The 232,961-nt window shown below is 41.4% G+C and overlaps 2 protein-coding genes and 1 pseudogene across 4 annotated transcripts; 2 read left to right on the top strand and 1 right to left on the bottom strand.

Annotated features, from left to right (window-relative positions):
• Positions 1–90,853: 90,853 nt before the first annotated feature.
• Positions 90,854–188,810, top strand: LOC149456272 (ligand of Numb protein X 2-like). 3 transcript variants are annotated; one of them, XM_089685198.1, is made up of 10 exons: positions 90,854–91,052; positions 146,109–146,550; positions 161,531–161,733; positions 161,834–162,030; positions 169,261–169,635; positions 172,276–172,452; positions 174,191–174,365; positions 179,409–179,634; positions 184,819–184,977; positions 186,902–188,810. In XM_089685198.1, exons 2-10 carry the CDS (start codon positions 146,162–146,164, stop codon positions 187,035–187,037), a joined length of 2,037 nt encoding a protein of 678 aa, XP_089541324.1. In that variant the 5' UTR covers positions 90,854–91,052; positions 146,109–146,161; the 3' UTR covers positions 187,038–188,810. The 3 variants fall into 3 exon arrangements, with proteins under 3 accessions (XP_089541324.1, XP_089541323.1, XP_089541322.1); XM_089685197.1 differs by lacking the exon at positions 90,854–91,052 and adding an exon at positions 115,500–115,681; XM_089685196.1 differs by lacking the exon at positions 90,854–91,052 and adding an exon at positions 145,282–145,588.
• LOC149456273 (lamina-associated polypeptide 2-like) lies at positions 128,743–130,047 on the top strand (annotated as a pseudogene).
• Positions 188,811–190,439: 1,629 nt separating the features above from the next.
• LOC149456271 (uncharacterized) lies at positions 190,440–231,575 on the bottom strand. Its single transcript, XM_089685172.1, has 15 exons — positions 231,464–231,575; positions 219,354–219,396; positions 218,828–218,900; positions 215,035–215,126; positions 210,729–210,781; positions 204,153–204,263; positions 202,559–202,692; positions 201,041–201,165; positions 200,423–200,528; positions 200,127–200,304; positions 199,069–199,126; positions 198,930–198,985; positions 195,444–195,609; positions 193,485–193,655; positions 190,440–191,886 (listed from the first exon to the last, which is right to left on the bottom strand). The coding sequence occupies exons 1-15, from the start codon at positions 231,573–231,575 to the stop codon at positions 191,757–191,759; spliced, it is 1,608 nt and encodes a 535-aa protein (XP_089541298.1). The 3' UTR covers positions 190,440–191,756.
• Positions 231,576–232,961: the final 1,386 nt, after the last annotated feature.

The following is a 232,961-nucleotide window of genomic DNA, read 5'->3' as shown; positions in this document are numbered from 1 at the left end:
TGCGATGACATCACTCTCTGCATTCAGAGCATTTTCAGTGTACATGTGCAGTGACGTCATTGGCTACAGCCAATGGGAATATCTCCTAAGTGGTGCACGTGTAGGAGATATTCATGTTACCTACAGGTAAGCCTTTCTGGGCCATGTCTCTCAGTTGCATGCCCAGTTTGTAGCATAATTCCTTCTTGCACTATCTTCTTTGTATTGCACCTCTTCTCTTTTTTAGTTTTTCTGTCCTCTTTTCTCAATTTCCCTTCATACATGAGGCCTCATATATGTCATCGGAGACAATAATATATGTCTATCTGCAGTTTGAATGATGATGCCTCATATAAACGATTGGTCTTCTCGCATATGTGCCTTCCTTCTTATTATACATACAATATGTTGGTCCTGCTGTAGGATATGTTGTCCTTGTTATGTAACTGCAATTTTAACCTTAAAAGGGAAGTGCGGCCAAACTTTTTTTGCCCATACTTCTTTTCTGGGTCACAGAAGTGCACTTATTTCTGATTTCCCGTGACCTTGATTCAGTCGACAGCAGGCTAAAATCCACTGTCAGCTGATGTCACAGAGCTGGTCCAGGCTCTGTAGGGATCCCAACATCACCCCGCGATGCCTGATTGGCAGCTGGCTCAGCCTCTCAGCATACCACTGGGAGCCTAAGCCAGCCTTTCCCACTCCCTCCACAGCGTAACATGCCAGTGAGAACTGGAGGAGCACCGCTCCCTGCTCAGTGAAGACCAAGAATTGTGATCAGTGGTCAAGTGATCATTCTTCTCAGTCTTAGAGCCACCAAGGGACAGCTGCAACGGACTGATGCTGCAGCCACATAAGTGAATATGTACAATATGTTTGTTTTTTAATATCCCACACTTCTCCTTTAAAGTAGAATTCCAGGCAAACCCTAACTAGCACAGTTTTAAGAGTAGTTAGATTTTGGCTGGAATTCTACTTTAAGAACGCATCTGGATACCATACCTTGCCCCATGTACTACACTGTATCTTTCTTTTCCAGCTTGCTTTAATAAAAGTATTTAAAGCTTGGAAAGAAAGTTGCAAAAGTGATACAAAAGCTGAACATTTTCCATTGACAAGCATATAGATATGTGTATTCCTATCTTACAAATCTCTGCGTACTATGCATTCGATTATAAAAAGTCACCACCAACACTTTTCTTGTCCACATCAACCGAAACTTAATTGTTTCCTTTTGGTCTGATCTTTGTTTGCAACTGTAGTGATGGGTGGATGTACACGCACATCCCATACTATTATGTTCCTCTACAATAGTCACTCTATTGCTGTAGTACTTTTATTGGGGAACAAATGCTGTGACATTAATCATTGACATAGGGCTGTACAGATGAAAAGTAGAGACATTCAGCAATGTTTAGAACAAAAGTGTGCTCTGACAGAATGAAAAAAGACACCTGTGTATGGAGAACCTGCACGCCAGGTATGCTTTTAGTGTACACAACTGGGTGTGCTTTCACTCTCTAGACACGCATCTCAGCTATTCATTCCTCAGAAATCTAAGTAATTTGATCTTGTATTGGCAATCTCAGCATCTGAAATCATAAATATGTGAGTGGTGTTTTGAAAACCGAAAGACACTGACTTAACTGTAATTTTAATGTTAAAGTGGAACTCCAGGTAAACTGTTAAACACACAGTTTAAATACATGTACAACTATGAACAGAATATGTAGTCATGGACTTTGTGTGGACATATAGAAGAGAAACTGAGTACTGTAAAAACAAATTTATTATGTACCATTACAAATCTATTACACAACTTATAAAATTTCTCTCCACATAGGGGTTAACAACATGCAAAAATACTGATTACAGTTCCCATGTGGACTCAACAGGTTTCGAGAATCCTTCTTCAGGAGAACATGAGACAGAAACAGTACACTGGAACTCACTAATCTTTAATAGAGTAAAATCAGCCAGTAGAGTAGACTGGAATATATAGCATATGCATGTTGCCCATAGAGGTGCAAATAAGAAAGCCGAGGTGAAGCCACTACCTCTCAGGTGGGAAATTCAGGTTAATTCAGTAAACAGCCAATGGCCTTGTACACATAATCTTAAAATAGAGTGTAAGTAGGTCACCATAAAGATAGCATGGTAGTCAAAGTAGTCAAGGCAAATATATTCCAAAAAGAGGGCTCTTGATACCTTAGAAACAAACTGGATACAGGCTGGATTGATGTGAACTGAGTTTGTTTCTAAGATACTTATCAAGAGCCCCCTCTTTTTTATTATTATTATTATTATTATTATTATTATTATTAATAATAAACAGTATTTATAAAGCACCAATAGTTCGCTCAGCGCTGTACATTACAATGGGGGACAGAACAATAACAATACAATACAATGCAAAACATGAGGGGATTGAGGGAATATATGGAATATATGTTCCTTGACTACTTTGACTACCATGCTGTCTTTATGGTGATTAACTTACATTGGACCTAGCAAAATTTCTGTGCACAAGAAACAAGGCCGAAACACTTTATTGGATGCCTGTGATGTTCAGGCCCTCAGACAGCACTGCATTAACTAGTTGCCGACCGCAGATACCCGAATGACGGCTTCACTGCGGCCGGCCAGTTCTGGGTGGACATCATATGACGTCCCCCCAGAACGCGCTCTCCTGCGCGCCCCAGGGGGCGCACACCCGGCGATCTCCGTGATCGCTGTGTCCTACGGACACAGCTGATCACGAGATGTGGTAAAAGGCCAATCATACCGGCCTTTTACCAGGTGATCAGCGGTGTCCAATGACACGCTGATCACAGGGAAATGCAAGTGCCAGTTCTCGGCTGCACTTTCCTCACGCTGTCAGATCGTGAGGAAAGTACTGCCGAGAACCGGCAGTTGTCAGAGCGAGGATCGGCATCGATCATCAGGGCACTGATGATCAGTGCCCTGATGATCGGTGCCCAGCAGTGCCACCCACAAGTTCTGCCCACCTGTGCCCAGCAGTGCGCCCACTAGCTCCGCCCACCTGTGCCCAGCAGTGCATCCACCTGTGCCCAGCAGTGCACCCACCTGTGCCACTCTGCAGTGTCACACACCTGTGCCCAGAAGTGCCACCTACCTGTGCCCAGCAGTGCCACCCACCTGTGCCCACCCACCTGTGCCCACCAGTGCCACCCACCTGTGCCCACCCACCAGTGCTGCCCACCAGTGCCACCCACCAGTGCAGCCCAGCAGTGCTGCCAGTCAGTGCCACCAGTCAGTGCCCAGCGGTTGTGCCAGTCAGTGCCGCCAGTCAGTGCCCAGCAGTGATTCCAGTCAGTGCCATCTATCAGTACCCATCATCAGTGTCACCTATCAGTGCCGCCTATCAGTGCTGCATATTAGTGCCGCCTATCCGTGACACCTCATTAGTGCTGCCTATCAGTGCCGCCTATCCGTGCCACCTCATTAGTACTGCCTATCAGTGCCCTTTAGTGCTGCCTATCAGTGCCCATCAGTGCCGCCTATCAGTGCCCATCAGTGCTGCCTCATCAACGCACATCAGTGAAGGAGAAAAATTACCTGTTTGAAAAATTTTATAATAGAAACAAAGAAACTTTTTTTTTTTTTTTTTAAATTTTTTAATTTATAGCGCAAAAAGTAAAGCGCCCAGTGGCAATTAAATACCACCAAAAGAAAGCTCTATTTGTGAGAAAAAAATGATCAAAATTTCATATGGGTACAATGTTGCATGACCGCGCAATTGTCAATCAAAGTGCGGCAGCGCTGAAAGCTGAAAATTGGCCTGGCAAGGAAGGGGGTATAAGTGCCTGGTAGGCAAGTGGTTAATAACAGGCATGATTCTGTGATGGACATCACTGCATGCGTTTAGGAATACTTCCAAAATTCACTGTCTATGAACACAGTTTGCCATGCCATCCCAAAATGCAAGGTAAAGCTCTGTCATGCAAAGAAACCATATCTGAACATGATCCAGAAACACCTCCATCTTCTCTTCAAAGCTAATTTAAAATGGTCTGTTGCAAAGTGAAATACTGTTCTTTAGTCAAACAAATCGAAATTTTACATTCTTTTTGGCAACCTTGGGTGCCACATCTTCTGGACTAAAGAGGTTAGGGACCTTACAGCTTGCTATCAGCACTCAGTTCAAAAGTCTGAATCACTGATAGCATGGGGGTGCATTAGTGTGTATGAAATGGGCAGCTTGCACATCTGGGAAAGCACTATCAAGTCTGAAAGATATATTAAGGTTTTAGAGCAGCATATGCTCCCATTCAGACAATGGGGTTGATTTATTAAAACTGGAGAGTGCAAAATATGGTGCAGCTCTACATAGCAACCAAACAGCTTCCAGTTTTTTTTGTCAATGGTTAATTGAACAAGTTAGAAGCTAATTGGCTACCATGCACAGCTACACCAGATTTTGCACTCTCTGCTTCTAGTAAATCAACCCCAAAGTATTTTTCAGGGAAGATCTTGTATATTTCAGCAGGACACTGCTAAACTGCATACTGCATCTATGACAACAGCATGGCTTCATTGTTGAAGAGTCTGGGTGCTTAACTGGCCTGCCTGCAGTCCAGGACTGTTGAGCAGTTAGAATCCTATATTGGACAAAAATGGGGCCACATTACTCTCCCAAAACTCCAGCAACTGGTCTCTTCCGTTTTCACACATATACAAAGTGTTGTTAAAAGAAGAGGGGATGCTACACCATGGTAAACATGGGCCTGCACTAACGTTTTTGAGATGTGTTGCCATCATTTTCAAAATTACCTTATTTTTTTCCTAAAATTGTACATTTTCTCAGCTTAAACATTTCTATTGTGCATGAAATATGGGTTTGTGAGATTTGCAAATCATTTAAATCTGTTTTTATGTAGATTTTACACAGTGTCCCAACTCTTTTGGAATTGGGGTTTTATTATTTTTTTTTATTATTATTAACAATAGGATATGATGCCCTTCTATAGTCTTGTACTATGTTGGCACTACTCTTGATATGTATATATGGGGTTGTATAATGCCCCGCACATTATACAGATTTGAGCATCCTGAAATATATACTTTCAGCACAGTGTACAAAGTGAAGCAGTCCAAAATATGTGCTTTGCAGCACAGTGTGCAGAATTTGGCAATTAGGAATATATAATGCACAGCCCAGTGTATACAGTTGGGCAGTCAGAACACCACATCTAAAATACTACTATATTATGGGCAATGGCAACATTCATCCTGTGGACCTTCTTTACTACAGTCAAAAGTTACATTTACCAACAAAATAAATGTAAACAGAAATGTTACATTCTTAACATATTAGTTATTCAAATTACCCCCCCCCCTTTGTCCCCAATTCAGTGGGGATCAACTTTCTGTAACCCAGTACCTAAAAAAAAAAAAAAATATTGCACCACTGTAAGGAATCTAAGAAGCCAGGGATGATCAAAGTGGACCTTTTCCTGAAAGCAAAAGTTGCCTTGTTTTCTGCCACCCATCCATCTAAAATTGACACATCCTAGGAGGCCCTAGGAGTTTCCCTGGGCCCCTCAATCTCACACATTGAGGGATCTGGCTGTGAGTCATCAGTAAGTCACAGCCAGCTTCCAAATCCTAAATAACGGAATCAGATATCTGCAACCCTGAGAAAAAAACAGCTGCAGGGAAGACAGAGCTGGACTTTCTGGGATGGTAAGTATCTGTTTCTTAAAGGTCAGCAGCTACAGTATCAAAGCAGCTAAATTTTAATTTTCATACACCCAGGTGATATTCCTCCCTAAGGTATATTTTCTACTATATGTTTATGTGTCCCCACTGACACAGCACACCACAGATAAAATACTTTTTTTAGTAAAATAAATATTTTATACATTTTTTCTCAGGAGAACGCCTCATGGCTGACTTCAAAGATTTCTGAAGAATATCAGAGTAAAACTGGCCAAAGATGGATGGAATTTCAAATGAAAAGGAAATGTCTTAGGAAAATTGTACAAAAATTCTAAGAACGTTTGAATGTTGTTCAAAAGATTTAGTTTGCTTTTAACATTTGATTTTGGAAAGAATGGATTTTCTGAATGAAAACAACATACACTGTTAGAAATTTGTTCATTATAGAAAACATTTCCAGCCTGCTCCTTTGAATTTTCTCGTCACTGCGCTCAAAAACAAACATTGATTTGACCCACTAATGATTAGAAAAATGAACATATCTTCTTAGAACCTTCTTTTCCTAAGAATTTTTTATTAGAAATTCTACACATCTATGGCCAGCTTAAGTTTGTGCTAAAGACAGGCTGAGTCTCCTCTTATTAACATACAGGAAGCCCAACTTCTAAACCTTTAACCCTTTGTTAGGACAGTGTTCAAATCTAGCTTACAACTAATAATGAAGATTTGCATGCACAGTACAGAGTTAATTATGGCAAACACAGATGCCCAGCCCCCTCATAAACAAAGAGAACTTGTAGGATTTTGTAGTGTTGGGATTCTATAACAGAACACCTTAAGTTCAGCTTTAAAAAAAAAAACTAATAACTGCACGTTTTTGCAGCAGCCTGCAGAGCATTGCACCAGCAATCAATGGATCATGGGGGCTGTCTGTACCTCTATAGGGCTTTCAGTTACAAAGGTGGAGGAAGAGTGAAAGGACTACAAGGGTGCTCAAAAAAGGAATAGGTCCTCCATTTGAAGGGGTAAAAGCTTTCTAGACACTGTTTGTCCTCCTCAGAGATTGTAATCTAATAACATTGTTAAAGTGTTTTGTAAAATTAGAAAGCACTTGGAACCCATAAAGCTCTGCCATGATGGTGGGGAAGGAAAAAAAGGGAGGTAATTACAAAAAAGAGAGCATTGTCAAGTTTGAGGGAAGCAGTAATGCCAGCAATATCAGGATTGAGACAAATTTTGTAATACAAAAATCTAAACCTTCACTTTGATTCTGACCAGCGAATTGCTGTATAAAGCAGAAATCCAAGACAAGCATGTTCTTCACCAGACCTAAGTATCTGAAGATTTTATCACTAAAGATTCTATCTATCTATTGAAAGCCCTCCCATCATCAACTGATAGGATCAGGATGGAATCTTCTCTGTCCTCATCCTATATATCAGGAAGATAGCTCTTTGAGAGTTATAACGCCACCCAAACATGGTTTCAAACTATCGGCTAAGATTTCAACTAGAACCTCAATGTTGCTGTTTAGTAGTCAGATGGGGCAAACATTTTGACAATGGAACAGGTTCATACCTTCCTTTGGCAGCACTGTCATATGGGCTATCTAAGCAGCTTTTGGAAAATTCCCCCTAATGTCAGGAAATTGAAATATGTGGACATATATTGAAGAAGTAGGTCTGAGTATTTCAGGTAGTACACTCTTGGCAACCATTAGGCCTAGTCAACATTCTTTTAAGTGTTGCTAAAATTTCAGCAGGGGTGGTTTTCTGGTCTAGTGTTTCAGAGTCTAGATTAGGATCATTAATTTATTTCAGGTAATGCTGGTTTTTCCTACACCTAGTAGCTTTATGATCTCCTGACTCTCCTGCCTGGAGGCTGTACATAGCCGTATAATAGTCTTTCAATAGTATGGCTATCTACGAAGGCTTAAAAAATCTCTGTCTTGTTTGGGATTCAAGTTACTGAACTTATAGACACGTAAATTGCTTCCTAGGAGCCCTTGTTAACATAATTCCTAAAATCTGAATGTGCATTTGATTTGAGAGTCAATCATAACTTTATTATACATAAAGCTTTCCCTGGGAGATAAAGTCCTCCGTCATATAATTAAAGTGTGCCTCCCATACATCAGACAACCCTGCCTAGGCATTCTCTGCTAAGTAATGCTAAAGTAAGGAACCAATTGACTCTGCCTCTGTCAAATCATTCAAAAGGGTCATTCAGGTGCTAGGTCTAGCGTACCCGCAAGGCAAAAAAAAGTCTGTTCGTATACCATTATTCTAGCATAAATAGGTCAAGTCTGGAATAAGAATGGTTTACTGCTGAGAACTAAGTATAATTTTGTTCTGTAGAGTTTTTCTCACTGAGAGTACACCCAGGGAGGATTCTGTAAGGACTTTTGAAAATGTTTAATGTGGCACCAGGCATTACATATACAGAGGGGGTATCAAGCTTTGGAATTGGACTGATGTCAAAATCCCCCCACCCCCACAGGGAGTAGGCCAGAGGTAAATTCTACTAGCTTTAGAAGGATCAACAAACAAACTCTTCTGGATATTTGGAACATAAATTGAGACTAATGTTACGTGTTAGCCATACAAAGGACCTTTCCTTCCAGGATCCAAGAAATAGGCAGAGGGTATTAAAAGGGCATTGTTACTGAATAGCTACCACCAACATCTAGCTTTCTTGGCAGAGGATATAATCAAAAACAATTTATCAAATATATATGTAGCCCTACACCCTTAGTCACTGAGTCACTGAGTTTTGGGTCCCCCTAAAGTTCTGCACAGCCAGGCAACACACATTTTCTTCCACACATTGCATTCAGAGTCAGTAAACAGTCCTTGAACTTGGTTTTGTGATTTTATTGGGGGCTGATAACTTGGATAGGGTTGAGGGGTGTATGGGATACCCAAGGGAACTGCAAACTTGAGGACGAATTCCTTAGCAACTATATACAGATAGTGACAAAATAGTCTCTCCTCTGAGAGCATTCCAGCTCTCTCATGTAGACCCCAGATGAGTCCTCCTCTTCACCCAGCTGTGCTAAGGGTATTCCCTGGGCAAGGGGACCCAGAAACTGCCAATTTAGCACAGCAGGCCTGGATGAGAAGCTAGTTGGGTTTTCCACCTGACTGCCCTCTCCCCTTATCTGGTCCAGGGGTTGTAGGATTACTGACTCTGTCTCTCCTGCGAGCTTGGTGGGTTGATGGCTGGCTTCTTTCCTGCTCCACAGGCTGTCCTCTCTCTGTGGATGATAAGACAGAGAGATCCTCCTTTCAGCTCCTGCCTGTAAGTAGGCCCCTCTCCTGGGCCCCTTGCAGGCTCAACACTCCTGCCTTCACTCCATCTTTCGCCCAACACACTACTCCCTGCTGATCTGTTATCTCATACTCAAGGCCCACCCTGACCTCATGCCAAGCCTTCTGCTTGGGGATTGGTCAGAGTCCCTTGAGAATGCAGATCAGCTCCTCTTCACCCCCACCCACTGCCCTCCAGAAACTTCTCAAGCTTCCAGAGCAGGGGGATATGTTAGGCAACTGTTCTGCAGAGCCCTCAGCCCTGACTGACTCATCCCAGGCTGCTACTCAGCCTCTGCATAAAAACTAACTAGCTCCCCTAGCTAAACTTGAGGGGCACTACATATAAGTGGGTAGTATAGTGTTGAAAGTATGGGTAAAATGTGTATCCAGGATAAATGGATCATAACAATGGATGACAATAATGATGATATTGATATAATGATGATGATATGATAATTAGAGACAATTATATGATGGTGATGGTGATGATGATGATATCATGATGATATTTTGTTTTATGATGCTACAATGATTATGATGGTGGTGATGATGATAATATGGTGATGATAGTGATGATATTTCAGTGTACTTGTATGCGCATTTGGACTTTAAAAATCACAGGAGTAAAATGGGCCATGTGTAAGCGATGCCCAATGTTTTTGATGTGTATGCTGCTCTGGTAATGACATGGTGGCACAACAAATGTTTCCATGGTTTCTCCTCAACTGCCCATTTAAAAAATTTTTTTATGGAGGGTCATATTTGTGGTGTTTTACACCGCTGCAGCAATGCCAGGGTGCCATAGCTAATGTTTTGATGCAGGCTAAAACATGCTCTTTGTCTCCCATTTTTCAGCCTATTTCTGAAAATCCAGAATATTTGTGGCTATTGTCCTTCGGAAATAGTATAGTCTGAAAGTATTTATTACAGAAGATCTGCCTGGTCTCTCACCAATAAGCTGTGGGTTGGTAAAAGGGCTTACATACTGTCAGTCAGGAAAATCTTTCACTGACTTGTTTTTTGTTAAATGCACTCTAATATTGGTGTTTTAATTTCAAGCTTTTTTTGCAATACTGTCTTTGCAATATGTTCAATTTTCCTCAACTTTCCTCACTTTATGTTCTTTACCCCTGTTTAAGGAAAAATCTGCTTAACGTAAGCGCTTTATCGAGCCTTCCAAGAAGCCTATTAAAAATATGTTCATACAGTGAGTACCAATTTACTTCAATTTGAATAATACAAATTTACTTTCCTTTTATGGACACTCAAAAGTTACATGATTAAAGTGTTATCTTACTTCTATCAAAACCAAAAAATTAAAAATTGTAATTTGTTTTTGGATTACTTCAAACATAAATGTGGATGTGGTTTGGCCAATGTGGTCTACAAGAAACTGTAGAAATACTACATATGTGTGGAACATTACTTTGATTGTATTATATTTCTAATATGAGAAATATGAATTATACCTTTTTTTGGAACATCACAAGATAAATGTGGATGTGGTTCAGCCAATGATGTCTAAAATATTACGTATGCTGTGGGCAGCATATGGCTTCTATTATAATTTTCCAAATTAATAAAAATTTAGTTGATTTTGTTTCTCCAAAGCTAAAATGGGATGTGGTTTTGACAATAAGGCCCCAATATCTGTGCAGTGTACACAATATTCCCTCCTTTTTATAGTGTGCAAAATACTATTTGTTGTATATATACTTGGCCTGAACAGCTGCGTGTTTTGTGCCACGTGCTACAAAAGTACAAATATTGTCTTTGCAATGTGTACTATATTTCTTCCTTTTTAGATGTAGATTTGTAGAATGAAAAGCTGAATATTGTGTTTCTCTCTCAAAATACATCCTATTCCAACTGATTAATTGATGATTGTACAATATTTCTGCCTTGTGTCTCTGACATAATCCAATGCAATTTTTATTTCTAGATAAAATGTGCTTAGTTTCTTATTTGATAGTGTGGCCTGCTAAAAAAGCGTATATGTGTATCTGTGTAATATTTCTGCTTTACTTCTCACACATAATACAATATCATTTTTTAATTTTAGATAAAAAAATCCCCGTCTCTCCTTTTCCAATGTGGCCTAGTAAAAAGACTTATATGTTGAGCAGCATGTCACTTTTAACCTCCCTAGCAGTATTCCAAAGTGTAGCTCGGGGTAACGTTTCAGTACCACAAGCGGTAAACCCGAGCTACACTCGAGCTTACCATGCGGCGCTGCTTCGTGATCCCTCGATCACTTACCTTGTCCTGCACTCCCGCGATATCCCTCCTGCAGTGTCCCCGGCAATGTAATCCGGCGGATGCCGGCATCTGTCATCTGGGTTCCGTCCCCTGCGAGCATCGGGACGTACGGGGGACGGAACGGCGGGAAATTTGAAAATGACAAAAAGTGACATTCACTAAAAACACTAAAATCGTACAGTAAAACATTACTGTACCAAACCATTTCACATACATTTTGTCCCTAGTGCTTTGTCCTGTGCCCTGCCTGCATTTTTACTGTTCTTTCTGCCTGGAAACTGAGAAACGTCCATGGCGTCCAAAAAGCGTCCCTTTAGGTCAAAAGTGGTTTTAGACCAGCTAGAGGACAGCGATAGTAAATTAGAACTACTTGCAGAATTGAGTGATAATGATTCGTGGAGGAATTCCTCATCAGACACTGAAAACGGTTTTGCGACTTTGCTCAGTGATGTGCGAACTTGGCGCTATATTTCAAATTTCAGTGTTTTTGGTTTTATTATATTATTGAATTAAATTTATTATTATTATATTATTATTTTTTATGATTATTTATTAAATTATAATTTATGATTTCGTGTTTCACGTTTTATCCTACCCGGGATGTTTACTCTACTCTTGTTCGGACAGATTTCAGTGATTTATTCCTAAAAATTACAGGCCTACAATAAAAAAATACATATTTCCATGCAAAAAAATGTACCGCTTTGAGCACAGAAATATAATCAGACCGCTAGGGAGGTTAATGTGGCCTACAAAAATAGGCTTACATGAAATGCAACATGCCTGGGCAGAACCCAGCTCACCATATCCTTTGTTTGACAATCCCTTATCTATTAGCGTTAAAAATAGATTGGATTGATTTTCATAATTCCCCTCTTATTGGCTTCAATAGAATTTGCGCTAAAGTTTGTAATCTGCACATTTCTCAGCGAGGAACAGAATACAGACGCAAATCGAATCCAATCTATCCAATTGCCCATAACTAGTAGTGGCTCCATCATATATAAGGCAATTGTTTTTTTAGGAGATGTAATACTGCCTAGAAACTATGGTAAAAATAAAATCTTATAAATGTTTGACATGGAGATATCTGACATGTACAGGTTTCCATGAATTTATCCTATAGAGATTAAGTTCATCTGGAGACCTGGATCAGAGTCAGCTATGAGCTAACAATCAGAACTTTCATGATAAACTGAGCAGTTATATACAGCATCCTAGACAGTTCTAGATGGTGATACAGATGTGAGCGCACAGGATGTTCTGATAAAGTAACATTGCTTCCCAGGACAGTTCAGAAAGATATGTGCAGGAATAAAATTTACAGATACGAAGACAAAAGTATTGTAGTAGGGAAAATGTCTAGAGCACAGCTTCACCTAAATCAGAAAAGCTGTATTTTTTAATAGAAATTCAATTTATGCACTAGCCATATGTGCTCCTGATTTTCAAAATGCCTTCAAAATCCCCCAAATCAGACAGCAGTGACAAGAATCATCTAAAAGATATTGCAGGGCTTTCTGTGCTCCAACAACATACCGACAATATGGGAGCGGGATGGACCTATTTATTTTATATGCTCATTGAATAATACTGACATATCCGTCAAGTCTTTCATGGAAAGCTACAGTTTTTGTGAGCATATATTTAATTTATTATCATAAGGTTTACCTTCAAGTAACTTTTCATGTAACCTTCACATTTGTATGTGCTTGTTTTTATAAATTAGTCACTACAGGGAGATCTGTACCGTACTTCAATGATTCCTTGTCAAGTACAGCTGTCAGTATTAAAATGGTGCTCAAATGGCCCCTCAACTACAATGTAGGCATCTAACAGTGCCCACACATACCTTTGAGATGTCTTCTTGAACACACTAGCAGGGCCAGGTTGTTCTAATATGCAAATTATGAGACTGCCTAACTGTGGTAAGAGCTGATCATTTCCGTTGACTTTCTTTTTGATCCATCACTGCAGAAGGTGCTGTAGACCTGCTCCCCATACTTCTAGGAAATTTCAAAATGAGCATATTAAAAGGTATGAGGCTCCTGAGGAACTTCAGAACACAATTAAACAGTTTTGCATGCATCATTGGTTGCCTGAATTTTATTTTTGAGGCTAATATAGTATTAATTTTGTGTTGAAAGGTGAAGTTTAGAACAGATGGCTGACATACTGAAAAAATGGTTGTGATGACCTGTATGGTATACTGTATAACTATCTTTAGGTTTATTTCTTATAATTAGCTATTGAATTGCTTTGAGATGGTGAATGGAGAGCTAGGGAGGCCTGTAACCACCTCACAAACCTGGCTTTATCCAAAGTAGACAATATATGTTTTGTATTATCACAGCACTATATTAATTGAGAAGAATGAAAAAAAAAAACATTCCTTATACTTATAAATACTTATCACAGACCAATAAAATCCTTTGTAAATGCACCAGTTCTACTGAAAGCAAGTTGAAGGTATAAAACCAGTCAGCATGATATTTTGATATGATTCTATAAAAGAAAACTCACGTGAGTGCATGATATGAACAGTTTTCTGCATGATCTGCATTCCTATACAGATCAGAATCCTTGAAACATACCATTGTAACTTGTGTAGTCAGCAGAAAACCATGTAATCAACTCAAAGGACACCACAAATAACTAAAAACTAACTCATTTCTACATGGCTAAAAATAAAAAACTAAATTATGTATGAGAAGAATTATGTGTGGTGTTTTTATTTTGTTTATTGAAAAGAAAAAACAAAAGAAAAATAATATAGTGTGTCTTACTTTTCAATGTTGCCATGCAGATCTTTATTTTCTTGTGGCTACATTCACACCCAAGCATCACGTTTTCAAGCATTTTGGAGCATTTTTGGAGCAGAAGTGCACCTTTCTGCATTATTCAACTAGGAGTTTTTTATGTGGCCAATGGAAAGCTGAAAAAGGGGTGAGAGCTTCTCTTTGAGCTGAAAACACGTGACACAACACTTGAAAAAACTCTCATGTCGCACTTTACATTGAAGTCTATGGGGACAAAAACGCTCGATTGTGCCTGAAAAGTAGTTCATGTACGGTACTTTTTTGAGCGACAGGTGTTTTTCTACATGCGACGCTCAGATGTGAACAAGGGCTATTGAAAACAATAGGTTTTTGCTTGTTGAGTGTTTTTGAGCTTTGAGCTACAAGCAATCAATCTGGATCAATGCTGCACCCCCCTAGGTGAATATATATATATATATATATATATATATATAAAATTTATTTTTATTTTTTTTTAAGAATCCCATACTTTTCTTTTAGGGCCAGTTCACACTACATGCATTTCAGTTGCTTTTTTCTGCATCCAAAACACACAGAAAGTAGGTTATATGGTTGTCAATGTCATAGTTCACATCAGTGCTTGCAGTTCCAGTGCATTCCAGTTGCAGAAAAAAAAATAGAACATGTTGCATTTTTCCTGCACAGAAATGTACTGGAACACAGTAAAACGCATAAAATATGCACAGGAACACACTGTAGCGCACCAAAACACACCAAAAATGCACTGGTATGCACATGTCCCTATTCAAATTGAAGAAAAAGAGCAGGGAAAAAACGCACTGGAACATATCAAAGACGCATAAAAAATGCACCTGAATGTGCCAAAAACGCATCAAATATGTGCATGCAAAAATGCTTCTGGAACTCATCTGGACTGCATTTCTATAGTGTGAACTGGCCCTTAGGGCTAGTTTACACTAGCTGCAGTTCAGTGCACTTTTTTTCTGCATCAAAAATGCATGCACATCGTTTTCCATGTATTCCAATGGCCCTAGTTCACACTAGTGCAGTCAGTTCCAGTCAGTTCCCTGTGCAGAAACAAAAAGTAGAATCTGTTGCATTTTTTCTGCACAGAACTGTACTGGTACATAGTGTGAACTGTAAGCAAAAACATATCCAGAATGCATGAGTGCATTTTTGTAGTGTGAACTGGCCCTTAGGGCTAGTTCACACTAGATGCAGCCCAGTGCATTTTTTTTTCTTTATCACAAATGCATGCACAGTGTTTTCCATGTATTCCAATGACCCAGGTTCACACTAATATAGTCAGTTCCAGTCAGTTTCCGGTGCAGAAAAAAAAAGTAAAACATGCTGCATTTTTTCTGCACAGAACCATATTGGAACATAGCAAACTGCATCAAAACTGCACTGGAACTGTGTGTGGTGTGAACTGTAAGCAAAAACAAACCTGGAATGCATCCAGAGTGCATTTTTGTAGTGTGAACTGGCCCTTAAAGTGGATCTGAATGCACTGAAAAAAACCTATGAGCAGGCTGGCTATGTATTGCAGAAAAGATATGCAATGCAAACCACTCTTCTCATGAACGTCACTTGATTTTTCCTTCACACGTGTAGAACAACTCATGGGGCTCCTGGACAATAGGGGATCATGGGGCCCCTGTGTCCTCACCCACACTCAAACCACTCCCAAAAAAGCCTATGAAAGGTACCAGGGGCATCTCATGGGGCCCTCTACTGACCCCGGGCCCTTGAGCAGTGCCCAAGTGTCTGAATGGTCAGTCCACCCCTGTTCGGAACCACACTTCTCGTGAATGTCACTCGATGTTTCCTTCACAAGTCTAGAACAACTCATGGGGCCCCCAGACAATAGGGGATCACGGGGCCCCTGTGTCCTCACCCACACTCAAACCACTCACAAAAAAGCCTATGAAAGGTACCAGGGGCATCTTATGGGGCCCTCTACTGACCCCGGGCCATCGGGCAGTGCCCGAGTGTCTGAATGGTCAGTCCGCCCCTGGCAATGTCTCTTCTACAGTAAAACAAATCTACCAGTCTTCTGTAACATGTAAACTGAGCTGCACATGCATGTGCAGGAGTTACATCATCCCGCGCTGGCCAAAGATGCCTGAAGACCAACAATTGGAATAAGCCAGGGAGAAGATGCTGGCACCAGTGAGGGACCACTCATGGACACTGGACTGTTACAGAGGAGGTAAGTATAGTGACTTTAGAAGATATATAAAAGTAGTCATCTTCAACTGTTATATTTGTGAGCGTCAGGGAGATAGCGAGATGGTATTTCCAAATCCAGAATCTTTAAGCCTTAGGTTACTGCCACAATATGTAGTACATCAAGCCCATCCTCTGAAACATGGTGGTGATGCCTCTAGTGAAAATTTGAATATTCTGATTGGGACTATATACAACCTCATCATGAAGTTATAGATATATATGTGTGTATATAGTGTTTTTATCTTCTTTATTTCTTTCTATGTATTACATATATAATGTATGTCTCATCGCTATTATTTCATTTAGCATGTAATCTCTTAAAGAGATATTAAATATTAAAAAAAAAGATGACAGATTTTCATCCCATCACAGTATATTCCAAATGACTCACTTTAGGCATGTGGACCTCTTCCACTAAAAGATCTCTGTGACACACTTATTTAAGAACTCCTGGATCCCAACTATGTTCACTATTATGAGACGTGATTCGTGTTTATGTATCAACGACCTCCTAATAACGTACATACAGTCCTCAGATGATCACACTTGCCCTCCAGAGGATTTACCTCCCTTCCTGACCAGGCCATTGTTTGCGTTATGGCGCTGTGTTACTTTAACTGACAATTACGCGGTCATGCAACGCTGCACCCGAATGAAGTTTATGTCTTTTTTTCCCCATGAATAGAGCTTTCTTTTGGCGGTATTTGATCGCCTGTGCATTTTTATTTTTTGAGCTACAAAAAAGGCCGACAATTTTGAGAGAAAAACAATATTTTTGACTTTTACTATTAAAAAAGTCCAGTAAAAAATTTAAAAAATCAAATTTCATCATACATTTAGGCCAAACTGTATTCTACTACATGTCTTTGCTAAAAAAAAAATCCCAATATGTGTAAAGTAATTGGTTTATGTGAAACTTAAGCGTTTACAAATGGCGGTATCTACATCCTGGGATTTTTGTTTTTTTTCATTTATACTAGTAATGGTGGCAATCAGCAACTTATAGCGGGACTACGGCAGACATTGTGACACTGGGGGGAACTGACTTGGTGTCATTGACACTGTACTAATGTCACTGGGCAGGAAGGGGTTAACATGTGGGGCAATCAAAGGGTTAACTGTGAGCTGTGTGTGTTTTACTGTGTGCAGTGTGTGTGTGTGTGTGTGTGCTTCACTGTAAGCACATTGCTATGCATGGCTCTGCTATACAACGCCATGCAAAGCAGTGTGCAGGAGCTGACAGGGGAGAGAACTGTATTGTTTACATACAGTTCTCTCCCTCCGTCGGTAATGCTCCTCGATCACCGGGTGCCTGGCGAGTAATTGACAGCCGAGGCTGCGAATAACAGCGTGGGTAGGGCACGTGCCCCCTACCCGGAAATGCAATATCATGTGTATATATATGTGTGATTTGTGCACCCGTGCTGCCCTGTAGCTATATTTCTGCTATAGGGCTAAAAGGAAGCGGTTATTATTTTGTTTATAATGTCTTATGTTTTGATCGAAGGATGTTGTTCCTTTTTCCTTTTCTTGGGCACATTATGGAGACAATACCTGGGACTGCAGTGTTGTAGTTCCTCTCTGTGTTCTTTTCTTGTGTATGTACTCTTCTATTTGAAAACTAAATAAAACTTGATTCTTAAAAAAAAGTGCTGACAGGCAGTATTTTATGACAGAAGAGACCCTGATGGTATCTTCTGCCATAAATTCTTCCTCCTGCCTGTCAGTGGTAATCTACACTGAGCCATGCACACACAGCTCAGAGTACATTATGGCACCTGCTCAGTGCCATGGCAAGTGATGTCATCGCAACCTGGCCATTCAAGCGTTTGAATGGAGCAAGCAAGGAAGGAAGACTGGGTGAAGATGGAAGTGCTGGAGCACTGACAGCGCAGTGTTAGAGGTCTCCCTTTGACAAGTAAGTCCGTCTTAATGTACTACCATGCGGTCCATACTAGCACATTATGGCATAAAGCTGCAGGGGCCCAGATACAAAATGTTTTCAACCAGTTTACTACAGCCTTAACATCATTCTGTATTTAATATCGGATTCATTATTTTAAGTGCTATTACCACTCTTTGAGAAAACCATCCCCAAAATGTTTCTTCCCCACTATATTTTTTTATGGTCAGGTTCTAATTATATTGTTTCTTCTTTGATTTGTGTATTTGTTACAAAGTATCCATTCACAATTTGTGTATTTTGAAACTTAGACTTTGGTCTCCCTCTAGTGGTTGCCTGGGGCATTTACTATGTGCATCATGAATAAACACTCTTTTTACTACTCTACACAACTTGTAGATCCAGCTTGTTCCACTCCTTTTGTCACCTTTCCTGCAGAGGCATAACTAGAAGTTTCATGGCCCCAGTGCAAGAATCCATGAAGGGCCCATCTGACCCTTTCCACTGGTCTCAGGGCCTTTTACTCCCATCCCAGGGCTCTTTATTATGGTCCAACAGGACCCTTTCACGTGTTTTGCAACTGGCTTCCTTTCTGCCATCTTCACCCCCCCCCATGGTATCAGAATGCCAGGGCCCAGTCACAAGTGAAACCTTTGCAACCCTGGTAGTTCAGACGCTGGTGTCAGTTGTGCCCAGGGGCAACAGGACCTGGACCGGAGGGGCAACAGAGGCAACATATAGAGGAACCAATCCCCTCCACTTTCTTCCTGCAGCTGCTGAATGCCTGTGGGAGAGAGAGGAGGAAAAGCAGGCTTTCAGTGGCTGTAGGTGGAAAATGGAGGGCATTGGTTCCCTCCGATCCTCGCAAACCCTGTAGCTAAACCCCTGTCCCCAGTCTCACTCTAGCATGAAAAAAAGGAGAAACTACTTTTACAGCACTACTGTGTGTTTTCTTCTGCCATTTGCCTTATTTAATAACCAGAAGCATGCCTTGAACGTAGCATTGTTATGTATGGGTATCAAATAAATTATCAGGCGAACAGGGATGACCAGCTCGATATTTACTGAATGAACGCAGGGTGAATTGGCATTACAAATAGAATGACAAAGAGGTATGGAATAGTGTTGAACAAAAACAGTAATAATAGTGATAGTTTCCACACTTGACCACTAGGTGGCAGCACATCACAGAGCAACAGAATATTTTATTTATTTATTTCAGGTACTAATATAGTGCTGTCAATTTATGAAGCGCTTTACATATATATTGTACATTCACATCAGTCCCTAACCCTCAAGGAGTGTACAATTTAAGGTCCCTAACTTACAATCATGCATACACATACTAGGGCCAATTTAGACAGGAGCCAATTCACCTACCAGCATGTCTTTGGAGTGTCGGAGGAAACCGGAGTACCTGGAGGAAACCCACGCAGGCACAGGGAGAACATGCAAATTGCAGACAAGTGGTGCCGGGGTTGGGATTCGAACCAACAACCCTAGTACTGCCAGGTAGAAGTGCTAACCATTTGGTCACTGTGCTGCCCATACTCCACTGTGCTGCCCATACAGAATATCAGAAAAATTCAAATACAAAACATACTGTGTAGCACAGATTAAAACAAACACAAATACATGCATTTCCTTGGAAATGGGGTTCTAACACCTCTTTCACTTGGAGACAGTCTGTAGCTTTTAGCTCAGGTAGTTGGCCACAGGAATCCCCAGGCAGGCTCCACAAAGGTAAGGCTGGAGGAATCTTTTATCTTGAGGTTTAGGTGGCTGAAGGTGATGCCTCCCCACTGGAAAGGTTGTATGCCAGAGCCAGTAGGCACAGTTTCCACTATGACTGGGGCTTACAAGGAAGCTACAGGCTCTTGCACTCGCCAGTGGACTGCACACCAGATATAGTGTTGGAAGGTTCTGTGTTTGGTAACATCAGGCATGGTCCTCCTGAACACTGGAGACTGGACATGTCCAGGGGTCTTTGGGATTGAGGGAGTACAAGAGATTGTGGGAAAAGAAATTAAAAGTGCCTGCATGGATGGCTGAAAAAGGAGGGTAAAAAGGGACAAAGTGTCACCCCGCTTTCTGTCCTTGGCAAGTTGGTAGACCATACATGGTTATCTTTTGCAAAGTGTTTAGGTGGCTTTCCAAAATTAGACCACTGGGAGAGGTGGAACGAATGGGTCTCAGATCTGTCTAAGGGGTCATGAAGTGACACTTTCTCATCTTCAGTTTTGTCAGTAGATGGTAGAAAGCTCCACATAACTGTTAGAAAGCTCCACAAAGGGTACAAGGATTTGAGCTAGCTGACCACAGGGCTAAGTCATGTCAACAGGGTAGGTTCTCCTGATGGTCTCCTGAGATACTTCTGAAAGAGTATAGGGTAGTCAACATTGGACCTGTGATGGTCGAGACACCTGTGGTTCATGAACTTGAACAGGTTATCTAAAACATCTTTCATCAGCCTCTCCATAATTTTTGATGGACTTGAGAAGCCACAGGTGGAGGCATCTTGGCTTGTCCCAAGTACCCTCTTCCCAGATGTCAGTTCGGTACTCTTGGAATTAGCTAATGTAAGATGATTTCTGGGGCTTCTTCTCATGGTGTCCATAACTTGCCTATGGTCTCTAGACCATAGGTCAAAGCCTGACAACCTCGGCTTATTTTGTTCCACCCATACCCAATCTACAACAAATGGTTTAACTGCCGACAGGTACCATTTCCACTACAGAATCCAGGACATTAGAGTGTGCTCCAGTTCTTTAGTAGGGACAGTATACCAAAAGTCAATGAGTCCCTGAGAGAATGACCAAACATGACCTGATATGGTTGGAGATCTGTTGCTGAATGCACTCTGTAGTTGTTTTCCAAACCACTTCAGCAAAGCAGAGGGTTCATTACTTCTGTTTCTCGCTGGATAGACTTTTCTTCTGGATGCCTACAGAGTGACACCACTCCTGAAATACCTCGCAAAGCAGGGTTCCTGATCCAAATAAAAAACAAACATGAGAAAGTCCACACTTTTCACAGTTAAACTTTTAATATTCAAAGTATAAGAATCAACAATGGTTGCACTCACTTATTTCATAGACTACAAGCGCCTTAAATGCAGCTTCATCTTGTGGGAATTGAAGAACTGCTCACATTGTGGCCAGTGATGTCCGATAGTTACTTAGCATGAAGATTGAATCTCTCACTGCAGGCTGACAGGCTGAAGGAAGGCAAACAATTCAGCATCACACTGGACTTCATGTCAGAGTCTGCTGTTACTCCTGTCCACACTTGGTCTGTTTCTGCTGACCACTTAGTAAAATTCACTTTTTTTTTGCCATGTTTCTGCTGCCATGGAATTTCCAGAGTTCTATGTGGCCCATTTTAGGGCCAATGAGGACGGGGATGCCTTGCAGTCCATGGCACAATCCAACGTACATAGGGAACGTGAGTTCTTGACTAGGAAGTCTCATGACCTCTGTCCCATATTGGACCCAGACAACATCCCCTTCTGCCAGATGTCTGCCAAGCTTACATCAGAGTCCTCCAGCATGAAGCATGTAGCAGTTGCATAATTTCCTTAGGTGGACCCAAGTGAGTAGGATGCTTTTTCAACAACTCAAGCCTCAGTTCCTGAATGATTAGGGTTGCCATCTCATCTCTTAAAAACCAAACACATATTAATTACATAGGTTCTGTGGCTATTAAGGGAGTAATTCAATTCACTTAGTACTCTATCTGCATTTAATTAACCTCAGAACCTGTGTAATTAATATGTGTTTTGTTTTAAAGGGATGAAGTGGCAGCCCTATGAATGATATTCAAGCCTAATATAATCTGCACCTGTCCTCTTGCGGGTGCAAAAGTGACCACCATATCCTTCGTGCTAAGATCCTGTTTCCATAGTTCTACTTTCATCTAGATAACCACGGCTGTTTCTATGGGGAGTTCATTGATGGCTGTTGGTGAGAGCCTTGGGGTATCTAGGCTCATTTTTTAAAGAGGGGTATATCCCGGGAACAGGGGTTCCTCTAGAGCAGAGGCTTGTGAAGCAGTATCAAAAGGCACTCAGTCTCCTGACCATCAAAGTACACACACAACAGGACAATCTTCTAGTGGCAGGGCATTCTGGTTTAACGACTTCCCCTAAATTCAGTTAGGACTGTCCCTTGCCTGCTTTAATGGTGTCTACAATCAGCAATGGGGTTCTCTAGCTGTCAGTGGTGCTCATTTTCACCCCTAGAGAGGTTATAAACAGTCCAATAATTGGACTATGAATCAAAAGCATTGCTTGTTATAATCAGGCCATCTGTAGACACCCGAAGTGTGCTAAGGGTTATCTGTTTTCATTACTTCTCCTTTATGTATGCTACATGTTTCATACACTAGAGGGCGCTCTAACATTATCAATCAAACAGGTGAATGCCATTCCTTTTTAAAGTATTATTTTACTTTATTTTGTTGTATGAAGATTTCCACTATTTTATTATGCAGGAAAAAAACACAAAATAATGGAAAGGGAGTAAACAAATCACAAAAATCACAAGGATATTATCTATTCAAATAAATGGATCAGAATAAAAATATAATATGAATATATAAATATAAAATATACTGTAAATACTGCTGACTTTATTTTGAGGGTTCATCATTGGGGTTTTTGTTTTCAACCATCCTTTACTGCATGGTGAAACTTTGAACAAGTATGTGCATATTAGGTGTCCCAACACATCACTGGCTGTATACTTATTCCAGGTCAGTGACTCACTAAGAAGTGCAGCAAGGAAGCCGAAAGATTCCTCCATTCACACAATGTGGACGGATGAATTCCCCTTGCCAGACGATTGCATTCTGACAGCTGCATGTGCCGACTATCAGAATATTTGAACATTTGATCTAGCCTGTCTGATCTGGGGGTGCAGTGAAAAAAAGTCAGGGGGCATAATGTCAGTAGTGTGACAGGGATGCATGGAACCAGTAACCAGTATTCCCTGTTCACTTGGCACACCTTTGTACCACAGAATCATAACCTGTAAGTAACTTCTTACAGGTAGTGCAGAGGTGGTGCAGGAGTGAACTAGGAATGCTGTCATTAGTTTAGGGTGATTAAACAGAACCTGTGCCCCCTTATATCAGGTGTCCCTAACAGAGTCCCTTCCTATAACAGGAGTTCTTCTCTGAGTTCTTCCTTACATCAAAGTTCCTATAACAGTCCTTCCTTACATCAGGTGTCCTCACCAGAGTGACCCTTACATCAACTGTCCCCATCAGAGTCCCCCTTTACATCAACTGTCCCCATCAGAGTCACCCTTACATCAACTGTCCCCATCAGAGCACCCCCTTACATCAACTGTCCCCATCAGAGTGTCCCCTTACATCAATTGCCCCCCTCAGAGTGTCCCCTTACATCAACTTTCCCAATCAGAGTACCCCCTTACATCAACTGTCCCCATCAGAATGTCCCCTTACATCAACTGTCCCCATCAGAGTGCCTCCTTACATCAACTGTCCCCATCAGAGTGCCTCTTTACATCAACTGTCCTCATCAGAGTGTCCCCTTTCATCAGCTGTCCCCATCAGGTCTCATAGATTTGTGAATTCATTCTCAGAGGTCTGGGGGTGCACAACTAAAATCTGGGGGGCATAGCCCACCCCAGCACCCCCCCAGATCCAGGCCTGAACAGCACCTGCATCTGATTGGATACAGACACTGTTAGGTTGACAATTTTTGGCCCAGCTCCTGTGACAAAAGTTGGCTGAAATTATGACAGTCTATGGCAAGCTTTAGAGCTTGATCTTCTGAATATCAGTAATTGCAGCTTCCACATTTCTTTCCTGACACACACTGAATACGTGAATAAAGCAATAATTAAACTGTGAATAAACAGGCCTTTAACTACAACTTTTAATTGTGAACTGATATAAAAAATACATACTTGAAAGTTTAAAGCTGACCATATGCTGATCGAATTTTGGATTATTAATGATAAATCAGATGAAATTTGCGTGGTGGGTGGCCCTGTTTGCACCCTCCAAATGAAAAATCAAAGGATCCAGGTGGAGAAGGATCCAGGTGGAGAATTGTCGAGTCAGTTGCAGCTGCTATTTGAGTATTTTGATAACTGCCAAGGTTGGCTGTCAGAATACCATAGCCGCAGCAGAATATTCAACCATTCTTGTTGTATGGCATTAATAGTGTTAATGATCAGCCTAACCGTTTTGATATTGTTTGTTTAATAGGACCTAAAAGCCTATAAAGCCTGTAATATCCATGTTTAAGACCTATATTCAGATAACCTGGCAGTATATAAGTAATAGACCAGTTTTTGCAACTCTATTACACTATGTACCTCTTTGTAAAAGCTGGTGTACACACCTTGGAGTAGGTTGACAATTCACAAGTACCATTTGAAATGCGTATATTTACCACCTGTACTGCCTAATTGTGTATAAACATTTTACAGACAATACTGTGCCTTAAACACATGTACCATACCCAGGGGCGGACTGACAACTCATGGGGCCCCCGGGCAATAGGGGATCATGGGGCCCCTGTGTCCTTGCCCAAACTCAAAAAAGCCTGTGAAAAAGGTACAAGGGGCATCTCATGGGGCCCCTTACTGACCCCGGGCCCTTGGGCAGTGCCCGAGTTTCCAAATGGTCAGTCTGCCCCTGGCCATACCATAATGTGAATGACAATATAGACTGTGTTTCTAGGCACTATGGTGGACACAGCTTGAGTCCAATTGCACCAGCAATGGTTGACCTTTTTTTCAGTCCAGTTTTAGTGTGTGTGTCAATTTCTATCTTGTTATATGTATATTATTATTGTTATGGGGAATTGTGATGTGTTATAATGTACTGAATGTAGTCTTTGTGGTATATTTCTTTAAGTCTATGCAGTACGTTTTTGAACAGCACAGTTGCACTTTTTGACTTTAGAGCCAGTTTACATTGCTGTGTTTACAAAAATTGTGTTTTTATGCGTTTATACGTGTTAGTGAGTGTTTTAGCAAGTTATTTTATTATGTTCTAATTGGTGCTTTTGCCGGTCATACTTTAGATTTTTGTGTGAACATTCACAGAAAAATAATTCATTAGAGCATTCTTTCTTGCCATCATTGAGACAAATAATTTATTTTGAAAGCCCTTAAAATTTAGTCCAGATCTGCCATTTGAAAGGAATTCTACATGTAGTAAAGAGGTTTCATTATAACATGTAAATTTTCCACGAAAAACACATTCACAGTTAGAATTTGTTTTCATTCAATTAAAATTCCCATGATGCTCCTTCAAATTTTCGTGTCACTATGAATAAAAACAAATGTCAATATGACCTCACAAACCATCAGCAAAATGGAACAAACATTTAAAAAAATCAGTTTTGCACAAAATTCTGCTGGAGTATGGCCAGTTTACAGCAAAACGTTTTACAGTTGGATAGAGTGGTGAGAGAATAGCCCCCTGCCAAGTCTTTGTTGCTGTTTTACTGTTTAATTATCCTGATTACCAATTTTTATCAGGAATGAAAGTGAGGGTTAATCCAACATTTTGAATTGCTACCAGAACAGAAATTAAGAGGAAATTTAAAAAATGGCAACATTTTAAACCCTTCCCTGCTCTATACAAATTAAAAAAAAGAATGTTGACTTATATATACTCTACCAATAAGAAGATGGGGTCAAAATGCAATTTCCACCATTCCGTCACAATGCATAATAACACACACTAATGGAATCACCATGTCGGGGATCGCCGCGCCGCTGGGCTCGGCGCAGGCGCAGTGCGCCGCCCTGTGCAGGAACGCGGGCGCCGGGACCTGGCCGACCCCGGCAACCAAGTTCGCGCATGCGCAGTAGAGATCGCGGGCGCGCACCTGGCACCAATGACAGCGCAGGGCGGGATATTTAAACGGCCCTGAGCTGTCATTCAGTGCCTTCTGGTCTCCTTGTATCCTGTGAACCTGTGAACCTGTTGTAGTAAGTTATTGACCCGGATTGTGCCCTGACCTTGCTGTTTTCTCCTGTTCTTGACCCTTGCTTGCCTGACCTCTCTCCTGAATGCCCCCTATTGGATCTGACCTGCTGTTGCTGACCTGGTGTGTGACCCAACTATTCTTTGCCCGCTGCTCTGTACCGCACCGTCCCCATAGTTACCGACCCGGCTTGTATGACCTTGCACTTGCTCAGCCATCCATCCATCCATTCATCCATCCCTCTCAACGGGGTCTCCAGACCTCCTCATACCTGGCTCTCTCCCGTGGGAGCCCCTGGCGAATACCCCTACCACTGACGGGTGTCCTCAGTAGTCACGACCTGGTCCCAGGGTACTCCAAGTCCATCCCCACCATCAGGGGCTCTGGTGAACAAGTACTCTGGGGCTTAGACTCCGTACACTGGGAACGGCTGATCAGTGGAGTGCTAGTGGTACCGCCGGGCGGTCCCTTACGGTACCAGAAGGCCATGACTGAGCCTAGAGGAGGGCCCTCCCCGCTAGAGGAAATTTGCAGGCACCTAGCTAATTTGACGCAGGCCGTAACGGCCCTGCAGGACAGATGTATGCAGCTGGAAAATCGCTTCCAGACTTGCTCTATCTCTGACCCGGCTCCACAGGCCCCGGTTTCTGCACCCCCGGCCCTGGTAGCTCAGGAGCCAGTCTCAGGGGCTTCTGCCCCGCTCCCTATGGCGGAACCCCGAGTACCCTTACTGGAGCGCTTTCACGGGGACCGCACACGCTTCCGGTCATTCCGTGATTCCTGTCTCTTGTTCTTTGAGCTACAACCCCGTACCTTTCTGACTGAAAATGTGAAAGTAGGATTCATCATTTCACTATTGCAGGGTGAACCCCAGGATTGGGCCCACCGGTTAAGGGGAAACAATGATCCTCATCTGGGATCAGTCAATAGTTTCTTTGAAGCGATGGCCATCTTATATGATGACCCACAGCGGGCAGCCTCTGCCGAAGCGACCTTGTATGCGCTCCGACAGGGTCGGCGGGCGGCAGAGGAATACGCCTCTGATTTCAGGCGGTGGATGGGGGACACACGCTGGAATGAGTTTGCTCTGCTGCACCAGTTCCGTATGGGGCTCTCCGATCCCTTGAAAGATGAGCTAGCCCGGGTAGAAGTTCCCGAGTCTCTAGAAGACCTTATTGCGCTGACAATTAAAATTGACCGAAGACTGCGGGAACGCAGGCTCGAGAGGTCCGGCCAGGGTCACGGAAATGCCTGGGGTCCATTCCTAGGCCCCAGCCAATCAACCCGACAAAGCATCCAGAATCCACCACCAGGAGATGTTCCAGAACCTATGCAGCTAGGCCTGGCGCGGCCTAAATTACCACCGGAGGAACGCCAGCGCAGACGAGCCCAGAACCTCTGCCTCTACTGTGGTGAAGCTGGTCATATGGTGCGATCCTGCCCACAGAAAATGAGTAAGTGCACCCGCTCTTCTTCGTTATCTATTAGCAATACCTGTCCTTTGCAATACTTAGCAGTGCCCCTCTCCTTTCAGCTTCCAGAAAGGACCGTGGAGGTGACAGCCATAGTTGATTCGGGGGCTTGCAGCTGTTTCCTGGATTTAGATTTTGCTCACCAGCAGGGCATTCCCCTCCAACACAGACAGAAGGGCTTCAACATCTTTTTGGCCGATGGTTCCCAGATAAAATCGGGGGTAGTTAATCAGGAGACTCCCCCCATTGCCACTACCATTGCCAACCAACACCAGGAATTCCTCCGCCTGGATGCTATTGCGTCACCTCTTTTCCCAGTCATTCTGGGGCTCCCATGGCTATGGGCCCACAACCCCCAGATTGACTGGGAAACCGGGTCAATCTCGTTCCCGTCCCCATACTGTCGGGAACATTGTCGCACTTCGGGCCCTGCAGGGCCCCAAGTTATCCTATGCTCTAAAGGAGACTCTGATTTGAGACAGGTTATTCCCGCAGCCTATCATGGGTTCCTGGATGTATTCAGTAAGCGGGGAGCCGATACTCTGCCCCCCCCACCGCCCGTATGACTGTCCAATCGACCTATTACCAGGCTCTGAGATTCCTTTTGGGCGAATTTTTCCCCTATCTGAGCTTGAATTGGGGGCCCTAAAGGAATATATTGAGGACAGCCTCCAGAAGGGATTCATCCGCCCCTCCACTTCTCCAGCAGGAGCGGGAATCTTCTTCGTGGAGAAAAAAGACAAAACCCTGAGACCTTGTATCGATTATCGGGAGCTGAACAGGGTCACGATCAAAAATCGTTACCCGTTGCCATTGGTACCAGAACTATTTCAGAGCCTAAAGGCTGCGGTCATATTCACAAAACTTGATTTAAGGGGAGACTATAACCTGGTACGCATAAGGGAGGGGGACGAGTGGAAAACGGCTTTCCGTACCCGGTTTGGCCACTTTGAATACCTGGTCATGCCATTTGGGCTGTGCAATGCACCAGCCACCTTCCAACATTTCGTGAACGACATCTTCAGGGATTTTTTGGATGTCTTCGTTATCGTTTACTTGGATGACATACTAATTTTTTCACCCTCCCTGGAGGATCATAGGATGCATGTGGCAAAGGTATTGGGGCGGTTGCGGCAGCATGGGTTATATGCCAAGGCGGAGAAATTTTGCTTCGAGCAATCTAGCATCACGTTTCTAGGCCTGATTATCTCCACTTCGGGGGTCGCGATGGACCCCCAGAAGGTCTCTGCAATTTTAGATTGGCCTGAACCCACGGACAAAAAAGGCGTCCAACGGTTTATAGGGTTCGCAAACTTTTATCGGAAGTTCATCAAGAACTTCTCGGGTCTGGTCTCCCCCATTACTCAACTAACCAAACTTGGAACCCGGTTCAAATGGACACCAGAGGCTCAAGAAGCCTTCGAAGCCCTGAAAAAGCTTTTTACCTCGGCACCCATTCTGGGTCATCCGGACGCGGCCCTACCCTACATCTTGGAGGTAGATGCATCGGAGAATGCGGTAGGGTCCATCCTGTCTCAGCGGAAAGGCACCAAAGAATTACTCCATCCCGTAGCTTTCTTCTCGAGGAAACTCACCTCAGCGGAGAAAAATTACGATATCGGTGATCGAGAACTGTTGGCTATCAAAGCCGCATTAGAGGAATGGAGGTACCTGCTGGAAGGTGCCTCACACCCCATATTGATTTTCACAGACCACAAGAATCTAGAGTATCTGAGGACTGCCAAGCGTCTACGCCCACGGCAGGCGAGATGGGCCTTGTTCTTTTCCAGGTTTAATTTTCATATTACCTACAGGCCCGGATCTAAGAATACGAAGCCCGGCGCGCTATCCCGTATGTATGAGGACTCCGAAGAAGAACTGGTACCCGACACTATCCTGTCTTCAGGGAATTTCTTGGCGCTCCAGACGGACCTTCGCTCCAAGCTAATAGAAGCATCTACGGCTACATCAACCCCAGTCGGGATATCCCTCCAGAACAAGGGGGGACTCCTGTGGAAGGAAGATTCAATCGTAGTACCTGAGGAGGTCCAAACCCTGGTTTTAGGGCATTGCCACGATCACCCGCTGGCTGGACACTTTGGCCCAGTCAAAACTCTGGAGCTTCTCCGACGCTCTTTTTGGTGGCCAAACATGGCTAGGGATTGCAAGCGCTACGTGAGATCCTGTACCATCTGCCAGAAGAGCAAACCATCGAGGAGCAAAGCCTGGGGGCTGTTGCGACCTTTGCCGATTCCCGAACGGCCTTGGCAGAGGATCGCGATGGACTTCATAGTCGAGCTCCCACCGTCGCAAGATCACACAGCCATTCTTGTGGTCATTGATCGCCTATCCAAAATGGCTCACTTCGTGCCACTAAGGAAGACTCCGTCAGCAGCCGAGATGGCGCGAATATTTATCCGGGAAATCGTTACACTTCATGGAGTGCCTGAGGACATTGTCTCTGATCGAGGGGGTCCAATTTACATCTAAATTTTGGAGGGGTCTGTGCAAGGCCCTGAACATCAACTTGTCTCTCTCCTCTGCGTTCCACCCTCAGACCAATGGTCAGACTGAGAGGACGAACCAGACCCTGGAGCAATACTTGCGTTGCTACACGTCTTTCCTGCAGGATGATTGGTTGTCACCCTTACCCCTGGCGGAGTTCGCTTATAACAACGCAAGCCATTCTGCAACGGGGCAGTCCCCGTTCTTTTCTAATTATGGGTTTCACCCTGTCTTTCTCCCTGATTTGGTCTCTGAATGCCCAGTTCTGGCGACGCAGGATGCATTAACCTTCTTCTCCGCCAATAACAAAATACTCCAGGAAGCCATCGCTCGGGCCAAGGGGACAATAAGAAAGCATTTAACAATAAACGAAGAGGAGATTTGGCGTTGCGGCCTGGGCAGAAGGTGTGGTTGGCCACAACCAATTTAAAGATGCTCTGTCCCTCGAAAAAATTGGGACCTAAATTTGTGGGGCCTTTTCGGGTAAAGCGGATGGTCAACGAAGTAGCATATGAGCTTATCCTTCCTAACACGTTCACAATTCACCCAGTTTTCCACGTATCCTTGCTGAAACCAGTGATCCCAGATGCCTTCCCAGAACGAGAATCCAGACCCCCGGAAGCCATAACTGTCGAAGGACAAGAGGAATTTGAGGTGGAAACGATCCTTAAGTGCCAAAGAAGGGGGGGCCAGACCCAATTCCTAATCAAGTGGAAGGGCTATGGTCCAGAGGACAATTCCTGGGAACCAACTCGTAATGTCCACGCACCTAGACTAGTCCGGGAGTTTCTTCGCGATCACCCGTGGTGGAGAGATTGGGTGGGCATCCGGAGGTTGCCCGTAGGGGGGGGGGCAATGTCGGGGATCGCCGCGCCGCTGGGCTCGGCGCAGGCGCAGTGCGCCGCCCTGTGCAGGAACACGGGCGCTGGGACCTGGCCGACCCCGGCAACCAAGTTCGCACATGCGCAGTAGAGATCGCGGGCGCGCGCCTGGCACAATGACAGCGCAGGGCGGGATATTTAAACGGCCCTGAGCTGTCATTCAGTGCCTTCTGGTCTCCTTGTATCCTGTGAACCTGTGAACCTGTTGTAGTAAGTTATTGACCCGGATTGTGCCCTGACCTTGCTGTTTTCTCCTGTTCTTGACCCTTGCTTGCCTGACCTCTCTCCTGAATCTGACCTATTGGATCTGACCTGCTGTTGCTGACCTGGCGTGTGACCCGACTATTCTTTGCCCGCTGCTCTGTACCGCACCGTCCCCATAGTTACCGACCCGGCTTGTATGACCTTGCACTTGCTCAGCCATCCATCCATCCATCCATCCCTCTCAACGGGGTCTCCAGACCTCCTCATACCTGGCTCTCTCCCGTGGGAGCCCCTGGCGAATACCCCTACCACTGACGGGTGTCTTCAGTAGTCACGACCTGGTCCCAGGGTACTCCAAGTCCATCCCCACCATCAGGGGCTCTGGTGAACAAGTACTCTGGGGCTTAGACTCCGTACGCTGGGAATGGCCGATCAGTGGAGTGCTAGGGGTACCGCCGGGCGGTCCCTTACACACCATATATTACCATGCTTTACCTTTCATTCCTATAGGCCCCCTTAACTGGCGTTACGATGTAAAAATAGTAGAGTATTTGTGTTCATTGTGATGCAATGCAGTGTTCCAAAAAAGCCCACACATACATCAGTGTCCCCAAATTTATGTCTGGTAAAAACAAATATTGTAATTCACTCTTTATACTTTTCACATTGATGTGAAGGGTCCTTATAATAGAGGTGCCAGTATCATTATTGCTGCTTGACGTATAGAATAACATTTTTGTAGACCACTACTTTTTTAGATAATTTTAAAGTACAACATAAGCATACTATTTTTGATTTGTCCTCCATGGATAAATACCTTTAATTGCACATAAGTGTAAAGCTATAGTTTGTACCCTCCCCCCCTTTCAGTCTGTGGCCCTTGCAAACAGTAGCTTCTCTAAACAGTAGGACTTGTTATGCACACTACAGAGGCAGAACTGCTGTGAAGAGGAAGGTAGGGTTGTAGGCACAGCAGGAGAAGGAGGAATTCCCACTGAGTGGACACAGGTATAGAACAAACGGAGGCAACAGGAAGTCACAGACAGAGCCCTGCTGTCACCAGTGACCCTGCCACTAGAAACTGCAGCACTGATCCACCATTATCAAAAGGGTGACACCATTGTTATTGCTAAATTTTCCTAAACATTGGATTCCTTCTTGGTAGTTTAACAAAAATAAAAACAGCTTGTATACTTTATATCTGGTAATTGAACTCCGTAATGATGTACACAGACAGACAAGTAACTGCAAGTGTATCTAAAGTCAAAACGTTTTTAGTTTTTCGATAGAGGAAGGGTCAGAACCTTTGTCTGCTTTTTATTGCTGTCTGTATGCCCACGGGGGAAAAGTAACCTCTCTGTCGTCACTGGAACAGATGTGTTGGAAAAATCCAAAATATACATTTTTCACTAGAACAGGATCAATAAAATTTCAGTTGGGGAAAGGGGGAGATCATAGTTGAGATGGTTCCATTGACAACTATCTAAACTCGCCATATAGTGATAGATTTCACAAAGTATAAATGGAGGACTCTCCTGCTGCTGTTATTGCATTTTGACAGCATGTCCAGAACAAAGTGGATGCAGCCCCTGTTATCGACAATTTTCCACCTGGCTCATTGATTTTTCAATTAAACAATGTTGGGCGGGAAGTGGCAAAAAAGGCCACCCACAAAGCAAATTTTCTATGAAATGTGCACAGCGTATGGCTAGTTTAAGTGAGGTCTCTCTTACTTTGCAGACATTTCCAAAGACTTGCTGGTAGGTTAATTGGTTCCCATTTAAATTGGCCCTAGTATGTGTATGTATGAATGTGAGTTAGGGACCTTAGATTGTACACTCTTTGAGGGTTAGGGACCAATGTGAATGTACAATATATATATACATATACACAGTGGGGCAAAAAAGTATTTAGTCAGCCACCAATTGTGCAAGTTCTCCCACTTAAAATGATGAGAGAGGCCTGTAATTGGCATCATAGGTAGACCTCAACTATGAGAGACAAAATTAGAAAAAATATCCAGACAATCACATTGACTGATTTGGAAAGAATTTATTTGCAAATTATGGTGGAAAATAAGTATTTGGTCACCTACAAACAAGCAAGATTTCTGGCTCTCACAGACCTGTACCTTCTTCTTTAAGAGGCTCCTCTGTCCTGCACTCATTACCTGTATCAATGGCACCTGTTTGAACTTGTTATCAGTATAAAAGACACCTGTCCACAACCTCAAACAGTGACACTCCAAACTCCACTATAGTGAAGACCAAAGAGCTGTCGAAGGACACCGGAAACAAAATTGCAGACCTGCACCAGGCTGGGAAGACTGAATCTGCAATAGGCAAGCAGCTTGGTGTGAACAAATCAACTGGGAGCAATAATTAGAAAATGGAAGACATACAAGACCACTGATAATCTCCCTCGATCTGGGGCTCCACGCAAGATCTCACCCCGTGGGGTCAAAATGATCACAAGAACGGTGAGCAAAAATCCCAGGACCACACGGGGGGACCTAGTGAATGACCTGCAGAGAGCTGGGACCAACGTAACAAAAGCTACTATCAGTAACACACTACACCGCCAGGGACTCAGATCCTGCAGTGCCAGACGTGTCCCCCTGCTTAAGCCAGTACATGTCCAGGCCCATCTGAAGTTTGCTAGAGAGCATTTGGATGATCCAGAAGAGGATTGGGAGAATGTCATATGGTCAGATGAAACCAAAATAGAACTGTTTGGTAGAAACACAACTCGTTGTGTTTGGAGGAGAGAGAATGCTGAGTTGCATCCAAAGAACACCATACCTACTGTGAAGCATGGGGGTGGCAACATCATTCTTTGGGGCTGTTTCTCCACAAAGGGACCAGGACGACTGATCCATGTACAGGACAGAATGAATGGGGCCATGTATCGTGAGATTTTGAGTGCAAACCTCCTTCCATCAGCAAGGGCATTGAAGATGAAACGTGGCTGGGTCTTCCAACATGACAATGATCCCAAACATACCGCCCGGGCAATGAAGGAGTGGCCTCGTAAGAAGCATTTCAAGGTCCTGGAGTGGCCTAGCCAGTCTCCAGATCTCAACCCCATAGAAAACCTTTGGAGGGAGTTGAAAGTCCGTGTTGCCCAGCGACAGCCCCAAAACATCACTGCTCTAGAGGAGATCTGCATGGAGGAATGGGCCAACATACCAGCAACAGTGTGTGCCAACCTTGTGAAGACTTACAGGAAACGTTTGACCTCTGTCATTGCCAACAAAGGATATATAACAAAGTATTGTGATGAACTTTTGATATTGACCAAATACTTTTTTTCCACTGTAATTTGCAAATAAATTCTTTCCAAATCAGCCAATGTGATTGTCTGGATTTTTTTTCTCATTTTGTCTCTCATAGTTGAGGTCTACCTATGGTACCAATTACAGGCCTCTCTCATCTTTTTAAGTGGGAGAACTTGCACAATTGGTGGCTGACTAAATACTTTTTTGCCCCACTGTACATATATGTATATATATGTATATATATATATATATATATATATATGTAAAGCACTGTGTGAATTGATGGCGCTATATAAGTACCTGTAATAAATAATATATAAATAAATAAATACATTTTCTCATGTCTTTGATACAGGAGGTGAAGAAAAATCTCCTCAATGAAACCAAGTTAGAGCTTCTGTCAAGGTTGTCCATGCACCTTTTGGGACTCTATATTCTCACTTCCAGTCAACAAGTGTTAGAATGAGCAGGTAGTGTTGGGGTGTCAAGAACAGGGTGGTAGGGAAAATTTGGGAGATATGCCCATTTAGCCAAAAGAGAATATGTGAGGTCAGGTACAGATGTTGGATGAAAGACCTAGCTTTGCAGTCAGCATTCAAATTCATCCCAAAGGTATTCAGTAGGGTTGAGGTCAGTTCTCTGTTTAGGCCAATCAAGTTCCTCCACATCAAGCTCAGCAAACCATGTCGCTATGGATTTGGCTGTGTATACAGCGAAACAGTCCTGCTGGAGCAGAAAAGGGCCTTCTACAAACTGTTAATGGAGGTGCACAATTCTTTGAGTCTTTGTATGCTGCAGCATTACATGTACAGTTTACTGGACACTCAATAATTTGGAGGGGGTTTCCACGTACCAGTACTTGGCCATTAAGTGTAGATATTATATTTTTCTTATACTGTCTGTCATATGCGATGCTACATCTTAGTATTTTTTGAACATTATACTAAATGCTTTCCCTCAAGCATGCACAGTTAATGTGGAGCAGGCAAATCCAGCAAGCTGGAAAATGTCATAAGCACTAACAAGCACTTCTGTTTTTGAACTGACATTCACACTCATTTAGCAGTAAATTATACACTGAGTGTAGTCATTGATAGACTCAAAAATCACATTTAGTGTAATTATTATTGTTCTTAGATTGTAAGCTCCCAGGATCAGGCCCTCCAAACCCTCTTGTATTGAACTGTATTGTTGCTGTATTCCCTTTATATTGTAAAGCGCTGAGCAAACTGTTGGCGCTATATAAATCCTGTATAATAATAATAAAGTGCAGCATGTTAATAATTATTTTTGCTGGGGGCAGGAGTGGCGTCCTTTTAATTATTTGACCACTAGATACTATGCATGCTGTGCCATTGTAATAAATGTCATATGTATAGTTTTTGTTATGTTTTCCAAAGTTAAAACTTTACTCCTGCCAAAATGTAGTGGGTTGAGCTAGCCATACACAGATCAGATTAAGGATGATTCCTGTTGAATTTGACAAAAATTCAACCCATGATCAGCCCTGTTGGAAACACCTGGCTTGCGAAACAACTGCTAACCAAGGTGGAAAGTTATGGGCTAAAACGTTCCTGCATTCTATTGGGACATGCAGCTATCTGAATGCAATAGCTGGCAGTGCAGATTCCTCCATCCATGCTATTTGCCAGTGCTTTCAATCCTCCATCAGGTTGGTATTGTTGTATATGTCCCTTTCAGGGAGATCTCCCCTTACTTCCTGTTCCAGCAACAGGAGGTCTGAGGAAGAAGAAGTGATGGTAAATTTCCCCAAGGGGGACAGAGAAGGGAAAAATGTTTTTCACAGTGTGGAAATGTTAGGATTTAATTGCTTTGTGTGACTTTCTGTCCTGGTAGCACCTGTTACTTTCATTTTATTGAACACAAAAGTGAGGGGAAATCTTTCTAGAGGAGTCACAAGCAGCAATGACAAATGTTCTAGCCAATCCCCAATGCATTCAAATAAAAAAAGAATGGTTTTGGCTGAAAATCGTCTCTAAAGCTATTTTATTATGTTCCACCATACCTTTTCGACAATTTAGTTCCAAATCAGTCATCATGCAGTTGGGTGATTTTAACCAACCTACAGTATGTTGCTTCCTGTCTGTGTGGTGACTCCATAGATAAGGAATTATTGACACCTCTAAAACTTGACTGTCTCCTTTAGGCCACCCCCCATGTGTTTATAACAAGGTGATGCCTCACTAGATACTGCATCAAACAAGGAATCACAACAGCAGGACGCTGCAAGCAGGATCAAAACCCAGACCCCACACATCTGAATATAGAGCACTGGTGAAAAGAGAAAGTCACACTACACTTAACCAAAAGCCACCATCTGCTTTTATCATAATTATATTGTAGAAGTTAGAAAAATCGGAATCTTTCCTAGTAAGAATTCATAAACTACTTCTAAATCAATATTGTAAAATAAAAATAGCTTAAATGAATCTGTCGTTTTTTTTTTTTTAAGGTATTTTCATTTAGACATATGAATGTAACCTGTTAACTGTAAATGTTCTGGGAAGTTCCTCTTTTCTGTCCACCCCTCCACCACCACCACATTTAGCACAATAAACCTTTTTGGGGGTGAGCAGGTGCCTAGTGTTGATGGGTAACGGCTACCACAAGTTCAGCCCCCCCTCTTTGCCCACAGCCTTCTGGGACAAGTCCAGGGTCCCAGAAGGTTGCAGGAACATTTACATAGCACAACGCAGCTCATGCATGCATAGCAGGATGCCAGCTGTGAAGCTGCAAGGCGTCACAGCCAGCTTTCCACAGTTAACATGCCGGTGCCATGGACCCAAAGAACCAAGAGCGCTGGATCTCGGGAAAGGTAAGTGTCCTTTTATTAAGAGTCAGGAGCTACAGTATTTGTGACTGCTGACTTTTATTTTTTTCTTTCTAGGGTGAAGATCCTCTTTAGAGGCATACAGCAGTAGTGAAGCAGTTAATGACATAAACATACACAACAGTATGTATATTACTCATTTAGTAAAGTTACTGTAGCTGGGACACAAACAGTAACAGAGGCCTTGGATAGCAGTGTATCTGGCTATTTTGTATATTCCGTAAGATGTAGATTGTGCACAAGCTCCTCTTAACAGCTGTATTTCATTAATGTACTTATTACTCATCCATGTAGATATATTGCATTACAAAATAAAATCCCCTTGGGTGCAACAATCCAAAATTAGTCTCTTTTTTAGTTAAACTGCTATTGTTGACAAAAGGGATTCAAATGTCCCACAGCTAGCCATAAATATTGCCTGAGCCTGCAGTGAAAGGGTTAATGCTTTGATCTCCTGAGTGACATACTGTGTGACATATGGGCCTCAGTCTGAATTCCTGCCATACATTTCCTAGTTGCAGTGACCTGGGGCAGATTTGAAAACAAGGGGCAATAAATCCCCTCCCCCACCACCACCACCACATTACTGGGATATACAGTTAATGACAGAGCGTACAGATGGGATGGGAACAGAATGGAGACAAACAATGGTGGACAGGATACAGCCAAGGCCATAAGAATGTCACATTGTTTCCTCACTGTGACAGATATAACCAATTATAACACTGTGTCTCTAGAGCCAAGCCAGTTCTACAACAGATACAGTCTACTGAAGTGCTTTGAAGGACAAATGGCCTTCTGTCAATACATACATTTATAAAGTCTTTATGCAATCATGATGATCTTACAAGTCAGTTTTTGCAAATATTGTAACCAATAATGTAGGTTAACCTTATATTACATTGCCCATGTTACAATGAAGCAAGGAATTAATTGTGTATGAAGCACCACCACTCATAAGAGATTAACACCAAGAACTGTATTCTTGATCAAAAGAGCTAAAAAAATGTTGGATAATGAGTTAGATAATCTTCAAGTGCCTTAAAGGATCAATCCACCTAAAACTGATATTTAAGTTGCTGGGTAGTCAAACCATCTGACTATCTGATGTGTCCATTATAAAGGGGCAATCACTTTCCCATGTGACTCATCTCATCAGACTCCACCTATGACTGAAATATCAATGGACTCAAAGGTCTACTCAATATAGACAGACAAATTCCACCGCTGATACAAAAAATGGAATAACCTATATATAATAATTATTGACTGAAATTGGGCACTACATTTTCCTTTTTCCTTTCACCCATAAGTCAAATCAGAAAGAACCTGAGCCATGCCTAGGCCTTTAAATCCTAAAAAAAAAACCTTCTTTCTTCTTTGATCACATACTGTGTGATGGCTCTTGGGTAGTGCTTTCCATTTGCAGGCTAATGAACACACTATACACAAAGAGGACCAGACTGCGAGAACCGTTGTATAGAAAAATGCTAGAGTTGAGTTTAATAACTGCCCTCTAATTGTTCTCTGCAAGCCTATGTAATAAAGAGTTTTTTTGTCTTAATTTCTTATTTATTAAGTGCAGTAACCAGTAGCAGGAGAATTAATTCTGATTGGCTGCCATGGGCTACTGTAAGAATTAGCAATTAAAGAAGAACAAAAGGCAATTTTTTTTCATTTTGGATAAAGTAAAGGAAGGTGATAACACCATCAATGTACCAGTGGGGAGATTTTCCTTCGCTTCTTGTCCCTTAGGCATAATAGGAAGTCTAAAGAAATCTCCCCAAAGTGAGGGAATTTCTGGCTGTCTCCAGAACTAGTATCTCCATTGTAAAATTTCTCCTCTATTAATGTTCTGAAGACAATCAATAATTTTGTATTTTCTTTCATGTTCACTCTTGGTGATAACAGTAAACAAAGCAAAATAGATAGACTGAATCTCCCTAACGGGACACAAACAGCAGTAAAAACCTGTCAGGTGTTCTGTTCCCTCTCCACTTTATCCAAAAAAAGAGGTTTCACCTTTAGTTATGCTTTAAGAGTAGGGTCTCTACTAAATAGGTTGATTGCCTTCATCACCTATAAACATACTATTCTTCTGTGTATGCATGTGGTTGGGGATTGGGTGATTTAGATATGTTTGTGCATGAAGAGCTTTATTGTGCAAAAGAAAACACTACCATTGTGCTAAAAATATTTTTTTTTTTTACGGCAACATCTATCAGTGAACACAAAGGGGTTACTTTACTAAACGAGTAGGGAATGATCACTTAGCCTAGTAAACTGCGTCCACTGAACACCAGTTGTGTTCAGGGGGATATAAAAAATGGGTTTTGCTTATCTGAGATTGGCTTCACATTGTTCATTAAAGGATAAGTTCACCCTTGGGAATATGTTACATGTTTCACCCGTTTTTAGGGGAATATGTAACATAGCCGCAGCCACTGCCCAGAACTTCCCCTCCCCCCCACATCTGACAGAGAGTCTTCTCCCCGTACTATCTGTCAAATTTGAAAACAACGCTCTGCCCAAACAGCCGCATCATTCATTCACGGACTTCCATGAATGAATGAACCGCATGTCCCGATAGCCTTATCGGCTGTGGGCTTGTAGTTTTCAATGAACTACCCCATGCTATGGAGCGCCGTGGTAGTTCATTGAAGCTTCCTGTCAGAATATCTGCTCGCTCGTACATCCCGTACAACAAGCAGATATTCTGACAGGTCTGCAGGAGACCTGCATGGCATCAGCGATCTACTGATCGTGGGTGCAATGCTTTCCAGGCTCCTGTAGACAAAAATAATAAATGCACATTTTTTTACCTGCCAAAAAATGTGCATTTATTATTTTTACCTAAAAAGTGAACTTATCCTTTAAGCTATGTAAAAATTCTCTATTATTTCAGTAAATGAACCCCAATGATAGGAAACAAAGTCAGTCAGTTCTATGGTGAAAAAATTAGGATACCGTATATTTCTAATTATAGGACCCATCAGAGATGGAAATCAAATGAATCAATGTACTTCAAACATGAATAGATACTGTAGACCATGTTCACTTTGATGTAGTGCTTGGAAATGCAAGGCAATTACTTCACCAAGCACTTTGACACTTTCAGACATTTGATTTGATACAATCCGCCTGGTTCAAGGATTTTCAAACAATAGGCAGGCAAGAGGAAACCTTATTGAGCACAACGCTTCAATATCTCTGTACATAGGGCCCAATATCCTCTGAAAAGGTTTTGGCCGTAGGAACCAATTCTATCAGTTACAGAGTACAAGTAAGAAAATTGAAAAGTCAATAGACAAATTTGTGATTTTTAGAGCCTCTGGGCTTTAAAATCAAAGGACTATTGAAATACACAAATAAGGCATTCTTTATAAATATTAAATTAGTATTCTTGTTAAATTAATGTACGTTCTGGTGCTGTACTGCAATGCACCTCTTCCGCAGAATGGTTTTCCTTGAAATGATATTTAAATGTTGGGAGCTATGGGATTGCCATGTGGTAAAGCAAGTCTAAAGTATGGAGAAAAATCCTGCAGCTTTGTGTTGATGTCTGTTCAATGTCTGGGAGGGAAAGGACCCAGTAATGTTCCCAACTCTCAATTGTTATTCACATCAGAGTGCATTGAAATTGGGGGAGTGGTTCCTCCTCTTTTATTGTGAAGCAGAGTTGCCCTGTTTCCTCTCTTGGGTCGCCACAAGGTCATGACTGATGTAGAAAGGTTATGACAGTCACAAGGAGGACCACTACAGCCGCTTTAATTAGCCACCCCAGGATCGGCTACATGGCAGACTCCCATAATACCAAAGACCTAGCAGGGGGCCAGTGTAAGCATCCATTTCAAGCTTGTCTTTGATGAACCTATAAACCATGTTGTTTCTCTATGACCTTGAAAATTTACTTTTTCATTCACAGTGATCACCTATATGTTTCTGGGTACTGGCACAAGAGCATAAATTACATATAGTGTTCTGTTATGGATTATTATACATTTTATAATACAAAAACACTGTGACACCCGTGAGTGACTAACTTAAATAGACCATTAAAAATGATCACTTCCTTTTTCTAGCAACTGTTACCTGAGTATATAATGGGATAAGACTGACAACTGGAGAGTGCAAAAATCAGGTGCAGTTGTGCATGGCAGCCAATCAGCTTCTAACTTCAGCTTGATCAGTTAAGCTTTCACGAAACAAACTGGAAGCTGATTGCTTTCTATGCAGAGCTGCACCAGATTTTGCACTATCCAGTTTTTAGTAAATCAACCTCATTTTCTAATGATAGTTATTCATCAGGCTGTAAGATATCTTATGATAGGAATTGATTTTCAAAACTTCCATGGATGATATTTACTCTGTGCATATAGGATACAGGTAAATTAATTCAATTAAAAAATAGTAGAATTTCCTTGGCTTTGAAAAACATATTTTAACCAGGACAATTATATGATTAATATGATTAAATGATGACAATATTATTACTATTATTATTATTATTATTATTAACAATAATAATAATAATAATATTGTAGCTTATTGTACAGTCTTAGCTCATACATACAATAATGTAAGATGACATGTACTGAAAACAATAATATCTTAGTTCATCATCATTAGTCTTCTGCTTCTTTAAGTGAAGAACTGTATAATTCAATATACTGTATTATGCAGATCTACAGGAAGATAGGAACTACTATTGTACTGTAGTTACATTGGCCTCAAGAATGCCTAAGTCACTTTTCTGTCTCAAGAATGCCTAAGTCACTTTTCTGTCTCTATAAAGCTAGCCATACACATTTAGATTTCCCTTGTTCAGCATCTGGGCAGAATGAGAAAAATGTAACAGATTCCTTCATGCATGATAAACAGCATACAAGAAGGAATTGCCCCTGCCAACTATGGCATTCAGACAGCCTGAGGGACCCACAACAGCTGAATACCCAAACAGTGACTACATCTGATTTAATGCACTCGCTGTTCAGCCAACAATCTACCACCTAGCTCCTTTGACAAAAATCAGTTGAAAAGCTGAGTTTTGTCAAGTTGAAAGAAAGGTGCTGATTGCTACCCCCCCCCCCCCCCCCCACACACACACACACACACACAGCTTGTATTTGGAAGATTTAGCAGAAATCAGCCAAAGTTTGAGCTGTATATGGCCAGCTTAACCTGATAAAGCAGGTGGTCTTCAAATTTTTCAAACAAAGGGCCGGTTTGCTGTTCAGTCTATAGAGGGGCCAGATTGTGGCCAGTGGGGGTAGAAAATGTACTGGGTCCAGCATCAATGAGAATTAACATTGCCTCATTGTAGGGTTGGTGGTTAGTTACATAGAACCTGTGCTCAGTAGGAGGAGGAATAGTGCCCCATCATTGGTATCAGTGTAAGGATTATTTCCCCCATCATTGATATTAGTGGGAGGAATAGTACCCCATCATTACTGTCAGTGCCACTGTCAGTGTCATAGAGAGGAATACTGTCCCAAGGGCCAAATAAAGGCTAGCAAAAGGCTAGCAAAGGGCCTCGGGCTGCAGTTTGGAGACCACTGTGATAGATAATGCATGTTATACCTGTAAATGACAGGGTTTCAAGATCAGCACAGGCTACATCATCCCCAGGGCCAGGACAAGGGGTGGGTGGGAGAGGTAGTTTCCTGGGCTCAGTGGTAACACGTGAGGTGGGGAGGGCATCACATGGGGAGTTCCTACCTACAAGCTGACAGGAGTAGTGATTGGCAGTCCTCGAAATTAGAGTATTTGAGATAGGAGGGGGGATGAGAAGATTTGTGCCAGGTGGAGAGTTTGGGGGGATATGTGCAAGAAGGGGGGATTGAGGGGGAGATGATTTGTACTGGGAAGAGACATTTTGGGGGCAGCAGTGGCGTAAGATTTTTTTTTAAGAGGCAACATTTGGGGATAGAGAGTATTTGTGTTGGGAGGTGATTTTGGGGTAATATGCTAGGAGGGGTGATTTGGAAGGGAGAGATGATTTATGCTCAGAGGGGAAATATGAAGAGTAGAGGATTTGTACTAGGAGGGGGTTTTAAGGAGGGAGAAGATTTGAGCTGGGAAAGGGGATGGGGGAGGCAAAAATTTGTGCTGGGTTGGGAATTTCAGTGCGGGGAGGGGGTAATTTGTGGATTTGTAGAGGAAGAGGGAGAATTTTGGCTTGCAAAAGGAATTTGTGTTTAGAGAGTAAGCGTGCAGATTAGTCTTCAAAATATTTTTTGGGAGAGGGAAGGAAGTTTTGCTGATATATAATGCTCATAAATTTTTTTTTTGGGGGGGGAAGCCGTTTACCATCTTTGCCCTGGGCGCTAGATAACCTTGTCCCTGCACTGATCATCCCTGTCTATTATTCAGATGAAACCCCTTGAGATGATTTAGTTATGAACACAATTCATTGTGATATAGTTTTTCTAGTGGGACCAATTTCCAAAGGAAAAGAGATACTCCAGGTGTTTGCTATTTGCTATTTGTTATATAAAAAGGAAAACATTTCCTACCCTAAATTGGACAAACAGAAATTTGAAATGACTCTAAATTGCACAAACCATTAAATTCTTTAGAAGAGATTAATCTTTTGAACTTTACTTGTCATGAATTAGTTGCAGCCTTGTACAAATGGAAGAGATTACTCTACTGCAAAGTAATTAACTTGCGAGCAGTACCTTGTAATTTCCAGATAGGTTTACAGTAAAATAATAAATACCGCTATAATAGATTGGCACATGCTGCTTTACCCGCATCCCTATTAACCTTTTGTTTTAATGACATTTTGCAATAAATTAGCTATATACTGTATTTTTGAAGGCATCTTAAATGTACATGCAAGCACATATTTAAAATAAATTATAATGTATAGTGGTTCTGTACATGCCATGTAATGTTTTTCTTTTTTTTATAAGGTAAGAACTAAAGAAACAACAAGATTTTATGTGGAACAAGCTTTAAAGACTACAAAACTGTGAGCAGACAGGCTCTTTATTGCATATGAAACAAGATATGTCTCTTCTGCAATAAAACAAATTTACCTGCCTCCTGCCTATGCACAATCTTCATTAGAATGTACTCTGAGCTGTGTATGCACAATTCAGTGCATGTTCTCAGTGCCAGAATGAATGAACTCCTGTACGCATGTTGCGTGAGTTATGTAATTCTGGCCCCTTCCAATAAAGATGGGCAAAGAACCTGAACTCAGAAGAAGACCAGATGGAGATGTCAGCACTGACGAAGGAGTGGCGAGGATAGATAGTGTCAGCACCTGTGGTAGTAAGCCCTTGTAGATAGTCAACTTGGGGTTCCCCAGGGCATGGAGTCTAAGCCCCAGCCTGCTTCTTCACCAGAGCCCCTGATGGTGGGGATGGACTTGCAGCAAGCTGGGACCAGGTCGCGGCCCTTAGGTACGCCCAGCTGAGGGTGAGGAGACAAACAGAAATCCAACAGACTAGCTGAGGTCAGGATGGGCGTAAAACAAGCACAGTCAGAGAACGAAGCCGAGGTCTATACACAAGTAGTCAATGCAGGATACAGGAGATAGCAACACACAGGAGCTCCGACAACTAGGAAGTTTCTCAGGCAAAGTGGCTTAGACTGAGCATGTCTTATATAGGCAGGCAAACAAGGAGATGGGCCAGGAAGTGATGGAAGGAAGGAAATAAAACCCAGAGAACAACAGACAAAGCCCATAGGTGAGCGCAGACAAACACACATGTGAAAGGGATCAGGAACAGCAATGCAGCAAGGAGGTAAGAATACACAAAGAAGAAACGGCAGGCTAACTTGTGACAGATAGTTTTAGTTGTGCTTTAATGTTTTTGTAGGCATATATTAAATATTGCATGCTAACACTACACAGCCTTTGATGCAGCCAGCAGGTGAAGTTCTAGTCTTTTTCACATCAATAGCATGAATAGTTTTTAGCAGAGGTACAAGGAACCTATTGGTTACAGAACTCATAAATGCTGATTTTAAAAGAGAAGTATGGGCTTTGCAAAAAAGAAACAAAAAAACCCCCCAAACATTATACTCACCAAGGGGATGCAGCATCGATCTTATGTTGCCTCTGTTTCATTAAATTCTATGGAACTTTTCACACTGGTCAGTTGTGGGTCCATCACATTTTCCAAAGTCCTAGTTGCTGCATTTTTGGTGCATGTTTGGTGTGGCAGCAAAAAAACACCAAACCCGCACCTTCCCATTGAAATGAATAGAAAACATGCAACAAAACCACACCTGTGGCAAAAATGCATCAGAAACGCCCCCCCCCCCCATTGAAATGAATGGAAAAACACACTAAACGTGTTGCAAAGCCGCATCAAAAATGCACCTGCAGTTGTGTTTTCTGTGCATTTGAATCACACGTCAGGTGAAAAGCTCATTGGAACCGTGGCAAAAAAGCATATGCATTTTGACCATGTTTTTGCAATGGAGCAGTGTGAAAGTATCCTTAGGCTTCAGTTGTTTATAGTAAGTTATTGGATCTAGGTTACCTAATGGACATAAACTACATATGTCAACTTCCACATAAAAAATTTGACAAAATATACACACATACATCTCCATGTATATATGTATATGCATACTCCTACATACATACACTTAGTAACACACAGGAAATGCTATAACCTTCCAGACTTATCAATCACTGCTGAGATTGGCTTCTATGACTGCAGCTACTTTGGCTAATGATATAATCTTGTGTGCAATTAATGCCAAAGGTGCTAATCCTGATACTGCCAGTCAAGGGTCCTATAGTTTAATAAATTTACGCGGGTAGCCCCTGTGTTGGAAGATTAATTTTTCTTTCAGTAAAAGAGAGTTAATGTGGTTTATCCATTCCATGACTGTCCGTGGATGAGAAGACAACAACTTTAGGCTAATATTTTGGGGCTAGGAAAAGTCTCCTGACCACCAGAACAAAAACCTCCGGGAGAAAAGCTGCTTTGACGTGGGCATGCAAGGTGGACCACACTATAATTAAAACAAGTATGTAAGAAATGATTATCTATTGTATATAATACAGCAAAATTAAATTCAAGATTTGTAGTAGGCAGTAGTTTATCTCAGAAAATAATATATACATTTTCCATATGAACTGACATAAAGCAAAGCTAAAAAGGGAAGCAAGTGTTTGTATTTTCTTTCTTTATGAACTCATGAAAAATTGCTAGATTGCTTTCTCAATTGGTTTCTGGAAATATTACCCTGTACTGACCCCTCGCACCACTCTAGGTTAATAGCATATGACTGAACAAACAGATTCTATCTGGAAATATTATCTATTCACCTTCTGAAATATTGCTGTACTGCTCTATTGTTTTTACAATATTACTTTCTTTTGTTTGAGAGACAAGGTGACCAAAATGTTACAATTGTTAACAACCTATGGGGCTGTTTGTACCACAGGATAGTTAAAGTTATGAAAGCATCGTTACCATGTGCATTAAGCTGAATTCCAGACAAACAGATAAACAAATACTTATAAGGGAGTTGTCCTACATGCCAGGAAGTTGTATTTTTGTTCAGATTCCAGTCCAACATTTTAGAAAGCTCTGCCACACAACACAACCAGCCTGGTGACCCGACTTATCGATTGGCCAGTGAAAGAGCAGCAAAAGACTAATGATATCATCTTTCTGTTATCAGCCACCACATTTTTCTAGTTTTGGATAGAGCAGATAAACACTGAAACTGACAATGGTATGAAGGAAAGGTACTGCCAGAAAGGTGAGTATAATGGCTCTTTCCTTGAAGAGGAACCATTAGGTACTGTTTTTTCCAAGAGAATTTTACATTTGAATCTTTATTATGGCTATTCATTGTAAATTATTATATACATTTTTCTGTGAAACTATTCAACTATATTTTCTGTAAATCTATACAACTATATTTTAAACAAGCTTTTTTTTTGTTGAAACTAAAGTAATGTATTAAATTAAAATTGGTTTGTGGAAAGGCATATTTAAAGTAAAGTATAACTAAAGGACATAGCGGCGATGGATTAGAATACCTGTCAGGTTTTTATTTGCTACCTCTGTCCCTGTAGGGAGATTCACCTTCTTTTTTTCTCCTGTTTACTATTATCAGTGAAAGTGAAAGGAAAAAAAAATCCTAAATGTTGTGTTGTCTCCAGAACAGTAATAGAGGGGAAGTCTTCCCATAGGGATGATAGTTCTGGTGACCTGGAGGCCCCAAGAGATTCCCTCAATTTGCAAGGATTTCCTCTCACTTTCTGTTTTGGCTATGAAAGTGAAGTGAAATCTCCCCAATAGATGGCAAAAAATACTCACAGGCATTATAACCCTCCCGTGAGCCCCTTACGCATGGGCGGACAGGTCAGGTCTGCCTGTCTGTTTTTCAGGCAGACCCGATTGGACCATCCATTGCCCTCTATGGAGCAGCGGATGTAAACAGAAATGTGTCCATTTACACCCACCTGCATCTGATCTGATCTGATCCACTAAAAACAGACAGGTGGGGATCCCATTCCCTATCTTTCTAGCGGATCAGATCAGATGATAATCCAATGTAAATGGCCAGCAAGTCTGTTTACATCCGACCACCCATAGAGGAAAGTGGGCTGTGTCTGTGCCCGCTCTGCAAAAGCGGAGCACACACAGACCTGTCAGGCGCCTGTTCAGTAGGGATAAGCAGACAGATCCCCCACTGAGCAGGCAGATCCGCTGGCAGAGTCTGCCCATGTGAAAGGGGCCTAACTCTATCCAAAATGGAAAATAACATTTTGCCTGCAGTTCTACTTTAATCCATAACTGTACCTATATATATAAAAAATAAACTATTGAATAAAACTAACCCGATGAGCAGGCAGAACATACATGATGCTAAGTCCTCCTCAGTAAAATTCTTTCTTCAATGATTTGAAGGAAAGTATTTGGTGGAGTGACCACACAGAGAATATTTGTTATCCTGTTGTTAGTATGTTTGCCATGGATTCACTAAACACATCAGAATCTTCAGTTGTACATTTTATACAATGTCTTTTTATGAATACAGGAAAATCTGACAACTGTATCTAAACATTGGTGTGATGCAAATGTGACTATGCTGTACTTGAGCTTTGCTGTTTTTTGTATTTCTTTGGTGTCTTCACATAACAGCTGTTCCATGCAGAATATGGAAATTCCTCTAGCAGATAAAATAGAACATAAGCTATGCTATAAATATTTCAGCAGAATTACCACTGTGATAGGTGTTTTATGATAAAAAAAGACCCTTTAGCAACATTCACAAACTATAGTCCCTTCATATTACCAGGGTAAAAAAGATTCAGATGTGAAAAGATGCTTTCGGGCATACAAATGATCTTCTGATGGTTAAATAATTTGCTAATGAATTATTCATGCATACACAGCTATGCATACATTTTCTTTCTGATTGTGGTTTGACTGCAGGATAAAACCTTCCAAACTGAATCTAGGTAGTCTGTATTGAGTATTTATACTGTGATCACACCTATAATAAGCAAAACTGGTCACTACAACAGACCTCTCCCCACCCCAAAAAATCCTGAGAACCACAACACTGTAGAATGTGATCTGGATGAAAATTAAAAGTGGTATATGTTCTGTTACACAATCTATTCTTAGCCATGGTTCACACTGATGCGGTGCAGAATCCATATCGTTCGTACCAATTCGTGCAAACTGCTGCGGGGTGTATTTTAAGTTAACAACACCCCAAAATCAGTTCACAAAACGCGGTGCGATGTGCAGAATCAGATCACATGGGTGTGAACTCCAATGCGATCCGATTCTGGTGTGGACTAAAAAAAGGCTTAAATTGCATGGCTTAAATTGCACTGCATAGAAATCACATGTGATTTGTACAGGAATGCAGTGTGGTTCCTGTGCGAATAACATGCGATGTGCCTCACCGCATCAGTGTGAACCCGTGCTCTAGTGCCGGTTCACATATATGCGGATTGGATCCGCAACCAATCCTCATGACGTGATAAAAGATTGCTTCCTATGGTGCCTGTTCACATATGTCCAGTGTACTGGCGGTGCAAATTCAGTGCGAATTCAGTGTGGTTTGAAAAAGAGACATGTACAATTTCCGAGCAGTGCCTTTGGGTTCAGGTGCGGATTACAGTCCATTGACTTCTGTGGGAACCGTTTCTAAATTGCATATGTGTGAACAGGATAAAATCCTGAGCTAATCCTGTCCTGAACCTGATGTAAACCTGGCATGAACCACTGATCAACTACTGTATCAATTTGTGAAATCTGAGCTTCAATCTGCACCACACATGTGTGAATCAGCAACATTTCTAGTAGTAATAATGCTTTCACTGGGGCCTGCTTGCCATGTACGGACTGTAATATGAGCATGTCCTGATTATATTGGGTGCTGTTGTTAAATTGCAATGTTTACATACACATCAAAACCCCTTATAAAAATTTTACCCCGGGACATACACATGAAAAGTAAATATATGCATTAATGCTATAGGACCACATTTACTCATCTTTTATCTGAAAAAGTGAATTTGGTTTATTTTATTGGTTAATATAGTTGTTTATGTGCATAGCCAGGATATTATCCTTATTAGGAATTTTATGACCATTGTACATTCATTAATATAGTATTTAGTAATATATCCAGAGTGAATTAGGTTTATTAAACAATAATGCACCTGGATGGCGAAAATTCTATTGTGGCTTGTAATAAGTTGTTCATGTTCATGCAGTATAAGTGTATACATTGCATGACTTGGCCATGAGATGACAGCCCAATTTGGTCAATTTCGGCTGAGTTTGTTGATTATTTTAATGCTGGAGACTCCAGCAGATCTCAGTGGACATCCCTGGCTAACTGAGCTCGGGGAAATAACAACTGGCTATGCCCAACTTTTTGTGGTCTTTCTGTTAGTTTTTATTCCCCAATATAGGTTATCGCTGGGGAAATCATTCTGCTATCCCCTCTCCGTTCGCTACATCCATAAACATGCATGCTGTACAAGGTTATCAAGAGATACTTCAAAAGAAAGATCTTTTGGCTGTTGAAACATGTCCCCATGTCCAATTGCCCTTTGATGTCTACAGCTTACAATCTGTAGTCACAGTATGGTTGAGTAACAATGACCACGCCATTAGTTGACTGTATTGATCCATACATATTTATACTTCCTGAAGCTTTATTACCACACCATTCTAAATGTAGGACCCACCAGATGTCATCATAGCCCCTTTAAGAATTGCCATGGGTGCAGGTTGCTCCATACCCCTTACGAAGCATGACACCCAGGCTGCAGCACGATTAAAAGAACAAGAAGGCTTCCATAGACCTTCTACTTTCTACAGAATTGCCAAAGTCACAGATTGTAGAATGTCAACACTTGCCTAATTATTGAGGGGTATGGATTGCGATATACCATATACCACATGGCTTAGTGGTCATTACTGTGACCTTGAAGTACTAAGATCTTGAGTTTAGTTCCCCCCATTGTACACCTAGAACCTGTGGTGTTTGGTGAATTTTCTTTTATAATTCTACAACAGAATTAGCTTAAAGGAATTCGTACCAAATTGGACCTAGAAGGATATATGGCAGGGATTATTATTATAATTATACAGGATTTATATAGCGCCCAGGGGCGGACTGACTATTTGGAAACTCGGGCACTGCCGAGGGCCCGGGGTCAGTAGGAGGCCCCATGAGATACCCCTGGTACCTTTTTCATAGGCTTTTTTGAGTTTGGGCAAGGACACAGGGGCCCCATGATCCCCTATTGCCCGAGGGCCCCATGAGTTGTCAGTCCACCCCTGATAGCACCAACAGTTTGCGCAGCGCTTTACAATATAAGGGAAACAGTACAATTACAATACATTTCAGTACAGAAGGAATAGGAGGGTCCTGCTCCTGGAGCTTACAATCTAAAGGAAGGGGGAGGTGATACAAAAGGTGATAGCTGGGGGGGATGATCTGGCGGAGGTGATTCAAGTACAGTTCTTAGGTGGAGGTGGGGTAGGCTTCCCTGAAGAAGTGAGTTTTCAAAGATTGCCTAAAGGCAGACAGGGTGGGGGCTGACCGGACATGCTGTGGTAGGGAGTTCTAGAGGATGGGAGAGACTCTGGAGAAGATAACAATAATTGTATTTTGATTTTGGAGGCTGGTGACTGGTTGTTTGTCCTATGTAAAGTCTGGTGTATCATGCTGATGCTAGGTAAATACAGGAAATTTTATGTTGGCTATAAATCTCAGACATCCCCGTGTGGGAAATTTGTGTGAGCCATATTTTTTTAACAGCAGCTCCTTACCATGTTTAAAATGACCACAGGAACACTTCCATTTTATAACTGCACTAAACTAAAAAAATCAAATCAATTTTACTGCTATAGATAAAGTAAAACTAAAGGCAAATCTTTTAGAACAACTGTCATGTTTTATCTTTGTCTGTGCCCCTATTAGGGAGGTTCACCCTCTCTATTTATCTATTTGTTTACTGTTATAATTGATAGAGAATGGAAAAGAAAATATCAGATTTTGGGTTGTCTCCATAATAGTAATAGAGGGGATATCTTCCTACTGGGGCAGTTTTTATGGTGACCTAGGTAATAACAAGGGATTCCCTCACTTTGAAGGGATTTACTTTCACTTCCTGTTTTGCCATGGCACAGGAAGTGAAAGGGAATATCCTCAATGGGACACATAACAAACAAAAAACAACCCCCCCCAAATAAAAAAAACCTGGCAGGGATTATCACCCTTCTTACACTTTCCAAAATGAAAGAAAAAAAACGTTTTCCTATAGTTCTTCTATAACTCTTTGAGATTGCTATGTTTACTTACTAAATATGGGTTTCATAAAATGTGCCATTAAAGATGAACAAAAACTGACCCCAGCAAAAACGTTTAGGTGTATAATGGAGAACCTATGACATGGAACATTGTAAAGAGCATTGTCTAATCATGATACAGTTGAACATTTCATCCTCTGTCTACAACGAAAAGACGTTTTAGCCACAGTGGGGATACGTTGCATAACAAATGGCCTCTAATTTTACATTAATAAATGGATGCCAATTTTTTCCTTAACACTAAACAGTAAATATCGAGTTAGATGATAATACAGTCATTGCCCAACAGATTCCTATTGCCATGAACACTTGCTATCTTCATGTATCATCTTGCAAGTATACAGTAGAACTCAATAGAACGCAATAGAAATGTTTTAAAACAGATTTTGTAAGTACCCACATTGCTTCATTGGCACAATAGCATTAAATATATATAACAGAGGCATGAGAGCAAAAAAGAGACAGACAACAAACAAGGCAGGTGGGTCACTATTGATAGGAAACACAATAGATGTATTGGTGTCACTTCCTGTTTGTTTGTGGCAGGCCCATAAACCTAACCCTTTGCCTTAGGCCAAAGGTTGTCTAATTCACTGATGGCTCTCACCTTATAACAGCCAGCAAGAGGGCTCTTTTCTCAAAATGTTTTCCCTAGCCTTTAATGACAGCAGGACATTGGGTGGTGCCATTAACATCACAACACTGAGAAGAGGCCAGCTTTTGAAATCCAAATGAAAGTGTGAATGGGGTGATAGTTTCAGGAGGGACAGAGGAAGAGGAGGGAGTGAACCAAGGATGAGGTGGCTGCCTGTCTGGCTGGCTAATGTTGTATCTTTGTGTAAGTGGATGGATATGGCCTAAGAACAACTGGACGTTCTGGTCCTTTATCTGATCTCCTGGTGCTTTGATCTCAGTGGGGACTAACTGCTGCCTTTACAGTGTATCACAATTAAAAACAGATAAATCCACACAAACCTTCTCTGAAAAACAAACTGAAAACATTTAAATCACACAGATCACACTGAAGGTCTTGAAAGGGGAGTGTGGCATGTGTAGAAAGAATGTGTGAAATGCTTATACATTTAGTGGGCAAAGTTCAGTAAATGTAAAATGTTATTCCATTAATTAATTAATTAATCTTATATATCCCAATTAGTTGTGTTCAGCAATAATAATACATTTTACAGTTACATCTTAATTGCTTCAATCCTGATGATTAATTTGTAATATTACTGAGGCCACATTATAATTGAAATGTGGGCTTTGTATTGCTTTTGACACGTGTGGTATACGTATACTCAAGCATACTTAGGACATATTACCAAAAAGAATGTATATGGACCTAGGATTGTTCAGTATGTATAATGGTACCAACATCCCAAGTAAAAATAATATCTAGGAAAGAAAGATTAAAGGACTTTCAGGGTACCAAAGCAAAGTTATAAAGTACCGAAGCTATAATAAAAATTACTCATTTTTATTTCAACAGTTATAAAATTGTATATACTTGAGCCCAATACAACAAGACTCATAGTTATTTTGTAAAGCACTGAGCAAACTGTTGGCGCTATATAAATCCTGTATAATAATAATAATAATAATAATAAAAACAAAAACTTAAAAACAGTGCCAAAATGCTCATATTCCCGGTACTGCATGTCTGTAAGTATACATGATAAAATGCTACATTTGTATTTTTGTTGTTTGTATTTTGTAGATACTACTGGTATTTGTAATTATTGATAGTCTCTTTTTGTATTATGCAATAAAATATATAGTCAGTGACAGGGGCGGACTGACCATTTGGAAACTCGGGCACTGCCCGAGGGCCCGGGGTCAGTACGGGGCCCCATGAGCTGTCCCTGGTACCTTTTTCATAGGCTTTTTTGAGTTTGGGCAAGGAAACAGGGGCCCCATGATCCCCTATTGCCTGGGGGCCCCATGAGTTGTCAGTCCGCCCCTGGTCAGTGAGCGCTTAATAGTTTAGCAGCTAATGCACATAAAGGTAACCAAGTAAAAACCTCACAAAGCTAAAATTCATAAAAGTGCAGTGCTTAAAAAGTTATTTCAAATGGATAAAATATAACAATATAAAATTATAAAATAGTGACAGTTCGTGGTAAGGTGCTTGATACAGGAGTTGATGGTGACTTCAAACTTCAGTGGCGTGCCAATAAATGATAGTAAAAATACGCACTCACCAGATGCGTATCTTTAAATACGCATGTAATTAGTATGACCAGAGGTCCCACGCTCTGGATGGGATGGATAATTTGGGCCATTTTAACGGACTCTCCTCCCTCTGCGTGGTATTCAGCTACAGAGACGTCTCCCTTGGTGTGTGCGAATAGAATCCAGACAGAGGCCTCCTTAATGGATGGGTGGATGCTTGTCAGCTAGTATTAGAACAGCCCCTCCTCTGGAATGGTGCCACATAAGACTCTGCTCCTATATCTTCTAGGGTGAGCTCTATAAATGAATGTTAGCTCGCCAAGGAGCCAACCAATAAATGGCCCATAGTGTAGTAGTTTAAATTGATTTATTAAATAATCCATGTGGTATGAAGATAAAAACAAAATGGTGAACAAGGAAATGGTATACTGACCATTCACAATTAAATGATGGCCGCCAGACCTATGCTAGGTGCCGGTGGTGAGACGTCACGGCGTAATGGCTCCTTTAACGCATTTCGTGCAAAAGCACTTCTTCAGAAAGGATGTATTATATTCTTTAGAATGTTTAACCACCATTAACTCCTCAAGAAGTTGGAAATATTCAGCAAAACGTTTGGGTCGATTGCTCATTTCTCTTTGTAGCCTTTGTACTATAAATGTTCTTTTAGAAGATGTTGTTCCCATTATTCAGACTAATAGACAAGCAAGATTGGGAACTTGAGTATGGGTGTGTGCTTCCTAAGGTGTTAAATAAAACAATATAATAAAATATAATAAAACACAGAAGGATGCGTGATCCTTGTAATGGGCTTGATTAAGCATAATTTTGGCCTGTTCATATAAAGGTTACTATTTTTTATTAGACTGAACTGAAGTACTTAATGATTTTTCTTTAGTACCTTAAAAGTCCCTTAAGCTTTCTCTTCAACACATATTTAGGCATGGACAATACCAATGTCCTTTAAGTGCTTTTACTATATATAATATCTATACTGTACTTTTACTGTTTGTATTTCTAATTTTATCAAATTATTGTTTATACTGTATAAACTGAGGAGGAATTTGTCAGAATTGAGATGGATTACGGTCACATAAATAAATTCTACATAATGTGGCAAGCTAAGATTTATGTGTAATGATCAAGTAGTAATGTGTCCTCGAATAAATATTTAAGTTTAGAAATCATGCAGAATTTCAGTATATCATATACCAGGTCTATGTGCAGTTCCAATGTGTGAAGATTTTCAGTGATAGTGGCAAGGACAATTTATCATGTTGTACCCTGTCATTTTATTAAGCCTATATCACCATGCAGTTCTAGCAAACTAGTCATTCATAAATTGTAAAAAATGACAGGATTTCTAACTTAGATTTGCCTTATGGTTGATGGTGTACACTTTATGCAAAGATACTTCTCCCACTTGAAAGCATTTGGATCATCAGTGTCCTTTCACTGTCTGCAATGACTGATGGATGTATACATCTTGTTCTATAACTTAATGAAAATATGGGATATCAATGGGATTCAATATACAAAGTCACTTAAAGTGTTACTAAACCCACAACACTAAAATCAGTCTGTATATGCAGTAAAGCATGCTTGGTATACTCACTATGGAACCTAAGGGGTTAGTTCCCTGCATTGTGTAAAAATGCTATTTGATCCTGACTTCTCTGATCCTCCCCTTCTTCCAGTGTCCCCCTCTTATCTCCTGATAAGACATATCGTGTGAAGACACTCTGCACATGCTCAGTTTGGTGTGTAATCCTAGAGAGGTTTTTATTTTCTTGGGAGAGTGCATGTGATCAGCCCAGGGCCAATCAGCACTGTCCAGACAGAAGTCAGGGGTTCTGCATCCTCCTAGAGCAAAATGAAAGCTCCTCTTACAAGCTTTAACCAGTGTTCTGCTGTACACTGATAGAATTCACAAGACTGCTATATACTGCTGATGAGAAAAGGTATTTAGTAGTTTATATTTACCAAAATACTTGCATTTCAATGTTCTGTGTACTGTGGGAGACCAGATACAGTGAATGCAGGGTCCTGGGTTTAGTAACACTTTAAAAAAGCATCTTACAGGGGGTCTGTGCTACAATATCTAATAAAGAGGAGTTCCAGGATCCCAAAAAAATGACAAGTCAGGTACTCACTCTCCCCCAAAAAGTGGAAAATGTGGCATTGGAGGGGGGGAGGTTGTAAACAAGCTGAGCTTCCCCTTTTGGGTGGAGCTCTGCTTTAAACCTAGGATATGGATATACTGTATGGAAAGGGAACTGTGGCAGAGAATGGCTGATAAAAAAAAAAAATCAATTTTCTAATTTACCAAGTAACTCTGGTTTTTGTGAATCAGACCCAATATTGAGAGGTAGAATCAGTCTCTATCATTTCTGACATACAACATATCAGTGTATTACGAAACAGAAATTTTTAATAAGTTCAGTTTTTTTATATAAACATTATTACAATGATGTTTCTGAGATTCCTACAGCCAGTAGAATATAGTTGCTAAACCATCATGGTTTCTTCTACAGGATTCTTTTGTATCATTTCTCTAATCCAGGGGTTGGCAAGCTCAACACTCCGGCTGTGGTGAAACTACAAATCCCATGAGGCACTGCAAGACTGACATGATTCCCAGAAGCTAAGGCATGATGGGATTTGTAGTTTCATTACAGAGATCAAAGGTTGCCTACTCCTGCTCTAATCTCTAATTATCAGCACAAACATTCAGCTTGTGTTCTGCTGTTATCGCATACATATCTTATAGGAGGGTAAGGTTGCGGGACTATGATGTCTACTTCAGTTGCAGATTCCCATAATCTTTATTGTCAATAGTATGGAGTTGAAATGTCATTACTACAGGCCACTCAATACTGTTGCCCCCAACTTTGAAAATTAGCAAGCCTTCAACTGAAATAGGGGTGGGGACATACTATGATGGGCACCATCATAGTAATAGAGAGAGGACTTTCACTTCACTATTGACCATTCGTTACAAGACCCAGACCCATCTAAGCATTTAGTTCCTTTGGTGCTGCTCTCATTACAGAAATACTGTAGGTATGCTAAAATGCTCAAAATAATCAGCCTGATGGGAAGAAGGCTCCAGCTTGATAGAAGCTGTACTGATAGACAAGTTTCAGGAGCAAAGCAGATACTGAGTGAGAGCTAAATAAACAAAGACCTGGAGCAAGAAGTATTCTACAAGAAAATATTCCTCAATGCTGTATCATCAAAATGAGTTAAAAGTGTCTTTTATTTTTCTACATGGGCTTTTAGAAGTATGGTAGGACTAAAGCTGGTCATATTCCAGTAGAATTTAATTTGAATCTTCTTGCAGAGGTTTTGATAAATTGTTTGTGAGAACATTTGATCTTTGAATTGATCTATTTTTCTGTCATTGAATCAAATAATTTCTTTTGAAATCCCTTAAAGGCTAAGGCTCATATTTAGGGTGGAATATGTAAAATGTTCCAGTTCCTGCCACCAGTTCCCCCTCCCCTCCGCTTGGTGTGACAGCTCTACCCACATGGCCACGTCATTCATTCACAGTTTCCTGAGCTACATCCACTGCAGCTGATGGCTTGTACTTCATGGACAAGTTCTGCAGCTTTCAACAGACAGCTTGTATGGAGGTATGGGCAGAAAGCTGCAAGGCCTGTCTGCAGAAGCCTGACCATTGAACCCCTAATCCACTGATCAGGGTTGCAATGCTTTCCTGGCTCCTGCAGGAAAAAAGAATACATGCACATTTTTTCCTGCAAAAATATTTGCATGTATTATTTTTTCTTGAAAGGTGAACTTATCCTTTAATTTTCGCACATACCTGCTACTTTAGTGGAATCGCAGATGTATTAAATGGGTTTCTTTTGTTCACATTACAACATATATAACTCTTCTCAAGTAAAAACCACATTCATAGTTAGAATTTCATTCATTTGAGAAAAGATTTCCATTCTGCTCCTTCAAATTTTCTCATCACTGTGTTTTAAAATATTTATTCATTTGACCCCATTAACTTACAGAAAATGAACATTTTTTGTATTTCAATGGTTTTTATTAACTTTTGTAAACAATTTGACAAGGACTAGAGAAAAAGGCATGCCCACGCAGGGGCTATCAAAGGTACATAAAAAATAAAGAAATCAGTACTGTAACTCCAACAATGCAAGAGGCGCACCCACATAGGAGCTATCAATAGCACATAAAATACAGAAACAGTGATATAACACCAACACAAATTTCCAGCCAAAGGCAATTATCTATCACCACATGTAAGGAGAAGGAAGAAGAAAACAAGACCAGAAGCAGGGATCTGGGAATGCCAATACCATGCAGCATCATGGGGGGGAATGCATATGTCATCCACGGCTCCCATATTTTCAAAAGTTTTTGTTGGGAGTCATTACGGATACTCGACATCTGTTTATTGAGCATCAGAGTAGACATATGGTCCCGCACCCCCTGAAGAGGGACAGACGGGCTTTTCCAGACCTGAGCAATTGTTCTAGTGGCCGACAGAAACAGATAGGAAGCCAACTTCTGCTGATGAGCCAACAGGCCCGGTATGGGACAATGAAGCAAAGCACAGCGAGCCTTTCGGTGTATGGAGAGATGGAACAAGGTGTAAAGAAGGCCAAAGACACGAGACCAAAAATGAATCAGTCTTGGACATGACCACCATATATGTAACACATCTCCACGATGGCTCCAACCCTGAAAGCAGAAATCACTATAGGCAGGGTTCGCCTGGGCTTTATGAGCTGGGACCCAATACCAACAAAAAAGTACATTGTATTAAATGAACATTTAGCTACAAATGACCAGGCCTTATTCTGAAAATGACATTTTTTTAAACAGAAATCCACACGTGTATGGCCATTAAAATGACCACGTGCAAAGCTTGTTAATCCATAGCAACCAGTCATAATGTATCTTTTGTTTATCTGACAATCTGTATGATCACTGCACTTTGTACGGCTTTATTGGATAAGTCTGTACCTGCCTCTAGATTTATCAGAAATAACAGCAATGTTTTTTTGGATATGATCCAGCCCAGGAGACTGACGTTTCTGATGTCAGATATTTAATCACTAGAAGATGAACTTGAATTACTGGCTTGTAAATTTTATGTGTGATCTTCCAAATGTAAAAGGAGTTGTTTTTCAGCATACACACAGCTCACCAGCAGAGAAAAGCAGGTTTTACTCCATTTACACCTGTAACTACAAGAGCAGGGCTGTGTTTTACAAATGGAGGTGACAGAAACTGTGTCAGTTTACCAACACATGTTAATGTGAGCTATACAAGGCTTTAAATGCTTGCACTTAAATTTAATGTGGCCATTATAAATGTTACCCCCACTCAGGTTTTCAGGAGGTGATAACAATGACAGACTTCTCCCTCCATTCAGAAATCCTTTGGGAATGTAACCGTGGAATTTTACAACTTCCAATTGTGTATGTGGGCCAGCACCCTGCCTATGAGGCAATCATCAAGGGGACAGCAGAGTGCACAGAAAGAGGACCATTAACAGCTATGCAGTAATTAAACAGAAAAGTCACATTTTATGCATTAATGGATTGCGTGGTAAAAAATGATTACACTTTGTTACACTGTTCAGTAAGACCCAGGAGAGTGGTTACAGTTTAACCATGTCAAGAATATTGAGCACTATAAATAATCAACTTTGCTTCAGCCTATAATAGTTAATGAAAATATAAAGAGTGGTACATGCCTTGTACAGATCCAGAGGGCATTCTCTTCTAAGGGAGGTTGTATGGATAAAAAAATTCAGCAGCAGAAGATTGATACTAATATGTAAATCACTGAACTAAATATGGACAAATCTGTAAATGACACTGTTCAAAATATGATCAATACTGTGAAAATCTCAATGATGTGAACTCACTCACAGCAACAAATCTGCTTTCAGAAATGTAAAAACACAAACAGGAAAAAAAAACATAATCGTTGATAGACAAATTTGCAGTGCCTGTTATTGTATTTTGACAGAATACCTGAATAGCAGCTGCATCTGCGTGGATGCAGTTGCTATTTGGCCTAGAATTTTTGACCCAGCTTCTTGGTTTTTTTTAACCGCTTCCATACTGCCCTATAACAGAAATACTGCTACAGGGTGGCACGGCTGCAGTTCCGGGTAGTCTGTAGCCTCAGCTGTCAATCACCGGGTCCTGGCCGATGATTCACTGCCAGCACCCGGCGATTGCTGAGTATTACCAATGGGGGAGAGACCTTTGTATAAACAACACAGATCTCTCCCCTGTCAGCTCTTGCACACTGCTTTGTATGGCTCTGCATAGCAGAGCCATACAAAGCAGTGTGCTTACAGTGTAAAGCACTGTGTGCTAACAGTGTAAAGCACATACATAAGCACACAGTAAAACAGCACACAGTTAACCCTTTGATCGCCGCACATGTTAACCCCTGCCTGCCATTGTACAGTGTCACTGCTTTTTATTAGCACTGACCACTGTATTGGTGTCACTGGGGATGTCAGTGACACCAAGTCAGTTCTCCCCAGTGTCAGAATGCCTGCCGCAGTCATGCTATAAGTTGCTGATCGTGCCATTACTAGTAAAAAAAAAAAATCCAGTATATATATCGCCATTTGTTAACTCTATAACTTTATAACTTTCACAAAAAACAATTAATTTACACATGTTGGGATTTTTTTTTTAGCAAAGACATATAGCAGAATACATTTTGGCCTAAATTTATGACAAAATTTGATTTTTTACACTTTTTTACTGGACATGTTTAATAGCTAGAATACAAAAATTCAGAAAGGAGCTCAAAGGCACCTACATCCCAAATGTCAACATGATGCAAGAGAAGGGAGAAGAAGAGGAGTGTGAACTCCTCACTGAAAAAAGAGGATTGAGACTTTAAAGGCACCAATAATAATGAAAGAAATTAAAAAAAAATTACAACATTTATTTCAATCATTTAAAATAACAGCCTGCACAAACGTCTATCGGGTCTCATCACAGCAATCCTCCTTCCTATCCCCACACCCACTGTCTAAATTTAAAACAAGTGCATCTGTGCGGGGCTCCACCCACATATTCATGTCATTCAGTCACGGAATTCTGTGAATGAATATATTACAAGTACCTTGGGCCACCACACCTGATGGCTTTTTAGTTGTTAGTGAACTACGAGGGCGCTGGTGAGTATGCTCATAGTTAATTGATTCGCCCTGTTATTCAGTAACTGCCTGGCTGTACAGAAGGTATGGGCAGACAACAGACCGAGTGTCTGCATGATCCTGGCATTGCACCCATAATCAGCTGATCCCAGGCGTAATGCTTTACAGGCTCCGATGTAGAAAAAAAATAAATGCACATTTTATTACCTGCAAAATAAGATGTGCATTTATTAGTTGTTTTTTTTTAATAAAAGGTGAACTTGCTGTAAAAATAAATCCTGATTTCCTGTAGCTAATTTGCTGTTTTGACTGACAGTTTGTCACTTGACATTACAATGGTAACTTAAATGATGTGCTCACTGAAAATACCATAACAGCCCTTTAATATGGTAATATATGTTATCAGTACTTACAAGGCACTCATAAACATTAGACTGCTGTTGTTAGAAAGTGACCTGATGTAGAAAAGGTCCTCAGAGGGTAATGCTGCAGTTAACCATTGTGTGGCACTTATTTCTCACTTCCACCAGAGATCAATGTAGGCACAAACAAAGAATGCTATGGTGGTTGTTCTAAAACTGCTGAAATGACAGGTATCAAAGTGTGGACATCTCCAGTTTATTGGTGAATTTATAGCTAATTATAAGCAGCTGTTATACAAACTGTGAAACTAGTCTCAATCAAGTTAACATAGGAATTACCAATGACTAATGAAAAGCAAACAGGATCATGACACCCACATTAAATACCTAAATGTGGCTGAATTGGTCCACCACTTTCATACATTGTAGCTAATCCCAGTCTTTAGCATTTCCCATATAGAAAGCAAAATCACAACACTTCATCAACATTTACTTTGCAGCTTGTGTTTTTTTAAGGCTGGCTGTTCACTAGTAGAATTGTATTAGACAATTCTTGTTCTTGAACTGTAAGTTCGATTTTCTAATTTTTTTTAAGGTCATTTTCGACCATAGTGGTGAGAAAATTCAAGCATTTTCACGAATGAATATATTTCTAACAGTGTATGTGTTTTCATTTGAGAAATGATATCCATTGCTTTCAAATAGCATTACCAAATGTACTGATTTTTCATTCAATTGTTTGTATGAAAATCTACCAGTGTATGTCCACCCTAAGACACAAGGGCACTGCTGACCTTTTCCCTATTTTCTATTCCACTTCTTTCATTAATATCAGTAATAATCTAAGTATACCCTAACTACTTATCCCACCTTTAAATATTTATCTTATTATTTTTAAGTATCATAAAAGTCTGTGAAGAGAAGGACAGGATATTGCATATTTAAAAAGCCTTAGATTGTAGGCTTTATTGACAGGATGTACAGTATTTTTGCTTTATTATGTATTCACAGCGCTTACCTTTTGCGACATTTTGTTATGTTACAGCCTTATTCCAAACTGGATTAAATTAATCTTTTTCCTCAACATTCTATAAACAATACCCCATAATGACAATGTGAAAGAAGTTCTTTTGAAATCTTTGCAATTTATTAAAAATAAAAAAAAAACACATTTGCGCAATACTTTTTTGAAGCACCTTTAGAACCAATTACAGCCTCAAGTCGTTTTGAGTATTATGCTACAAGCTTGGCACACCTATTTTTGGGCAATTTCTCCCATTCTTCTTTGCACTACCTCTCAAGCTCTATTAGGTTGGATGGGGAGCGTCGGTGCACAGCCATTTTCAGATCTCTCCAGAGATGTTCAATCGGGTTCAAGTCTGGGCTCTGGCTGGGCCACTCCAGGACATTCACAGAGTTGGCCCATAGCCACTCATTTGTTATGTGGGCTGGGTGCTTAGGGTTGTTGTCCTGTTGAAAGATGAACCATCACCCCAGTATAACGTCCAGAGCACTCTGAAACAGGTTTTCATCAAGGATGTCTCTGTACATTGCTGCATTCATCTTTCCTTTGATCCTGACTAGTCTCCCAGTTCCTGCCACTGAAAAACATCCCCACAGCATTATGCAGCCACCACCATGCTTCACTGTAGGGATGGTATTGGCCAGGTGGTGAGCGGTGCCTGGTTTCCTCCAGACATGACGCTTGGCATTCAGGCCAAAGAGTTCAATCTTTGTTTCATCAGACCAGAAGAGAGTTTTGCTTCTCATTATTATTATTTCAGGAACTTATCTAGCGCTGTCAATTTATGCAGCGCTTTACATATATATTGTACATTCATATCAGTCCCTAACCCTCAAGGGGTGTACAATCTAAGGTCTCAGAGTCCCTAAGGTGCCTTCTGGCAAATTCCAGGCGGGCTGCCATTTGCCTTTTACTGAAGAGTGTTTCTGTCTGGCCACTCTACCATACAGGCCTGATTGGTGGAGTGCTGCAGAGATGGTTGATCTTCTGGAAGGTTCTCCTCTCTCCACAAAGAAATGCTGGAGCTCTTTCAGAGTGACCATCAGGTGCTTGGTTACCTCCCTGGCTAAGGCCCTTCTCCCTTGATTGCTCATTTTGGACAGGCGACCTGCTCTAGGAAGATTCCTGGTGGTTCCAAACTTCTTCCATTTACGGATGATGGAGGCCGCTGTGCTCATTGAGACCTTCAATACTGCAGAAATGTTTATGTACGCTTCCCCAGATTTGTGCCTTGATACAATCCTGTCTCTGAGGTCTACGGACAGTTCATTGGACTTCGTGGCTTGGTTTGTGCTCTGACATGCACTGTTAACTGTGGGATTTTATATAGACAGGTTTATGCCTTTCCTAATCAAGTCCAATCAACTGAATTTCCCACAGGTGGACTCCAATCAAGTTGTGGAAACATCTCAAGGATGATCAGTGGGAACAGGATGTACCAGAGCTCAATTTTGAGTGCCATGGCAAAGGCTGTGAATACTTATGTACATGTGGTTTTTTCGTTTTTTATTTTTAATAAATTGCAAAGATTTCAAAACAAACTTCTTTCACGTTGTCAGTATGGGGTATTGTTTGTAGAATGTTGAGGAAAAAATGAATTTAATCCATTATAAAACAAGGCTGTAACATAACAACATGTGGCAAACGTTAAGCGCTGTGAATACTTTCTGAATGCACTGTATAAATTTTTTTCTGGGCACTCATAGATATGTGTTGTTTATAATATTATGTATGTATCTGCACTCTAAATCATTAAGGCATAAATAACCAAATTTACTTTATTATGTGTGTGGGCATGTGTTGCAATATGAGTCGGGGCAGTGTTCACGCTGCTTGTGCTTGCAATTTGATGGTGTGCTCATTCGTTTTTTATTGGCCCTCAATGAATCCAAAGGAGAGGTCATCAGAAGTATTGCTCTTTTATTGCACAAATATAACAAGCAATGTTTATAGCATCTCAGTAATGAAAACAGCACTAGGCTCTCAACAGATATCCAATAAAAGCACATGACACTAATGCACTGCAATGCACACACCTGTAGACCTGTAGACACCTAGGTTGCTATGGAAATAGAAATGGTCATGTTATTTTTGGATGCATATTTAAGCCCCATAGGAAATGGATGAATGCTCGCTACAACACATGGAAATGCGCACCAGGGTCGGCACAAGATGATTTTCATTACAACCTTGAAACGTGCACATAGGTGTGGATGCTCTCTAAAGAAAACCTGCATTGAGAGAAATATGGGTGTCTCAGACCTCTAATTTTTGAATTACTGGCCTGACTGAGTGAAATCCGGGCAAAAGCCAGAGCTTCTGATCTGCAATTTTTTTGGGTGAATGAGCCAGAAAATGTTGAACCTCTGAATCTGCATAAGAGCCGGGTAAACAGCATTTTAGGAAGAGCATTCTAGAATTGGTTATAATATTTAGAATAATATTTGGCAATACTGCCTTGTAATAGCAGATATGTAACCACAAAAGCCTAAATATATGGTTACAGAACTTTCAAATAATGCACGCCTTATTTATTCCTTATCCCAGAGTAGCTGATCCTGGACATTGATGCTGTAGCATATATTAGAAGAAAGCTGTGTTTGTATTTTGTACACTAGGTGGCAGTCTTGTTTTTATTCTGTTTAAGTACTGAATAATCAGCCTGAAACACTTTAATGGGACAAAAAGAAAACTGCACCTTAGGAGAAGGGGATGGTATTCCCCTAAATAGACCTATGTTATTATCCATTAATACTAGAAGCATAATTATATTATATGTAACTTTCTACAGTTAGGACAATTAAGGATAATTAACTATCACTCCCTGACCCCCCCCCCTTCCCAAAGGAACAATGCGATATCTTTAACACAATGAGGCAGACTTGAATGCATTAGAGAGTATAGAAGACAGTTAGCTTTTGTAGGAGGAAACATTAACTCAGATTTGTAGGGCCACAATGCCAGCCAATAATTTATTCTGCTACCTATAGTCTAGCTGGTCTTCTGTTTTTTAAATATACTTTTATTACATATCGACATGTCTGAAAAAAGACTAAAGTTTGCTACATTGTATCAAGTGATTGCTGTCTGTGTTTATCCATTCATATGTATAAATGTTACATGAGATCTAAAGTCTTTAGTTAGTGCCAGACTTATTCCTGTAAACTATTGTCATCTAGTATCTGCATTTTTGACATGGCTGGACAATCTGTGGGGTACAACACATAACTAAGGGTCACTGTTAGATGTAAACTGGGCATATGTGAAACAAGGATGTGTGCATGGCTGTCCTACTGCTAAAAATCATAGTTGCCTGCCTGTTTTGTCCCACTGGGCTTAATATTATTATTTTTGTTTATTATTATTATACAGGATTTATATAACGCCAACAGTCTGCGCAGCACTTTACAAAATGAAGATAAACATTACAGTTACAATACAATTTGGTACAAGAGGAAACAGAGGGCCCTGCTCGTTAGAGCTTACAATCTAGGAGGAAGGGTTGAGTGATACAAAAGGTAATAGCTGTGGGGTATGAGCTGATGGAGGAAATAAAAGGCAGTTTACTAGTTAGAAGCAGGATAGGCTTCTTTAAAGAGAAGGATTTTCAGGGATCGTCTAAAGGTGGATATATTAGGGATATAGCCGGACAAATCGGGGTAGGGAGTTCCATAGGATGGGAGAAGCTAGGGAGAAGTCCTGGAGGCGACCATAGGAAGAGGGGGGAACACTGAAACTAGTCAGCAGAAGGTCTAGGGAGGATCAAAGAGAGTGGTTTGGTTGATATTTTGAGAACAGGTTAGTGATGTAGGTGGGGGCAGAGTTGTGGATGGCTTTGTAAGTTGTATTTTGAATTTTATTCATTGGGCGAGTGGAAGCCAGTGGAGGGATTGGCAGAGAGGGGAAGCAGACACTGAATGGTTGGTAAGGTGGATGAGTCTGGTAGCAGCATTCATGATGGACTGGAGGGGGGATAGCCTATGTAAAGGTTAGCCAATGTGGAGGGAGTTGCAGTAGCCAAGAAGAGAGATAACCAGGGAGTGAATTAGGAGCTTTGTAGTATCATTGGCTAAAAAGGGGCATATTCTGGAGATGTTGCGGAGGTTGAGGTGGCATGATTTGGACAGGGATTGGATGTGGACCTGCAAGGATAGTCCAGAATTGAGGGTTACTCCTAGCACCCTGACATGCATGGGTTGGGTTGATAGTTGTGCTATTGATCCTGACCGAGATATCAGGGGAAGAGGCATGTGGGGGAGGAAATATTATGAGCTCAGCTTTGAATAGATTGAGTTTTAGGAAGTGGTGTGACATCCAGTCTGATATGTCTGTTAGTAAATCGGAGATACGTGCGGAAACTGATGGGGTAAGCCGAGGAGTAGAGAGATAGATTTGTGTGTCATTAGCATAGAAATGGTATTGGAAACCATGGGAAGCTATCACCTGACCCAAGGAAGAAGTGTAGATTGAGAATAGGAGAGGTCCAAGAACAGAACCTTGGGGGACCCCGACGGTAAGAGGAGTAGGAGAGGAGGATATAGAGTTGTAAGACCCAAAAGTCAATGGCCTAGAAGCATGCACGTCAGGAATGATGGACAGAAGTCTATAGTTATTATCACTGTCATTGGCTCAAAGTTCTTAGGCCAAATCACCAGCAGGCCAATTAAATGACTATAATTTTTAAAGGAAAAGATCAGGAATGGCAACCTCCACATTTCTGTTTTTTTCCATGAAAGTTCTCTTTAAAATGGATCTAAACTAACAACACCTCCCTGCTACTTAAACATCTCAACCACAGTGAGGCAACAGTACAGATTGGTTACTCAGGCTTAGATCTGGAAGGGAAACTTGCAGGTCGAAGGCCAATTTTTAATTTTGTATTCCATTAAAAAAAAAAAAAAATCATGAAAGATACCTTTGCTGAACTGAACATATTAGTTTTATGGGGTCGTTATACTGACTTATTGTCAACAATATGCTTTGAGAATGTGAACTCAGGACTACCAATCTGCATATCTGCTTGAGATCAGTGGCTAAAGATGCTGAGGCCAGCACCACAGCCGATAACTAATGTTTTCAGAAGAAGGTCAGCACTTGCAGCCTAAATAATCCTTTACGACAAGTTTCCTTTAAGCTGCCTGCAGACATCAGATGACTAACCAATTTGTAGACACAATCTGGCCATCTCTAGATGTCTGTGGAGTGCAGCAAAATTTGGAGAACACAGACAATCTGAAGGCTTAAGTGCTATAAGATGGAATAGGTAAGATCTGGAAGAAAGCGAGTGCAGACATTAACTTGGCATCAATGGGATCCATAGCAGTCGGATAAGGCTTACTAAATAGTCTGATTATTAGTTCCCAACAACCTTGGTCTGGCAGTGTTTGCCCAGCCTCCACGGACATTAGATTGTCACCAGATATGCATATGGGCACCTTACCTGAAGCAACACTTTGGGAATTTTCAGGCAAGAGCTGTAGGACATTCAAAACTACCTGACAAATACAAATCTCTTGGAACGACTGAAAGTTGCCCTATCAAAGCATTCACTTCATCTGAACAATCTGATCACTTACCCATTCCCTAAATGATTGTAGCACACTATAGAGATATAGTACAGCAATGCTAAGTTTTTGCTGGTCCCTCTTAAACTGGCCATACATGGATCAAAATTCAGTCACTCAGCAAGGACCAGACGAATTTCGATCCATGTATGGGCAGGCTGATTGTACCCAAGTCAGTCCATCAATCAGCTTGGGTACAACCAGCTTGTCAGACTTGTTTTACATGCGATTACTGCTGGTGGCTTTATCTGCTAGCAGTAATCATTGTGTTCTGCCAGCCAAGAAGGCTCCCTGCGCCCTTATGCCAGCAGAACACAATAGTGCTGTGGAAGGCATTCCCCTATCAACACTGAATCTGTTGATGGGGAACAAGTGGTAGAAGGAAAAATAATCAAATAATCTATGGGCTGCCTTAGTCTACTTAATTACATTCATGACTTTTCTGTATCATATACTGTAAATGTAGCATCATATTCCAGTTAATGTGAACAATTGTTGTCTCAAGCTTTTTTATACCCATAATTGATTCTATAACTTGGCAGTTGACCATTTCACATGTTGTCTGTAAGTTGAAACACTTGCTACATGGTTTCTACATGAAATTGCATATTTTTAAAGGACTACACTGAACTAAATAAACATTTTTTTTTAAGAAAGAAGGAATGTATCTGTTTTTCTGACCCCCAGACTCAATCACTCACTGGATGAAGGCAATTAGTAGCTGTGCATACATGAGTTTAGAAGACTGACCACACACATATACAGCAGACAATTATTTCCTTCCCTACAGATAAAATAACACCAACACTGGGCCATAAATCCGAAGACCACACAGCAGTGAGTGGATAGTCTGCTGGTGGCAAAATTCAATGCAGGTAAAGGACAATTTAGATAAACAATTGTTCCTTGTTTACGTGTTGCAAGCAACCAGGTTGGATGAGCCAAATGCAAAGTTATCTTAAAAATGCACTACCCAATCATCTCTATCACCATGACTGTTTTCACTGTCATTTTTCAGGTAATTGTAAATGTGTTCTAAGTGGCATTAAGGGAAATTGTGAGTTTCCATTTTCCTGAAATTTTTTCAAAAATCGTGAAATTTCACCATTTTGGAGTAATGCACCCAAGACAACAGGAAGGCAAAATAAGGTGGTTTTAAAGGGTCCAATAGGCTTTAAGCAGCACCTGGGCCTACAAAAGCACCTTTCAACAATGCTTGATCTGTTCTTATGTAAAAATGGCACCTCATTAGTTTACATTTTTATCCCAGAAATAAAAAAACCAAACAGTGGGGAAAAATAAAATAAAAAGGCAGAGCACGTGTTTTGGAGAACATATGAGAGACTAGAACCCCTGTCAGGTTTTTATTGTTGTCTGCATTTCTGCTGGAGAGATTCACGCTTTCTGTTTGTCCTGATGGCCATTGTCATTGTAACAGAAGATGATGAAAATCCAACAGTTATCGCAGAGCCAGGAATAAAGTGGAAATCTTCCAATGGAGATACCTGTTCTGGTGATAACTGTAAGGGGAGTTTTCTTTTCATTCGTAGAAATCTCTTGTTGTGTCTCTGGAACAGGAATTAAAGTGAAATGTCCCCAGTGGGACACAGGTGCACAAAACAAACAAACAAACAAAAGGTTATAACAAATTCCCTATTTTTCCAAAATAAAAAACATACAAAAAAAAGTTTTGGCTTTACACACCCTTTGGCCTTATGCACACTGCAGCTGTCAAATGCCCGTTTACAGGCGTTTAACGGTTTATTGTGGCCATTGCAATGAAAAATGTCTGACGCTTCTAAACGCATGTAAACACGTCTAAATGAGAGTAAATGTTTCTAAACAAGCTTGAGTGTTTTTTTAAAGAATATTCTGGCCAATGAAATTAATAAACTCCCAAATGCTTGATGTGCCTGAACGTGCCTAAACGTGTTTCAAAAATGCGGCTTTAGGTGCTCCTGTTAGGAGAAAAGCATTCAGAAGAGCCTAGTGTGCATGAGGCCTTTGGGTGGAGCATCTCTAGTTGATGGAAAACATTGACTATTTTCAACATCACACATGTTAAATTCTTGAACTTGGTACATGATTTCTGATTTGAGTTCTGGCCCTATGTTCCCAAACACATGACAGATGGCAACCCTATAGGCTGCAATGTGAGATGCCAGGAGAGGAGGGCTGGAGATCACAGTGAAGGTATGTACAGAGACCTTGTGGTACTTGTATAGAGCTGGAATTAGCTAGGCTTTGACTTCACATGTTCACCTAATAATAATGAAATAATAATAAAAAAATAATTACCTATTTTCCATTTACACTGGAGTTCTTCTTTACCTGTAAAAGTATATTCAGGAAATATGTATTGTTTCTTCATGACATGCACATTAGGTCACACTACCTTCCCTCTAGGTACTGTGTAAGCTCCTATTCTATAACAAAGAGAGACATTTAGAAAGCTTTGAAATATGTGGTTATATGCACTCTGAAGAGTTGGAGGTGCTTCCAATAAGTAATAACCAGCTTTACAGAGGAATGTGTTTGTAATGCTTGAATATGCAATCTTTAGTAATTATAGAGCAGGATCAGGCTACAAACTTTAATCTATGAAGACTTAGCTTCCTGTTTTTAGTACAGCACTGCCCATCATTTATTGTGCAAGTTTTGACAATACTATAAATGATGTCTTGCCACAGCCTGAAATCACGTTGGTCAAATCTCCAAAAGCACTGATCAGGAAACATTACCTAAGACGTACCGGTACTGGTATAAACTTTTAATCATGCAAGCAATAACGACCTTCAGATTTTCTGTTGGATCAATCTGGGAACCCCTATACATGGGGTACTTTAGGGTCTGTCTTGATGGGCATTTGTTTACTTTCAACAGGTTTTGCAACACCATTCAAAGCAGAGCTCCATCCAAAAGGGAAAGTTCTGCTTTAAAGATTGGACCCCCACTCCCCAATAAGGATTGGCACCTTTAAGGAGCGGGGGGAAGCGGGTACCCGAAATTACCAGGTACCTGCTCCCACTTTCACTGCTATCGTCTAGGTGATCGGAAGCAAAAGTTGTCCTCCTACCCTCCCTCCCTGTAGTCTTCTGGGACATGCGACAGGTTCCAGAAGACTACTGGGCCATTCAGGAAGTGCAGCGCTACCCGCGCATGCGCAGTGGGCACCCGGCTATGAAGCTACAAGCTGTAACAGCTGGGTGCCCATACTGAAGATGCCAGCACCTGGAACATCAGATGGCTGGTGAAATGGGCTGCAGGAAGGACCCCGCGGGATCATGGGACGGGTGGGTGGCTGTTTTTTAAAAGTCAGCAGCTACAGTTTTTGTCACAGTGCGACTGGAACTCCACTTTAAGTATCTGAGAATGCAAACCCTGTTTGAAGCAGGTCAAGTGCAGGTCAAATACACTTTTCAATGAATTCTGAATATAACAAGAATTGAAACTGAAGCACCACACCACTGACAAGAGGTCCAAATACTACTTTATCCCATTAAAAGTCGAGGATACAATCAAAAAGTTGCCAATGCATTTTGGGGGTCCAAGCACCCCCTTCATTAGGGTTCAACTGGCAATTGTATTTATTTTAGGGTGAACTGCAAGCACATGCCTAATCAACAGCTTGCTTGGCAGGCTGCCAAACCCTCTTTAGACCCCAGAAACATGTTGGCTGCTTTTCAATTGTACACTAGACTTTTAATGAAATAAAGTAATATCTGGACCTCTTAGCAGTGGTGTGGCCAAGCCAAGCCAAGGAGACTGTGGAGATCCTCTGGGGTGTACAAGACAAGTGGCCTGCTAGGTAATAAGACAACCCTACGGGTCAGCGCTATCTTTCCACTTTCCTAAAATGAATTCCAAATGACCTCAGAATCATCTCAAACTGATGTCCAGCTGATAACATTGACACAAGTCTCAAGTCCACAGACACGGGTCTTTATTATGCAAATACTAGCTTCATGTAGGAAGTGGTTCTTGGTCCCACAAGAGCTTGGTCAGTAAGGCAGCCCATCACATGGAAGGGCCAATCAAAAGGTCAGGGAGGTGTGCGGTTAGTGTTTTTATATATGGGGGAGGGAGGGAGAGGGCAAACCTGGTTCCTAGTTGAAGCTATTACTTGTGCCTAGGGTTTCTGTCCCCCAAGACATTTTAGAAGGAAAATAACTCTATGAGCACTTTATAGTGCCTAACGTTACATGCACTGACATAACAAATGCTGATACAGGTTTGATTTACAGAGATTGCTGGTTATAGATGATCACCATTGTCACCAAAATGTTTACTCTGATTTTCATGAAATATACAGGCTACCGATGTTAAGATTGCTGATTGACTGGCAGTTATACTAACACTATAACATGCATACTTTCAGATCAGGAAAATCGGAGAAAGATTCCTTTTGGTCAATGACTTTGGGCTCATTCACTCTATAATATGCACAACAATTTGTTTTCATCCAGTTTCCTTTGTCTTCACTTTCCTTTCCAAGAGAGAAAAAGACAAACACATTCTGTGAGATTTTGGAGAGTTTGTTGGCTGCATTTACCAAAACCATGTGTACAACAAAAGCCCTGGTCGCTCTGTAGTGCTGGCTATATTAAGAAGGGTAGGGAAACTAGGCCTTTGTCACTTCAGGGTTCATCACTTGCTGTGTCAGTGGGAAACGAAAGGGCAGATTTGGGAAATACCAGGATTTTCAATACATTTTTTACACAAACATTTCCCATTGAAAGTTACATTTTCAAATGCATTAAAATTGTTTGTGCCACAAATTCAATGACAGCCTTCCAGTTTTATAGGCTGCAATGACTGTTCAGTTGCCCAGGAACTGAGTAAGGTAATTATATGCGAATATTCACTTTAATCATTCAAGTATTACAATATACTTTGAGTACTGAATAGTAATTGCACAAATAAAATGCATAGTGCATGATTGTCCAAATGACACCTCAAAATGCTCTCACTTGGTAAAACTTATGAAGTCATATGCATGCAGAAACACTGTTTTTTTATTTTCCTTGCATGTGATTGGGTATTTTTTGTAAAGTGAAATTTTACCTAATTTACAAAGCAACTGAACTTGCAAAATGCACAGTCAATTTGCCTTTAGTAAATCAACCCTCTTGTGTCCTACATTGTCCGTTCAGTCAATGGGGTGTGTAGCGCTATCCCCTTGAGGGCCGTTGAGTATTTTTTGGGTTCCTTGTCTGTCCTAAGCCTGGTTTGAAAGCACAGCCCCTACTGACACCACCATGAACCTTTGACCAGGAGGACCCCCTGGCTTTGAATCATAAAATAAATGCACACAGTTTAGCATGAGCAGATATTCTGGTTATATTAAGATCAGAATATAACAAGTGTAAGCACAACAAGAATGACAGTAGATTTGCAAAGTGAAGTTAAACATTTTAACAGGCTCAACAAAGTAATACAACACAGTATCACTTTAAGCAACCCCAAATGTCCTGCAGGATCAGAATTTAAAATCAATTCCAGTCTCTGGGACTTCTTTCCCCAAGTGAGCTGGAGTGAACTATCAAGCTGTCAGGCTAACTCACTGTTGGGTTCTCAGTTGCTGGTAACTGGGTTTAACTCTGGATATTAATACTTTTGTTATGAGTAATAGTGTCCGCTTTGAGTAATTCTTTAAATAAAGGTGTTGAAGCTTCTGTGCACTTAATGGGGCCTTAGTTGGTGCACATTAAGGTTCAGATCCTTCCTTGTCTGATGTTGAATTTGGGTAAAGTCTCTTTAACACAAAGGATAAAGGCAAAAAATTGGCCCAGATTGTAGAAAGGGGCGGAAGCAGATTTCACCAGAGGTTGACCCCTTCTACAGATGGTGAACTAGTGTGGTGAAGCAGGTTCCTTTGGAGTTGAAAGACGCTTGAAACGAGATACTAATGCAATCCTGTCTACAGAGTACATATGCTGTGGCCAAAGTCCTGTGATTTTAGGATGTTAATGCAACACTAAAGCAGTAGGCCACAATACAAAAGGGATTGAGTGGTCTGGGGCTCAGTCTGATAAGCCAATCATTTCCAACTTGTGATGATCTGGGTATGGAACCCTCTCACCTGATCTGCAGCGTAACAGGTAGTCTCTCTGTTGGGGGCCCCATGTTCTCTTAGTTCCTCTGTTAAAGAGTGATGCTGATGACAGCACTATGATCCGCCTGCCTCCAGGGTTGTCTGTCCTACTTTTCAGCAATACCAGCAGTCTGCATGCCTCCTCTACTTCTCTGCTCAGCAGCCCAATCCAGCCTGGATCTCCAGGGCCCCGCATGTCCTTCCCCACACACTTCCCCTCTCACCATCCAGTCCCTTCCTGCACAGTTCCCGGGCTTCTCAATATATATATGCTCCTACCCCTTTGCCAGTGCTTCTGGGAAATGTAGTCTGTTCACTTCTTGTTTGAGTACAGAAGTCCTGCTACCAGCATGCAAGTTCAACAAGGCTTTTCTTCAATAGTGTCTGCATAACTGAACCGCAGACCACTGCCACCATGTGTTCACTTAACATCCTGCAACAGTATTAATGCAGGGTGTTACAGGTGGATTTACTAAATCCAAATAGACTGTGCACTTTGCAAGTGCAGTTTCTTATTAATTGAGATAAAGCTCACTTTACAAAGAATATACCAATCATGTGCAAGGAAAAAAAATATAATTTTTGCTTTCATGTGATTGGATGATAAAAGTCAGCAGAGCTTCCTCTCATTTATCAAGCTCTGAAGCAACTGCACTTGCAGAGTGCACAGTCTCTTTGCCTTTAGTAAATCAACCCAAGGAGTAACATCAGCTGCCTGCACACAGTTCCAAACACCAAACAAATGGCTCATTCACGCTGTATGGGTCATTATGCCCATGCAAATAAAATCTAAATGTACTAGTTTGGTACAAGTCCGTATGTAATGTGACAAAATTACTGTATACAGTATGGAGTGCGAACAATAATAGAAGACCAGGATCACACTCAAAGGACAGCCATCAGATTGGAACTACACTACATCTGAGCACCACAAACCAAAAACACAAATTAATTCATTTTTATTATTCAAAGCAAACTCACCCATCCATCCATGTCTCTATGCTTTATTTTGCTGAGAAATTGCTTTGAGAAACACCCCCTAGCATTTCTGGTTGTAGCCATTTTGAGTAAGGGCGGATGATTCATGTAGCTCTTACTTCCTGTATTCCATCTGCCCTTAGCTCAGGCATGCAGGCAGGGGGATGTGATTAGCTGAGAAAACCCCTCCGCCCCTTTTGGGATGTATGACATCATTTGCCTAGGCCTGGAAACCAGGAAGTAACTGAAGAAATGTAAAAATAAAAATAAAAAAGTAAATAGGAGATAGTTTCCTATACATTTATTAATGCTGGCAGCATATCGATTAAAATAGTCAATGCTGATCAAGAGAATGAAGTTTTTTTAAATTCTGTTAAATTCTACCATATGCTATGGTCTTTAAGTTGTTGTATTTTTCTTGGTACTCTTTCTCCGAAATATTCTTGTGAACAGCAGGTTAGAACTCTGAACATTATCAATAGATAATACATTTTTAAAGGACCGTTTTGGCTACAAAATGCTGAAAATTATGTTTTCAGTGAATACTAAACAGTTTAAATTTCGCAAATAAATTGTATTCTCTGCTAACAAAACTGACAATATCTGCTCCAATGTGATTAAAAACAATTCTCCCAGGGTATGTTCAGCACTGGAAAAAGTGACACATTTTACCTGGAATAACATACTGTACAGTGGTCAGCATAGATGGGGATTGATGACTGTCTAGTGTTCCCAGATTGTGTTTTTCTATTATATATGTTTATTTTTAGTAACTGCACATAAAGCTCTAATCTAACAGAATAATGTGAGAAAAAGAGACAAAACAATGTTACATGTAACCTAATGCAACAAAAGAGGTTTTGTCTGGCACATTTCCTGTAGTTATACTATGCTGTCACTCAACACCTTCAAAAGAGTAACTTTTCACCAACAGAATGGAAGGATGAAGAAAACTGCATACATAGTATATTTTATATATATATATATATATATATATATATATATATATATATATATATATACACACACACACACAGTATATACACACTGTATGTGTGTGTGTGTTTGTATATACATATATATATTTTTTTGTATTATTTTTTATTCATATGCAACATTTCATACTTACTCGATGACACAAAACGTTTTTTCTTTTAGATATATATATATATATATATATATAAAATAATTTATTACACTCTTTTTTCAACCACTTCAAGTCCGGACACTTTTACCCCCTTCATGTCCAGGCCAATTTTCAGCTTTCAGCACTGTCACACTTTGAATAAAAATTGCGAGGTCATGCAACACTGTACCTATATGAATTTTTTTAGCATTTTTTTTGAGACAGATAAAACTTAATTTTGGTAGTATTTATTTTTTTTGCTATATAAATTAAAAAGTCCAGACATTTTGAAAAAAAGTGTTTTTCTTATAAAATTTTGCAAATAAATAATCTTTCTTCATAAATCTTGGCCAAAATGTATTCAGTTATCTTTTCAATAAAAAAAAATAACCCCAAATTTTTTTTACATTTTTTTTTTATATTATTGTTTATGTTTTGTTTTTTTTAACATACTGTCACCCTAGCAGTACAGTGTCACCATAGTGACACTGTACTACTTGTAGGGGGGTGATGAAGATTTTTTTTTTCTTTTTTACACTGATTGCTTTTACACCCATAAAGGCTGTAAAAGCAATAATTTCTCTTTCTATCTGGCTGCCGTTGAGAAATACTGTGTGAGCTGTGATTGGTCACAGCTTGTCACATGGTACAAGGCTGTTGTGAATAGCCTTGTACCATGTGACCTCTGTGATCATTCACAGATTTCACACATAGTAAGCAATGATGTCAGAAGTGACATCTTGCTTACTACTATTCATGTGATCACTGATTGGCCAATCACTAATCACATGAATCGAGACCTCACACAGAAGTCCCGTACAGCGATCGGTGTTCCCATGTGTCCTCCAGACATAGCGGGCACCGGATCGTGGTGCTGCACGCTCCCAGGGAGCACGCACAGGCTAATATGGTGGGCGCCATTTATGAACAGCAATCTGCCGCTGCACTGCTCCCGTCTGGCCGTTTATATACATGGGCAGGACAGGAAGTGGTTAAGCAAAAACTAAAATATCAGTTGGAAATGAAAGACCCTTTACCAAAGTAGTAAACAGTAAACTTTATATGCCACAAGTCACATGATAAGTCACAGCAGTGTGAGCAGGGGCTAACTTGCTGTTTGTTGGTAGTGAATTATTAAAATTATGTTCTCTATGGCATAGATACAAGTGTATCTAAAATCAAAACTTGTTTTCTTTTTTTAATGCAATCTAATGCCTCTGATGATTCATTGTCATATAGGACAGACCGTAGCTGGAAATCCAAAATTATACTAATGTCACTGCAACAGAAGTTGTGGGGAAACCTTCCAATGGGAACACCTGCCCCCATTCTAAGTGCCCATCCACACCAGGGCATACTGTACTACACTGGGGTGCCCTGCGACCCACTAATTTTGGGAGGGATGCAACTCACCTCAATGCATGAATATTTAGTGCATGGAGTTTTTTGCAGTACAGCACGTCGCAATACACATCATGCATTGTGGTGCACTGCAGTGCAATGTGCACAGGTGAATTGTGAAGGTTTGTTGGACAGACATTCAAAATTAAATGGCATTGCAACACACCAACTCATAATTCGCTAAACTCAAATGTTATTAGGTGTTTATTACTTTGTTAAGAAGTAATGGTTTGTTAAATGACTTTTAAATAGAAGATAATGTCTGATCCTCTCCTTTGCTAGTAATTGCAGCAAACTGTCAGCTTCATAACTATTAGAATTTATGAGATATGACTCGCCCTTTGTGGTTACTGAGGCTGATAGTATATTGTATTATTATAGTTTGTTTCTAGGACAACAAGTGTTATGTTGCCGGAAATATGTTAGGCGGACACGATACAAACTCTGTGGCGCCTCTTAAATGTTTCCAAATTTTAAATGTTTAATGTGCTAAATGGGCATGGCAAGGAACAAAGTATTTGTTCTGAGTATGTAATGGAACAAAGAATGAACACCTGAGAGTACTGCTGATTTGACTGTATTGTGTAATTCTCCTGTTTATATGTAATAACAAGCATGTACATGATAACGGCAGGGTGAGATATTACAGGAGTCTCTTGAAGTCTTATGTTGTATTATGCAACCTCCAGTTGTCACATGATGGCTTTAAATTATTAGCCTTCTTGTCAAAATGAACCTATTATACATGACAGGTATTCAAGATGACATAGAAAGATAAAGACAATCATGAAGAAGTACCTACACCTTTCTTCATCTTCCAGACTGTGCCAAAAGCACCAATAACCAGAGTATAGTAATGCCAGTTTCTACCTCTGGTGTTGGAGTGTTGCCATGTGCTCCCTGCAGTCTCCTGATCACTGGAGCATAGCACTGAAAATACAGTGGTTATGCCTGAGTGCCATATATATACTATTTATTATTTCAGGTACTTATACTAGGAGAGGGGATTCAATAAAGTCCATATAAACCTTAAAAAAACCCTGATGCCAGTTTCAGTAGCTTTACTGACACATGCGGCAGATTCGGGCAGTTCTTAAAAGTGCCACTTTTACAAAGTGGAGTTGGGCTACAACAAATTAAAAACAAATTACCTCCAGTTTGTAGATATCAAAACTGGAGGTATTTTAAATCAACTCAAACTTGGCGTACAGAGACAGACAGAGTACCTGTCTCTGTGCACTGTGTAGCAGGGCAGCTGCTGCCTCTACCTCCTCCCCTCCCCACCTGTCAAAGGTTGTTAAGGAGCTGTTGGCTTGACAGCCAGCATGCTCCTAGCAACCATTAATGCTGACAGTGGGTGGACCCTGACAGGGAAGCTGAGGGACAAATTCACCATCAGGTTGGTTCTCTCCTTGTGATTGACAGCAGGGAATGGATTCTATAGCTCTCAGAAGGCTATCTATTGGCTTAGGAATCCATCCACTGCCTCTTGTCAATCACAAGGGGGGCATACCTGATGGGGAAATATTGTCTTTGAATCCCCAGCAGACTTCATCCACCTAGTTACAAAGCTCTTCGGCCATTCAGTTGTTTGTATGACAGGTGCTGCAGTGGTGGAGGGAGTTCAGCTGCACTGAGAATGGGGTGTGGAGCTTCTAGCCTCAGGGCATCATTGCACATGGTGCTTTCCCCAAATTCTTGTACCTGTTTATCACAGGTACATGAATGTTTGTTGCTTGCACCAACATTTGTCATGTGGAGGCACCACCGAATTCTAAAGAACTCTTTATGTGTCTAAGTTTGTCCATTGGAGGATAAAGGCATGTGAAGTCAACATTTGGTGCCAGCTTTGAACTTGTATCAGATGTAACAGAAAACTCTTAAGGTATACTTACCAAAATTTACCATCACTGTCACCATGACAGTACCGAAATGGTGAAACACCAAGAAAATGGAAAATCCCTAATATATGCCTATTGAAATTATTGGAGCTTTTTTGAAGACATTGTGAAACACTAGAAAAATATGTTTATCAAAAACTCAACTCCAGCCAAAACTACTGACTTCTGTCAGGTTTTAAATGCTGTTTATGACCTAATTGGGCCGAGTTCCCCTGACTCACTGTTTTGTCTCATACATGTCTTCTGAACGGGAAGCAAAGGCAAATCTGCCTATTGGAGGCACAGACATGTGCAAAATCCTGACACAGATTCTAAACCACCTTCACTCAATTAGAAATGAGTTGATACTGTTGTCTCTGTGCCCATTCTTTATGACAAACAGACAGGAATATGGGAAAATTTCCTTCAATTTCTGTTCTGTTTGACACCCATGAAATAGACAAGAAAGGAGAGCTTTCAATTATGGGCAGATGCTTGTTTACTGAATTACCATAAACAATGACAACACATTTCTACATTATTTCATTGTCTCCTTTTGGCTGAAAACATGTATTTTGTGTATGTTTGATCCTAGTGGAACAGGGCTATCTGATTCCTGCCTTGTGCTAGTCTGGTCACCGGTATGTAGATCCACCCTCTAGACAAACGTTTGGGCTCCTGTGTAGCTACTTGATAATAGTTAGCAGAGATCTGCTCTGTGGTTAAACCTTGTACTTGTGACTAAGACAGATTACGCCACACTGAATAAGTGCATAATAGAAGGCATCAGGACATAGAAATAAATATTGGTAAGATGACAGTTTGGCCTAGTCCTTTGTTTTTTATTTTATGAAAGTAGCTCAGTTGAACATACATTTACGATATCATTATTGCAGCATTAAGTACAATTGTAGCTCCAGCTGCAAACAGAGAAATAAGGAATCTGTCATTGCTGACCTTCTTTAAGAGACCTCGGGCCAGTTGCCCCCCCTAGGTTATTCCTTGCCTCCCCTCCCATGTACCCCCTACCTTTCTAAATTAGCAGTGATGAGGGTTTCTGAGAGCCCCAGGGAGGAGGACGGGCAGAGGAAAAGGAAGAGCTGGGCGGCCTACAACTTGGCTATAGTGAGGTGCCAGGAGTTACTGAGGAGGGTGGTGAAGGTAGGGCTGCCACCTGTATGGGATCGACCCAGACAGTCCAGGTTTTGACACTTATTCCTGGGTTTCTGTTCACCTGAAATCCGGACACAACATCAGTCCCAGCCTGTCAGATAAATCTGGGACACAGTCAGCCAGTGTGGGAACTCAGTGGTGGTATTGTCAAACCCATTTATGATTCCTGTCGGCTGTGCCTGCCTGTTTGCTCTCTCCTTTTTCCCCTGTGGCAGCTTCAAAGCTGCCCCCCCCCTTTGCACTGCACCTCACCTTACATCTCCTCTCCTCAGTGATCTCCCTTGCACTTTGAAGTCATTGGTTACTAGGACCATCCATTGTCCTAGCAACCAATGACGCTTTAGCCACTGTACATCCAAATGGAAGAACTTCCTGCGCTAGAAATGGGGTCCTATTCACCAAGCTGCTGACACAAAACTCCTTACCAACCAAAGTGAATAAATATACATATAAAGTGCAGCACTATCTCTAAATAAACTAAATACATACAAGTATAAATATAAAGTGCAAAATGACTATTTAAAGTGCTCTAAATAATACCACAAGGTACTAAATTAATGTGCAAAAATTGTGCATATGCAAAAATTGTGCAACCCGTGTATTCCAATTCATAAGAATAAAGTGCAATTAGTGACAATCATAATCACTGCAACCTTCTATTAACATAATAATAGGTCCACAAAAAAATTTAAATTAAAATGTCCAAATGCAACAGAAAAACTTTCAATCTTCATGCATGTGTCACACGTGTCCACACTGTGTGAATCCAAACGTTAGCCGTGATGGCCCCTCACCTCCTTGCCACAACCCCACAGGGTCAGCTCGCTTTAAAACAGGACACCACTTTGGTAGCTCACCAGGGCCTCCCTCGCCTCTTATAGTCTATCAGCAGTCTCCTCCTCGGTTCATATACAAACACAAAAGAGACTCACATAGTGTAATCCTGTTTATTTTGTAAAATAGATATGGAAAAGATTGCCCACTCACATTTAAATCCGTCTCCTCACAAGCCTTCAATACCCCATGCTATAAATCTCTTGCATGGGTATTTAGATACAGGGATGGTTAACCCTGAGGAAGTCACGTGTTACCGTGACGCAACGCGTTGGAACGCGAGGAGGATTCTGGGAGCGCGGTGACGTCATTTCCGGCGTGGCGGCCATATTTGAAATTCCTGTATCTAAATACCCATGCAGGAGATTTATAGCATGGGGTATTGAAGGCTTGTGAGGAGATGGATTTAAATGTGAGTGGGCAATCTTTTCCATATCTATTTTACAAAATAAACAGGATTACACTATGTGAGTCTCTTTTGTGTTTGTATATGAACCGAGGAGGAGACTGCTGATAGAGTATAAGAGGCGAGGGAGGCCCTGGTGAGCTACCAAAGTGGTGTCCTGTTTTAAAGCGAGCTGACCCTGTGGGGTTGTGGCAAGGAGGTGAGGGGCCATCACGGCTAAAGTTTGGATTCACACAGTGTGGACACGTGTGACACATGCATGAAGATTGAAAGTTTTTCTGTTGCATTTGGACATTTTAATTTAAATTTTTTTGTGGACCTATTATTATGTTAATAGAAGGTTGCAGTGATTATGATTGTCACTAATTGCACTTTATTCTTATGAATTGGAATACACGGGTTGCACAATTTTTGCATATGCACAATTTTTGCACATTAATTTAGTACCTTGTGGTATTATTTAGAGCACTTTAAATAGTCATTTTGCACTTTATATTTATACTTGTATGTATTTAGTTTATTTAGAGATAGCGCTGCACTTTATATGTATATTTAGCCACTGTACACACATGGGATTTTCTGCCCTAGATCTGCTCCACCTCCCAGCTCTGCCCCCTTACTCCAACTTCCACGCATTGCTCTCTCGCTTGCAGCACCTCCACCAGAAAAACAACGCCCCTCCTGCAGGTAAGGCATTTTTCAGAGGCAGTCTAAAAGACGTCGTAGAGGGCAGGGGGTGGTGACCAACCATTAGATCAGCTGTCAGCAACCCCGTACAGACCCCCATCAGAATTCCTGTATATTAGCACTACCCCTTAGAGACCCCCCCCCCCCATTAGATCAGAGTCCCCTTATTGATTAAAGGAAGTGAGCGACCATTGAGTGGCTAATGGTCACTCCAAATAGAATGGTGCCACATTTTAAGTTCAAGGATTAAAATCTAAATACAGCAATTATGGGCTTTATAGGCACATAAACTCAGTACCACAATATATAAAACCATGTATTTCTTTATTCATATAGTTTATTTAAAATATATCAATGACTTAATAATATACATTGCTCTTTGCTCAGACTTCAGTGTCTTCCCCCCAAAAATTGAGTTCCAAGTTTCTGATATGGACCCTAGATGGGAATTAAATGGTCCACTTCCTTCAAATATGGAGGGTTCCACTGTTACATTTGGCCCAACATATTTTGTGATATGGGTTGCTTCTTCAGGGGTTTCCAATGCTTCTACGGAGTAAACAAACTTACAAATAATACTAAAAAAGGTAACAATGGCATAAATTCGTTAGAAAGCTACCAATGGGGCACTTACATGAGTATGTGGGGTATAAATGTGATGATTAAGAAGACTCGTAAAAAGGACTCATATAGTGGCAGGTGAGATAGTCCACGGCCAGGCAATCCCAAGATAGGTTTGGGGATGCAAAGCAAGCAGCTGGAAAGGAGAGGAGGCCACCATATAAATGATCCCCTTATATCAGTGACCCCTACCTTTGAGACCAACGGTTGGTCTCTAAAGGGGGGGGGGGATTTGCTTATTTAAAGTGGAACTTTACACATAACTTGATAAAAAATAATGTTCTTTAGCAAGGAGCATACATTCCAGATTAATAATTATGCTAACAAAATGAGTATGTGTTGTAAATTGCTTCCAGCATTGTTCCTGTTTTTTCTTGCTGAAAGCTGCCATTTTGCTGAAGCCCAGAGCCCCTGAACAGCAGTAAATCATAAAGGGTACTAAATCTAACAATTTAACAGTTTCAAAAAAACAGTTACATTCCTGGAATGGCGGGATTGCCAACTGTCACATTTGCTTGTGTCCGCAACCAAACTGTCAAACCAGCAAATGGCTGGAGTCATAACTGATCACATGTGCATCACCATGGCAGTTGCAGATCAAACAGAAGAAGCTTCCTTGGCTGTAAAGGATAGGAGAGTTTAATTCAACTTTAAAGGCTGTCAACAGATCGGCCTCTACAAATTCCACAGTGCCTAAAAAGTGGAGAGCAACTGAGCATGTGCAGAGCAGGGTGAGGCCGTGTATTACTGGATTTTAAACAGTACAGGCTCTTATTTGTAATGTTTTATATCGCTATATCTGAAAAAGGGGCCAGCTTGAACTGATCTAGCAGGACTTAATTTTCTGTCTAAATTTATCTGATGTAAAAAGAAAACTGTCATGGGTTCCCACACCTCAAAAAACTAGACATTTAAAAAATTTAAAAATGCAGTGCAACTTCCACCTCATACTTTTACTGACTGCTTCCTGCCCGCCACAGTACATTTACTGTGGGCGGCTGGCACGAGCAGGCTGGGTAACATACATGTACGCCATGCATCCTGTTCTGGGTTAGGAGCGCACATGTTCACGCTCCCTGCTGACACTGGCTGCAGCAGGATTTTGGCAGCATGTCCCTCCAATGATTTATGGCTGATTGAAGCCAACCACAGCACAGAGTCCTGTGTTTACAAATACACAAGGTTCTGTACACAGATCAGTGATCTGGCTGTTTCTTCTCTCCACAAAGCAGGGAGAAAAAGCAGCCAGATCTGTCAGTAAAAGCAGCACATATTACACTTGTTAGGCACACAGTTAACCCCTTGATTGCTCCTAGATGTTAACCCCTTCCCAGCCAGTGTTATTAGTACAATGACAGTGTATAGTATTATATCTGACCACTGTATTAGTGTCACTAGTAATGTCAGTGTCAGTTTGTTAGTGTACCTCCCAGCAAGGATCTGTTAGCACCAGATTGCCTGCCACACTATCGCAGTCACATTATAAGTCACTGATCACCAACATTACCAGTATAGCATCTATAGCTGCATATATATATATATATATATATATATATATATACAGTTGCAAGAAAAAGTATGTGAACCCCTTGGGATTACATGGAGTTTTGCATGAATTGGGCATAAAATGTGCTCTGAACGTCATCTAAGTCACAACAATAGAAGAACACAGTCTGCTGAACATAATACTACACAAACATTAGATGTTGCCATGGTTTAATTGCACATAACATGTAAACATTCACAGTGCAGGGAGGAAAAAGTATGTGAGTCCCTAGCTTAATGACTTCCCCCAGAGCTAATTGGAGCCAGGAGTGAGCCAACCTTGACTCCAATCAGTGTGGTGATATTGGATGTGTTGCTGACAGCTGTCCTGCCCTTAAAAAACACACACCTGTTTTGGGTTTACTGGTTTCAAGAAGCACTGTCTGATGTGAACCATGCCTCGCAGAAAGAGCTCTCAGAAGACCTACGAAAAAGAATTGTTGACTTGCATGAAGCTGGAAAAGGTTACAAAAGTATCTCCAAAACCCTTAATGTTCATGTGTCCACGGTAAGACAGACTGTCTACAAATGGAGAAAGTTTAGCACTGTTGCTACTCTCCCTAGGTGTAGTCGTCCTGTAAAAATGACTGCAAGAGCACAGCGCAGAATGCTGCATGAGGTAAAGAAGAATCCCAGAGTGTCAGCTAAAGACCTACAGAAATCTCTGGCACATGCTAACATTTTTGTTGACACATCTACAATAGGGAAAACATTAAACAAGAATGGAGTACATGGGAGGACACCACGGAGGAAGCCATTGCTGTCCAAAAAGAATATTGCAGCACGTTTGAAGTTTGCAAAAGAGCACCTGGATGTTCCACAGCACTACTGGCAAAATATACTGTGGACAGATGAAACCAAGATTGAGTTGTTTGGGAAGAACACACAACACTATGTGTGGAGAAAAAAAGGCACAGCACACCAACATCAAAACCTCATCCCCACTGTAAAACATGGCGGAGGGAGCATCATGGTTTGGGGCTGCTTTGCTGCCTCAGGGCCTGGACAGATTGTTGTCATTGATGGGAAAATGAATTCCAGAGTTTATCAAGACATTTTTCAGGAAAACGTACGACCATCTGTCCACCAACTGAAGCTCCGCAGAGGATGGGTGATGCAACAGGACAATGACCCAAAGCATACAAGTAATTCAACAGAACAATGGCTGCAACAGCACAGAATAGGCCTTCTGGAGTTGCCCAGTCAGAGTCCTGACCTCAACCCGATTGAAATGCTGTGGCATGACCTTAAGAGAGCGATTCACACCAGACATCCCAAGAATATTGCTACACTGAAACAGTTTTGTGAAGAGGAGTGGTCCAAAATTACTCCAGATCGTTGTGCAGGTCTGATCTGCAACTACAGGAAACGTTTGGTTGAGGTTATTGCTGCCAAAGGAGGGTCAACCAGTTATTAAGTCCAAAGGTTCACATACTTTTTCCTCCCTGCACTGTGAATGTTTACATGTTATGTGCAATTAAACCATGGCAACATCTAATGTTTGTGTAGTATTATGTTCAGCAGACTGTGTTCTTCTATTGTTGTGACTTAGATGACGTTCAGAGCACATTTTATGCCCAATTCATGCAAAACTCCACATAATCCCAAGGGGTTCACATACTTTTTCTTGCAACTGTATATATATATATATATATATATATATATACACACACACCATAGTTTGTAGACGATACAGCTTTCTCACAAACTAATTAATATACGCTCTTTGAGATTTTTTTCACCAAAGACATGTACAGTGCCTTGAAAGAGTATTCATACCCCTTGAAATTTTCCACATTTTGTCATGTTGCAACCAAAAACGTAAATGTAATTTATGTGGTAGACCATCACAAAGTGGCACATAATTGTGAAGTGGAAGGAAAATGATAAATGATTTTCAACATTTTTTTTTACAAATTTAACATACTGATGGGGAGGGTGAAAGGTTTTGTGGCTCATGTTCCCCCTTGCTCTACAGAACATTTAGCTAACAGCATACACAGGAGGAGCAGGACTCAACCACCTGGACTGTCAGAACTGGACTAATGGTGCTTAGGCTGGAGGTACATCACTCTCCATAGGTCATCTCCCCAGCATAAAAAGACCGGCTACTCGGTACCATCCAAAAAATTAAAAAGCTTTATTGGCTACATGGTAAGATCCAGTGGAAGGACAGTATTACACATTTCGGCTAGAAAACCATAACACCAGGGGCAGACTGACCATTTGAGCTCTCGGGCACTGCCCGAGGGCCCGGGGTCAGTAGGGGGCCCCATGAGATGCCCCTGGTACCTTTTATTGGCTTTTTCATAGGCTTTTTTGGGTGTGGGCGAGAACACAGGGGCCCCATGATCCACTATTGCCCGGGGGCCCCATGAGTTGTCAGTCTGCCCCTGCATAACACCATATTCAGCTAAAAACACTTTAAGGGTTTGTTCACACATGTGGCCAGAAGGATGGGGTAAAACCAAACAGTTTTACCTCCTGCCCAAATGCTGACATGCAGCCGCTCACAGCTGTAAACATGTAGCAGCCATAATGCTGTGCTCTCTGGCTATGGCAAAACGGTAAACACATCAAGTGAAAGTCTATGGGACTGTGCTGCAACCACTTGCAATGCACATAATTTCGGTGCGGTAGTGCTGCATTTAAAGGATTAAATCAGGCAATGAGGAGGCAACATATTGCCTCCTCACTGCCTTTCAAATGCCCTCTGAAAAGAAATCCAACACAGTTTTCTCTTCAGAAGGCACTGCACATCTGAATGAGCCCTAAGGCAGAGCAGAGTATGGAAGTTCAACTATCCCAGGAAGTCCCAGGAAGTCAAAGCGAATCATGTTTAATATAACAATCTTCTCTCGCCATGGATGAAGAGGAAGAGAAATGTAAAATATTTATATTTAGAAGGACTTTAGCTATTGACAATCGTGTATCTATACTTTGACATCTGTACCCAACTATCTCATTTATAGTGCAGAATTATCATGACATTCCATCAACATTCTTGTGAAAGCAAGTTATGTAAGATAGAAAATAACAAGGCAGTGCATACAGGCCTGTATATGGGGGATGGACATGTACTGGTAGAAGCAGTGCCACCTTAAAGGGGTAGTAAAAAAAAAAAAGTGTTTCCCCTGTAAGGCAGTGTAAGGGTTCATGTACACTGCAGCTGCTAAACTGACGTTCAGGAGCTATTCAGTGTTTTTTTCAGCAGCCCCTGAACTCTCCCTAATGTTTTCCTATGTGTCTATGTACACATTGTCGTTTACAGGCAGTGGAGTTTACAGCAGGGTCGGACTGACAACTCATGGGGCCCCCAGGCAATAGGGGATAATGGGGCCCCTGTATTCTTGCCCACACTCAAAGCACATCCAAAAAAAGCCTATAAAAGGTACCAGGGGCATTTCATGGGGCCCCCTACTGACCCCAGGACCTCGGGCAGTGCCCGAGTGCTCGAATGGTCAGTCCGCCCCTGGTTTACAGTTGTTTTTTTGAATGCACCAAACTTGCGTTCAGGAGTAGATTTTACCGGCATTTCATACGCTTGTAAATGCGTGCAAACGCGGTTAACCGCGTTTATAAGTGTTTGCGTTCAGAAGAGTTTTTTAACTGTTCCATATCCAGATGCTGTCCGGAGCCTTTTTTCATCATCAGAAATGCATGCAAAGCATTTTCTATGTATTCAATGGACCTGGTACACCAGCGCAGTCAGTTCCAGGTTTTGCGTGAAGGAAAAATGGTAGAACGTGCTGCATTATGTTCATGATGGGATCCATAGTGAATACAACCAGAAAAGACAGGTCATCTCAACACATACTGCTCTCTCTGCTTCTGCTCTCTCTATTCCTCTCAAAATGTCTGAAATAGTAGTTTATTTTTTACTATTTTTCAGTGCATTCTGGGCATTTGGGAAGGTCTCCTGAGGTTATCTTTTAAAACCGCTTCTAAATGCAAACGCACATAAACGTGGTATGCAAACGCGGCTAAACAGACGTTTTTAGCCTACGTTTTCCAGCAGTCAGTTTCCATCGTTCAGAAGAGTTTTCCAAACCCTTATAATGTGCTAATATGCATTGCACACTAGCCATGGCACAGGATGGCATGCCGTCCATTGACTGTACAGTGCGCATGCGCCAGGGACATCATTTTCTGCTACACAGATAAATATCTCCTAAACGGATATTTATAATACTTACAGGTAAGCCTTATTCCCTGCCAACACCTGGCGATCACCGAGCATCACTGACGGGGGGGGGAGAGGTCTGTATGTAAACAACACAGATCTCTCTCTTATCAGCTCCTGCACACTGCTTTGTATGGCTCTACACTATTTTGTGTATCTATTATTTATCACGTTTTAGTGGTTTATACCCCATGGTATATATACTGCCGGGTTCCGGGTAGTCCGTGGCCTCGGCTGTCAATCATCGGGTCCCAGCCGATGATTCCACGCCGGCACCCGCTGATCGATGAGTATTACCGACGGGGGAGAGACTTGTGTATAAACAACACAGATCTCTCCCCTGTCAGCTCCTGCACACTGCTTTGTATGGATCTGCATAGTAGAGCCATACAAAGCAGTGTGCTTACAGTGTAAAGCACATACATAAGCACACAGTTAACCCTTTGATCGCCCCACATGTTAACCCCTGCTTGCCATTGTACAGTGTCAGTGCTTTTTATTAGCACTGATCACTGTATTGATGTCAATGGGGATGTCAGTAACACCAAGTCAGTTCTCCCCATTGTCAGAATGCCTGCCGCAGCCACGGTATAAGTCGCTGATCGCTGCCATTACTAGTGAAAAAAAAACACCACCATTTGTAGACGCTAACTAGACGCTATAACTTTCACGTAAACCAATTAATTTACACATATTGGGATTTTTTAGCAGAGACATGTCGCAGAATACATTTTGGCCTCAATTTATGATGAAATTAGATTTTTTTACATTTTTTACTGGACATGTTTAATAGCAAAAAGTCATATATATATATATATATATATATATATATATTATAGTGCAACAAAATAAACAAGGCAGAGGCGATCAAATGCCACCGGAAGAAAACTCCATTTGTGGGGAAAAAAAGGCCGTAAATTTCATTTGCGTGCAGCATTACATGACAGCGCAATTGTCAGTTAACGTAACGCCGCGCCGTATCGCAAAAAATGGTCTGGTCAGGAAGGGGGGTAAATCTTTTGGGGGGCAAGTGGTTAACATGGCAGCGTCGGGACCCCACGACCTGCAAAGAACCATCTTGGGTGAGGACGACGCTGGATTCCTGGACAGGTAAGTGTTCTTATAATAAAAGTCAGCAGCTACAGGATTTAACTTGTCATTTTTGAAAGAACTTCTTGAATACAAGTAGTGCTGTGAATGGACAGTGTGTACTCTCTAAATAAATGAGGAAATACCACAGGAGAGATGTTCCTATAGAAATGTCCTGTGACCAGGGACTGCTGATGTGGAACATGTGAGGTAAACATTGGGGTGCAGTGACTTCCTATGCCATGACTAGGATTCTATTGCTGCTTATGGAGGAGCCCTGAGCGCTCCTGAGGTGATGTACACACGGAGGGCAATGGCCGCCTCTCTCTCCCCGGTATCATCTTACCTGTCCGCCCTGCCCCGCCCCCTCTGACTCACTTCCCCCTCCACCCAGGTGAGGTTCCTCCGACGTTCCCGGCAGTGCGGTGTCTCCAGGTGAGCTCTTCTCCCCGGGCCCCGGACCTGTGACCCCCCGCCAGTCCAGCAGTGATAGCGGTATGTGCGGTCCTGCCGCGTAGGAGGACATATCTGAGCCGCCCTCGTTCTGGCTGTAACCCGGGAGGACTGCTGGGACTTGTAGTTCCACAAGCTCTGGAGAAGGTATGTCATTTGTTCTGCCTATTGATGGTTCTGATTGGAGAGATCTGGAAATACCTGGTGTTAGTTAACCCCTTGCCCTTCTGAGGATTTACCCCCCCTTCCTGACCAGGCCATTTTTTGCCTTATGGCGCTGCGTTACTTTGACAATTGCGCGGTCATGCAATGCTGCACCCAAATGAAATTTACGTCTGTTTTCCCTCACAAATAGAGCTTTCTTTCAGTGATATTTGATTGCTTGTGCATTTTTTATTTTTTGCGCAAAAAACCAAAAAAAATTGACAATTTTGAGAAAGAAACAATATTTTTGACTTTTTGCTATAAAATATGTCCAGTAAAAAAATTAAAAAATCTAATTTTGTCATAAATTTAGGTCAAAATGTATTCTGCGACATGCCTTTGCTAAAAAACAAAATCCCAATACATGTAAATTAATTGGTTTATGTGAAAGTTCTAGTGTCTACAAATGGCGGTATAGATACTGGATTTTTTTATATACTAGTAATGGTGGTGATCAGCGACTTATAGCGGGACTGCGGCGGGCATCCTGACACTGGGGGGGGGGGAACTGTCACTGACATCCCCAGTGACACTAATACAGTGATCAGTGCTAATGACACTGGGCAGGAAGGGGTTAACATCTGGGGCAATCAAAGGGTTAACTGTGTGGTGTTTTACAGTGTTGTCTGTGTGTGCTTTATGCTGTAATCATGCTACGCAGAGCCATACAAAGCAGTGTGCTGGAGCTGACGGGAGAGATCTGTATTGTTTACATACAGGCCTCTCCCTCATCAGTGATACTCGGTGATCGCCAGCAGGGAATCTCTGGCCGGGACCCAGTGATCAACAGCTGGGGCCGCCAATGGCAGCTCAGATAGGGCGCCCCCTACCCCGAAATGCAAAATCATGTGTATGTGTGTATGTATGTATGTGTGTATATATATATATATATAGTGTGATTTTGCACAGCCCTGCCACCCTGTTGCAGTATTCTTACCTGGCTTTAGTAGGACATACACCCACCTAGTGAATCCAGCACTGTACAGCTGCACCTCTTCAAAAGCTGTGCCAGGTCCTGTTCAGCCATCTCATTGGTGACATCATCAGCTGTATTCCAGGTAGTGTGTTGTACATGGTCTGTACCCTCCTGGGGTGTGTAGCATGTCTTCAGGTGGGGGAAAGCGGGATTTCATCAGTTTTCACCATCACATGCACATAGTGCATATTCCCTGAATGCAGGTAAATGTCAGTGCATGGAAGAATCTGTGTCTAAAGAAGTCCAGCCATTCACTTGCATGACAGGTTTATTTACAGCCTCTTGCCACCCGTGTGCAAGAAGCCAAAAATCGAAGCAGTGTAATTTCCTGAATGTGACTTTGTGCCATCCTTTTGTGGTCCCTGTACAGCAGAGCTTGGACTGGGGGAGGGAGAAACCGCACAAGCAGTATATCAGTTGTGCTGCAGTGCTCAGGTGCAACAAGGAGCATACTGATAGGAGGAGAGAGAAGTGGCAGAGAGATGAGCTCAACAGTCTGCTGCTTCTTCTTGCATTGTCACAGGCCGGGGGGAGGGAAAAGACTTGTAAGAAAAATCTGTAAGGGACAGTTCACACCACAAAACGCACTCCAGATGTGTTCTGGATGCTTTTTTGCTTGCGGTTCACGCCACACTCCATTCTGGTGCAGTTTTGGTGCTTTTTGCCATGTACAGTTCTGTGCAGAAAAAAAATGCAGCTTATGCTACTTTTTTTTTTTTTTTTCTGCACTGGAACTGACTGCACTGGTGTGAACCAGGGCCATTAGAATACATGGAAAATGCTGTGCATACATTTTTGATGCAGAAAAAACAAAACGCACAGGAATGCATCTGGTGTAAACCAGGACTGGATGAACAGAAATACATCTTTTGGCAGTGCTAATATAGGGGTTTTACATGTGTGTTTGGCTTTTTCTCTGGAGTTCAGCTTTAAGTCACAATATTTTATTTCCTTTGTAAATGTACAAATATGTAGTAGAATATGAGAAATATTACAGCTTTTATTTGTCATACATATCTGTGTAAATGATACATTGTTATTATTCATTGATACAAAGTAGAGATGTGGGAACGTAGGAAAGGCTGTCCTCCTAAAAGGGGAAGTTCTGCTTTAACCCTTCTCCAATACTTGGCATGCCATTTTGGGGGGTATCTAGTTTTGACAGGTACCTGCTCCCACTTTCACTCAGATCACCCCCCCCCCCCCCCCATGCAGTCTTTTGGGACACGTCGCAGGCCCCAGAAGACTGTGGGACCATTCCCAAAGCACAGAGTGGCTCGCACATGCACAGTGGGCAGCCAGGTGTGAAGCCGAAAGCAGTATAGCTGGCTGCCCATAGTAAGGATGCCGGCACCGGGAACCCGAAAGATATTGAAGAACTAGCCCAGGTGAAGACAGCGCTGGACCCCTGGACAGGTAAGTGTCCTTTTAATAAAAAGCAGCTACAGGATTTGCTGACTTTTTGTTTTCCCCAGAGTGAACAACCACTTTAAAGTGTAACTATAGGCAAAACTTTTTTACATTTTTTTTTATTTTAGTTAGAGTAAAGAAGGGTTATAAACCCTGTCATTTTTTTGCCATCTGTGTCCCATTTGGAAGGTTTCCCTTCACTTCCTGTCCTATAGCCAAAGCAGGAAGTGAGAAGAAATCCCTCCACAGTGAGGGAATCTGATGGTATCACCAGAACGAGTATCCCCGCTTTTCTTTTACTTTCACTTTTGGTGATGAAGGTAAACAAGACAACTAGAGAGAGTGAATCTCCCCTAATGGGGATACAGACAGCAATAAAAACCTGACAGGGGTTCTAATCTCTCTCCATTCTACTCAAAACTTAAAAACAAAACAGTTTTTCTTTAGTCACACTAACCACTTGCCCTCCAGAGGATTTACCCCCCCCCCCCCTCCTGACCAGGCCATTGTTTGCGATATGGCGCTGCATTACTTTAACTGACAATTGAGTGGTCATGCAACACTGTACATATTTTATATCTTTTTTCCCTCACAAATAGAGATTTCTTTCGGTGGTATTTGATCACCTTTTTATTTTTGGATTTTTATTTTTGGTGCTTTAAACAAAAAAGACAGACAATTTTGAAAAAAAATATATATTTTTCACTTTTTGCTAAAAAGCATATCCAGTAAAAATTTTAAATAAATCAAGTTTCTTCATAAATTTATTCTGCTACATGACTTTGCTAAAAAAAAAATCCCAATGCATGTAAATTAATTGGTTTACATGAAAGTTATAGTGTCTACAAACGGCGGTATATATACTGGGATTTAAATTTTTTTTTTTTATACTAGTACTAGCGGCGATCAGCGATTTATAACAGGACTGTGGCGAGCATTCTGACACTGGGGGGGACTGGCTAACTGTCACTGACATCCCAATGACACTAATACAGTGATCAGTGCTAATAAAAAGCACTGACAGTGTGCTAATAACACTGGACATCTGGGACATCTTGGGGGATCAAAGGGTTAACTGTGGGCTGTGCTGTGTTTTATATCATATGCTGTGTGTGTTTTACGAAGGAAACATGCTGCTGTGTATTTCTCATGCTTGCTGGCAGGAGGGAGTTCTGTGTTGTTTACATACAGGTCTCTCCCCCGTCAGTGTTGCTTGGCGATTGCCAGGTGATGGTGGGGAATCTCTGGCCGGGAGCCAGTGATTGACAAGCCTAGCTGCCAATGGTGGCGTGGGAAGGGCAGTGCAACCCTCTACCCAGAAATCACGTATGTGTGTGTGTATGTGTATATATATATAATGATTTTGCACAGCCCTGCCGCCCTGTAGCAGTAGTTCTACTTTAGGGCAGCGGGGAAGCGGTTAAGGTAGAACTAAAGGCAAACTTTTCTTTTTCAGTTTTGATAGAGTAAATCTGGGTATACAAGCATTGAAATATCTGGTTCCTGCTGAATTTTGGTCTATGTGTACTCCTTTCTGGTCATCTGCAGTGCAGCACTGATCAGTGTATTCTGATGGGGGGGTCGGACACCTCTACTGTCAGCATACAATAGCACAATGGGGGAGATCTGTGCATCCATATCACTTGTGTGGATGCAGGACTATCGATTTCTGTCAGGACACTGTTCTTTTATGTCAAGAACAGTCCTATATTATTTTCCCTCATTTATTTCATTGTTTCATCCTGGACACCCTGCAGCTAAAGGTGTTCTTCATTTCAGAATTGATATTGGCTTCTATTGCTGGTTGTATATGTCACCTGCAATTTCCTGGGTGAGGAAAATCACTGTGATTTTATGCTAGTTTTTTTTTTTTTTTTTTATAGCCTCAAACCATCAATGTGCGTGAGATCTTAAACACAACAGAAAGTGAGAGGTAATCTCTACAAAGTGAAGGTGAATGCCCACTCAGTTGTGTACTCCCTATTGTTCCTATTTCCCCTGTGACAGCTGTAATGGTTTGGCTTTCTCAAAAGCTTTATCGCTTTGTCAGTGGTCACCAAGGTAGACAGAGATGTAGTATTTCCATTGAACACAGCCTGCAATCTAGAACTAAAGGAACAAAGTTTTGCTACACAATTACTTGCATCCCCGGGTGGGGGTGTATTCTGTATTCAGAGGGTCTGTGTGCAAGGTCCTACATTAGGCCCCTGTGATCTTTCAATAAAGGGAGAACAATGCCACACTCCACTCACCTTACATTTCTTTAATAACCCCCATACAAAAAAAATATTTTCATTAATAAATGTGGTGGTGGTGGGGGGACTTGCAGGGGCATACTATAGTCTAAAGGACACATACCACATTTAGCAACAATCATATATGCTTCTCAGCCTACCTTAATGCACCTATTGTTTCCTAAAATGGAAAATATGTTATATTTACCTGCTGTGTTCAGTGCTTTTGCACAGGGCGGGCCCAAACCTCACCTTCTGGAGTCCCTAACTGGTGCTCTCTGCTTCTCCTCTTCTCCTAATGCCCCCATAGCAAGCCCTTTACACTTGTGCAGACTTGCTCCCGAGCCAGGCTGTGTGTGTCTATAGATGCACACAGCTCAGCTCCGCCCTGCCCACTCCCTCCTCACAGGGTTTGATGTACTGCAGCAAGACCTGCTACTCTCAGCAAAGCCTGTGAGACCAGGAAAAGGGGAGGAGAGCTGCTGCAGACAGGACTGAGCTGGATTGAGAATGGACTCAGGTTAGTGTTTAGGGAAGGGGGTGCTGAGGGAGCTGCCCTTGAGAGGGTTTTGTTTTTTTTTTTTTCTTTTACCCTATTGTAGAAAATGCATTAAGGTGAAAAACCTTTTGCCTTTAGAACCACAGTAGTCAGTGACTAACTGTTGAGGCCATAAACACTTTGGCCAGAAGTACTGATGGCCAGTAATGGCTGATTGAAAAAAAAACAAAAACACACACACGCTGGGTGGTTGGGAACTATAACCCCTTCCCTCAGCAGTGGTGCTCAGTGGTTAGCTAGCAGGTGTCCCTTTGTTCCCTGGTGGTCTGTTGGGCTTCACTGTAATGGAAAAAAAATCCAGCACTTAGCAGTCCCTACCTGTATTACATTTACAGAGATGCACTAAGTATTTTTGTTTGTTTTTTTTCTTTTCTGCAGAGTAAAGAAATGGGTTTGTTTTATTGCCCCCTCCACAGCAGCATATACTCATCTTCTCCACTTCTGCTCTGGCCAGCCACTGGTAGCAAGGGCAGAAGGACATGTGCAGATTCTAAGTCTCTGTTAGAATTTGCACATGCTGGATGCCTTAGTTTTCATTTTTCACGCTATGAACAAGTTAACATAAAAACATTGCTCTCTTCTGTGAACTACTGATACCCTCATCATCATGTATTATTGATGAACAAAGGTAGACATGTTTAAAGTATATCCTGTGTGAGAACTATGGCTTTCCCATAGCTAAAGGGTTAAGAAATGTTAGTCACAGGATTACCAGGTGAAATGAAAACTAATGCAGACACTTCATCCAAGGACTGGAAGGCTGAAATATATAAAATGTTGTTTTTGGGTTTAAATACACATTTAAACAAAGTTGTTTTATACTGCATGGATAGAAATATGAGGGCAGCATTGCTGCCTTGTTTTTGAAGATGTTGGATGTTATCCTTATTCTTGATATCCAGAAGGATATTTGCAGATCTGGTGCTCTGGTGATTTAGTGGCTTGCATGCTTTTATCTGGCCCTTGGGACACATTTTCATTCACCCACCAACAACGGGGTATAATTCCCCTCACTGGCACCAATGAAGGGGCACAATTCCTCCCAATGATGCCAACAATAGGGCACAATTCCTTCCACTGATACCAAAGATGGGGCATTGGACCTTTTCTAATCCTAATGGCTACAGTCTGGCCCCCCTAAAGGACTGGTAAACTGTCTGTTTTATTTAGAAGCTTTGGAGACCTCTGCTTTAAACGAATGTAAACTGGTATATACGCTGGTGTCCACACCAACCCAACACTTATCAGATTTTAGGCAGCGCAGTATGTAATTTGAGCTTGTAAACAGCTTCTGTTGTAAAATAGGTCCAAGTCTTGCATCGGTCCACCTGCATTTATTATGTCTAATGCTAGGATTAATGGATGAATTAGGAGGGTTTGTACCAGACTCCTGTCCACGTGTACAGTACTCAGTTCTCCATCACGTGTGGCAAGAAGCCTTAATTTATTCCTCGTGGCTTTGTACACCACAGTGTGCTAATTACCTGGAGAGAGTGGAACACCCTAATCTATTTTTAATTCTCTTTCTGTCCAAGAATGAAGGTGTTTGGTGTGTCCAACTACCTATCCATCCCAAGGGAACACAAATTGTTCTAACTTGCTCTTGCCATGCTATGAAACCTAATCATAAATCCGTCATCTAGTTCTCAGGATTGTTTGGAGTGTTAGCTTCTAACAAGCACTAATACTTTATAGTGAATAGGATTGTGTGCTCATAGGGGCTTGCTGTCAGCTTTATAAACACACTGTCAGCTGCACCTTCACCTGTACTGTACATACAATGCTCAGCCTCTTAAAACTCATAACTGACATACTATGTAGAAAATATTATGTGTTTTATGGTATAGGTAGTTTTGTAAATTAAAAAAAAAGGAATGTAAATTATTTTTTTTTTTAAATAACTTTCTTCATGGTGAATTTGTTCTAGTTTTACAAAATATATAAAGCTGTACTCCAGGCAAGGAATTTAATTTTTTTAAAAATAACTTTCTTCATGGTAAATTTATTCTAGTTTCACAAAATATATAAAGCTGTACTCCAGGCAAACAGCTGAAATGCACAGTTGGTTTTTACAACAGACCAGTGTGAAAGTAGCTTTACTATGTAGGGCACACATGTGATCTGCTACACCTGTGAAATTTAGAATTCCATCCAGCCAGTTCTGCAATTTACCTAGCCCTGCCGGACATCAAAGCCAGGCTGGTGGCCTGATTTTTTTTTTTCTGCTGTAGTTAGGTAATACAACTTTGTCATCTCCCTGTCCCCAACCTGTTGGTTGGATCCTGGATGAGAATCAGCATACTAAGGAGCTCATCTCTGCGCTTAAGCCAGCCATACAGAATTATTTTTACTCCATCCTCCAACCTCCTCCATCCACTCAAATAAGGTGGATGGAGGAATTACCCCCCCCACACTTTCTTCTAGGACATTGTATTCTGACCGTGGCACCTGCTATCAGTGGCTGCCGCTGCTGATCAATGGAAAATGTTTCCATTATGTCCGTTTAGCAGAAGTCGAACAGTTTTCTGCTGAGTGGGACAGCACACACACACTGATCAAAATCCTGTCAGTGTATGGCCAGCTTTACTCTGCTGTGTTCTCCTGTGATCACGTTCCTTGTCATCACTTGTACACTGCAGCACACCTGATTTATTGAATACAGAACTGCATTATTGATTGTTTTAATTCCCAGAGTCTGGAGTTCAGCTTCCAAATTTCATATATTTTGAACAAATCTTCAAAAACATAGCTGTCTTTTTCTACCATATTTTGCCTAACATGGCAGATCAGTAGGCTACATGTAGGTTAGCCACCATTCTGGGAATATTTAATGCTTGCCTTACCTCTTTCCTATTACAAACACTGATGTTGACAATTTTTATCAGACAGGTAAAGCAAATACTGCCAGATAGCAACTTAAGGCTAGCCATAGATGATGCAATTTTCTTGCAACCACGAATCCCTCCCGTGAAGCTATTGTGTTCTCCCGGGTGGGGAGCTGACCCAGCTGAGGGAGCACAGTGATTACTGCTAGCGACTATGATAGCTGCTAGCAATAATCGCATGTAACATCCGGCAGGCTGGTTGTACCCAAGTTGATTGTTCATTTAATTCAAATCTTGCCGGTCCTTGCTTAACTGGCCGAGATTTGAATTGTCCATGGCCGGCCTAAAGCTGGCCATGGACAATAAGATTTCTCTAGTTCCGTCAAATAGAGTGGATGGACAAATCTGTGGTGCCAGTTATTTTATTATGACTGCTGGTACCTGTGGCTATCAGAATACCCCAACAGTGTCTACATCTGATTGAATGCAAGCTCTGTTCAGGTGAGGACTTTCCACTTGGCTCCTTTGACAGAAGTTAATTGAAATATCGACTTTTGTCAGGATTAGTGATGTGGACGGGTTTACCTGCTAAACAAATGGACCCTGTGAAAGTTGCTGAAATCTGATCTAAGACCTGCACAGCAGAACTTATTTTTAAACCTCAGACATGAAATATGAACAAAGCATATACCTCTATAGTGTGTACTTGTTTCAATCTAGAGCACTAAGTGTCATTTCTGCCTGCTGCCTCATTCCTCTGCTTTAAACGTTTCCAGACCGCCCACAGTACATCTACTTTGTGTGGGCGGCACGAGTAGGCTAAGCGATGTACGTCAATTAGCACATGTACACCCCCTCCAGCGACCGCTGTGTATACTGGACACAATAATATGTGGCTCCCGGTACCTGGCCGCTTTGATTGCCTGGGAGATCATGTGGTCACTTTGCAATCACATGATCACAAAGTCAACAAAGCTATTATAAATGCATTTCATTCATAACAGCTGTGATTCCTATAGTGATGCTATGATTGGCCCACAGCTATCACATGGTACATGGGCCAATCACAGCACCCTGTACCATGTGATAGCTGTGCGCCAATCATAGCATCTGGATGTCGCTCCACTTCCTTAAACTGAACCTCTCCAAAACCGAGTTTCTTGTCTTCCCCCCAGCCCGGACACCACCCCCCATTGACTTCTCCGTCACATCCAACAACGCCACCATCAAACCCACCCCGCAGGCCAGAGTACTTGGTGTCATTCTGGACTCCAACCTATCCTTCCAGCCCCAAGTCCAATCTTTAATAAACTCGTGCAGACTCCACCTCCGCAACATCGCCAAAATCTGCACGTTCCTAACCCCAGAAACCACTAAACAGCTCATCCACTCCCTCATCATATCACGACTCGACTACTGCAACTCCCTCCTCACTGGCCTGCCTCGCCGCTGGCTATCCCCGCTTCAGTCGATCCTGAATACGGCTGCCAGACTCATTCACCTTTCCAACCGCTCCATCTCTGCCAACCCCCTCTGCCAGTCCCTCCACTGGCTTCCGATTGCGCAACGGATCAAATTCAAAATCCTAACACTGACGTACAAAGCTGTCCACCATACTGCCCCGAACTACATCACTGACCTAATATCCAAGTACCGCCCAGCACGCACACTCCGCTCCTCACAAGACCTCCTTCTCTCTAGTTCCCTGGTCTCCTCCTCCCATGCCCGCCTCCAGGACTTCTCCAGGGTGTCACCCATCCTCTGGAACTCCCTGCCCCAACCCATCAGATTATCACCTACTCTCCTCTCCTTTAGGCGCACCCTGAAAACCCATCTCTTCAGGGAAGCCTACCCCACCCCCTGCTAACCTGCCGACCTCCTCCACTCTTCCTACCACTCCATCCCCCACAGCTATCTCCTCCCTCATAGATTGTAAGCTCGAAAGAGCAGGGCCCTCAATCCCCTCATGTTTTGCATTGTATTGGTATTGTTCTGTCACATGTTCTGTCCCCCTTTGTAATGTACAGCGCTGAGCGAACCATTGGCGCTTTATAAATACTGTATAATAATAATAATAATCACTATAGGAATCACAGCTGTTATGAATGTAACTCATTCATGGCAGTGCATAACATTGCTTTTACAGCGATCATCACTATCCTTTCCCTAGGTAAGCAATGTACCGAGCCATCCACATGACGTAAACGAAAACACGATTCTTCAGACTGGGCCACCTTGTTCCATTGCTCAGTTGTCCAGTTCAGATGCTCATGTGCCCATTGTATGAGCTTTTGGCAGTGGACATGGGTCAGCATGGGAACCCTGACAGGTCTGTGGCTATGCAGCCCCATATAAGCCTTGATGCTCTGTGCATTCTGACACCTTTCAACTTTTGCTCCCCATGTGCGTCAGTGAGCCTACAACTCTGTTGCTTGTTTCCCTTCCTTGGACTACTTTTGTTTTCCCATAGGAAACTATCAGATTCAGGCTGCATGCTAAAAAAAAATGCTGGAAAAAACACTGGTAATAGCTTTTTTTTAGTAGTGTTTTAGGAGAGTTTGCTTGTTATTAGCATTTTTACAGTACATGTAGAAAAAAAGCTGTTAAGAACATTTTAGCAGCATTTTTTTCTGCTGGAAAAATGCTCCAAAAACTCTACAAAAACAATTGTTTTTATCCTGCTCCTAGACGCTGAAGCTCAAAAACTGCTAATAGCCTAAAGTAGTGTGCTAGAACACATAGGATAACACTATTTAGCTATTAGGAGCAGAAAAAACCCACTAATAGTGGCTTCTAGGCTCACTTGCAGTTTACCTTTTGATTTTCGCATACAAGCCGAATGTTTGTTTACTATAGGCCTGCTTTGAAATGACCAATATCTTTATTTAAAATGACATTTTTCACTACTTCAGTGTCTATGTAAAGATATAAAGGGTGTCTCAGTTACTAAAAATGAATACCTTACCAAGTACAGTAAGGCCACACAAGCAGCAGGCTCACAGTGCTAGTTATAGTGTTTGTGTTATTTCAGTTGTGAACATACGCCCAGTATAAGGATACACAAAACGGGACAAACAGTTTGAGTCCTTCTTTGAAAACCTGTCATTGTACCACATGCAGGAAGAATAGATGTGTGAAAATTATATTTGAAAACATGAATTCCTAGCCATTGGTCACATTAGAGAACATAAGGTATGAATTTAAACTTTACTTGGCATACATTTGTGGGAATAATCCAAATGCTGTTTTAGTATTGGTATCCTCTGGAGGGCAAGTGTTTAGAGCAACCTGGTAAATGAGAATAGTTGCAGGATATGGAGTAGAAGCTTCCCTTTCTTAATGTGCAAAGATTGAGACTGTAAGTTCTCAAAACCATTCCCTTTTTTTTTTTTTTTTTTTTTGAGAGCAGGGGATAATAGAGCACAATCCCTGTGCTGTACTGTGTGTGTGAAGCATATTATGTATATCTAATGAGCAAGCATGGCTTCCTCCATGTGTATGCCCTCCCCATTCATTGTATTCTGTGTAATGACCATATCCAACCACTGCCATTTCAAAGGGTCATGTTGTAATGCGCATGGGTGTATATTTTCACAGAACATAAATGTGAGAATGTGTCTCCTTGCTTTCCATTAGACTGAATGGATAAAGTTTGTGCATGCATAGTAGTGCATTGCCTGTTTACTCACTTACTCACTGGAGTATTGAAACAACAATTGACTTTTAAACTGTTCACATACTCTTAAAATTAGTTTACCATAAGGAATTTTTCAACTTTAATCAGAAAAAGTCCATCCAGTCCAGTTGTGTCTTCTGTACAGCCAATGCATCTGGGTGTTATTGCTGTTCCTTGCCATCATCTTGGTTTTGGGAGCCAACTGTCACTCCCTGTTCCCTAATACACATACACAAGACACTACAGGGTTACCTTTACTCATAACACCAAAAAGAATTTATACTTACCTTTCCAGTGGCCTGTATATTGAAAATCTTAACACGTTTTCGCTTCTCAGCTGCTTCAGGTGTTCAACTGATGAGTTGAATACAGGGCCACTTTAAATAATAAGATGCACCACATAGAGTTCAGTAATACAGCTATTTCATTAGGTTACATTTATGAGAATCAGTCAACACAGAACAGAAACTTATGTCCAAAACACTCCGATATAAACACCAATTTTTTGCACAGTTCTTGAAAAATGGCAGTTTCTTCTTAGCAGTTTCCATTTGGTTAAAGAGGACAACTTTAATAGACCTGACAAAAGAGACCCTTGTAAATGAAAGTGTGGTGTGACAATTCCATTCCCAAATGTCCCAACTTATCCATCTCCTTGTTCCTTCGCAGATAGTGGTGGACAATAAAGGTTACAATAGACTTGGAGTAAAAGTATATAGAGCTGTTGTTGCACAGCATGCGCCTATTATTTTGTGAGAAGCAGACTTTTATGGAGGTCCCTGAGAGTTGGATGAGGTTTTCCCATTTTTATTTCCTGAGTTGATCAGCACAGAGATATATAAATTGTCCAAACTCTTTTTTTTTTTTTTTTTGAGAGGATTGTGAGCTGGGGATAGGTAGCAGGTACAAAGCTCCCTGGGGTGAGCACACTTTCAAGTACAGATATCAGTCCTGTGATATAGTGACAAGCAATGCAGTGTTTATTGGTGCTATTTACAATAGTAATTACAGGTGCTGTACAGTGTTCCACAAAATAAACAAGGCTAACACTCCAAAACCAAATCCTACCTGTATCCTGTCACTAAGAACTGTCATCCCGGTTTTAGCTGTCAGATGGCGGGAGCCAGCATAGAGAGCGGAGAGGTTTTCTTTTTTCGGGTCGGTGGTGGTAGTGGGCATAGTGATTGACATTGGATCTACTTTGGGAAACGGTTTTTTTTTTTTTAATTTTTGTTTTTAACAAAGGACTTGTCAAAAGCTGTCTACTGTCATTTTTTACATTACACTTTATTTTTTTGTGAATGGGTTACTCATTCACATGGGGGGGGGGGAATCTGGGGGGCTTCCAGATTCCAATAAGCCCCCTGCCCACAGACCTCCACAACCACTGGCCACGGTTGTGGAGAAGAGGCTCTTGCCCCCATCAGAGCACCCGCCCATGTTGAGGGCATGTAGTCTGTTCTGGTTCGGGGCGTTCGCTCCCCCCTGCCAGGCTGCATGCTCGGATAAGGGTTAGGTATGGATTTTGGGGGGGGGGTCCCCCCACACCATTTTTTTAAGAAGTTTTGTTGTGGGGGTTCCTCTCTGAATCCATACCAGACCCGAAGGACTTGGTATGGATTGGGGGGGGGGGGCACATGTTTTTTTTTTGTTTTGTTTTTTGATAGCTGAAACAGTAAAGAATGTTAACATCACCAAAATACCTCACAACTTAATAATATAACTCATGCAGTATTTTAGTAGCTGTGCGGTATCTTACCACATACTCACATGGGGTAAGATACCACTTAGTGAACTGCACCTGTTCAAAGTTCGCGGTCGAACTTTCGTTAGGTTCATATGTTTGACCACAAACCGAACAGGGAGGTGTTTGAGAAGTTGACAGCCATAGTGTTGGATACCCATGAGAAATTTTTTTTGGGGTTTGGCAACCCCTTATTGCCCATGCTACGCCATCTCAGTTGACAATACTTTTTTTGTCGATCTAACAGCCCTGCATTGCAGATTCCTGGGACTTCCTTCCCTTGTTTCTTTTTTTTTTCCTTTGCTCCCGCTTTTCCTTTCATTTCTTTTGTTCTCTTATTTTTTGGTTGGTCAATAGGATTATCCAATCACCAGGCAAACAGCCTAGTACAGTCAGTTATAATATATGTTGTTCTCACTCATGGCAATATAGCACGCTTTATACGTGATACTTCAATGCCTAATTGAACGCATCATTTGATATGGTGCTTGATATTTCTGTTACTGGATTTCACATGATTTTGGATCCCTTACCTTTTATACTGTACAGCACTGTGCTTTTTGTCTTGTGTGCACTTTTAGTCTGCACCTACCTAACTTTTTATGTTACCGTCTAAATGTTGGTTTTATATGTATGACTGAACAACAATAAAAACATTTGTAAAAGAAAACGTTTTTGTTTTCTTATTTTTCTACATCATTGTAACTTGCTGCTTGAGCTCCTGAACCTCTCATTTCCCCCCCACTTCCATTTGTTTGAAATGAGCAGTGCACTTTAGTTGTATCATATGCACTTCTCTATGCACACTACAAATCCCATAGTCCTTTGGTTTATCTCGGGTTCAAGAAAGAGAGAATGGCTATGTTCCTACATACAGTACAGCAATGGAGGATGAACATAGGCATCATCTAACAGTAAGTCCGATCACAGCAGCAAATAACAAAAAAAACATTTTTTGAAGGAGGCTGTAAGCAATATAAGTTTTTTTTTTTTGTTTTTTTGTTTTTTTTTAGTTAAGAATACTTACGGAATACATTTTTTTTTATGTTAAACAGGGTTTAGTGTAAATAATTTCCCTATGTTTGATGGCCCACACAGCTCCAGAACAGTGTAGTAGGCTAATGCAGGCCATAGCCGGGTCGTTTATGGGCCGAATCTTTCATCCGCACAGAAAATCGGCTGATATTCACGCCATTAGTGGGGCCAGCACGTGGGCCATTTCTCGCGGATCTTCTCGTTTATTTTTATCGGTCATGCTGGAAAGTCCATGAAAAAACGGCATTTTGCGTGGACATTGGTAGCAGCAATGGCAATGACCGATTTTTCGTTTATCTGCCAACAATTCGGCCGATAAACGGCCCGTCTATGGCCAGCCTTACTGGTTTCTGACCAATTTGCCAAAAATCTTCTGTGATTGTAGAGGGACATTATACTGTAAGCTCCTCTGCAGCAGTGCTAAATGTCAAAGGCTATGTACATTCTGTAAAGCTCTGTGAATATAGGAGAATATAGTTGATGAATTGAATCTTCCATTAATGCTGGCTCTTTCAGGATATGGTTTAGTCAGGGAGCGATAAAAGCATGTATCTTCGTTTCTGTTCTTTGCCCTCAAATACTTTCCATATTATTATGTTTTGTCGTTTTTACTTCAGTTAGGAGGCATGTGGGTAAAAGTCAGGTTTATGTTGCTTATAAGGAACGTTCTAGAAATGTCTATGGGACGTTGGATTTTTGCAGACTGAGACTTTTTCTGCTGCTCCTTTTTCCTAGAAGTGTTCTGGAACAGGTCATTAGATACACGTAGCAGGGCAGTGAATAAGAGGCTTTGTGCTGTAGAGTTTATCCTCCCGCCTGGTTTACTTTTCTCTTTAAACTGTGGGCTTTGGGTTCTTGTGAGTTAGAATTTCCTGTGGTTGGAATCTTTGCTGGTGCTTTGTTGGTGTCAGCATTTATAATACAAGGAACCCTTTATAAGTGGAACAGCAGCACCACCTTTCAGTTAACAAAGTGTTTTTTGTTTTTTTGAGTAACCGTTACTTTTTGCATTACACACAGATTTTGAAATGAATTTTATGATATCTTATGATTATGATGTCCTCGCAGTTTGTGAGTATACCTTTATGTTGCTCCTTTGTTTTTTTTTTTATGCAGTCTGAGTTCTAGGGTCCTTGATCATAGTTCTTATCCAATTTAGTCTAATAGGTTAATTTTGTGTATGCCTGTGTGTGTTTGCCTAGAGATTTTGTTATGGAAATTGTGCCTATTCTGTGCCATGTGTCTATGTAGTGCTTGTACAACTTGTTTCAGTGAATAAAGCTGGCTGTAGGCCCTGCAGAGTAATCAGATGTGCAGTCAAGCTATCCACCCAGGTCATATGTGTCTGTGGCCAGATCCCTAATCCTGACAAGTGGGGGGGGGGTCACATTGCAGACACCTGGGGGTTTATTTACTAAAGCTGGAGAGTCCAAAATCAGACTCCCTTCTGCATAGAAACCAATCAGCGTCCAGGTTTCATTGCCAAAGCTTCATTAAATAAGCTGAGGTTAGAAGCTGATTGGTTTCTATGCAGAAGGGAGTCTGATTTTGGACTCTCCAGCTTTAGTAAATAAACCCCCTGATGTCAGTTTATTGATGGGAAAGCCATAGTGAATAGACATGGTTTTCAATCCTGTCCAATCACTATTATTATGTCTGTCCAGGCAGTATGTAGAAGTAGCTCAGAGATGGGAGATCCTCATCTAATGTCTACCAGTGGCCTCAATTCCTATTACTTATTTTTGCATATTGGATGGTCTCTACCAGCTTAACAACTACAGATGAACAGGTTTGGGGAGATGCATCTATTAGACAGGATGGAAAATTTGTACAACTGCCATCATTCTCCTAATTAAATGCAAAAAGAATAGCTGAACGCAAACAATTATAGAAGCATCAAGAGGGTACAGAATCTCTCAGATTTGTGATTACATCCCAACATGTGACTATTCCAGATGTATGTTCAATTGCAGTGCTAAGTTGGAAACTAGTTTGAGTCAGTTCATCTAGTGCAGTGGTCGGCAAGCCGCAGCTCGCGAGCCACATGCGGCTCTTTACACAGTTTAATGTGGCTCTTCTGTGTGTCGGGCGCCCGCTCCCCTCCCTCCTCTTGGGCGGCCGCCCCAAAAGTCAGGACTCTGCAGCTAGCCCAGCAATGGGCAAACTACGGCCCGCGGGCCGTATACGGCCCGGCGGACCTTTTAATCCTGCGGAGCGTGGCAAACATTGGCTGTCAGGATGTAGGCGGGGCAGCGTGACGAACTCCTCTCCTCTCACAGTCCGCCCTGAAGACCGGAACGGCACGGGAACACGGCGCGGGAACACGGCGAGAGGAACGCGCGGAGCAAAGGTAAGTGAATTGACACAATATGGGGAATGAATTAGTATAGGGGGGATGAATTACTATATGGGGGATGAATTACTATATGGGGGATGAATTACTATATGGGGGATGAATTACTATGGGGGATGAATTACTATGGGGGATGAATTACTATATAGGGGATGAATTACTATGGGGGATGAATTACTATGGGGGATGAATTACTATATGGGGGATGAATTACTATATGGGGGATGAATTACTATATGGGGGATGAATTACTAGGGGGGATGAATTACTATATGGGGCATGAATTACTATATGGGGGAAGAATTACTATATGGGGGATGAATTACTATGGGGGATGAATTACTATATGGGGGATGAATTACTATATGGGGGATGTATTTTCAGTTTTAAAAATGTGGCTCTCAAAATAAATTTCAATCGTGGTTTTGGCGAGATTTGGCTCAGTTGAAAAAAAAGTTTGCCCACCCCTGATCTAGTGAAACCTGGATTGGTCAAAATATGTCTGTCCTGTGTGTTGTGTGTGATAGGTTCCAATTAAAGAACAACTGTAGATAACTGTTAATATCAGTCAATTGCTAATACTATCCCGTGAACATTGTGATGGCGCTAAAGTCAAGAATTCTATCTAGTTTACCATTACATCATTTTTATAACTAGTTTCCTCGAGCTTTTCACAGTGCTTCTTGGTGGAGCCTGCAGCAGCCTGTTCCATGACTATGTGCTATGCAACTTCTAAATCTGAGTGGAGTGTGGAATTCAGGAATACGGTATACTGTATTTAAGTGCAAATATTTTGAGATATTTTGCTTATTTAATTCTTCATTTCCCAGATAAGTGGGGGCATGGTAAGGGGTGTGTGTCCTTCACGTGCATGTTGTGCTATAGGGTGTCATTCTTTCCCATCTCAGAAAGCTGGGAGATATTCTGCCTGATCATTGTAGACAAAATGGCCCATTCTCAAAGGTTTTTTTTTTTTTTTTTTCAAAACTTGGCCAGTACATTGATTTGATGAAACTTCTTTAGCCAGAACACTAAGTGCGTACACTGATCAACCTATAGAGAGTGTAATATTTATGCACTGACTGCTTTGTCAAACATTGACATTGCATGAAAGTAAACTTTGTGCAGAAAAGCTTTTAACATTTTATAGTTGGTATGTGTAAGGCATTCCATCAGTAGACTGTACATTAGTAGTTTAGTCTATAAAATACAGACTTATCAGCAGACTGGTCATGATAGTTATCATAACATGAGATGATACTTGACAATTTACAGGTATCATATGCAAGTGGAACTGTGTCTACAAAAGTGGCGCTTAAGCTGGCCATACACATATAGATTCGTCCATCCATGCTACACCATGCAGATGGATGAATCTCCCACTATAGCTATTGTATTTTGATAGCTGGCTCCACCACTTTTCAAAATACCCAAACAGTGCTTGCATCCAAATTGATGCAGCCATTGTTTATCTGACCATTTTCTGCCTGGCTCCTTTGATTCTTCAGTCGAGGGATGTTAAGTGGGAGGCAGCTAATAGGGCTACCTACTGGGCGATCAAGCTGTTAATCAGGAACTGTCACAATTCACTCAGTGTATGGCCAGCTTTACATCTGAATATTTTCCTTACCAGCAGGCAGGACCTCTACTGCAATAACTGGTAAACTGATGTAAAGACATGTCAGAATAGTGAACAGGATAACTTAAGATAACTTGATGCAGTAAACCTCTTGCATTTAGCTGCATGAAAACGCATGTCAAGAAAAAAAAAATCACTTTCTTTTCTATGTGGCTGGTTCACATCTATGTGCTGCAGTTTAGTGTGAAAGTCAAAGGGGATCTCTGTGGGCCCATTCATACCTACGCGTGCGTTTAGTATATTTGCTGTATGCATACAAACAGTGTAGATCCAACCAAAAAAGAACACTCAAAGTGTTACTAAACCCACAACAGTAAAAACAGTCTTTATATTCAGTAAAGCATGCTTGTTATACCCACCGTGGAACCTAAGAGGTTAATCCTCTGCCTTGTTTAAAAAGGCTGTTTGATCCTGTCTTCTCTGATTCTACCTTTCTTCTACTGTCCCCAATCCATCTACTGATAGAATAGAGCCTTGGGGGCAAGCTGCCCATGCTCAGTGTGGTGTGTATTGCTAGAGTGTTGGGTTTTTTTTTCTTGGGAGAGTGCATGTGATCAGCACAGGGCTAGTCAGCACTGTCCAGACAGAGGGTCAGGGTTTATACAGCCTCATAGGACAATCAGAGGAGAATGAAAACTCCTCCTACAAGCTTTAACCAATGCTCTGCTGGACACTGTTAGAAGTCACAAGACTGCTAAATACTGCTACTGAGTAAAGGTATTTATCAGTTTATCAGTGAGGGAGCAATGATGTAAGAGAATGTGAGTGCTCTCTTAGCAATCCTGTCACTGGCAAATTGCTTCTATAGTCAGGATCACTCATTGACATGGCAAATTATCTTGCATAAGAGTCTGTAATGGTAAATGAAAAACATGCACTGCTGCTTGTCCTTTAGGAGAGGTAACGTACACCACAGACACTGGAGATTGCCCTGCCATGCATGCACAATTCAACTGTCTCACAATGTCTCCTGAACAGGAGTGATCTAGTTTAGGACCGTGGATGAGTGCAGACAGTCTGGATGCTGGTGAAAACAAGTGATCACGTAAAGTTTTCTAACTTGCCAAGTCTTTTTGTTCCCAGAAAACAGTAGTTTGTGGCTGTTGTGAACAAAAATGATCAATGTGAACCTGTGCTTCACCTTTGTATTAATGAAAGTTTTCCACGTAAGACTTTTTTTTTGTGGGGGGGGGGGGGGGGGTGGATGTGGTCACAAACTGACAGCTTCCATCATGTTTTTGGCCAATCAACATCTGCCATGGTATGTTTCATGGCGACTATTGGGGTATGTTCTGATGCACATTAGTACTAAGCACTCTTAGTTGAACGAGACTAACTTTTTTTTATCTATACTGTGACTTGGATAAATGTGATCCTGCACAGACAAAATGCTTTTGTGAACAATTTGATGTTCCTTTTGTAAACAAAATTGTGATTTCTATTCAATCTCAAGATTAGAGCTCGCTTTTTTATAGTACAATAAGCTTTGAATTAAGCAATCAGAAGACAACGAGAGCAGAATGTTTTCTAACTGAAAATTGTGACTCAATACTGCTGTTCTAGTGAGTGCTCACCCTTCTCCCTCCTATCCTGCAGACAACTCCAGGTGATGATATTAATGGGGATTCCCTATTGTCTGGATTCAGATGCTAGACACACAGTTCTTGCCTCTGGCAAAACAGCTCATGTTAATAACCCCTGTACATTCAGCACATCTGTGGTGTGCCTGTTTAATTCCATCCTTCTTATCCATGTATCGCTTGGTCTTTTAAAACGCCTACCTGTCAAGTTTTTAAAACAATGCCCAAAGGTAGAACATTTGTATCAAAGGTAATGTAGCAAAGTTATTTCTATGTAACCATATTTGATCATTACCTACACACCACCTGCTTTGTAATGCAGCATGCTGGTTGTGCTTTATTGCTCCTTTGCATAATGTGAGTTTGAGTAGGTGTATTCTTGAAAAAAAAACACTATGTATGAGCCTGATATCTTCTCCCAACAAGGCATGGACTCCACTAGACCTCTGAAGGTATGCTGTGGTATTTGGCGCCAAGCTGTCAATAACAGATCCTTTAAGTCTTGTCAGTTGTGAGGTGGGGGCTCCATGGATTGAACTTGTTTTTCCAGCACATCCCACAGATGTTTGATTGGATTGCGATTTGGAGAATTTGGAGGCAAGTCAACACCGTGAACCCTTTTGATGTGTTTGATGTTTTATTGCTCCATGATCTAGTTCTGATGCTCAGTACCAATTGTAGGTACTTTTGGCTGTGGGCACCCTGACCAGTCTGTGGCAGCCCCATACGCAACAAACTGTGATACACTCTGTGTTCTGACACTTTTCTGTCGGGACCAGCAGTCATTGGACCAGACTACACGGGTCAGTCTTCGCTCTCCACATTCATCACTGAATCTTGGCCACCATGTCCTGTTGCTGGTTTGCTGGTTTTCTTGGAACACTTTTTGTCAGTCCTAACCACTGCAGATTGGGAATGTCCCACAAAAGCTGCAGTTTTGGAGTTGCTCTGATCCAGTCGTCTAGCCATTACAATTTAGCCCTTGTCAGAGTTGCACAAATTCTTATGCTTACCTTTTATTTCTGCTTTCAAGACCTAAACTTTCAGATGCCATTGTAATGAGACAGTCAATGTTCATTAATTTTACTGGTCAGTAGTTCAAATGCTATGAATAGGGATGCATCAATACCCTTTTATGATTGAGTACCGATACTTTGTGGCGCAGTTTGCGGCAATATAAAATGCATGGACTCAAATTGCACCACAAAGAATAGCATGTGATTTGATCAAGAATGCTACTCCTTGCTGAATTTCATGCACTTTCCCCACTGCTCCTGTGTGAACCCAGGCTTATCATAGCCTGAGTTCACACAGGAGCGGTGTGGGAAACCTCCCTGCACCGATCCCATGCTGTCACAGAAGAAAAAGCTGAGGATTTTAAATCTTAGCGACTTTTTCTCCTCTTAGTGCAGGGATGACAGTACGGCTAAATGGCTTCTGAATGGTCAGCACAGTGGCAGTGCTGACCAATCAGAAACCATCTAGCATGTACTGCCATCCCTGCAAGGAGAGGACAGAAAGCCACTTCACAGGTCTTGGGATTTCAAATCTCCTTGCAGGGATGACAGTATGGGCTAGACGGCTTCTCATTATGACTCTGAAAATGGCTGAAACATATCAATCTTTACCAGGATTTGATTCCTTTTTTATGTCTTGATGGAACAATAAAGTGATTATTTTAACCTCAAGATGCTCTGGTGCCATACTCTCACTCTTCTACTATATCCATAGACAGCAAGTACTATGTAAGTCTGGGCACAGACATTTGGATCTCATCCTACAATAAGAGGTTTTCTTTGGGGTAGTAGCACCATTACTCTGCATTTGAGAGGAAAGGAAGCCACAGGGATTTTAAATCCCAAGCTTTTCCTTCTGTGACCGTATGGGATCAGTGCAGGGAGGTTTACCACACAACTCCTGTGTGACAAGCCTGGGTTCACACAGGAGCAGTGGAGAAACCGCATGCAATTTGGGCAGGAATCGCATTCTTGTTCAAATTGCCTTCTGTAATTTTCGGTGCAATTTGCGTCTTTACATTTTGTATTGATGCAGTACTCGTGAAAATACTTAGTATCAGCACCAAAACCGGTATCAGTGCATCCCTAGTTATGAATGATTACTGTATATGAAAGAGTAAGCATTTAACAAAGTGAGTGCCACATCAATGTTTGTCACGGGGGGGGGGGGGGGGCAGCAGTCTCCTCATTCTTCTTGACATGGCTCATGCCCCACCCTTTGTCACAATCAATGCTTCAGACCTTGGCTGGTCTGGGCCTCCTATGCATTCCTACTGGCCAGTAAAGCTGACTATAATGGTGGATCAGTAGGCATGTGTAGGGGTGGAATTTATCGACAAGCTCCAAAATCACTGCAATGTGTCTGAAATGTACCTGTCAGAACAGGCAAAAATGTGGCCATGACAGGACAGTTTGGGAGGCAGTTGAAGCAGCCCCCCTGCCCCAGTTCTTTATGTTAAAGACTGCTATAATAACTTTAAAATCTATAGTCATTAAAAATACACAGATTTATTTTTATCCCTGGTTTACACTTGCGTGGCAAGCGTTTGCATGGGCACAAGTTCATTTATTTTTTTAAAAATGCGGTCGCATTCGATTTTCCTGCAGTTCCCACACCTGAAAATGCACTCCAGGCAGAGATGCTTGGGGTGCCATCCAAAATGAGTAGTTTGTTTGACTGCAGGTGGTTGCGGGTGTGGGAACAATTTCCGCATCTGCAACCAGCCTGCACAGTTCGAACAAGGGCTAAAGCCATGTAGAGAAGGGCGACTTGTATTGTTGACTTGCCAATACTGACCAGCCTAAATGATTTTGCTATGTCAAAGCCTGGAACTCTGCAATTGACAGAGTATTTTGCTAATTAAATGAAAGAGGCAGCCATTTTTTTAATGGCTGCCACATGATCATGAAGAAAAAGCATAATTATTCCATTAGGTGTATGACAAAACTGCAGGTGTCCATGTAAGATGATCCAGAACTTCCCTGCTATTTAAAGAGATTGAAAACTGATATACCACACTGGATCACAACTATGGTCAAAGCATGAAACGTAAATTTTATCGCAGGTGTGAAAATGCCAGAAGTTACGTTCTATTAATAGTTTGTATGCCACAGTACATTTGTTATCATTATAGTAGAGTTTCATCCTACCGGATGACCATCGGAATATGCAAGTACTATGTATCAGAAACAATTACACAATTGACATTTTTCCATAAAATACTGTTTTTACCTTTTATTTTTACCCTTTTTTTTTTTCTTTGTATCTCCGTGCTGCTGATCTCATGCATCCTCCTTTAGCCAGCTTTATATGCACTCACCCCATCCTTGCTTTTACAGCCACTGCATCTGTTAGTGAAGTAAATAGTTTGGACCGGCTTGATCCAAACAAACTATTTAAACATACCCAAAACATGGAGTTTGCTGGTTTGAGTCATCCCCTGGTTTCTTTGTCTTGGATATTCCAGCAACAAAATGTCTCCACCTTAATTCCTGACTCTGCACCTGTTGGTCTGTACTTTCCGTGATATATCCTGGAACTGCACTGGAGAAAGTTTTGCTTTGATAGATTGCATAGTCTCTTGTTATGAAAAAAAAGTTTTATTAGTTTTTCAGTATAGTATCCTTTTTCACGTGTATTTGACTTACAGTGCATTTAGATAAGATTCAAGCATTATTATAAGTGTTTTTGTTTTTTTTGCTGTTCTTTTCCCCAGCTGTGGTGTTTTTTTTTTTTTTGCATATGTCTCATATCGAAAATGAAGAGGTTACTAAAGTTTTATAAACATTTTCGTACGACCGAATACAACTTTGGAAGTGATGTAATGCATTCTTTAGTTTCTGAGCATGTGTATTCTTGGTCTGGTTTTTTTTTTCCCAGACGAATACTGTACTGATTAAATGAAAATGGATTTCTCTGTTCTTACAAGAAAAACATTTTCATGCCTGTCCCTTCGGATATTGTCACATGAACTGTTGTGATCGTCAGTCAAAGCGGTGTACGAATGGTCAGATTATCAGACAATCCCTCTAAAAGCGATTTTTGTCGTCTGGTTTTTTGATCGTTTATACTAGGCATAAGCCTTGTTAAAGTACAACCTTCTAACTATTACTTGATGCTGCCGTTTTGAATGCCAGACCAAGTTGTTTAATCATTCTATTTCAATGTTAAATACCTTGCTGTAGCTGAGATGAGTTGGTGCTAGTTATGAAGAGTTCCTTCTCGTGAAACTAAAGATGACTAGGCCTCTTTCGCTCCTTACTCCCCCTACGCAGCTCCTCCCGCACGAGGTGCTTGTTAATAAGATGGAAATTCCTGGCATGTCACAGAAGAGTGGAGGGTTTTGGCAAGTAAGAGTTTTCTCAGCTGCTTGCTCACCTATTAGCTGGGCAATCTAATATACTTCTCTGAGACAGGAAGAGTTGCCTATTGCCATACAGCTGTGTTGGACAGTCACTTTTTGCATGGTATTCCTGAAATTTTCCTCTTCACAATTGCATTGTATGAAGGAGCACAGCTTTGGGGTATGTTACCTTTGCATTACTGATCCTATCAATAGGGCAGTTTGTGTTTTCAACTATTACATTACAACAGGACTATTATTGTGTGTTTGGTTTTCAGCTCTGTTGGTAGAAAATGCACTTGTATTATGGACAAAGCCTTTAAAGTAATGTGATACAAATTATATCTAGTCTTTCAGAGATGTTTATGTTCCCTTACACAGTTTTTGTTTGGGTCCAAGACATTTTATCCTGTAGGGGTCAATTTTTTTTTCTCTTGTATCTGTATTGCTGAAAGATGTCTTTCCATTTGTATGCAGCTTCCTTTACACTCTTACCATATGTCTACACTGATTGTACTGTATGTGTGAATATTGTAGTTATAACTGGTAAATCCTATTCCTGATCATGGATACTGATTTTTTTTTTTTTTTTTTTAACAGAAGAAATTGTAGCTAATGCTCATTCTCTAGCTTCTCTTTGTGAACAGACCCTGCCCATACCTTTGTCCATATAAACCAGCTATGTGCTTTACACATAGAATAGCTTAGCTGCCACAGTGGTTCAGACTTCAGAACAATGTCAGTGACCTTTTCTTTCTCTCTCATTTACTGTACTTTGTTATACCAGTATTATTATTATTTATTTCAGTAGGTTTCCTAAATAGTACCCAGAAGTGATATTTTCATTTTGGGTGGTAGCTTGGTCACTGACCACCTTGTAGTATTAGCCACTAATGAGATTTTACAGCACTTATTTGGTCTTCAGCTCCTAATAGAGTTTGACAACTTCATTTGATTTTGTAATTGCTGTACAAGTTTGGCGGAGTTGTGATTTCTGGTAGAGATATCTCACCACTGATGTTAAGACTTAAACATAAAAACCAGCATGTTATTTCCAGGAATCATTAAAACTTGAGATATATGATTTGGGTTAACTCTCAACATTAATTAAAATACGTCGTGTATAAAGTAGAACCCAGCAAATCAATTCAGTTTTGTTTATTTGCTGGAAAGCAATGCTTTACTGTTTGAACCAGATTTGTTCATGTGAACTAAATATACATTGCACTTGGTAAAGAAATATACTACTTTAGTAGTTTAATTAATTTTCAAAACAGATGGTGGAATACATACCTTAGATTGTACGCCCCTTGAGGGATAGGGACTGATGTGAATGTACAATATATATGTAAAGCGCTGCGTAAATTGACAGCGCTATATAAGTACCTGAAATAAATAATAAATACATTATTAAAAATGGGATCCACTCTGGATCGCACTGGGTGAGTGTAGGTCAGGCAACTTGACTTTCTCTTGGAGGGGGAATAGTGTTGTTGCTAAACTATGTACGTGGTCCTTTGCAACCCCTTTTACCACAGTAATTGAATTACATAGGCATCAATAGGGGCAAGTAATAAACTCCACTCTGCCTAATTACTTGCTCATCACTCTTGTCGTGGAAATGAAGACCACGTATCTAGCAGTGGATTAATACGAAGTCTGATACATGTGAACACATTCATTTAAGGAGACACAAGGGAGTGCTGGAAAAGGAAAAGTGAGCAAAGCTGGGTGGAGATTTTACAAAGACTCCTCCACTGTGTGAGTGTGTGTGTGTGTGTGTGTATATATATATATATATATATATATATATATATATATATATGTGTGTGTGTGTGTGTGTGTGTGTGTGTGTGTGTGTGTGTGTGTATGTATATGTGTGTGTGTGTATATATATATATATATATATATATATATATATATATATATATATATATATATATATATATATATACATCTATCTATTTAATATATCTACATTTCTCAGTCAAGCATGAATAATCACATTTAAATCTATGGACAGAATAGCAAAAATGTATAAAAAGCTGTGGAGCTTAGGGTAAACTGGTACGGGGGGGGGGGGCAGGTGCATGAATGGCAAAGTTAAAGCCCACAAAGTATGTATATTATTATTATACAGTATTTATAAAGTGCCAATAGTTCGCTCAGCACTGTACATTACAAAGGGGGACAGAACAATACCAATACAATGCAAAACATGAGGGAATTGAGGGCCCTGCTCTTTCGAGCTTACAATCTAGGAGGGAGGGGATGGTGGCACAGGAGCAGAAAACTGTGGGGGATGGAGTGGTAGGAAGAGTGGAGGAGGTCGGCAAGTTAGCAGGGGGTGGGGTAGGCTTCCCTGAAGAGGTGGGTTTTCAGGGTGCGCCTAAAGGAGAGGAGAGTAGGTGATAATCTGATGGCTTGGGGCAGGGAGTTCCAGAGGATGGGTGACACCCTGGAGAAGTCCTGGAGGTGGGCATGGGAGGAGGAGACCAGGGAACTAGAGAGAAGAAGGTCTTGTGAGGAGCGGAGTGTGCATGCTGGGCGGTACTTGGATATTAGGTCAGTGATGTAGTTCGGGGTAGTATGGTGGACAGCTTTGTACGTCAGTGTTAGGATTTTGAATTTGATCCGTTGCGCAATCGGAAGCCAGTGGAGGGATTGGCAGAGGGGGGTGGCAGAGATGGAGCGGTTGGAAAGGTGAATGAGTCTGGCAGCCGTATTCAGGATCAACTGAAGCGGGGATAGCCAGCGGCGAGGCAGGCCAGTGAGGAGGGAGTTGCAGTAGTCCAGTCGTGATATGATGAGGGAGTGGATGAGCTGTTTAGTGGTTTCTGGAGTTAGGAACGTGCGGATTTTGGCGATGTTGCGGAGGTGGAGTCTGCACGAGTTAGTTAAAGATTGGACTTGGGGCTGGAAGGATAGGTTGGAGTCCAGAATGACACCAAGTACTCTGGCCTGCGGGGTGGGTTTGATGGTGGCATTGTTGGACGTGGCGGTGAAGTCAATGGGGGGTGGTGTCCAGGCTGGGGGGAAGACAAGAAACTCGGTTTTGGAGAGGTTCAGTTTAAGGAAGTGGAGCAACATCCAGTATATGTCGCTCAGTAGATGTGTGATTCGGGCGGAGACTGAGGGGGTGAGGTGGGGGGTTGAGAGATTTGTGTGTCGTCGGCATAGAGGTGGTAGTTGAAGCCGTGAGAGTGTATGAGTTGGCCAAGGGAGGAGGTATAGATGGAGAAGAGAAGGGGCCCGAGGACAGAGCCTTGAGGGACCCCAACAGAGAGGGGGAGTGAGGGGGAGGTGGTAGCATTATAGGTAACGCTGAAAGAGCGTTGTGACAGGTAGGATGAGAGCCAGAAGAGAGCAGAATCTCTGAGGCCGAGGGAGTGTAGTTTTTTGAGGAGAAGGGGGTGGTCGACCGTGTCGAAGGGAGAGAGGTCAAGGAGTAGGAGCACTGAATAGTGGCCATTAGCTTTGGCAGTTAGCAGGTCGTTGGAGAGTTTGAGTAAGGCAGTTTCGGTGGAGTGTAGGGGACGGAAGCAGGACTGTAGGGGGTCGAGGAGGTTGTTGTCGTTGAGGTGAGAGCATAGGCGGGTGTAGACTAGGCGCTCGAGGAGTTTAGATGTAAATGGGAGCAGAGAGATGGGTCTGAGGTTGTTCGGGTCATTGGGGTCCAGGGAGGGCTTTTTAAGTATGGGGGTGATGCGTGCATGTTTCAGAGGGGAGGGGAAAGAGCCGGAGGAGAGGGAGAGATTGAAGATGTGGGTGAGGGAGCGTAGGATGGAGGGGGAGGGAAGTCGTAGGAGTTGTGAGGGGATAGGATCGAGGGGGCAGGTGGTGAGGCGGGCATCAGAGAGGATCTTGGAGACTTCTTCGATCGTAGCAAGGTCAAAGATGCGGAGTGTTGGGGGAGCTTCAGTATGAGGAATGTAGGGTGGGGTGGAAGTGGAGGTCAGAGCAGTGGTGGGGCCGTGGGAGAGGGGTGATGAGGGGGTAGCTGAGTGAGGGGGAACGGGGTTGGAGGGAGTTTGAGCAGCGATGAAGTCCCTGCGGGTTATGTCGAGGGGGAGGGGGGATGAGGGGGTAGCTGTGTGAGAGGGGACGGGTTGAGAGGGCGTGTAAGTTGCGGTGATGTCCTTGCGAATTGTGTCAATCTTGTTTTTGAAGTGATTGGCAATCTCAAGGGCAGTGAGTGAGGTGCTGGGTGGAGGTGGGGGTGGCGAGAGTAGAGAGTTGAAGGTGGAGAAGAGTCGGTGAGGATTGGAGGAGAGGGCCTTGATGAGGGTCAGGAAGTAGGCTTGTTTGGCTGCGTGGAGGGAGGAGGTGTAGGTGTGGAAGGCAGATTTGTAGCGGGTGAAGGCTTGTTGGGATTTGGTTTTGCGCCATAGTCGCTCCAGGGCACGACTGTGTCGTTTGAAGGTTTTGGTGTGATCAGTCTGCCAGGGCTGGAGCGGTCGGGTCTGATGTTGTGTGTGGTTAAAGGCGCTAGTGAGTCAAGGGCTGTTGACAGCACATTGTTGTAGGCAGTCATAGCCAAGTCGGGGCAGGATGGGGAGGATGCTGTCGTGGAGTTGATCAGCTGCAGAGTGGAGGGGGGCAGGGTTAAGGTTGCGGAGGTTATGGCTGGTAGTAGTGTGACATTTGAAGGGGTAGGCGTTGGAGGACAAGGAGATACAGAAGGTAATCAGGTTGTGGTCAGAGAGAGGGAAGGGGGTGTTAGTGAGGTTGTGGGGAGCGCAGCGGTTGGAGAAGACAAGATCAAGGATATTACCATTGGAGTGGGTGGTGGATTGTATGCACTGTGCAAGTGCAAAGGAGGAGGTTAAGTGGAGGAGATGGGATGTGTCCGGGTTGTTGAGGTTGACAGGGATGTTGAAATCCCCAAGGATGATGGTGGGTAGCTGAGAAGAGAGGAAAAAGGGTAGCCAGGAGGAAAAGTCATCCAGGAAGCGGGATATGGATCCAGGAGGCCGGTATATCACAGCAGGTCTAAAATTCATAAAGTCTAACAGCCTTTGTTACGCAGAAGGAATGATTCTTGGAAGTGTGAAGTCCTCTTCCTTTTGCATGGGTGGGGGTCAGCCATACATCCAGATGCAGTGTCCCCAAAACAAGCCATCTTGGGAAGGTCCACCCTCAGAGCAATGAACATAGCAGAGCACAAAAGGATGTCAGCAACAGGTACACTTTACTCAGTAAAAAGATAACCATCCGCTTACATCAAGGAACAGAAGTATCAGCACCACTGGAGTGGGGTCAGCAAACCTCAAAATTCACAGCACACAACTGCAACAAGTTTCTTAGTATAAAGCTCCTTTCTCAAGCATCTTGATACTGGAGAAAATAGCTTGATGCCCAGAAACGTGTTGCCGTTTTCCCCATCCACTGCTGACAGCATTTTTAAGCTGTATGCTGTGCACCTCACATGGGGCTTCCGAGCTCTTTTTCGGAGTTCTGGTTATGCTGCTATTGTCCAAACACCGGCTCCTGGCTAAGGCTGTGCTAATGAGCTGCTTTTGAATCCTGGATCTTTCTGCTATTCACCTTTTTTTATGATGTGTCAGTTTCAGATTTGCTGACCCCACTCCAGTGGTGCTGATACTTCCGAATTCTTCTGATCCAGATTCTTGCCTTTTTACTGAATAAAGTGTACCTGTTGCTGACATCCATTTGCACTCTACTCTCTATATTCATAGTTCCATGGACAGCTTTCAAAGAACAAGATAATGACCCCAGTCAGTACCAGACATATGCATAAATCGGAGATACAGGTCAATCTTCAGTACGTTCCAGTATCTTCCCACAATACGCACACAAAACATTTTCACAACTGGCATTAACCCTCCAAAGGAACATGCTCTTTATTAGTCTTAAAGCATCAGCCTAATTTACGAAGCCCAAACTCCTAATCCTTGAAGCCTGAAGCATTTTGGAAGGCTAGGTTACCCTGAACTGAAGTCAAGATACCTCAAGTCCATCCATGAAGTGATATGCAATATCTTCTTCTCCCTTCATCCATGCTAAATATACCCTCCTACTGACAGTCCTATCCATATACACAACTATACATTTTTCATGAACATTTAGCAGTAATCCAGAGTATAAATTCAGTGTTTTCCTTGATATTTAGGATCGGTTCACATTGGTGCGATTTCTCTTGCGTCTGCCTTCATGCTGCAATGCACAACAGTGGAAATTACATTATTCTCTACAGTGCCCATTCACATCAATGCAACATGGTGCAGCAAGTTTTTTAAAAAAAAAAAAAGGTGCAGGTGCTCCTTTTACTGCTGCATAGTACATTTTTTGGCCCCATCAACTTCAATGGGATCTCATGAAAAAACACATGTACTTGCATTTTTGGTGTGTTTTTAGAGGGTTTTGTGTCGAAAAAGCAGTCTCCTCTTACAAAAAAAAAAAAAAAACCTCACAAAGCATAAAAATGCATGATTATTCAGCCGTATTAGGGCTAGTTGTTGTGTTTTTTTTTTTACTTGAGATCAATATATTCCTTGAGGATAACAAGACAGCAGGTTAAGTATTAACAAGAATTCCTTGCCTTTCTCTTGGTCTTGCAAAGTGGGAAATGATTTGTAGTAAAATAAATGCAGCAGTCTTGTCTGTGTGCCATCTAATGATATAACAAAATGGGTCACATTTATGAATCTGACTGTGGGGGACATACTGTAACTGTCTTTAATAATTTGTTATCTCTCTCAACCAATCAAATTGTCTCTATGTAGCATGAGGTAAATATAAGGAAAATATGAAGCCATTAGGATTACACAGAGACATATCTACGTTCACCTCAGACTGTCATGAATTTTCAGAGTGAGATTTGTTTTCAAAAGTTTTGTTTGTTTGATTTGTGAATATCATAAATATTTATTTCACAATAGACAATAGAAAACCTATCAAATGTTTACCCTCTTCCCGTTGCTGCCTCCTGGCCCTTTAAGAGGATCCAAATGCCGAGAGGTGGGCATTCTGATCATGTGACCACTGTGATTGGCTGTCACAGTGGTCACATGATCAAAAAGCTTCCGAGTACATTGGAAGCTGTCTGTGACACTTTAGTTATAGTGTTGCTGGCATCAATTTCAACATTTCAATTTTTTTTTTCTTAAAATGGTACATCCTCTTAGTTAAACCTTTTGATATGTTTTCTGTTGTGAATAACATATGGGGTTATAAGATTTGCAAATCATTGTAATTTGTTTTTATGTAGATTTACACAGTGTCCCAACTTTTTTGGAATTGGGGTTGTAATTTTCTGACAATTCCCATATATGTAGGGCTCATTCAAGACAGGGATTTGTGAAAGAAAACTATGATTTAAAATCTTTTATTCTCTAGCTGTGATGCTTACAAATGCCACTGGTTCATATAACCGCATTTCAAAAAAAGGTTTGTAGTGCTTTATCATAGCCGGCCTCCTCCATAGAATGAACTGTCCAGAGAGCCCTAAGGCTGACAAATAGTATTAGTGTTGCATTACTGAAGATCTCTAGGTGACTCAGCTAGTCCTATAGAGTATGATGTAAAATTTAGCCCAACATTTGCTCAGACTAGCAAAATGCACCCACAATCTTTTAAAGAATTAGCCCAAGGGATGGAAATTGCTTTAATAGTATCATAAATGTAAAGCCAACCTTAGGTAAGCAGTACCTGTGTGCAATCAATTACAAGTTAAATATATGTAAACCCAATCACTAAAACTTTTTATATGAGCTTTAACATATTAATGATGTTTCAGAAGAATTTTCTGTATTTTTAAATCTTTCTTTAAAATAATGCCTATTGGTCCTCCTATGAAGGTCCTAATTCAGACCTTTCCTGTTCTGTGGTAGTAACTCTCAGTCCCTGCCTCCCAGTTGTGCTTCTGCATTGTCACCCTGTCACTTAGGCTTCTGATAGAATGCATGTAGGAAATGGCTGCAAAGAGGTTACAGGAGACCTGCAGCATTGATGTTAAATAGAAGAATAAAAGGTGGAAACAAGTATTCTATAAATGGTAGCTGTGTGATACACAATACAAATGAAACATGAAACAACAAATCCACTTTTAGGGCAATTTTTCATCATATTCAAGGAATATTCAGTTAATTGACCTAGGGAAAAAAGCAGACCATCAATGTAAACAAAAACCAAAATCAGCAAGTGTTCTGCTCCTATGTATTGGTAGTGTGAATGTGTTGAATCGATTCACGATTTGCCAGATTTTCAGTCATTTGTGATAGGTTTTTGTAGATGAAGAATAAGTGTGGTGTAAATTCATCAGATTGCTGCTTCTACAGGAGTTTTGTGTTTTGCCTGTAGAGCAGCTCTGTAGCATACTACGTGTCCATGTACATTAGGATGATTAGAGGCATATATTAAACTCAATGTTTAGAGGCAGAAAAAAAAAACCTTCTGGTTTGTGTTTTCCTAAACTTGCCTGAACTCTATATCAGCGTTTTTTTCTGCCAAGAGAACTGGTGGTTTTTTGAATTCCAGTGTGCATGGAGCCTTAAAGCAGAGTTCCACCTGAAAAAAAAAAAGTCAGCAGCTACAAAAACTGTAGCTGCTGACTTTTAAAATACAGACACTTACCTGTCCCTCGGCCCAGTGGTGTCCTCACCACCGCTGGTTTCACCGGCTGTCTTCTCTCCCTGGCACCAGCATCTTCAGTGTGCGCACCCGGCTGTGACAGTTTGCGGCTTCACAGCCGGGTGCCCACTGCACATGCGCGAGAAGCTCTGCGCTTTGTGAATGGCCCTGTAGTCTTCTGGGACCTGTCACTTGTCCCAGAAGACTATGGGGAGGGAGAAGGAGAACAACTTCCGTTTTCAAACGCCTAGGTGATCGCAGCGTAAGTGGGAGCGGATACCTGTCAAATTCGGGTACCCACTCCCCAAAGGTGCCAAACCTTAATGGGAAGCGGGGGAGAAAGGCTTAAAGCGGAACTTCCCCTTTTGGGTGGAGCTCCACTTTAAAGTAAACATTTTGTGCTTGCTTAAAGTAGATCTCCAACCAGAGTTGGGGTAATTTCCTCACCCAATCACTTTCATCCATTAGGGGACAGCATCTCTTGTCTAGAGTGTGGTTAGTGTGTTTGTCTGACATCAGAGATTATAGGACTACTCTGCTCATTCGGCCTGATTTGTCAGGGGTCTGTTAGGTTTCACTTTGTTGTTTACATGGAAAAAGGAGTCTTTCAGAAAGCACTCCAAAATCACAGGACATAATAGAAATTTATGGGAAAGTGCAGCTATCTCGCACAAAAACTGTGGGTTATTTTTGCTTTGCCCATAGCGCAGTGGGACAGTGTGAAGCCGCCCTTAGTTCTACACTTACATGAATACGATCTGCATCATGTTTAATGGCCTTGCCTCCAGGTGAATTTAATGTCTTCACTTTCTTTTTTTTGTAATTCCGCATAATGGCTGTAGCAATGCATTGTCCTGTCAGATGACATCAGATGTCACAATCTTTAATTGCAGTAGCTGTGTACATACCTATATTCTTGTATATTGCCAGCTCAGTCTTGTTCACTTAACTAGTTGCAATAAACATATTTTTAAATTTAGGAAGGTTAAATTATACAGATTACCGATTTATGTATTACAATAACACGCCTTAAATATCTTAACTACTTGGAAATAATATTAATACATAATATTTGTGCATCCAAAGATTTTAGTTCTTGCAACATCAAGGTACAATATCCCTTGCCTTTATGTCCCATTCATACCAATGCTATATAACATACATGTTATATCACGCAGAAACATACTTCTGGCAAAGAAACTGTAATTGTGTGTGCTCAGACCACTGCTGATGCATGTGTGTTTTACACTCAAATGCATGTGAAAGTGGATCTAAATACAAAAATGTAATCAGTTTACTGGTTCTTAGATGTGGTGGCTATATCTGTGTTTTTTGCCCTTTTTATTTTCATCTGGAAATCTATGAATAATACACTTCCTGTACCTGGATGGCTACTCTCACTCCTCCGGTGTATCAATGGAGGCAGCCATGGTTACTATTCAGCACGTTTACAAAAAAAAAAACCTATACCTAGCTAGGTGGATGCAGCATCGATGTGATGCTTCATTTGTCCCCTGCTCGCTCTGCAGTGAGAACTGAGCAATCAAACACCACTAATCACTCAGACCACTCTGGGCAGAGAGCCGTGAGACTGTCAATCTGCAGCTCTCTGCTATGCCATTCCAGCACTCACTGGAGTGCTGGGCTGTGGAGGGGGTGGGAGGGGCTGGCCCAGGCTTTCAGTGGATCACTGAGAGGCTGAGCCAGGTGCCAGTCCATGCTTCTGGTTGGATCCCAACCATATGGTCTGGATCTTTTCAGAGCATGGACCGGTTCAGTGACGTCAGCTGACGATAGGCTTTAGCATGTCAGCCTGCTGTCAGCTGAAAATCGGGTCACAGGAGTGCAGAACGAACTGTACTCCTGTGATCCAGGAGAAGTACAGCCAAAAAAGCTTTGGCTATACCTCTCCTTGAAACATCTGCATTTTTATCTCTTCATTACATGTGGAGTTGTGGGATAAAAAATGTACACAAGAAAAATAACTTTGTTTTTACGTCATCTCACAAGAAATGACAAGGATACTACATTTCTGGCAAGTTTACCATACTTTGTTTGTACTTGTTAGAAATGTTCTTCGTAGGGTTGCACCGATACCAGTATCCGTGCCAATATTCAGAATTTGCATGAGTATTGGTACTCGTGCAAATGCTCCAATACCTAAACCGATACCTTCAGGCTCGGTTTTATCAGCTGTCAGTGAGATTACTCCGCTCACAGCGGAAATGTAAACAAAAAAAAAACATTCAGAAAGCAAGTGCTCAGTCCTCTGTACATTGGTATATACCCTTTTCCAGCAAACTGCAATAATAAATAGTGATTTTTAGTTCACACATATTGCAATACATATTTAAGCTGACCAACTGCGTCAAAGTAATCCCTCTATGGCCAGTCCTACTCTGCTCTGCCTATGAAAATGCTACTGTGGACACAATGCCAATATAGGGGACAGCACAAAGTGGGGGAGAGCTACTAGGTTTAGTTCTGGCTACTGACCCAACAATACAACAAACAAGATATACCTGTGCTCAAATCCCAATGGCTACTACATGCATTTATCTATCAGGTGCTAAAGGGGTGTAACCACATATTACCACTAGAAATTCTGAAGGACCCTCTGCACACTGCTATATACCCTTTCCAGCAACTGTCTTTTCCCCTATATTGGCATTGTGTCCACAGTAGCATTTGCATAGGCAGAACAGAGTAGGACTGGCCATAGAGGGATTACTTTTATGTATTTGGTCAGCTTACAGATGTATTGCAATATGTGTGAACTAAATGTCCCTATTTTTTATTGCATGGTTTGCTGGAAAGGGTATATACCAGTGTGCAGAGGGTCCTTCAGAATTTCTAGTGTTAATATGTGGTTACACCCCTTTAGCACCTAATAGATAAATGCATGTAGTAGCCATTGGGATTTGAGCACAGGTATATTTTGTTTGTTTAACCCAATATTTAGGTACCTACATCCTAATTATCTATTCAAAAGTTAACCAAAAAAGCCATCAAAAACAAAAAAAAAAAGCTACCAATTACCGGTTGTTAAGGAGCGGAGCCACTGCATCCTTAACAACTGATGACTCACTCAGCTGTCAGCAGGGGTTTTTTTTATAAAATGTTCCTCTGTTTAACCCAGTGTTTCTCAACTCCAGTCCTCATGGACCCCCAACAGGTCATGTTTTCAGGATTTCCCTCAGATGAAACAGCTGTGGTAATTACTAAGGCAGTGAAACTGATCAAATCACCTGTGCAAAATAATGGAAATCCTGAAAACATGACCTGTTGGGGGTCCATGAGGACTGGAATTGAGAAACACTGGTTTAACCCCTTATTAACCCTTTTTTTCTCTAATCGGCCCTAATTAACTCATTATTCTTCATTTAATTATTATTTTATATTCATTTCAATTTATAAACTATTAATATTTAAAAATTTTTTGGTTTTGTTTTGCTTTGTTCCCTAACATTTTTACACCTTTAACATATATTTCCACGTTTCATGTTGAAAAAAAAAGCACAAAATGGAAAAAAATAAATGTACTTCATATGTAAATAATGCTTTGTACAAGAATCATAATTTTAGTGTCATTTTCAACTGGACAAATTACAGAATAAAATGTGCACTTTTTATGTGCAGTAACACCATTTATCTTCAAACTAACACTAAGTGTGTGGTTTTTTTTTTTTGTTACATTTAATTGTGTAAGGATTGTGAAAAAAATATAATTGTTGCAAGACAATGTTCACAAAAAGAAAGCCTTGTTTGTCCTTAAAAAAAAAAAATACTTTTTATGTTAAGTAATGACAAACTTACCGCCAAATAGGTCCGTAGCAGAAATGTAAAAATTACTCTGGCCCATAAGGGGTGAACAGGTGTGATAGCAGCAGTGGTTAAGGAGTATGACTGCCACGTCGATCACTCACTTATTCAGCTGTCAGCGGGGTTCCTCTGCTGACAGCTGAAGTGTAAACAAAACAGTATCAGTAATTGGTATTGGTGAGTACAAAGAAAAAAGTATTGGTACTTGCTGTAAAAAAAAAAAATGGTATCAATGCATCCCTAGTTCTTAGACAAAAAATGAAAACTAACACAGCCACCACATCTAAGGAACTATTACATTTCTCCTATCACCTCCCAGGAGGGTACACGTGAGAGATGAGGTGCTCCTTCCTACAGGAAACACAATTTACAGCTGTTATAAGTCCCCTCCTTTCCCCTTGCCCTCCAGTATTGCTTGTGTTTCTCCCTACATCGGAGCTTTTGTTGTTTTCTGTGACCAGAAGACCGGGGAGGGTTGGATGGTACCCCCCCGTAAGGCAGGCGTAGGAAGGCCTATCTTGGGGGGGGGGGGAAGTCCTAAGGGGAGAGAGGGGGCCCAGATTGACCATGTCAGGTCAGTCTGGTTAGACCAGGTGGGTACCCCAATTCCCCTAATTAACTATATTTTAAAGCCCGGCTGCTGCATAGGAAGAGAGAGACTAGCAATTGGTGTTCCTCTTCTCTCATTCAGAATCCCTGAGCCGAACCCAGGAGGTCCCTGATAGACCATCTTCTGTACCCATGGGCTCTAGCTCCTCTAGGAAATGTTAATGTGGGGAGAAGCTAGCGAGGTCCCATCCTAAACCATTTTGCTATAGATGCAACAAGATGGCAGGGAAAGAGGCTTCAGACTTGATGAAAGATTTTCTAGCATCTATGCAAGTGGAGATGATAGCCACCATCCAGTCTTTTCACACCTCGGTGGCACTGCCAAAGGGCCCAGGCCCAGAGGAGCTAACCCCTAAGGAAGGCCTGTCCTCATAGGAAAGCTTTAATTCCAGAGGGGGCCCCAGTTTATTCCTCCCGTCTTCTCAGATGCTTCCTCCAGCCCAAGCCAGGGATGAGGAGGAGAGAAAAGGAGAGCTAGATAGTCAGCCTAAATCAGACCATAGCTCAGGGGAGGAGGTGGACCAAGATCTGGGTGGTGAGGCAGGCACCTCTTTCTGCTAGAAGAGCTCCTTCAGGCAGTTTATGCCACCGAAGAAACCCCCAGAGAGACCTCAGTGCATGACAAAATGTTTAGGGGTCTAGTTAAAGCCCATGCTAGGGTGTTCCCCTTCCACCAATCCTTAAAGGATTTAATCCTACAGGAATGGAAGGATCCTGAAAGGACAATAGTCAGACATAAGACTTGGAAAAGAGGTTCCCTTTTAAAGAGGAGGAGGAAGATAGTCTTTAAGCTTTCCAGGTTGGATGCTGTGATGTCGCAAGTTACCAAGAGGTCTGATCTCTCCTTTGAGGATTCAGGGAGCATTGAGGATTTGATGGACCAAAGGTTTGAATCCCTCCTAAGGAAGGCATGGGATGCTAACACATCTGCCATGGCCCCAGCTCTGGCAGCAACCTGCATTGCCATAAGTACAGACTTTTGGATGGAAAGATTGACCAAGCACTTGTTGCAGGGGGCCAAGTCAGATGAAGTTCTAGATTCCATCTCAGTGATAGGAAGGGCAGTAGCCTACCTGGCAGATGCTGCAGTCGAAGCCGTTAAAGCCTCAGCCAAAAGAGCCACACTCATTAATTCAGCCAGAAGGGCTATCTGGGTTAAACGTGGGCAAGTGACATCACTTCGAAGGGTAAACTTTGTGGTCTCACCTTTTGTAGGCTCTCTGTTGTTTGGCCCAGGGTTGGAGAATGTGTTGTCCAGGTCCCCAGAGAAGGGGAAGAAATTGTCAGTTAAGCCCAAGAGGGAAAAATGTAAGATTTTTCCGTGGCCCCTCAGGGCAGAACAAGCAGAGAGCCAAAAAGGAACCAAATAAAAAATGGGACAATGGAAGGGGAAGGCAAAGGAGCAATTTGCTGTTTCCTCCCCAGGTGCCAGCACTAAAGAAGCCAAGTGACGCCAGGATCAGGGTAGGGGGCCGCCTGTCACATTTTGTCTGCCAGTGGGAGAAAATCTTAGACAATGCCTAGATCTGCCAACTAGTACAAGAGGGCTATTGTGTGGAGCTCTCATCAAGGCCCCCACCAATGATCACCCTAACCCTCCTTCCTTGGGATGCCTTGAAGAGGGAAGCTCTCTTGGAAGGAGTTCAGGAGCTGGCAGACCAATTGGTGGTAGTACCTGTACTCAAAAGCCAACGTGCTGCAGACTGTCAGCTTTAATTTGAGGGTATTTACATCCAAATCAGGTGAACGGTGTAGGAATTACAACAGTTTGCATATGTGCCTCCCACTTGTTAAGGGACCAAAAGTAATGGGACAGAATAATAATCATAAATCAAACTTTCACTTTTTAATACTTGGTTGCAAATTCTTTGCAGTCAATTACAGCCTGAAGTCTGGAACACAAAGACATCACCAGACGCTGGGTTTCATCCCTGGTGATGCTCTGCCAGGCCTCTACTGCAACTATCTTCAGTTCCTGCTTGTTCTTGGGGCATTTTCCCTTCAGTTTTGGCTTCAGCAAGTGAAATACATGCTCAATCGGATTCAGGTCAGGTGATTGACTTGGCCATTGCATAACATTCCACTTCTTTCCCTTAAAAAACTCTTTGGTTGCTTTTGCAGAATGCTTTGGGTCATTGTCCATCTGCACTGTGAAGCGGCGTCCAATGAGTTCTGAAGCATTTGGCTGAATATGAGCAGATAATATTGCCCAAAACACTTCAGAATTCATCCTGCTGCTTTTGTCAGCAGTCACATCATCAATAAATACAAGAGAACCAGTTCAATTGGCAGCCATACATGCCCACTCCATGACACTACCACCACCATGCTTCACTGATGAGATGGTGTGCTTAGGATCATGAGCAGTTCCTTTCCTTCTTCATACTCTTCTCTTCCCATCACTCTGGTACAAGTTGATCTTGGTCTCATCTGTCCATAGGATGTTGTTCCAGAACTGTGAAGGCTTTTTTAGATGTCGTTTGGCAAACTCTAATCTGCCCTTCCTGTTTTGAGGCTCACCAATGGTTTACATCTTGTGGTGAACCCTCTGTATTCACTCTGTTGATACTTCTCTTGATTGTTGACTTTGACACACATACACCTACCTCCTGGAGAGTGTTCTTGATCTGGCCAACTGTTGTGAAGGGTGTTTTCTTCACCAGGGAAAGAATTCTTCGGTCATCCACCACAGTTGTTTTCCGTGGTCTTCCGGGTCTTTTGGTGTTGCTGAGCTCACCGGTGCGTTCCTTCTTTTTAAGAATGTTCCAAACAGTTGTTTTGGCCACGCCTAATGTTTTTGCTAGCTCTCTAATGGGTTTCTTTTGTTTTTTCAGCCTAATGATGGCTTGCTTCACTGATAGTGACAGCTCTTTGGATCTCATCTTGAGAGTTGACAGCAACAGATTCCAAATGCAAATAGTACACTTGAAATGAACTCTGGACCTTTTATCTGCTTATTCTAATTGGGATAATGAGGGAATAACACACACCTGGCCATGGAACAGCTGAGAAGCCATTTGACCCATTACGTTTGGTCCCTTAACAAGTGGGAGGCACATATGCAAACTGTTGTAATTCCTACACCGTTCACCTGATTTGGATGTAAATACCCTCAAATTAAAGCTGACCGTCTTCAGTTAAAGCACATCTTGTTCCTTTCATTTCAAATCCATTGTGGTGGTGTATAGAGCCAAAAATGTTAGAATTGTGTTGATGTCCCAATATTTATGGACCTGACTGTATAACTGTCAAAATAGCAACACCTAGGTTCCTTACAAGTGCCAAATGCCATTCCCCATTAGTAGGGTGTACCATATCCCATACCACTATACAAACCACTGGCTACTCTAGTTAGTCTAGTAGTCTAGCCTAAGTGGGTATGCCCATTAACTGTATGAATACTCTTACTGGCTATAAAAGCTCCAATAGGCCTACCATCTCTATTTCCATAATTTACCCATTTCCTTTTTGCCCTTGGAAGAAGCAACCCAATAGGTACTGGCTGTCAGGATGAAACGGCAGAAGGCGGAAATCTGATTCTGTATCAGTCCTTGCTGTCAAGACTCTGACCTCCGAACTAGTGCAACTACTGTATCAAACAATGTGTATTGCACTCTGACCAGGTCATTATTGATTCCATAAATACCTGTGGGGCCACTCATATAACACAGATGATGAATCTCAGGAACGTTTCTGGGGTTCATCTTAGGTGCTACATCCAACAATGAGATTCCTAAGTTCTCCAAGGGCAGAGACTCAAAGGGTCAGCCCACCCAACCCAATTACACTTCCTTTCCCAATTTATACTTGGCCACCGCTGGGTACTGCATTGTGGCCAGGGATAAATTGCGCACAGAACATTGTTCTTTTTTTTTTTTTTCCACACACACACGTCATGATTGCAAACTTCTGCAACCAATTATGCAAATCATGGGGAATCAAATGATTCCTAATCCTCTCATTGACCTTCTCTTTTCTGTATTCCTTACCTTTTCTCCATTTGTCATGCTAGAAGTGCTTTTAAATTTATAAAGTGAATATACTTGCAATTTCATTCCTTTTCCCTTATTTTGACATTCAAGTGTGCCCTGGGGGGCCTCAAAGCATCCATATGTGCTGCTTTGGGTGGCAGTAGAAATTTGGGAGCAGCTTGTCTTTTTTGTCTTTTCTCCTTATGTGACTGCAATTCTATGTAAAAGGCCCCATTGTTCTTGTCTATACTTGACTCCTTGCCTAAATCCTGTCCCCCACTACCCACTATTGTCATTGCCCCTCCTATGCCCAGGACTCTAGAGCAGGACTTTCCAAAGAAAGGCCCATGTACTGTCCTTCAGACTTTGGGGGGGCATCTGTGCACAGTAGAAGTGAACAATGCCTGACATTTGGTATTAGTTGGTGCCAGTGGGATGAATATTGTTCCATTTTTGGTGTCAGTTGAAGTAATAGTGCCCCGTTTATGGTGTCAGTGGCAGGAGTTATGCCTCATTGCTGGTGTCAGTGGCAGGAATAATACCTCAAGGGCTGGATAAAAGTGAGCAAAGGGCTGCAGTTTGGAGACCACTGCTCTGGAGATAACTTTACCTTTCTTTTACAGCAATACCAGGTTCCTCAATGCACCGATATTGGGTTCCTCAAATGCAAAGAGAATTTAAAGCGGAGTTCCACTCATTCTGTAAAAAAATAAGTCCGCAGCTACAAAAACTTTAGCTGCTGACTTTTAAAAAACAGCCACTCACCTCTCCCACGATCCCGCGTTGCCCCGCCCCATCCCGTTTCACCGGCCGTCCTGTATTCCAGGCGCCGGCATTTTCACTGTGGGCACCTGGCTGTGACAGCTTGCAGCTTCACAGCCGGGTGCCCACTGCGCTTGCGTGAGTAGCGCTGCACTTCCTGAATGGCCCTGTCGTCTTCTGGGACCTGTCACGCGTCCCACAAGACTTCGGGGAGGGAAGATAGGAGGACAACTTCAGTTTCCGATCGCCTAGGCAATCGCAGCAGAAGTGGGAGCGGGTACCTCCTGTCAAAGTCGGGTACCCGTTCTCCCTCCCCCCCCCCCCCTGCTCCCCAAAGGTGCCAATCCTTAATGGGGAGCGGGGGACCAATCTTTAAAGCGGAACCCCCCCTTTTGGGTGGCACTGCACTTTAATGAGTGTAATACATGTATACATACATAATAAATGGAACAGAAAAGTGTGTGGTGAGAGATTGATATATAGAATCAGATTCTAGAATGAAATAAAATGTCCATTATCTGTGGGCGGTTATGTACAGTCAGGTCCATAAATATTGGGACATCGACACAATTCTAAAATTTTTGGCTCTATACACCACCACAATGGATTTGAAATGAAACGAACAAGATGTGCCTTAACTGCAGACTGTCAGCTTTAATTTGAGGGTATTTACATCCAAATCAGGTGAACGGTGTAGGAATTACAACAGTGCAGTTAAAGCACATCTTGTTTGTTTCATTTCAAATCCATTGTGGTGGTGTATAGAGCCAAAAATGTTAGAATTGTGTCGATGTCCCAATATTTATGGACCTGACTGTATTGATTAGTCTTTTCAGTTTGTGATATGGTATATTCTCTATTTTGTATACAAACCACACATTGCTTAGCACAGGCCACTACAAAATGTCTGTGGGTGATTCATTGTAAAGTCATGGAAATTATGGCGTATCCCTGTCTGCTGTTTTATTTTCACTCTCTTTTAACCATTGCATAATCAACTTTATGTAACAGGGCAGAGCAATGAGCAGTGGTGTCTAGTGCACATTACTTTATTATGGTGCTTTAAGTATAGTAGCCAAGTTTAGAACAAAGCCAGTATGTTTTTATTTTTTTTATTTCTGCAAGTTTGGGAGAACGGACCACGCATTTTAAGTACTGTCCTAACAATGATCAATAGTCCTGATGGTCACCTCTGTTCCAGCCACAGATACACATTCGCTAGGTTGCAGAGAGTAGCTGGGAAAGCATGCATTCACTGCTTACTGAGATGGACATATTGCCTGCCATGCCTCTTCTGTTTTGTACACATTGGGGTCTATTTATAAATGTTTTACAAAGCTTTTACCCAGGAGGCACACAATTTTCAGTCTGAATACAGTTTGAAAATTATGAATCCTGGGCAAAGTTGTGTAGGTCTTGTGTGGTAACAATTATAAATTCCAGTCTTTTGGGCAATGAACAATTCCAGGCAAGCGAATCAAAAGTTCATGTAATTATCACCTGAACACACAGCACTGTGTCTGTATTCAGACTACAGCTCAACACGCACTTTACAATCTCAAAAATCTTTAGATCTACTAACAGTTATGTAGTGAGAGGGCCTGCCTTATTGGATGATTTGATTAGACTGATTTGATTGGATAAGTTAGGTAGAACGTCAGATAATTTTGATAGCTCTAAAGTTGTTTGTACAAAGGTTGTATGGTCAGATTGTAATGTGGATGGTGACCTCAAGGATGAAAAAACTGTCACATGATAGCAGGCCACCAGACTAGTCAGCTGTGGCTGTGGAATTCCGTGCCCTGCCTTCACCTGTATCAATGCCATGGTCCAAATATGGACATTGGGTTACTAATGTCATCAGCATCCCCACCTTTTGTTACAAGCATCTGTAGGTTGGGGAGTTTCACAGATGCAGCTGATTAGCCAGAGGTCTACTATCATGTGACAGTTTCCTGCTGTGTCTGCCAAAGGCAGGTGGTGGCTGTTGTTACTTTTTCTAATACCAGGCTTTGTTGTGTAGAAGGCAGCAAGGCAGCACAGGTTTTCCAGGAGAAGCGGATTTCAGAAAGAAGGGAGTAAAGTGGATTGGTGAATCACAGCAATATCTGGGGGGAAAACTGAACTTCTCAACTGGTAGGCTATGTATGCAATTTTGCCTGTAGTCTGGACAGACTTTAAAGTATGAGTAAACACAATCATTAAAATCCCATGTTAGGTTTTGATATGTTATTATAATTTTAACTTTTATTTCCAATGTTTTTAAATCTGTAGCTTTCATTAACAAATACTTTTTGTGATGTTGTCCTTGTTTGGGCACTTTCTGTTATTGGATGACAAGGCTCTGTTCCTTGCCTCCAGCACTGTCACCTTGTGACATGGGCTTCCAATTGCAACTGCATGAGGCTGTTCTGATTGCACAGGTATTATCCACTTAGGTCACCATAAAGAAACCCTGCTTTGGAAATGCCATGCAGCTGGACTACTGTAAATGCATGTAGACAGGAAGTGGCTGCAGAAAGCTGGAGATCTGGAGATGCAACAACGTATGAAAAATATAATTACTTAAAAGAGAAGTATGGCTTTGGGCTTATTCCCAAATTAGACCTACCTACAGTGGGGATCGAAAGTTTGGGCACCCCAGCTAAAAATTTGTATTAATGTGCATAAAGAAGCCAAGGAAAGATGGAAAAATCTCCAAAAGGCATCAAATTACAGATTAGACATTCTTATAATATGTCAACAAAAGTTAGATTTTATTTCCATCATTTACACTTTCAAAATAACAGAAAACAAAAAAATGGTGTCTGCAAAAGTTTGGGCACCCTGCAGAATTTATAGCATGCACTGCCCCCTTTGCCAAGCTGAGACCTGCCAGTGTCATGGATTGTTCTCAATCATCGTCTGGGAAGACCAGGTGATGTCAATCTCAAAGGTTTTAAATGCCCAGACTCATCTGACCTTGCCCCAACAATCAGCACCATGGGTTCTTCTAAGCAGTTGTCTAGAAAACTGAAACTGAAAATAGTTGACGCTCACAAAGCTGGAGAAGGCTATAAGAAGATAGCAAAGCGTTTTCAGATGTCAATATCCTCTGTTCGGAATGTAATTAAGAAATGGCAGTCATCAGGAACAGTGTAAGTTAAAGCAAGATCTGGAAGACCAAGAAAAATATCAGACAGAACAGCTCGCAGGATTGTGAGAAAAACGATTCAAAACCCACGTTTGACTGCACGATCCCTCCAGAAAGATCTGGCAGACACTGGAGTTGTGGTACACTATTCCATTATAAAGAGATACTTGTACAAATATGGTCTTCATGGAAGGGTCATCAGAAGAAAACCTCTTCTACGCCCTCACCACAAAAATCATCGTTTGAACTTTGCAAATGAACATATAGACAAGCCTGATACATTTTGGAAACAAGTTCTGTGGACCGATGAGGTTAAAATTGAACTTTTTGGCCGCAATGAGCAAAGGTACGTTTGGAGAAGAAGGGGCACAGAATTTAATGAAAAGAACCTCTGTCCAACTGTTAAGCATGGGGTTGGATCAATCATGCTTTGGGGTTGTGTTGCAGCCAGTGGCACAGGGATTATCTCACGAGTAGAAGGAAAAATGGATTCAATAAAATATCAGCAAATTTTGGATGGTAACTTGATGCCATCTGTGAAAAAGCTGAAGTTAAAGAGAGGATGGCTTCTACAAATGGATAATGATCCTAAACACACCTCGAAATCCACGGGGGATTACATCAAGAGGCGTAAACTGAAGGTTTTGCCATGGCCTTCACAATCTCCTGACCTCAACATAATTGAAAATATATGGATAGACCTTAAAAGAGCAGTGCGTGACAGACAGCCCAGAAATCTCAAAGAACTGGAAGACTTTTGTAAGGAAAAATGGGCAAAGATACCTCAAACAAGAATTGAAAGACTCTTGGCTGGCTACAAAAAGCGTTTACAAGCTGTGATACTTGCCAAAGGGGGCAGTACAAGATATTAACTCTGCAGGGTGCCCAAACTTTTGCAGACGCCATTTTTTTGTTTTCTGTTATTTTGAAAGTGTAAATGATGGAAATAAAATCTAACTTTTGTTGACATATTATAAGAATGTCTAATCTGTAATTTGATGCCTTTTGCAGATTTTTCCATCTTTCCTTGGCTTCTTTATGCACATTAATACAAATTTTTAGCTGGGGTGCCCAAACTTTCGATCCCCACTGTAGGTGGATGCAGCATCAGTCTGTCCCCTCGCCGGCTCGAAGTGTGGAACTTGGCAACCACATGACCAGTGATCGCTGAGTTCTCACAGCCGTACTGAGCAGAGAGTGACTATCGGTCACCACTGTCTGCTCCTACCCCCCCTCCCCTGCGCTCGCTGGATCGCTGGGCTACGGAGGGGGATCCTGACTTTAAAGTCTGGATTTTTCCCCAGCCTGGACCACCTGTGCGACATCAGCCGACAGCAGACTTCATCCTGCTGTCAGCTGAAAATGGGTCACAGGAGTGCAGAATGAACTGTACTCCTGTGATCAGGAAGAGGTTTGGCTGTACTTATCCTTTAAAGCTGATGTTTAGCCACAAACAAATTCTCTGTAGCTTTAGTATGCAATTTTTCCTAACATGAAGTATGTCTCAAATCATGCAGGCAGCTGGATCTTGTAGAAATCTTCACTGCAGGCATGCCCTGTCCTCTTCCTGCCTCTAAACTTCCAGTGCTGTGGGATTAATAGCTACAGGTCTTTTGTGTGGCTGCTGTGTACAAGTTTACAATGGGGGTCTCTCCCCCCCCCATTCAAAGACAGTGTTAAGACAGTGAAAGCAATGAAAGAACATTTCTCAATGGAAAAGGAAGGGGCTGGTCCTCATTGGGAAGTTTTTCACAGTGGCTTCATAGAAGCTACTAACTCCCACAGCACTGGAATTTCAGATACAGAGGATGAGGCATTCCCACAGTGAAGTTTTCTAGATGATCCAGGTGCTCACACGATGGGAAAAATCCTTTGTTACAGGTAAGTTAGCAAACCAAAGTATACAAAATATTTTTTTCAGCTTTAATTTATTAAAACGTTTTCAGCTTTTTACATGCTTTACGTTTACATATAATTGAAGTAAACACAACTAGTGTAAATTGGTTACATTACCAATAACACTATAATTAGAAATAAAAAGTCTCATGAGTGCAATTTAAAAACTTTTTGCTACTAATTGGCACCAAGGTAATGCAACAGACTATCATGTGCATTTTAGTGGCTCACATTTACTACAATACATTGGCAAATCACTTCTGTTTAGTTTTGGTACAGGTCCCTACCCTAAAAAAACAAACTCTGTAGGTACCCTAAGTAAAGAAAATATGTGTCAATCACTAAGGGCTATGCTACATGGACAGTTTTCATCTCATGCTACTAAGGCAGTGGTCTCCAAACTATGGCCCTGGGGCTGAATATGGGCTTTTCTGGCTCTTGTTGCACTATTCTACCAACTGACACCAATTATGGGATACTATTCCTCCACTGACACCATCAATGGCAGTATTCTTCTTATTGATACTAACAATGAGGACTTATTCCGTCGCATTAAAGCCAATTATGGGGCATTGTTTATGCCAATGGATGCTAGGGCATTTTCTACTTCAGCTAGTCACAGTCCAGCCCCACTAAAGCCTGAAGGACAGTAAACTGGCCTTTTGCTTAGAAAGTTTGGAGACCCCTGTACTAAATATAACTGCTTGCTGGCAGTCACCACATTAAGAAGAAGTTGGCTTGGCTGGAATTTCTGTTGCGTTTAATACATTCAGTAAGAGGCTCTAAGCTAGAAATGCAGTTTCAGTTAAAATATGGTTTATTGAAAGTTTGTACCGAAAAAGGAAAGTGGCTATGATACTTTCATTGGAAGAAATCAATTTTTTCCATAGGTTTAAATGATAACTTATCCGTCTTCTTGCAGATAATCAAAATCACCATTATGTCTTTTGATTGTTTTGATATTTCAACAAATAACATTGAACATTTTATTGCTCTTTAAATTGTCACATGTATGGGGAAACTGGGGTTGGAAACCCAAGGTTTGGTACTTTATCCTGTTTTTGCAAACAAAGTTGAAACTTGTGCTCTGCTGTGCTGACTGCTCTTGCTTGAATATGGGTGGTACTCATGAGGATATTGTAAAAGGCTGAGCAAACTGTTGGCGTTATATAAATCCTGTATAATAACAATAATAATGAGGATAATGTGGGTTTTGCAACCTTAAATACAGGAGAAGAATGAAAATTAAAAGCAATACTATTCTTGTTGTTTCATGCTGTGTTTAGTACATTGACAGGGAAAATGGAAGTAGGATTCTGTAAAGACAAAAATGTCATTTGAATTAATACTAAAATATATCCATCATGTGCTTTTTATAGCTGCCAAGTATAATAACTTAGGAACTCGTTGGGTACATTTTATGTGGAGAATACAATCACAACTGTATATCTCAAATATGTAGTAATGCTTTAATAACTAATTCTCTAATATTTAAGAAGTCCACATGGCGGTCTTTTCCGAGAATGTTTCAAACAAATAATTAAGGATGGCCATACATTATACAATTTTCTCTCAGTTTGTATGCAGTTGGGCAGGCCCTTGTACTACATAGCTGAAGGTAAATCTAAAGGAAATTGTATTAAAAAAATTGTTATATGTATAGTCAGCTTAAGAAACCTACTTAAGCCAGTCATAGAGGGACCAACTGAGATTCGATCCATCTATGGGCAGGCTGATAGTACTCAAGTCGATCCATAAAGCAAACAGTATGTTGTATTTGTAGCATGCCATTCTTCCCAGCGGCTATAGCCACCAGCAATAATCGTGCTTTCTCGACAAGGAGAGCTCCCCAGGGCCCCTCTCCAGGAGAACACAACAGCTCTGCAGGAGGGATCCTCCCATCAACTCTGACTGTGTTGATGGGGAATCAAGCGATTTTCTTTCCTGCAACCCGTGGTTGCTCTTTTATTAGAGATTGGAAACTAAGCTGTTTGACAAAGTTAATCTTTACAAATCATTTCAGGTCCTCCTCATTCAAGCACAAATGCTCATGAAGGAATGTGTTAAAAGTAACCTTTTTACATTCTGCCAAAGGAGCAAAATCCCGGAAGGAGACACCTCCCAAGGCATGAGGTGAGAGAGCCTTGCTAGGAGAGTAAGCAATGCTAGGCAGTAGTGTTTAGCGTACGGTATTTAGAAATCCAGTCATAAAACTTATTAAACAAAGGCAAAATATATTAGGAAAGATTACATAATCGCATATAAAAACTTAAAGCTGACAGACATAAGGCTCAAATTTATGCAGCTCTAGATTCATTAAGCCCTGGTTCACACTGATGCGGTTTTTGAATTCGCAGCATTTTCAGTGCGAACTCCACACCGCATCAGAATCGCACCCCATTCATGCGAACCGCTGTGGTGTGTATGTTAACAACATCTTGAAGGCGGTCCACAAAACGCAATGCGATGTGCAGAATCGGATCATGTGGGTGTGAATACCCATGCGATCCGATTCTAGTGTGGACCAAAAAAAGGGTCCTGCACGTTTTTGGTGCTGGTGTGGCGTGATTAGAGCTATACAAAATGTATAGCTCCAATCGCACCGCACACAAATTGCATGTGATCGGCACAGTAATAAGGTGCAGTTCCTGTGGGAATTACATGTGATGTACCGCACCGCATGTAGTGAACCCAGGCTAAAGGCTGAATGCACAAAAAAAAAAATCACAAGGGACCTAACGTACAGTCAGTAGGAAGTGTTTTTTGTGCTGATTGCTCTTCTATTAGCTGAGATCCTCTTCCGTCCAAGCCACTACACTGTAATCTTTGGTGCTGTGCAGTAGAGGTAATAGAACTAAGGGGCTGTCACGGCCTCTCATCAAGAGTGCCCAACTATGTCTGCCCTTTCCACCCAGCTTCTATGAATGTAACAGGATCTATGAATGGGGGATGGATGGATCATTTCCTCAGTGTCTAGCCAGCTTTAGTAGCATGCAACACAATCGTTTGTACTTCATCATTGCCCTTTGCAGTGCCTATTTCATTCCAAGGGCAATGACCTATACTAAACAATCAGGATTTTGTTTATTCATGTCAATAAAAGTAATCCTGAAAGGTTGTTGTGGGTTCTTAAACTTTGCACATTGAGTAAGCCTGGTTGTCTTGCACTGAAACAACTGAGCTGGACTGATGGCCATTTTGTTCTGCCTTGTATGAAAATTCACATATTCATGTCACAAGTGTAATGCATACGGTATTTCTTCCAGCTGCTTACACATTGTAATATTGTTAAAACCCACAACGTGTAAATTTGTGGTGTTTGCTTTGCCTTCATGTGTGGGAGTGTAATGTATACCATCTAATCCCCCTGGTAGCCTCTATACTCTATTAAAAGACATATGGTCCATGTAATTGTAAAGAGAAACATGTGGCTTCAGCCTTCGGTACCAAAATTGACAGCAATTTACCTTTTTATTATACTGTATGTATTCAAGCTACCTGTAATTCTACACTGCCCACACTCCCAGTTCTGCTTTCACAGTACATTCATAGTACCTGTGCTGGAAGCAGTATGGAGGTGGCCATTGATGACCCCCTTCTGAAAATACTAGCTGCCTGGCTTTATCTGACCTGGAACAAGCAAACTCAAAGTGAGATCTATTCTACATACTTGTTTCAGTATGTAAATGTAGATTTAAACTGTGTCAAAAATGCACCCAGACCTATCCTTAACCATACACTTAAAAATAAATAAAAGATGTCCATGTTACATGACTGTGCCTGCAGTCTGACTGGAAGCATAAGCACTGTTGATTACCGCAGTGTGCAGGAGGTGCTTTGGACTGCTGGAGGCCCAGGCTGTTGCACTGTATGTTGAACTTTCTTGCTGCAATAAACAATTAGCAATTTAAGTGCTTAAAGTGATACTAAACCCATTACCCTGCATTCACTATATCTGGCCTCCTACAGTACACAGAACATGGAAATGCAATTATTTTAGTAAATACAAACTGGTAAATACCGTTTCACATCAGCAGTTAGAACAGTCTTGTGACTTCAGCAGAGCACTGGTTAAAGCTTGTAGGAGGAGTTTTCTTTCTGCTCTAGGAGTATGTGAAACCCCTGACCCTCTGTTTGATCAGTGCTGATTGGCCCTGTGCTGATCACATGCACCCTCCAAAGAAAAAAAAAAACCTCTCTAGCAATACACACCAAATTGAGCATGTGCATGTGACCACGGGTTCAGTCTGTATCAGGTGGTCATTTCAACAAGAGGAGGGGCAGGTAAGGAAGGATCAAACAACCTTTTTACACAATGCATAAGATTACCCCCTTAGGTTCCACAGTGAGTATAACAAGCATGCTTTACTTCATATACAGACTGATTTTACTGTTGTGGGTTTAGTAACACTAAATTTGTATCTTCAGAAGGCACTCCTGTGGCCCATGTTAAAGGTGATCTGGAATCTAACATTAAAGGCCCATTTACAGTTCTGTGTAGTGGTAACGTGTATTACCACATCATGCAGTAACACATCATTTCTTTTTAATGGCACCCCAACTCGCTAAGACCATGCACCTGTGTTGTAGCATGCTACATCTTACTGTAATGATTTACTTTTAAACATGTTTGGGTGCATTGGCAGGCTTTTCATTTTGAATAAGTTGCCTTAACACAATGCATGTTAACATATGACATAAATTTCATTGATGCACGTTCCTTAAAGTGTTACTAAACCCACAACAGTAAAATCAGTCTGTATATGCAGTAAAGCATGCTTGATATACTCACTGTAGAACCTAAGGGGTTAATCCTCTGCATTGTGTACAAAAGCTGTTTGATCCTGTCTTCTCTGATCCTCCCCTTCTTCCAGTGTTCCTCTCTTATCACCTGATAAGTCATATCATGTGAAGACACTCTGGACATGCTCAGTTTGGTATGCATTGCTCGAGAGTTTTTTTTTTTTTCTTGGGAGGGTGCATGTGATCAACACAGGGCCAATCGGCACTGTCCAGACAGAAGCTGAGGGATTCTGCATCCTCCTAGAGCAGAAAGAAAACTCCTCCTACAAGCTTTAACCAGAGCTCTGCTGGACACTGACACAGACACACATTTCCATGTTCTGTGCACTGTGAGAGACCAGGTATAGTGAATGCAGGGTCCTGGCTATTCAGTGGCTATACTTTAGCTGTAATCTTACTATTTATTCTGCAAATGATGGATGCATTGGAGAAATGGCCACTTACAGTACATATGGAGCTCGTTGCCGCAAGAAGTGGGTGTGATTAAATTATGCTAAATATTGGGTGTGGCTTAACTTATTTCTGCACAGTGAAGACCCCTGGGCTCTTGAGATCCTAATGACACTACTGAAAAATGTGTAGGCACTATGAATGGGGTCACAGCAGCTCATCGGAGCAGAGGAGACATCTAGAAGTTTCCCTTCATTCTTATATGTTTTGATGTGACAGGTAGCAGGCAGGGAGAGATTACAGCTGCTGCAGTGGTGGTTGGCAGGGAATTGCAGTGTCGGGGGTCAGGGACCAAGACACATGCCCCAAATCTTCTGCTTGCTCGCCCTGGGTTGCTGATGCTGCAATCCCCTGCCAGCCACCACTGCAGCGGCATCTCTCCCTGCTAGCTGCTTGCAAATTAAATTAGTGGAGCGAAGTGCCAGAACTCAATTCCAGCATTGGGATCTGGTGCACAGCAGATGCGGGATGCCAAGATTTCATTGCAATCCTGCAAGACCTAGGAAGATTGGAAGGTAGGAACTGATACTGTTGGTGGGTGCCTTGAGCTTCAGTTTCTTTTGACCCCATTCACATCTAAAATCCCATGGATATCAGTTGTGCCCATTCACACCTGAACATAGTGTCACTTGAAGATAAAAGAAGAGCTTGTTTTGAGCCTTAGGGCGTTAGTAGATATAAAGGAGATTGTACAGTCAGATTTTATTGTGTATGGTCTGATTTAGTAGTTCTGTAATGAAATAAAGGGTGCTCTTAGAAATGGAATAGAGTAAGCCCTTTTTTTGTTCAGTCAGCAGGATGGGACATATTCTGACAGTGGCACCCATGGTAGAGGCTACACGCTGATTGAAATTCGACCGATCCCTGGCAGATCTTTTGACGAGTGTAAGCCCAGCTTAAAGTGGAACTTCACTCTCTCAATCAACATGGACTATTTTTCATACTTATGTTGCTAGCATTAGTAAATGGATAGGAAAATATATTTACTTTTTTTTTTTTACGTTGCTTCAGTTACTTCCTGGTTTCCAGGTTTAGGCAAATGTCACATCCCAGCAGTCTTCAGGAAGGGAGGGTTCTCAGCTCAGCCAATTCCTAAGCTAAGGGCAGATGGATTCCAGGAAGTAAATGCTACATGAATCATCTGCCATTATTCAAGATGTCCACTGCCAGAAATGGCAAGGGTGGGGGTCAAAATGATTTCTCAACAAAATAAAGCAAGGAGACATGAATGGATGGGTGAGTTGCTTTGAATATTAACTATGAATTAAATAGCATTTTTGGTTTGTGGTGCTCTTTAATTAATAAAACTATGTTTTAAGTGGAGTGTATGCAGAGGTGTTTTTGTTTGTTTGTTTGTTTTTTGGATAATGCTTTTGCTTTAATGCCAAATCTAGCTTAGAGTGTTAAAGATCTGCTTTACTTTCACCCATGAATCATTGTACAACAGTCTATTTTCACAAGGCAGTGCAAGTTCTAAGTTCCTGCGTGCTGTGCGTGAGTCACTGCTTCGTCACATGGATCTGCTGTGCAAGCCATGCCAGCTGGCAGTGAAAGGGTTTTAAGTGAAGACACACCTACCACTGTTTCCTCTGTTTGTTCTTGCTCTACAAAAAACAAAAAATCCTGTAGCATTGAATTACTTGGCTGCAGGCACAATACATTGCTGACCTGTCTGGCCATCCTGTGGCCAGTGTCCTGGCTTTGTAGGACTTTGTCATGACATGCCCCATACAGGTACCCTAGCAGAGCACCGTGCTGGGAGGCATAATGGGATAGTCCTGGGAACTTGCAGGTATCTAGCATAATGCAGAGTTCTGTGATTTACACTTTGTTACCTCCCACTGTGTGTTGTTGCAGAAACAACAGAGCAATGCAGTGTGCTGCTTCACACTTAATGATGGTAATGCAGCAAGAGGCACAGAAGAGCAGGGAAGTGGGATCAAGTGTGTTAAAGTGCTTCTTTCATTGCTGGACCAGCCTGTGGATTAGTTTTCACTACCTGGATTAATGTTTGACTTCCATCCAGGGAGGGAGGCAGTCACACTGACAGGTAGGACCTGGCATATGGTGGAGTTGTTGGCGTGATCTACAGCCCGTACTGCATTTGTCACTTTGCCGTCATGTGCACACTACTAGACTCTACTTCTCTGCCTGATACAGCAAGGAGACTTTCCTGGTTTTGCTGGTTTAGATTATTTATTTGTTTTTGTTAACCATTTACTTGGGTAGCAATATTACTTTGCAATATGCAGAAAACGTTTTGTTTATGCACTATGTTTGTCTGTTGAGGCCTTTAATTTTGCATTTAGACATCTGACTTGATCTTTACAGGGACACACCTTGCTTTTTTAATTATAATGATACCACACAGCTATTCCCTGATGTCCCGATAATAGCAGCCTGTGCTGGTGACAGCCCTGTACATTTAATGATCAGCTGTATAGTAATAATAATAATGATGTAACTTTAATAGCAGAGAGTTAGAACATGAGATACTATTTTCAGAACAGAGACAAAAATAGTTCTTGTTTTGACAGTTTTTTTTTCTTTTTCTTTTTTTTCCTATTTAGAAAGTCATGCTGTGGCCACCTTGTCTGTAATCCTGGCAGATCACAATTTGACAATGGCTGACTTGGCACCAACAGAAGGAACTGCTGCAACGCCTGAGCTGTGTTCAGACTGTGGACAGCCTCACCTAATAATCGAAACCCACATCTACAACTTCCAGGATGAGGTGGACGATGAGCTGGTCTGTCACATCTGTCTGCAGCCACTACTGCAACCCATGGACACGCCTTGTGGTCACACATACTGCTACAGGTGCCTGAAAAACTTTCTACATGAGAAGGACTTTTGTCCTATGGACCGCAAGAAGTTATGCTTTCACGATTGTCATAAGTCCAGCCTTCTGGTGAGAAACCTGTTGGATAAGTTGAGTGTCACCTGTCCATTCCTAGCAGAATGCAAACAGGTCATGCAGCGCTGCGAGCTGGAGCCCCACCTACGCAACAGGTAAACATCAAAGATCAAGGCACTGGAAAATGTCAGTTCATGTAAATACCACCTTCGTTTCTACTGAGACACGTGTATGCTAATGAATAACGGCACATTTGTTTAAAAAAAATCAGCAGATATCAGTCATGGGAAAGACATAAACAAGAAATCAGTACCTCATCAGACCATCAGGTCTGTACTGTGAGGCCTGCACATGGAACTGTGTGGTTTACAGCCTTCACAATCCATTTCTGTTTGAAGCTTCATGTATCCTTTGTAGGATGGGTGGGATGAGCCATTGGCTTCCACTGCTGTCAGTCACAGCCAGTGAGCCAATGAGGAGAGAGAGAGCGAGGCCGAGCAGCGGCTCTGTGTGTGAGCAGAGCTTGGGAATGAGCCTGCTTCGGTGGCCAGATGACAAGCTTCTTGCTCTAGGGGCAGGAGCGCTGACAGAGGACCCGAAAAGAGAAGAATCGGGGCTACTATGTGTAAAACCGCTGCACAGAGCAGGTAAGTATTACATGTTTGTTATTTTAATAAAAAAAAACAAAACTGCCTTTTACTGCTTCCTAACCACACTATAGCAGATATACTGCTACAGGGCGGCACATGTGCGCAAAATCACGTATAAATATGTGATTTTTGCATTTCCGAGTAGGGGGCACACACCCTACCCACGCCACCAATCACTGGGTCCTGGCCGGTGATTACTCGCCGGTGCCCAGTGACTTAGGAGCATCTCCGATGGGGAAGAAAACTGAATGTAAACAACACAGTTCTCCTCCCTGTCAGCTCCTGCACACTGCTTTGGATGGCTGTGCAAAGCACAGCCATCCAAAGCAGTGTGCTTACAGTGAAGGGCACGGACACAGCACAGAGTAAAACAGCACACAGTTAAACCTTTGATCACCCCACATAACCACTTCCTTCCCAGTTCCATTAGTATAGTTTCAGTGCTTTTTTTTTTTTAGCACTGATCACTGTATTGGTGTCACTGGGGATGTCAGTGACACCAAGTCAGTTCCCCCCCAGTGTCAGAATGTCCTCTGCAGTCCCACTATAATTCGCTGATCGCCGCCATTACAAGTAAAAATAAAAAATAGGAAAAAAATCCCAGTATATATTCTACCATTTATAAATGCTATAACTTTCATGTAAACCAATTAATTTACACAAATTGGGATTTTTTTTTTTTAGCAAAGACATGTAGCAGAATACATTTTGTCCTAAATTTATGAAATTTTTTTTTTTTTTTTTTTTTTTTTTACTGGAAATGCTTAATAGCAAAAAGTCAAAAATATTGTTTTTTTTCCTCAAATTTGTCTTTTTTTTTTATAGCACAAAAAATAAAAATCGCACAGGCGATCAAATAACACCAAAAGAAAGCTCAATTTGTGGGAAGAAAAGGACAGAAATTTCATTTGGGTGCAGCATTACATGACCGTGCAATTGTCAGTTAAAGAAACGCAGCGCCGTAATGCAAAAGATAGCCTGGTCATGAAGGGGGAAAATCCTCAGGAGGGCAAGTGGTTAATATCACTTTAAGCTGCAAAGGCAGTAGACATATGGCAACTACTTGTTGTGGCTGTGATGATTTTTAGCAGCAAAAATGATCACCCCTGTCATTATGTGACCAAGTTTAAAGACAGTGCACAATGATTGTGTGCAATTACACAGCTGTGTCAGACTGGAATACTTTACAGGTGCAAACCCTAAACAAGCATGCTGTACTTGAGCACCAGAAAACTGTCAGAATTGCCCATCCCCATACCTGTTTTGGGTCAGCAGCAAGGACCACTTTGAACTCAAGGGGTGGAATTAATAAAATATGTCTTCTGTAGGTCATAGAAGGGTCGAACATCGGTCAATTTTTCGAAAAAAAAATTCAGTCGTTCGTTTGGCCAACGTTACCACCAATGGTAAAAAAAATCAGCTGACAAAATCACATAGTTCACCCCATAACTTCTGTCCCTTGCAGGTCACAGCTCATGCGTGGATTTTTTATCGGTAAAACGATCGGCCGATTTGCCCATCATTGGCAGGAAAATCGGCTGATCGTCAAAATCGGCCGCAAATTTTCCAACATGACCAATAAAGAAACTGCAAAAAACGTCCGACCAATTAACCCACTAACAGTGCGATTTTTTTTTTTTTTTTCTTTTTTTTTCGGCCGAAAAATTGGCCGATTTTCGACCCGTCTATGGCCGGCATTAGACAAGTTGAGTCAAAACAATGGCATCAGCATGACAGCCAGATAATTAGCATTACCTAAAGGAGAGTACACCAGTGACAGTCTCCATTGCTCTCCCATGACAGAGGCCCTTTAGGTGCATGTATGCTAATTAATGTGTAAGTGTAACACATTTAACTGTATATCTCCCAAAGATCACCATTCCCCCCTAACAAAAAAGACTGCCACCTTTGTTCAGGCATCATCCAGCATCGCAATCTTCTGATTGAACTGAGATGATAGCTAGGAGATGACACATCATGTACATTTTATTGTCTGTGACGTTCTTGGCTGACTTCACAAATATTGAAAATAGATCAGCCCCTCACTGCATCTTTTTTACAATGTCTTGCTGCAAAGTTACAGTGTGACAGTTTGAGTGATCACTGGGGAAAAAACAGAGAATATGCTTCTTCCTGCTTGAGCAAACCGATGACATCATTGCATTCTAGGCAAAGTTAAAGTGACACTAAACAATGTCCTTACTCTCCAAAAATAATCCAGACACGTCCACTACTTACTGGCTCTGTAGTATATTTTTCATTATATTGTTTCCTGCTGTTTTTCTGCCTCCTCGTATTGTCCTCTGTGAGCTCACAAATGTATCCTTTTTTTCCTTCACTTTTGTTTCTTTGGATCTAGCAGTGCGCATTAGTTAATGTGCACTGTTCGAAGCACAGTACAAATCCCATAGTCTATAGTCCCTAGTCCATTACAAGATACGAGCAAGAGAATTTTTTTTAAACAAGAGTTTAGTGTCACTTGCCATCCGCCCACAGTACATTTAATGTGGGTGGGAGGCATGTGCAGGCTGGATCACTCACATGTAGGTCATCCAGCCTGCTCCAGGTTAGGGGAGCGCAGCGTGCTGCTTCCGTGACCGCTGTGTCCACAAGACAAAGCGGATTGCGGCTCCCAGTACCCGGCCACTTTGAGCGATCCAAGGCCGTAATGTGATTGCTATGCAATCACATGATCACGTTAACAAAGCTGTTATGAATGAATGTGATTCATAAGAGTGATGCTGTGATTGGCCCACATCTGTCACATGGTACCTGGGCAAATCACAACACCCTGTACAATGCGATTAGCTGTAGCCAATCACAAATCACTCGTAATCACAACTGTTATGTCACCTATTCATGACAATTCGAAACATTGCTGTTACAGTAATAATCATTGTAACAGCAATCAAAATGTAAAAAAAAATATACTGATGCACTTGAGGCCTAGTTGACCACCACTACTCTAAATGACTTCAGTGCAAAATCGTGTCCTATTGGCTTCAATGTAAAATCGCCTTTCATTGTATTCAATGCAAAATCAGCTCCCATGGACTTCAATGCAAAATCGGCTCCCATGGACTTCAATGCAAAATCGGCTCCCATGGACTTCAATGCAAAATCGGCTCCCATGGACTTCAATGCAAAATCGGCTCCCATTGACTTCAATGCAAAATCGGCTCCCATTGACTTCAATGCAAAATCGGCTCCCATTGACTTCAATGCAAAATCGGCTCCCATTGACTTCAATGCAAAATCGGCTCCCATTGACTTCAATGCAAAATCGGCTCCCATTGACTTCAATGCAAAATCGGTTCTCATTGACTTCAATTCAAAATCGGTTCCCATTGACTTCAATGCAAAATCGGTTCTCATTAATTTCAATGCAAAATCAGGTCCCATTGACTTCAGTGCAAAATTGCATCCCATTGACTTCAAGGCAAAATCGCTTCCCATTGACTTCAATGCACAATTGCCTCCCTTTGACTTCAATGCACAATCTCTTCTTATTGACTTCAGTGCACAGTTGCCTCCCATTGACTTCAATGCAGAAACACCTGTCAATAGCACTCCCATGTGAACACTTATCTCTGCATGCCACTCTATCACTTGTGAGTCTGGAATGCACGGCTACAAATTCGCACAGGAACCTTTTTGTAATGGCACTCAAAACACAATGCGTGTGGATGGCATCTTGTGAACCACCTCAGTAGAAATACATATCTAGCCTCTCGTGCGAATCTGTGAGTTTGAAAATGCATCCAGAATCGCATATGTGTGAATTAGGACGGCTCCATTCATACCTGGGCATTTTAGGATCACGGCAGAATCTCTGATCACAAAATGCGGGTTCAAGTGCCATTATTTTCAATAGCACCTAAAACGTGGTGCAGTTGTGCCGTGTTTGTTGTGCGGCAAATCATGCTTGAAGCTTGTTGCTCAAAATTTGCCGTGCCCCAGGTCCTGACAACCAACACTATGCAAAAAAAAACCTGGCTCCTAACTTTTTTAGCTAGCTCCTCGATTCAAAGCAAATATGTCAAGCCCTGATTTCAATGCATAAAAATACGTTGTAAGTCTGTGAAAGCATCAGTTTATATAGCAGGTGCATGATGCCTGTGACGGCCAGCACTTGGACAGCCATTCAGACAGTATATAGTATTTGAGCCAGACAAAAAAATATATTGTCGCTCTTTTAAATGTGCATTTATAGGAAAGCAATAAGAAGAGAATCATTCCTGTCATGTCTATTTAGGCCTGAAATAATGATTGCTTGGTATAAATCCATCCAGTTAGTGGATGCTTCCTCTGACAACCTGTAAACCAGGGCCTGTAATAGATATACTGTATGTCTGAATATATCCCAATCTTGCAGTTCTGGAAGTTGTGTCAATCGTATGTTTCTCTATCACGTCGATGTTATGGTTTGAACCCATCTTTATAAATGTAGGCTTTATACAGTGCACCTCTCTGGTTTAGTTTTTGTGTGTAAGGTAGTGTAAGAAATAATGGGCAGTGCACACACAAATTCTGCTTTCTGTGAGGCCTTGATTGTGGAAATTTCTTCACTCTGAATTTTTGTTATACTTCAACTGGTTTCACTCTGCTTCATGTTAATGCTATACTTCTAACTCTGACAGCCAGGCATTTTATTCATTCCCTGGTATGTGTGGCTGTGCACCTAGAATCTCCTATGGTCATTTCCCAATTTGTGGTAAGACTGTCAAACACTACTAGTCTAGGTATGTACATTCATTTCTAAAATATTTACATAAATCAAATTCATACATGATACCTAAACACTATGCTACATTGTACTGCACAGATTGTAAAGATTATACACCCTATGTGACGTCAGATGGATTTCAAACAGAACATAAAACCGGAGCTTTGTTATGTACATAAATCACAAATGAATAAACTCACAAGAGGTGTGAGTCTGTAAAGTACAGTATCATCTGCCACACACAACAATTGTACAAAGCCTGTGACAGCGTGACATGTTACCACTTGATTCTATAGGCAGGAAAAGAACTGAGCCAATCATAAACATTAACAATTGAGACCGTAGGGTAAATTGCAGCATAACTGAATCACATTACTATTATTTTCAGTTACAAAAAAAGTGCTGTAGCTTCTTCTCTATTAAGAAAACAGTACAAATAACAAACCACTGCTTTCAAGCAGACCAGCCTAGGTGGGGATCACTCAGTCTGTGGCTACAAGCAGCATTAACTACTTTTGGCAATATAGTGTGTGTGTGTGTGTATATGTGTATATATATATATATATATAATTAATATTATTATTATACAGTATTTATAAAGCGCCAATAGTTCGCTCAGCACTGTACATTACAAAGGGGGACAGAACATGTGACAGAACAATACCAATACAATGCAAAACATGAGGGGATTGAGGGCCCTGCTCTTTCGAGCTTACAATCTAGGAGTGTATATATATATATATATATATATATATATATATATATATATATATATATATATATATATATATATATATATATACATACACAGTATATTGGGACCCCTTGCCTTTTACACGCACATGAAGTTTAATGCCATCCCAGTCTTAGTTCGTAGGGTTCAATATTGAGTTGGCCCAAACTTTGCAGCTATAACAGCTTCAACTCTTCTGAGAAGGCTTTCCACAAGGTTTAGGAGTGTGTCTATGGGAATGTTTGACCATTCTTCCAGAAGCACATTTGTGAGGTCAGGCATGATGTCTGATGAGAAGGCCTGGCTCGCAGTCTCCGCTTTAATTCATCCCAAAAGTGTTCTATCAGGTTGAGGTCAGGATTCTGTGCAGGCCAGTCGAGTTCCTCCACCCCAAACTTGCTCATCCATGTCTTTATGGACCTTGCTTTGTGCACTGGTGCGCAGTCATGTTGGAACAGGAAGGGGCCATCACCAAACTGTTCCCACAAAGTTGGGAGCATGCAATTGTCCAAATTGTCTTGGTATGCTGACGCCTTAAGAGTTCCACTGGAAATAAAGGGCCAAGCCCAACCCCTGAAAAACAACCCCACACCATAATCCCCCTCCACCAAACTTTACACTTGGCACAATGCAGTCAGGCAAGTACCGTTCCTCTGGCAACTGCCAAACCCAGACATGTCCATCGGATTGCCAGATGGAGAAGCGTGTTTCGTCAGTGGCAGCGTGCTTTATACCACTGCATCCAATGCTTTGCATTGCACTTGGTGATGGAAGGCTTGGATGCAGCTGCTTGGCCATAGAAACCCATTCCATGAAGCTCTCAACAAGCTGTTGTGGTAATCTGAAGGCCACATGAAGTTAGCTATTGACTTTGCAGACTGTTGGCGATTTCTGCACATTGTGCGCTACAGTATGTGCTGACCCCGCTCTTTCATTTTACGTGGCCTACCACTTCGTGGCTGAGTTGCTGCTGTTCCCAGTTGCTTCCACTTTGTTATAATACCACTAACAGTTGACCGTGGAATATTTAATAGCAAGGAAACTTCAGGATAGACTTATATTACAAGTGACCCATTCTTTCTCAAATGTTTGTAGAAGCAGTCTGCATGCCTAGGTACTTGATTTTATATACCTGTGGCCATGGAGGTGATTGGAACACCTGAATCCAATGATTTGGAGGGGTGTCCCAATACTTTTGGTAAGTGTGTGTGCGTGTGATCATTCTGCATACTTTTTTCCCTTTTATATAACTGATCACATAGTCTCTGTTTCTGCATAAGGAATTTCGAGATATTGGCTGGGAGTGGGGGAGAGACTGCAGAACACTGATCTTCCCAGTGAATAGCTGGGGGGGGGGGGTGTCAGGACAAATTTGATCCCTAGAGAATGGGAGATCTCAGCACAGCTTAAAAAAAAAAAAAGGGAAATCAGAGGGACTGCCAGGAACACCAGGGATTTCACACAAAGGAAGCAATACAAACAGACCAGGATACTTTTTCATACAAGTACATGTTACAGCGAGCTCATATCAGGAATATGAAATGTTGGATTTACATATTTTTAATGAACACTGAGAGGTTATTAACATAAAGCTAATCCATTTCAAAGGTATATCTGAAAATACATTTAAAAAAACTGGTTCCTTTTTCACAATGTGTGAATATTAATGAATCATTACTAACCAATTATTGTATATCATTCTGTAGCAGTATTGGCGCCTGATTTACAAAGTATTTTTATGTATTTAAAAAAAAAAGAAACAAAAAACGGATTCTGTAGATTTCCTTTAAATACACTACAGGCCTGCCTTTTCAGTTTTCAGATATCTCAAGGCTCAAAAATTAGCTAGAAAGTGGAGTCGTTGCCCATAGAGAAAAATTCAATCGGCTACAAACAGATATATAAACAAATAATAAAAAAAAAAAACTAAAAAGCACTTTTCACTACAATTAGGCATTTGTTAAAAAACAAAAAACACCACACTATATATATTTTTAAATGTGTAAGGACCAGAATCCATCTTCATAAAAGCTTCCTGTTGTCCACAGCATATTTTGGTTCAAGCAAAGCGATACTGCTACACTGATGCAGTGCTTTTAGAGCCTGTTCAAACATAAATGTAAATTAAAATGCATAAAAAATGTTTTGAAAATAGATGTGCATTACCTTCCATTGACCTACAGTGACACAAATTTTTGACATGTGTTAAAAGGCATTTTTATGTGCAATAGATTGCTATGTGTTTTGCAGGTTATCTCCTGTGACATCACATCCTTTTCCTGTTAGTAGGTTGAGAAGAGTAAGAGGGAGAAAAATAGAGAGTCCAACACATTTTTGTTTTTGGAGAGGCATTGGCAAATGGGATATCTGGAGTAACAGCCCACACATGGCTTACAAACTCATCTACAGCATGTCTATAAACCCTGCCATTAAGGCACCTCATTGGCCAGCTTTCCACTGCACGTTCTGCACTCCCCCTCTAAAGTGGCTGCCGTATAGGTCCTTGGAAGGAACAAAATAATAAAAAGCTTTTTTAATTTCTTAATAGGCTTGTGTTGCATGGCTGTGCATTTACATGCATCGTGTTACAATGCATAATACCACCTCTATGCCGATGACACACAAATCTATCTCTCAACCCCCCACCTCACCCCCTCGGTCTCCGCCCGAATCACACACCTACTGAGCGACATATCAGACTGGATGTCGCTCCACTTCCTTAAACTGAACCTCTCCAAAACCGAGTTTCTTGTCTTCCCCCCAGCCCGGACACCACCCCCCATTGACTTCTCCGTCACATCCAACAACGCCACCATCAAACCCGCCCCGCAGGCCAGAGTACTTGGTGTCATTCTGGACTCCAACCTGTCCTTCCAGCCCCAAGTCCAGTCTTTAACAAACTCGTGCAGACTCCACCTCCGCAACATCGCCAAAATCTGCACGTTCCTAACCCCAGAAACCACTAAACAGCTCATCCACTCCCTCATCATATCACGACTGGACTACTGCAACTCCCTCCTCACTGGCCTGCCTCGCCACTGGCTATCCCTGCTTCAGTCGATCCTGAATACGGCTGCCAGACTCATTCACCTTTCCAACCGCTCCATCTCCGCCACCCCCCTCTGCCAATCCCTCCACTGGCTTCCGATTGCGCAACGCATCAAATTCAAAATCCTAACGCTGACGTACAAAGCTGTCCACCATACTGCCCCGTACTACATCACTGACCTAATATCCAAGTACCGCCCAACACGCACACTCTGCTCCTCACAAGACCTCCTTCTCTCTAGTTCCCTGGTCTCCTCCTCCCATGCCCGCCTCCAGGACTTCTCCAGGGTGTCACCCATCCTCTGGAACTCCCTGCCCCAACCCATCAGATTATCACCTACTCTCTTCTCCTTTAGGCGCACCCTGAAAACCCATCTCTTCAGGGAAGCCTACCCCACCCCCTGCTAACCTGCCGACCTCCTCCACTCTTCCTACCACTCCATCCCCCACAGCTATCTCCTCCTGTGCCACCATCCCCTCCCTCCTAGATTGTAAGCTCGAAAGAGCAGGGCCCTGAATCCCCTCATGTTTTGCATTGTATTGGTATTGTTCTGTCTCATGTTCTGTCCCCCTTTGTAATGTACAGCGCTGAGCAAACCATTGGCGCTTTATAAATACTGTATTATAATAATAATAATAATACATAGCATTTTAATTCAACACACTGCACTGTACAAGACACCAGCACTGTAGTGTGAACAGGAGGCTGGTCAGAAATCTGGGGGTCCTGGACCAAACTGTCCTGACAAAATGCAGTGGTGGTCAAGAACCTGGTTATGCTGTTTGATGAGATGTCAAGTCTGACTGAATAATATGATACACTTCTACACTTTTGGCAGTCAGGCTGTGTTTGAACTGTACTGTTGGCTGTTTCCCTGAAGTTAAGCTTTAAATAACTATATTTTCTGTGCGCAGCAGCAAGGTTCATCCACCTATTTTCTCCATCAAGGCACTTAACTCCTTTTTCCGTCTTGCTGAAGTGCCACCCTGCATTGCATGTCCCTACACTGATGAAAAAGCATGTACATGCCCATACTTGACCTATGCCCATTCTACCTTTGAAGCATTTTTTAATTATGTCTGATATAATATTGATTTTTGCATGTTATATTGTAGAAATGACATACTCACCTTTCTCCCTGAAGAAGGAATTTATTATTTATTATTTCAGGTACTTATATAGCGCCGTCAATTTACGCAGCGCTTTACATATATATTGTACATTCACATCAGTCCCTAACCCTCAAGGGGCGTACAAGCTAAGGTCCTTAACTCACATTCATACATACACATACTAGGGACAATTTAGACAGGAGCCAATTCACCTACCAGCATGTCTTTGGTGTGTGGGAGGAAACCGGAGTACCCGGAGGAAACCCACGCATCAACTGACCAAGCTACATTAAAACATTGGCAGTCATTTTGGTGTATCTTTGTATAAAAGGGTATATGTACATTGTATTGTCATTGGATTGCATGTATGTCACTAATTGGATACAATTTTGACATGTTTTTATAGACCTATGGGTCAATTTTATGCAAATATGTCTACAAAGAAAGATTGACATTTTGTCTTTTAGATGAAACACTAATTTGTTCTGCCTTTTAAAATCCCAGGGGGGTTATAGGTATTCTTTTAGGCTTTATAACTGTATTTTCGGATGTTGGCAGGACATTGTATGCAAATATTCACTTGATCCAGCATTCTTTGTCATTTACACTGACGAAAAAAAGAACTTGTCATTTCTAGCCATGCTGTCTGTATAGATTGAAGCTTGCAGACAGGAATATGGTTTCAGCTTTGCAAACATTTACATTTATGGATTTACTTCGAGCTATCTTTGTAATTGGTATGTGGTCCTAGCTGGAGTAAGAATTGAAGGGCACGCTGTACACTAAACGTCCTTGATTAATGATTTCATAGTCCAGACCCAGGGAGTGCTCTGTAAATATTACACTGTTTCAAAGAATCGCATGGTACTCTTTGTGATGTTTGTTGTTGAACTCCGAACCATTGACCTGGAAACAGCAAAGCCTATGTAAATTGTGAATGTATATCGTATAAAATATATAAAGCACGTTGACTAAATATGTATTAACACTTGAGATCAAGGATGTAATAGGAGTGAAAAATACATTTTACTAGATTACTGTAAATATTATTTTATTGTGCTTTTTTATTTAACCAGAATGAAACTATTTGCACAAATTTCACCAATAAATCATCTTAATTTTAGTCAGTTTTAACCATTTGCCCTCCAGAGGATTTCCCCCCCCCCCCTTTTGCGCAGTCATGCAACGCTGCACCCAAATGAAATTTGTCCTTTTTTTTTTTTTTTCCTACATATGGGAGTTTTCTTTCGGTGGTATTTGATCGCCTTTGATTTTTTTAAAAATGTTTGCACGATAAACAAAAAAAGACTGACAATTTTGAGAAAAATACTATATTTTTTACTTTTTGCTATTAAACATGTCCGGTAAAAAAAATTAAATAATCAAATTTCGTCATACATTTAGGCCAAAATGTAATCTGCTACATGTTTTTGCTGAAACAAAAAAATCCCAATACGTGTAAAGTAATTGGTTTATGTGAAAGATGTAGCATCTACAAATGGTGGTGTGTATATATACTGGAATTTGTTTTTTTTTTATATACTAGTAATGGCGTCGATCAGTGAGTTATTGCAGGACTGCGGCGGGCATTGTGACACGGGGGGGGGGGAACTGACTGTCACTGACATCCCCAGTGACACTAATACAGTGGCCAGTGCTAATAAAAAGCACTGACACACTACTTATGACACTGAGCAGGAAGCTGTTAACATCTGAGGTAATCAAAGGGTTAACTGTGTGCTGTTTTACTGTGTGCTCTCCCCCGTCAGTGATACTCTGTGATCACCGGGTGCCGGCGGGGAATCACCTGCTTTTTTTTTTTTTTTTGCTATTTGGCACTGCACTACTTTAACTGGCAATTGTGCAGTCATACAACACTGTAGCCAAAATAAATTTATATCTTTTTTTCAAACAAATAGAACTTTCTTTTGGTGGTATTTGATCATCACTGGGTTTTTATTTTTTATTATATAAACAAAAAAAGACCAACATTTTTGAACAAAAAAATTATTTTTTTAATTTCTGCTATAAAACATATCCAATAAAAAATAAAATAAAACATTTTTAATATAAACTTAAGTCAAAATTATTGTATTGTATCCGTCTTTGATAATAACTGTGTATTGATTGGTTTGTGTGAAAGTTATAGCATCTACAAACTATGCTGTATATATACTGGAATTTTTGTTTGTTTATTTATTTTACTAGTACTGATGGTGATCAGCAAATTATAGTGGGACTGTGATAGTGCGGCAGGCAATCTGACACTGGGTGGGAGCTGACTGACACTGACTTCTCCAGTGCCACTAATACAATGATCAGTGATGCGGTTCACTGTACTAATGACACTGGCTGGGAAGGGGTTAACATCTGGGGCAATCAAAGGGTTAACTGTGTGCTTAACAATGTGTAATATGTGCTGCTTTTACTAAGAGCCCTGACTGTTTTTGGGAGTTTTTTTTCTACCTGCTTTGCATACTTACCTGCTCTGTGCAATGGTTTTGTAGTATAGAGTGCCCCTCCTAGCAAGGTAAAAAACAAACTTCTGCCTTTTAGAATCACTATAAATTACTTCCTTCTCCTGCCAATGACTACTTGTCCCATGAGGCATTGCTTCTCACACTAGTTTGCAGGCACGTACTGACAATGTATTTTCTGATATGTAGACAACTAATGCATTCTGTATGCAGGCCAACTAATCGGTTGACCAACTAATCAATTTTGAAAAGAGCTGACACTATTTGACATTGACACGATTATGTTGATTAGTTGTTTCAGCCCTATTTACATCTTCTCTATTTAGAGATGTTGAAGGATATTCTATATCTAACTAATCCCTTTTCTTAAGATGAGCATTGAAAAACGTATGCCATTACCAGTGGTCTCCAAACTGTGGCCCTGGGGACGAATGTGGCCCTTTGCTTGATTCTATCTGGCCCGTGGGCCATTATTCCCCCCACTGTCAGCAAAAGTAGGACATAGTTCCTACCACTGACACCCAATGATGGGGCACTATTCTTCCCATTAACACCAACGATGTAGCACTCTTACTCCCACTGGCACCAACAGTGGGGTAGTATTCTTCCCACTGGCACCAACAATGGGGTACTATTCCTCCCACTGGCACCAACAATGGGGTACTATTCCTCCCCCTGGCGCCAACGATGGGGCACAATTCCTCCCCCTGGCGCCAATGATGGGGCACAATTCCTCCCCCTGGCGCCAACGATGGGGCACAATTCCTCCCCCTGGCGCCAACGATGGGGCACAATTCCTCCCCCTGGCGCCAACGAAAGGGACACTGTTAACTCCCATTGACACACAGACATTTTCTACTCCTGCTGGCCATAGTCCAGCCCTCCTACAGTTTGATGGACAGTAAATTGGCCCTTCATTTAGAAAGTTTGGAGACCACTGCCATATACAAAACCATTTAAATAAGTGCCCCAGGTAAACTGATGTTTTGGGCCTCATGCACACAGGACGTAAAAAATGTCGCTTTTACAGGCATTTTTTTTAAAGCCTCTAAACACAAATCTGTCTATATGGTCATGCACACAAACTCGTTTACAGGCATATTAGAAAAGGAATGTTTAGAGGCTGAAAAAAAAATATCACGTGTGCGTTCAGGAGAGGAGCATTTGAGCAGAAAAACCACTTCACAGGCCTAAAGTTTAGGCACATTTAGCGCTTCAGCGTTCATTTCAGTGGCCAGAATAAATATTGTGGTCAATGGAATAAACAAACAGCCAAGAACAAAGGTGTTCAGAGAAGTTTGACAAACACTCCAGTGTGCATGAGGCCTGAATGGCATTGTCTTGAGCTGAGAGTGGTGGAGACTTTCTGCGCCTTTTGTTTCACTCATTATTGGCATATACCTAATATTTTAAAATGGTAATCTTGCCTGTATTTTTACTATGTCCTTTAAGTTCACCAGCTGTTATTTGATTAATTTTGAATGCTGATGATGCTGTTAGATATGTAATTTTGTCATTCTTGTTGGTTTTGATTACTGTTTGTAGTTTTCACTGTATATAATGGATGCTTCTTCATGCCAGGTTAAGGCCTCATGTACACTGGACGGTTTTATTTAACTCTACTAGAAGCCTTTTCCTGGCAGCAGCGTTTTGGGCAAAAGAAGCCTGAGGCTTGTAAAAGTGTGTAACTCATTTACAGGCTTCAAGTGTTCGGGCATTATTTCAATTCATTGGCCAGAATAAGTAATTTATTCTGGCCATTGAAATGAATTAACAATCAAGCGATAAATGCACCTAACATTAATGCGCGTTTAGACACATTTCCTCATGGCAGGCATAATTTCTGATTAAAAAAAAATCTGGTTCTCCTGGACACAGTGGCCCTGGGTTTTTTTCCTGCGTCTAAACTCTCCTGCTACTAAAAACTTCTAAATGTTTGTGTGTATGGACACATAGGTTAACATTCAGGGAAGTTTAGAGGCAGGAAAAAAAAAAGTCAGACACTCCTAGGAGGAGCTGTAAAACCGTCATAACGCCTATATCTAAGCAGCTCAATCTGTTGTCTTAATTGTACTGTGTGTAGACATTACACCACCAAAACTTGTGTTTTCATTAATGTGTGATACCAGAATATCTGTGTGACATTTGTGGCCTGAAACTTATCCGTGGGTTTATTATATAATCCTATCGTGTGTGTGTGTGTGTGTGTGTGTGTGTGTGTGTGTGTGTGTGTGTGTGTGTGCACGGCTTATGTTTTTTTGGTTTAGCCTATTAGGCCACATATTGGTTTATGTGTTTTATATGAAATATTTCAGTCTGCATTGTCTTTGTGGGTAAAAAAAAAGTCCACCCAAACTAACCCAAAATGATTTGTCTGTTATGTATTAGGTGTGCAGGTTTCAGAAAATACAAGGCAGAGAAAGAAAGGAAGAGCTCCCCAGGTAGTGTGGGCAAGGGTCCCCGAGAGAATGAACGCTGCCAAGCAAGTGATATCTCCAGTGCCTTGGCAGACTTGTCCATGGCTGCAGTGGTGGCTCTTGGTACATCTGAGCCAGGTTTAGTTAATCCAGCTTTTGATGAACATGATGATGGTGAGTTGTTTTATCAGGATTTAAAGTATTTTTCCTCCTACTTTCCTGCAATATTGTGGGGGAACTTTTATCTATTGTAACCTGATTTCCATTCTCTCAGATCAACCTCACAGAACAAGTCTTGTAGCAGAGACAAGCAACATAGAAATACATCGTGATGACCAAGAGGAGGAGCTTGGTATGCGCATTGTGGGGGGCAGAGACACTCCTTTGGGCAATATTGTGGTGCAGGAGGTGCTAAAAGACTCATTGATTGCTACTGATGGCAAAATTATGCCAGGAGACCATATCCTAGAGGTAAGAAAGCTGTACAACTGCATACAGTATATTTAGCAAAGTGGCATTTTTTTAAAGTGTAACTTCTAACGATTAACTTCTTTTACTTGCTCCCTTTTGATCTGTTAAAGTGATATTAAAGGTTCTTTTTTTTTTCAATAACAAACATGTTCTACTTACCTGCTCTGTGCAATGTTTTTGCACTGAGCAGCTCCAATCCTCCTCTTTTCAGGTCCCCCGCTGGCCTCCAGACTCCTCTCTCCTGCCTAGTGCCCTCATAGCAAGCAGCTTGCCATGGAGGCAGCTGAGCAGGCTTGCTCCCAAGCCGCTACTCTGAGTGTCCATTCACACACATAGCATGTTTCGGCCCTACCCCCAATCTTTCCTCATTGACTCACTGGCTGTGATTGACAGTAGCAGGAGCCAATGGCTACTGCTGCTGTCTCAACCAAAGAGGAGGGAGAGACCAGGGAGAGCTGCGGCTATCGTGCACATCGGTGGATGGAGATGGGACTCCGGTAAGTTTACAACCACTTTAATGATACAATTGAAAGCATTTTGTTATGTCTGTGAAGTGCACAATATACCTGGTGATCCAGAAATCCAGTGAACTCCTAACTTTCTGTAGCGATATGACTGATGCACCGAACTCTTGGACATCGTTATCAGACCTGTCTAGTTTTGTATTTATAATGAAGATGAGGAGAAGTGGAGTTTTTCTGTTATCTAAATCAAGAGCGAGCAGCCTAGGATAACAACCCTGTTCTCCATTTGTGAACATTATCACCCTAAGTGTCAATTCACACCAGCAACGGCAGTTGTGCAGTGTGATGCAGCAGGACAACTGCAGTGCTGACGCATCAATCCCAGCAAATCGCAGTGTTCTCATTTTTTTCTTTTTTACTCAGACAAGCTTTATTGAAATGTCATGCAAATTACATTTGATAAAGTTCTATTGGCCACCTCATGGTGCGAGGAGATGGTTTACCTTGCATTGCGCTGCACTGAAATTAAGTACAGCCTGCCATGCTTTTTTTTTTTTTTTTTTTCTTTTCAGCATACATAGTACAGAGTACATAGGGACTACTCACTTTGCCTCGTCTTGCGGAGGGACTGTGGTTGAATAGCTGCTCACTGCAGTCCCACCACACCTGGTGTGAATTGTCCCTAAGGAAGTGTTACTGGCATGTCTTCAATTTACATTATGTTGTACAGTGAAACTTTCTTTTTTTTTGTTTTTCTTTTTTATTTGTCACATTTATACAGGAGAAAATACTGGGGAAAAAATTTTAATCTGTTCTTAGGGCCATATTAAATTCCCCTGATTTGGTTTTCAGTAACTTTAAATGCTAAAACTGCTAAGTAAAGAATTACATCCATTCACACTGTCAGTGTCAAACCTGCATTTAGGGGACATTTCTAAACATATATAAATGCCAGTAATGATCTTTCAATGATGCCATTCACATTGATCGTCTACCTGTGTTTAGGTGCAGTTTAGCAATGTTTAGAGATATTAGACTCTTTTGCTTCCAGGATCTCATAAGAAACTCTAAATACAGCAAACGTATGCAGATGGTTAAATTGTACATCCAAGATCACTTTTGAATTTAAAAGTAGAAGCACTAGTGTGAATGAGTAAGAGGGACACACATTATCTAAAAACAGCTGGCCAGTTAGAGGGCTAGGAATTCTATGAAATCCTTTCTACAACTGTACTGGTAAATTATTATTTCATGTACCATGGCAATAGTTTGTTTATTTGACTGTTATGGACAAATTATAGACACCTGCAGTTCAAGAGGAAAAGGTCCTATTTAAAAAAAAACAAAAAAAAAAACAAAAAAAAAAAAAACATAGCAGTAAATACAAAAATGTAACCAAACCAAGTTGCTTGGCCATTTGTAGAACAAAAGGGTTTGGAACTTCTGTGGTTTAAAAATTAGTATTTTGATATTTTATAAATATAAATATGCTCAGTGACAATTAATAAAAGGAACCTTTCATTATATAATAATTTCAAAAATCCAAAATCTATAATTTTTCAAATTAAAGTCCAATTTCAAATTAAAGTCCAATATCACAATAAAATAAATAAATAAATACGTGTAGTCCAAAAAATTGATTCAAGTGTAAAAAAGTCTCCGCTGCTTGCAAAACCTTGATTACCTCAAAAAAAACAAAATATACATAGTGCATTATCCTTTATAAATAAAAATTTACATGTGAAATCAATCCGATAATATTCACCCAAGTGAAAACACGTGTATATATCAAACCACATACACATGTGATATACTGTGCAAAACCATGCATGTGAAATACTCTACTGTGCTCAAAACTCATGACACAGTGCACACTTATATCAGGGTAAGGAGTGAATACCCTTACCAATATTCAAAGCAATTTATGTTTTTGATCTCAATCCACAGAAATTGCCTGGTGATATAAATCCTTTTGAAGATGTCCTCAGGGTTTGCTTTGATCCTATGATACTGTATGGATCCTTCCACCCTAGCAACTCAGATATGTTTCCACCATATACGCCAGTCAGATACCCATAGATAAGGAACAAATCATAGCGTGATACTGCCACATACTAAGATCCAAAACTTTTAATTATCCTGCTTACATTAAAAACATCTTTCCATCGCACATAGCATATAAAGACCTGTCTGCCATCCGGAATCCAGGAGAGTCCTAATCGCAAGTCACAGCCGATTTTTTTCCCTCTCCAAGATGGCCGCCACTCCACTTCCGATATTCTCGTATGCGTCTGACGTCACCTCCCTTTGACGCGTTTCGTCATTGGACGTAATCATAAAGGGTTACGTCCAAATCATAAATGATTACGTCCAATGACGAAACGCGTCAAAGGGAGGTGACGTCAGACGCATACGAGAATATTGGAAGTGGAGTGGCGGCCATCTTGGAGAGGGCAAAAAATCGGCTGTGACTTGCGATTAGGACTCTCCTGGATTCCGGATGGCAGACAGGTCTTTATATGCTATGTGCGATGGAAAGATGTTTTTAATGTAAGCAGGATAATTAAAAGTTTTGGATCTTAGTATGTGGCAGTATCACGCTATGATTTGTTCCTCATCTATGGGTATCTGACTGGCGTATATGGTGGAAACATATCTGAGTTGCTAGGGTGGAAGGATCCATACAGTATCATAGGATCAAAGCAAACCCTGAGGACATCTTCAAAAGGATTTATATCACCAGGCAATTTCTGTGGATTGAGATCAAAAACATAAATTGCTTTGAATATTGGTAAGGGTATTCACTCCTTACCCTGATAGAAGTGTGCACTGTGTCATGAGTTTTTAGCACAGTAGAGTATTTCACATGCATGGTTTTGCACAGTATATCGCATGTGTATGTGGTTTGATATATACACGTGTTTTCACTTGGGTGAATATTATCGGATTGATTTCACATGTAAATTTTTATTTATAAAGGATAATGCACTATGTATATTTTGTTTTTTTTGAGGTAATCAAGGTTTTGCAAGCAGCGGAGAGTTTTTTACACTTGAATCAATTTTTTGGACTACACGTATTTATTTACTTATTTTATTGTGATATTGGACTTTAATTTGAAATTGGACTTTAATTTGAAAAATTATAGATTTTGGATTTTTGAAATTATTATATAATGAAAGGTTCCTTTTATTAATTGTCACTGAGCATATTTATATTTATATTTGCACACCTCTAAGGGTAGAGGTGAAGTGTGCTTACAAAGAGTTGGGGCGAATTAGTGATTTACATTTATTATATTTTGATATTTTGTTTTATGTGTTTATGGTAAAATAATAATGTAAAAAGATCATGTGTGTAACTGAATAAGGTAAAACCGCATTAAGTTAATAATTTTGTTATTATTGTGTTCCGGCTATGCAATGGAAATAGTGGTTAAATATTTTACAAGATAACCGCAAACTTTGTACACGTGACCGTGTTGTCTGTATTTTGCAGTCGCTAATAAGTCGTCTTTTGCTTTTCACCTAAAACTTGTCACACATTCACAGGGCTGCAGGCGTATTAAGACTATCTGGGGAGGGTCCAGGTTTTGAATGTGACACTAGTCACTCTAAGCTTGGCTGAATACAGATTAGAGCAAACAGGTTTAACATTGGATCTGCAGCTGACTATACACGATTCGGCTGCCTATCTCTGGACCATATTTAGGCTGTCTGATCATACAGATCATGTGTGAAGCCAATTCTGACAGATGAGAAGGTTTGGCACCTAAGCATAACCTCTGGTTTGTACATGAGACTGCAGATCGCTGCTTGTATTAAACCTTAATCTAGCTGATAACTGGCTAGTTCATTAGAGTATTGGGTGGTATTATATTGTAAATAGCAATGTAGTTATCAGGTACACTAGCTGATGGTTAGAAAACTTTCACCTGTACACAATTCATGCATCCAGTGAAATATAATATGTCTTCCGTGATGTACTGAGATTTGTCATTAGTGTCCTATTTCTCACTGCAAGCTAAATTTTGAGATTTTATGTCCTGTAATACAATTGAAGTGTATTTAAAGTCAAACCTTTTTTATAGAGTAGGGTTTTTTTTTCCTTTCTGTGCCTCTTCCAAGAGATTCATTTTACTTCCTGTCCCAGAAATACAGCAGGAGTTAAGAGGAGAACTCTCCAAAGCAAGCTAATAACCCCTCTGAGATGGCTGTCACCAAGAATATTGGGTTCCCCATTAGAATATTGCTCTCACCTCCTGTTCTTGTGACAATGTAAACATTTTGGATTTTCTATTGAATTCTGTAGTGATGACCAAGTTCCCTAGGATCAATAGTGAGACTAAATCTCCCCAACATGGACGCACAAAAAACTGAAAGTGGTTCTAATCGCTCACCATTCTATCCAAGACTAAATACAAAAAGGTTTTGGCTTTACATACACTTCTCAGTATAGATGGACACACTTGTTTTAAATGCCATTTGCAGTCCATGTATGGGAAGGCTGGTTGTACAGAACTTCTGTACAAGTAGCTTGTTGACTTTTTCCCCCAAATGATCAGTGCCGCTGGCTATGGCCAACAGCACTGATCACTGTATTGTGACGGCAGGGAAGTCTTCCCACTGTCAGACCACAATAACTCTGGGAGTGATTCCCCTACTCACATCAAATGTGTGGATAGGGGAATTGGCTGATTTTTTTTTTCTCTTTTAATTCAACCATTTGATTAATGCATGGCCTGCCTTAGGGCAGTATTATGCTGATGAATATATTAATGAGGTTCAGAGCTACAGAAAGATAATTGTGTATATTTCCTAATTATTGTAAAACAATATAATCAGATCCTATGAACAGATAACTATAGCATTCTGTACCATGATAAATAAAGGAGTGCCTCTGGAATAGAGTTGAAGATCAAAGTGAGTCACGGCTCTGTCTGTATTGTAGGTTTTGTAAATGACCACTGTTTATGTTGGAACCAATGCCACGTTCTATTGTTCATTAAACAATGTTGCAGGAAGGTATTACAGAATACTTTGCATGAATTTTAATCATGTCAAAGAGTAAAATTGGCCATACCCTGATGAAGATACCCCCCAGGGCTTTGTATTCTGATCATCGCCCCCCCACTGCTATTAGAATACACTGATTAGTGGCTGCAGTTGCTGATTGAGAAAAGTTTTCCAACATGTCCGTTCAACAGAAGCTGCCCAAACAAATGACTTTATCGAGCAGAGGCTGACACACTCTTATCAAAATTGGGCTGGTACAGTGGGAATCTCCACCAGCATATGGCCAACTTTAATCCTTAAAGTAACTAACAGAAATAAAATATAAAAGTAACCGTAGAAGAACAGATGACCAGTTTTAAGACATCTGCCTATCTTTGAGTGGTTTATAATTTACTGGAACTAGCTGTTGCTTTCTTTCTAAATTATTAACACAAGCTTGATAAATGTCTTCTTGCAGTAGCAATTAATTTAAAAGGGAAGTATGACCAATGATTTTTTGGCCATACTTTTTTTTGTTTGTCACAGGACTGCACTTACCTTTTGCTCTCCTGGGACAAAGAATCAGCCTACAACAGGCTAAAGCCCGCTGTACGCTGACGTCACAAAACTGCTGCAGGCTCTGGCAGGATCCCAACCATATTGTCAAGGTCCACCTAGCTGCCTGACTGACAACTGGCTCCAGCTCTAAGGGCATGACTTAGAACAAAGCAATCTGCACCCTCCCCCTCTGCAGCCTGGTTCTCCAGTGAGTTCTGGAGGGGCATTGCGGAGAGCAGGTTACTGACAGTCACCTTTCTCCACAATGAGAAGACTAAAAGCTGAGCCATCAGCAGTCATGTGCTTGCTCTGTTCTTGGTTTTAAAGTTGACATGGGCCGGCTGCTGCATTGAGGGAAGTATGCATGTTTGTTTTTTTTATTGACCCCCATGCAGCTCCTTTAAGGAGTTGAATGCGCTTGATACTGAACCTCTATGTAGCTGAACTATTGCAAGAAGTAATCAAACTTGGTCACAGCTCTTGCTTTTACTGGGCTATGTATGATCAACCTTAAATGCCAATGGTAATTCAGTTTGAACTCCAGGAATTAATCGTATTGCATACTTACATTGGTCTAGCTTGGAACATTGTAAGTATGCATATCCTATACCTAATGGACTGCTGAGGAAGATGGAAATTTATTGTAATTGTTGGTGCTACTACAGTGATGGCTGCAATGTTCTGGGTCAGGCTCAGATTCTATGCGAGTGACTGCCTTACTGCACACTGATCACAGGGAGTCACTTGCTCAGCAGTGCTGCCAATCTATAGACTGCCTTATATTTTCTTTTCTTTTTTCTCTAAATGGATGACGTGATGAGGAGGGGCGGTGATGTCACGATCTCCACACCATCCAATCAGAGAAGGCTTGTATTTATGTAAAAAATATTAGGTGTTCAATGAATGGTGGCTGTGCTGAACAGGCAACATCCTGTAGCCAGCGTTCAGTGGGCAGATGTTCGCATGGAACTTGAGGGCATTCGTGTCGACAACGTCCGTGATTTTCAGCTTCCCCAGTGGTCCATCAGGTATAAGATATGCATACTTCTGTTGTGCCAAGCTGAACCAATGGAAGTATGCAATACAAATAACTCCTGGAGCTCAGCATTAATATTTAAATGTATTTTAGTGCTTTATTGTGTGATAGTAGTCAGCAGCATTTTTTCATCTTGATATTAATTACATTTTTCATGTTTATCCCCTGCATATCCCAGGTCAATGGCATGAATATTAGCAATGTATCTCACAGCCAAGCTATTGCTTTGCTCCGCCAGCCCTCCTCTGTCCTGTATCTCACGGTGTTGCAAGAGAAAGGCTTCTCTCAGAGGTCTCAGCGTACGGAGAGTGGTACCACACTCAGTCTTGGCAAGGAGGTAATTCAAGTTGCATTGATGAAGCGGGATCGGTCTGAACCTCTAGGAATTAAGCTGGTCAGGAAGACAGAAGAACCTGGAGTTTTTGTTCTGGATTTATTAGATGGAGGACTGGCTTCAAAGGATGGGAGGTTGAAGTGTAATGATAAGGTGCTGTCTATCAATGGCCATGATCTCAGACAAGGAACTCCAGAGACAGCAGCACAGATCATTCAGGTAATCTTACAAAGAGACAAGACCAGAAAAACCTGTCTGTGTGTTTTTGTGTAGAAGCCTCACTGAATTATGGTTGAGTTTAAGAATATATTATTACTATCAGAAATGTAGAATTTCATTATGCACTCCCTGCTTGAGAGTTAAATAGCACTAAACGTAACAGATATGTGAACTGATGTGGGGAGGACACGTCAAATACAGGAAGTATGCCTTCAACTACACAGCTACAGATAGCTCACATTCAACATCAGCAGGACAAGTGTGTTTTCCATTGCTCATTTAAAATTTAACAATTTAGAGAATATTGATGTGTCCCAAGTGGAGCATTATTGTTGAAAAGGGCTCATCTCCTAGCTGTTGGTGTGTATTGCCACCCACAAGCACCTGTGTCCCCCAGTATTCATGTAAATACATAGGCAGAGGAGAGACAAAGCAATTGCAGGCATCTCCTAAACCATATTGTGGGTGAAACAGTGGCATCAGACAATTTTTCACCTCCGCAATCATTTCCAATCGTTATTTGACTAAGACCGTTGGCTAGAACGGTCTTTTAGTAACCATAAATGCGGGATTAAAATAAAATCAGAAATGGTGTCGCGCTCCACTACCAATTGCAAAAATGTGAATAAATAAATAACAGTCCAGCTCCGAAAGAGTGCATAATGATATATCTGCAATTATATTACTGTTGCAAACATGTCCTTAATAAATCCGTGACCTTGATACGGACCATTCTCCATGATGAAGCCACATGACCAGGATTGCGACATTATTTCTGATTTGATTTTATTCTCTGTGACACAATGGTATGAGTATGTGTAGAGTGTAGGCGAACCACTAATTTTCACAAATTTTTTTACACAATTTTTATGATAATTTCATTTTCAATATTGTATTGATTTCATCACACAGTATTGGTAATATTTTTTTTGCAATATAAAATGGGTATAGGCTTCCTGAAAGAAAAGGTTCGTAGAGACTAACATTACTGATGTCACCTTCTGAAAATACTAGTTCCCTGTTTATCAGGGTGATCCATTGTTTTTCTTTTTAAGATGATGTTTTTATGGCTGTCCCTGTGATAACTTCCCCCCTGATTTCTTGTACAGGTGTCACAGGAACAAGAAGTGATAGAAAATCTCTCCACTGGGGTCAAAGACAGAAATAAAAATCTTTCAGAATTACAAAGTCTTTTTTTACATGAAAAATAGTTGGGGTTAGGATTGAATTCAGGGCTGGCCACATCCTTTAATTTTTTGTTTCCTTCCAGTTTACCCATACACTGTACAATGTATGCTGCATCTAAGCAAGTTAAAACTAGTTAGATAGATGCTGCCCTGGATAAGAGGGTAGGGGTTAAAGCCTTTCCCAGTTTAGCAGGATCCTTTGTTGCCACACTGCACCTGTGATATAAAAAGGGACAGTGGGCCAAGTCAGGGGGGTTCGTAGTGTGATTGCTTGGTCCTGCTTCTTCTTGTGTTCCGCTGTCTTGCCCATTTTCCCGGGTCCCTGAAGATGCCACAGTCAGTCACCAAGATATAAAGTCATCAGAGCCTGGGGTCGCGCTGAAGACACCAGCTGCTGGAGAATGGCTCTGATAGACTCTGGAATTACATGGACCCTACCTATGCAGGTACGTTGGGGCAGCGCAAAGCCTTGTTAGGAGTAGTAACTAGGGATTTAGGGATGTTGACCGTTTTGTTGAAGTTCTGTTGGACTATCTTGTCTGCTTTGGACTCTTCTGTAATATTGCACTTTAACTCGCGTAAAATGTTAAACCTTGCCTTCTGCCTGGTCTGAAGTCCTTGAAAGGGGTGCACTGTAAGTAACTGGCATTATCACACACTGTAAAGTTTGGATCTCTAGCACTTGAGGTATGAAATAGTCAGCATGTTAAGAGTCACCTTAATGCACGTTATATGTGTGATTGCCATGAACAACGAAGGTACAATTAGCAAACAGCCTGTTGGAACATGTGCCTTTTAGAAATGGGAACCGCTGGACAAGGCGGCTGAGGTCCGTGTTTGGCACAGCAGTGGGAAGATATACATTTACACTGGTACCCGAGAGTAACTGAAGAACAGTTGTTGTACAGGTGTACATGGTGTACGTTCACCGCTAAGAGTAGAGGCCCGCCTTAAGGTTGAGCCTTGTCCCAGGGCATTGGTGAAAATGGCATTGAGCAAAGGTACCCCATGTGTGTGAAGCAGAGAGAGACCTTGCACAAGGTGCCTAGTGGTGTAGCCCAGAAGAACCCACCCCGGAGTAGGCCTCTAATGTTTACCAGACTTGGCACCCAATTGGAAAACATGGAGGATGTGACAAACAACCACCACCCTGCTGTCATCTTACATGCATGAACACCTGCATACTTTCAACTACTTCCATAATGGGGAAATCAGATGACCGACAAATTAAATCTCATTGTGTTAGATGCTAGTCAGCAGTATTTTCTATGCTACAGTTTTTTGTGTCTCTCACACCTCTGATATTCATATAAAGGTAGCAGAGTAAAATCTTTAACAGGTGTATTTATTTATGTTTTTGTTTTATGTACATTTTAAACCAGTATGAAAACAAGTTAACCTCAAGTTACCTCAACATATGGATGTAAATGGTGCTTTTTTTGCTGTTTTCCAGATGAGCGAGGCACGAGTGAACTTTGTGGTCCTCAGACAAACCACACCACAGCCCATAGATGTAGAAGAGGGAACTTCATCAGGAAGCAGCAGTAGCAGTAGCAATGGAGGAAGCCCTGTGCATGCACGCAGGAGGCAGAGTCAGCGGTCATGCCAGAGGAGATCCACACAGCAGAGGGTAAATTAATACATTTTCTAGGAATCTATCACAAGAGAATATGATCTGTTTACAGCCTGTTCTAGAAATGAAAAGAGTAACTGGTTTAAGAACTATTTATGGAAAATTGGAACATTTTGTTGTGTGGATGCCTGTGTGTGTAGTTGTTGTGTGACATCCATTGTTCTTCACATAGTCCAAAAGAATGCAGAACATACAGATATTACAAAGTAAACCTCTTGTAGATTGCCAATTCATGCTTGAACCTGGGTGTCGTTGATTGGCTACATCTTAACTCTGTGTATCTTGCAGTAACATTCAGCACCCACATCAATCTACATTAATTTGCAACATTAGAACTTTAGTTCATCCTCTAAAGCTATACATTCTTAGTGCATGGGATCATGCCACATTGACTACCTTAGTTCCCTGTGAATTCATTGGATGTGTTCTCAAATACTTGGCAGTCTTAAATCAACTAAATTTAAACATAACTGGACCCTTGCCATGACGTCCTAATATAGGGTATTTTCAGTGTGAAAATGGCATTCTCTATTGTCAGGATGAGTGATTTTGGGCAGAATTGATTTTACTATGACACTTCATTAAAACAAACACTCTTCTATATATATCTATCTATCTATATATATATATATATATATATATATATATTCCAAAAGAGAGCAAAACTCACAGGTCTTGAGGGGTGAAAGCACAGTGAAAATTTTATTTCAATGAAACACATGTCCTAAGTTTCTTTGGACTGCATGTACTACAGACTTTGCTATCCACCCAGGCCCATTTTTTTTTATCTCTGTGTGCAGTGGCAACCACTGGATTAAAAAAAAATAAAAATATATATATACATATTTATATTCACACACACTGTATATACACTTTATTTAGAGTTTTTTTTTTTTGGGGGGGGGGTTCGAAGGGTGCAGGGGTTAGGGGTAGGTTAGTATTTTTTTTTGTATATTTGATCATTGTTCATGTACGGTTAGTTTAAGGTATAACTAAAGGCAAAATGTTTTTCTTAGTTTTGGATCGAGTGGAGAGGGTTCAGAACACATGCCAGGTTTATTTTAACACCAAGAGTGAAAGTGAGAGATAATCCCATATTTTGAGTTGTTACCAGAACAAGAAAAAGATGAATCTTCCAATGGGGACACTACTTCTGGTGACAACCAGGTATTTCTCTCACTTTGCAGGATTTCCTATCAATTCTTGTTGTGGCTGATGGTACAGGAAGCAAAGGGAAATCTCTCGAATGCAAGAAAGTTAGCAAAAATCTGACAGGGGTTCTAACCCTTCCTTATTCTACTCAAAATGAGAAAAAAAATTTTTTTGGCTTGTGTTCTACTTTATATGTCTGAGGCAAAAAAAAAAAAATAAGGGGCTATTTTGGCACAAGAACAAAGGTTCAGGATTGTTCAAAGGAACTTCAGTAACGTTTTGGAGGACCCTTAACAAAAACCACCTTATTTTACCTTTCCCAATGACTCCTATGTATTTGAACAAAGTGGCAAACTTGTTGAATTCTTTTGATTTTCACTGAAATTTTAAGGAGATAAAAACTTAATTTTGCTCATCTTTGTTTTTCAGTTTAAGCACTAAACTGACAATCATTTAAAAAATTATTTTTAATTCATTGGAAGGCTAGTTTTTTACATGTATAGAGAGGTAAGTTTATTTATAGATATAGACCTGCTGAGTCTTAACGTATATTTGTTTTGTTACTGCTATGCACAAAATATAGGATCAACTTCCACTACTTTCGGGCCTAGAGAAGACTGTTACACTGAAGAAAGAGCCAAGAGAATCTCTGGGAATTACTATAGGAGGAGGCCGTGACCATAGAAATAGGCTCCCCATCTATGTGTCCAGTGTTCAGCCAGTTGGCTGTCTATTCAGGGATGGCAGAATAAAAAAAGGTAAAAATGTGTCTCGCTTTTTTATTGCATTTATTGTTGCAAATCACTTTTAGGGGCCAGGTTTTTTACATTCCACATAGATATTGAGTACACATTTTGCACAGCATAGAAAAGTAAAAAAAAAAATAATATATATATATCTATATATCTATATATATATATATATATATATATATATATATATATATATATATAAAACAGTTGGCCTATACTTGAAGTGTAAAACTACATTTTGAAGAACTATTATTTTTTATTTTTGGATAACATATGGAAGAAATGTTTTGTAGCCATTTGTGTTCCCAAAGGGAGAGATGTATGCTCTTTTCTTGTCCTAGAGGTAGAAAGTAAGGGGATAGCACCCTTAAGTGACAGGAAATCCCACCTTTAAACAGCAGTACCTGTAAGGGGTCCTCAGTGGGAGATTTCCACTCTACTCCTGTTCTGATGACAACAATCAGAAGATAACCTTCCTAAGGTTGGCTCACTTTTTCTGAATTTATGTTTTCACAAAATTCCCTATGCACTCGAGGATCCCCAGCACATTACATACCATTGCTCAGCCAGTAAAAAAAAAGTGCTTATTTCCCCATTTATATGTGTAGGCCGTGCACAGTCTTGTCAGAAAAAACTCTTTGATGCTAGACCACCCTCCATCTTGTCTAAATGTCAGGACAGGCAGGATGTTGGAAGTACACCCCCATGGATTTGAATCATTCAAACTGCGCACATACAGTTCATCCTGCTGGAGTCACAATCGCCACGACAAACGGTGGGTGCCTTAAATATATGCTGAGCTGCACATGCAGCTAACAGGCACAGGGAAGCATTATGAGAGAAGAGATCGCTAGGGTCTCTTCTGTCATAAAAACCTTGCCTGTCAGCAAATTTTTTAAAAGTGGGGTTGATCCCACCTTAAGATGCAAACGTGTACAAATTTCACTGGTTATAGGATAAATACACATATCTGCATCTACATTGATTATCTCTGAGCATGTGTGTAATTAATTGTTCATAAATTTACATGTAGCGCTCTCCTAGATAGGTGCCAGGATTAGGTAGATTTTGTTCTAGCACACTGTGTTCAGTGGAGCTGCGTTTGTTGTTAAGTTAATTTAGTTTACTTCACTGCAATCAGTGTGGCTGAGATTCCTGTGTTAGGCTAATTTAGTTCTAGCTCACTGTAGTCAGTGCAGGTGAATGGTTAGGTCTGTTCTGTCTCAGAGGCTGTTGTTTTGATTGCTCTCTCCCTGTCTTGTCTGAACTCTCAAGTTAGTTCTGGAAGGTGTGGAGTAATAATAAGCAGCATGAATATTTATGCCATTTCTGCCAATCTTGGTAAAGCCCTGTACAAGCATCTGCTGGAAAAGGGTATAAATAATCTGAGATCCAGAGTGATCTTGTCTTGTGCTAGAGAGGGGAAGTCCAGTGTAGAGGGCATGCTGCCATCCTGGGCAACCAGTGTGTGCTTCTGCTGCTCATCAAGGTCCCAGGCCTGCTGGTTTGGTGCCCCATTCTACAGTTACATTGCTGAAGCTGACCAAGAGGATTTGTTCTCTTTGGGGATTTATTTTGGTATCACTGAAAAATGAGTCCTGAAGATATTGGAAGGAGGCAGCCATTTATTTAAGGGTTTTTAGTGAGTACAGACCTGCGTGAGAGTTCTCTGAGACTGTGTGCTACTATACCTTGAAATAGAGTCAGCGTATATCAGTTCTACCTAAGGGGAATGCACTATTATAGTGTTCCTGAAAAGCTCAGCCCAATGTTTGCTGTAAGCAAGGACTCATGATCTCGTTGTTGCAGCAAGTTGTTACTGGAGTATCCTACAGTCAACCGTTACCTATCCAATTTCGAGTTTCATTAAAGCTTTAACCAGCTGCCGAATGACGGCTTCACTGCGGCCGGCCAGTCCTGGGTGGACATCATATGACGTCCTCCCAGAACGCACTCTCCTGCGCGCACCCGGCGATCTCCGTGATCGCTGTGTCCTACGGACACAGCTGATCACGTGATGTGGTAAAAGGCCAATCACAGCGGCCTTTTACCACGTGATCAGCGGTGTCCAATGACACGCTGATCAGAGGGAAATGCAAGTGCCGGTTCTCGGCTGCACTTTCCTCACGCTGTCAGATCGTGAGGAAAGTACTGCCGAGAACCGGCAGTTGTCAGAGCGGGGATCGGCACCGATCATCAGGGCACTGATTATCAGTGCCCTGATGATCGGTGCCCAGCAGTGCCACCCGCAAGTTCCGCCCAGCAGTGCGCCCACTAGCTCCGCCCACCCGTGCCCATCAGTGCACCCACCTGTGCCCAGCAGTGCACCCACCTGTGCCACTCTGCAGTGCCACCTACCTGTGCCCAGAAGTGCCACCTACATGTGCCCAGCAGTGCCACCCACCTGTGCCCACCCACCTGTGCCCACCAGTGCCACCCACCTGTGCCCACCCACCAGTGCTGCCCACCAGTGCAGCCCAGCAGTGCTGCCAGTCAGTGCCACCAGTCAGTGCCCAGGGGTTGTGCCAGTCAGTGCCGCCAGTCAGTGCCCAGCAGTGATGCCAGTCAGTGCCGTCTATCAGTACCCATCATCAGTGTCACCTATCAGTGCCGCCTATCAGTTCTGCATATTAGTGCCGCCTATTCGTGACCCCTAATTAGTGCTGTCTATCGGTGCCGCCTATCCGTGCCACCTCATTAGTACTGCCTATCAGTGCCCTTTAGTGCTGCCTATCAGTGCCCATCAGTGCTGCCTCATCAACGCACATCAGTGAAGGAGAAAAAATACCTGTTTGAAAAATTTTATAAAAGAAACAAATAAACTTTTTTTTTTTCAAATTTTTTGCAATTTTTTTATTTATAGTGCAAAAAGTAAAGCGCCCAGTGGCGATTAAATACCACCAAAAGAAAGCTCTATTTGTGAGAAAAAAATGATCAAAATTTCATATGGGTACAATGTTGCATGACCGCGCAATTGTCAATCAAACTGCGGCAGTGCTGAAAGCTGAAAATTGGCCTGGTAAAGAAGGGGGTATAAATGCCTGGTAGGCAAGTGGTTAAAGAAAGCTTACCTGTGGACTGGTTAATGAGCCTGAAGAGTGACTGGAATTGTGTTGTTGCAGTGCAACTACTGGGGAAAGAACCTTGGGCATAGATACAGCGAGCCCTTGAGGAGGTGAGCATTACATATACAGTGGATATAAAAAGTCTACACACCCCTGTTAAAATGTCAGGTTTCTGTGATGTAAAAAAAATGAGACAAAGATAAATCATGTCAGAACATTTTCCACCTTTTAATGTGACCTATAAACTGTACAACTCAATTGAAAAACAAACTGAATTTTTTTTAATGGGGCAGGGGGGAGTAAACAAAAAACTAAAATAATGTGGTTGCATAAATGTGCACACCCTCTTATAACTGGGGATGTAGCTGTTTTCAGAATTAAGCAATCACTTTCAAAATCATGTTAAATAGGAGTCAGTGCACACCTGCCATCATTTAAAGTGCCTCTGATTAACCCCAAAATAACGTTCAGCTGTTCTAGTAGGTTTTTTCTAACATTTTCATAGTCGCATCCTACAGCAAAAGCCATGGTCCACAGAGAGCTGCCAAAACATCAGAGGGATCTTATTGTTAAAAGGTATCAGTCAGGAGAAGGGTACAAAAGAATTTCCAATGCATTAGATATACCATGGAACACAGTGAAAACAGTCATCATCCAGTGGAGAAAATATGGCGTAACAGTGACATTACCAAGAACTGGAAGTCCCTCCTAAATTGATGAAAGACGAGAAGAATACTGGTCTGGGAGGCTGCCAAGAGGTCTACAGCAACATTAAAGGAGCTGCAGGAATATCTGGCAAGTACTGACTGTGTGGTACATGTGACCACAATCTCCCGTATTCTTCATATGTCTGGGCAGTGGGGTAGAGTGGCAAAATGGAAGCCTTTTCTTACATAGAAAAACATCCAAGCCTGGATAAATTTTGCAAAAACACATCTGAAGTCTCCCAAAAACGTGGGAAAATGTGTTCTGGTCTGATGAAACCAAGGTTGAACTTTTTGGCCATAATTCCAAAAGATATGTTCGGCGCAAAAACATCACTTTTCTTCAGTTGGAACTGGGGCTTTAGTCAAGGTAGAGGGAATTATCAGCAGTTCCAAATACCAGTCAATATTGGCACAAAACCTTCAGGCTTTTGCTAGAAAGCTGAACATGAAGAAGAAGTTCATCTTTCAGCATGACAACAACCCAAAGCATACATCCAAATCAACAAAGGAATGGCCTCACCAGAAGAAGATTAAAGTTTTGGAATGGCCCAGCCAGAGCCCAGACCTGAATCTGAAAATCTGTGGGGTGATCTGAAGAGGGCTGTGCACAGGAGATGCCCTCACAATCTGACAGATTTGGGGTGTTTTTGCAAGGAAGAGTGGGCAAATATTACCAAGTCAAGATGTGCCATGCTGATAAGACTCATACCCATAAAGACTGAGTGCTGTAATAAAATCAAATAAAATCAAAAGGTGCTTCAACAAAGTATTAGTTTAAGGGTGTGCACATTTATGCAACCATATTATTTTAATTTTTTATTTTTCCTTCCATCCACCTAAAAGATTTCAGTTTGATGTTCAACTGAGTTGTACAGTTTATAGGTTACATTAAAGGTGGAAAAAGTTCTGAAATAATTTATCTTTGTCTCATTTTTTTACATCACAGAAACCTGACATTTTAACAGGGGTGTGTAGACCTTTTATATCCGCTGTAAGTTATATTAGTCAAGAGGCTCATGTAAAATGGATTTGTCTGGGTTGACGATACAACTTGTTCACTTGTGATTCTTATGTCGGGACAAAAGTTAATAAAAAAATCTTATTTGAAATGTTAATCTATGCTCCATACTTTATTTTTGAAGATAGATTCATCCTATAAGAAATAGAGATCATAAATAAAAAAAAGTCAATATACTACATCTGTTGTCTATCAATAACAACATTTAGTGTATATATACTACATCTTGTGTGTGACTGAACATACATTCTCTGTACAGGTGATGTTCTACTTAGTATAAATGGAACCGACCTGACTTGCTTGAGCTATATGGATGCAGTTTCTGCTCTGAAGTGTAATGCTGCTTCACACACTGTGGTCCTGAAGGTCTTGGAGCTATCACCCCCAGAGCGACAAGGAGAGCCTATGGAAGGAGGTGCTGAGAGCCTGAGGGACCTTGGCGGCATCTGGTCTCCACTATGGATACACTGGCTTGGCCTTCCAAGGTATGTTGCTTGTGCATTTCAGTTGCATAAATAATACAAAATAATGGTTAAAGTGTTACTAAACCTAGGACCCTGCATTCACTATATTTGGTCTCTCACAAAACATGGAAGTGCAATTATTTTAGTAAATATAAACTATATATAGCAGTCTTGTGACTTCTATCAGTGTCCAGCAGAGCACATGTTAAAGCTTGTAGGAAGAGTTTTCATTCTGCTGTAGGAGGATGCAGAACCCCTGACCTCTGTCTGGACAGTACTGATCGGTCCTGTGCTGATCACATGCACTCTCCCAAGAAAAAAACAACTTCTCTAGCAATACACACCAAACTGAACATGTGCATAGTGTCTCCACATTGTCTTATCAGGAGATAAGAGGGGGATACTGGAAGTAGGAAAGGATCAGAAAAGGCAGGATCAAACAGCTTTTTTTACACAATGCAGAGCATTAACCTATTAGGTTCCATAGTGAGTATAACAAGCATGTTTTACTGCATATACAGACTGATTTTACTGTTGTGGGTTTAGTAACACTTTAAGAGAACACATGTATAATTGTTATTATATTTAAGGAATGCACACAGCTGACTCACCCTGCTCTTCCCTCAAAGTAGGAAAACAGAACTGAACCACAAAGTTTTGCAAAAAACACTGAAACAAGAGGTTAAATTAAATCTGTAGCGGATGCTCAATGGATGCTGCCATTACTGATTGGTTATCACACAGAATGAGTACTTTGGGTAACAAGTCTGGAACAAGTAAGCAGATTAGCAGTCCAGACCTCCCTTCCTGTCTGAGAAATGCATATGAATTTTTTTTATTTACTGTGTGTATGTATATGCATGTATGATATATACAGTATATCTTTTTCTGGGAAACTTGAGCTTGGCCACCCTTTGGGTCAGTGAGTCTGCCTATTACATTAAGGCCATTCACACAATAATGCTGTGCATTGCAATGCATGTTACATTGTGGTGCATTAGACAGCCTCTTCAAAATTAATGAGTGAAATGCACAGAAAATTGAGCAGGCTGCATTTTATCACAGCACATTGCGCAGAGCATGCATTGCGCTGCAGCACACGTGAATTAGGGAGGCATGCACAATGAATAACACTGAGAGGCACCAATGCATGCAACATGTTGAACATTGCTGCAGCTCTGTGGTGAGAATGGGCCCTTAACCACTTGCTGTCCTGGGCAATTTTTTTAATTTTTCACATGCATGTTAAAATAAGTATTTTTTGCTAGAATATTACTTTGAACTCCCAAAAATTATATATATTCTGAAAGTAGAGATAGAAGAAAATGCTGGCTGTTGCAATTTTTTTGGCACAAGATATTTGTGCAGCCATTTAACAAACACAATTTATTTTTCTTAGGAAAAACTATACTAAAATGAATTTTAGTGCACACAGACACAAAATAATACCCACTTTTTTAGTATAATATGAAAGAATATGGTGCATCGAGTAAATAGATACCAAGCATGTCAAGATATAAAATTGCGCATGCCAATGAAATGGCAATAAACTAGATTACCTAAAAATTTCCATATGTGAGGTTTTAAAAGCCCTTACAGGATATCAGTGTAGAGCCAATCGTGAGTTATGCCCCTAGAAGTTTTGCTCTTACTCTGGCGGTCGTGGTGATACCTCATGTGTGGTGCAAGTATTGTTTACATATGCATGCTGGACCTATGCATGCTTTTGCCTTTGCGTGTATTTGCAGGGAGTTTAATTAGTTAAAATTATTTACAGGTACTTTTTATAAAAAGACATTAGCCCTGATGTCTCCCCTTCCCTCTAAAGCAGCTAATCAAGTACAGATCGTGCTTGGTTAGCTGCTTCCCTGGCTGTAACATCCAGGTAATGACTGTTCTGAAAGCAGACTTAATCATCTTCACTTCCAGGTTCATTTGTGAAAGAGGAGATTGGAGTAGTGATGTTCCTTCATCTCCTCTGTGAAGCTGTCTCAGCCACATACAGCAATCTCATGCTCCATGGAGGATTTGAAGAGTCTTGGAACCACTATGGATGGTGCCGCCATGATCCTGCAATAACCATTTGCTGACAGAATGTCAGTCAGCTTGTGGATAAAGAAGCAAAAACAGAAGGCTTGAAAGGCAGGAAGGGTCAATATTAGATGTTACAGAGAAAATCGGCATATACCAGTAATACCCACCTTTCTTAGTCATACAGTACAGGGCGCAGCCTCTTTATTGATTAACCATGGCTTACAGTGGGGAAAATAATTATTTTATCCCCTGCAGATTTTGTAAGTTTGCCCATTTACAAAGAAATGAAGAGTGTATAATTTTTTATCATAGGTGTATTTTAAATGATAGAGACAGAATATCAACCAAAAATCCAGAAAAAACACATGGTACAAATGCTATTCTTGGCTGTCGCATGGAAACTCGAAGTTCCAGCTCCCTCCATAAATTTTCTGTAGGATTAAGGTCTGGAGACTGGCTAGGCCACTCCACGACCTTAATATGCTTCTTCTTGAGCCACTCCTTTGTTGCCTTGACTGTATGTTTTGCGTCACTGTCATGCTGGACCCATCTTCAGTGTTCTGGCTAAGGCAAGATTTTATTTAAAGGTTTTTATCCAAGATTTTACAACACATGGCTCCATCCATTGGCCCCTCAATGCAGCAAAGTTGGCCTGTACCTTTAGCAGAGAAACAGCTCCAAAGCAGAATGTCTCAACCTCCGTGCTTGACTGTAGGGATGGTGTTCTCGGGGTCATAGTCAGCATTTTTCTTCCTCCAAACACGGCAATTCGAGTTAAAGCCAAAGAGCTCAATCTTGGTCTCTTCTGACCACAGCACTTTCTCCCAATCCTTCTCCAAAAACATCAGACGGGCCTGTACATGTGCCTTCTTGAAGAGTGGGACCTTGTGGGCGCTTCATGGCGGTGTATTGTGTTACCAATGGTTTCTTTGGTGACTGTGGTCCCAACTGCCTTGAGATCATTCATAAGTTCCTCCCTTGTAGTTCTGTGCTGATCCCTCACTTTTCTCATGATCATCCTTACCCCATGAGGCAAAATCAAAATCTTGCATGGCGCTCCAGACCAAGCGATTGATGGTTATTTTGTATTTCTTCTATTTGCAAATAATCACTCCACCAGTTGTTTCCTTCTCACCAAGATTCTTGCTGATGGTTTTGTAGCCCATTCCAGCCTTGTGCAGGTCTAAAATCTTGTCCCTGACATCCTTTGACAGCTCTTTGGTCTTGCCCATGGTGGTGAGGTTTGAATGGAAGAAAGAGATTCTGTGGACAGGTGTCTTTTATACACATAACGAGGTGTCATTAGGAGTACCTTCTTAAATTGACAGAACTAATTTGTGTACCACGTGAGCACGTAGCCAGTCTGTGTTATTGCTGGTTGGTAGGGGATTCAAATACTTATTTTACTGACTGAACTGAAACTCAATTTATAACATATCTATTGTGTTTTTCCTGGATTTTTGGTTGATATTCTATCTCTAATTTTTTTTCATAGGTGTATTTTAAATGATATAGACCCTTCATTTTTTTGCAGGGGGGCAAACTTACAAAATCTGCAGGGGTATCAAATAATTATTTTCCCCACTATATACATTTTTTTGCAGGGGGGCAAACTTACAAAATCTGCAGGGGTATCAAATAACTATTTTCCCCACTATATACATCACTTCATAAGCTGCAGGGAAGATCCCATCTATAATTCTGAAGAGTCAAATCAGGAAAAGACACCTTTGGCTAAGATCTTGTTAAAGCTTAAGGATACCAATGCTTGTAATTAACTAGGCTTTTGTTTAGTGTTGAAGCAGTCCACGCCTGCTTACTCCAAGGTTCCGTAAAATACCTTGAGCAGCTACTCTTTGAGGGAAAGCACACATTTGGTCTGTCCTTGGACAAGTACATCAAGTGGATTTCCAGGGGTTAAAGTACTCCTCTCCTCCAGACAAGGCCTTGCACTCTTTTGAGGTAGTTGTTTTACAACTGGGACAACTTTGAGGCCTCCACATCATAGTCTAACGCACTTTCATCTGTAGACATGGTCTTCTAAGCCAAGCCAAATCTGGCTCCAAGCCTTTTTCTCAATCAAGTGCCCCCACTTATCAGAGTGGGTGAATATTGTGATCCTTTATGGTTCTGGTGATCATTGTACCCAGCTGGCCCAGAAAGATGTGGTATATGAACTTTCTCAGGCTCCCTGTGAGCCAGATCATCCAGACCTTCTGTTCCAAGGGCTGGTCCTCCATTGTGCTTCTCTGTTGCCGGCTTTAAAGGCTGTTGAAACAGGTCATAGTTAAACATGTCAGTACTACAGTTTAGTCAAATGGGATTATTATGCAGGCAAAAAGGTATCCTTTTACTGTCTTTCCCATCCTGGTTGAAGCAGGATCACAGAGACAGTGTAGTGTGGAGAGAAGAGAGCCAGATTGTAGAAGGGGTCATTTTGAAAGAGTAGAACAGTGAGGAAGAGATCTGCAGTATAGAGCCAAGGAAAAAAAAAGAGCCACAGTGGAGAAGTGGAACAGGAGTAATGATAACATACATCCTGCAGTACAGAGGATATGGGGGGGGGGAGAGCCAAAGTGAAGCAAGAGAATAATACAGACTACAGTGCAAAGCCTGCATCACAAATTCAGGAAGAAGGAGCCACAGTGTAGTAGTGGCACTGGGAATCTAGCACACAGCCTGCAGCACAGCAACAAGGAAAGAAGGAGCTACATTAGAAAAATGAGGGGGCAGAGAAGCAGGTTGAAGGAAGGAGCTACAGTGAAGCAGGGAAATAATGTAGATGGCAGTGCAAAGCCTGTCAAAGCAGGGGTAGAATGAAGGTGTGAACTGGGACGATGGCAACAGAGAACAAAGGGAGAAGGAGATGAAGCCACAGTGAAGAGAGTGGGGAAATGTCAGGGTAAGAGGAGAGATTGAAGTGAAATACTGAGGAAGAGAACAGAGAGGGAGATGATGCTTTTTTCTTAAAGGGGGAATAAAGGTGAATTGTGTTCAAGAACCCTCCAGTACTGTTGACATTAAAAGCCCTATAGTAGATAAGTCTCTATAGTATAGGATTGTAATATTGTCCAAATATTTTTCAAGTAAATGATGTGTGATTGTTTGCTAGTGTGTCACTGGAACAATTTTTATATGAATCTAATAAGACCATGATTGCTTTTCCAACAGCTCCTTGCATTGGTGTCGACACATTTCTTTACGGAAGAGTACCTTTGAAAGCTGGGGGTTCAGCATTGTTGGTGGCTATGAAGAAAACAAAGGGAATCAGCCATTCTTCATTAAAACCATAGTACCAGCTACTCCAGCATTTTATGATGGGCGATTAAAGTAGGTGGAAAGTTTTCAGTAAAATAAACTTCTAAATTGCATGTGTGCTGGATAAATGCATGGCCAGGCTACATTTTGAAATAGTGTCACCTGACCTCATTTCTTCTTTGTAGTTTATAGTAACTGGGTTGGACACAGCAGCCTTAGAGGATGAGCCTTTCTTTAAATTGCATGCTGATATTTTTCCCAAAAGAAAAGTTCTGTCACAAAGATGTGTAAACACATAGCTAATGGCCATGCTTGGGATCTTGCTGGAATCTTTGAAATCTCTGAAACTGCGACAGCCAAAGTTTCTGAAAGTTCTTGGAATGTACTTATTCATTTCTGTAATGTGTAACCAACTAATTGGATGTTCTGTAACTACAGCCAATCAGGAAATTCTGATTTGGTCATGTGATAGTGTCAGAATTCCCTGATTGGCTGCAGCTACAGAACATGTTGAGAAATGTGTTGCCCTGGGAACAGTGGTGGTGAGAGAGAGGTTTGGTAAGCAGGAGAGTCAGAGGCAGCAGCAGTGAGTTTGCGAATACAATTTATCAGACTGAGTTGGCTCTGACTCACCTGTAGTGTTTATCAAACTCTCTTCTTTCAGACACAAAGGCTGACTCTTATGCTGAACCTTTCAGTTTTGGAAGGTTCCATGTGGTGTTTTATTGCCGTGTTTCAATGTCTGCCTGTGCATATCTGACTTGGCACTTATCCTGGAGTTGTGCATCTTATCCTGGAGCTGTATTTTAGCAGAATAGGGAAGGTGGTGTGGACAACTTTTAGACTTTTTTTTTTTAATGCTTTTAAGTGAGACCCCATTGTAAAGGTGATGGTGTTGTATTTTTTAAAGCTTTCGTTTTGTAGATTTTATATACACATTTTTACTGTAAACCATTAGGACTTCTTCACACTTCTATGTAGAAAACATAGTGTGCAGGAAGTGTCGGTTCTGACCTGCAAAGTCTTGCAGTTTTAAAGCACTGTGGTGCATTCAAACACAGAGAGAAGTGGTGCATGGAAAACGCAGGCAGTACAGATTTCTGCGCTGTACCACAGCACACCTGAAGGCTGCATTCGAGTGTGAACACGGCACGTTTAAAACAGTTTTCTGTGTGCCGCCATAGAGACCTGCGGTTTCTAATCCTGAAAATAGCAGGTCTATGAACTAGCCCTTAAGGCTAGCCATACAGAGAAGGAAAAGGAGCGCAGCAGAATGCACACAGTATAATAAAGTTTCAGATGTTGTGGGACCACAGCTATGTACTCACTATGGCATCTGTAACATGTTTACAAACATTTCAGGCAAGGAATACCTGTACCCTGATTGGGGACTGGTATCTTCCCCCCCCCCCCCATTTGGTAGCAGATTTAGAATTAATTCTCAGGCTGTGGGGCTGCTTTCTGTCCAGCCCTAGTTCACATAAGTATAGTGGCAGGACTCAAGTCACTGGCTGCCAATCCACCAAAATACGATTGCAACTTCCTATCCTCTTTCCGCTCCCAGGCTGCATTGTCCAATCAAGTGGTGGGGAGGAGAGGGATCCATTGTGGCAGCTAGTATGAGTGGGCTGAGTTGTTTCTTGCCATGTGTGGCTCTCCTTTGAGTTGCAGCCAAAAGTGACAAGTGGGGCTGCAGCTCAGGAGTCAGGAAAGCGTTGTGGCTGAGGACAATGTGTACAGTGCAGAGTTAACACAATTCCCTTTCAGGCCCGTGGTGCCTTGCACACATGAAGGTATTCCACTACCTGTAATGGTTATCATCCAGGTAAACAAGATTCCTGTAGGAAAGGCTTTGCCAGTAGCCTTATGTGCTTCGGTATGGAAGGATGTAGAACAGAGGGCAATTTTTAGTAGTAAAGAAAAGTTGAATTGTTATCACATTTTTGTTTGGCACATATAATATAGTAATTGGTTTTGCTTTTCATTTTTTGTCTAGGTGTGGCGACGAGATTGTTGAAGTCAATGGTGTGTCCGCTGTGGGAATGAGTAATGCAGAGCTGATCCCTATGTTGAAAGAGCAGAAAAACAAGGTCACACTAGCAGTGGTCTCCTGGCCTGGGAGTCTAGTATAGGTCAAGAACTGTGCAGAAATCTGAGACCTTTTGGAAACCTTACTGTGCCCATGGTTCCCCCATGAAGCCACAAAGCCGACAACCCATTTTTAAGGACAAGATTTAAAATATTTAGTGTAGATATCTGAATCAAAGATGCAAAGCTTCACACTAAGTATAAAACTGATGTTTTTCTTGCAAAAATGATAAATTGCCATTTTGGAGTAATAAGATACTTACATTGAAGAAGGATAAAAGGGACATTATGCACCTTAGATAAAAGGGTTATTAATATCATTCACACAATCCACTGAACTTGCACTTTCCACCTTCAGTGATCTCCTAATGATTTTAATGTATCATTGGTAAATGAAGTTTGCTGTTACACAGCATTGTTATTTTACAATAAGTAATGTTGCCTTAATTTTTCTAATTACCTGGTATGTCTACCTACTCATTTTGCCTTTAATTTATATAAGGGGTACCAACTGGTACTAGAAAGGGGTTTCAGTAGATGATTAGGTAATTTGTGTTGTCTGCAGCTGCCTGTCTAATGATTTTTTTTTTTTTTATGAAACAGGCTTGTGTAGTACATGCTGGTCTCTGGCTTGGGTCTGTCATAGTCAGTCAATCTTCTGAGTTTAATTTTACCAACCTATTGTTAGTGTGGATTAAGCCATTTTATAACTAGTAAATGTTCTCTGGTACCCAGATGCTGGCATTTATGTAAATGTGTGTGATGCTAAATCCATTGAATGCAACAAATGAAATAGAGACCTCCTGTGAAGACCTTTTTTTTTTTTTAATAGGGCACAAACACAGGTGTAGAATATCCTCGAACCTGTAAGCACTGACCTTCACTTTACCACACTTAGGTTGAGTTGCTTTGCAAAGGAAATTTCACTTGGGGAAAGTGGTAGAAATTAACTTTGCAAAGAATACACAATTGTGTAAGGAAACTGGGGGGGGACAGGAATTTTTCTTGCATGACTGGATGGTTGAAGCTGGGACAGATTCACTAAGCCAAGTGAAAAGTCTCTTTAACTTGTAAATCAACCGCCTTGACTATAAATTTGAACTCCATGTTTTCTGTCACCTTAAAAAAATTTTTTGGACAACTTCACTCCAAGGAATGCTTACCTTTACAGAAGGTTGAAGCTACTGTGGCTGTGCTAAATACAGTTAGCTTTGCTCTTTTTCTGCCCAGGTCCCAGTAACTTCCCTTCTGCTCCCTGATAGAAAGAGTCAGTCCTACGGCATCTCAGCAATCCAGGAACAGCCTTGTATATGTTATCAATGAATATATGGCATTCTCCGATTGGCTGAGGTGGAGCCTGTGATGTAATCTGTCCTACTTCTCCACATCAGCCAATCAGAGAACACCTAGTATTCATTGTTAAAAAATACAAGTCTGTTTCTTTCCAGGCGCAGAAGGGAGGCTGCTGGGACCTGGGCACGAAGACAGGACAGGTTATGTATGTAGTACAAGCTGCTAAAATGTATTACACTCTCTGGAGTGCTCTGTCAAGTGAAATATTCCCTTGAACCAAGCTGGCCCCCCCAAAAGTGACAGGAAACATGGAATTTGGCTTTAAAGCTGTGGGTCTGATGGAGGCAAAATTACTCTATGAAAATTACACAAAACATTGCCAGCAATTAACTGTGCACCACAAATTACCTAATTAAAAACAAGTAGCTACTGAGTGGTCCTGATTCACAAAAAAAAAACACCATCTCAGGAACAAATTAAAATGGATTTTGTAAATTGTGAAATAAAGTTTGGATTAAAAACAATTTTGTCAGAAGCTTTATTTTATTGTAGTGCAGTCAATGCTCAGGATATTAAGATTGTAATTTCAGTGTACAGGTTTTGCAGAAATTGACAACCAAGCACATTTAACACCAAATTGTATTTGCTAAGTATCTATAAAAATAGTGACTTACGCAAGCAATGGAAAACTTTGTTGAACAGTGTGCCAGTACTCTCTGCCCAGCTGGCATATAATGTGTGGCACTGGTGGGCCAGCCCCCCTCTTCTGCTTAATTGAAGACCACCAACTTGATGGGTCTTTTCAAATATTTATTGCACTTTAAAAAGAAATTAGACCCCTAAGAAACAGGATGAGAGGCAACGCAGCTCTTGGAGAAAATGAATTTCATTAAGGAAACCAATTGGAATCATTTCCCCACCATTTTTGTGTTTAACTTACAGTATGTATTGTAAGGACTTGTTCAGCCAATTATTTCATTAAAAGCAGGTTTTCAGATGGGTCTTTGTGATCATTGGAGGGAGATCTGAAAACTAGGATAAAAGGAGGTTTGCACCAGTTCCATAAAATCTGCTGCTAATATGTCAACCAGCACCAGGTTTAGCCTGTATGCAAAAACACGTTGTTAATCTCATCCTAGATGTGGATGCTCCATACCCTTAGTACTGCATTGTTTATCCCTTACATGCAGAGAAACTCTGTACTCATACTTTTCACACGTACAATATACCTGCAGTGTATCACTTGTGCGGCAAAGTTTTAGTGTACAAATAAAACCAGATATAGCATTACAAAATTGACAAACCTGTAATTAAAAGTACCCCCTTTAGAACAGGGTTTCCCAGCCAGGGTTACATGGAACCTTAGGGATTCTTTAATCAATAAGCAATTTCTGCCTATCAGATAATTTCCTATTGACACCATTGATCTTTTTAGCGATCTATAAGGGGGCAATTCTTCCCTATGTCTGCACTAGTAAGGAACATTCTCCCCCCTGTCCACACTGTTGTACAATGAGCTGTAGATAAAAGTTTTTTTTTTTTTTAGCAGGGGTTCTCTGAGATCAGAAAGTTATTTCAAAGGTTCCTCTGTGTTGAAAATGTTGACAAACGCTACTTGTAAACATGTGGATTGCATCTTTAGCAGCACTGTTTGAAGTCCTGTATTGGCCATCCATATGTGCCAGTGACTTACAGAAATCTCCTTTACTATGACTGGGATGGCTTGTATTTCCATGATGTAAGAGGTGCCTTTCCCCCCCATCATGCAGTTGCAATCTACATTTAGTACAAAACGTCTTCCTCTATCTATAGACAACTTTAGCCAACACAGCTGGACCTCTCAGAGGCTGCTAAAATGCTACAGTAAGGGGGAAAAAAGAAACAAGAAGAAAAAGAATTGGGAAGAACACATCACTACAGTACATGAACTCCATAAAGGCAAAGCTGATCATTTAGCTAATGCCAGTTATATGTACACACAGCAACAATCTAGAACGTGGAACCACTTTCAAGCACTATATCTTTTGACAAGGAATCAAGGTAACCTACAGTTTATAAATCTACATACACAGTATGATGTTGTCTTAATCCATTGGATTATTTCTAGACCATTTGGTTTGTGTGTACAGAATAACTGCTCGTGAAACAGACAATTTTACCTTCAGTGACTGTAGTTTTATTGTTTTACACAGACACACGATTCACATTAAGATGAAAATATATCAACGTGCTTAAACATAAATAGTTTCCCAATAAATAAACATTAAATACAGTGAGTTAACCTTTTTTATACCCCTTAGTTTCATTCTGACATTTTTTTCAGAAACTCCCAGGTACAGAAAATGGTACACATATATACAAATGAGTATAAAGAGAAAATGATAAAATCCAAACATCAACCGGGCAACAATTTCACCTTTCCAGTTTGAGGGGTGAAGCAGCCCAACACCCAAAAATCCTTATGTTGTGTATCTATTCTCCTTAAACCTCTCTGTTCTAGCACTATGTACTTTGTTTCTGCACATGCACTGCATTCAAAACAATCTAAATTCCCTTTTCTCCACATAAAAAGGAAGTGTTAGAATTCACTTGTCAGAGATAGTCACAGAAGTTAGAAAAACATTCAGCCTCAATTGGTCACCACTGACCACAACCAGTCCAATTTACAATAGCTCAATAGTTCAGCTCAATAGTTTTAGGATGGATTGATTTTTAATTATCTCTTGTTTTTGAATAAGATATCAGCCCATTTATTGGCAAGCATTAATGGAAAAAATAATGCTTCAATTAGAATAGAAACAGTGCAGTTGTGGTATCTTGCAGTACATCCCGATATGAAGGGTCCACTGATTATCATGCTTACTGCTCTTTGCATCTGAGCAAATCATATACTTCTACACTGCACTAGAAAAAGGACTGGTGTAAAGAAAGTGTTATTTCCATGAGCCAGTCTTCTTAACAGCCAAAAAAAGGCAAAGTCAGCTGATCATCTTCCTATTAACAGTATTTTGCCAATTCCTGTGTAGATATTTAAAGGAAGGGATGGGCAACCTGCAGTAGACAGATCCTAATGATATTTTCATAGCAGCAGTAAGTTCTGCATATGCTGCAGATTAAAGTTCATGTGAGAAAATGCAGTAAAAGGAAGCTTACCTAGAACACCATGAAGGTTCCAATTCATACTTCAGGATTATCTTCCCTGCTTTAGAAGTGCATAGTTGGCAAAGGAATTCTTTCAGCTAGTTCAGCTCTGAATTCTCATTCAATACAAGGTAATAGTTCTAATTCCTGATCATCACACATCTCCAAAATATACACTGGAGAGTTAGACACAGTAAAAGGAGTAGGCACAATGCTTCATGGCTAATTATGCTCATGCTTTCTTTCATTCTGTCACCTGTGGTACCAGTTGCTGTCATACTTTTCCCACCCTTGATGTGCTTGACAGCATATGGAGTTGATACAGTGGTTTACTCCTGTTGATCATGCCGGTTTCCCTGTGTGGAGCCATCTTCATCCACACTCTTCTCTTCTTTTCCTCGTTTGCTCTTCTTACGCTTATGGCGCCGGTGTGTTTCTTTTTCTTCACTGTCTTGCTTCCTAAGTTGCAAGAATTAATACTACATATTAAACAATGGCCATATATAAAAGTACATTGAGTTTTATAAAAAATTACTTTATTAATGTTCCTGTACACACACAAAAAAAAACAAACACAATCCACTATCAGGAGTGCATGTATGAAAGCAGATCTTTCACCTGAAAGATCTAACCCCTCTCTTTTTACACACTCCTTTGCCCATGCAAAATTACTAACTAAAACCTGCATCAGAAAGTGCATGATACATACATACATACGTTAGATCCCATTCACTTAGAGGTCGATTATGTCAGTTAGCCGCGCTGCAGCTTCTTAAGAGTTAAAAATTCTCAACTTATTTTCTCTCACAAATTTTGCAATCTTCAGCCTTCCCAGAATCCAGAGGTGAGGCTGAATGACATCACTAGTACCTAGCCAAAAAGCGACCAGAAGCCATGATGTAAGTTGTACTTTTTTGGAAGGTTTTAATTATCAATTTTTTATTGGGAGGGCAGTGCTAGTTAATTGAAACCATTTATTGGCATCTGTGTTCCTGTTTGAGAGTTCCCACCCCCCAATCACTATTTTCTGTTACAGTGAAGTGAGGGGAACTCTTGTCCAACATCTGGTTGGTTGTTAGGATGCTGGTAACACATTCCCACCCTGCAGCTAAATGTAAATGGAGGCAATTACATCAGCCACATTCCTAGCCCCCTTCTTTTTTTTTTTTTTTTTTAAACAATTTAACTCTGGGCCAGGGATGCCTTCTAGTCCCTGGCATCCTAACAACCAACAGGATGGGAGGGCGGTGGATGCCAAACCACTGAAAGTTTGCTTTTGGCAGGCAGGAAAACTAACATCGTCCATAGAATTTATGAGAAATGATTGTTGTCCGCTTTATTGTGGTTGTCATTCATCCATAACCTTCCTCTGGACGTTTTGGCAATTGCAGACAGCCTATACCTACTGCACTAGTTTTATCTGGAGTTAAGTGCTGCCATTTTACATTATAACTTGGGGTAAAAATGCAGAGCTATATCATTGTTTGGTTACCAGTGTATGTTTTAATTACTCACAGGTAAGTGCAGATGTCTCCCTAGAACTATTTTCTCTTCTGGTCAAATGTTCTTAGTCTATTGTTTTGGGCTATTTTCTCTATTGATTGTTCAGGGACTATTGTTTTAAGCTATTTTCTCTTAGGATCAAATGTTGCATTCACTGCAAAAGACAACTGAAGTATCAGGAAATACTTTTCACCTAATAAAAACATAAGATGCGACTTTTGTGCAAATACTATTCACACAGCTTTTTTTTTTTCCTTTTAAGAAAGAGAACCCTAACTTTCTGTTGTGCTTCCCATCACAGCTGCAAACATTTTTATTGCACTTCTTGAGTAGTTTTGCAAACTTGTTTTACAAAAACATTTTATTGCATGAAAAAATTCCCTGAACAGTATGTTGGCAAAACATGACCAACAACAGCAGAAGGTACCTGCCAATTTTTAGTTTTGATCATTATAAAGAAAATATGTACCAAACCACATCCCCTTGAATAAAACTTTCCCTGCAAATATCATGAATGTAAGGCATCCATGGTATCTGCTTTTATGATGACTTACCGCCGTGAGGAAGACTTGTGCTTGGAGCTCTCATCCCTATCCTTTTCCCTGTGCCTTGGCTCAGCTTGGGGTTTGTCCTCTATGCTCCAGCTACGGTCATGGCTGTGCCGATGCTTACGTTCAGAGTCATAACTTCTTTCCCGGTTGTAATTCACATATCGGTCACATTCACTTGGGGGCAAATAGTAAAACTGAAATTTAAAGCAAAATTACGTAGATCTCCCCCCCCCCCCATATAACAGATTAAGTACCACTGAAGAGGCAGAGACATCAGAGAAATGTTAAAGTGTTGCTAAACCCTAAAACAAAAAACTTAATATATTGCAGCTTACCAGTCATTAGATGTGGTGGCTGCATAAGTATTCTTTTCTTAGGATCTTAACCTCTGTTTTTGCCTGGTGGTCTGGCCAGTAACGCACCTCCTGTTTTGGGTGCCTCCACTCTGAATAATGGGCACAGGGGGCACCTTTTGGACAGTATCATTGTTAGTTTGGGGGGAGGGGGGGTGTTAGTATATTTAAATCTGTTAGTACATCTAACAAATTGAAGCCAAACACCAGCTAATTCTTTATAAGCAGTTACACAAACAGTGTTTTTCCTTTTGGGATAAAGGTTTTACATCAATAAAAGCTGATCATTGTAAACTTCCCTGCAACTGTTAAATGTTTGGTCTCTTCTCTGTAACTGATACATTCTGCTGGAGAGTGTGTTCTTTTAAAAAAACAGACTAACTGGCCAGATTATCAGAAGAAAAGAAAATAAAGCCTAAAAAAGAAAAAAATGAATGGAGCCATTACATCTAAGAAATTGTAAGCTGCAATAATAAATGTTTGCTTTTGGGTTTAATACCAATTTCCCACACAAGACAAGAATATGAAGAAAAAAAAAACACTACAGGTCTACCATAGCTACACATGAAATGATGGGTTATTAATATAGCTACTGTTTTTATTCCAGTCACAAGATAAATGTCTATTGATCTAAGCAGTTACAAATTATTTCCAGCACTAGATAAACACATAGTGCCTAGCAGGGCAGGTGATAAAAATCCTTTAGTCACAGTATAACACAAACCTTAACATAATTGTATTTCAGCATTAACAGTCCACACCAATTCCATGTGAAATATGTCTTCTATGAAGGGGAATTCCATTGTACAATTAATTTGCAACAATAATGCCCAAGTCCTGAATCTCTCAACCCTCCCTTTGACTGGCCATCTCAAAAGGTCTACCAAGATCTTGGAATAGGGAAAATGTATGCTCTGTACAGGTTTTCTGAGAGACTAAATATGCAACACCATTGCAGAGAAGCCAAACCATGGCTGAATAAGGCTCTTAGGGCTATTTTCTAAGGGTGCTAAGTCATTAAGGCTTTTTTTTTTTTTTTTTTTTAATAAAAAAAGGTACTGTTTTAGGACCTCAAGTAATAAGGTTATTATGGCATCTGCACACAGTGCTTCTGTAGATGGGTCAATTCAGAGATCTCTAAACTAACATGACACTGTGAATAAGATGGTACCTCACACTCTGATATTGTGACCCTACTGGCACAAGGGGCATGATGAGCAATTGAATCTGCATGTGGGCTGAGCCTAACCAAAGCAAAATTTATGGACCGGCCCTTGACTTGGATCAAAAAGTGTACATTTCTGAAATAAGGGAGACTTCAACCATGCTGATACCAGACACATTCTGACCATAGTCCTAAAGGCATCCCTAACCTCTTGCTGTTTCATACACATTAAAATCAGCTTTTTTTGCTAGAAAATTATGTAGAACCCCAAACATTATATATTTTCTGAGCGCTGTAAAAGTGATCCTGAGACCGTAAACCTACCGAGATCGCTTTTACAAAATAGCCAGCTGCAACCATGATCTTGAAATAACCACTTGCTGACAGCGCTTAAATATGTAACCCCAAGTAAAACTTGAATTAAAACATTAGCACTTTACTCACCTCTTATAACTGCTCAGATTTAGGTTTCTTGGTCTGTCAAGTTCCCGCTCCCTTTGCCTGCGGTGCATCCAGTCATTTCCCCCAAGACCGCTGGTACCTTTGTCTACAGTTGTGATCCAGGAGGTCTGATCAGTTGAGACAGAATGGTAATTCACCACACCGTGCCCTGCAGTAATACAACAGCAACATATGATTCCATCAAGCTCTAAAAGTACCGAAGTGTCATAACTGCTGTAAAAAAATAAATTTTGACTTGCCTTTAAATTCCATGTAATACAGTACACAGGCTTGATATTCATAGATCTTGGGTTATAGAGTGGTACCTTTAGGTGATTGGACACTAGTAAATATTTTGAGAACACACTCTCTGGCTGTCCCCCTGTAACCACTCCATGAGTTCAGTTTTTTTTTTTTTTTTTTTTAAACAAGTAAAGCAGAATAACAAAAGGAACAAAGGGGAGAGAGGCCTCTGTCCTGTACTGTTCTCCAAGATATGGAAGTTACAGGCAAGTCACAATTCCTTTATCTTAAATTGCACAGTACAGGACACAGGCTTAATATTCACAGACCCTGGGACATCCCCAAGCAATGAATGAAAAGGGTGGGCAAACAGAACTGCACCTACATGCCCAATGGTAACAAGGGTCAGTGGAAGATTGCTGCTGCAAGAACCTACAATGTTCCATCCAGGACTCACTGACTGAATCCTTCATCATCAGCAAGATGTTGGGGAGGGAGATGTAGCATTGAGGAAACATTCCCATATATGGTGGCAATGTCCAGCTATAGAAGAGTACTGGAGAAAAACCTTGGTAGGAGCCTGACTAGTTTGTGGAGTTGGAATCCCATTAGATCCCCTGGCAGTGTCTTTTCCATAGTGTAGTTTTCTCAAGAGGGAAATACTAGAGTCTAGTATTTCCACGTCCATTAGATGTGGCTAAAAATAAAAGTAGAAAAATAAATAGGAAGGGACTACGGTTAGGTAGGCTAGGATAGAAGCATAATGGGGTATAGGGGTACAGTATGTTTCCTACAGAGGGAGATATGTTCAGGTTGAAAATGTCAGGGTGTAGGGCACATTCATGGGATGTGAACAGCAGATAGAACAACTAATTTTACTGAAAAGTGTTATCCTGTCCATGAGATAATCAGGCTTGCTTCTTTTAAGGCTGCAGGACTCCTGGTGCCCTCCTAGTGATTGATGTAGGCTATAGCCATGGCATTGTCTAATTGCACCCTAATGGGTGTCCCTGAAAAGGGGGGTGGGGGCTACTGATGCAGAGCCATTTTCATCACTCTGAGTTCCAGGATGTGGATTATGAGCTTGGCTTCCTTGGGTGACCATGTTCCCTGAACTCAGAGATGTGGAACACTGCTTCCCATCTGTTGTCACGTTCCATTGGTTTGATAGAAATAACTTCTCTATTGTCAAGATAGGGATGGAAATGTATCAAGTTCCCTGCTTGGCAAGGAATCATGGGGATGTGAAGAAAGGGAACGTTAAATTTCATGCCAACAATTTGTTTTGTAGGAAAAGCCGTGAATAGACTTTAAAATGAAACAGCCTCACAGAAGGCCATAAAAAGGCCCAGAACGTTTGTGGATCTCACAGAGGGATGTGTCTTTGACAACAAGATTCAAGCATAATTTTTGCTTTGGATGTGTCTAGAATGAGGCCCAAGTATTCCAGGCCAAGGTGAGGTTGGAGAGCCATTTTTTTAAAGTTGACTTATTGCCCAACAGAAAGCCTGACATATCTGAATCGTCTTTTGCAGATAGTTGGAAAGGAGAGGAGTCCATCAGAAGGTGGTCATCTAGATACCCTGTGACCTGAATGCCCCGTGTTCTTAAGAGAGCAAGAAGGGGTGAAAGTACCTTTGTAAATACTCTAGGAGCAGAGGCTAGGCCAATAGCAGTGCAACAAACTGAAGTGTTTGTCTCCTACTGCGATACAGAGAAGGCACTGGTGAGGTGAGTAAATGGGAATAAGCAGTTAGCAGCTGTAGACATACAAGATGCCTAGGTATTACTCTTAACTCAGGCGATTCCTTACCAAAACTATGGAACTTGAAGGTACTTATTTAGGGATTTAAGGTCCAGGATGGGACAAATACCCCCATTCTGTTTTGCTACCGAGAACACGTTCGAACAGAATCCTTAGAGAACATTCGCTGGATCAAGAGGGTTCAGGAAGTTCTGCAAGCCTGACTGTCCTTGAGCACATTTAGGTTCGCTTGAGAGGAAATAGAGAAAAAAAAAAAAAAATGGTGAGCGGGTAGAACTAGAAACTCTATTTTGTACCCTCCAAAAGGGGCATGAAGAGGAGGAAAATCAAGCACATCAACATTGGTGAGCATATTGTATTAAGCCATATCAGATGTTTTGGAGCCTGGGGGGTGAGAAATCTGTTGCAGTCTCCCCTAACACCACCTCTGGGTCCTCTTCATTCCCCTCAATATCTGATCCCTCTAGAGAAGGCACTTCACTTTCTGACCCCAGGTCAGATGGCAGGGGGTGGAGAACACTGAACAACCCTAATGCAGTAAAATGAAAAAATGATCTTCCAGTATAGCGCTCTCTTTGTCCACATTTTTTGATCTTCAGGAGGCATGCACACACCTTTTCCCCAGGCCACCCCGTTCCCGCCCCTTTTTCCTATTTATGAGGCTCGTCCATCGTCCTAGTATCAGTCTTGAAGAAGGAGCTCTGTGCATGCTCCGAAACACGTCATCATTCCACGCCCACATCACTTCCGGTCTGCGTTCCATCTGGACAGCGTGCGCTGCAGTGGTCATCCTGAGCTCCCTCTGCAGCTGCTGGCCAGCACAGCGGGATGCCACACAGTGTATAGAGCCCTGCACTCTGACAGATCACTAAGAGCCTGTTATCACTGCCACTTTGTAAGTGTTTTTAACTGTTCCCATTAAAGTGATTTTGGAAATACTGCAGAAGCGCCTTCCTGTCTCATCTCTTTCCTAATAGAGCTTGCTTCATACTCTCAGAAGTGCTGCCCAGTGCATGTGATCCATTCCATCACCCATTACTGGCTGTCATCTCCCCATCTACAGTCTCCTCCACAGATGCGCCCTGTGAATATCTCTGCTTTACTAGGGAGGCCTGCTGTTTTGTATTGCCCTGCTATGCAGAGCAACACAAAGCAGCATGCTGGAGCTCACAGGGGAGAGATCTGTATTGTTTACATATAGACCTCTACCCAGTCAGTGATAGTCGGCAATCACCGGGTGCCGGCGGGGAAGCTCCGGCTGGGACCTGGTGATTGACAGCTGTAGCCGCCAATGGTGATGCGGGTAGGGCACGTGCGCGCCCCCTACCTAGAAATACAAAATCACACACACGTACGTTTTGAGCAGCCCTGCAGCAGTATTTGTGCTATAATGCGGTGGTGAAGTGCTTAACTTTTACAGCAGTTCCTAAAATGGTTAGCCAACTGTAAACAATCATTGTAAAAAGATAAATATTACTCACCAGTAGTGTAATACCCATTATGAGGAGGCGGTCGATTGTTATAAGTAACAGGAGGGCTTTGGATATAAAACAAAAAACTTTCAGTATTACTACAACTACAGAGGAACAAGACAACATAAAATTACATTCTCAGACTTACCCGCTGGGTGGCGGAATATGAAGAGGAGGAGGGGGTACAAGAGGGGGAGGAGGCAATGCTGCAATAGAATAAAACAAGAAATTGTTACGGATATATTATTTATATGTACACACATACATTATATATATATATATATATATATATATATATATATATATATAATAAAACAAACATGTAATAAACAATATGTAGTTTATGACATTACCTACACCTTGAAATGATCATACTGCTGAAAAATTTGAAAAAATGTCTACAAAGCCAAATATTCTCTTATAGATATATGTAAAGAGTAAAAAACTGGTACTTTTTTCTGTTATTTGCATAATTATACTTTAGAATGCTGCATTTGGTAAGAGAACTGGGGTATAATCTTTCCCTGGTGATCAGATGTGACAGATTGGGGTAAACCACCAATAATGCAGCAGAAATCTATAATGGAACACACAAAGAATCATCTGCAGACTCAATCCACTGAGGAGTCTGGTCTCTGTATACTACATCATTTTGTCAGCTGTTAATGCCACACAGTGCACACTGAACATATTTTCCCAAAATCAAGTGGAACGGACAGCTGTGGTTCATACCATTGCAAGAGAGGTCCATATTGCAAGAGACTGTTTGGTCATTTTTAGGTGATCACTCACAAGGTAAGCTTGAATGGGGAAAACAAAATCTCCCAAATGAGTGACTGTTGAGGTAATATTTCCCACTCTCACAGAATTCTATAGAGTTTAAGAGAGGAGATCAATTGCTAATAGTTTTTGCTATGCAATTAAATTCATGATTGAGTAACCTAAAATTGCCCACAAATCTCGAACCTTAATGATAATAGTTAGCAAAGTATGGCTTCCGTGATATTATTATTAATAGCATATGGCCTCAATCCTCTGGAAGTATATCCAGTAGGTCTGATGTTGTGCAACAATAGTGTGAGTAAAATGTAAATGAAGAATTTGAATTAGAATGATGTTAAAGGCAAAATAAATGATTGTCTTTGATGAATGTACAGTATCTGATGTATGGACAAGTACTAACATGTATAGCTGCACTACAGTCACCTGGAGGATGAAGTGGTGCAGGAACCTGGGAGGGAGTAGGTGGGCGCTGGAAGAAGAGAGGTGGTGGAGGAAGTCCATTGTACACAGGAGGATGTGAAGCAATGTTTGTTGGAGGTAATAGAGGTGGAGGAGGCTGCTGATGCTGAATTATGCCATGGGGCATATGACTAGCTACCACCTTAAAAGGAGGAAGAAGAAAAAAAAAAGCCAGAAATGTACAAGATACCATTTCTACAGTATATTGTACACACATCTATAGGAATACTGACACACGTATATTTTTATGACAGTGTTACCTCAAACAAAATTTCATCTGGTTCTTGAATGTCCCATCTCCTGCCTTCAACACGAGTTATATTACAGATCTCCCCAACCACTACATCAGTGCTTCCAGTCAGATTTCTAAAAAGCAAAAATTACATGTTGTACTGTAAATAGCTAACATATGTGCAAGAAGCAATATATTTCAGTGCCTTGCTGTAGCCAATGCATGTAATGGCCTAAGAATCACTATGGCACTAGAATGAATGATGAAACAAACCCAGCCAGGTGCACACTGGCTGATGGAGATTTAATCCTCCAATTGTTCATTTCATCTTAGACACTCTGGTGCTGAAATCTGAGTGATTGAGTTCTGGGTCTGCACAATATCCATATCCAACAAGGGGGTCCCACTCTCCCTGCTGTATTAATTTATTAAATAGTCTGTAGAATGTAAGAGGGGTAGGAATACAGGAATGAGAGCACAGAGAACTTACTGTTGGAATTCCCAGGGAATATAAGCAGTTGGTCCAGATTCCACCAATACGTAGAAACTTTTTTTTTTTTTTTGACTGGACATACCCTTCAACCTCTCCTGTGAATATTGGCCCTCTTTGTTTTGGTTAATATAATTTATATGAAAAAATATTCACCCATTCTGGGAGGTTTCAGACATTGCTTTTCCTTCTTTACAACCCAGATTATTAAACTGCATTTCTGTGTCTTCAAAGCCTCCTTCTCTTCCTCTGTCTGCATTACCCGTTCTGCCTTGCTGCACCTGTTTTGCAAAATGCAAAGTATATTTTATACAAAAAAAGTCTCAGCAATCAATGAAAGTCTGACAGAAAGTGTCAACAGGACACATATGGTACTCATCACACAGCAGGGTGTGCCAAGATATGCAGATGCAAAAAAAAACTTATAAAATGATATGGCTCTGAAACAGTTCCATGGCAGACTGGGAATTCCGTATTCAAAAGTATATACTCAAAATTAGAGCAATGACACCTAGTATCCAGCATGTTAAGGAAATAAAAGGGATAATAAAGCTGTATTTAAGACAAATATAAAAGAATTACACCATGTAATTCAGTTGTGTATTCTTCTAAAACTTATTTTATGTACAGTATTTTTAAATATAACAAATATTGATACCTGAATCCTTCTTGATATTGGCCTCTTGCCATATCTGGAACAGCAACATTTAGGCTGCCTATAGCAGAGATTTTTTTTTTCCCCAGCAAGTTGGGAATAAAAACTGACCCAATTCCCCCACCATCCACACAGTTGAGTTCGATGGGGGGGAAAGCCTCCCCACTGAACTATTGTATTCTGACCGCAGGGAAACTTCCTATAGGCTGCAGTGCTCATTGAGTGGAAATTTTCCAATAGGACATTTGTACAGAAATCAATTAGTAGATTAAATTCTGTCCAACCACATTGCCCATAGATGGATTGAAATATGTCTGGTCACTGAACTGGCTGAATTCTGATTCATGTATGACCAGCTTTAAACTTGAAGAAGAAAGGGCAACACTGAGTCAAATCAGGCACTGCTACACTAACAGGCAGTGGGTTACTACTCCTTCAATACCCAATACTATTGGCAGGAAGATCCCCGTATTCTCTAAGAGAAAGGAGCGTCACCCTCCCAGCTTTCTAGCTTAAGTATAGGAATTGTAAAAGTGGCTGGATGGAATTGATAATTCTTTGAGATTTACCATCATCACTGAAACTGATAGAAAAAACAAACAAACACAAAACCCGCAAAAAAGTGTGGGTTGTCTTCAGAAAGGACAATACACCCCGCCCCCTCCCCCAATGATCCGAGTGCCACCAAGAAATTCCATTATTTTGCAGGGATTTTTTCTCACTTCCTGTTTTGGCTATGAGAGAGGAAGAAAAGGTTAACTCCCCAATGGGACATGGGTGGCAAAAAATAAAATGACAGAGGTTATGGCCCTCCATCAAAAAAAAAAAAAAAAAGGTTTTGGCTATAGTTAATCTTTACATTTCAGCATGCATTAAAGTAGAAGTATGGCTATTCAGACAAGCTATACATATTTGAGCAATGTCAGTTAAATATTCCAAAGTTCATCATGCAATCTTTCTTTCTGCCATAGTTATCATCCAGTAAAGGAGATCCTTCATTTTATACTTGATTATTATACCATTATTTTATTCTCCTTGCTGTTTGTATAATAAACACTGTCCAGTCCCAGCTGAAGTCTTCTTTGTTTCTCGCAATACACTTTCCAGGTTGCTTCATTAAATCCATAGTTGAAGTAATCAGAAATGTCAGCACCTATTAATGAACAAGTAACACATAATATTCCAAAAAGTACATCTGCAATAACATTCATTCAAGTTATTTGTGCCTAGTAGCATAAAAGTGTACTTTAGTGGGTGCACAGCAGTACAGCTTGGGTAGAGTTCTGATTCGCAGTACTGAAATTACCTGAAAAAACAACTGAAAGTTTTTAGTATCAACAGTGTGAGCTCTGTGGCTTTGATCGTGCCTACGTGACTAGCTCGTATTCTTACCGCTGACATTCACAGCTATATTTCTCAAATGAGGAAAATAGGATTTTTTACGTTACATCTTTGGGTATGAACAAAAGCTACAGAGTAAAATGATACCCCGACATCTAAATAGCTGAATATAATTACATTCTGGTACTCATACTTATTTATATTCCAGAATATACTGCTATCCTCCTGATGAAGACTCCTTAGGAGTTGAAACGTGTTGAGTTTGCAAGTTTCCATCTGAAGACTATAATAGATGGAACTCAATGCACATAACCATTGATGTATTTGTTTGTTTTTCAGTTTTTTGTATGATTGTTTTTTAAAATCTGAATAAAACTAAGCATTTTAATCAATATATTCTTTTTCATGGGTGGTACCTATAATGTTCTATTCCCTTGCCTTCCAGTCTAGTTTTGAAAACCCACCATAAACCAGATCCTAGAGTATACAGGGATCCACACCCAGCAAAGATGCTGCTCTTGGCATGTCAGTGTCAACTTTTTGTACAAAATGCAACTTGATTGTTATGCTAATGATAAAAGATTTTCTACTACAAGCAGAGTGATGCATGCTATTACATGCAACACAGCCCATGGACTGTACAGTCCATGAGCCAGGAGACTACAGATGAAGTGGACCTTTCCCTCCACATATACTGTATCTTTAAGTCAAAACAGAAAGTGGAAGAAAATCTCAAAGAGCAAGAAATCACCCTCTTAGACAGTCATCAGAGAGCAGGTGTTCCTCTTGAGAGACTTCCCTTGTTCTGGTGACAACTCACCCACTTTCTATTCTGATGACAATGGTAACCAGGACAAATAGGTAAATCTCCCCAGTGGGGACACAGACAACCCTTCCTATATCCAAGACGAATAAATAACTGCATTTACATATGTTGTAATCACTTTTAATAATTAATATTTTGCTTTTACTATGTTGTAAACTAGCAACTGTTTAAGATGATACCTCTTTATTATACAAGACAGTGCAAGCATACAACCTCTGTCCTTGGCAGTTCATCATCTCTAAATCTGCTACGAATTATTATTTTACATCAAATTTCTCCCTCACACCCCCACATCACCCTAGAGCCCCCCCTTTTACCTCAGAAGCCCCCATCACATCAGGGTTGCTAGTGGGCTGGATGTGGCTTGGGACAATAGCTTGAAGACCCCTGATAAACAATAAAAATATTCAGAAATCTTGGAGAAATGCACTCCATTTATTGAATACCTGGCTTTCTCCAAGGTTTTTCTTCAAAAGACTCCAAATCCACCTCAAGAACTGGGACTCCGTTAATGCAACCTGGAGCAGCAAAATCTATTCCTCTTGGTGGCAGTTTACCTGCAGTAAAGATTTTTTGCCAAAGTTTAATTTCTCCAATGTGAAGAAACATGCTGTTTATTCATCTTATACATTCGTGCAGGGCTGTATACAATGCTAATGCTTGTGTGGATGCACGTTCCTGTAGCTCTCAGTCATCTTCTCTGTCCTGCTCAGGTGTTGGAACACACAGACGTCAGCTTTTTAAACTAGTAAATGTATAAAGCCAACTTTCAGTATGTCCATGCAAAGCTTACGGAACGCTTCATGCAGCTCTCTCGAAGCCTTAAACTGGTTGTGTGTAGCATGCTCAATGTCCACAACTAAACAAACATCAAACTATACAGGCCATGTACCCTACACCATATATTTCTGTCGCTACTCCCTGGTACTATTAGGCAATTCCCAGAAGTAAAAATAACAGCCAGGAGCTGTTGTGTAACAATAGACAGTCTGACAGTGTTTATAAACATTGTTCACACAAGAATTAGAGAAATACAGAGTAACATTGTTTTTTTTGTATGCACGGTTTCATTTGTCCGTGGTGGCGATAGGCAAATCTACCCGGGTTCAATTCACCAAAGGTTTGCGATTCTTGTTGCAAAATAAACTCAAAAAGAACACAGAAAGCCAGGCACTGCAATTGGGGACATCTACAAATGGAAACATTTTTACAAAATATGGTACAATGGAGGGAGGGTCTTTTCACGTGACTTAAAGGGCAACATTAAACACACATAAATCCTTTATATAATTTGCTTGAGGGATGCCTTAAGCCAGGGGTGTGAAACTGCAGCTCTCCAGCTGTTGCTGAACCACAAATCCCATGAGCCATTGCAAGGCTGACAGTTACAAGCATGACTCCCATAGGCAGAGACATGATGGGGCTTGTAGTTCCTCAACAGCTGGAGGGCTGCCAGTTTGACACCTGTGCCTTAAGCTGTACTACAGAAGTTAAAATGCCTTGAAGTGGCATTACAGAACATTATGATTTTCATGGACAGCGTACAAGTGTTTGGTGGTTCAATTCACATTTTTTCATTTACAATTAGCTTGACTTCCATACAGCAACATCCCAATCTGATTAATTTCAATTTGAATTAAAAAGGCTTTTCTCGCGTTGCTTTGGCAGTGGTAATAGACCAGCTTTGCTCTGCATACAGAACCTGGCCACAGTTCACTGTGGCTGTCCCTATTCTTGCTAGTGCATAACTGACCTGTTACTGACCAATTTGTATGAAGAATTTTAAAGTGGAAGTAAAGGCAAAAGCTACTCTCAGCCACATTCTAAGTCCACTCTATCTAGCCCTGTAAAGAAAAAAAAAATCACTATACTTACCTGCTCTGCAGCCACTCCGGTCCAGTCTCATGCTGAGCCGTCAGAGGTGGCTTCAGTGTGTGGAACGGCAGCCAACAGAAGCCCCATAGTAACTCTATGGGTGATGCCACATCCTGGCATTTCCCAGCCATCGTCAGCTGTCTCCTGCACACAGAGTGTGCTGGTGGAGACTGCAGAACAAGTATAGCAATTTTTTCTTAACAGTGGCAGATAGATTTGGCTTAGAATGTGGCTGACAGGTTTAGAGTTAGCTAGGTTTTGCCTTTACTTTTACGTATTAAAAGACTGTTGATACAGCAGTTAAAATTAGCCAGCAGCAGGACATTAATAAGGGAGAATTGGCCAAAGCATACTACAGAAAGAGTATGAAAAGTTGCTTTACCACAAGCACTGTAGATGAAACGAAAGAGTAGAAATGACCAGTAGCAGGGCAGTTTTATTCAGGGCTAAGAAGTCAAATGTACTAGACACAAAGGGGTATATTTTGAAACATTTGCTGTGCAAAGGTCATAAATAATCTCTTTAATTTGTCTAATATGTTTATTTCCTATGATCATTAGCACCATCTTGTGGCAATAATGTGGATTCCTAAATTAGGTTTTTCAGGAAAATACCACCTTATGGCCATGAAGTGGAGTTTGTTAGCTCTCACGTGGATGCAAGGAGCAGGCTAGACACTGAGCCATGAGGAGCAAACGGGCAAAAGACCTACGCAACAAGGTAATGGAGCTTTATAAAAGATGGAAAGGGATATAAAAAGATATCCAAAGCCTTGAATATGCCAGTCAATGCTAATCAATCACTTATTAAGAAGTGATATCTTAGTAGACTAAAAAAAGATTGCAGCTACAACTACTAGAAGAATTTGAGATACAAAGAAAAAAACCCACAGGTAACCGCAGGAGAAATACAGCCTACTCTGCAAAAAAAAGACAGCGTGGTTGTGTTAAGGAGCACAATATGACGATACTTGAACAAAAATTAGCTGCATGGTGGAGTTGCCAGAAAGAAGGCTACACTGCACTAATGCCACAAAAAAAAAAAAGCCTGGTTACATTATGCCCAACATCTTGACATCTTGCCTCACAGCTTCTGGCATACTAGTCTGGAGAGATGAGACCAAAATAGAGCTTTATGGTCACAACCATAAGCACTATGTCTGGAGAGGGGTCAACAAGGTCTGTAGTGACAAGAAAATCATCCCCTCTGTGAAGCATTGTGGTGGAGGGATGGGAGTTCTAATGGCATGGAGAATCTTGTGAAAATTGTTGGCAGGATGAATGCAGCATGGTTACAGCAGAAAAAGGTGAAGGTTCATCAAGCCACTCTGGGAAGATCCCAAACGTGTGGTTCATGCAAGTTGACCAAAGACCTGAAGGCCAAGGCGAATGGGCCACTATACCACCTGCAAGAAATCAGGGCCTCAGACAACCATTACAAAAGATTGCATGCAGTCACTGATGCTAAAGGGGGCAATAGACAGTATTAAAAACTAAGACTATGCAGACTTTTGAACAGAGGTCATTTTATTGGTTTACTTGTTGCATGGTTTTGTTTTATGATTGTGCCATTCTGTTATGACCTATAGTTCAATAGGACTCTCATAAGAAATGTGTTTTGCCTGCTCACTCACGTTTTCTTTAAAAATAGTACATACTGAATATTACCAATTCTCCATGGGTATGACAACTTTGAGCACAATTGTATGTCTATGGCCATATTTAGAAAGGTTTCAGTGACAGATTAGGACTGGAGACATGCTACAGGTGTGGTTGGAGACTAGTTATATGCTGCAGGAGACTGAGACATGCTATATGGACACAGCTAGAAATCACTGTCCTTATAAGCCCCTTTGCAAATCAATGGTTTTTCTGTTGGCTGCTGGGACCAAAAGAAAACAATAAGTGCCAAGGGGCCGCAAGATGGGTACCAGGGGTCTAGGAAATACAAAACAATACCATATCTTTTACAGGACAATATTTTTGAAATTACTAATATAAGAACATTCCAAATTTATTTAAAAAACAAACCCACACACAAATTTGAGACATGACATCTTCTCAAGCTTCAAAAATAATTTTGATGCCAGAAGTCCTAATATTTAACTCTAAACCAGATTTAGGACGGATTCATACCTTTTCCTCTTTGAATGGGGGTTGCAATTTGGGAACCAAAATCCTTAGCAATGTTCAGGATTTCTTACTCTGAATAAAATTTACACTCCATTCCCTCTAAAAATGGGAAACCTTTGCTGGCAAAATTTTTCTAACAGTATTTTTCTTTTACATTGTCCCTTGGCTACATACTTGCTCCCTGGTTGCCCTAGAGCCGAGATAGAGTTTCACGTCTCATCGGCAGCCCCATCCATTCTTCCAGAGCACAGGCCATACTTTCCACCCCACTCTTTTTCTGACCTGCTCTTTTCCTCAGTTTCCTCTATTTTGTATTAATACTGGTGCCCACGATGACACATATACACCCCACACATTCATGGATAATTGTAGTTCTTTCATCTGCCAAAATGTACACCAAGTTGTTAAATGAGAAATATTTTTTTTTTTATTCTCCTGTTGTATATAATAAAATGGTGAAACAATGAAAGTATATTAAAAAAATTACCTTTGTTATTAAAAGATCAGCTTCCTGCCCGAACAAACTCTTCTAAAATATCCTTAAGCTACATGAAAGCCTCAACATTACACAGGAATATGCAGAAAGATGTAATCAAATGTTGCCAAGTATGAAGCAATTTAAACGGATATATACATAGCACCTCTATAAAGTAGTAATTTACACAGTGGAGACAGGTTTGAAGAAAACAATTCTATTACACCCAGTGTTCCTTAGACTATTTCGTAATCCTAAAACTCCTTTAAACTGCAGAACTTGGAGACTGGGGGTAGAGCCAAGTTGCTGTTAAAGTGTTACCAAACCCACAACAGTAAAATCAGCCTGAATATGCAGTAAAGCGTGCTTGTTATACTCATGAATATGCAGTAAAGCATGCTTGTTATACTCATGTGGTGCCTTAGGGGTTATTCTTCTGCATTATGTAAAAAGGCCATTTGATCCTGTTTTGTCTGCCCCTCCTCTTGTTCAAATGTCCCAGTCTTATCTCCTGATAAGACAAACTGAACTAGTAGCCCTTCTGCACATGCTTAGTTTAGTGTGTATTGCTAGAGTTTTTTGTTTCCTTGGGAGAGTGCAGAGTGGATAAAAGTCAAAGATTACAAAAAAAACAAAAAAATGATTTTTTTTTTATGTAAAATCGGATTTTTTTGATTTTTATCAAATTTATTTTAATAAAATGAGTTTGGAGTAAAAAAAAAACAAATCTATCTAAAAGATAGTTTTCTATTTAAGATGCATTAATATTTTAGTTTATTCAGCATGAAAAAGAGCTTAGTTATGTAGCATGAGGCTGTATTTTCTGCAATATTTAAATTTTTGGTAAACTCATTCAATGAATGCAAGCTGAGAACATGCACTGCATTGATGCATTCACACAATTTCACAGCAACCATGAGGAAAAAAAATATGGAATAGAAGAACTTGAGTAGTTCTCCAGCTATGTGTGATTAACCTATTAATCTAAAATCGGTTCGGCTATCGCTGTTTTACTAGCCTGACAGCTTATTATTCTAAAAAGGAAACCTTCATTTGGTTTGCAAATATTAAAGATTCTAAATACCAGCAACATTTAATTGGATTCCTTACATTTAAAGAGCACCTGTCATTTTAGATCCATCATGGCAGCGCCTGTTAGTGGGCATCCACTCACCTGCTGCCATCACATCCCTCACCTTGTGTCACTGCTGCATCACCAGATGTCCCATTAAAGTGAATCAACAGTGGGTCAGAGGGGGAGCCGCTGCGGGACAGAGATTAAAGTTGCTCTTTAAAAATTATGATTTAATACAAATCAAATCCACCCTGGGAAAGTGCATGTAATCAGCACAGGGCCAATCAGCACTGTCCAAACAGAAGTCAGGGGTTTTGCATCTTCCTAGAGCAGTGGTCGGCAAGCCGCGGCTCGCGAGCCACATGCGGCTCTTTACATATTTTAATGCGGCTCTTCTGTGTGCCGGGCGCTCGCTCCCCTCCCCTCCCTCCTCTCCCTCCTCTCGGGCGGCCGCTCCCCTCCCCTCCCTCCTCTCGGGTGGCCGAGGACTCTGCAGCTAGCCCAGCAATGATTGGCCAGTCTCGCTGCCACTCACATCCTGATAGCTAGTGATTGGCTGTCAGGATGTGTGTAGGCGGGGCAGCGTGATGAACGTGAGGGGAGCTAGGCTCCTCTCACAGTCCGCCCTGAAGACCGGAACGGCGCGGGGAGCACGGCGAGAGGAACGCGCGGAGCAAAGGTAAGTGAATTGACACAGGAGGGACTTGACTTACTACTTGCTACTTACTTACTACTACTATATGAGGGATGAATTAATATGGGGGATGAATTAATATGGGGGATGAATTACTATGGGGGATGAATTACTATATGGGGGATGAATTACTATATGGGGGATGAATTACTATATGGGGGATGAATTACCATAGGGGGGATGAATTACCATAGGGGGGATGAATTACCATAGGGGGGATGAATTACCATAGGGGGGATGAATTACTATATGGGGGATGAATTACTATATGGGGGATGAATTACTATATGGGGGATGAATTACTATAAAAACTTATTGAAACTAAAAACAGTGTACCATCCTATGTATTTTCAGTTTTAAAAATGTGGCTCTCAAAATAAATTTCAATCGTGGTTTTGGCGAGATTTGGCTCAGTTGAAAAAAAAGGTTGCCCACCACTGTCCTAGAGCAAAAAGAAAACTCCTCCTACAAGCTTTAACCAGTGCTCTGCTGGACACTGATAGAAGTCACAAGACTGCTCTAGCTTCTGATGAGAAAAACTATTTAGCAGTTTATATTTACTAAAATAATTGCATTTCCATGTTGTGTGTACTGTGGGAGACCAGATAGAGTGAATGCGGGGTCCTGGGTTTAGTAACAATTTAAACAGCAGTTGTTAGAGGAAAAAACGCCTTTCACAGCTCTGAATGAAAAAGTAACAAATCAGTAACAGAACCTTTTTCTAATGAACTGCATTAAAAAGGATTGGCGTAAACAAGGGAAATATTTTACCAGCTGCTCCATATCCTCTGTTCCCTTTGACATTTTGGGTTCCCACAGATTCCCTGAAAAAGAAAAAGAACTCAAATTACTTCAAAGAAGTTACAGGCGTTGGGACAAACTATACAACACTGCAGGGAGTGCTTTACAACATGAAGCTTTTATTTAAAGTGGTAGTAAACTTAAGGCTTACCTGTAGGTAAAATGAATATCATGGTTTTGGAGATATTCACTTGTTTGGCAGCTGGTGACATCAGCAGCCTATACACTCTGAAGGCACACTCATGCCATCCCTTCAGAGCTCTGTGATGCAGCCGTGACTCCAGTACACAGGCACGAGAGTGATGCCATCACAGCTCGGAGCCCAGAAACCCTGAAGGAAGACTGGGTGAAGATGAAAGCCCTGGCAGCGGTGACAACGGTTTAAGGCAAATATTGTATACTGTGCTAGTATGCGATGCTATTGTTTCACTCTGCAGGGGGACCAGACTTTTGTTTTTTTTATGACTTTACTACCGCTTTAAATTTCTGATAGTATTTAGATACATTTAGCTGTATTTGTTCTTACAGCAGTAAGAAAAAAAAAAAAAAAAAGGTTTTTGCATATTTTCCGAAAGAATTACAGGTGAACACCCTACACCAGGGGTGCTTAACCTTTTGAAGAGTGAGGGCCACATAAGTGATTTGGTAACCAATTGCACACAATGAAACTGTTCGAAATTTAGAATTTTGTATTTTAAATAGCATAATGAATACTTTCCTTCTGTAGCTGCTAGATTTCGGTGGGAGAGAGAGGAGAAGCTGGCTTTCAGTGGTTGCAGGATAATGGGGAGGATCGGTCCCTGTATGTGCCGCCTCTCCTGTCCAAGTGTAGAATACAATGTGACAGGGAGGTCGCACAGGCTCCCTGGAGCATAGGGCATGGTCGCAACACTAGTGGTGGGGGGTGTGGTAAAAACACTTCTCAACGATGGGGTTTTACCACTCCCGCTAACTGCAAATATAAATGAACCTTTACTGTCCTGCGCCCCCTATAAGGCTACTTTCACACTGATGAGCTTCTATTATATCTTGCAGGTGTGGTGCACTTTCAGAAAGCACATCAAACTCGCAGGATATAATAGAAGTCTATGGCTCAGTGCAGCTAACCCAGAAGAAAGCCATAGGTGCACTGTGCTGCATTTCCAAATCAGTGTAAAAGCAGCCTAATAGTTATTAACCCCTTTTATAGGTGCCAATATGCCCATTGCAAAAGCGCAGTATATGTGATGTTTAATACACGGACCTCCTTTTCCTCTTCAAAGTTTCTGCTGGCATTGCTCTCCAGGCTGCTAGAAAGCTGAAGTGCACTTGGTATCACTCCACCTGGGATAGGAGCCAGCACTATAGCGGAAGCATTGGCTTAGGAAGTTCCTGCTCCCTCCACGGTCACCTGCTTCCTCCGCTGCTGGTGCTGAGTCAGTGCAGTCTGATGCTCTGGGATAGCGGGTCAGTAAGCCCAGATCACAATCAATGGGTTTCTGACCCTGGGTATGCGCTTCCCTGGTTTGAGGTCGCAGACCGCATCAGAGGGGTCTGGGGGCTACAGGTTGAACAACCCTGCTCTACACCCAATATCCTACACCCACCACCCTGGTCCCTGGTTCTCAATATACTCCATGGGCAATGAACTGTCAATGCCCACACAGCCGATGCAATGGCCCAGGGATTTGAAATCTTCTCCCTATTCTCTCAGCAGCGCTTCTTGGACAGATCAGAGGTGTCCCAGTACACTGCAGAGAGAAGAGGAAGAAAAGCAGGGGGTAGAAAGGGTTGACAGTATAAGTTTATCCTTTCATCTTTTACTGAAAAACATGAACGGACACAAACCCTTTTGCTGCACACCCATTTAAAAACATCATTGTAGGCCTGGAGGTTAGCCAACCCCCCCAAACTTGATATATTTTCTGACAGCAAAGACGCTGGAGAATAAAAAAAATTGGGGTAGTTAAAATTTGTGACACAATATTATCGCTAATTTTTAGAAAAAATAAAAATACAAAAGTTATGAAAAGAAGGTAATTTTAGAGCATACAAATGTAATACTCAATTGCCCAAAGGTAAAATGTAAAAGTTGAGGTTGCGCACCAACATTTCAAGCCTTAAAATTGTGTGTGCACGTGAATCTGTGATACACTTTAGTACCTAACGTGATGTGTCAAATAATATAGGGATAATGGGCCTAGAATTGTAGCTTTTCCTCTGGAGTGCCCCCGAGGTGTGCGTTACATGGATATGTGCATGTATGTGGGGGCGGGACAGGCTTAATTTTTTTTTGGGGGGGGGGGGGGGGGGGGAGTTTGCCTTTCCTACCAACAATGCCCACTATGTGGGTCCCAGGCCCACAAATGGGACAAAAGAGCCCATTCTGAGGATCCACTAAAGCGAACAAGCGGCTGTACAGCCACTTGATCACTTTTATCTGTAAGCCAAAAGACAGCCTGTGAGCTATACACAGCCAGAGTCTGCTGCCACCAAGGCATGCCATGTCAGTAAAATGCGCCGGGAGGCAGGGTGGGGTCTAGGGTCATGTATCCGCCTGTCACAGGGGTCACATGATTGAAAAGCTCCCAATTAGGACCTTTCCATGAGGCACCGGGAAATTCGCTGGCAGCGTGCAGGGCTGTTTTAATGTTAGAGACTGAATATTTGGGACGGATCATAGCATACTTGTCATTTTTGCTTTTGTAAAACAAATTTGCCAAAGCTGCAGAATCTAGATCAGTGGTCCCCAAACTGAAATCTGCAGGCCAGATGAAGCCCTTTGCTTGCCTTTATCCAGCCCTTAGGGAACCGTTCCTTCCACGGATACTATTCTACCTCCTGACACATACAATGGAGCATAATTTTTCCCACCGACACCAATATTGGGCAATGTTCCTCCTCCTACTGACCATAGGCTTGATGTCTTTTTTTTTTTAATCCCACTGACTACAACGCCTGAGACATGGTCTCCTCGCATTGATGCTGGAGCAATTTTTACTCCCAGTGGCCACACTGAAGTACAGTAAACTGCCCCTTTGTTTACAAAGTTTGGAGACCTCTTCTCTAGATTTTATCATTCACATGAAGTTGATCTATGAAATATTACACTCAGTGGCAAGTGGTTTCTTATTTAATCCTTTGTGAATGGATTTTTTTTTTTATATGTGGTTCTACAGTCTTAAGGATTTTTACCTTAATGCATTCTTTACATTGAGGTAGAAACCCTTCTGCGCTGTAGGATCCCTCTCTTACCCCCTTATACTTACCTGAGCCTAATGTCGATCCAGATCTGTGCCTGAGAGCAGCGGCTCTCTCCTTCCTCAGAAGGCAGATTGATAGCAGCGGGAGCCATTGGCTACTGTTGCTGTCAATCAATTTCTGTGATGAGGAATCGTGGGGTGGGGCCGAAATGTGTTTTCTATGTTAATAGATGCAGGCAGCATGGCTCAGGATTGTGCTCGCAGGTGTGCTACAATAGGAAATAGCTTTCTATGGTGTCACACCAAGAAGAGGAGGAGCCAGTGAGGGACCCATGTAGAGGAGGATCTGGGATGGTCTGTGCAATTGTATGACATAGGGCAAGTAGGCATAACACATTTGCTATTTTAAAAATAAAAAAATAAAAAGTTTACAAATCACTTTAAGCTAAAGCTGGCCATTCACTTTTATTCAGCCTGCAGGCTGAATGAAAAGAAAATGACCGGATTCCTCCTTCCCTGCTATACATAGTGGATGGATGAAACCCCAGATGTGCTTCTTTTATTCTGATAGTCACTGCAGGCGGCAGTCAGAATACACTAGCTGCAGCTGTGTTGAATTGGACACTGCCTCTGCTTGGCTGAAAATGTTTTGTCTGGTTCCTGAACTTAAAAAAAAAAAAAAAAGAAAATTGGAGGATGTTGGGGAGGAGGGGGCTGACAGGGCCATCCTTGCAGGGAATTTTGGCTGATTCATCAGGAACCATCCAAACTTCACAAAGTTTGTTAGTTGGCAATAACTCTAATTTTTGTTATTTACAGTGGGTCTGAGAACCAACACACAATTCTACATTCCTAAGTCTCTTCTGCAAGGTTAATTCATGTTCTAACGGTAAGGAGCATTTTACATTTGGACTTTTAAAGCTGTATTGAGGTTACCAATAAGGCCAATGAACAGGAAAAATAAGAACTCAATTCTGGGGGCAAGACAGCCTCTCATCCATGTAGTAAGATTTTTGTGTACACCATGTTGTATATCATCTCAATGAATATTAACAATTATAGCCTATTCTATGGAGGAAGTAAAAGCAATATACATGCAGGATGGATGAATATCACCGATTGTAACCTCCACATCATCGCTGTCAGTGTCGCTGTCCTCTTCATCATCGCTGAAGCTCTGAGTGACCTGTACAGAATATGGAGTTTGTATGTCAGTATTTAAAGTTCTGCCAGGCATACTGAAAGCCGGTATGGGCCAGGGCACACAAACTTACTGGATGTCCCTAACCCCCACTTTCATTTGTTTTGTAATATACTGGCGCAATGATTGTATAAATAAATTCATTTTTTCCTAACCTGGTAATAAATTGTCCTACATCAAAAAACTAACCAGGAAATCAATGTAATCCTAACTCATGAAAATGTTCTCATGCCTTTTAATGTTCAATGTATCTTTTTCATAGATCATAGTTTATTTACCTCTCTTATCTCATCACACCCACTTCAATCTCAAAGATTCTCAGTAGTTTATATCATTTATGACATTCATTGAGTTTTTTTTTTTCCACCAGCCAGTGCAGCCAAGCTGGCAAAGTGGTCTTCAGGCCTAGAGACAAGACTAAGCAGAAGCAGCATGACGGCAGCCAACACATCCAAACCGTCCCTCCAGCATACAGCAAATGGCAAGATTGTTCTATGCATATTTGTTACTGTGTGGGCAAAGACACTGAAGGCTTCCTGTGATGCGATAGAAACATTTTTTGCATCTCGCTTTTCATGTGTGCCTATATTAGCTGGGCCTGGTCTTTTTCAAAGGCTCTAAACCAGAGATCTCCAAACTGCAGCCATTTGCTTGCTTTTATCTGGCCCTTGGGGCATTATTTCATCTACTGTTACCAACAATTGGGTATAATTCCCCCCCACTTATACCAATGAAGGGGGCACAACTCAATCCAATGACACCAGCAATGGGACAAAATTCTTCCCAGTGATACAATTGACAGGGTCCAGTGACATAAATGATGGGGCACAATTCATCCCAGTGACACAAATGTTGGGGTCCAATGACATCAATGATGGGGCACAATTCATCCCAGTGACACAAATGTTAGGGTCCAATGACATCAATGATGGGGCACAATTCCTCCCAGTGACACAAATGATAGGGTCCAATGAAATCAATATTGAGGCACAATTCCTCCCAATAACACCAAACAATGGGGCATTATTTTTTTTCCCACGGACATCGGGACCTTTTCTACGTCCACTGGCCACAGTCCAGCCCTCGTTGAGTCTGCAGGACAGTATACTGGCTCCTTTTTTTTTTACAAAGTTTGGAACCCCTGCCCTAGACTATTATTTCCCCTCTCTTCCACTTCTCATAAGGCATAGACACTACGTGTACTAACAAACCACTGTGATGACAAGTTTGATATGAGACAGTCAAGGCAGAGTACCGCACACAGTTTTCAGATCTAATGTTTAGACATTTAGAACCCATTTACTGTACAGGTATGCAGCATTAGGGCAACCCATTGAAATCAATGCACCATGACACCCTTAATGGTTTTGGAAAGGCAAAGAGAAGTCTTGAATAACACAGAACAGAGGTGTCAAAATTTTCACCTGGAACATTTGTGTGTGCCTTGAGAGGATATGGATTTTATCTAAAATTGATGACTAATGTTTTTCTGTCAAGCAGAGATTTAATGTTGCTGTTGAACAGGTCTGATAAACTTTAGGGGAGAAGTATACCTCAGTATTTTAAGTAGGACTATTGCCTTCCATAAAAAATATATGCTAGAAGTGCACCAGAACTTAATCATAAGCGTTTTTTTATCAGTCCTCCCGCAAATTACACAAATAGCTGTTGAGACCATCAGTGAAGTCCACCTAATGCAGCTTCCTGTGATTGTGTATCATGATGCTGCACTGCTCCTGAATTCAGAGCAGAGTTGCCATTCGTATAGGCTGTGCCTTACTACACTACAGTGGTGTAAAAAAACAAAAAACAAAAACATTTCAGGGCACATGGTCATCGGCATGGTCACTGCTGATTACAAATTAAGCAGTTTTTCATTTAGTTCCTGGCCACACCTAGCCTGAAAGCTGCAGTTTTTGACAGGAGGATGAGTTGTCTCAGTCAGGGAAAGCAAAGAAACATTTCCCTTTACTTTATGAAGTGTGTGCATCCTACACCGATTAGCCATAACTTATGACCACTCACCTAATATCGAGTAGGTCCTGCTGCCATTACAGCCCTGACCTGTTGAGACATGGATGCCACTAGACCTCTGTAGGTATGCTGTGGTATCTGGCACCATGCCATCAATAGCAGATTATTTACATTTTGTAAGTTCTGAGATGGGGCCTTCATTAGATTGGACTTGGTTTTTTCAGCACATGCTCGATTGGATTGAGATCTGGAGAGTTTGGAGGCCAGGTCAACAGCTCAAAACAGGTTATTGTCTTCCTCAAACCATTCTTGAACTATTCTTGCAGTGTGGCATTGTGCATTATCTCGCTGAAAGAGGCCATCAGGGAATACCATTTCAATGAAGGGGTGTACCTGGTTAACAACAATGTTTGGGTAGGTGGTATGTGTCAAAGTAATATCCACATGAATAGCAGGACCCAAGGTTTCCCAGCAGAAAATTGTTCAAAGCATCAAACTTGCCTTTTTTCCATACTGCATGCTGGTGCCATCTCTTCCCCAGATAAGCAACGCACCTGGTCATCCACATGACATAGGGCAGCACACTGGCTAAATGGTTAGCACTTCTGCCTGGCAGTACTAGGGTCATTCCCAGCCACGGCACCATCTGCCTGGAGTTTGCATGTTCTCCCTGTGCCTGCGTAGGTTTCCTCCGGGTACTCCGGTTTCCTCCCACACTCCAAAGACCTGCTAGCAGGTTAATTGGATCCTGTCTAAATTGGCCCTAGTATGTCTATGCATGAATGTAAGTTTCGGACATTCCATTGTACGGCCCTCGAGGGTTAGGGACTGATGTGAATGTATAATATATATATATGTAAAGTGCTGTGTAAATTGACGGTGCTATATAACTACCTGAAATAAATTACATAACAGAAAATGTGATTCATCAGACCAGGCCACCTTCTTCCATTGTTCCGTGGTCCAGTTCTGATGCTCATGTGACCATTGTAGGTTCTTTTGGTGGTGGACACAGGTCAGCATGGGCACCCTAACCAGCCTGCAGCTAAGCAGCTCCATACACAACAAATTATGATGCCCACTTTTTTTCTGCTTTTAACATGTCCCTGAAGTTGTTAACATGTTTACTTACTGCCTAATATATCCCACCGACTTTTCAGATGCCATGGTAACAACATTATCAATGTTATTCAATTAACCTGTCAGCAGTCATAAGTTATGGCTGATTGGTGTCTAGTAAATGGATTGGATACTTGTTTAGACTGTCACACAGAAGTTTTTAGTTGTTCTTTAGACATTGGGGATGCCAGCAAAGGACTAAAGGTTTACACTGGGTGAGCAGGAAGGTAAGTTATAACTGATTTTCATGTTGTGAGGTCTGTAAAAAAAAATAAAAATGTATATCTATGGGCTAAGGAATAGATAGCAGTAACTGAGTAATAAAGAAGAAAATAATTTACATGAAACAAAACATGTAAAATCTATAGCTCTATAGCCCCTATACCACCTACCCCTATACCACTAATACTGCTGCCAGTTTAGGTGTAGGGGGTCCTTTAGGATACATTTTAAAAATGCAAGATGAACAACAACCTTATGTATAATTTGTATATAGCTATGTAACCGATTTGATTTTTGCAGATATTATTTATTGTTTTGTTAACTGAAAACAGTTTTCTTCCTTGGCACATATGAACCACAGAGAAGCTCACCTGCAGCGACCCTTCCTTCTGCTCCAGGCTCCCACTAGAGATATCTTGAAAGGGATCAAATGATTGTGTATGTCTATGGATTTAGGGAGGAAAGACAAAAAAATAAATACATTATATATAATTATTACACACATACATACACTACATACATTCAGGAAGAATACAAATGGCAATGTGCACACGCTGGACAGTAAATTTATATACACAAACATGCATAGGAGGAGGCTGTGATCCTCCCAAGAAACACCTTTGCAAATTTTAAATAATCCAGGGAATATAGTACAACCCCATTATATCTGCATTTTCTGGCTCACTTTGCATGGACAAAAATATATGCGGTTTTAGGCTTCAGCGTGCATTTCAAAATCACAGATATTAAAAGGGGGGCTTTAAAGGATTAGGGACTATTTTATTTCTTTATAGTTTTAAACGGAGCTAAGAGCATGCTTAAAACATTTATTTTTTAGCTTGGACCATAAAAATAAATATAGAAAACCACTATACATTCCTGTTAAGATATACGTACTCAGAGGTTGATCTATTCTCATCTGGAGAAGGAGCAGGAGAACCTGCAAAAAACACAAAGCAGAATTTAGGATCAGTCAGTATGAATAGAATCCAAAAATGAAAGTGTAGATATGTGAGAGAGAATATAATTTATCTAGCATTTTAAAACATGAAGTTGAAGAGAGTAATCACACTATCATTTGCACGAAGGATGGTTTTAGCTTTGTTTTATTCAGTATCAAACATTTTTTTCCTGTGAAGCCTTTACAATGTATTCTGCAGGAGGAGCAGTGCACCGTGGAGAAGTTAAAGTAGTGATCAATTAGGGGGGCTCCATCCCCATTGTGAAAAAATAGGGGGGCTCCATCCCAATTGTGAATAATGTGGGACAGGTCATCCCACCCACTGAAAACATGAAATCTGTTTCAGATCTAAATCCATAGAAAGTCCACAATTAAGTATCCAGCTCTACTCACTTTAGGCTCCATTCACACAGGTGTTCGATAAAAACAAAACCAAAAAAAACAAAACAAAAAAAAAAACAAACAAAAAAAAAAACAAAAAAAAGGTACAGGTTCCTGAAAAATGGACATATATTCTCCTCTATGGAGCGGCGGGTGCAAACGGACATGTATGCGTTTACAACGGCCTACATCCAATCCGATCCGCAAAAAACACAGATGGGATTAGTTCCCCTCCCGTCCAGCAGATCGGATGGCAGTCGGGTGTAATTGGACAAGCGGTCTGTTTACATCCGACTGCCTATAGAGGAGAGCAGTCTGCGCCCGTGTCCGCTCTGCATAAGTGAAGCAGACAGGGGCCTTTTATCTGCCTGCTCAGCGGGGTTCAGCAGACAGATCCTCTGCTGAGCAAGCAGATCGCAGCTGCAGTCCACCCTGTGTGAAAGGGGCCTAACTAGGCACACTTCATTGTCCAGAGTCTTTCAGAGTCTCCCAACTGTCCTTCATTTGGAGGGACTAGCCCTCTGATCCTCGTGCAGTCTCATCTGTCTCTCATTTTGGTCTGAAGTGTACATTTCTATACAAAATGTATTTTACTACCAAAAGTGTTATACTGTACTAAACATTGTATCCAGCCTTTATATTACTGCAATTGTTATTCTGCAAATCCAATATAAAGATAAAACAAAAAGGTCAAAAAAGCACTTTGATGTGGTTTACCGATCATATCCTGCATGTTAGATCTTCGTGGAATGTCAGCTCCATAGCAGAGATGTGTCTTTACCCATGTAGTGTGTGCTAAAAGGCGTCCCTTACACTTGTGGACTTGATAAATTGCTGCACATTTAGCACAGAATTCTCACAGAATGAAGAGGGGTGCTAATAAGCAGCCCACAGCCATGGGAGCGTGGCTGCCAAGGACTCTTAAAATTGTTTTTATGTGCCAACATATTTATTTGCACTGGTCCCTATAATTGTTCAGGGACTCTGGCCACGTGGTTTACATAGTCAAGTTGAAGCCAGGCGGGAAAAACGTGACTTCTAGAAGCTGCGATACCACGTGATCAGAGCTACATAAAAGACAGTATCTCCGCGCAGTTGGCCAGGAGCGTTTTGGTGAGCTCCCCTCCCATCCTGTTGCAGACACCTTATGTGGTTTGTCACCTTTGGATCAAGGGGGGGGGGGGGGGGGGACTTTAAAATTTTAATATATATGGCTCGAGTCAGATGACGGAGTGGGTTTTTCTCTTATGAATATTTATTGATAAAGTATGTATTTATTATACAGTTTAATAAATCAATAAAGGTGCCACGGCCATTTTCAACACCAGACATTGTTTGTTATTAATTTATTTGCTATGTTATTATTATTATTATACAGGATTTATATAGCGCCAACAGTTTGCTCAGTGCTTTACAATATAATGGGAGACAATACAGTTCAATACAAGAGGGTTAGGAGGGCCTTGCTCCTTGGAGTTTACAATCTATGGAGGATTAAAGTAATATTCCATTGTGCAGCCTACAATTCCATGATTCTCCTTCCCTGATGATGATCCTGTGGTGGAAACATGCTGGGTGGAGCCAAGGCTTGTGACATCACCTTGATTACTGAATATTGCAATTTTCTCATTTACCTCAGGTGAGTGGATTACTACAATACATTTTTATGATTTGCTGCACTTTGCTCTTTTTTTCCTGTCTTGATCTCATATGACATATGAATGAAGCCATGGCAGACCTGAGCAGCTGCTGGAGATGTTGTGGCTGGGATACCATGAGACACATTTGATCTCTATAAAAGTTGCAGTCTTTCCATCTGTCTGGAGCCATACCAAACCTGAATTGGCATTGGGGATATTATGGCTGTATCACAGAAAACTGAAGTTGATCTGTTTGTTGAGACCTCTCCATCTGGTAAGGAGTGTGTGAGCACTGGTGTCATTCGGATTCATTCACAATTTGATGTTGTCAACTACGGGACGTTTTGCACTCCATTTCACATATATAAACTTCTTATTGATCTATGATTGTTTTTATTCTTACGGTTGTCATAGCTTGGCGGATAATCTGAGCTGTGATCACAGAGAGCTCCATCACTACTACAAAAGAGGTATTGGGACAGAGTTCTGTACCCATTACAATTTATCACAAAAACAGAGCTATAAGCCATACATGCATCAGCAAATCCCATAATCCTATTTGGACTCCTAATTACATGTAGTGTACACAGGGCTTTTTTTTCCCCCCTCAGAGATTAGGTGCAGGAACTCCCCTCTCGGAGTCACTTCTTGCCTCCATCCCCCTCCTTGGTTCCACCCCTTCCACACCTTCCAGTACCGCTACTTTTAGAGAGCACAGTGCCAAGTATCATTTTGTGGTAATTTGCAAGGAATTTGTTAACAACATGAAAACCAATAAAATCTATCTCCTTCAGCCAACAGCAATAGAGCCCCCAACCCTCCCCAGCCACCATGGACCCCCCACAACAATATTCCACCCCAGCAACAATAGACCCCCAAAAGAAAAAAACAGATCTCCCAGCAGCCAACCTGTCCCTCGACAGTAGATCACTGCCAGCAACATCTGACCACCCAGTAGCAATAAATCCCCCTTCAGCAACAAAGGACCTCCCCAGCAACAATAGACTATTACACAATAACATCACCACCAGCGACAATAGATCCCCCATCAGCCAGCATCAATAGACCTTCCAGCACAAAAAAAAAAAGCCCTGAGTGTACATAATAGTCAACTTAGTGTACAAGTGTTTGACATTCAAGACACATTTTAAACTCCCACAGGTACATCTTCAATTTATATCTCAGGTGTGTCACCAGTTACCTCCCAGTGAGAGGGTCTCTCTCATTTTAAGCAGAATGACATTTATAAAAAAAACAGTATACACCTAATAGAACACCTCACTGCACGCTCCCTGCACACTGGCCGAGCTCTTGGTCTTGGCTACTGATGAGGAGCCAGTGGGATGGGCTCCTGATCATGTGACCGCAGTAAGAGCCAATCACAGTGGTTAAATTATTATTATTATAGAGTATTCATGTAGCGCCAAAGGGTTTGCTCAGCGCTGTACATTAGAATGGGGGACAAGACATGAGACAGTAGCAAAACAATACACAAGGGTTAGAGGGCCCTGCCCTTTCGAGCTTACAGTCTAGGAAGGAGGGGATGGTGATACACGGGGAGATGGCTGTGGGGGATGGAATGGAGTGAGGAGTGGAGGGGATCAGCTGTTAGGTGAGGGTGGGGTAGGCTTCCCTGAAGAGATGGGTTTTTCAGGGTGCACCTAAAGGTGAGGAGGGATTGGGGGAGTGAGTTCCAGAGGATGGGGGAAGCTCTGGAGAAGTTCTGCAGTCGGGCGTGGGAGGTGGAGACCAGGGAGCTAGAGAGTAGGAGGTCTTGCGAGGAGTGAAGATTACGGGTAGGGTGGTATTTGGGTATCAGGTCGATGAGGTAGTTTGGGGCAGTGTTATGAATGGCTTTGTATGTCAGTGTTAGTAGTTTGAATTTGATGCGTTGGGCAATCGGGGGCCAGTGGAGGGAATGACAGAGGGGGGGTGGCAGAAGTGGATCGGTTGGTCAGGTGGATGAGTCTGGCCGCTGAGTTCAGGATAGACTGGAGCGGGGTTAGCTTGTTTTGAGGTAGGCCGGTGAGGAGGGAGTTGCAGTGGTCCAGGTGTGAGATAATAAGGGAGTGAACGAGTTGTTTAGTAGTGTCTGGGGTTAGGAACGAGAGTATTTTGGAGATGATGTGGAGGTGGAATCTGCATGCAGTAGTCAGCGATTGGGCATGGGGTTGGAAGGACAGGTTAGAGTCTAGGATGACACCTAGGACCTTGGCTTGCATGGTGGGACTGATGGTAGCATTGTTGGTTGTGATGGAGAGGGTGGGGGGGGGGGGGTGCGGGCAGGGGGGAAAATTAGGAGCTCGGTTTTGGAAAGGTTTAGTTTGAGGAAAGGGAGCGACATCCAGTCCGATATGTCGTTCAGTAGATGGGTGATAAGGGCGGAAAATGAAGGGGTGAGGTGAGGGGTGGAGAGGTAAATTTGCGTGTCATCGGCATAGAGAATCTGCACAGCCTCTTAGTAATAAAGCCCACAAAAGGGCTGCCGGGGGGGCTGTGTTAATATTTTTCTACCACAGCTTTTATGTATTGATATTCAATTCCCTGCAGTTGTTTAGCCCCAGAGGTGCCAATGAATCCACAATCAAATTACCAAACCACAAAGCAAGCATGACAGCCAGATAATTGCAAAAAGAAGGTCAGTGATGGTATACTCCCTAATGACAGATTTCCTAAGATTCTAAAACAGGCATGATAATTTGGTGTTTTGGCCCACATGCAGCCCTATGGCTCCTTTCTAGTAGATATTCAATGGTTTATGAATTTAAAAATAGACCAAAATCTATTCCACATCCTAATAGAGCAACATTTAGGGGAAGATGTACTAAAATTGGAAAGTTCAAAATCTAGTGCAGCTCTGCAAAGAAACCATCAGCTTCCAGGTTTTATTGTCAGAGCTTAATTGAACAAGCTGAAGTTAGAAGGTAATTGACTACCATGAACAGCTGCACCAGACTGAGTGCTCCAGTTTTACACCCCGGTCACATCAAGCCCGACTTTGAAATCACGCGATTCACAGTTGCGTGATTTCAAAGTCGGGGGACATGCCAATTTCAGGTGCTATTTGCAAGACATCTGACACAGATGTCTATGCAAATTGCACCAAAAGTAGTGCATGTACTACTTTAGAAATCGGTGCGGCTCTAACCAAGTGAGAACCGCACCGATCTGACAGCTGTAATTGAAGACAATAGGGTGCAACTTGGAATGCGATTTGCAAGTTGCATGACATGCAAATTGCATGCCAAGTCGCACCCAGTGTGACCATATTGATTTTCTTTATTATGCTCAGGCCTCAAAATATAGCCTGCTACTTATAAAAAACTGTATGTGAACATTTAAGACGTACAATTTTCACCTGGCAGGACAAACTCTAGGCTACTTCCTATGTTTACAGAGGTCAGTAGCTAAAGCTCGATATAGCTCCCTACCGATACAATCTGAAAAGAAAAAAAAAAAAAAACACAAACACACACAACACATCTGCAATATGCAATATTTTTGCATGCAAATTTAGAAAAAATCATTTTTTTCCCCTAAAAGAATGGTTTTACAGGTGGAGGCCACTGACATTTTCCCTACTCATCTTTTCTGACTGTTTTCCCTAGTTTTACATTTGGCTAGGGTCAATGTCACTGCTGGTAGCATGAGGCGATACCTGGACCCTGCAGAGGTTGCACAGGCAGTCCAACTCCTCCAGGATGGCACATCAATACGTGCCATTTACAGGTTTGCGGTGTGTCTCCCAGCACAGTCTCAAGAGCATGGAGGAGATTCCAGGAGACAGGCAGTTACTCTAGGAGAACTGGACAGGGCCACAGAAGGTCCTTAACCCATCATCAGAACCAGTATTTGCTCCTTTGTGCAAGGAGGAACAGGATGAGCACTGCCAGAGCCCTAAAAAAATTACCTCCAGCAGGTCACTGGTGTGAATGTCTCTGACCAAACAATCAGAAACAGACTTGATGAGGGTGGCCTGAGGGCCCGACATCCTCTATTGGGCCCTGTGCTCACTGCCCGGCACCGTAGAGCTCGATCGGCATTTGCCATTGAACACCAGAATTGGCAGGGCTGCCACTGGAGCCAGGTGCTTTTCACAGATGAGAGCAGGTTCACCCTCAGCACATGTGACAGATGTGAAAGGGTCTGGAGAAGCTGTGGAAAACGTTATGCTGCCTGTAACATTGTTCAGCATGACCGTTTTGGTGATGGGTCAGTGATGGTTTGAGGAGGCATATCCATGGAGGGAAGCACAGACCTCTACAGGCTAGACAATGGCACCCTGACTGCCATTAGGTATCGAGATGAAATCCTTGGACCCATTGTCAGATCCTATATGATGGCGTAGTGGGCCCTGGGTTCCTCCTGATGCATGACAATGCCCAGCCTCACGTGGCGAGAGTATGCAGGCCGTTCCTGGAGGATGAAGGAGTTGATACCATTGAATGTCCCCCACGCTCGCCTGACCTAAATCCAATAGAACACCTCTGGGATATCATTTTTGGTCCATCCAATGCTGCCAGGTTGCACCTCAGACTGTCCAGGAGCTCAGTGATGCATTGGTCCAGATCTGGGAGGAAATACCCCAGGACACCATCCATCATCTCATTAGGAGCATGCCCTGACAACAAGCACATGGGGGTCATACAAACTACTGAGTACCATTTTGAGTTGCTGCAATGAAATTTCAGCAAAATGGGCTAGCCTGCTGCATCATTTTTTCACTTTGACTTTTGTGGTATCTTTGAATTCAGTCCTCTGTAGGCTGATAATTTTCATTTCCATAAAACGATGGGACATCTTTACGTCCCTAACACATTACCCAGTCCATATCAGTATAGATATCCAGCATGAGATTTTTCCCCAATGAGATCTGATGTGTTTTCAAAGTGCTACTTTCATTTTTTTTTGAGCAGTGTATTTCAAAACATACAATTTTATAGTTTCAGAAATAAGCCCATACGCGTACAAGTGCCAGTGTTTACAAATGTAGCTGCGCATACCTTTTTTTAATCTAATTAATTATAGGTAAAACTATGCTGCAGCTTTAGCTCCCAGGCACCACAAATACCGACACCCTAAATATGAGTGCAACAGCCCTAATGTAGACCTTTTATTGCTGCGTCTTACTGTAACCCACTCGCCTCCTGCAATAAATGACAGCAATATGGATTTCATTTTCCCCCCCCCAACTCTTATAAACACGCTCAGAAACTAGGAAACAAAATAATTTAATCTGATTCAAAATAAAAAATGTTGCCATGGTGTTGTTGAATAATCAGCATTGACTGCTATTAATACAATATAGGTGTGTTTTGACGGCTAAATTCAAACCCTAATAAGGGGTAAGGGATCAATTATTTTCTGAAACGACTACTTCTAATGGGAATTTGTGTTTATGTGGAAGCATACACTAAGGGACCTGTGATTATATGAGGCACCGAATAACACATGGCAAAGAAATCAGAGCAATTTACACAGAAATACAATGCATGGGAATACAAAGAATACAGGTAATATAAAGAAAACAGATTTTATAAAGAAAATAAAGATAACAGAGAGTATAGATAATACAGAGAATATAGATATTATAAAGAATATAGATAGACAATATAATGCCAAAATTATACAGAATATAAATAACAGATAATATAGAGAAGACAGATAACAGAGAATATAGATAATATAGAGAATTTAGATATTATAAAGAATATAAATACCAAAGATAACAGATGACAACAGAATGTAAAAATTATACAGAATATAAATACCGTAATAGAAAAGACAGATAACAGAATATAGATAATATAGAGAATATAGATATTATACAGAATACAAACACAGATGTTATAGAGAAGACAGATAATATAGAGAAAGTTATTTATATTCTTTATAATATGTATATTCTCTATATTATCTGTTATTTATATTCTGTATAATGTTGGCATTCTATTGTCGGTTATCTTTGTTATTTATATTCTTTAAATATCTATAAAAATAACACAATAGAATGCCAACATTATACAGAATATAAATAACATATAATATAGAGAATACAGATAAAATAAATAATTAACAAAATTTCTCCCTAAACTTCTTCTATGCCATCAAATCACACTTACAAAATGTAATTAACAGCGATGCTAATTTATTATTGTCTCTTTAAGGAAATTCAGTTTTCTAAGAAAAGTAATATTCCTATGTCTGTTTGCTCCAGCTCCCCTCCCCAAGCATGGCATGTTTTCCACATATCCAAGCATTAGCAAAGCGGATTTCGTCAGACACGGTGTATGAGGCCTGGTTCACACCAATGCATTTTTTAAGTGCTTTTTGCAGAAACACACTATAGTCCATTTAACATAGTTTCCTATGGGGCATGTTCACGTCTACGCTTTTTTGAGTAGCTGTGCCTACAGGGCACTTATACCCCCTTCCTGCCCAGGCCAATTTCCAGCTTTCAGCGCTGTCACACTTTGAATGACAATTGCACGATCATGCAACACTATACCCATATGAAATTTTTATCATTTTTTTGAGACAGATTGAGCTTTCTTTTGGTGGTATTTAATCACCTCTGGGACTTTTTTTTTTTTTTTACCAAAAAGCGCTGAAAATTTTGAAAAATAAAACGTTTTTTCTTAGTTTTTGTTATACAATTTTGTAAATAAGTGATTTTTCTCCTTCACTGATGTGCGCTAATGAGGCTGCAGTGATGGGCACTGATAGGCTGCACTGATGGACACTGATGAGGCACTGGTAGGTGGCACTGATGGGCATTGGCAGGCATCACTGATGGGCACTGAACGGCAGCACTGATACATGACACTGATATATGGCACTGATAGGCAGCACTGATGGACACTGATAGGTGGCACTGATGGACACTGATGAGGAGGCACTTGTAGGTTGCACTGATGGGCATTGACGGGCATCACTGATGGGCACTGATACATGGCACTGATAGGCGGCACTGACTGGCACTGATGGGTGACATTGAAAGGCAGCTCAGATGGGCACTGATATGTGGCATTGATGTGGCACTGGCATGTGGCACTGATGAGCAGTGACTGCTGGCACTGATGGACACTGACAGGTGGCACTTCTGGGGCCACACTGATCATCAGGGCACACTGATCATCAGTGCCCTGATGATCAGTGTACATGTCCCCTCTGCGGAAAGCGGATTACCGGCTCTCCTCTCGAGTTGTCAGCGTGACAGCTTGAGAGGAGAGAAATGCCGATAACCGGCTTTTCCGTGTTGGATACAGCTGATCACATGACCGAGCCAACATCTTTGGCTCTTTCCGTGATCTGCCGTGTCCGAGGGACACAGCGCATCGACGATCGCTCCCTGAGCCGCGCATGCTTGGTGAGAATGGAAGGACGTCATATGACGTTCTATCAGAATGAGAGAACCACCTTGCGCCTGTCATTGTACTATATGGCGAGCGGAAGGTGGTTAAACACGAAAAAGTAGCGTTTTTGCTACAACAGAGTTCAATAGAGATGCTGTTGAAAACGTATGTAGTGCATTTTTTCCACATTGTTATTCTGCCCAGCAACAAAAACATTTCCCCTTCAATTGAAAAAAAGAAAAAAAAAAAGGAAAAAGGAAAGAGAAGCCGCTGAAGCGCCCCCCCCCCCCCCAAAAAAAAACAAACAAAACAAAAAAAACAAAAAACAAAAAAAAAAAAACATGAAGTGCAGTAAAAACGCATGTATAAAAATTCAAAGTGGAATGCAAAAAGCAATACAAAAACAGATCCAAAGCAAACTGCATAGGCGCAAGCCTAACACTAGGTTCACACCTATGCAGGTTGCGTTTGATGCATTTCTGCATTGTGTTTCATTTTGGCACTTGTGTTTTTGCCACGTTTTGCGTTTTTTTCCCCCCCCCCCATTTCTTTTCTTGTTGCTAGGCAGATTTTAAATACAAAACGCATCAAACACAATACATGCTTTTCTGCAGCATTCCCATTGAAGTCTGTAGAACCAAAAATGCAACGTTTTGCGTTCAAAAATGTCCCTTCCCGGGTGAAAACATGGAGATGTGAACCTGTCCCATAGGAAATCATGTTAAATGGACTTTACTGTGTTTCTGCAAAACGCTTCAGAAAATGCTTAGGTGTGAACCTGGGGTTATGGATCATTCTAATCATCTGAATTGTGAAAGCAGGACAGTATGACAGCTGGCCATACACAGATTTTCATTTGAATGGAAAGTCGGAAAAACCGTACATCTAAACATTCTTTTTTTGCCAACATCGCATCAACTAATTTAATCTGAAAGCCCCTCCAATCTCCCCCAGGCCTGATATTTGATTGGATTGACATTTTAGCCTGCATTGACCTGAGCAAAGCATATTCCTAGGGATTTTGAAGTGTTTTCAGGTGTTTTACAAGCCTGGTGCGCTTTGCACATGTATGAAGCTTCAGGCCTTTGCTTTCTGTGCTGGCCCAAGGGAGGAGAGCAGTTCTACAGGAGGAAGGAATTTTTCAGCTGCAAAATTGCATACGTTGTGCGTTTCAAACACACCAATTGAAATCTATGGGGGCAAAAATGCCTGGAAAAAAAAAAGTGTACTTTTTGAGTGCAGAAGGACTGAAGAGCACAAGTGTAAACAGGGACAATTAGAAAGAATTGGATTCTGCATGTTGAGAGTAGTCAGGTGTAGGGAAATGAGCTGCAAACACTGAAGTGTGAACAGAACCCCTTTATGACTGCCTAACCCATATGTGCGGCGACAAAAGGGTGAGCCTAAGGCTTCATTCACATTGGTATGACTCCAAAGTTGCACAGCTTTGATGCGCCTTTACACTCTCTGGCACTCAAATTGCATGAAAGTTGCATCAAAGTAGCGTGGAGGCCTTTTTTTATGTTGCATAGATTGACTGGCTAACACATGTGCAGCGACACAAGGGTGAGCCTAAGGCTACATTCACACTAGTATGACTCCAAAGTCGCACGGCTTTGATGCGCTTTTACACTTTCTGGCACTCAAATTGCATGAAAGTTGCATCAAAGTAGCGTGGAGACCTTTTATGCTGCATAGATTGACTGGCTAACACATGTGCAGCGACAAAAGGGTGAGCCTAAGGCTCCATTCACACTAGTATGACTCCAAAGTCGCACAGCTTTGATGCGCCTTTACACTTTCTGGCGTAGCGTGGAGACCTTTTCTAGGTTGCATAGATTGGAACAGGTACCATTGAAATCAATGGGCTGCAGCTTGTATTGCGACTTCATGTGTTCAAAGTCGCATGCCAAGTCATACTAGTGTGAAAAGGGCCATAACACCCACACGCTACACATATGTTGTTGGGGCAGCTGGTTTCATGTGATCGCTGATCTTTTCTGACCCCTGACATATGGAACCCGGAGTGACCAGGAGGAGGTTAAACAGATTTCATCACAATGGGTATACATTTTCCTCAAACACAAACCACATTCATTGTCAGAATTTAATTAATTTGAGAAGATTTCTAGGACTGGGTATAGGAGTATACCTTTTTTTTTAACGGTTGTACTGGATGGACTTTTGTCTTTTTTCAGCCAGACTAACTATGTAACTATCCTGCCCTTAGGATTTTTTCGCTACTGCGGTTGAAAACAAGCATCCATTTGACACATGTTGACCCAAATTCCAGCTGGGGTGACTTTGACTTCTTCTATACTTTATGTGCCTTCCCTAAAATAATCAATGGAACCAACAAGTGCTGAGATCTGGCAGTGCTGGCTGACCGATCAGATCCAATCCCTCCACTGCCAAGGGTCAAATGGGCTGCTGACTTTTATCACAGTTTTATTAGATTACCATTTTCTAGTTCTGATTGCCAAATAAAATCCAGAAACAGTGATCCCCATCTCCACTGTCGGGCAGACCTCCTCATCTCCCTGCCGGAGCTCCTTTCTGTGCTGCACACCCCAGGTGTCCGACCTTCCAGGGATGGTGGTGTGATGGGATCCGACATCCTCCATGCAGATCACACCTTCTCCAGCCTCCACTCCGCCCAGCCCCACTTACCTCCATACAGCCACAGTTCCTCCTCCAGGCTCTCAGTGGCCATGGGCACTGCGGGGTCCGGGGCCACAGGAAGGGTGGGGGCCCCTCCGGCGCTGTTTGTCGGCTCTTCCATGGCCAGGTGTGCAGGACGAAGTCAGGCTGGAGACACAGAGCTGAGCTCCAGGTGCTGCCATCTCCAGGGGCCCCTCCACCTGGATCATCCCGGTCCTAATGCCGCCGGGTAGTGATCAGGTGGGATCCCGGCTATACAGGTCCATCCTCCTCCCTTCTACATCCGACACCCCTAATTAAAAGGGGGACAGAAGGACAATTCACAGAGAGTGGCTGACATCAGAGGGCTAGAGTCAGTTTATGACCTTCTCATTGGACTTAGATTGTGCTGGTATAATGTCCAATATTATTATTATACAGGATTTATGTATCACCAACAGCACTTTATGCACAGCACTGTAATGTGTCAGCAGTCCCTGGATTCCAGCCATGTGCTAGACAGGGTGCAGTGCCAGCTCAGCTTCAGGTTTGCTTTTTATTGTGGAGGTATAATGGTAGTAAATGGATGGGGGGGGGGGGAGATGCACCGAGCCACAAAGAGTGCTGCAAATTTTACTGAAGGAAAAAGGGTATACAATCAAGGCCGGGGATAGACTATCTTGCGCCCTGGGGAAGACCGACTACTTGCACCCCCCCCCCCCCCCAAAAAAAAAATTAAATCAAAATTTGAAACTGCTAAATTTCCTTTCATTTGCAAAAATAAGTGCCATAAGATGCCGCCAGCACCAATATTAATGACAAAATCAGTGTCACGGATGGACTGTATCTGTGGCTCGCAGTGGCTGGGTGACAGTTGCAGTGAGTGGAGGAGGATGGATCCACACTCTGACAGATCTCAGGCTGGAATTCCCCAGACAATGGGGGGAGGTAAAACACTATGACAGAGGGCAGCCTAGCCCACACATAAGCACACAGAGAACACTTGAACTGAGCGATCCCACACAGTGACAGACCAACATTGAGACAGATCAGCAGGCACTAAAAGAGTAGGCTGTGGGATCATCATGATGTCCTCACTCACTGACATTGCACATGTGATGGATGTCTGTCCAGCAGGGTCACATTCACACAGTAAAAAGCACTAACATAGCACACAGTTTTATCACCCCACATGTTAACCCCTTCCTGCCCAGGGCCATTAGTATTATTTTATTATATATATATATATTTATAAATATAATTATAGTATAAATATTAGTATTTATTTATTTCAGGTACTTATATAGCGCCATCAATTTACACAGCGCTCTACATATATATTGTACATGCACATCAGTCCCTAACCCTCAATGGGGTGTACAATCTAAAGTCCTTAACTTATTTCATACATACACATACTAGGGCCAAATTAGACAGGATCCAGTTAACCTACCAGCATGTCTTTTGGAGTGTGGGAAGAAACCGGAGTACCACGCAGGCACAGGGAGAACATGCAAGCTCCATGCAG

Source organism: Staurois parvus, unplaced genomic scaffold, assembly GCF_062004578.1.
Source record: "Staurois parvus isolate SC_StPar_1 unplaced genomic scaffold, SC_StPar_1.0 ptg000365l, whole genome shotgun sequence".
Lineage (NCBI taxonomy): Eukaryota > Metazoa > Chordata > Amphibia > Anura > Ranidae > Staurois > Staurois parvus.
This window is presented reverse-complemented; position numbering and strand designations above follow the sequence as displayed.

Coding starts and splice junctions, on each gene's coding strand:
- LOC149456272 (XM_089685196.1), top strand. CDS start 145,546: ATGTTTGACTTCCATCCAGGGAGGGAGGCAGTCACACTGACAG. Junction 174,366..179,408: donor GGATGGCAGAATAAAAAAAG/GTAAAAATGTGT, acceptor TTCTCTGTACAG/GTGATGTTCTACTTAGTATA. Junction 179,635..184,818: donor CACTGGCTTGGCCTTCCAAG/GTATGTTGCTTG, acceptor CTTTTCCAACAG/CTCCTTGCATTGGTGTCGAC.
- LOC149456271 (XM_089685172.1), bottom strand. CDS start 231,575: ATGGAAGAGCCGACAAACAGCGCCGGAGGGGCCCCCACCCTTCCTGTG. Junction 201,166..202,558: donor GCAAGGAGAATAAAATAATG/GTATAATAATCA, acceptor TTTGCAAAACAG/GTGCAGCAAGGCAGAACGGG. Junction 193,656..195,443: donor AATCTGAGCAGTTATAAGAG/GTGAGTAAAGTG, acceptor TTTGCCCCCAAG/TGAATGTGACCGATATGTGA.